Source organism: Lemur catta, chromosome 5 (genome assembly GCF_020740605.2).
Source record: "Lemur catta isolate mLemCat1 chromosome 5, mLemCat1.pri, whole genome shotgun sequence".
Lineage (NCBI taxonomy): Eukaryota > Metazoa > Chordata > Mammalia > Primates > Lemuridae > Lemur > Lemur catta.
The window spans coordinates 108,121,297-108,371,062 of record NC_059132.1 but is presented as its reverse complement, the minus strand read 5'-3'; the positions used below and the strand labels follow the sequence as shown (position 1 = coordinate 108,371,062).

Below are 249,766 nucleotides of genomic sequence, written 5' to 3'. Positions count from 1 at the left end.
AAATTAATCTTAATATGCTATTGTTCAGAATTTTTTAATACTCTAACGGCAGTTGTGAAATTTGAGAAAAATTTAACATTGCTCAGTAACTTGAAACAAAATCATGCCCCCTAAATGTATTTTACTTTTCAACACACTTTTTTGAAGTTAATAGGCTTTATTTTTCAGAGCAGTTTTACATTTATAGAAAAATTGAGCGGAAAGTACCCATGTTTCCTCCCCTCTTCAGCCCTTTCTTCCCTTGTCCTTATTAATGTCTTGAGCTAGGGTGGTACATTTGTTACATTTGATGATGTAGTATTGATACATTATTATTAACTGAAGGCCATAGTTTACACTAGAACTCACTCACTGTGTTGTGCAGTTCTATGGGTTTTCGCAAATGCATGTCATATATCCACCATTATCGTATCATGCAAAATAGTCTCACTGCTTTAAAAATACTCTGAGCATCACCTGCTTACCCCTCTCTTCCTCCACCCAAACCCCTGAAAATCAGTGATTTTTTTTTTACTATGTATAGTTTTGCCTTTTCCAAGCTTCTTTGAAGTCAAAGAATGCAAAGAAGCAATACCCATAAACACTTTTAATGAATGCTTACAGTGTACAAAGCATTGAGCTAAAAGCTGGAGAAATAAGAATTCATCCCCTTAATGAGCTCATGATCTAATAGAACTAGCTGGTATGTAAATAAATAAATAAATAGATAGATAGATAGATAGATAAATCACAATAGACTGAGGTAAGTATAGGAGTCTCATTAAAAACATATAGAGGTGGCACAATAGCACAAAACTATCTGTAGATGGGGGTAAATGGAGGGTTGTTTGGTTAGGCTTCCCAGTGGAAATGATTTCTAAGCTGCGTTCTGAGAGACCGATAAGGCTTTGCTGGAACAGAGGAGTCATCTGTCTCTAGTTTTTATATTTTGACATTTCCAGGAGCCATTTATACTAAATACATTTCATACATACAGCCACTTGAAAACAACTCCCTTTTTGTGTATTCTTTATATGGTCTAGTATTTTATTGGCACTACATCCTGGGCACAAAACAAATAAAAATAAGTGAAAGCAATTTAAAAGACTTACATGGCATATGCAAATAATGATGTTATTGACCCAAGCTGCTTGTATTGGACATGTTTTTCTGTCAGTGATGATCAATTTATGACCAATATGGCTGGAATTAAGGGTGTTGTCAGAGCCCATTAAAGGAAGTCATCTGTCACACACTGAGCCTGAACATATGAACCTCAGTTTGATGACAGAATACATTGCCAAAATGGTTTAAAGATTGTTTATTCAAACAAATATATGCACATATATGCACAATTAATGTTAACAAATATTGCTGTTTTTTCCTTTAAGTAAATTTCTTTTCTGAAAAAATTAGTACATTAAAATGATTATAGATAATTTGAAGTTGTACTTTTTTATATTTTTGTGCCCCCAGGTATATTTTGGGTATCTGTAATTGTGAATGTGAATTGGATGAAAACATTCAATATTTGTTGGATAAAAGTACGAGTACAAGGTTTATAATTCAGAAAATGAAGGACATAAAACTCAATACCACATTGAGGTATTTTTTAAAACCCATTTTGATATTTCATCTAATTCCTTATTTCCATAATTTCTTATTCATACCCTTTAATTTAGACCAATAGTATGGATCACTGCAAATAACTTTGAAAACATGAAGGGGTCTTATCATCAACCTATTACTTTAGGTAATTGAAGTAAGAAGTCTTTGGCTTATTGTGCATATTAATCTCACAGAGAAATTTTCAGATCATGGGCATAGCTTTAATTAGCTGTTTGCCTCAGATCTTCTGAAAGACTCAATCTTTAGTCATGCTTTAAATAAAAAAGAAAATACAGAGTGGCTCAAGTCATTTCCTGTACTTAAAACATTTGGCAAAAGTGAGTTCCAGGGTTGTTAAAACTGATGTGTTCAATTTTGGCAGCTTCTTTTGTCCTCAGGGTGCATTGTAACATCTGCTATTCTATAGTGTATATACTAATAATGAGAGGCCTTGTTTTCTTATTTTATTTTTAATCCTTAAATATATATGAAAAACAAAACTTACGACAGCCTTTTAGATGAAGGATATTGTAAAATGATATTGGCCTAGTTTGGGGAAAACACATGTTTTTGTCTTCAATTAAGCCCAAAATATATGAATTGAACACCTATGAAATAAAATTTCTCTCTTTTTATTTCAAGCAAAGAACCTAACAAAATGAAAAAATAAATTTCCTAAATTGAATCATTGAGGAAGACTTGTGATGACCTTAGCTTCCATTGATATGCTTACAGCAACAGTCTTATTAAATTTCTTCCCAGACCCAGGCATTTTTTGGTATCTCTAGCTGGGGAAAATTAGCTTCATAAGGCACAGATAGACAGAGGGAACCCTTGTGGCAGCTGTTCCTGTGATTACAAAACAAACAGATATTCTGGTCTCAATGAGCTGTATGTTGAACAGAAATTGAAAGCCGCTCACTTGCTAGCTAAAAAGTCTTGGGGTTTACAAAAGCAACTTATACTCTAGGAAACAAGTAGATGTTCTTTAACCCAAGTATCTGTGCAGCCCCATTGTGTGGGGTAAGTGTGTATTTGTGTGTGTGTGTGCGCGTGCCTGGCCTATGAGTGTGATATGAATTATAAAACTTTATATAAGATTTCAGATACATAGTTTGCTAGGTGTTATATATGCATATATATTAAATATTTGAATAATTTTTAAAATAAATTTTATTTATTAAAAGTTTTAGGTTTACAGAAAGATTATGCTAGCAACAGAGTTTTTCCCTATACCCTATGCCCAGTTTCCTGTTATAAACATCTTGCATTAGTACAGTACATTTGTAATAGTTAATGTACCAATATTAGCCTATTATTATTATTAATGAAGTTCATGTTATTCAGATTTCCTTAGTTTTTACCTAATGTTCTTTTTCTGTTCCATACCACATCCAAGATATTGTATTACATTTAGTTGTCATGTCTCCTTAGGCTCCTCTTAGCTGTGACAGTATGTCAGAATTTCTTGTTTTTTATATCTTTGACAGTTTGGAGGAGTACTGGTCAGGTGTTTTGCATATTTTCTTCATTACTTGCTCTTAAAAATTTATAGATAGTGGATAAATTCCCCTTTGTCTAAGGTTTAGGAATGCAAAAGAGTGACACTAATTACCTTGTGGTGAAGTCAGTGTCCCCATTGCTAGATCTCTTCAGCAAGAAGCTTCCTTTATGTAGAAGACTGGATATTTTTCCAGGATTCCTGCTGTAAGAAATAATATCCTAGCAGTTGTTGTGACCCTTTTTAAAAAATACATTTTCATGTAGATGTCCTTGAAAACTGTGAAGGTCTTTTGATGATCTCAGTGACTTAGAGACAATTCTGGGTTTTCCAGTCAGCAACACTCAGGTATCATTAAGTGCTATTCTGAATCGAAAACGTGGCTGTTCTGGGGTTCTCTCATCTGATTCAAACACTGCATTATAACCAGTAGTAGGAAATGTGGTGTGTGTGTGTGTATGTTTTTCAGCAGAATATTTTTATTTATTCAACAAATACTCATTGAGCCTCCATTCTATGTCAGGCACTTAGCTAGTTGCACTGACAACATAGTTCATGAGCCATTTTCATGTCTCTCTTCTGGTGATACCCGAACTTCCCTGTTCCCTAGTCCCTAAGTCTCCTAGTAAACCCTTGAAGATCACATTTTAAAGAAATCAAATTCAATTGACCTTAAATTATAAACAAGTTAGATGAGAAGTCAATATTTTTAAACTGTAAATGAAAGAAGTAAATTACTAAACAATGCTAGCTTTGTACCTGGATTATGGCCTAAGATGTATGATGTGGTATCTTGTGATTACAAATGTAAATCATTACATTGGGAACAAAGGTTACACATTATGTGGGATTATGTTTTTCTTTCTTACTTCCAGGTCATTTGTTTTGCATATGTTTTGCAAATAAAGATTTTATTGTTTTGTAAGTCAGCCAATATTTTTAGTTCCATAGTCTAGACTGGTAGATGGCACCCATACTGACAGCCTATGCAGTCTGTAAACACTGCTCATGAATAAAAAGGGCAAAATTACAGGGCTCTATATCTCTGCATGCAAGTTTTAAAAAAAATTTATTCTTGCCATGCCATTTAGCTTTATTTTGTGAATTCCAAGAGTTAATTTATCCATTTTTATCTTGCCTTTTGATAGATTTGAAAATGTTATTTCGGTCTAGCATTAGAAATAGGTTTTACAAAATATCTTATATCTTGGATGCATGGAAAGCAAAGAGGAAAATTTGATGTTACCTTGTGTTTCTTTGTACCTTTAAATGGTGTCAAGTACTTCAAGGTTAATTAATTGTGGTGCCTTGGGGAAATAATACCGCTTAAATATACAGCATCAACATAAAATCAAGAAAACTTTAGCTCTTGATTTTGAAAGTGTTTGCATATTTAAAATAATTTCTCCAGAAGTCTAAAAGTTTTTGTTTGGCTTTTTAAAGTTACAAATGTTGTGACATCCTGTGCATGGATTTTAAATTAAATTCTGCTTAGTTTGGAGTATGTCTGTAAAGATACAAAATCATCGTTAATAGTTCAGAAATCTAAAAAGAAAGTCACAAATTAAGTGTTCTGTGGAATTAAGCATCTGGAAGGGGAGAACTTAAAAGCTGTCTACTTACCAACCATGTGATATTTTTCCTTCTTATGGGAAGTGGGAATATTGATACATTTATGTGTTCAGTTATTAAGTAAATTATGCCAAAGGTTTCATCATCTTTTATGACATCTGCATCCTATTAAGGAAAGATACGTTTATTTGTAGATTGCCTTGATTAAAATTCTTTTGTTCAGGGACCATGCTAGCTCATACTAGCCCTTCCTAAGGTATCTAGGGAGACATTTGTCCCTCTTTAAGAATTTACCTACGACTGCCCCATACAAGAGCTAACTGGATTTAGCCTTAAAGAGGCTATGAGTAGCTTTCTTTTTTATCAATTATACATTTTCCCTTCTTCTTCCTAAGTAGTAAAAGTTCAGAATATCCATTATTCTGGAGTAGAGAGTCTAGAAATTCTCCAGGTTGGTTCCACTGTAGGATGTTTCACCAGAGCCTTCCAAATTATCCACCCTCCCACATGACCAAGAAATTCCAGTTTAGGGTGTAGGACTCTTCAGACACTTAGTTTTTGCACTTTCAGATAGAAAGTTGGAAGCTATGTGGTTAACGTGTGAATATTCATTGAGCATTATATTTATAAATATGTACTAAGAAATGAATGAGCATGTAAAAACTATTGACCAGTTTCCTTCTCTCAGTCTCATGAAAGCACTGTCTTGATGAGCTTAAAAGAAAGTGTTGTTTAACTCACACATGGAAGCTTCCCCTAATACTGTGCAGCTCCCAATCAATAACACCTGTGTTTCTAGAGCTCAACCTACCACAGAAAGGAAGAAGGCAGGAAGAGAAAGAATCTGATTGATTTCTTCCCGTGTTCTGAGGACTGTAAACTGATAAAATGAGAGAAATCCTGACCTGTCCCTAAGCTGTAAGAAAGAGTGTTTAATAATACTAACTTGTGTTATTTGCTAAGGCTGCACCAACAAAGCATCATAAACTGGGTAGCTTAAATAAACTGAATTTTATTGTCACAGTTCTGGTGGTTAGAAGTTAGAAATCAAGTTGTCTGCAGGGCTGTGTCCTGCGTGAAACCTGTAGTGAATCCCTCCTTGGCTCTTCCTAATTTCCATTGGTTTTTCTGGCAATCTTTTGGTGTTCCTTGGCTTACAGCTGCATAACTCCAATCTCTGCCTTTGTGGCCACATGGCATTCTCCCTGTGTTGTCTTCACATGGCCATCTTCTCATAAGGACAACATGTTGGATTAGAAGCCCTCCCTGCTCTGGTATGAACTTATTTAAGCTTAACCAATTGCATTTGCAGTGACCCAGTGACCCTATTTCCAAATAAGATTACCTTCTGAGGTACTGTGAGTTAGAAGCTCAACATATTTTAGGGGGTGGAAGGGCACAATTCACCCACTTACAATTATTTCTTTTTTCAATTGTACATTGCATGGTGATGACTTATTCTGAGAATGGGGTGACATTTTCATTGGTGATAGTCCTTCAACAAATCTGAGCAGGTAGTATCTGAAGATACCAGAAGGGAAGCTTCCTGTCTTTAGGAAGGTTAGAATCTAATTGAGAAAATAGATCATTTACAATTGATTTATTTAAAATGATAATTCTTATAATAACAGTGGGGTCAAAGTGCTGTGAAAGCAGCTAATAGACTGATAAATTTTTCTTGGATTGAAGTGATTCTTATTTTCTTTATGCTTTAATGGTTTCTGAGTTTTCTACAATGAGAATTTGTTAGTTCAAGGAGACATTTTCATAAAGGGAATAGACAAAAGGGTATGATTTGAAGCATTTAAGATATATGCTGGAAACCAGCTTTCAGTTACTGTGGAGGAAGACATTATGTAGAGATTGCTTTCTGTACAAGAGCTCTCGTTTATTCACCTGCCATTCATCATTCAACAAGTACCTAATCAGTTCCCGCCGGGCACTGTTGCACGTGTCGAGGATACAGTCTTATACAGACAGGCTATAACCTTGCTTTCAAGGAGTTTATAGTCTGGTAAGAAGATATACAAAAATGTAAAGAGACAAATCATTACAATGTGTAATAAAGAAAATAGTGGCAGAAATGCAGGAAAAGTCTGCACGTGTCTCTGTCTCCATGGCTGTCACATATTAGGAGGGAATATTTAAGCTCTGAATCCTGAAGAATGAGAATAAGCCGACCATGCAAACAGCAGAATTTTGAGTGGGATTTTTGTTGGAGAGGTACAGTAGAAAGTTGAAGAGTAAGATATGGAGTTTGAGTTTCAGATAAGAGATCTGCATTTATAAGTTATCTTGGTGATATGGAGTGGATCAGCATAATATTGATAGTGAAGGTCAAGTACAAAACCTTCCAGATTCCTTTACTTGAGTATCAGGTGTTGGCAGAACAGATGAAAAGGGAACATTAGAGAAGCAAAGAGATGAAAGAGATAGAGGCAGAGTGAAGGAGAGAAGGACACTGAGTTGTCAATAATGTTAAATTATAAAAGTTCCAAAAGAGTGCTGACAAAGGTACTAGAAAAATATCAAGTAATTTGCCTATACTTACATATCAATGTATATAAACTTTTATGTGTGTATACCTTTGGCTTCTGCAATTCTTCTATACATTTATTTTAAGAAATTATCAGAAATTTGTGCTAAGATATCTGTACAAAGAAATAATTTTCAATGTGGTTTATAAGAAACAATAAAAGCAAACTAAATATCCAGTTATAGAATATTGGTTTAATAAATTGTCATGTATCCATACAGTGGAATAGTATGCAACTGTTTAAAAGTATATTATAAAGAAGCAAGTCTCAAAATTTTAATTTCAATACTCTTTTACTATCTTAAAAATTAGGGAGGACCCTAAAGAACTTTTGTTATTGTGAGTTATAGCTACAATATTAATATTTCCCTCAGATCTTATCTTACTATGCTAATGGATAGTTCAACTCATTCCTTTTTACTTGCTCTGGGCCCAAGGTAACCGGGCACAAAATAATAACTTCTGAGACATGTTAGAGCAGCAGAGATACATACCAATAGATGTTTTCTATAATGGGAAAGAATAAAATGAATATAATCGTTAAAAAAAATTTCTAGTATACCACCAAAAGTTGACTCTTGGGACTTCTAGGCAGACTTTTTGAACTAAGTGGCCTCAAAACCTCAAAATCAAAATTTAAAATAATACACTGTCTTTTCTTCTGGAACCCATCAAGATGAGTCTGAGGAATTTATAAGTAATTTTCTGTATGAGAAACTATTTCTGAGTATGGAAAAATTGTAATGAACTTCCTGTGTTTGTTACTTCATTATAGTATCCTTGTTTCTTGTTTAGCAATAGCCTAAACAGGCTCTGCGAGATGCTCAGAAAATGGTTTCATGGGTGGAGCTACAGGCTAAACAGGATACCAGAGAAAAGAACTAACAGGCCTTGCTGGTTTCTCAGAAGCAGCCCTGTGTATTGTAAGAGGCTTTCATTAGGAGACCTGTACCTTCAGACCAATCAACTAGGTGCAGTGTCAAACCTGCTTCTAGCTTACTCCTCTGTTTGATTAAATTGGGGAAAATTTAGCTACTGAGGGGCTTCTCCTCTATTTAATCAAATAGTCTTAGTCCTGTAGGGAGTCTTAATGCAATAAGCTGCTATCGTCCTAATGCAATCATCTTATAAGAGTCTTCGTCCAATATTTGAATTCCTTGGACAGAATCCCCCATTATTATTGTCCAGGCTACCTGTAACATCTTCAGTAATTTAAATTTTTCACTACCTATACCAGGCAACCTATTCTTTTATTGAATGGCTTGAACTATTATGAAGTTGTTACATAGAACAGCAAAGTATTTCCTAAATAGAAAAAGACCTATTGTTCTAATTCTATCCCTTGGGAAGACAGAAAAACTCCAGTCCCTCTTTTCCAGGTTATTCCTTCAAATATTTGGAAGCAACCATGTTATTTTGCCGAAATATTTTTGTTTTCAGCACAGTTATTTACAGTTTACTCATCACATGGTTTCAAGTCTCTCTACAATTCTCATTGTTCTCTGGACATACTTTGAATTAAACAATGTCCCAGATTTGAACACAAAATTCTGTCTCTGTGTATAGTAATGAGTAGACCTATCAAAGTATACATTCCTATGACATTTACAGTTAAATAAATTTTAAGTATTTTTCAGATACCTTATCTCTTTCTCTGTATTGTACTTTATGAGAATTTCTTTTTACTCAAGTTTTGAATTTTATTCCTAATCTTGTGAAATCTAATAGTTGATGCATTATAACAATCCAAGGGTAATTCTGGATCTCACATTTTTCATTCAAACACTTGTCTATCTTTAACCTGCTTATAGGAATTCTTTTTCCCTTTGTGTTTGAAAACGATCCATTTCCCACAGGTAGGTTTATATAGGATTATGGCGGATGTCTGTTGTGATTTCTTGATGCCTGTGCCGTACCAGTAGTTACATATTTTGAATGTCACCCACTCCTGATCTTAAATATGTCAAAGGGATTGAACATAGATTGAGGGTTAGATTTAATGTAGAACATCAGAATAATACCCATATGTGTGCTCCTCTGAAATAATAAAGAAAATAAACTTATAAATGCTATATTGTCTATAATATGCACATTATGGAAAGACTTAGAAAAATGCTTTTAATTAGCCAATTATCTATTTTTGATATGATAATTACAAAAGTTAAATGTTATCCTACTTTGAGGAGTACATCTATTTGATGGTTAAAAACAATGTTAATCTCCTTTAAGCAAAATGTGTTTGTTATTTAATGCTGGGTCCTTTCTGTGTAGATTGTTCAGAATGTAAAATAACCCATTGTTCTCAGCTGAAATGGTTCTCTGTTACTATCTTCTTTCGATCTTTGTCCTTCATGCAGTTTTAAATCCGGATGCATAATTTTCCTGCCAGAAGTTAATGCTTACTTCTCATTTGTTTTCATTTCCTGTTGCCTTCAGAGCTCCGCAGAGAGAAGGTGCTATTTCTGCAGTTTCTAATTCATGTGGCTTTCCCAGGCAGATTGTTTATTTAATGAAAAAGAAGAGAGGTACACTCTATGTTTGGAGTTATATAAATATTCTATAAAAGGATTTCCTCATTTATTCTACTTTAGCCTTCCTGTTCAGGGAGAGCTTTAATCACTATATGATGACAGCTGCAGTTACAGTTTTGTAATAGTACCAAATATATTAAATACATTGGAAATAAGGAAGGCAAAATGGAATACTAATTCCTAATTTCTCTCCATATGTATTATCAGTATAGGATTATTACATAACTACATATTCAAAACCAGCTTATCATTATAAACCCAATAATAAAAATAACTCATAGTGTTATGGTACTAGGTAAGTTTGGATGGAAGTTATTGAAAAGAAACTAACAATGTATTGTTCTGTATGTTCTATCTTATAGTTTTATTTCTCTTTTAACTCACATTCTTCCTCTATAGAGTTTGCTCACGAAGTTGTGGTTGAAGTTGGAAAATTCTTTAAAAGGTATTATAATAGAAGAATATTTTCAATCAGAAAGTTTTCTTTTATATTCCCCTTGACATCACCTTATGATTTGTTTTAAAATAAACATAGAATTCAGAATAAGCCATAAATAAACCTTAAGCCCTTTTACACTGTTGTAAATACAATTATTTCTTAAATACATAACCAGAATGGGCACATGGTACTACAGAGAGAAGAGAAACAGCAATGATTAAATATCATTAAAAATAACATTTTATAATGTTAATATAACAAATGTTTACATATATGTAATACTTATGTGTATTACATCTATATAACATTACAAATAATATATTTGATATATATAATGCATATACATATTTTAATATATTTATTTATAAATATAAATACACTGTTCAGGTTGGAATTACATTAGGGCTTTTTTATTTCATGAAGTGAATACTTATAGATCAATCACAGATTTTTTTTCTCAGAACATTTTTATGCCACATTAAGCATTATAGTATAAAAATAGTGAAGTAAAGCCATCAAAATGACTGTAACAGCCCAACATAATTACTTAAGGAGGCAAATATTAGGATGTAATTTTTTGTCTAAAGCATGATATCTATAAATATAGATGACCTATTTAAGGAGAATAGGAACATGTTCAAGTCACACAGAAATAGCAGAGAGAAATGTCATGAATTCAGTGTTATGTGAAGGAAACTTCATGTTCTGTCCATATAATAATAAGTTGTCATGTATTTTCTTACAGCTTCTTCAAGTTGACACATGACCTTTAGATTTTTTGAGCATGGTGTGTGATTTTTTTGTCTGGAGTTGCACTGGTTTTGTTCTGCAATAAAGTACATTAATTAATCTGTTATTCTTTTTATTTATAATTTTGGACATTACTTCCAGAATAATCATAGTTTGATGTGCCTCAAAATCTTTGAACTCAGAAAAGTATAGGAAGTTGCTTTATGTCAAGTATGATAAAAGCAAACAAACATTGAATAAATGTTGGATAGCCAAATAGTTTTCTTTGTGTTTATCTCAAGCATACATTGAAAGCTTATTAAACTGTCTTGTGTTAACTTGTACAATAAATGTCATAAAAGAATCATAGCTCTGGAAGCTTTTTCATGGTTCCTTTAGGCAGAACCGCATCTGAAACAAACTGAAGTGAGAGAAAGTATGATTGTGCAAAAGAACTTAGAGGAAAGGATTTTATACATGTCCTAAACAACTGTTCTGTTATGCTCACCCCCATTGCCAGGTCATTCATCCTTCCTTTTCAGTTGTCTTCTTTTTTTATTGTAAGTTAGGGCAAGTAATTGCTTCCTCTATTGTCTTTAGTTTTGGGTTACATTAGCCTGCTACTATGTGGGCCAGATGTTTCTTTGACCAAGATGGCTTCTTCTCTCTCTGTCTCTAGGCTTGAGCCTGTCACCATAGTTCTTTTTTAACAAAACTTTCATCACCTTGAAGATTTCTTTCTATGCCTTTCAAAGTCTTTCACAACTTTTGGAAATGAGGGCTAATTATCACTGACATGATCGACTGACTTTATTTCCTAGCTGTGATTTTCTCAGTATAATTTATCTTCACAACTCTTATTATGTCTTCGAGCTGTTTCCACCTATTCGTTTAATAATTTTATAACTTCTTTCTTTGTATTTTCTAAGATTATGACAAAGAAGGAAAGGTAGGTGAATTGAAACCCACATTTCAATGGAATAAAGCTAAGAGTGCTTTTTTAAAGAGAAAGCTCATCTATACTACTGAGCTTCTCTACTGTCAGAATATGAAGAAGATAGTAAATTCTTTACTTTGCAGATCTGAGACCTGAATCACAGGACATTTGTTGCTTTAATAAACTTCCAGTTAGCAAAATATTTACAATTTACTATTAACAATTAGAGTAAAAGTAATATTGAATGATATAATTATTGCTATATAGGTCAGTTCAGAGCCTGCTTAACACAAAAATCTGAATCTCAGATCCAACCTGTTTTCCACCTTTTCTTCTTCCTTCCCTCTTTATCTTTCTCACCTTCTTTCTTGACTCCTTCCCTTCTCTGTACTTCCCTTCCATGCAACTCCATACCAACTCATTTGAACACAGATTTCATGTCTTTTAAAATAAAAGTTAGTGTTTTTATAAGTATTTTAATAGCTCATAAAAAATTTTAGCAATTCAGAAAAGTACAAAGAGAGCAACAATAAACTTCCCACTTATTGTTACCGGTTGTGGGCATCCTTCCAGGTATCTATAACAACCCATCTGCAGCTAGATGGCTGAATGGATGGTGACAGTAAAAGCAGCAGCAGCCAACACTTGCTGGGCACTGTTAAAAATACTTTCAGTGTATGTATTTAATCCTTCCTGTGAGGTTGTGGTTATTCTTATTTCCATTTTACAGATGAGGAAACCGAGACTCCTGGCAGTTAAACAACTTACTCAAGGTTACATAACCAATAAGTGTTGATGGAGTAAACATGTGCTCTTAGAATTGGTGAGGGAAATAAAAGAGAATGGAATAACATACTTTTATTTTTTTAATTAACAGATTTAATTTTTTTAGAGCAGTTTTAGGTTCACAGCAAAATTGAGCAAAAATTATAGGGAGTTCCCATATGCTACCCCTCTCCCACCCGCACCCTTCCCTGTACATTTGTTACAACTGATGAACCGACACTGACACATCATTATCTCTCAAAGTCCATAGTTTAAGTTAGATTTTAATCTTTATATTGCATATTCTGTAGGTTTTGACACGTATAAGTGAGAACATGTGGTATTTGTTTTTCCATCTGAGGTACTTCACTTAGGATAATGGTCTCTAGTTCCATCCAGGTTGCTGCAGAAGACATTGTATCATTCCTTTTCATGCTCCATGGCATGTATATACCACATTTTCTTTCTCCTCAGTTGGTGGGCACTTAGGTCGATTCCACATCTTTGTAATTGTGAATTGTGTTTGGGTACAGTGTCTTTTTTTATAAAATGACTTCTTTTCCCAAATGGTAGGTCTACTTAAAGTTCTTTGAGAAATCTCCATATGGCTTTCCATAGCAGTTGTGTAAGTGTACAAGTTTACAATCACACCAACAGTGTATGTGTTCCCTTTTCACTGCAACTGTGCCAACATCTATTGTTTTTTGATTTTTTAATAATGGGAATTCTGACAGGGGTTAAGTGGTTTTAATTTGCATTTCTCAAGTTAAAATTAAAACCTCCTTGTGGTTTTAATTTGCATTTCTCTGTTTATTAGTGATGTTGAGCATTTTTCATGTTTGTTGGCTGTTTGTATGTCTGTCTTCTTTCGAGAAGAGTCTGTTCATGTCTTTTGCCCACTTTTTGATGGGATTATTTGTTTATTTGAGTTCTTTGTAGATTCTGGATATTAGCTCTTTGTCAGATGTATAGTTGGCAAACATTTTCTCCCATTACATAGGTTGTCTATTTATTCTCTTGATTAGTTCCTTTGCTGTGCAGAAACTTTTTACTTTAATTTAGTCCCATTTATTTATTTTTGTTGTTGTTATATTTGCTTTTAGGTTGTTAGTCATAAACTTTTTGCCTATACCAATCTCCAGAAGAGTTTTTCCTACATTTTATTCTAGAATTTTTATGGCTTTAGGTGTTACATTTAAGTCTTTAATCCATCTTGAGTTAATTTTTATATATGTTGAGAGATGGGGATCCTGTTTCACTCTTCTGCATGTGGTTATCCAGTTTACTCAGCACCATTTATTGAATGGAACATCTTTTCCCCAGTGTATGTTTTTGTCTGCTTTGTCAAAAATCAGTTGATCATAGCTGTATGGTTTTGTTTCTGGGTTCTCTGTTCTATTGGTCTGTGTGTCTGCCTTTATACCAGTACACTGCTGCTTTGGTTACTATATCCACGTAGTATAATTTGAAGTCAGGTAATGTGATGCTTCAGGATTTGTTCTTTTTGGTTAGGATTGCTTTGGCTATTTGGGGTCATTTTTGGTTCCATATGAAGTTTAGGATTATTTTTTTTTAAGCCATGGGGAATGACATTGGAATTTTGTTGAGTATTGTGTTGAATCTGTAAATCACTTCAGGCAGTGTAGACATTTTAACAATGTTGATTTTTCTAATCCATGAGCATGGGATGTTTTTCCATTTGTTAGTGTTATCTGTGATTTCTTTCATCAGTCTTTTGTGGTTCTTGTTGAAGAGATCTTTCCATGTCCTTGGTTGAGTATATTTCTAGATATTTTATTTTCTTTGTAACTGTTGTAAATGGTATTTAGTTCTTGTTTTGCCTTTCAACTTTACTGTTACTAGTATGCAGAAATGCTATTGATTTGTGTACATTAATTTTATAACCTCAAACTTTACTGAATGTATTTATCAATTCTAGGAGTCTTTTGGTGGAGTTTTTAGGGTTTTCTAGGTATAAGATCATATCATTAGCAAACAGGGATAGTTTGATGCTTGCTTTCCCGATTGGGATACCATTTATTTTTTTCTCTTGCTTGATTGCTCTGGCTAGGACTTCCGTTATTATGTTGAATAGAAGTGGTGACAGTGGGCATCTTTGTCTTGTTCCGGTTCTTAGTGGGAATGCTTTCAGCTTTTCCCCATTCAGTATGATGTCGGTTATGGGTTTGCTTTTATTAATATTTTTGAAATGTGTTTCTTCTATGCATCATTTGATGATGGTTTTTATCATGAAGGAGTGCTGGATTTTAATGTTTTTTCTGCATCTGTTGAGATGATCATATGGTCTTTGTTTTTACTTCTGTTTATGTGGTGAATCACATTTATTGATTTGTGTATATTGAACCATCATCCTTGCATCTCTGGGATGAATTCTACTTGATCCTGAGGGATTATTTTTTTAATGTACTGTTGAATTCAGTTTGCTAGTATTTTATTGAGGATTTTTGCATTTATGTTCATGAGGGATATTGGTCTGTAATTTTTTTTTTTGTGTGTGTGTGTGTGGTGTCCTTTCCTTGCTTTGGTATCAGGGTGATACTGGCTTTATAGAATGAGTTAGGAAGGATTTCTTCTTTCTTGATGATGTTATGGATAGTTTCGGCAGAATGGGTGGCAGTTCTTCTTTGTATGTCTGGTAGAATTCATAACTGAATTCTACCAGAACCTGTGCAGGATGGCAAGGGTCTATGGCAGGCAGTCCACCCAGATTCAAAGGTGGTGGCTGTGTTGGCTTTCATCCCACTTGGAACCTCTCAGTGAGTGGCGGTGGCTGTGCTGGTTTTTGTTCTGTGCGTGTCCTTTCAATGGGTGGCAGCAGTGGTAGTCTGGCTGCCCCGACGGTGGGTAATGGCTGCCAAGGGCTACTGGCACATGCTCCACCCAGGTCCTGCAGGAAGTGCAGTTGAACGGTATTGTCCAGACCCCAGGTGCTGGGCCCATGGTCTTCTGCTCTACTCAGGCCCCCGAACTGCACTTCCTGCAGTTGAACGGTATTGTCCAGACCCCAGGTGCTGGGCCCATGGTCTTCTGCTCTACTCAGGCCCCCACCCCCCTACCTGCAGTGGTGCCGGCAGGGGTGCACTCACTTGCCCACAGGGCACGTATGAGCACCAGGATTTCCTGCTCCCTCCCCACCTGGCAGGGGCAAGAGGGAGGCAGCAGTCATAGATCTGACCCCTGGGCAAAAGTAGTGTTCCAGGGTTGGGATGTTATAGGCTACAATGCAGTGCCCAGGGCTTGCAAACCAGCTGTCCTTTCTCTCCAGAGCAACACGGTTGCACAGCCTCCAGTCATTTCTCTGTATTAGCCCCAAGGCCTGTTGCAGTGGAGGGGCCCTCCCGAAGCTGTGCTGCAGCATCCTTGGGGGAAGCACAGAGCCTGTGAGTCTCTTCTCTGTCCCTTTCCCACATATGGGCACTTTACCTAATTACTTTTGGTCCTGCTGAGCAGGTCATCTATCTTATTCCTTTCACTCCTGTCTCCTCTCTGTGGATTCTCAGTCTCTTGCTTAGAGGATCAGTGCAAAGGTAGAAATCTGTTCACCACATTCAATCTTCATTGCAAGAGTGGCTTTGTGCAGGCTATTTCTAGTGCACTGTCTTGGTGCCCCACTTCCAACTGTAGGCTATTTTAAGTGTTCTGAGCACATTTAAGGTACATTAGTTGTTTCAAATGTAGTTTTGACTTAGTATATTTTTAACGTAACAGTGGGTTTCTCAGAAGGTAACCCCATTTTAAGTTGAAGAGCATCTATATATATCAATCAAAAAAGAATAGATTTCCACTTTATTTTTACAGTTGCTTTAAGAATAAATTTAAATGTATTTACTTGAGCCTTTTTCATGTTAAAAATTAGTTTCAAACTTAAATTACCTGGATATAGTTACTTTCTGGTATTTTCAGTTTAAGGCAAAATTCAATTGGAATTTAAATAATTTGTATCAGATACTTTAGCATTTGCATAAAATCAAGGAAATTCAGTAAGTGTAACTTATTGACATTATTCATTATAACAACAATCATTCAAAAGATCTGGTTCAATACAGAATTGGGTTTATTCTACAGAAAATGAAGTAGAATGATTAAATAAACTAAAATAAAATCACCTTCTCTACTTCTCTATTATATTTTCTTTTTAAAAAATATTTATATATCAAGAATAAACATTGGTCGGGAAATTGCTGAAATCAGATTACAGTGTTCTATGAATCTAGAGATTAGAAAGGAATTTAACTATTAATAACTGATAAGGGGGCTGTGTTTATACATCTTCAAGGCTATCACCACCCTTTGTAAACTGCCCTGACTCTTCTTTGGCAATTATGCTCCATGGGAAAGTAGTAAGACAAGATTTCCCTTTATAATTTTAACTTTGGAAGGCAAAGCCCCAAATAAATGACTAATTTTCTTTTATTATAATGAAAAGTTAAACATTCAAACTTTAAAGAGTGAATAGATCCCCTGTTAGGGAAATATAATTGGAAGCAAAATCTTTCCCCAAACCAGAACACTTCTCTATAAAGCTGATAGATAAAGAAATCAGTTTTATTGTCGAGTAATTGTTAACCCAGAATGTGATGCACATCACATTGAAAAGACAAAAAGGAATAAATTTCACCTCCTTATATCTTCAATCAGATACACCTAATACATACATGCTCTCAACGTGAGCAATCATTAGTCATCAAGGAAGAGTCCTTCACAATACCTTTGTCACACTTAGTTCATCCTAATTTTATTGTGGTTATTGGGGAGACTCCCCTGTGGGCTTTATCAGGAGGAGTAACTGACTTCTCATTGCATATTGGAACAAGGTGCCCACAAATGTTAAGCTCTTCCTCTCCCACAGTATCTGTCTCCCTTTACATTTGCATTTTAAAAAGATGCCTGTCCAATGAAGTCTCTGTAAGAGACTCAAGAGCACAGGATTCTAGAGCTTCCCTATTCAGATAGCTGAACATGTGGAAGCTCCACACCTCTTCTTCCATCCTTCCCCCTATGCATGTCTCTCTCTGTATCTTTTGTAACATCCTTTATAATAAACTGGTAAATGTAAAAAAAAAAAAAAAAAGACGACTCCCAGGTCCTTGAGTGTGAGACTGGCAGAAGCTTATTTAGTCATTATAAAGATTTAGATTATTTTAAAAGGACAGAGAAAGAAATTTCTGAAATAAAAATAAGGGGTAGGGAGAAGTCTCTTGCCTTTTTTACAACAGGGAGAATTATGTCTTTTATTTTTAATTTGTGTTTGTCTGTGTAACACCCAGAGGAACAGAGAAATGGTGTTTTTTTCATTATGACTCCCTGCCCTCCCCCAACGTTTTGAAATAAGCTGGAGAGCTTTCTTTCGGTGCTACCTATTTATTTTTACAGCTTTATGGAGGTATAATTGACTTCCAATATGCTGTACATGTTTAAAGTGTACAATTTGATGTTTTGACATATGAAACCATTACCACAATCAAAATAGTGAACCTGTTTGTCACCCACAAAAGTTTACTCATGCCTCTGTATAATTCTTTCCAGCACTCCTGTCCTTCCCCTTGCTAGGGACACACTGATCTACTTTCTGTCGCTACTGATTAGTTTCATTTTCTAGAGTGCTATATAAATGGAATCATTTAGTATGTACTCTTTTATGTCTGGCTTTTCATTTAGCATAGTTATTTTGAGGTTCATCCATGTTACAGGTTACAGTAGGTCTTTGTTTCTATTGACAAGTTGCATTCATGTCTTAGTATATATATACTTCATTTTGTTAATACATTCACTTATTAATGAATATTTGGCTAGTGTCCAGTTTGGAGTTATTATGAACAAAACTGCTATGAACATATGTGGACCAGTTTTTGGATAGACATATAATTTCCTTTCTCTTGGGTAAATACCTAGGAGTAGAACTGCTGAATTACATGACAGGAATATGTTTAATTTTTTAATGAACTGCCAAACTGTTGTTCTGGAGTGGCTGTATCATTTTAAATACCCACTAGCAGTGTATGGTACCTTCTTCAACACTTGATACAGTCAGTTTAATATTTTAAAAATATTTAGCCATTCTAAAATGTGTGTAGTGGTATCTCATTATGGTTTCAAATTCTTTCCCTAATCATGATATTGAACACGCTTTCATGCATTTACTTACCGTTGAAGAGGGTCAGGATTTGCTACTTCAAAATATGATTGTTTTGAGCTGAAGGCAGTAGAGAAGCAGCAGACTCAGGAAGAACTCTTTGGCCTCTACCTTTCTGCCTAAAGTCAAGGAATAAGTTTCCCTTTATGAAGGTGATATAAGTTTCTATTTATAAAGCTGTTCTCTTTCCTGTACCAGGAAGAGGGGAATAACTCTTACGACTCTTGTCTGCATAACAAATCTCACTAAACAACCCTTATCTACCATATATTTCCTAGTTACCTTCTTACAGTTTACCAACCATAGTAGCTCAAATACCCTTTTCTTTGCTTAGTGACTTATCCACAATTTATCATCCTTTGTTAAAATGGCTTATAAGCTCTGAGGTCTAACAATCTCTTTGGGTTTTGCCCTCTTTTCTGTGAAGCTCCCATGCACATAAAATCAAAATAATCAATAAAACTTGTATCCCTTTTTTCCTGTTAATCTTCTTTTGTTAGCTTAATCCACAGGCCCCAGTAACAGAACTAAGAGGGTGGAGGATAAGTTTTTCCTCCTCTACACCATCCATATACCTTTGGTGAAGTGTTTGTTCGAGTTTTTTGCCCAATTTTTATTTTAATTGGGTTGTTTGCTTTCTTATTCTTGAGTTTTGAGTGTTCTATATACAAATCTTTTATCAGATATATGTTTTGCAAATGCTTCCTTGTAGTCTGTAGCTTGTCTTTTCATGTTCTTCACAGTGAATTTTAAAGATCAAAAATGTGTAATTTTGATAAAGTTAATTTATCAAATTGTTCTTTTATGGATTATACTCCTGACTAGGAAAAATTTGGCTAACCCAAAGTCACAAAGATTTTCTCAAATGTTTTTCTCTTGAAGTTTTATAATTCTAAATTTTATATTTGGGCCTGTGATCCATTTTGAGTGAATTTTTTGTATATGGTTCAAGATACAGAGTGCAGTGTTTTTATTTGTAAATGTGGCTATCCAGTTACTCCAGCACCATTTTTTGAAAAAGCTATCGTTGGTCCACTGAAATGCCTTTGTATCTTTTTCAAAATTCTGTTGTCCATACATGTATAAGTCTATTTCTGGACTCTCTATTATGTACCACTGATATATTTATTTATATTTACTTATATTTATTAATACTTCCATAGTATAATTTTTTTAAATTGTAAGTTTATATGTCTTAAAATCAGTAGTTTTTACTCTCCAACTTTATTCTCTTTTTTCAAAGTTGCTTTGGCTATTCTGTGTCCTTTGTATTTCCATATAAATTTTATAAACAGCTTGTTAATTTCTATAAAAATTTTGACCAGGGTTTTTATTGGGATTCTCTTGAATCTATTCAGAAATTTATGGGACAATTGACATCTTAAATATTGAGTTTGTAACCCATGAATGAGGTATATCTCTCCATTTATTCAGGACTTCTTTAATTTCTTTAATTTATATAAACATTATGAACCTATAAATAAATCATTAGAATAGGACCATAAGCCTGCTAAGGAAAGGCTACTACATTCTGCCTGCAATATCAGAAATTTTTGGAGAGAATAAAACTCTTGTTCTGACTTATGGTAAATAGGTGATAATCAGGTGAACAAGTGAGATTGGGGAGAAAAAAAAGTGTAAGAGCATTGGAGTGTAAGTTAGGATTAAACACTGAAAGATCTGCAAATAGTTATGGTTTCATATTTGAAATCGTTGGTGAATGTGGGGGATATGAGGGGAGATGTGTGGCTAGACCCTTGTCTTGTAGGCTCCTTGAAGGCAATTGGACTTTATCCCGTGAGCAATGGGCTACTAAAAGATTTCAAGCAGAGGAGCAGCATGCATGTTTAAAAGATCACCCTGAAAGTTAAACAATTAGTTTAAACATTTTTAAAGCTATTTGTACTTTAACGTTTATAAACTGGGGGGAAGTGTCCATATTTGTGGAATATTATGTATACTGTATAAATATTATTTATTTTTGTTTGACTTAAACACATCTCTTTTAGCATTACAAAATACATATTAGCTTTATTTACATTGGACTGTGGTGAGCAGTTTAACCCTAAGGCTATACCTGCTTCTGATGTTCTTCCATTTTCTATGGTTTCAGTTCTTTTCAGCGTGCTCTCTCTTCATTTACCTATACAAAAAGTTTCATTGTTTTTCCTCTGTTGTTGTTAATTGTTGTTTTTATTATGCTCTGTTGTAAACTCCCTTATACACTTAGTAACTTTAATTACTCCCTTTATGTATTCCCTGTCACCAATGCCTGCCCATACTCGATACTGCCACCCAAGTTGTCTTTTTCACATTATCATTTCCCTTAATAAAATTATGATGCTTTTCTGTAACATTATCTCTTATAATTAACTCTATGTAACTAATTCAGTTGCTTTTCCTTCTTAGGCTTTCCACTCTAGGGGACAGGCAACACACGCTCTGCTGTTTAACTTACCTCCTACCTAAGGTAAGTGTGGGATGGTGGGCTTCTTCATGGTTTCTTGAATTCCTGCGTGCCTCTTTAAAAATTGCTATGCTGTCAACATACATTTTGTTAAACAGGAGTCTGTTTTACCACAGCTAGTGAAGGTTGTATAGAGATTGCTGACAAGTACAATCGAGTCAAAGTTTAGAGACACTAAAATCTAGCCTTCTCTGTTTCCAGTCATATTTCTTTTCTCCCTTTTATGTTTCAAAGTTAATTTACACTGTTTCAAAGAAAACTGTGTAACTAAGGAATATTTATTCGTTAGTAAACATCCTCTTCCTGTATGTTTTGGTTGTTGACTGTCTTTCTCTAACTCTGAATATTGGGTTTTCTTAGCTGAACAGGTTCCTGACTGACCTTAAAACTCCCTTCTCCATCATATCAGTATTGTTTGTATCCTTTAAAGAAGGCAAAAGGATATTTCTGATCTAACCTAATTCTTCTGTTTACACAGGTATTTTCAAATACAGTGCTTTGTAAAATCACCATGGGATCTTAGAACGCTGGTTCTGAGCTGAACAGTGAGAATAAATTTGCCAAATTCCACATCTGCCTTGCAAACATGTTTTTTTACCCTCCTTAACCTTCTAAACATTTTTTTTTAGAGAAGATAAGAGCTTGATTAATCTTTATTGCATTTACTGTATGTTTTTATTTTGATTTTCTGGGAGCACTTGAAGTTTTACAGTATTTAGAGCCTCTGTAGCCACAGTCCCCCAACCCCAGTCTGCAGACCATTGCCACAGAGTTCCGCCACCTGCTCCCCATCCGTGGAAAAATTGTCTTTCATTCTCTTTTTTTTTTAAATTTTTTTGACATAGTTCATTAAGAATCACTGTCTACTTGACAAAAATTCCAGTTTTTGATACTAATTTTCTGATATGACTTCTGGAACTATTTGGTTTCAAAAAACTGTTCTGCTTGTTTTATAAACAGTTGTGAGATTGAGAAATATGGATATGTGTGTAAAGGTAATGAGTAGTTAAATATTTTTTTCTCACAGTATTTTGGATAAATGTTAAATTAGCTTGCTTAGTTTAGTGTGGGTGCATACTCAGAGCAGTATGATACTTGTTGAAACTTTCAAACTAAATGAGACAGACAAAATCAAATATAGTTTTACTCACGATTAATACAATCTTGTAGCCCCATTAAAGTATAGCTAACTGAACTTACCACAAGGAACATTTTGTTGCATAGAGTTCAGGGGTATATGGCTCAGTTAATGAAAATAAATTTGTGGTGCCTCCACATAAAATTCAAGGAATTCTAAAAACCAGGCCAAGTCAACCAACATGAGTGTGAGTCAATGATAAATGAAAATAATTCCTTAAGCCATTGAGTGCTATTTGGCAATGAATAGCAACAATTTGATTTATATTGCATTTATGTTTTACAAGATCAAACTCCTTTTTTTAGAACATTTTTCAAATATACTTTGATGAACAATTAACAATCTCTTTAAAATAACTGGGGAAATGTTGGAATAGGTATTGTGCCAAATTATTCATGGTGAAGGGTTTAAAAAGAGACATTGTTCACAAATTAGTGATGTGTTTTTAGTTACAGAAGACTATTTGTAATACATGTGATAACTGATTTTACCTGGTGAATCATGCTGACACATTTGAGATGAATTGCTGTAAATAGCACCTTCTTATCACAGCTAGGGGTGAGGGGGCAAAAAGGACTGTTCTGGGCAAACATTCTCAGATTCACATGTCAGCTTTGTCGAGAATAACTGTTCAACAGGCTCAGGACATTTTACTGAAGTCTTTCTGTTTCACTCAGTTTTTTTTTTTTTTTTTTTTGAGACAGAGTCTCACTCTGTTGCCCGGGCTAGAGTGCCATGGCATCAGCCTAGCTCACAGCAACCTCAAACTCCTGGACGCAAGCAATCCTTCTGCCTCAACCTCCCAAGTAGCTGGGTCTACAGGCATGCACCACCATGCCTGGCTAATTTTTTATGTATATTTTTAGTTGTACAGCTAATTTCTTTCTATGTTTAGTAGAGATGGGGTCTTGCTCTTGCTCAGGCTGGTCTCGAACTCCTGAGCTCAAACAATCCTCCCATCTTGGCCTCCCAAAGTGCTAGGATTACAGGCATGAGCCACCGCGCCTGGCCTTTCACTCAGTTTTAAACATTCCCTCTCTGATAGGCTATCTCCATTTGTGTCCTTTGTCCATTTTCCTAGCAGTTGGCTGGGATTTGGCTTTGCTTGAACGATTAAATGTTTCCTCTCTGTATACCATCAGCTTCATGCTCCACACTTGTTAACCCTTAGGATTATCTGAACCAATACCCATGCTCTGCCTGGATCCTGTGCCCTGGGGTTCTGTTTTTTCTAGAATGCATATAAAGCTAAGCACATTGTAGTACAGAGAAGTATCTAGCTCTGTAACTGTGGGGTCCCTTTATCTCAGAACAGGAAAGCAAGAAGTTACCATTGGCACTCAGCTATAGTTATTATTATCACAAACAATAATAATTTAAAGTGTGATTGTTTCTGGTATGTGGTCTTGGTCTCTTGTCTGGTTGAAGACAAATTCCTGGTCTCCTGTTCGCTCTTCCTAAAACTCCCTAGACTTCACTATTATTTTTTAACTCATGAATAGAACCTTTATATCCTTTCCATGACCCTTTCCTGACATTCTATAAAGTTGAGTACAAATCCTTTGGAACACATGTTCTTTCATGTAGTGGAAAGAATGCAGACAGACTTGGCTTTGTAACCAGGCTCCTCCGCTTACTAGCTGTGTGGACTTAAGCAAGTTATTCTCTGAGCCTCCATTAGCTCTGAGGTTAAAGATGGTACTGATATCTAGAGTGTTATGCTTTGATTATATGAAGTATAAGGCATTTATCACTTTGCTTAGAGTACAATAGGCTTTTAAAAAATGCTAGTTCTTGCCTTTCATCATTTCTCTTTCATTCCTATCACAACTCTCAATATTTACCAGATCATTCCTAAATTAGTTGATTAAAGATCCAAAATTGCATCAATTAGGTGATCATATTGTCATCTTGCACATATCTTCTTGAATATTCATTTCCTAGAAAAATATCTTTGAATAATAATCTTTGAATATCTTCACTGAATCCCATGCACAAAATATAAACAGACTGCAGTTGAATATAATGGTGAGAAATATTACAGAGAGAGATAGCTCACATGGCAAATGAGGACACACCGAGTAGTGAGGGAGGAGGAGAGGGCAAGTGAGCACAAGCCCAGCCACAAGAAGGTAGTGCCAAAAGTGTAAACCAGTAAATTCCTTTCCAGTGCTTAGGAATCTTTCTAATATACTGTGTACCAAACTTTCTTAATTATAGTTTTATTTTCCCCAAATGCTCTCCTTTTGCTCCCCCTCTATAATAGAAACAGAAAAGTTAGAGATACCTACTCAATTTTATTTGTTGAATGAGTTAAATAAATGGATGCAATGATGACTAGTATGATGTATAAATTTTAGTACAAGACAGCACAGGCCTAAATCCATGATCTACCACTTAGTACCCATGCGATGTTGGAAATTTAATTTAGTTATACTCTTGAAGGCTCAGTTTTCTGACTGTCAAATGAAGATAATATCTGTCTCATAGTACTGTGGTGAGGAGTAAGACAATGTTCATAAGGTCTTTAGCACATTGCTTAATAATGCTTATTACTCATATTACTATCACTCTATTATTCCTATTACCACCACCTCAGTTGTGTGTCTCCTTCAGAAAGTCTACTAAATGTCTAATGGTCAATCACAGTCCCATTCTTTTACTAAAAGGACTTGGAGACCCTGGGCTTAAATTCCAGTAACCACACTGGGTGGCTCTTCAGAGACGCGTGTGTCTTTACCTTGCTGCTTTCGAGAGTCCTGGTTTGCTGCCCTTTTCCACTATGAGAGATCTTGGAGTCACAGCCTGCCTCCTTTCAACCTTCAGGAGTTATGTGACCGCTGAAGTCTTCTCCTCTGGAGAACTGGAAAAACCTTCCACTCTTTTTTTATATTCAATGTTTATACTCCTGGGTTAGTGAATTTTATTGCACTTGAGTAATTTGCATACCCTTCAAACTACAGATGACAATAATATACACTGGCAGGTCTATTCAGTCATCTAATGTAAAGTTCCCCTGGGCTGTGAAATCAGACGTATATGTGGTTCATTTTGTGTGAATAGGTTGTAGTTTGTTTCTGAAACTTAGCTTTTTTTTTTTTAATCTGAGTCTCATCTTCCATCACATTTCTGTAGGTATACGTTTAGTAAACACTATTGTACTTATAAACAAATATTTTCTTAAAATGAAGTATATTTTCTCAAAATGTATGTTTTCCTTGATGAAATTTTCTGTTCTATTTGACAAAAAAAAAGTTTCTGGAATAAATTTTGTCTAATCTTTTGTAGTATAAGTATCTTTTCCATCTTTTTATTATATCCACAATTTGAAACATTTTTGTTGTTGTTTACAATGCTTACGTAACTACTTTACTGCATCAGCAGGACTTCAATAGACACAAACATAAAGTAACTTTATTCCTTCTCCCTAAATGCTCCTTTTGATTTACCTGTCAAATTGTTCACTTCTATCCCTGGATGAGGATTCCAGTTTTGCCAGTCACTCTCAGGAATTAATTAATTGTATTGGTTTTCAGCCAGTAGAAAGTGCAGCCCAATGCAAAACTGTCAATCTCTCTTTGGGTTTGAATCTCCCCTTCCTCAGCTCAGTGCTGCTGCTGGAAAACCTGCAGGAGGAGACAGGACAGTGTTGGGTTTTGTACTGTTTGCTCATCCTTTTCTTTTTTTCTTCCCCTCCACTCACCATGCAACCTCTGACTCTTCAATGGTTGGGAGTGAGAGTGGGGACTGGGTAATGGGGACTGTTAAGGAGCACAAGACTTTTTCCTTGACTGTTGTTGTTATAATCTCATACTGGAATCCTCTGGTGCAGCAGATTCCAAATGCTGAGTATTTCTCTCGTGAGGCAGTCTTGTAGGTTCTTTGAAGTTCCCCTGTTGGGAAGCCCCATTTGCAGCTCCCTGAGATGGGTAATGTATATGACTCTGGCCTCAGCCCTTGTCTCCTGGCAGCCAGCCCACACTGACTTTGTCTGTTGGGCCACTTCATTCTAGGTAGTGCTCTTGGGCAACTCCTTCAAGGCAGCACAGCCCAGATCCCTTCATCCAGCCCTCATCCAGTCTATGAGCATGTGAGAGCAGCCGTGGAACAGCAGACTGTGCTCAAAACACCCCTCTTTGCTCCTTGCCACAGGTTGCTTGAGTCAGCCTCTTGCCTCTGGACTGCTCGAGCATGAGCCGGGCACCAGACCCTGCTTTCCCCAAATTCCAGAGGTCACCAGACCATCCCCCATTCATCCTTCTCACTTAGTTTGGGGATTTGGTGATAATGACTGACTACTTTTTTTCCCTTAACTTTATTGAAGTCTGATTGACAAAATTGTGTAAATTTGTGGTATACAATGTTATGATTTGATATGCACGTATATAGTGAAATGATTACCACATCTATCACCTCACTAAGATATCTTTTTTTTTAATGTTGAGACAAAGACTCTCTCTTGTTCAAATTTTACAGGCTCCTCTGAGCCCTCCCCTCAACTATGCCTCAACCTTGTCCTATAAAGACTTGAACAAAACACTGACATAGTTTCTAGCAGCTCAAAGTCACATCCCTAAGATGACCTTTGCCTTCCTTGAAGTTCCTGCCTGAGAAAACTCAAGGCTGCCAAAAAAATTTACTATTTGTTCCAGTCAACACCTGAGAATAGGGCCTCTGTCTTCTAGTCTCTTGTGGGAGAATAGGCCCCTGATAATTTCCAGCTGGCGGACACAGCTGGCCTAATGGCATTTATACTAACTAACCCTTTGTAGTTTTCCCTTCCCTGATTCTACTAAGCCCACTTTCCCCCTCCTTATTCCTTCACTCTACCTTTAAAACACTGTTCACCTCTGTACAAATTGGGGTTCAGTTCACTCTGGACCCTTTTTTCTATTGCAATAGTTATTTACTGCAGTTAACATCCCTCCTTTCCATTTTAGCTAGGATATGGTTTTGTTAACCTTTGACTTTGGGGGTGGAGGTAGGAAGGGAAGGATCTATTAGGTGCTCTTACCCTATTTCTCTGAAGAACTCCATACTCTGTTGTCTCTTTATTTCCAAGCCTCTTTATATATATGTATATATATTTGAGATAACAATGAATTAAGAATCTATGGGCCTTTTTTTATTGTCCCATTAGCAAGTTCCACATAGGTGCTGGAACTTCTCCTTAGACTATGTGAGTCCTTGAAATCTTTTACTCTATGCTGTGGAAGCACAACTGAGAGTAAGAGAACAAAAATATGTTGTATATTTATAAAAAAATTGTACACCATGCACGACAGAAGATCTTATAACACGTTTCTGATAGGTAACACGTTAATCATAATTTACTTCAAATTTTAATATTACAAAAGGAATATTAAGCATATTGTGGAGGTCTGAAGGTATTATTTGTGATACTAATACATAGTAATGGTATATCAATTTCATATGAGCTATACTGTTTACGCTTCATGTTTTTCAAGTTGGAATATCTTTTTTTTTTTTTTTTACTTTCAAAATATTAACAGGGGTACAAATGTTTTTGGTTACATGGATCACTTTTGTGCTTTTGTTATGCTTGAGTCAGGGTTATAAGTGTGCGCATCACCCAGATAGTGTTCATTGCACTTGTTAGATAGGGTTTCACCCATCCCCTCCACCTTCCTCCCCTCAGTTGATTTCCACTGAGTTTTGCTTCCCTCTGTGCCCATGAGTGCTCACTGGTTAGTTCCAGTGTAATAGCGAGTACATGTGGTGTTTATTTTTCTATTCTTTAGATACTTCAATTAGGATAATGGTCTCCAGTTCCATCTGAATTGTTGCAAAAGGCCTTAGCATCCTTCTTCATGGCTGAGCAGTATTCCATAGCATACGTATGCTACATTTTGTTAATCCACTCGTGAATTGATGGGCACTTCAGTTGATTCCACATCTTTGTAATTGTGAATTATGCTATAATAAACATTCAAGTGCAGGAGTCTTTTTGATAAAATGACTTCTTTTTCTTTGGGTAAATACCCAGGATTGGGATTGCTGATCAAATGGTAGGTCTACTTTTAGTTCTCTGAGGAATCTCCGTACTGCTTTCCATAGAGGTTTTACTAATTTGCAGTCCCACCCACAGTGTATAAGCATTTCTTTATCTCTGCATCCATGCCAGCATCTATGGGACTTTTAGACTCTTTAATGAAAGCTATTCTAACTGGGGCAAGGTGATATCTCATTGTGGTTTTAATTTGCATTTCCCTGATAATTACTGATGTTGAGCCATTTTTTCATATGTTTATTGGTCATTTGTCTATTTTCATTTGAAAAGCGTTTGCTCATGTCTTTTTCCCTCTTTTTAATGGTGTCGTTTTTTTCCTTGCTGGTTTCCTTGAGTTCTTTGCAGATACTGGTTATTAGCCCTTTATCAGATGTATAGCTTACGAATATTTTCTCCTATTTTGTAGGTTGTCTGTTTGCTCCATTACAATTTCCTTAGCTGTGCAGAAGCCATTTAATTTAATCAAGTCCCATTTATTAATTTTTGTTCTTCTGATTGCCATTGGGATCTTCATAACTTCTTTGCTTAGGCTGATAGCCAACATTTTATTCTAGCACTCTGATGGTTTCATGCCTTACATTTCAGTCTTTTATCCATCTTGAATTGATTTTTTGTGAGTGGTCAGAGATATGGGTCTGGTTTCATCATTCTGCATGTGGCTACCCAATTCTTCCAGCACCATTTACTGATTAGGGCTTCTTTTCCCCAGTGTATGTTGCTGTCTGCTTTGTCAAAGATCAGTTGGCTATGTGTGAATATTTTTACCTCTGGGTTCTCTGTTCTGTTCCATTGGTCTATGTCTCTATTTTTGTGCCAATACCATGTTGTTTTGGTTACTATACCGTTGTAGTATTGTTTGAAGTCTGGTAATGTGAGACCTCCAGATTTGTTCTTTTTGTTTAAGATTGCTTTGTCTATTTGGGCTCTTTTCTGGTTCCAAAGGAAGCATAGAATTATTTTTTCTAGATCTGTGAAATATAATATTGGTATACTGATGGAGAGTGCATGGAATCTGTAAATCACTTTGAGTAGTATGGACATTTTACCAATGTTGATTCTACCAATCCATGAGCATGATTGTTTTTTCATTTGTTTGTGCTGTCTGCCATTTCTTTCCTCAGTGTTTCATAGTTCTTTTTGTAGAGATCTTTCACCTCCTTGTTTAAGTATATTTCTAGGTATTTTATTTGCTTTGTGGCTATTTTGTATTTCTGTGGTGGTATCAGTTGTAATATCTCCTTTTGCATTTCTGATTGAGCTTATATGGGTCCTTTCTCTTCTATTCCTGGTTAATCTAGCAAGAGGTCTATCAATTTTGTTTATCTTTTCAAAGAACCAACTTTTTGTTTCATTGATCCTTTGTATTTTTTTGTTTTATATTTTGTTTAGTTCTGCTCTGACCTTAGTTATAATATTTCTTTTCTTCTGCTGGCTTTGGGTTTGCTTTTGCTTTTCCTTTTCTAGTTCCTTGAGATGTGTCATTATATTGTTGCTTTGTGATATTTCTGTCTGTTTGATGTAGGCATTTTAAGGCTATGAATTTTCCCTTTGAACTGCTTTTGCTGAATCCCATAGATTTTGATAGCTTCTGTCTCCTTTGCCATTCAGTTTGAGGGATCTTTTGATTTCCATCTTAATTTCATTATTGAATCGATAGTTGTTCAGCATCAGGTTGTTTAGTTTTCATGCCTTTTGTAGAATTCATTGTTTCTCTTGGAGTTGATGATTTCTAGTTTCATTCCACTGTGTTCTAAGAAGATACATGGTATGATTTCTCTTGAGACAAGTTTTGTGGCCTAAGATATGATAAATCTTAGAGAATGTCCTATGTGTTAATGAGAAAAATGTATATTTATTATTTATTTGTATGATTGTTTGTTTTTTGTTTTTCATCTAAAACTTTTCCTTTTTTATGACATGATCTGGCCGCTGATGTCTCTGGTCAGCCATCTTGCAGTCCCTCCCTTGAGTATCTTTCTTTTTTATTAATTTTACCATATTTATGCAGATATCTCATCAATTTTTTTTGTAATGAGATAAAAAAAATTAAGCCTAGGCTTAGAGCAAAGATATAATTATCAACAAGGTCAAAACACTCATGCTTAAATAATATAAACATGTCACTTCAAAAGTGATTTGTAATAACTCATAAATGTAACTATAAAAATGATAAATGTTTATTGTAGCAAACTGAGAACTATAAAAATATATGATGAGAGGATTGAAATCACCATGAATTCAGAAAATCAAGGAGAGTTTCTTTTAAATTTTGATGTGTATTTTCTAGTTTCTACTTTCACAGGGCATATTTTGTTTCTATTGAGACCATACCGATACATTTGCAATTTATCTTTCTTTTTAATTTAATATACATTAGTATTAATGCACAGTGATTGAGAACATGGCAAATATATTTTAATGACTGAAGAAAAATCTGTCATATAGTTATAACATCATATATTTTATCATGTCTCTACTATTACATATTTATATAGTCCTCAAGTTCCATTATAACAGACACATCAATAAATTTCTTTATGTGTAAATTAATGTATAAAGCTCCCATTTTTACCTTAGAACATAAACCTTCACTGCCTGATGCAAAGATCAAAAGGTTTGAACATTTTGAGCTTCATGAAAAATATTTACAATTTATTTTCCAGATTCCGCTAGCTATGTGTGAGTACCAGTATTACCAAACCCTAATAGACTATTGCTTTATACATTTCAATACTTTCACATGTGAAGATAGTATTTTATTATTTGCATTTTTACTTTGTGATACTTATGCCTTTTAATTGGCTTCCATTTTCAGCACATGAAAGTCTGTGCCAATTGGAATATTCTGTCTGAAGCTATGGTTATGTTATACATAATTTTAATGTGCATTTCTGGCTTTGTACTTTTTTGTTAATGACTTATTACTTGCTGTTTATTTTATATTTATTTTAGACTATGGAAATGATGTTAGACAAAAAGCAAATTTGAGTGATTTTCTTATTCAAGTTCAATTGGGTCATAAAGCAGCGGAGACAACTCATAACATCAACAACGTATCCAGCCCAGGAACTGCTAACGAACATATGGTGAAGTGGTGGTTCAAGAAGTTGTGCAGAGGTGGGGAGAGCCTTGAAGATGAGGAGCGCAGTGGCCAGCCATCGGAAGTTGACAATGACCAGTTGAGAGCAATCATCGAAACTGATCCTCTTACAACTACATGAGAAGTTGCTGAAGAACTCAACATTGACCATTCTATGTTGTTCGGCATTTGAAGCAAATTGGAAAGGTGAAAAAGCTCGATAAGTGGGTGCCTCATGAGCTGACCGAAAATCAAAAAAATCATCATTTTGAAATGTTTTCTCTTCTTGTACACAACAACAACAAACTATTTCTTGATAGGATTGTGACGTGATGAAAGTTAATTTTATACGACAACCAGCGATGATCAGCTCGGTAGCTAAATGGAGAAGAAGCTCCAAAGCACTTCCCAAAGCCAAACTTGTACCAGAAAAGGTCATGGTCACTGTTTGATGGTCTGCTGCCGGTCTGATCCACTACAGCTTTCTGAACCCTAGTGAAACCATTACATTTGAGAAGTATGCTTAGCAAATGGATGAGATGCACCGAAAACTGCAAGGCCTGCAGCTGGCATTGGTCAACAGAAAGGGCTCAGTTCTTTTCCAATGCAACACCCAACCGCATGTTGCATAACCAACGCTTCAAAAGTTGGACAAATTGGGTTACGAAGTTTTACCTCATCCATCATATTCACCTGACGCCTTGCCAACTGACTACCACTTCTTCAAGCATCTCGACCACTTTTTGCAGGGAAAATGCTTCCACAACCAGCAGGATACAGAAAATGCTCTTCAAGAGTTCTTCGAATCCAGAAGCATGGATTTTTACACTAGAGAAATAAACTTATTTCTCGTTGGCAAAAATGTGTTGATTGTAATGGTTCCTATTTTGATTAATAAAGATGTGTTTGAACCTAGTTATAATGATTTAGAATTCATGGTTTGAAACCACAATTACTTTTGCACCAACCTAATAATACTCTAATTATATACTGTACAGTTTATATTACATATAGTATATATAGTACATATTCTATAGTGTACTGTAATTTAATTATTTCTTGTTAGACGACAAGGCTTCTAATTCTTTTAATCAGAAAAAATGCATTGTTTATACACCTCTTGGGCTTGAAGGTTTTGATTGTTATCAAAGATAGCAAAGATGAAAGGGGTAAAAGGGAATGAAGCCTGTAGCTTGGCACTCATTAATGCAGTAATCTGATTAGCCAATATAAATTAGCCAGAATTTTTTTTTTTTTTTTTGGAGACAGAGTTTCACTCTGTTGCCCAGGTTAGAGTGCCATGGTGTTAGCATAGCTCACAGCACCCTCAAACTCCTGGGCTTAAGCGATCCTCCTGCCTCAGCCTCCCAAGTAGCTGAGACTACAGGCATGTGCCACCATGCCCGGCTAATTTTTCTGTATGTTTTTAGTTTTTCAGCTATTTTCTTTCTATTTTTAGTAGAGATGGGGTCTTGCTCTTGCTCAGGCTGGTCTCGAACTCCTGACCTTGAGCGATTCTCCTGCCTCGGTCTCCCAGAGTGCTAGGATTACAGGCATGAGCCACCATGCCCGGCCTGCTAATATATCTTAGCTGAACTGGTACTCTCTTTAACGTGTCCTTTAGAGAATTGTAGGAAAAAGAGCAGGAGGTATTTCAGCATGAGTCTACTTCCAGACTCCCAATTTCTAACTATAGATAGTTTCTTTTTTGCCTGAAACTTTTTAAAATTTTATTTTTTCATTGACAAATAATAATTGTACATATTCAGAGTACATGGTGATGTTTTGACACATATAATGTATAGTGATCAGTGATGGTAAGTAGCACATCCCTCATGTCAAACATTTATCATTTCTTTGTATTGGGAACATTTAATACCCTCCATCTAGCTTTTGAGACTATATATTATTATTAAGTACAGGGCTATATGACACTAGAACTTACTCCTCCTATCTAACTGTAATTTTATATCCTTTAACATATCACTCCCTATCCCTCCCTTCTCCCTGCCCTTCCCAGTCCCTAGTATCCTCTATTCTACTAAACTTCTATGAGATCAACTTTTTTTTAGCTTTCACATATGAGTGAGAACATATATTATTTAACTTTCTGTTCCTGGCTTACTTCGCTTTCTACCAAGGGGAAAACCTAGGTAACTATGGTAATTGATGACTATGGAAAATGAAAAAATGGCGGTGGTGGACTCCAAAATCAGTCAATATTTTTGGGCAGGGTACTAGTGGGCTCAGTTTATGAGCTCAGTGTGAGTGGGAAAGGAAATTGTAAATGAACAAAACCAAGAAATTCTAGCAAAGGTAGAGAGAGCCCTAGGTAAGCAAAACAGATTCTAAGTTTTTTTCTTCTGAGACTTAGATTTCATGACCAGAGTAGTATTAAAAGATAAAGAAGACGATGTTATTGGTTGCATTTTAGCTAATCTAACTGCCATTGAAGTAATGAGGATGGAGAAAGGAAATATAGTTTCTCTAAATCTAAGAAAAATTAATTTTAATTCAGTAGAGACTATTTAAAACAAATGTTTGGCTACTTCATAGTGACCTGGGACCAATAAAATCTGTTTTTGCGAGTTTATCATAGCTCAACTGAATCAAGCTGCCAAAATATTATTTTAATGGATTTTATTGGTCAGTTTCAACTCTTAATGTAAGCTAAATGTAAACATAAATTCACATAACCTCAATCATATAGTATATATACAGCTCTCATAGATTTTAAAAAAAAGCAACTTCTGGTCACTGAATATATTTTTTAAGATAATTTGAACTTGTTGACTACACTTTTCCAAGAAGGGTTTCCATGGATTTTTACAAATAAACTCAAATGTGCCCTCAAAAATGGGCCATTATTAAGATATTCTTCCTGATCCTCTCTTGACTCTTTCCAACACAAAAATTGAAACTTAGTTTGACCTCTTGTACTGTGGTGTTTGCCATGTACTCCAAAACTAAATTACATTATCATCACAAATAAAACATTCAATAAAACAGCTGCCATGGAAAACTGATTTTGAATGGGGCATTCCAGAGTTTAGTGTTATCTTTAGCATCGAAATCAGATAAAACTTGAGCTCTCATAAGCTGGTACTCAAATTGGCAGTTTTATTTAATATTTGTTTTGTTTACAATTCTTGTGTTAATGAAATTAGTCTTATTTCATGTAATGCTAAATAATACCACTTTGTTGCCTAAGCGGAGTTTTGACTAGAATATTTTTCTCCTGAGAAAGACCAGACAGGGGTCTTTTTTATTCAGTTGGTACTACATAAAAGACATTTTCAAACAACACAATGGCCCTTTATTGATTTAACATGTGCTTTGGGTTGGCTTTAATCTCTCCTATCCCCCCACTCTCCCACGCCCCCAATCTCTTCCGCAGTTGCAGAGAGCATATTGCAGTACATAACAGGAAACCTTCTTGTCCATGCTCTGCCACTCAGGGTGCTTCTAGGGGTGGGCTGGTCAGTGATTTGGACAGCTGTCCTCACTGCTGTCATACTGATGGGAGTCAAAAAGCCAAGGTGGAGCAGTTCACTGAGGGAGGGCTATATGTTTTTGTTTTTTTACTGTTCAGTGATGGGATAACATGAAAAAGAGTGTTTTTTTTTTTTTAAAGGGATATGGGGAAGGCACTGATAGGAGATTTCTTTTAAATTTCTTGTACCTTCCTAGATGTAATGGGGACTCTCTCATTGAACATTTTAGATAATACTGAAAGAGATGGATTTGAAAAATAGCTCCCATTTCTCAGCTGACATCAATTGCAACAAAACACTTTCTTCCCTACCAATACTTATTGTCTCAGTAATTGGCTTTCTGTGCAGCAAGTAACCACTGGAACTAGGCTGGACCACTTTTGAGTTTGGTGACAGTATTTGGCATAGACAATCATTTAACTTGTAGGTATTGGATTTAGATGATAACAGTAGCTATTACAAGAAGCTAACACTTACTGTATTATGTCAAGCAGTATAAACTAAGTACATTATCTGAATCTAGGTAGGGAACATTATTACTGCATTTTATAGATGCGGCAACTGAGGCTCAACTCAAAGAATTTGAAGTAACTTACTCAAGGTCACACAGAGAGTAAGTAACAGGACTGAGATGCAAACCCTGGTAGTCAGGCTCTAACCTAACATGCTATGATGATCGTTATGCTTTGGTAGTTTGTTTCTCTGTCATGAACATAGATTTTAAAAATAACCTGAATTTTTCTCTCTGTAATTTTCAAGAATTTAAAGCTATAAATTTTACTTATGTGGACTGGCTTAATCTTTTAAACAGAAATCGTTATATTCCAAGGATGTCTGAAAGATGTATACTTTTCAAGAGATTATTTTACATGTAACAATTTAAGAACCTATAGCTAAGAGACAATGAAAAGGCAAAGTTTGGTGTCTGATCTCCAGTCCAGCGCCCCACCCTCACCCTTTCTTAGGAGAATGGTAACTATTTACCAGTGCTTGCTAAGTGCCAGGCATTGTGCTAAGCACTTTGTTAGTAATATATCATTTCATCAGTATCATTTGCATTTTATAGATGAGACAGCAGAAGTTTAGAGGATTATGCAGTTTGCTAACTCTTCCACAGCTACTAAGTGGCAAAGTAAGGATTTGAACTTGAGTCTAAGTCCAGAGCTCGTGCTTTTAATTGTACCAAGCTTTTCCACAATGTAGATCTGGCTCAAGGAAGAGTGAATGTATTGCAGTGCAGTTGGCCCTTGGGGACCTTGCTGCTTTGTAAGTTCTGGGATGTCACACCCTTGGAAGGATGGCATTTTCCATAATGCTGCTGACTGGCATCACTGGCAAGCAGAACTCCATCCTTGTGTGGCTTTGCAGTAACAGATGCCAGTGTGTTAGGGAAAAGAGGACAGCATATATGAAACTCTCTTCAAATCTGGGGAAGACTTGGACTGAAGTCTCAAACCAAATGACAGCAAATAATAGTCAAATTTTAATGTTACTGTGCCCCATTTATATCCACATGCTTGTGTAGCCTAAGGACATTTGAGTTTGTTAGGTGTCCTTTCATTATATAAATTAGCAGAGTTTTCTTGGGCTCAGATTAAATGAATGTGTAAGCAAAACAAGAATCTTTAAGGTAGGTAAAACTTGTATCATTAGAAAAATAAATAAGGATATAGACTATAGTTCACTGAGACCCTCCATCTTTCTTTTTGGCATGATACTTTTTTTCCCTTTCTAGATGAGAAAATTCCAAATACTACTGAACAATTGGAAAAGCATTTCCACTTACCTTTGAATGACTCTCTTTTTCCCTCCAAAATTTCCTAGCTAGTTGTACATGGATACTCCTATATGTCCATCCTTCTTATTCTGTGGGGCTGATCTTCTCTTGACCTTGGCCAACTTCTCAACCTTCTCTTTTAAGATTTGTGTCTGTCATAATGTATTTGAAAGCATTTAGTGTACTGCCTAATCCCCTGCCTTCCAGACTTTCTATGTAAGGGTGAGATAGGGAACTGGCAGGCCCTGTTCAATAAAGAATCATAAGCCCCAAACTGAGGTCTCTGATAAAATAGGAGATGGCTGAGAAACCAAACAAAACTGACTAGAACCCAGATGGCCGTGAAAATGACCTTAGGTTACCCTCAATGCTGATTATACCCTGCTTAGAATATATTAGCATACTAAAAGAAACCCTCACCAGTGCCCTGACAATTTACAAATGCCATAGCAACTCCCAGAAGTTACCCCATATGGTTCAGAAAGAGGAGGAACTCTTGGTTCTGGGAACTCCCCACCCCTTTCCCAGAAATCTTATGAATAATCCTCCCTCCTCTTAACATAAAATTAAATAGAAGGTATAAAATAAGACCCTGGAAACTCACAGGGTGGTACTCTCTGTTGCTCTGAGAAATAGCTGCTGCCCTGTCTGTGGGCAGTGTCCTTTTCTTTCTTCTTTTCTTACTTTAATAAGCTTGTTTTTGCTTTACTCTGTTGGCTGGTTCTTGAATTCCTTCCTGCCTGAAGCCAAGAACCTACTTTGCCTTCAAACGGACCCCAGTTTGGGGGTCTACTTTCTTGTATCAAGAGTGGTTGAGGGCAGTGATCTTTTTGAAGGCAGGGACTAGAGGATTTATCTTGGAGCTATGTTTGCCTAGAAAGTACATTGCTTTTATTTACATTTTTGTGTGTTTTAAATGGCTTTGGGAAGGCTGTTGGAGAGTGTGGAAGGACTTAGAGCCTCAACAGTCCTACCCCCAAATAGAGTATTCTCACCAAGAAGAAAGCATTTCAGAGGTTGTTGAGGTTTATGTGAGTCACTTTTTGTGACATGAGAGATCTAAAGTTTAATATTTGACAGGTAGCATGAAAGGAATGATAGAAAATATATTGCTTAACTTTCAGTTAATGGAATTTGAAGGATTTTCTTTCCCCACTTCCCTTTTTGTCATTAATGAAATAGTATAGCAAGAACTTGGGTGACATTATTTAATCTGTCATCTGTTAATATTAGCAAAATACCTTGTGGTTATAGCAGGTTTCGTATTTAAGTACTCCTTCTTCCCAGTTGACATATGTGAAATAATGGCTGCAACTGAGTTGTGGAAATTGTGTTTGTCATCCCACCATCCATCTTGTCCTTTCTCTATTGTGTAACCACAATGTGAGTTGACTGCTATGATCCTCTCTCCAACTCTAGGAGTGAGCCCTGATAGCTAAGTAATCCAGGCAGAAACCAGTCTACTCATGGGTCTCAGAGATTGAATGTTGTGAAGAAGGAACTAATTGGAATTGAATTTGGATTTTGTTTTGATGATTGTGAGAATCATCTTGCCCTCTTTTTCCCTTAATATGAATGAGATAAAATATACCTAGGAGTGCTGTATTCTTCCATGTAAGAAAAGGTCCTGAGAATGAAGCTGGCACATGGAGAAGTATAGAGCCTAAAGAATTATAAGGAAATAGAGTGCAAACTCTGTTGAAATCATGTTGAAAATTTACCCTCCTGGGTCTTTGGTTATGTAAATTAATAAGTGTCTTGGATTGATTTTGCCTGATTTTTTGTTTTTATTACTTGCAACCAAAAGCATCATAACCAATATGAGAGTATACAGCCAATGCCAAATAAGAATAGTACTTCCTAAGAATAATGTACAAGATCTGTCTGGAAAGTATCCAACCATTGCTAATATTAATATAACGAGAATGGTTTCATGACATCGATGTAACCTTGTAGCCAAGTACAGTGGACTGTAATGCACATGTGTGAACGATGACAACTGTCACTGTACTAGTTAGTGGGGCGCTGGATGCCGTTGAGTGAGCATGTGTACTCTGGCTGTTGCATTCAAAATGACTGAGTAGAGCAATAGATGTGCATCAAATTTTGCGTTAAACTTGAACATTCCTCTGCAGAAACTATTTGGATGACTCAGAAGGCTTTCAGGGATGATGCAATGAGTGCAGCGCAAATAAAAGTGTGGCACAAATGCTTCAAAGATGATCGAAAATCTGTTGGAAGTGATCCACGTTCTGGGAGGCCTACAACAAGCAGAACACCTGAGAATGTTGAATGTGTACGGCTTAGGTTGAGACACTGGGAGAACTGTGTGAGGTCCCAAGGTGCCTACTTTGAAGGGAACTGAGGCGTCATTGTCCTATGAAAATGTTTCTTGTATCTTGTATCTTCTTCAATAAATGTCTCTATTTTTCATACTGCATGGCTAGATATTTTCCGGACAGACCTTATGGTATCTTTCTTTGGGTGGAAAACTTTGGGATTTGTTTTCAAGCATTTATATATGCTTTTCCATTAATATTTAAAATGGTTATTGCAGCAGCAGTATATACTTTTATGATTATGCTTGCTTCACACGGAAATTGTGATACAGAGAAATTAATTACTCTGTTGTAATTCACTCCATAATTTTGCAAAGTTAAGAAATTAGAGGAAAGGTTGTGCAGGAACATAGAGGGAAAGAGTTGAATAATTCTTCAAATGACTAAATACAGTCATGTGAATGGGAAAAAGCATACATGGCTTGGAGAAAACTCATTTTATTTTTGTTCTCTTGTTACCAAATTAAAACATACAGGTAAGATCTTATACTCAGAAAATGTTTGTCTTTATTTTGTCTCATTTTAGTACTTCGAACTCCATAGTAGTTAACCCCTTTCAAGTCTTAATATAGTGAAGCAAGAAGAAGAAACACACACAGATGGGACACAGAGGAAGATTTTCAGTTAGATAATAAGATGATGAGCTTATTAATATCTTTTCTAATACTTCAGTTTTTTGGTTTGTCACATTTACATATTATTAATGGAGAATGAATAGTACTTTTTATTTTTAGTAGTCAATTATTCAAGTTATTCAAAGGAATCTTGCCACTCATTGGCATTCATCCCCAGCTTGGGACTAAGCTACGGACATTCTTCAAAATGACCAGGATAAGCCTGGATCAGGGGCTGTGTCCACCACTGAGTTAGCTTCTAGTTTTTATTTTTAGCGCATGACTACAGTCACAAAGCTATGCTTTAAGCCTGGGTGAGTCATGATTCATTGCTGACTGCCATTCTGTGGCGCAAACTTTCCATCCTGCTAATGGAGAAAATCAGAGTACTCAAATGTTTCAAGAATTTTAAGAATGGATTCTTGCTTCAAGCTAAGCACTTATGCAGATTAATAAAAGAGGAAGTACTCTCCAGAGCAGACATGTGGCATTTTCAGTCTTTTTTCTTAGTTGCAAAATGTTGAGCCTTAATTTGTGTTCAATATTCATATTACGTCCTTACTATCTATGTCTGCCACTTTAAATTATTGCCTCATTTATGTTAAGTGGCATTATGTTTTATGGTAAGTTCATATTATTCATAAGAAAAATTGTATTATTTGATATACTTTATCTCACTTTAGTGCTTCTAAAATAAAAGGCAGTAATATTTTTAAAAGACATTAAGATGTTTCTTGTTTAGCCATATGTAATTTTGAATCATCATATTAATATTGATTAATAATATTAATTAACTTCCAGATTGATTATTAAGTCATCTATTATTTTCAGTGACATTTTCCACCTACATAATTTGAGTGCTTAAAGAGACTGGCATTTTTTAAGTAAAAGCTTGTGCTAAAATGCCTATATGAATTTCCAGCTAATATAGATGCTATAATTCTTATCTCTGACCTTGACCAAAAAGATTTCATTGTTTCATTATTTAAGGTTGTGGAAATATTTTGGTTTCTAGTTTTCCTTAGTTTACTTTTCTTGGATGCTTCATTTGGTCAGGAAAGATACTACTTTTCTCAAGATGCCGTCTCCTGAAATGCCAGCCATATGCATATAATCCAGCTAGATTTCATAAAGTCACAAGTCTGAGGCCGATATCTTTGTGAGCTTTGTTAAGAATGTCAGGTGCAATATGAAAAGTCCACACTTCTTGGCCCTTGTAAAGACTTTTATATTTGTGTAAATTGACTTACTGGCCTCAAATCAAAGTCAAAGACAATGAGCCATGCATATTCTGTCTTATTAATTAAGGGTTGCATATATCATTTTCATTTGAGCAGGTAAGAGGCCATTTGTGTGTGTGTGTCATGGCATAAAAGGGGAGTAGAGACTACAGGGGATATTGGTAAATCTGGTGAGAACTCAGGTACTCTTTGTGACTTATGTTTGACAGGTAAAAATGATACAATGTTTCCTTCTTATATTTTCAGCCTTTTTTCCATTTGCAATGCCCTGCTACTTATACACACACGGTTCCTTCGTGGCAATGACATAATCAAGACTCCTCTTACAGAAAGTCACCCTTTTATACCCACCCCCCAACCCTGCCCGTTGCACAAGAGAAGGTTGAAAATTTTGAATACTGCACATAAAAATTAAAATCAGAGGGATATCAATTTCTCGTTCATCTGCTTAAAAAAATGTAAAACAAAGAAAGTTAATTAAAAATTGAAAATGTTAATAAACCAAAGTATCCTAAAATTTTCATTTTCTACATACATTTTCAGGTATTCAAATGCATAAATATGACATGTAATTTTAACGAAAGAATGGAAATTTTCTTGTTCTATAGAGTTTGTAATCTTTTTTCTGCCTTTATAATATTTTATCTAATTGATAAACTATACTTTATTTGAACACTCTCATGGGGTCAGACATACAAGTTTCTAATGGGATTTTGCACTAATGGGTACTGGTAGGATTAGCAGCTTCATACAGAAAGATCTTTTGCTTCTTTAAAATAAATTTCCATGAGAAGGGTTACTGGCGCATAGTGAAGATAATTTTAGTTTCTTCTGATCCATTTCTAAAAGAATTGCATAAATTTCCTATGCTTCTGGCATCACCATATGATGGTTAATATTTGAGTATTGCCATTCACGCTGTCACTCACCAAATACGTATGCTGACCAGTCTTCTAAGAGTTTGGGATACATCAGTGAACAAAAACAGAGAACAGCATTTGCCCTTGTGGAGGAAAAAAAAGGTGTCTAATTAGTATGGGCCAAAATAGGCCATAAAATTGGGTATAATTAACATGCTTTCAATTGCTTGTGAGAATGGACATTTGTCTATGTGTTTATTTACCATTGGCATTCCTTTCTGTGTGAATTTTCTGCATACATATTCTGGAGTCAGTCTTCAAAGCAGAGATTCCATGGCCATTACAGCCTCAGTGACCTAATAAATCAACTCCAACATTTTAGGCAGGTTGAGAATGTTGATAGTCATATCTGTTTCTTATGCACTGATCCAGCATTCAGTGACACAGATTTCTGATGTTGTCTCACATCTGATCATTACTTCCTGCAAAAGATGTCTAAAGGCAATGTAACAGGGACATTAGCAGCCATAGCATTCAATCACCCAGGAGAAATCTAGAAGGTGAAGCTTTCATACCCTGTTGGATCACCTTGTAGGACTCATTCTACACCTGGAGGGGATTAAATAGATGGTGTAGATTTCAACTGCTTAGAAATATCTACTTCTGCCACATGTCCTGCTACCTGTTTTACTTGTGTAGAGTTATTTAGTTGTCACATTAGCAGTGTTTCAGTCATTCCCCCAGTGAGTTGTACACAGTCTGAGCGTGCCTTATAGGGAAAAGGGCAGAACAGTTTGTAATCAGAATCTGTATTGACTGAAGGGTAGCAGCAGTTCCTTGTCAGATGAATTAGCCTCAGGTGATTTGACTGTGAGCACTCAAAGAATAAGGAACAAGTACCTAGGGTGTAACATGAGTGATAATTATTATGATATCATTACAAACCATCCTTATATAACATCATTTTGATGACAGGAAAAGTGGAAATCACTCTAGGGACCTATAGTCGGGTGATTTTGCACATTTCTCTCAGTCCTAAGTGCCACTAGGCTCATATATATTTTATGGAGTAGCAAGTCCATGAAAAAACCCACTGGGTCCTCTGTAATCAATTTTCTCAGAAAAGCGGTGACCATCCACAGAATAAAGCTCCTGCAAAGGCGAGCCAGCAGACCGAAATAGAGAAAATCTGAGTCTATTTCTTCAATAGATTTTGAGAGTTGTGTCTACACTGCATAGCTGAATATTATTCATAATTTGTCTTTAATTTGTAAACATGTTTTTTAAATGAAAATTTGATTATCTGTCTGTCCAGCCATTTTCAGCCTTGTATGTATGTCCAGCTACTGATGATTTTCGGGTGTCTCTTATTTCCTGGGCCTTTGTACATGTTGCTGCTTCTGCCTGTAAAGGCACTTTTTTCTTCCTTTGCTGGATAGCTCCTGATCATTCTCAAGCATGATCTCTGGAAAGACTTTTCTGTTATCTCTTCCCTCTTTCCCCCTCAGTTAACTATTGTCATAGTATTCTGTATAGTGGTTATTACACCACAGTGTATTTTAATATTTTATTCCCGTGTCTCTGTCCTTCATTATGCTGAGCAACTTGAGAGAAGGAAATATTTATTTTATCATTGTGTTTCTAGGAAGCAACAGTGCTTGGCATGTACTAGGTTCTGATAAAAATTATTTGAAGGAATAAATGACAGTAAAAAAGTAAAGTAAGGGTTTTCTGACAATAGAGCCATTTTCGCAACTGAGGGAGCAGAGGCATGCAACTAAAAGACCACAGTATTAGATAACTGACAGCTCCTGTCTGAATTGTCTCTTCTAGTTTTCTTTTAGACCTTTATAACGTATCTTCTTTGATCAACTGATGCTGTCATAATCATTCATTAGCTGTTTTGTGAATCTCTGCAATATAGCACTCTGCTTAAAATGAATAGGGATTCACCAAACTTAACATATTGTTTGATGTTCTAATAACAGAAAACCAAAGGAAGTAGAGTCATAAGAAATGGCAAGTGTACCTTTTATCTTTACTAATACATGAATACCTGTCATTACCCTCAAATAAGTTATGATTGAGGTGTTGTATGTTGGACTGTAGTTGATTTATAATGTGGTGCTGATGGAAATGTTGGGATTGTTAGGGTAGGAATTTTGTCTTTCATTTCTTTTCTTTTTTTCTTTTAGAGACAGGATTTCACTCTGTCATCCAGGCTGCAGTGCAGTGACACAATCATAGTTTGCTGCAGCTTCGAACTCTTGGGCTCAAGTGATCCTCTAGCCTCAGACTATCCAGTAACTGGGCTACAGGCATGTGCCACTACTCCTGGCTAATTTTATTTTTTTAATTTTTTGTAGAGATGGGGTCTCCCTCTGTTGCCCAGGCTGGTCTCTAACTCCTGGCCTCAAGCGATCCTCCCCCTTTGCCTCCCAAAGTGCTGGGATTACAGGTGTGAGCCACTGTACCTGGCCTCTCATTTATTTTTTATATTGCTGAGGTCAGATTTAAGACTTTGGGTCATTTTTTGTTTCCTTAGCTGGAATGGCAAAAGAAAAGCTTTGTAGAAATTACCAAAAGTAAGAAATGTTATCATTTACACTCATATAAATTAATAATAAAGAGAAAATAAACTTGAAAATCAAAACCAAAAATACGCCTAACCATTACACTTGGTATGAAGCATTCACAGAGGAGGAAAAATTATATTCATAAGTAATAACCTAGAAAATATAACTAAAATTATTTGACACAATCAGAAAATTCACTAATGTAGTGGCTTACTAAGTATATCAAAATCGTGAACTTTTTAAAAGTAAATTTTATTGTGTATATTTGAGGTTTACAACATGATGGTAAGTAAGGGATACATCTAGATAGTAAAATGGTTACTATAGTGAAGCAGATTAAATCTATTATATCATATCACATAGTTTGTTTTTGTGACAAAATCAGCTAAAATACACTTATTTACAAGAATCCCTAATACTATACAATTTTATTAAGTTTAGCCCTCATCTTGGATATTAGATCTCTGAACTTGTTCATCCTTCACATCTCTATTTTGTATCCTTCGACCTACATCTCCCATTTCTTCTCCCTCCCTCTCCTGCCTGTGGTAACCACTGTTTCATTTTCTATCTGTGTATGTGAGCTTTCCCTCTCTCTTTTAAAAATATATTCTACATATAAGTGAGATCGTGAATATTTTTCTTTCTGTATCTGGCTTATTTTACTAAGCATAATGACCTCCAAGTCCATCCATGTTGAGACAAATAGCAGATCTCCTCCTTCTTAAAGGCTAAATAATATTCCATTGTATATAAGTACCACATTTTCTTTATCCATTCATCCATTGATAGACATTGTTTCCATATCTGGACTAATGTGACTAATGCTGCAGTGAACATGGGAGTGTAGATACCTTGATAAAGTGTTGATTTCATCTCCTTTGGGCATATACCCAGAAGAAGTATTGCTGGGTTGTATAATAGTTCTATTTTTAATTTCTTTAGGAACTTCCATACTGTTTTCCATAATGGCTGTACCAATCTACATTCCCACCAACAATGTACTAAGGTTCCCTCTTCTCCACATCCTTGCCAACATTTATCTCGTCTTTTTTTTCCATAGTCATCCCTGCAGGTGTGAAGTGATATCTCATGGTGGTTTTAATTTGCATTTATCTTGTATTGGTGACATTGAGCACCTTTTCATACACCTGTCGGCCATTTTTATGTTTTCTTTGGAGAAATGTCTGTTATGTCCTTTGCCCATTTTTTAGTTGGGTTTTTCTGCTATTGAGTTGTAAGAGTTCTTTATAAATTTTGGATATTAGCCCCTTCTCAGATACGTGGTTTGCAAATATTTTGTCCTAGTCTGTAGATTGTCTTTTCAGATTTCTCTCTTAAATTATTTCATATGAGAAAACAAAAGTAGTCAATTTATATGAGATGATCAGTGCAAATGTATCTTTAGAAAATACATGAACATTATTACCTACTAAAACAAATTACAACTTTAGACATTGGCTTTTTCATCATGTTATGCTGAGTTCTCCTGAAATGATAGTATGATAGAACTGTTCAAAGTAGGATACTGGCTTCATTCCTTCCTTTTGTGAATTACTCAGGCAATGTATCTAAGATTAAATGCCAAGGGCCCTTTTCTTGGGACTTTTTTAGCTTTCTCTGCCAATTATTTTGTTTTGTACTATGTAACATTTTTCATCAGGAACAAGTTTAAAGCATTTAGTATCAAACAAGTGCCAACAAAACAAAAGTGGTTAAGGGAATTCTAGACTTTGTCCCAGTTCCTCCCATTCTCTCCCTGTGGATGAGAACTACTTAAGTATTAACAACCAATTTTGTAAATAACTTTTGAGATCCATCTGATTGCTTTTAGTAGTTATAACTTCAAAGCATGAGATAAGACTTGATTTTAGGGAAAACACTTTCTGTTGTAGCAAGTTTAGTGGTCTCTGCTGACATTCCTTTAACTATTCCAACCAGCTTTATCATAATCACTGGATAGAATACATGCTAGCACAGGAGCTTACTGCATATAAAATGTACTTGAAACTAGGCCAAATACCTTGTTCAAGTATTTTTATTCTATGAAAAATTTCTTTTCCTTAGGATTGTTTTTATTTTTGGTGTTTTATAGTCACTACACAAATTGTTTTATATACAAATTATGTATTACAATACTTATTGTCAGTTCACACCTATTTCTTCAGGATAAAGAACTCCCCAAACATAAAAACATGCAGTTTCATGATGCAGTTTCAAATGCATACACACATGAAACCACAACCCTGTCAAGAAGGGAATGTGATCATCACTCTGGAAAATTCCCCCATACTCTCTTCTCAGACAGTTAACACCCTTCCTTCTAGCCCGAGGTAATGAATTTTGTGATTTTTTTTGGAACCACATGCTTGCCTGTTATAGAACTGCATTTAAAAGGACTCATATAGTATGTACATTTTTGTGTCTGGCTCTTATTTAGCGTAATGTCTGGGAGAGTCTTCAATGCTGTTGAATGTAAGAGAGGTTTATTTGTTTTTATTGCTGAGAAGTTTTCCATTAGTGAATATGCCAGATTTGTTTATGCATTGTCATGTTGATGGACATTTGGGTTGTTTATGGTTTTTGGCTATTATGAATAAAGCTCCTGTGAACATTCCTGTACAAAGTGTTGTGGGTTTATATTCTTATTTCTCTTGGGTGAATAAGTAGGGTGCAATTGCTGGGTCATATTGTAAGTGTATTTAATCTTATAAGAAACTGCTAAACCTTTTCTCAAGTTGGTTGTACCATTTTACATTCCTACCAGCAGTGTGTGAGCATTCCAGTTGCTCCCCAACATAAGATACTGTCAAATGTTTAATATTAGCAATTCTCATTGATGTGTTGTAGTATTTCATTGTGGTTTTAATTTTGACTTCCCTGTTAACTAATAAGGCTGAGTACTTTTTAAAGTGACTTTTAGCCATTCATATAGCCTGTTAGCCCAATTTAAAAAAATGTAATTTGTAGGAGTTCTTCATATAGTCTAAATACAAGTTTATTTTTTATGTTAGTTTTTATGAATATTTTTTTACACATTCTGTGCCTGCTTGTTCATTTTGTTAATAAAACCTTTTGATGAGCAGAAGTATTTAATTTTGATAAAATCTGTTAATGATTTTTAAAATGGTTGTTGCATTCTGTGTCATGCTTGAGAAATCTTTGTCCACCCCTAGGTCAGGAAGATACTATCCTATAATTTCTTCCAAAAGAGTTACAGTGTTAGGCTTTATATATTTATTGGTCTGTGATCCATCCTGAATTAATTTTTGTGCATGGTATGAGATAGGAGTTGAAGTTCATTTTTTCCCCTAGAGTATACCCCATTGTTTCAACAGGATTTGTTGATAAGAATTTCTTTAGATTTCAGGATAGTTGAAGATAACAGAAGCTGTTTAGGTCTGTATCTCCCAGTTTTTCCTCCCAAAATATTACATAAAAACAAGGAAGTAAAAAAAAAAAAAAACAGAAACAAGCTTACCACAAAACAATGCCCTCAGCAGAATGTGAAGATAGAAAATGCTCATATCTCAAAAATAACTTGAAATGTTAAAAGTGAAATCATAAATTTCCAGGGAGCAGTCTCTCACTCTTCTATCCTGCTGCAAGTCTTTGGTGGCAAGAAAAAGCAGACCATGAAAAACTGTGGGAAGAGAGAAGGGAGAAAGTAATGGCTCTAAGATTGACCTTACCTACTGTGAAAGATCCGGGGGAATAACAAGAGAATGTCCTGGTAGATCAGAGCATAGTCTGCAGGGAAGGGACTTAACAGCCTGTATGATGAGAAGTGGCAGCCTTTGAAACTCACATCGTCTATAGGAGAAAAAATCAAAACAGAAAGAAAGAAGTGGCACTTGGTAATTAGGTGGTCTAGGAGAAAAGTAGGAAAGGGAGAGGTTTTGATTACTGCAAGACAAGATGAACAAAATAAGGGGGAACAAATAATCCCTTCTCCTCCACCACAGAAATAACCCAGTAAAGAATCTAGATTTTGTTATAGTGAATGAAGGTAGTGTCATTGAAATAGGAATCTTGTAAAGTGCTACAATACCACAAACATGAACAGAAAAAAGGAAATAAATCCCTATAGAGTTATGAAAAATTAGAAAATGAACTCATAATGCCCCAACTAGTGAAAATCTTCTCCCTCAAAAAAAAAAAGCCCATTAACCAGAATTAGATGATAATTCTCAGAATGACAATTTATTATATAGTTTGTGGATTTAAAGGGCTTTACTATTTCACACATTTTAATACTTCCTTAGTATTTAATCTTTTAAGTATTCTTTGCATATCTTATCCCCTAATTTTCCCTTGGCCATTATTTGAGACTAATTACTTTGAGATTAATATGTTACATTATATTTTCTAGGAAGATAATTAGGTTTGATAATGTTGGACTTTAAGGACTAAATGCCAAATTAAATATTTTCTAACAGTGATGTCAATTTTTTTCCACTGAAAATCTGGCCAAAAGATTAACTGGGTGACCAGAAAAGACTATGATATTGGAATCAGAATTCAAGGACTATAAGAGGAAGTATCACATAGATAGGGATAACATGATTTTATATAAAATATTCTGGGCAGATTTCCACCTAAAGGAACTTCTAAAATTGTGCTACTGCTAAAATTTGAAAGATGTTCATATTTTAAGGGGACTATTCAAATCTAGGCTGTAAATGTTAAGCTACTGTTTATATGTATTGGAATTGCGACATGTTATTTCCAGAGGCAAATCAAAGAAATTTTCATGACATGCATAGCTCACCACTGCTACAGCCTACAGACAGTTAGCAACTGAGAAAACCACTACACTAAGGATAACTATAACCAAGTCATTCATCCAGAACCTAGACCTCCATTAAAGCACCCACAAACAAAGCCAAAGGTTTTTACCCAACATATGCTACACTCCTTTATGAGGGGCGGGGGGAAAAAAGCCCAATCTAAACAAAAGTAAATCCAAAAATAAGAAGTGACAGCTGGCCCAGATGAGAATGAATCTGCAAAATAACTCCAGAAGTAGGAAAAATCAGTGCAAATTGACACGCCCAAAAGGGAGCACAGGCTCATTAGTAATAGATACCAACAAAAATGAAAATATTGAAATGACAGATAAGGAATTCCAAATATGGATTGTAAGGAAGTTCAATGAAATCCAAGAGAAAATGGAAAACCAACTCAAGATACCCAGAAAAACAATTTAGGAAACGAATGAAAAATTCACTGAAGAGATTGACATATTAAAAAAAAAAAAAAACTTGTGGAAATGAAAAATTCATTTAAGGAAATACAAAACATAGTGGAAGGTTTTAAGAATACACTAGACCAGGCAGAAGAAAGAATCTCAGAGCTTGAAAACAACTCTTTCAATTGAAATCAGTCAGTCAAAAATAAAGAACAGAGAATTAAGAGGAATGAGCAAAGCCTACAAGAAATATAGGATTATGTAAAACAGCCAAATATAAGATCATGGGCATCCCTGAGAGTTAAGAAGAAAATGCACAAGGGCTGGAAAACCTATTTGAAGGAATAATTCAGGAAAACTTCCCTGTTCTTGCTAGAGATTTAGACATCCAGGTGCAAGAAGCTCAACGAACACGTGGGATGTTTATCACAAAAAGACAATCACCAAGACACATAGTCATCAGACTGGCCAAAGTCAACACGAAGGAGGAACTCCTGCAAGCCATGAGTTGAAAACATCAGGTAACTTACAAAGGAAAACCCATCAGGCTAACAGCAGAATTCATATTTTAGTTAGGAGAACTGTGATAAAGACATTGTCCTTGACCAGACTCTAACATGGTGGGGTAACCCAGTCCCCCTTGAGTTCCTCCCTGGAAAAACTCAAGGCTACCGCCAAAATTTCCCATTTGCTCCAGCTAACACCTAACCCTAGGCCCCTGACCTCCCTTTCTTAGAGCAGTTGTTGTAAAAAATACCTCATACTTGTAAATGCTTCCTCTGTCCCTTTGGGACATATATGTATATTTTACAGTCCTGGAGTGTCTTTCTCTAGGATCTGAGCTATTCCCTTGAAATACAATCATGGGGAAGTATAGGGCCCTTGTCTCCCAGTCTCTGTGGGAGGGTAAGAATCTACCTTCAATCAAATGCCAGTTAGCAGACACAGATGGCCTAATGCTGCGGTCCCCAAGTCCACTGCTCCCAATCAGTGGAAAAATTGTTTTCCATGAAACTTAGGATGGGGGCGGGGGGTGCACAGCAGGAGGTGAGCGGTAGCAAACAAAGCTTCATCTGTATTTATAGCCGCTCCCCATTGCTAGCTCACATGGCTGCCTGAGCTCCACCTCCCGCCCCAGCACCCCGTCTCCTGCCCCCATGGAAAAATTGTCTTCCATCCAACCCATCTCCGGTGCCGGAAAGGTTGGGGACCACTTGCCTAATGGCATCGACATTTACAAACCCTTTTAGTGGCTTTTAAAAAATTTTTTGCTTCCCTGACTGCCACGGGGAAATAAAATAAATAAAATCTGTCTTTACTACCTTTGGTGTCCAGCTTTGTTTATCCTTGACAACTGTTATGTAACTTGTGGAAAACAAATTGCTTTATTGCTATTTAAGGTAAGCTACAAGATCCATTGAGAGATCATCTTCATTTTTGCCCTTTCTTTCATGGTATCATAGTTTTTAGACCTTTCCTTTTGTCTAGACATGATTAGTCTAGTTAATGTCCAGTTATGGATTTGTAGAACTTTGACATAGCTGTTGTAAAATATATATTCTCTCCCGATTAGTGGTCATCAGGACCATCATCTGACATTATTTAGCAGCACGTTCTGTACATAGTTTTAAGGTCTGGAGATAGTTCCCTTTTTCCAAGCCAGCTACTGTAATATTCACAATATGTAGGGCATTTGTTATAGTTACAAGGTATTTAAGGTGACTATTTCACCTCCAAAACCCAGTAGGAAACTATTTCTAAGTGTAAATAAGCTTAGATTTGTTTTGCCAACATAAACATGTGCATTTTTCCATTTTGGATAACATGACCCAAGCAGAATATATATTAGTAGAATGAATATGTATGTGGATATATATGTCTGAGTGTGTAGTATTTTTGTGAGGAAGTAAGCAGAATAAGACTGGTTAAATATTAGGATATGTTATGTAATAACAATCTGTTATTACAGATTGTAATAATAATCTGTTATGTAATAACAGATACTATTATTTACCTACTGTGTGTCAGGAACTTTATTTACTTCATATTTAATCCTTACAACAAAACTACTAGATAGGCAGTACTTTTACAGTTTCACAAATGAGGCAAACGAGACTCAGATAGGCTTAGTAATATGGAATTTAATCCTAAATCTGTGTCATTCCTAAATCTGTGCTCTTTCTACTATACCATGCTTCCTCCCAACTCATATCCAGTCAATGGTTTGTGAAAGAAAAATTTCTTTGCTGAAATTATTCTCACAAGTTTTCTGGCAGAATCAACAACGCTGCAAAAATGTAAAGAGAAATCCTCAATTCAACTTAGAGACAAAGAAGTGAGAATTTATGTGCTGTTACCTAATAAATGTAGGCAAAATAGTTTGGATTTGGATTTGGATTCTATAATGACTTTGTTTACGCCAAATGTAGAGTGCTGTAGGACTGTGCAGAAAAATAACTAGACTGTTTTGCACACTCAGAGTGAATATCTATTGTATACTGTTATATATTTTTTTAACATATTACAAAGAACTTTCCTGGGAAGGACATTCACATCACACAAACAAAGGAAAAGACAGCTATACAAAAGGAGATTGGCAAGAAAATATAATAAAAACAAAAATACTCTTCATACCTGGAAGTTAAATATACAACTTGTTAAATTGTGCATCTTTTATGGTTTGTGATTTGTTTTTACTTATCTTCTTGTCAGATTTGCTGCTAAGTTAGAAATAACTCCTACCATTTTTTCTTTTTTATTTAGTGTGTTGCTACTTATTTTTGCCTCTGCTGTGGCTTCCAACTATCTGTAGTTAACATGCACTAATGTATTGGGAAAGTCATGAATGTTCCACACTTAATGAAACTATTTTGCCTATTTGATGAAGTAAGTTGTCCCCAACCAAAGGGCTTCTAGTCATGAATTAAATATGTGTTGTGTCAGGTTTACTGTCTAGTCCACAAGGCTAACTAACTATGAAATAAGTATTTTGTCAAATCAGGAATTGGGTTTCCTACCTTTGAAGTCTTCTGAGTTAATGCTAGTCAGGGTTTAATCTTATGGATCAGATTAAATTTAGAATCCATAGTAAGAACTCTTTTCAACTTTAGGTTTACATGTAATTCTGTATATATTTGGGGAATTTCTCATTTCAGTCTCCATTCCTTATGTTGATTTCTTTAAGTATACCTTTTGTCTTCCAACATTTATTCCACAAAATGGCCGTAGTATCCTCAGCTATTAAGAATGAATCCTTAAATATTTAATTAATTTCTAAAAAAATTTTGACACAGTAGAATTTTAAAATCTCAAGGAAAAAAAATCAATGTTCGTTAGGGAGTAATTTATTTAAATAATCCAGAAAATCCAAATCAGCTATTTTATTATCGTTATTGGATACAAAAGCAGAGCCGTGGAATGGTGGGGTTTAATGATGGGCCCTTGGTACCTGTCAATGTTCATTATTGTAGTACTCACGGGGCCTTATGGCAATGTGGATTTGGACATTTAGCTTTGCTTTGAGACAAAACAAATACAACTACTTTTTTTCTGCTTATTTAAATATTTTTCTCACTTTATTGTTAATAAAGGTCTGCTTAGTTTCAGAGTTCTTCATATAATGCTTATGTTTCTTATACTTTATATTTCCATATCAACCTTTAAAGTGAAATAATACAGTAAAATGCTGAAAAAAACCAAAAAATTTAATTAATTTTCAATGCCAAGAAAATTGGTTTTTCTTTAGTTTTATTTCCTCCCTCTGATCCTCCCTTTCTTCCTTCTTTCTTTTCTTCTTTGTTTCATACTTTTCTCCACCCCTACACTTTTTTGAATACATTTCAAATACATTAAATATTAGCATCTTCTGGGCTTTTGACCCTCCCAAGGAATCTAGTTTCTTCCAGAAGAAAAGGATAAATGGGAGAAGAAACAAGTTTCTCATCCTATTTCTCATAGCTCTGTTATTAAACACACACTGTAACTGAAAGAACTCAGATAGGACATGAAGAACAGGAATATAATAGAAATAGTATCTTAGTTACTTTGATATATATAATGAGCATCAATGGTCAATATTGATATGATTAGAAATTAGGTAGGTCCTCTAATTTGATTACTTAAAATGTTTTCCTATTTAAATCTGTCATTGAAAAATTTTCTTTCTTATCCTTTCCCCATTCCACTTTTCTTGCCCTATGATATTGGATATAAACATATTTTAAACAATAACTAGAAGCTACTGAAATCTAAATTATGGAACTCCATTACATAATATCAATGAACTTCTCATTAGTGTGGTTTCCCAAACATGGGAACAAGCTCTGGTCTGAATGAGTTTGATGACCTGAGGGCAGCAGACCCTTGAGATTCTGGGGATAGACAGGGAAAAACTTGACAGAATCTAGAGAATCATATTCCTTTCCCTTCTTTTGAGTTTCCATGGGAGTGTGTACTAGTTGATTTCTAGTATATTCATTTAAGACTGATTTCTCATACTTTTAATAGATCAGTGAAAGTAGGGATGAGAGAGAAAGGGAAAGGAAAGTGGTGATAAGGGTAATTAGGGTTAAATCAAGTGTTGAGGTATCATGACGTGCGGAGTTCAATAGTTTATAAACTGTTGTTTATAACACAGCTTACAAGAACACTTTATAAGAATTCTATTAATTTTGACATTTTTTAGCCTTACTTATTTCTTCTTTAAGACTTTGAGTAATGTGTAATTTGTTTCCACTATGTGTTATATAAGATTCCTTTAGATATATATTTTATTTCTTCTTTTTCGTTATTTATTTTTGAATTTTATTTGGTGGAACTGAAACCAAGAGGTTAATCTGATCAATTCTGCCAAATGTAGCCTGCTCTGCTTGTTTTGGTTGCTTGCTTTTTGTTATTTTTTTTTCCCCCCTTGAAGTTGAAGGCTGCAGTAGCTGAAGGCCATGCCATTGAAAACTGAAACTTAACCTTCACTGGCTATTTTATAGATAACGTTCATAAGTCACCATGGTAACTGTCAGTTGTTTTTCTGGAACCTGGGCCAGCTCCTATTCAGTTCAAACTGGTTGAGACCACCAACCCTTCAACTGGGCCTGTGCAAGTGTCCAAGAGGTAACCTTTGACATCAGAGTGCCAAAAACTCCACCCTGGGATCATGCTAATGCTGCCATTTTGTGTACAAATGTCCTAGGAAATTTCATGAACCCCAACTACATTTGTGTGGGACAAACTTGATACTTCATTTTTCCCCACTGCCAATCACCTTTCCACACGCCCTAGACCTCCACATTTCCTAACCCATAAATATCCATAAGCCTTATCTTCAGAGAGGCAGATTTGAGAGCTGTTCTTCTGCCTCCTTGCTCAGCAGCCTTGCAAATAAATCTCTCTCTTGCAAAAACCCGTTGTCACAGTGATTGATTTACTGTGCATGGGCAGAACAGACCTGGACTTGGCCAATAACATGTTTGACTTTATAAGTTTTCATACTTGACATAAATACAGTGTTAAAAGTCACAAAGGTTTAAATTTTAATCATGTAAAGTTACTAGGCACCTAATTAGGGCCAATTTTGGACCTTCAAAATATGATCTGTACTAATCTTGTCCTATCTCTACCAATTCACATACAGAGGAATTTGTATTTGTCTGAAGAGACAAATATAAACACAAATAGAAAATGAAGAGAGATTAATTTTAACTCTGATTGATCAAGGAAAAGAGACACTATTTAAACTGGACTTTAAAGGATGGCTAATATTTCAAAAAATCTTGGTAGGTGAATACTATCCCAGGAGGAGGAAAAAATATGAGCAAATTTTGTAGGGTTTTAAATATTTTGGCAGGGTTTCAGATTTCCTGGTATGGTTTGTTTTCAGGGTGAGTATGGAGATAAAGGGAAGTATAACTTGAGATTAGCCCCGGAGAGCCCTGAAAACATGTTCAGAAGTCAAAACATTATTCTGTTGTCTCCAGATAATTATCAGATATCTAGAGTAAGCAGAATAAGGTTAGATCTTTGCTTTTTAGATTACAGTGGTAGGTTATACAATGCTTGTTTATTGGCAATAAACTCTCACACTATATTGATTTTTATTAGTGGTAGTGGCCATTGCTTGTTGCCTTGTCTTAATGGATCATGCAGCAATTATTAATAGTGTCTAGGGCATAGAAAGTTAGTTCCCACCTCAGGAAATTTTCATATATTCTTTTCTCTGCCAGTGCTATTTGGTCCATATGCTTCATATGACTGTTTCCTTCACATCATTCATGCCAAAGCTTACGTCTCACCTGTGAGTAATTCATGACTATGTCAATAAAATGATACAGGAACCAAGCACAAACTAACTTAAGCAATTTAAGGACAATTTATTGACCACAAACTGAAATGTGCAGAGGCAGATTCTGGCTGTTGTCACAATTATATTTGCTATTGAGGGCTCCATTTCTCTCTGTCTCTCTAATTTCTTAAACAAATTTCCTCTAAGTTGCAAATGTGACAGCAGCTCACTTCTTAGAAGCTAAGCAACTCTATCAGGATGGGACCATCTTCCCAGTTAAAGTTAAGCTGCTTCCTTGATTGGGCTTGCTTGGGCTATATGCTCACCCCAAAGCTAATCACTGTTGATGAGAAAGGAGTCATAATCCTCTCTTCGTGGTAGGTGGAGTAAGCTCCTGGGCCAACAGTCTGACCCCAAAATTCTCAACACTGAGAATAAACAGTTCCCAAATCCCCAAGATGCAGTCTAGATACACCAAGCCATCCCAAGTCCACTAAACTTGCTCAGAGATACCTTTCCTGACATGCCCATCCATTTATTCTCTAAGTTCTTCATAACCATGACATCACTAATCCTGATTTGTAATTGTCTCATTTATCCATGTTTCCTGTACTAGGATATAAACTTCATGACTGAACGGACACTGCCTTCCTTGTTCACTGTTGAGAAAAGAGAAAAAGCAGGGCCATTTTCTCAAAAGATGTCACTGCCGATGGCAGGCACTCAGGCTTCATGAACTCATTTATGTTCACATCATTGTTATACTGGGAATTTGATGTCATGTTTTCCACTAACTATTCTGAAGTCATTCCTTTCAACTGGCTTGTAAAACAATTTCTAGGGTTATTATAGATCTGACATTAAAGACATTGGCTTACTTGTAAAGTAGTATAACATATGCCAAGTAAAAAAGATAGAAATAAATGGAAGTAACCCTGAGCAGCAAGGGTGGGCTGAGCTGTCCAGATCGACTTGATAGAAGTTTTCCTTTAGGTTCAGGCCCACCTGAATCAGGTGCTTTCCCACATTCTTTCTCCCAACTTCATGACCTAGATTTGCCCTTCTGGAATTTTCCAAGTAAAAATATTAGAAGGAGGGAGGGAGGAGGATCTCAGCTAGTGGAGGAATGTGGAATCCCACTTTTGCAGGGAGAAATTCATGAGATGTCACAGCCCCATAAGATGAAATATAGCTGGAGCCAAAGGCAAATACTGCTGACAGCCTGGATTCAGAGCCAAAGAGTTGCAGGGCAAAGGAGACAGTAAGAGAAATAGGTTAAAGTGTCCTGTCTCTTTCTTGGAACAGGTTTTGTTTTATTACTTCCTTTTATGTGTAAGCCATAGTGGGGTGTGGGTAGGTGTGTGGGTGGATGTGTTTGAATGTGGGTGTGTACATTAAAAGAACCTTGGGTAAGATAGATGCCTCTCCCAGTAGAAATCAAGTAGAATAAATGAGACAGAAGCAGACAGCTATCTCAAGGATTAAAGGCTCAGTACTGGTATCATGTGCATATTGTTTGTGTTTCCAAATTTTGTGGGTTTCCTATTTTTCTTATTTATTAAATTTTTCTTCATTTTTTTCTACCTTAGATACTTTACTACTGCATGTCTGAGTGTTTGACATAGCTTCTAGAGACCACTTTCAATTTACACTGTCTCCTGTTCTATTCTTGTCCATTTATACCATTACCTTCTTTTCTTTTTTTTTTCTTTTTTCTTTTTTTTTTTTGAGATGGAGTCTTGCTCCGTCACCTGGGCTAGAGTGCTGCACACCACCACCACGCACACCACCACACACACCACCACGCCTGGCTAATTTTTCTATTTTTAGTAGAGACGGAGTCTCACTCTTGCTCAGGCTGGTCTTGAACTTCTGAACTCAAGCAGTCCTCCCACCTTTGCCTCCCAGAGTGCTAGGATTACAGGCATGAGCCACCGCACCTGGCGTACTTTTTCATTTTCTGATTTTCTTTTGCTCTCATGTTTATCCAGACGTTGGTTTCCTGTTCATCTTGACCATAGATACCTGTTTCATCCTGTTACGTCTTCCTGAGTGCTGACTCAGTTCCTAGATTGTGGAAGTGGGATGGATGGATTTTTCACACCTTGAAGTGGGCAGCCCAAGGAAGTCAAGAAGTAGTATGCAGAGCCCCCAAGGTGGGAGAATGAGAGAGTGCTGACAGGAGAAGTGTAACTACCTCCAAAAATCTTGGCCCTTAGTTTTATCCAAATCCATCCTGGCTGTTAATATTTTGTTTTAAATTATTAATAATTACTATTTGTGCATTACCCTCTTTAGTGGTCTTTCAGTACCAGTCTTTCTAGTCATTTGTTCGTTTCAAATAAACCTTGATTATCTTTCTTAAAACAAAGCGAATTATGATGCTCCTTCTCACAACCCTTATTTCTTGCTTCCCAGTACCTAAACAGAAAGCCCTCTTATCCCTGTGAAGTCCAAGCTTGACCTGGAAGGATCTTCACAGTTTTGCACCATACCCGTCTCTCAAGTCTTGCCTCTACTTTCACACTTTCCACTTCACAAACTTATACTCCATTCCTGCAGTACTTCCCCAAATTGGATGTTTTTTTTTTTTTTTTTTTTGAGACAGTCTCACTCTGTTGCCCAGGCTAGAGCGCCCTGGCGTCAGCCTAGCTCACAGCAACCTCAAACTCCTGGGCTCGAGCAATCCTCCTGCCTCAGCCTCCCAAGTAGCTGGGACTAGAGGCGTGAGCCACCATGCCTGGCTAATTTTTTCTCCATATATTTTTAGTTGTCCATATAATTTCTTTCTATTTTTAGTAGAGACGGGGTCTCGCTCCTGCTCAGGCTGGTCTCAAACTCCTGAGCTCAAACGATCCACCCGCCTCGGCCTCCCAGAGTGCTAGGATTACAGGCGTGAGCCACCGTGCCCGGCCAAGATGTGTTCTTTTATGATTTTTCATCATTACATATATTCCCCTTAGCCTGAGATAGTTTTCTTCCATTTCTTCACTTCATCTTTTAAACTCACCTTCAAATATCATCTCCTGTCTTCAGGGTGACTATTTGAAATGTTCATCTATTCTTAGCGCACTTTATTTATACCTTCTTTAATAGTTCTCATTCTACCCTCTCCTTTCCTTTCATTCTTCTCTTCCTTTCCCTTCCTTCTTTCAATAAATATTTTCCGAGTATGGACTCTATGCCAGATAGTGCATTAAGAAAATCTATGGTCCCTGTCTTCAAGGAGCTTGCAGGTGTGGTGCACTCTAATTGCTTGTTACCTATGTCTGCCACTAGTCAGCAGCCACTGGGGGGCAGAAACTGTCTTGTCATCAAATCTTCAGTAATACTTAACATAGCAGAGGGCAGGGAATAGTCTCCCAGAAATGTTTTTTAGGGAAAACTAAGAAAGAAATTAATATATTTTTAAATAAAAAACCTCATTTTTTTTCTAGCTATGTCGTATACATTTAGTACGTCTCTGTAATCTATCTGATAAAACAGACAAATAAACAAAGACAGCATAACCATGGACTGGACAAAGCTTGTTATGTGCGTTTCATTTAAACTTTACAATAAAGGTCCTTTTATTATCTCTATTTTATAGCTGAGGGAACTAAAGCTACCGAGCAAGTGGTGGAGCTGGCACTTGCAGCTGTCTTGCTGGACCCCAGCAGCTGAGGGCTTCATCGTTTGCTCTCTCATCTGCCTCTAGTTTCAGTCTCTGGTCTCCCTTTGCAACCACTGGAGCTATAATGGAAGGAGTAGGGTTTTTGTTTGTTTATTTTTGTTGTTTTTATCACATATATATGTTAAAACTCAAATTGTCTAATGTTCCTTTGATGGATTATGACTTTTATGAAAGAAAAAGTGTCCTACCTCAAAAAACTAAAGCAAAAGAAAACCCCAAAAAGTATCATGGGATGTTATAGTACTGAACATGCACATTTAATTTTAAATATTGGAAACAATAATATGTCATAAGTTTATTTAAAGTATACACGAGAGTTATTGTTTGCATGAGACTTTCTAAGCTTGGTACAAAAATATTCTTAATTCAGGTTTCAACCAGGGTCACAATTTTATAATCATTTGTCAGCAATGCTTAAAGTAAGGAGCTTCTGGAGGTTTACATCCTATTAACCACGTGGTAATGATAACAAAAATCCCACTGATAATAAAATAAGTATCTACTAATAGAGGCTGGGAGTTGTGGGAATACCGTAACTTGTGAGACTGGTTTTGTAATTTGTTCTGCTACTGTACCCTCTAAGATTGGTCTCTATTCTGCTAGATAGGTAAATGAAAATGACACATTTGTAGCCTGTTTACTGTTTACACATGTTGAATCAAATTAAAGAAAGAAGCACATTGTTTCAAACATATTGAAAACTTTGTTCTCTACTTTCTACATACACAATGAATTACCTAACACTGACCGTAAGGTTGAGAGTGGGAATTTTATATTAAACTTTTGCCATTTCTGAGGCCCTACGGTACTTCTCTGATGTGTTCACTATTTTATTTGTTCAAAAATATTTATTGACTATTTACTGATTGTTAGTTGATGTATTGGTTATAGACGTACAGAAATTTTTTTAAAAATGATAAAGTATGATCTCAAGGAACTCACAGTAAATTTGGGTAGCTCACAGTAAATTTGAGCTATGGTAATAGCTTTTTTTTTAGACAGAGTTTCGTTCTGTCAGCCTAGGTAGAGTGCAGTGGTGTCATCATAGCTCACTGCAGCCTTAAACTCTTGGGCTCAAGGGATCCTCCTGCCTCAGCCTCCTGAGTAGCTGGGACTACAGGTGTGTGCCACCACGCCCAGCTAATTTTTCTATTTTTAGTAGAGACAGGGTCTTGCTCTTGATAGGGCTGGTCTTGAATTTCTGAGCTCAAGCAATCTTCCTGCCTTGGCCTCCCAGAGTGTTAGGATCACAGGCACAAGCCGCTACTATATAATAGCTTTTATAGTAGAGGTATACATAGAGTATTTTGGAAATCAGGAAATAGTCCAAAGGAAAAAGCATGGATTTACTATATTCATATGTTTTTATAATGTATTTGGTAATATTTTCCCAGGGGGACCTTAGTATTGGAAGATGGTAACATGTTAACCATGTACGTTAGACAGAGAGAAGGTCACGTATAAATGGGGCACCCTGAAATATGGTAACATTTAAAAATTTGTAAGTAATTTAGTATATTTGGAGCAAAAGATATGTGTAGTTCCAGGTGAGGGACAGGGCTGGAGTAGTAGGATTTCCAGACCATGAAAGGCTTCCTAAGTGCTTTGTCAGCAATAGAGTTCCAGTAGAGAATGTTAAGCAGTGATGTAACATGATCAAAGTCTGTCCTTCTTTTTAGAACTAGCCATCTGGACCAATTGAAGGGGTGAAATCTGAGCTATGGAAATCTGTTTGGAATCTATATAAGAAAAGATTAAGATCTGAACTATAACAATGTCAGAGGGAACAGATATAAGAACTTCAGAACACACAACAAGTAATTAAATTGAAAGGAGTATGGTGAAAGAGAGAAGTTTCAGATGACTTAGAAGTATATGGCACAATCTGGTCATGCTTTTAAGAGCCAGAGAACACAGGAAGTTATAGTTTTGGGTATGTTAATTCTGGCATTAGAAATGAGTTTAATGTGGTGATGAGACATGTCTATGAGGAATTTGGAAATCAGGTCAGCGAACTGAGTTGTTGATACTGATTTGAGAGTTTTCATCACATAGGTGATAGCTGAAACTTTTTGAGGGGATAGAATTGTCTAATAATAATGTGTAGGGTGAGGTGAAAAGAACTAAAATTGAATATAGTTGCCATAGAGAGGTCCATGAAAATCAAGGAATAGAAATTTCCGTTATGTTTGGCAATGGTAAGGTAAATGTAGATAGAATGAGTGAGGTTAAAGCCAGGTATAAATATAATATAGGAAACAATGAATTGATTCAAAGGGTCCAATGCTATTTTAATAAATGAGTAAATTGCACGGAATTAATACAGCAATTATATTGTTTTACATTTTGGAGAGAATCCAGTCATTCTCAATGTGAAAGAATTCTGTGAATCTCAAAAGAAAATTAGGAATGTGGGGACAAGAAGATTTCTAAACTTTGATCAGTATATGAGTAGTGAATTCAAGTTAACTAATTTGAGGAATGCGAAACCACATTATTTTGAAGATAGCCTCTGTCGTAGCAAGAGGAGTTTCTTCAAAGTCCAAGAATTCTCACAAGGATTTGAATAGAATTAGGTCTCTGCATCAAAAGAAGTTGATTTTCCCCAGTGGAACAACAAGTTGCATCAGCTTTTCTTACTGATGAGAAAGTTATTAGGCTTTCAAAGTAGATGAGGCAAAAATAAAAAGTTCAAAAATATATTCAAACCTAAGTTAACCTGTACCTAAGTAATTAATAGGATTTTATTAGATTTACTATTTAATAGGAAAAGCAAATTAAGCATTTATATTTGTTACCTGTATACTTCCATATGTCCTATAATCACACAATAAAAGCTGTGTTCACATTGCTTTTTGTCATTGAAGTTCTCATGTTTTCAAACAGCAGTGTAATTCTACTTTCTTTCTGGATTATACTTACTAGAGGAAAAAGGTAAAAAAGCAAGTTTTTGAGAAATTTCCAATAGCAGAACTCAAATTAAATAGGTTCTATATTAATATTTAATTTTGAAAAGTTAAAAAAAATTCTATGAGCATATAGATTGGTTGAATTTTAACTATGTCATGTTTATAGAATTCTTGCTGAGTAAATTATGTTATATTATAATACATGACAATTATATACTGCTGCCTTAGAATGGCCATACCAAGTGGATATCTTTACATCATGAAAAATGTCTAGTATGTCCCCAGGATTCAATAAATATGTTTTAAAATACCTGAATATAGTAAAATCTTATAATTTGACCAGTAACAGGTGTGACTCAATTACAACGAATCTGAATGTTATGACTGGAATTTCTGTATTATAAGAAAAACACGTGTGATACACAGTATCTCAGATTGTCTTCTTATCAACTAAAAGACTCTGTATAATAAGGAAAACAAGATAGAACATAATTCTCAAAAATATGAGGATACTAAGAATCAACTATTATTGGGGATTGTATCTTTTGAACACATTATATTCATATTGAATGTTTTTCTGAGATGAGTGTTTAATTAAATCAAATTTCAAGTCACTATTTTTAGGGTCTTATTTACTCAGTTGATTGACCGTTTGCCTGAACATTTGAACCATGCTTGCTTATATTGATAGATGGTGTTTGTACCAATCTATTCTTCTCAGAAGAGTTCTTTGCACAATGTGGTCTCACTAGTTTTGTTCACTGTATTTTTAAATGCTATAAAAAATTAACAAGTGCTGCTATATTGGGATATTATCCTGCCATAAAAAAGAAAATATTGATGTATGCTGTCACATGGATGAACTTTGACAACATTATGCTAAGTGAGAGAAGCCAAACACAGAAGGCCACATATTGTATGATTTCATTTATATGAAATGTTCAGAAGTAGGCAAATAGAAATGTAAAGTGCTCAGAAATAGGTAGATCAGTGGTTGCTAATTGGTAGGGGATGCTTGGGAGGAAATGGGGAATGACTGGTAATGGGTAGGAGGTTTCTTTTTAGGGTGATGAAATGTTCTGGAATTAGTGGCAATGGTTACATAACTTTGATTATACTAAGACCCACTGAGTTATACATTAAAAAATTTATGGTATGTGAATTATGTCCTTAATACAGGTGTTATAAAAATTAGCTGGAGCTATACTTCTTCATCTTTTGACTATTAAGCACTGATTAATTCAATATGTATATTTTACTATTTTTTTTGCAATTTATTAAGAATGTATTTTTCATGTGACAATTGTCACTAAAGCGATTTAAATTGAAAAACCTTTTATTGGTTGTGACTGAAATAGTTTGAAGAAAAATTGAATTGGAGATATGTTGTAGGAATAATACTGGTGATAGATATGAGTTATGATAACCTATTTCAGTAAAGCTATTGAAGATGTGATGTACGGTTAAATAATTTAATTTATGTGCATGCAAAACAAAATGGAAGTGCTGAATTTAAGTGAACATAGGAGGAGTTTTAACAGACCAATGTATGCTGACCTGGACTTAATTTGTGTTTCACATGTTGGGGAATACCAACTCTATACTCTGCGATTTGCTCCGCTTGAAGAATAGTCATAGGTACAAGCACGGATCAACACTGGGACACAAGCAGCCTCTGACATTTAGTGCTGCATCCAATCCCATTTTATTTTGGTGACACAACTGATAAGTAAAGGGATAAGTCCTCCTAAATGAATGTTTCATCCCTCTTACAACTACCCTCATGGTTGAAATATTTACAAACTATTTCTTTACATGTAAGTGGTTGCATCTTACCAATCACATTGTTTGTTATTTAGTTTACTTTAGGGTTTTCCCCATTTCCCAAATGAAACCATAATGTTTTATCAATTTGTCTTGGATAGGATAAGTAAATTTTCGCTAATTTATACAGTTCCTTTCTAGGAAGCCTCTAAATGAATGCTGTTCTTAGTCTTAACTTTTTCTTACACACATACTGCATGCTGTATCTATACCATCTCTATAATAGCTGACTCTCTTATCTTGGTCACAGCTAATGAAACCAGGAGAGGTTATCTAAACCAAACTAAGACAGTTTATAAAGTGGCTAATAGGTTAAGAGTTAGCCTAGATGCAAAACTCTGCTCAGGAGAGGCAGACTATGTTGGAATGTGCCTGGCTGAACCAATTAAATTCTTGCTTTTGGTGAGTTTGACTAGGGGACATACTGAGGAGGTTAACAGTTGGTAGTGGGAACAGAAGCTGAAAGAGTGTAAAGAAACTAAAAGTCAGGAGGGGCCATTATATACAGAGAAAAAGCTAGGGAAGACGCCATGGTTTTTGACAGGAGCAGATGAGTTAAATATAGGATATATTTGTGCCCTGCAGCAGTGAAACAGTGAGTCGCAGGCAGGAAGTAGTGGATGCCTGCTGTGAGGGTATTATCGGGCCCTTATTTCTTGCTAGTGTTTTGGTGTGTATTTTGAATAAGTTTCCCATGCCTAGGAATACTGGCTTTCCAGTGCTTCATTCATTGTTCATTACACAGATACTTACCACATGCCTTTGGGCCCAGTGCGTATTCTAAGTCGGGATACATTAATGACTTACCTTCCTGGAGTTTATATTGCAATGGCCAAGATTATTTTTATCATTTTCTCTGTATCTTTATAATAATTTTTTATCATCTGACTTAATTCAGGCATGTCATTGTTTCTTACAGTCTATTAATAAAATGTGATGTTTTTATTTCATTTTAACAGGCATTATTTTATGTTCTTATTCAAATATTGATTCAATAAATTTTCATGACAATTCTAAAAGTATCTAAATTTTACAGAATAGGAAATGAAGGCAAAAGAGTTTAAAAATTGTCTAAAGTAGATGGTGCTAATAACATCTATTAACAATACATGGGCCGGGTGCGGTGGTTCATGCTTATATAATCCTAGCACTCTTGGAGGCTGAGGCAGGTGGATCGTTTGAGCTCAGGAGTTTGAGGTTGCTGTGAGCTAGGCTGATGCCATGGCACTCTAGCCCGGGCAGCAGAGTGAGACTCTGTCTCAAAAAAAAAACAAACAAAAACAGAACAGTACGTGGTGCAACCAACTTTTTAATTTAGTTTGGCTCCAGACGACGTTCTTAATCACTTTTCTATGCTGACTTTTAAACAGCTATGGTAGAATTCCCTTTGTGTTCTCAGTAATTATGTTTATGTGGATATGATGATTCTATAGTCTAGTACTCATCTTGTATCTCCTAATTATTTTTATTTTTCTTGAGGATAGGCATTTGTTCAGTCTTTAATATACATCATTAAAACTATCTACAGCTAAGGGATTATAAATATTATGGGATGATGAAGTGATAATGCTACTAGTTACCTTTATCACCAGTTATTTCAGAAGGTAATAATTGTTCCTGAAATCTTCCCAGAGCCATCAATCCTTGTAGACGCACATGCTATCATACACAGTAACATCATGGTGAATCACAGTGATTCTCAGAGGGATATTCGTATTAGTATATATTTTCTATGCCATAAGTTCTGAGTCAGGGGTGAATTGACATAACACAACTAGCCTCTGGGTACTACAGTAATTTTTCTGAAAGATGACTTATGTTGTTTGTTATATAATATTATTGAGAAAATTTTCCATGTTATTCTCACCTTTGCTACATGGTAAATCTCTATTGCTTTGGATACAATTTTTTTTTTTGCATTTTCTTTAAGTTGTTTTATCATGTGAAATTGTGTGAAATGGTTGAAAACGTGCAGATACTTGAAACCCATACACAACATTCAGTTGACCTCATTCTATCTCCTCAGTTTACAACAGTGTGGTAGACACTGAATACAAAGTATTATGTTCACATTAAATTACTTACAAACATACTTTGAATATGATCTATTTTCTCATTTTTTGTTTCAACTATTGAATTTTGATGTAATTAACAAAGATCCCAGAATCTACCACAGATGTTTTTGATATTTACCCAGTAGCCCCACTGGGGCAATGTTTGTTAAAATTCAGTTGCATATATTCCATTAAAATTCACCAGTGTAAAAGGATTAAAATGTTCAAAATGCTGCAGGTGGCTTTCAAATTTATCCCCTGAAGTGTGAACCTGTTACCAAGGAAACACACTGCAAATGTTAGTAAATCTCTCACTTACTTGCCTTTTACATGTCCCCACGGTTTGCATGTGCACAGAGTCTATTTTGCAGAGTGCTGCTGGCAGCTTCCATTCCTGTTATGTTTATAAATACGTTACAGCCTCAATAAAAACTAGGCAGAATTGCTTGCAGAAAATTCTTCTGGTTTTCTTATCAGTGAGAAAACAACAGATCAGAGGATTATATTGATCAGAAATAGTTTCACCAGTTTTAAAAATCTGAAGTGACAGAGTTGGAGGGAATTTGGAGAACACCAAACAGTAAAACAAGTTCAGCAATTGTAATGTTGACAATATTTAGACTAAATCATAATAAATGATATCGATAATTTCAAATCTGAATATTGATAATTTTGGGAACAATGTGATTAACATATTAGAGATCAGAGTTAAAGTTTGCCTTACAATATTATCATTTTCTGGGAAAAATAAAATAAAAATACTGTTCTGTATTTCTAAATTATCTTTTTAACCACATAAAATTTTTAATATAAAAGTTACTATTGTGGTCCAGATTTTCTTTTATTCTCAACATCCCAACTTTAAGGCATGTGTGGGGCCATAAATTCTGAATGTGAGAGGTATCTGATACACTGAAATGCATTACTTTATCTGTTTTGAAAAGGCCATATAACTCTCTGATATGGAAGGACATAGGCATAAGGCAAATTAATATGCTGTAAACTGGATTGGTGCTTATGTACAGCCAGAATATTTATATTTAACTTTCTTAAAAAAATGATTAAGCAAGCTAGGCTATAATCATCCTGACAATCCATTGTGTGTCTCAGTTTCCACAATAACCATTTGATAATTATCTATGTTTCATTGATTTATTTATAAAACAACCATATGTTTATTGATCAATTAGATATGTGTTTGAGGTTGAGGTTCTAAAAATAACCAATAAATGGTCCTTACTCTAAGGAATGTAGTTTTAGTGGTGACATGTAAACAGAGGAATTACAGTCATATGATATTAGAGGTATGAGTTTGGGAGAGCTTGTGAATTTTCTATTAATCTTGATCCTCATTACTAAACTTTTAACTCACTCCATTAATGAATAGGCTATGAAAACTATCAATCTTGTACATGAGGAACAGCTTACTCATGGTTTCATGCATGGAGTCACATTCACTAGGATTAGATAAAAGTCTAGGTGACTAAGCAAGTGTAATACTAGGTAGAAGGCTATGACTTCCAGCATTTTTAACAAAGAAGAATCCATGGACTTTTGGCCTTGAGGACTCTTTTTTCACTTCTGCTTTTTCTTACCAGAGATGACCAGAGAAAATTATCCTGGCTTAGATGCAACTAGGCTACTGTTAGGCTTAGATTGCTCTTATGTGGACCAGTTATCTCATTTAATATGGTATTTTTCTTTCCCTAGTGTGAGTTTTTCTGGTTCTACTGAAGATACCGAGCAGGGAGCAATGCCAATTTCTGTGTTTTTCAATTACTCTAAAGTTGGAGAGACAGATTATTTATGTTTTTTCTTACTAAATTATAATTTTATTATGTACAAAAATGTCAATTTACAATATACTTTATTTTTTTTTTAGAATTACATAGATGACTCAAGGAATTTTATCCAAATGCTTTTCAGAATTAGAAATTCATGCATGAGATGAAAGTTTTTAATGTTTAATTTAAATATTTCTATTTTCATTATTAAATAGAAATTGAAGCTAAGAATGAAATTTAGCCATATGTTGAAAGCCAGAAAGAAATAGTCAAAGGAAATATCCAAATTAACAAATTTTTGCTTTGTGGATTAAACAACACAATTAAGACACTATTGTTACTTTGAAGGTATAGATTTTAAATTATACATTGAAGTAAGAGCAATAACATGACGTGATTGGAACTAAGACTTGGTTATCTTGGCAACATATTTTAATATTCTACAGATAATTCTCTTAAATATTTCATATTCTGGTGCTGCACCTTCTACACTATTAGTGGCCAGTTAACTCAGTCAAAGAAATGAAACCAGTTATTTCAATATTTTAAGATGGAGGTTTCTCATATGCTGAAATAATGGAGAACCAAGTAAGAAAAGTTGTCTCTACATCTAGCATTTCCAACCTGTGGCATTTAGTCAACTGTGAAACAGTAAGTTGACTTAAAATGAAGTACAGAGAAGTGGGACATGAATTTCATGTTAGAGACATAAGTTGTGATGAGACCCTTGCACGTTCTTTCTTGACTTCAAAATTAATACGTATGTATACTTAGCCTACCCTGTATTTCTGCTTCTTAAGTTAGCTCAAGAGAGCAGCATGGTTCTCAGCGATGATTAACATTTCCACCAGAACCCTTAACGAAACTGGAATATAATTGGAAGATAAAATGGGTATCTGTGGCAGATTCTCCACTGTAACACTGAAATTTCTATTCTGTTTTTGTTCATATTTTATACTCATTCTAATTTTATATTTTTTTCATGACATATCTTTCTCAAACTTCATAGTAAACTTGTCTCCACAGGATGACGTTAATATTTATCTTGTGGTTTCTAGTCCCTCTTACTGCAATTTGAAGATCAAGAACAAGGACCAATAGAGAGTGTAGTTCTGGCTTTCATAGTTACTAGGGTCAGTCCTGCCAAGCAAAACTGCCTGATATCTTTAGGCTCCATCTCATTACTTGTAAACTAAGGATTTTGTGAAGCTTTCCCCCAAACTCCATTTAATGAAGCTTTTAAAGTACAAGATTAGGCCAACTTGTTGCATCTTTTTTTTCAATTTAATACACCCTTTTATGCTAAAATATTGCCCTCAGTCATTAATGACATTGTCCTCATTGTTTTTTTGAATGACATTTACAATTCCCAAACCAATGAGAGGGAGCCATCTTGTGGTTTAGTACAGAGTGGCTTATGCTCTATCTACATTTATAAGATAAAAGAATATGTAATCTTTGAAAATATAATGACCTTAGATACCTTGTGAATGTGATCTAAATTTTCAATTTACAGGCAATTTAAAAACTCCAATTCTGGATAGGAGTAATTGTTTCTTAGACAATTTGGGGAACTTGTTTGAAACTAAGGGATGCAGCACATAGCATGCTGCTGTCTGTAATCGTATTCTTACTTGGTGAAAACCTTCCAATATGTGCTTAGGAGTTATAATGCTTAGTAAAGATATCAAAGGGATTTGGGCCATCTTACTTAGGAAATAACTCAGAGGACAGAATAATGACATTATAATAGACAACTGCGTATTGCTTTCTATACTCTTTAATTATATTTCTGAGTTATAATAATCAAACATTTTTTTTTGTTGTTGTTGAGACAGAGTCTCACTCTTTTGCCCTGGCTAGAGTGCTGTGGCGTCAAGCTCACAGCAACCTCAAACTCCTGGGCTTAAGCAATCCTTCTGCCTCAGCCTCCCAAGTAGCTGGGACTATAGGCATGCCCACCATGCCCGGCTAATTTTTTTCTATATATATTTTTAGCTGTCCAGATCATTTATTTCTATTTTTAGTAGAGACAGGGTCTCGCTCTTGCTCAGGCTGGTCTCGAACTCCTGACCTCGAGTGATCCACCTGCCTCAGCTCCCAGAGTGCTAGGATTACAGGCTTGAACCACTGTGCCCGGCCCAGAATCAAACATTTTGATGCTAATAATGACATGAACTTGTCATAATTTGTTGCTTAAGAATATAATACATAACACATATTAAAAGGTAAGCATAATTTATTTAGCATAAATAATACCAATGGGACAATTAATAAAAATATGCTAACAATATTAAATATAGTAATGTGCTGTGTAACGTTTTGGTTGATTATGGACCGCAAATACAATGGTGGTTGCATAAGATTATAATGGAGGTAAAAAGTTCCTCTAGCTTAATTGTGTGTGGGAAAAAAAGGCGAGATGAAATTGCAGATTAAGAAAAAGATCAGCATTCCATTTTGAAATAGTCTCTATGGATAAGCTAAGTATAAATGATTTATTCAGTAAACAGATTTTAAGGATAAGGCTTTCAAACAAGCAAACAAACAAAAATTACAAATACAATAATGGCAAAATATTGTTCCAGTTAGTAACATATCTTCTTTCATTCTACCCTTAGCAGAAAAGTTTCATTCACTATTCTCCTTGTTGTACTTTTCCTATAATGGGATGCATATATTGAAACTTCTGTGAATGGTACATCACTGGCTTTGTAATCCTAGATGTAATAGTGTCCATCAGAACAGAAATGTACTATGACTTTTGTCAGGAAAACATGATCATTTGATAAAATTTGGTCTTAAAAAATTGGACAAAAGATGTATCCATATTCTTGAAAACTGTTCATTTTTATTGTTTTTGATCAAATGTACAGTTACAAGATAAATACTACACTGTTCACGAGTTAATGACTCTGGTAGTTTGTTAGTTGCAGAATTGAACTAAAGGTAATATAATGAAAAACAAAATTGATAAAATCGTGCATAAATTTTTACATATATTTTCAGCATAATTTCTTGGAAAAATATGATATTATCTAGACAGCAAGAAAGACTCAGACATAAGACTCAAGAATACAGAAAAATAATTAATACCCTAAAATAGCAATACTTTTTTTGGTAGTCCTTTAAACATCTTGGCTCACTAATAATGAAGTCACTGTGTACCATGTTATGATGTTACATGGAAAATATATGGCACATTTTCTTTCTGTTTTGTTTTTCACAGCACATTATATTATAACCCTGGAATGTCAGGGCAGTCCACTCTGTTTCCCCCCCCAGTATTATCATCTGTCATACATTACAATACAAATTTAAGGAATGGCCATTGCATAATTCATGGAGATAAAAGCGAAAGAGTACAAAATTATTCAAGCACATTCAAGTACAGCTTTACAACTGAATCCTTTCCTGGGATTTAAGCCTCAGCTCCTTGCATCTTTGCCTACAGTAACAAGCCAGGCTGGATAATGTGTATATAAGTGGGGCTGCCCAAAGGCACTTTTGCTAAAACCACCCCAGAGAAAAATCAACTATTTAAATAAAACCAGTTAATCAATTCATTGCATTTTTATTATAGTTTACTTTAAAAATATGTATTGTTTGACTGACAGTTTTTTAAATTCATATTACTTTCTATGGTTTTATATAATATCTTCATATCTGAAATGAATTTTTAAATATTTAATCTAAAGGTATTGCTAAGTTATAGGAAGACATTTAAGATTACCGGAAATAATTTATATAGAAATTTCTATTTCTCATGTAGACAATTAATTTTATATTTCATTATTTTATAAACCTGGAACTATATCATCACATTGTACTGATAAGGGGTTGAAAAAGGATATTGATTGTGCTTAAACACAGATATGAGAAAGTATATTATGGGCTGTCTTATTGGAATGGAATAGGTTTATTTGTTATGTTAGGAAGTAAAAAGTCATTTCTTGATGAAGGTTAACATTTTTATCATATAGAGCTATGCTACAATGAACAGGCTTCCTTCAGAGGAACGAGCTACCCATTGCTACAGAGGTGCTAGGAGAATGTGAACAATGTAATGGTGAAGATTCTGACATTGGGAGGAAAATCAGAACTGAAACACCTCAAAGGTTTATTTTTAATTTTAAGAATAAATATGAGAAGACAACTAAAATGGATTGCTTGAAGAAAGAAAAAATTATAAAATTATAAAAGTGTTAAATTGAATCTTACTAAAAGAATAGGCTTGTATATGTTCATGTCAGTTGTCTCACTTGTGAAATTTTGTCAGTAATCCAGAATTTTTTATGTGTTACTCAAGAGACAGTGAATTTGTTGTACCAGGCACACCTAAGGTGCTCAGTGAATATGTGTTTAGTTGATGATTGAATCATAATCTTCTATGTTAGACACCAAGCATGTACATATTTTTAAAAACATCTAAGAGATTCCAATATACACCCAGAGTTCAGAACCACTTTTTAAAAAATAATACTCCATCTCCTTTAAAATTCTCCTCTTACATTTTGCTTATTTGTGAATCATAAAAAGTGCTGAGAAAACTACCTGTTAAGACACTGCAAAGTCATCTAATATTGCTAGTTGTCTTTTGGAAGAACTGTTTGCCAAATATTTAGTCACTGTTCAAAGACAGTCCAAATAACGTTTAAGAATTCCATTTTAAGGGTTAGAGAAAATATTTGATCCAGATAGCTTTTTTTATGTTTCTTTTTTTCTTTTTTTTTCTGAGACACAGTCTCGCTTTGTTGCCCGGGCTAGAGTGAGTGCCGTGGCGTCAGCCTAGCTCACAGCAACCTCACACTCCTGGGCTCAAGCGATCCTCCTGCCTCAGCCTCCCGAGTAGCTGGGACTACAGGCATGCACCACCATGCCCGGCTAATTTTTTCTATATATATTTTTTAGTTGGCCAGATAATTTCTTTCTATTTTTAGTAGAGACGAAGTCTCGCTCTTGCTCAGGCTGGTCTCGAACTCCTGAGCTCAAACAATCCACCCGCCTCGGCCTCCCAGAGTGCTAGGATTGCAGGCGTGAGCCACCGCGCCCAGCCTTTTTTATGTATTTTTGAGGCAAAATATTATTTCATGATTAAAGAATGGCCAAATTAAATGACGGTACTGTTCCTATTTTCTGCCAGGAATCACTTAATATTATAAAATATTGTAAAAAGGATTATGGACCTTTTCCCAATAAAGTTGACTCCCTTTATAAATTCGAAAGAATTATCCCATTACCAACATATAATTGTATGTATGTATGTGTGTGTGTGTGCACACGCGTGCGTGTAAAGAAAACGAGAAAGATGAAGACAGCATTAAGATGGAAAATATGGATTAAAAAATCAGGTAAGGTCTTCTAGCTACTGACCTGGTTGCTGGGAGAAGCTTCTCCAGGATATTTTCCCTGCCCTAGTTATTTTTAAATTGTAAGAAGTTATATTTTACACATGGGCTCTAAGGATCTTTGTTAAGGAAGAACATGCATCACCTTACTTTTTACATAATTAGAATACCAGCTGTCTCCCTGTGGAAGCTCACTTTTTAGTATCACTGTTTTTAAAGAGGAGTTGGGGCTGAGATAAAAGCTTAAGCTTAAAGTTAATTAAATTAATGCAGTTTATAGTATGCTCTATTTATTCATGCAAAGTTTATATGATAATGAAAATAAAATGAGATTGATATATTTTACCACTCTTTGTAGTTCATGATTAAAAAATAAAAACCAATGTATTATATCTGATGAGGAAGCTGTCTCTTATGCAGAAATAAAAGTGCAATGGATATTATGGGTATTTTATTTGCATTCAACCAAAAGAGAATTTGTGTGTCCATATACAGTCTTCTAACATAGTGCATTAAAAAGTACCAGATTGTTTTATACTTGGAATTGTTCTATACTTTACTAGGTCACCATCAACTAGATGAGAAATACAGGTTGTATATGCTGATAAATTTTGAGAGTTTATGCTATTGTCTGTGTTGCAACCTGTGTGTAATCTATTTTGGACTAGGACACATGACTTCAAAGATTGTTAATGATCTAAGGGTCATTAGACATATTTTCATTTGTTGTTAGGGATACCTCTGAATTACAGTATTGCCAATTTCCTAGTTTCCTATTTACAAAATATTGACAATATGTTCTATTTGAATTTTGGCAAGTCCCAAATTCTCTCAAGTCCATTTCATGGAATGTGTACTTTATAGATGAAAGGAAAATTTAGCTGCTGATATGATATTCAATCCTCCCAAGTAACTAGCAATTAAGGTATATCATGTTAAGGAGAATAGAAAAGTATATATTTTTAAATGGCATGAGAGATACTAAGCAAAAGGGATGTATAAGTTATGAAAGGTAAACCTACATTTCCTCCAAATACTATAACTACTTATGTTGCACAGAGTACTAAGTAGTTAACAGCTTGCTTGCTTCTGTTAAACATTTTGGCTTATTTTTTTCACATTTTGTTCTAAAATTTCCATTATCTTCTATAAGATCTTAGGCATTCATAAACTAATAGATGTATTCATGTCTTAAGGATATATAGATATTCAATTAGTTATAATTCAAAATTAAGATAAAGGTTATTAGAGTGCACCGATAGAATAGGAATTCATTCTAGAATAAGATGAGCAGCCATAATGATCCCTAATATAGGGGCTGAGAGTTGGATGGGCTCTCCAGGTGTCATGGAGAAACTTCTGGAAAGGACAGAGAAGTTTTAAGGACCCTTGGCTTTCTTGCTTATACAGTGTGTCTGGAATCTATTTTAAGAAGTAAAGAAAGTTCTAGGTCCACATTATAGTTTAAGTCCAATTTTAATGGTTGGGGGAAAAAAAAGAAAGTTGGGCACATATATGCTAAGGCACAAGATTTCCTAAAAATGCCATGGAACCAAATATTTCAATGATTGAGATACATAATTCTTTTAAAAAGTGATATAAACTGCTTGCACAAAAAACCCATATTTTATAATGTGGCTGTTTCAAAATACTTCAGAATATCCATATTGGAATTCTAGCTAATGGTAGTTAATGTATATGCACACATTTTTAATTTCTTCTCATTAATAATGTTGTGGTTGGTTTAATTTGAAATATTCTGGTTTGATACAGGGCTTACTGAGGCAAATACTGTCTCAGGTTGCTAATTACAATGTAGTTTTCCAGTTTTAAAGGGTCTATAAGAGTTCATTAGAGGAGATATATTCCTTTAAACATGTTGGATTCAGCCACTGTTTGCCATGTCACTGTTGCTTTGTGAGTAAAGCTGTTATAATATTTTCTTAGTGCAGTAAGACAGTAACATGTATAATGGGAAAAGGAAATTATGCCTAAGGAAAGTATAGTACTTTGAGACAGAATTCTAATGTACCAACACCATTGTTGACAAATTGTCTCATGGTTGGTATTTTTACGTTCCAAGTTTCAGATTTAAAAAGCCATTTTTAATATCCTGAAATGTGAAAAAAAGTGATGTCTGTGAGTGTCTTCTGGAAGTATGCATGTTTATGTTTATTATATTTCTGTTTGCTTATGGCAGAATTCACTTAATTTAAGCAATGTTGGAAAAATTTTTAAATAAGATGTGTAAAGTAGGATAATGTATTAAAGCATTTCAGAGACATATTGAGACAATGTAGTTTATCATTACTTCAACCTTTCCTAATTCTCAGGAAGCACAAACATGTCTTGCTCTAATCTTCAGTACAAGAAGATATTTCCATGGTTTTGGTTCATACACATTAAATGAAGAAGCATATATTTAACTTTTGGATGAACAGGCCTCAAAGAAAGAAAAGTACATAGTAACATATTATTTTAGTTGTGGCACTTGCATATGGCCAAACATGGTGATATTTTTTTCCTTACAGTGTTTCAAATTATTTATAAAGGAGGAGAGTTTGGATTTTTACTAGGAGCAAAATGTATTTTGCTGAATGTATTTTTTAAATAGATATTTTTAAAAATTACTATAGGCTAAGCTCCAGTTCAGTAACATTGAAAAATTTATAGTTTTAAATGGCAGTTTTTGCTTTTAGTTTGAGAGTGGTGGAAGGTCAGAAAATAGTACCATCTGGTTCAAGAACTGATTTACTTTTCTATCTTACATCTGAGTTAACTGTTCTAATGTTTACACTTTTCTCTGTGAATAATTTGGTATACTGAGTTTCCATTTAGTGCAAATGACCAATTAAAATATCTAAAAAGCATTTTAAAGCTTTTTCAAATACAGAATTGGTGGTAAAAAAATAATAATTTAAAAAAATATAATAGCAAAACTTAAGAAGAATCAGAGTCTGGTTCAATTTAACCAAGAACTCTGTCGTACATTTATACCTGATTACACTGCACAAAACAAGTTAATGCCCCATTATAGTTGATATAATCCCATAGGGTCATGGATAAATTTTATGTAAAAATTTCATTTAAAATTATTCACAACTTGTGAATGGCTTACATTTTGAAATCATTAATTCAGATATGTAAAACAATCCTCACTTTATAGAAATGAGTTACTTATATCACTTAGAATTAAAACTTTCCCTCCTTATATTTGGAGATAGGAGTTTGAACCCATATAACTTTGATGGGAAAACTGTTCTTACTAAAAACATCTTTTATGAATTCATTTTTGTTTTCCTTGAATTCATTTTTATCCAAATGTAAAAACTTTAATACCATTGAATTTTAAAGTCTCATTCTAAACTAAAATATAAAAGTCTTACTGAACTTTGTTTAATTACATCAAAACATTAAACACAATCACATACTGACAGTTAAGCAGCTATTAAAAATCTAACAAAAACAAAGGTGCTGGCTTAAATTTTTCAGTGTTTGGCAATAATTAAAAATATATAGCTATAACACTTATTTAAAAACAGTTGTTTTCAGTATTTCTGCCTTCATTCCTAGAGATGTAGAGTTTAAGAAAAGTAGATTTTGTATGTAACATGATCTCTTATGTTATTTGTTTTAAATTTGCATAAAGGGAAATTTGATCTTCTAAACAATTAAGCTTAGTATTCTAAACAATATAAGTCCTTTATTTTATCTTCTAATTTGAAAATTTTTATAATTACATATGTTGGTTCTATAGTGTTTGTATGTACAATTCTCTATTAATATGTGTGAATTTTCCACTGAATTAACTGATTATTTTCCTATTTTTAAGTACACTATAAGGAAATACCTTTACATCTCAAGCTGTTGATTTTTATTTTCATCATATCCCCCTTTTCCTTTCATAAAATTTACTGTGCAAATTTTGCCTTTGTAGGATTTAGTAGCATTGAATTAAAAATCAAGAAATTCAAAAGTAGTTTCATGTCTACTATTACATGATACATATAACATATATACTTATTGGCAGTAAAGCTTCCACATAAATGATTTACTGTGAAAAAACAAATCATCTTGAATTAATATGAAATAGAATTCCATAATATATATTTTGTATCCATGAAAAGAATCTTAATCTGTCTCATGACTTTGCATAGCAAATCAAAATACAACCTTTTTCCTTATGTTGTTTAATACAGTGGTCATCATTTGTATACCACACACATACACACACACACATACCCACACATACACACACCCCTATGGCAAATAAGCTGTCTTCTGAATTGACTGTTTGCACTTGCATGCCTCCAGAGACTTAATCTTGTTGCTGATGAATATCCTCGTGCCTAAGAATTTTATAGATAACCCAGTAGAAAATATTAAAAATCAAAAAGGCTAATGGGAAGCAGGCTCGAGAGATGGTGTCAATCTTCTTGGCCCGGTCGATAAAGACCTTCCTCATTTCATCAGGGCTTTTTGGCATTACCTGGATGGGAAGGTTTGTGCCTTTTGGGGGGACACCGTCTTTTGCTTGTAGACATGGTCCCATTCCATAGGCGGTGAAGCTGAATCGACTTTCCCTTACCTCATCATCCTGGCAAAGAAAAATGTAAGAAACCCCTTTAGTAACAGAATAGACCATGTATAACAGGCATTTCAGAATCATAACTTAAGTTTTATCCCACAGTAAATGTTTAATATAAGGAAAAGATAACTGAAGCATATAAAGATGAGTTGCTGTTTTCCCTGTTGAAGTTTTATTCATTTATTCCCGCTACATCATAGAGAGTGCCCGTTAATAAATATGAATCTCTTAAAAGATATGTTTTAATAAAAAAAACTAAAATTCTGGCAGTGTCTACATATTGCTAGAATATCTAAATAAAAAGACCAAGACAAAAAGCTATTGGGATATTATGTTATATATGTTCATTTACTAGTCTTTTTCTGTATTGTGGTAAATATGTGATATCAAAGGGGAAAATACCAGCATCATTGACTGAATTTTTCTTTTTCATGGAGGCCAACTTTTTAATGCTTGTTTCCTGCAATTCTAAACTACTTCCTTAGAAAATACATTCTAATTCAATAACATGGCTTGGTTTTTGTCATCCTCACTTTATGCTACTTCTCTGTTTTACACTAACCTTTTTGGAAAATCTATAAGATAGTCATGTATTCTAATTTATATACAGTTACTTTTCAGGCACATTGGTTTGGTTGAAATTATGAATGCAATTTTACAGAAGTTTATTTCATGTTAAAGAAATAAACTTATAAGCTTATTATTTATAATGTATTATGTTCTTCTAAAAAGTATCATTACTTTCAAATGTAGCAAATTGAAGAGAATTTTCCATGAATGTAAATGAAAACTAAAATTTAAAGAAAAAATTATTTATTAAACATGACAAATGAGATGTGGTCATGATAGAGAAATAAAATATTTAATAATTTATAATGAAAATTGTTAATGAATAATTTAACGCATTTGTTTAGAATGTAACAGTAGATGGCTACATCTATAAATAAGGGGTTTTTTGCTACTAAAATCGAAAGTTTAAAAAATGAGACATTTTATAAAGTCAAATCTCTCCTATGATAATACTTTGTCATAGTACTATAAAATATAATTAACTGGCTCCAACTCTTGAAAATTATTTTGGGTCTCTGAAAATAGCTGCTCAATGAACAGTATATTATAAAATATGAAAGTGAGAAATAGAAATTATTATGGATTCTAAAAATGAAATATGACCAAAGTTGATTCAGTAATGTATAAAATAGTTTTTGGGGGAGTTATGAAAGTAAGGTAATTCCATGTGAAAAACAAAAGTGTATAATTAGTGGAAAATATTTTAGCTGAAGACATATAAGCAATTGAATGTTGAGGACACACATTTGAAATAAAAGCTGACAATCCAAATTACCTGCGATTACTGTTATCATCTTACAAAAATTGTAAATCAATTATTTTCTAGTACTTTTTAATAAGCATGTTCATTTAGACTACCATTTCTTTGGTTTCCATGAAAATTTTAAGGCAAATTTAATGTTTGCTTTATATTTTCTGTATCTTGGAAAAAAGTAGACATATTAGGGATTAAACTATTCCTATGTAAGTGCTAAAATAACATCCTTATAATTTAGCAAATCATGCTGGTGTTTGCATGCTGAAAGGAAAACACAGGTCACTGGGTAATTTGTACTATTTTGTGTGCAAATCAGCTGAATGTTAAAGTATAAAATAGGTTCTTAAACTATATCAATGCATGTGTTTAAATAAATCTGTCAGAGAATAGGACAAAAGATAGCTTAATGAGCATTTACAATGAGGTGTTGACATATTAGTTGAAGCATTTGGGAAATTCATTACTAAAATGCTAAGATTTCAGGATTCTAGCTGATGTGTTTAGTAAAGCAGAATTCATTGACTACCTTTCAAACCATCTGTTCTGGAGAACTTCCTTTAAAACCTTTAAAGACCCCAGCTGCTCATCTCAAAACAGAGATAATCCACTCAAAATGAACACAGCGAACAACTGACTTTTTTCTCAATTGTGTCTTTCCACATAACTGACTGTAAGTAAAGGGTAACATCGGCCTGGGCTGTTACGGGACTGCTGGGAATGACCCCTGATTCCTGTAGCCATCATTTCCTTAGAAACAATAAGAGTTATGGTACGTGGGGAATTGGCGTTAACCTTATTAATGTGAAGGACTGCACCTGCACTAGGGGAGCTGTGTGTTGGCCTGAAAGACCCTTGGCCCACCTGACAAGATGGTATACAAGTTTGGTTCGAAACAAAGGCTGTGACTACTGTGTGTCAAGGTAATCATACACACCCTTGACTTTTGTCCATGGCAGGTGTACCTACATGTCCTGTGTGGGTAGGGGGCAAAAGAAGCGATGCTCTTGAGAAACTGCTGAGTTTCTGTGCACTGAAGATGCTTTAGGGCTCATGAGTTTCCTGCCGTACCTCCTCCTATAAAGCTGAGTAAATATAATATTAGGTTTAAGCGTATTGGTGTCCGGAGAGTCTGAATGACAATTTGATTCTCAAATCTCAGCAGTGGTAAAAGTTGACCAGGCTTTCAGAGCCGTTCAGACTCATAAGGCCAAAAGCTCTGGGAGGGAGTTCTGAAAAGAAATCTGATGTTGATCCAAACTAGGTATTAGGTAGCAAAAGCTCTGCATAAAATAACTGGGCTTGAATCTTACTATTGGAATATGGATGGCACAGAGTTATCCCCTGTTGAGTTGGCAGATGAATGATCAGTGAAATAAAACTGAAGGGAAAGTGGCTCAAGATACAATGAATTCCTTATTTCCTTATTAATTAATAGCTGCATGGAACTGAAACCACCTGGGGTACAGAGACACAGCAAGTAGAGCAAGCAGCTCCATGACCTGTGCTGGAGATGAAAACAAAAGCCCAGCTGGGACTTGGAACGACATCACACTTAACATTGATGTCCATCTTCTGCAACCACAGGCAAGTGACACTGGAAACAAGTGACTATGGTGCAGCCCTGTTCCATAAAAATATAATGTGAGCCACAAAGGGAGGTCATGTGTGTAATTTTAAATTTTACATTAACTATATTTAACAAGTAAAAAGAAACAGGTGAACTTAATTTTAATTTTTAAAAAATTTAACTCAATATGTTCAAAATATTTTAACATTTATTTGTAGTAAAAATTGAAGAGATATTTTACATTCTTTATTTCATACTAAGTCCTTGAAATCTGGTATGTATTTATATTTACAGCACATCTCAATCCAGACTCTACATTTCTAGTGCTAAATAACCATGTGTAGCTAGTAGCTACCAAATTAAACAAAGCAATTACAGCATTAATATAAAGGAGCTGGGTCACTGTGCTGAGAAGTGATTCTTGCTGGTAGGCATGTGGGAAATCTGTGCTTTCCCGGATATTTGGGTCAATTGACCTAGGAGCTAATAATATGTTTTTGGACACTGCAGCATGAAAAGTAATGTTTGTTATGAATGCTAACCCCCAACGTGCTGCAGTGTTGCAAGGCATTCAGGAATTACTGGCAGGGATAATAATATCAATGGTGAAGCCTGGAGTTGTGTGAATCTAGCTGAGAGGCGAAACTGATGGGATCTCTCACTGCTGTGAAGTAGAACACCTCCGTAGAAGAGGAGATGTGTGAAGTGGAGTAGCAAACCTGGGCTGCCGATAAGGTAATGTGAAATGAGCCTACCCAAACCATACCCTCTGACCTACACTCTGGTAGACACTGGTTAGAGGAGTCCCTCAGGCATGTGGCCCTCATTTTGGGGAGGCAGGAGGGTATATAGACTCATGGGTACATTTATTTACTCTTGCAGCTGTCATGCTGGGTATCATTGATGGCAAGAAATCCTGGGCTGTTCAGAAGAAAGATCATGGCCAGAGGTAAATCTATTAACTTTCTTTAGGTGGCTGCTGAGACACAAAAAGAACACAGGGAAAATGGACAGGATTCCTGATTTCCTGGCACATTATTGCCTGCTGGGAGGACGGAAATCTGTTCCAGTTTCTGCAGCTGCTTCCCCTAAAGAACCCTGTTAGATCTGTTCCTTTCATCTCAGAAGTTAAGTCCCATGGTTCCAGTGGGGAATGGAAACAAAAGGCGCTGACATGGGTTGCTGGGTTGCTCAATTGCCTCCATCAGTTAAGGCAGTTGAAACGGAAAAAAGATTGACATGAAGGCCAGGATCTCCTTGCCCAATTCTGAGCCAGACTCTAAGGCTGTGGTTAAAGTTGAATGGCTGGGGTAGCAAACACAGCTTTTGGGAATTACCTGATGCCAGAGCAAAATATACGTTAATACTGCTGAGGAATAAGAAAGCAATCAAGAGCAAAAGACAAGGTGCTGGAGCAGGAAAGGGGGCAAAGGTATCATGGCCATACTAAAAACTGTAGCTAGGAAAAAAGAGAGTCAAATATATCCAATAGGTGGCATTGCCTTTGGCTAAATGTGTAATTGGAAAGGATGTGGCACACAAATGAAGAATCTCGCCGTTTCTGGCTTGAGCCTAATCTTGGGCTAGTCATCCTTAGCCCAGTTTTAATTAGGTAAAATGGGAGCCCTTAGAATTGCCTGAATCTTTCTAAGTAGTAAATATTAAACAGTGCAGGATTCCAGGAAGATAATGGAACTCTCATCTCTGATTAAGGGAAGGGTGGAGACAGCGGTGCTAGTTCTCATTAATTGTCCCTGGAACAGCCTGGCTGGCCCATGATAAAACGTGGTGGATCCTGCGGGCTGCTGCTGCTGTTTGTGTTCACTAAAGAAGTCCCCCAACTGCCTCTGTCATGCTGGAGGTGGTGAAAACTATTTAAGAGTTTCAGCGGGAAAAAGGGGGCTGCTATGATTTGTATAGTTAACTAATGCTTTCTTTTTAGTCCCAAATATTTGAAAAAGCCAAACACAATATGCCTTCGTGTGGGGCTGTACAATTAAAATCTTACTGTCCTCCGCAAGGGAACCTGAATTCTCCAGCATATTGCCACAACTTGAAAAGAAACAATTCGGTCCAGATCATTGTCAAAAGTAAATTGTTTAATGATAAATGATAGTTTCCCCTCTGCAAGGAGAAAGTCAGGGAGATTTGGAAACTGTAGTGTACAGTACCTGTAACTAAGTAAAAGGTGGGTAATTAATCCAGATACGATTCAAGGCCCAGCCCTATCAGTCCACTTTCTGGGAATACCCTGATCTGAAGACACTATATACAATTCACAAACATTAATGGACACACTGCTATCTCTTCTGGATACCACTATGGGAAAAACAGCTTTTAGCACTATTGAAATCTAGTGGGTACATTTTGGATTTATGTTGCCCCCACTGTATAACGTGACTAGAAGACAGACTGAATTTCCAAGGGAAAGACAAGCAAACTGTCAGAGACCTGAGGCACAAAGGAGCCCAAGCTGCCCCATGGGACCTTAAAATTCACCAGTTGTGAAGGTATCTGCTACTAAAACACACTTAGAGTGGAGTTTCTGGAAAAAGCTCAGTAGTGGCACTCTAAGGATTCTAGACTAGACAATTCTCTGATGCTGCCAGCAGGTTTAATCTATTTGAATAACAGCTACTGGCATTCTCTTGAGTCCTGATAGAAATAGCCCCCAAGACTGAAGGCATCTGAAGGGCATCAGTGCATAGTTAGTCCTGAGACCATATCATGGATGATGTCAAAAAGACATTCCAATCTAAGTTCCCTGATGAAATTAAAATGGTATATTCAGGAACAACTCAAGGGGAATGACTTGGTGGAGTGTGTCATATCCATGTGAAGGAAGCCATCTGGCAGGGACCAAGGATGGACTCTCCAGAGTGGTCTGAACTCAAGTCTCTCTTCCCACTGAGGCAAAACAGGCCATCTAGTCCACCAGTGGAAAGTGCCATATGGAAGAGCAGGGCCCTAGCAGTACCTGGCACTGTTCACTCAGTGGTATGAATAGCATTAGTTGAAAAAAGCAAAGGTAAGTCTGTATGTTGAGCTGACTTGAGGACAGTATATGTGGCAGGATCAAAAGAATTGATTTTTGACCTCAGAGCAACATCGGGATCTAGCCAGTGGCCTTTCCTTGCCTTGTGAGTAGGCAAATGGGCCTTTGTTAAATGCACAGTTAAGAACATCCCATGGTGGGAGATGCAGTTCCTTATAGAAATTCCAGGGGAGAATTAAATCAGGTCACATAATGCCTGCCAAGTTGCTGGCTCAGAAGGGGACTAGAGTACTAAGGCAAGTGCCTTGGATTGGCCATGCATGTAGCCATGGTGGTGCTCAGCCCATGGCACAGTGGACAGGACTGTGACATATTCCTGTGTCACCCATTGAAGCTATTTAGATGGCAAGGCCTTGTCATGAGTATCAACAAGAGAAAACCTGGTTTAAAACTGCTTTGGGGTTGAATCTCCCAAGGACAATTGCTAACACATAGCTGACAGATGGAGGAATGCTTAGGTTCCTTGCCCATGGCTCCTGGAGAATTCAGTGGATTTTGGCAGAAATTCACAGATATTTCATCCTGGGCTTTGTTTACATTTTAACAAAAGCCACAACTGAAAATACTATTAAGGGCTTGAAAGGAGGCATTTTTATATCAGTTTGGGCCCCTCAAATAGATCTCATTAGACAAATGAACACATTTTAACATGGCCAGTGTATAAAATAGCCCAAGAGCACAACATAGGAACATATTATATCCCATCCACCCACAGAGCTGTAGCTCAAATAGAAGTTGGAATGGGGGATGCTGAGGGCATGCAAAGTCTGGATAACCTTAGTTTAGTTACTTAACTCTCTGATTCTTGGTTTCTTATTCTAGGAAGATATTATTATACTGTCCATTCTAGCAGGGTTTTTTGGGGGGGGGAGGTAAGAGAAAATACATAAAACACCTGACAAAGCACTCAAATTATTATTGTATTATTATTTTGATTATAATATAGAAATTGCATAAAGCATAATATGAAAGAAAAATGCTAATAACAACTTGAATCATTTTACTATTAGATGTTTTAAACTCACAGTAACCAAACTAGCACTAAAATACTATGTGAAGTAGACTTACCCAGTTGCCTGTTCCCCACATGGCCTTGCATTTGTACACTGTTACACTAAAACGTTAACCAACGGCATAAAACTAAAAAGATCGCTTCACCCCTCAAGGCCTCATTGTCTTACTGTTACAATAGATGGGTTTTGCCATATGACTATTAGAATATTTGCAAATCTAAGTTTTGCAATCAGAGAGTCTTTAAAGTTGTAAATATGTTCAATGAAACACAAATAATTTGAAGTGTGTCCATGAGATAAGGCACACAGAGTCATATCAGGGCTCTTTCAGAAATAGGGTCTCAGTTCTGTGGGGACGCAATGAGCAGACTCTTGAACAGGGCTTAGTCTGTACTCCCAGGAAGGCAGGGAATGAGAGAGAGACTAAAGGTCCCTGGACATTAAAAGGGTCAAGTGATCTTTTTTTTTTTAAATGACTGGCTTCTTCACATTTTTTGAAAAGCTGCACCTAAATAATAATTTTTAGCATAGATGAAGCTTTTCTGTAAGCTTATCATTATTAGATTACTAAATTAGAAGATCATTAAATATTTTGTTACTATGTTTTGAATAACCCAGTTATAAAATTATCGTGTGTATATTTATGCTTAGATATGCAGCGATATTCTTTATTCTAATTAGTGCTGAAATATTTCTTTAAGATATTTCAATTTTCAGGAAATAGCTTCAGCTTAAATTCTAATGACTACCTGCCAAAAAAGGAAGGAGTTAAAAAAACAAAGCCCTAAAACTTTTGACTTAGAGACACTGTGTGTTAGACAATATTTAATGGTTATAAAATTAACATACTTTACTACTCAAAATATAGGTAATAATAAAGATTAAATAGGATCAACTAAAACATGGTCTAAAAAAGATGGCTAATTAAAAACATAAAATTAAAGAAATAGTTTACTTTATTCGTAAGTAAATTACTATGCTTCAAGCAAGTTAGAAGGGTAGGCAATGAAGAATGGAAAAAGCCATTTGGTTACTATACAATTCTTTTTACAGGAAGACTCTTTTTCACTAAATTTGGAACAGAGAAAAGCAGTTCAGTAATTATGCATCAATACTATATTGTGAAACTTTCTAAGTACCTTTCCTTTTATTTAGAGAATTATGCCAAAGACTGATTTATATAAAATGCATACTGTACCTAGAAATACATAGTAACATACATGTGAGATAAGAAATAATTTCCTCTCCTATTCTTAGTCCTCAAAAATGACAAAAAATAAAAATAAAAACAAAAACTTTTTGGATGTGAGACTGGTGACGGTATGAAGATTGCCATTGAGTATGAACAAAATATTAAGCATTTATGACAATGTGAGTGTTGATTATGTGAATTGCTGTAAGATATAATAGTATTAAATACATTATTTTCTTCCTAATGTTTCTCCCTTAGTAGGTAGCTTTGGGGCATTCTTTATACAATTAAAGTGTTAAACAGATTATTCCAAAGTTCTTTTTGTAAATAATTTTCTGTAACTTTATTGCCAAATGGGAAAGTAACAGAGGAACACAAGCTGAATTGTTATTAATTTCCATTTATATGGTTTCAATATATTTAGATTTTTAAAAATTGTAAATAAACATAACAATGATTTATTTTCTTAAGAAAAATCATTATCCTTTAGAAAAATCTGAGATAACAGATGTGAATGAATTGAAAATTATTTTTCTAAAATATCAGTCTAAAATAAAATAGTCATTTTCATACATCTATACACATTTCTATATCACTTAAAAATGGATGGCTTAGGCCGGGCGCGATGGCTCACGCCTGTAATCCTAGCACTCTGGGAGGCCGAGGTGGGTGGATTGCTCGAGGTCAGGAGTTCGAGACCAGCCTGAGCAAGAGCGAGACCTCGTCTCTACCAAAAATAGAAAGAAATGATTTGGACCGCTAAAAATCTATATAGAAAAAATTAGCCGGGCATGGTGGTGCATGCCTGTAGTCCCAGCTACTCGGGAGGCTGAGGCAGTAGGATCTCTTAAGGCCAGGAGTTTGAGGTTGCTGTGAGCTAGGCTGACACCACGGCACTCACTCTAGCCCGGGTGACAAAGTGAGACTCTGTCTCAAAAAAAAAACAAAGCAAAAAAAAAATGGATGGCTTAAAAGAATGCAATTATAAATGAGGTTAAAAAATATTTTATAGTTGCAAGTCAGTTGTTAATGTAAAATTCTTTGAAATCTAACTCTAGGAGAACCTTGCATTTATTATAGATGGCATCTGAATGAGCTATTAATTAGCCAAGTTTGTGCTTGGCATATTGAATTTAGATTCAGAAATGGTTTAGAGATTAATAAATGGTAAAATGTAAGTTTAAAAAGATGAATGTTTTAGATGAAATGTTATGAAAATATAATACAAATATTTTAGGAGACAGATGAGAAATCAATGGAATGATTTATTTAAAAATCTATGTATCTATTTCTAGCATATGTTAGATTCTTTCAGTGCCAACTCATAATTACAGAGTGATATAAGATACTACAACAGACAGCATATGTAAAAAAGTGGCATTTCTATTTTAGTTAACTTTGAGATGGAAGTCAAGATAATTCATGTGAATTTAGTTTACAGATTATATTACTTTTGGATATTATTATCCTGACTAGATTTCCAGAGAGCACATAGCTCTAAGAAATAGTTGTGTTTAACATAAACTCTGAATATTTGTTTGCAGGAAATTAAAATCTTATAATTTTTGTTATGCTTGAGAAGGTGAAATTTTAACCCCTGACATCAGAGTCATTGAAATAGATTTTGTTTGAGTATAAATTATTGGAAAACTACTTTTCCTCAGATATGTATGAAAGAAATTTGTAGGAAATATTTCATCTATTTTAAGAATATCTTAACTCTAGAATATAGCAAAACTGACCTGGCATGGAAAGATTATGATGTAATTTAGTGTATATAGATGCCATATTGCTTTCAACCATGGAGCCTCAATCTCTTCAACCAAAATAGTATACATGTATATTTGTATTTGTCCTAAGACTATAGAGCTGACAAAATTCACTGGGCAGAAAAATCAATTATTCGTTATCCTTAGAAGTTATCTTGAATTATTTTTAAAGTAAGACAGCATATAAATACACAAGTAAATAAAATCATTACAAGTTTGTATACAGATAGTCAAAATGCAGTCAATGACATCTGTATTAAAAAAAAATTAACCATTGTGCCTAGCAAAACATAAACTCGGTCATGATTTCTTAAATCTAGAACTAATGATCTATTGCTATTTCATTTGCATATATAAATAATAATAAATGATAACTAGGAAAACAGGCACTAGAATATCGTGTGAACGTGTGTTTTGTCAGCAAACCATTGTATCATTATGTTGCATTGTGGAGGAAGCTACATGAAATGCATTAAAGCAATCCCATTTCATCCATACTGGTCAACACACAGCATGTTCAGAGATACCTTGGTATGTCTTTATAAGACCCCAGGACTAAAGTAATGATATCATACATGAGAACAGCAACTTCTAACCCGAATGCATTCACGTCATGCACACACCCACATACACACAGCACTGGAGAGCGCATCCGGGACATGGTGCGGTGGGTAATCGGCACACAGCAGGCCATGGCAGTGTGGGGTGGGGAAATAGGGAGATAAGAGCAAACTTGGATTCTTTCACAATAGACACAGGATTCTCTGGTACCTTAAGAGAGGAGAAAGAAAAGTACAAAAGATTGTATACAATGCCTAAGCCAATGCCAAGCCAAGTTAAAACTTCCCTAGGAATAACATTTGCATTAATGGAAGGTTCCCTGTGGTGACAAACTGTCTATGATCAGACTGTTCTATGTACATTGCCTGTTCTGCCAAATCAGAGCACTGACAAAATTCATGTAAACCAGTACTCATGATAATAAAGGGCAGCGGGTCAACATTTGGACTCATTTTGATTACATTTATTTAAAGATTTAGATTGCTCAGACTGTTTCTAAGCCAAATACATAGTTTAAAAAAAATGATGAGTTTGGTCGGCCCAGAGAGTTGTTAGTTAAGGGAAATAGTTTTCAAAAAGTCAAAGTGAGCACCCCCAAATTTGCCCAATGCTTATAATGTTTAAAAAATAAATGGGATGCATATACTCTCTAGTGAATATGTTTATATTACCACATTTTTTTTAATAAAAATAAGAATTCATTGTGAGGTAAGCCTGATTTTTCATCCGAGTTCCTTTGTAAAGCAATCTTTAATTGAATATATAACTTTCATTCTGTAGTTTCTGTAAACATTAACTGTTTAGTTACTGGAGATACAGTATGTTGATCTTCCAAAGAGAAATTATATAGATAGTCCCTGCTATGTAGTCTTATACATATATGTGCATATATAAACGTATATTGCAACATTACATTAGATTATGCAAATTCCATGTAATTAAAAATTTACAATTAAAATACTCAAATAAAAAAAGTAAAATAGATCATTTGAAATTATTTTGCTGAGATGAAAAACAAAAGGAGAAGTGGGATGCTGGTAAATAACATGTAATTTTAGTAGCAAAATTTATTTTAAAGCAAACTTTAAAATAATACTGGGTCTAGGTAATCTGCTATGAAGTTGAGATTACTGCAATATTCATTTACCATTGTGTCTCTTGCAGGATTCTTAACTGCAGTGTACAGTAGAATCATCTGGGGAGCTACTTTTAAACACACTTTACTCCAGCTATTTTAGTTTAGTAAAGACGACTATTTGTATTGACTTCCCGGGCTAAATTCTTGGCTTCAGTAGATTTATATTTAATTATTGCGTACTATATATATAATGAGCCCACAAGTCAAATCACCTATGGACTAATACTGTCTATTCTAGATTACTTAGCCATCATACTCGGACATGTGTCATTGGGATCTCTTTTTACTCGAAATTTTCAAAGGATGCTGCCATCAAAACAATATCGTTCATTTGCTATAAATAATCTCAACATATTTTAACATTAAGATGGGTTCTGAAGTATGTAGATTGTACAAGCATTTGCTTTTGCCTTATTTTGAAGTCTCCTGTGCAGCTGCTTTTAAAATTTGTATAAATAAGTTTCCCACTTATTTTGAAACTAATGTCTCTATTCTATATGATTGCTTCCCCTGTGAAGATTATTGCAATATATATATTTCTCTTTAATATATATTTAAAAATCATTTTGACTAATCAAATAGCTCTCTTTTTTTTTTTTTTTCATGGCACATACCTGTAGTCCCACCTGCTTGGGAGGCAAATAGCTCTCTTGATATAATTAAGGGCAATATTTAAATATCCTTTTATAGAGTGAGGGAAGACAAGAGTGAAGTTCTTAGAACAAGAGAATACCCTTCTTAGTTGAAGGGGGATGGTGTTTGCTCGGCTTCAAATATGAAAGGGGCTGTGTTTCCCCACCAAACACTGCCTCAGTGGTGCAGAATATGCTGTCTGCTTTTTACTGATGACCACATTCCTCTATTTAGAGTTAAGAAAGTCAATTTACCATGTCTGAGAAACGGTAAAACTTCTCCAATGCAAAAGCTTCTGTCTGTGGGAAGTGGACCAAGAGGGATTGAGAAACCAGAGAATCAAGTCATATATGATTAAATATAATTATACAATTGTTTTAAATCACATATACCATTTGAACATACATACGGATCAATTAATAGATTTTCACAAATGCAAGGTAGCTACCCCAAAGTATGAATAGAACTTTAAAAAAAACCTAGTTTTTCTCTGCATTAAATCTTAATTACACTTAGTTGCATTTGCTTGCTGAGTATGTCAAGTAGTTATTAGAAAATAATAATATATGACAATTTTTGCATTTCTTTATTTTCCCAAAGTATCAATCACTGGAAAAATTAATCTTTCCATCTTTCTAGGAGCTAAGGAGTAAGGGGCATCACATATTTTTTTATCTTACTTCCCCCTGTGGTAAAACTGAGTAAACAGACAGGTTGGTAAGAATAATTTTTTAAAAAGGACCCACAGTTCAGTGTCTAAATTTTCCCACTGGATACTGTGGCTGTTGGTTGGGCGGTGAATGTAGAAGATGGCTGAGCTCTCAGACTTTCCCACTTGGGCACCATATACATAATACTTCTCATTTCTAGTATTTGCGGCATATAGTCAATACATTCTAACTTGGGTAAGAGGAGAAAGAAGGTAAAGAAACGGAAAATAAAAATGCAAAAGCAAATCATACTGTTAGGAAAAATGAGTATTGCTTTAATTCTGGTTAATGACACTACAGGGGAAAATTGTCTCTGTCAATTACTAATGGGAAAGAAAGACAAGGGCTTCCCCCACTGTGATACAGCATTTGTCCTCCTTCAGCCAGTGCCAGGAATCATGAGAGAAAAGGAGAGCAAGTAAGCGGGAGAGAGGGAGAGAGGAGGGGAGGAAAGAGACATACCAGGAGAATGAGGAAATGTAGAGACCAGTAGACTAGGGTGAGGTAGGGGAAGATAAAGAAAAGTTAATTTCCCCATCACAATACATTTCAATATGCAAATGATATGATTTTGTTTTCATAAAAATTTAACTAAATGCAAGCTCTGGCATTGTTTTCTGTTCAGTGTAATACTTGGTCTCCCAATGCTGCTGTTCTTTCCATGCTACAGTTAACTGGGTGTTTATTGGTGTAGTGATGATTTTTGAGGGGTAACTAGAAATGATTGAATAAGTTACTGTTTTAGAATATGTTTAATGCTAAGTAGACTCAAACAGTGAGAGATCAAGGCTTGGTGCTTCAAAAAAGTTTAGTAAATTTAGAAATTGCAGTCAATAATTCAGAAACCATAAAGAATCCTTAAAAAAATTAAAACCTTTAAAAATCTTTAGAAATGTACATTATGTCAACCAGACTGTTATCATTAAGACTCATGTTTTGACTTAAATATTCCAGTATATTGGATCCTGGCCACAATTATACATAACTTCGACATTGCTCTCTATTACTTTGAAGACCATTTGCTTTTCAAAATGTCAGTTGGCACATTCACATCAGAAGACATAAGCTCAGAGATTTTCTGTCAGTAGGAATCCTCCTTTACAGAAAAGGAAAGGGGTTGGTCAAAAGCACATGCATGTAAAGGGAAATGCCATTACAGGTCTGAATGGAGGGCAGCAACCCCATTTGGGGCATCCAAATCCAATTACTTCTACAACTTCCTATCATCTCCTAATAATGTTCTAAATAAATTTTCTCCTGGTTTCATCTTTTATCAGATGATAGCAAGGCAACAATAGCACTTTATTATATTTCCCAAAGAGTTTCCAAAGAAGTGTCTTAAGAACAAGAAAATAGGCATAAAAAAGAGACTACATAGTTTTGCATGAACGTATCATCAAGGCATTAATAAATAAGCAATATTTGACGGAAACCATTAAAGTAATTAGCTCAGAAAAAGGAACAACCTTAATAATTGCATTTGATGACTTAATTCAAGTAGATCCATTAGCAATTGTAACATTACGAGTAAGAAATATTTCATTAATTGAGGCAAAAAACAGTGTGTTCCAGGAAGTACATTAGAAAGAAGTTGATAAAGGTCTCATGTCACTAGATATGCTGTTTAAAGTATAGCTAGGTGTCATACTTTTCTCCCTGAAACTATTTTTGACACTTCAAGTTTCAGTTGGATAAAATGAAAAGAATATCATATCATTTCATCCCCAGCCCCAAATTTCTTCTCTTCGCATCTCTATTGAATACAACAAATTCACTTTCCAGTGAAAATTGGATTCCACCAAACCCAATACATTTAATCGTTTACCTTATTCTTTCTCTTTCGCCGAAATCTCAGAAGTTCTTTGTGTTGCCTTGATACAAAATTTACAGCTGCATACTCCAGAAGTGCTGAAAACACAAAAAGGAGGCACACTGCCATCCAAATGTCAATGGCTTTGACATATGAAACCTAGCCAAGAAAGAGAAAGCAAGCAAATTGATTTATTTTGTTTCTTCCTTTGAGAACAAAACTGAATTTTTCTGATTCTGATCTATATCATTTATATATAAGTTGGAAAAATTAAAGAAAGACAGTTTTTTCATAACAAGAATTTTTCTTAAAAATTTTTGCAGATTTTGTGTATTAGTCATATTTTAAAACTTTTATGTATTTTGTTAATTTTTTTCACATTAGGCAGTAGCCCAATCATACGATGAAAGGAAAAATAAGATGAAATATATTTTATCTTCAGAACAGTATAATGCTTGAAAGATATGAAGCAACATTGAAACTAGATAACACTGTTGACATTCTAGTTTATATTTTCATTTATATTTTTTACTTTAATGTATATTTTTTAATTTTACAATTTTATTTATTAATCCTGTTAAGATAATTTTATTTTAATGCATTTACAAATGAGTAACATATGGTTATTTGCTACCTATTTTGAAATATTTTCAACTTTAAAGATATGTTATAAGAATAGTAAAAAGAACTTTCAACTTCCCTAGTTGTTAATATTTGACCACATTTATTATTCTTTATATACATGTGTGTATATATGTTTTCCTCTTCCCCAAATTATTTAAGTGTAATTTTCTGGCATGACACCATACACTCAGCAAAATCAGGAATTGAACACTGATAAAGTCCTACCACCGAACCCTAAAGCCCCATTTCCATTTTACCAATTGTCTCTAATAATGTCCCATTTTTTTTTTTTAAAGAAACAAAAACACTTTTTTTTTTTTCCAGCCCAGGATTTAATCCAGGTTCATGTGTTGCATTTTGTTTTCATGACTCTTCAGTTTTCAGCGTGGAACATTTTGCTCAGCCCCTCCTTGCTTTTTATGTCGTTGGTTCTTTGGATGAGTGCAGGCCAGTTATTTTCTAGAGTGTCTTTCACTTAAAGTTTGCCCAGTGTTTCTTCATTTTAGGTCCAGCTTACGGATTTTTAGTAGGAATTCCTCAACAGGATATCCTGTTCTCACCAAATACACCCAGTGTATCCCATCAGGAGGCACACAATGCTTAATTAGTTAAGGTGATGTCTGCTAGGTTTCTCTAGTGCAAAGGTACTAATTTTCCCATGTATGGAATGTTTTGAAACTATGTAAATATTCAATTACTCTTCAAACTTTCAAACACTAGATTTAGCATTCATTGATGATTTTTGCCTGAATCAGTTATTACAATGATGGTTATTAAATGGTGATTGCCTAATTTCATCACCCATCTACATTTATTACTTAGAATCCTACTGTAAGGAAAGTTCCTGTCTCCTATATTTATCTGTTTACCCATTTGTTGATTTGTATCAGTGTAGACTGATGGATAGCTATTTTATTGAATGGGATGTAATATATCAACATGATTATTTATTTTGATGCTCACATTATCCCACATTGGACTAGTAGGAGCTCTTAAACATTAGCACATAAATCCTTTTGACAAGACTCCATTATTTGAGCATTTCCTCACATTCTGGCACAAGAAATTCTGGGTTCATATTGTACTTTTGCTGTTCTAGTCCTTGAATCAGCCGATTCTCTAAGGAACAGAACCTCCTTTAGTGAATGATGACTTTTAGAAACCAAGATCTAGATGCTAGTGTGCTCACCTCTTCCTGAGTGGCATTACTTCTAGGCCTTCTACATGAGCAGAGCTAGAAATTACAAACATATGTATACACACAACATACAGCATCTGTATCTATTTCTCTGTTATCTATTTATCCATCCATCCATCCATCCATCCATCCATCCATCCCTTAAACGTGAACTCACACTGGTATCTCTAATTCCACCTCAACACCACAGGATTCATACTGGCCTTTGCCCTTTCTGTATATCTAGCACTATTCTCTAAAAGTGAGAAACTTGTATTTAATCATTCACCCTGTATGTATGTAACTGATATCTCAATTCCACCAAGCACCTTCTCAGCTCCATTGGCCTCAGTTGCCTCGTTGTTCCTGGTCCCATCCCTGGAGGCCCCACTGGCCTTGGTCCTCACTATCTGTTTACTCTTCCCCAAAGGCCCTCGCAGTCTGGCTGCATCCTTGACGCTGGTTCCGCCAGCCCCAGCCAGCCTCCTTGATCCTGACCACCTCCTCAGCTGTGTGCCCCAGGTCTTGCTGTCTCTTGTCACCTCAAAAGCAGGGAAGGGAAGTGAAGGATGAGGGAAAAAATGGAAAGAACAGACAATGTTTATTTAAAAAACAAAATAAAGAGATAGGAAGGGAAGAGAAGAATAAAAAGAGTAAAAAGGCATATATTTTCTAGAAACAGATTGATAGACCTAAGTCCTTTGGCACAAGCAATTTAGTAACTTTTAAGAAACTGCTTTCATAGTCCTCTGAGGCTAATTGGGGCAGTGATTTGAAGTTGTAGTTGCACACATATCTCTGCCTATGTCCATTGTTTGAGGTTGAAAATTTGCCTTGAGTATCAGTGTCCCGTCTTATTGTATCTGTGTGTATGAATGTGTGTATATATTCCAGAGTTAAGGTGAGATACCGTGCAAACAGTGTCAGCAAAAACATTACCTTTTGTGGAGTGAGTGAGAGAGAAATCATTTTGTTGCTTACCTTGATATAGCCAGTTCAATGTGGAAAATCCTCTCATTTAATAAGTATTCAAAATAAGAAGAGATATTTATGAAAGCTGTTTTCCCATCTTTCCTTGGAAATAGATAATTACCTAGAAGCCTGCTTCCCCATGATATAAACAAACATCCCTACCCCAAGAAGATGTGGGTCTAAGGGAGCGGAAAGCCAGGCTATGTTCAAGCAAAGATGTTCTACTTCTTTGGATGCAGTACACAGTTGCCTTAAGGATCAACATCCTACATTTTGAGGACTTGACTATTTTTGTGCTGTTTGTATCCTCTGTATTTTTTTCTTTTTCTTCATCCTTAAGATTTAGTGTTGCTATTTTTATCAAATGTCAGCCTGTGGGAATTTTGACCATGTTTAGGTTGTAGTTTTAAAGGATAGTGGCTCAACGTTTGGGGGAAGGTTATGGTGGTAGGAGCAGCAAATAAAGTAGAAAACAAACTCTCTCCCACATCTCCCAGCTAGCCCTTATGGCTGGAGGCTGTTGCCCAGGTCTGGTTCAGAATCCCATGGCACCTGTGCTTACTTACTGTGTCACCTTAACACACTGCACCGCCATTGCTTATTTCTTGGCTCTTTCTATTCAGACTGTGACTCTGAGGGCAGATGGCAGCTCTGTTTTGTTCACCATCACAACAGTGTTAGGCGCATGCACACATATTTGCTGGGTGGATGGACAGATAAATGGAGGCATTAAATGTTAAAATACACAGGAAAGAGTGAATAATAGATGACTTATATGCAGATCCACTGTCTAGGGCAACACTGTTAGAACCTTGAATTGGATTTGATTTTCTTTTTAAAAGAGTCCATTTCTTGACACTTGCAATGGCGTCAATTTACATATGAAGCATTTCAGCAAGGGAGCCACCTGCATCTCCTCCTGGAACTTAAGTGTGACTTCTCCTGCCAGAATGGTCTCTACTGGGCAAAAAGTGATCTATCCCATTTTATTCAAGTGCTGTGTTAAGTGTCCATCTGTTTGCAAAGTATACGTTTAAATCTCATAAATTCTATCATTCTGCCAGCAATTTCTGGCTGCCTCCAGATACATACAGTCTTGGAAAAAGTAATATAGCTTTCAAAGATGTTGTCTCAAGCCACATCATTCCTGGAAGAATATGACTCAAAAAGTATGTGTGCATTGTTCAACATCTTGAATCTTTAATGACATGAACCAAAAAGATTAAATCATAAATATAATTTCCAAATTAATTCAATGAGAGTTTTCAGTGACAACAGACATATGGAAACATCATTGGTGTCTGCCAGGGTTCTGCTAATTGTGAACAGTCTTGTGCATTGAGCCTGAAAGGCCTACTTTCTTCATCTTCTCTTCTGACCCCCTTCACCAATTTCAAATCATTTCTCCTCCCCCATCCTAACTTCCCCTCCAAGTACAGCAAACACAGGACCTGGGGTGTTTGGAACTCTAGGGCTAGTAACTTTAAAATAAAGACAGTGTTTGTTATTCCAACACATTCACACAACACACCAATGACATACAATAACCGCCCCCCCCAAGTGATTCAGAATTATTACCTTCTTCCCAGCCCTTACTCATGCTGTCCTTTGGGGCAGTGTCGTTCCAATCTGGTGCATCCCTCTGGGCCACCTTGCCAACAGTCCCATTCTCTACTGTGCAGTTGGAGCCCTAATTTTATTTTAAGGAACAATCTCTCCTCACTATTACTCCTTGAATACAAGCATGTGCGGAAATAAAACCTAAAGGCTTACTAATTAGATGCACTGGCCAGGAGACCATTGTCACGGAAACCACTCCCAAGCCAACTTGCAGAAGGCTGCTTCCTTCTCAAAGCGAGCGCTTTCTATGCGCTTTCCATGGCTCCGGGACCTATGCTATCCAGGTTTCCCTCTCTCCATTCCACCAACCTGCTTTGCAGACTCTTCTCTCCCTTCCTGAGTTTCTCAGGGATGTGGCCTGGGCCCTCTTGTATTCTCACTCTGAGGCTTCTCACTAATTCATCTTATCTGTTCCCATGGATTCAATTCTTCCTCTGTGCTCAGGACTCCCAAATCTCTATTTCCTGAGGAGATCCCTCTCTTGCCCGGTTCTTACTTGACAGCACCGTTTGGTTGTCTCATGCACCTCAAACTTAATCTGACTAAAAAGGAGTTAGGAACCTCTGCCAGACTCCCCCACACAAACAGGAAACACACAACTCCCTCTCTCTCCTCAGTGAAAGGATCCACTTTGTTTGCAGTTGTTCCCAGGCAAATCTAGAGGGCACCGCCTCTCCTTCTATCTCTCTCTCTTTCTCTCTCTCTTTCATGTCAATCAAAGCCAGTTAATTATACTTTCTTGCTATTTCTCAAATTTATCCATTTATGTCCTATATTACCCCTGTCGCATTGATTGAGCCACCATAATCCATGTCTCGCATGGGTCTTTCACTGTCAGAATTCTTGCCTGCCACAATCCGTTTCTCAGTGCCTCAGATCTGTCCTTGACACACAACACTCAGTGGTTCTTAAATGCAAATTTGATCTCAATGCTGTGGACTTAAAACTCTTCGATTGTTTTCCATTAATTTAAAGTCCAAAATCTGCTTTACGGGGTATAAAGCCCTTCATGATTAGGCGCCAGCTACCCTCTGTCACCACATGCCTTCATTCACTGGTTTTTCTTTTACTGTTTACACAACATGTATTGAATGCCAGGGTGAACCCAGGTTATGTTCTCAGTGTTGCAGGTATAGAAATGAGTGAGACAGGCAAGGCCCCTTATTAATGTGGCTACATTCAAGGTGGGAAAACATACAATAAAAAACAAACACAGAAACAAGATAATTTAAGAGAAATGCTTTAAAGAACATACAGGAGGGTAACGGGATAGCGAGGGCCTGGGCAGAGGGGGCTGTGCTGGGTGGGAGTGGTCAGGGAAGGCCTCCCTGAGGCTGTGATCATTCCCTTATCACAGGCCACTTTCTTCCTTGCTTATTACGGTCTAGCTACAATTTCCTTCTTTCAGTTTTTGGAACCTGGAAGCAATCGGCAAGCTCCATCCTGCCTCAGCAGCTTTGTACTTGCTCTTGCTTTCGTCTGGAACACGGCTTCATTTGGGTGACTGCTGTGTATCCTCCAGGTCTCAGCCGAAAAGCTGCTTCCTCAGGGAAACCTCCCCACGTGGCCAGAGCCCGACAGCCCTTCTCGGCAGTGCCACCCCTACTTTTCTCATAGAACCCTTTTCTCGGGTCTCTCATTACACTGTAATTATGTTTATTTTTGAGGAGTTCTTACAAGCTGTCTTCTGCATAGCACCACTTGAATGTCCTGCCTTCTGTTCCTAACTCTGTCCCACAATCCCTAAGTGCTCTCTATTTTCCAAACTTTGCCTTAGAAGAATACAAACAATTAGAGTGTCTGTGAGGATTTGAAGGTGAAATGTCTATACTGATATTTTAGCAAAATATGCATTGATAGCAAATACCATATAACTCATCTTATTATCGATTTTGCCCCACTGTGCAGACATTATCCATTTTTGTGTCTTTCTCCTTTCAGGCTGTTATATCCTGTGAGCTAAGACAAGGGCCTGGTCTTACCCATTTCTGTCTTTCCAGGACCTATTGCAGTGCTCGTCACAGTGAAGGCTTTCACCTGACGTTGAATGATTGAACCGTGTGGATTGACTTGTAATCATTGGCCATTTATTATTAGAGAAATAATTATAATAACTAATATGCCAAGAAATGTTTTCAATAGTGTCCATATATTAATACTTTTAATCCTCATGACCATAGAGGCAATTATCCCCATCTTAAAAATAAGAAACAGAGGTGCAGTGAAATAACTTGCTTAAGGTCACACAGCTACCAAGGTGCAAAGTTAGGGTTCAAATATAACTGATCTGGTTCTAGAGCCCATAAACTTAACTCTTCTTCTATATCACCTAGTTATTAGGCTGCTTCTATTTAAGCAACCACTACAAATTACAACAGTAAGCTCTGTAAGTTTCTCTCTGTATCTTGAAATTCCAGCCTCTTTAACTTTCATCTGATAGTTAAGAGTAAAATCGGTACAAAAATACATACTTTAAGGTCTGTCATATTTGCTAGTTTTGACCCTAAATTCTGACAGTCAGCTTCCTAGGAAACAATGTAAGAAATGGAGACATGGTCAGTGTATCTACTAGATAAAACAAACCAGTTGCTCTGGTAAAGCAAAACTGTTAAGATCAGAGAAATATTTTGTCCTTTGAAAAACAATGAAACTGCCCCAACAATATGAACTACAGCAAAGTTGTCTGTGAGCCAGGAGCCGGCCACATTGCCTGCTTGCCACGTAGTCATCTGGGAAGAGCCCAGCTTAGTAAGTTATCACTTGAGTACCCAGCGCTAGGTTTCTGCAAGGCCTTGTCTGTTTCATTCTAAAAAGTAAGTTTCATAATTTAGGGGAAGGAATATAAGCATCATATGTTCTGTAGACTTTTTATATCATTTTTTTTTACTAAAAAATGTATAATCAATGTCAAAGCAAGGTGCAATATTTTCTCAAGTTCCAAATAAAACCTTTTAGATGGTATTTTTTTTCAGAAACAGTATGTATTCTTTCTACTTTACAATGTTATTAAAAAATAGAGAAAGCCTGCCTCTTGTACCCCAAATTAAAAATAACATATAATTAGATTTTATCACTATCATTCATACTGGTTATTAAAGATGGAATCAAGTCACCTGGGCCCTGGGAAGCAGTCATGTTCAGGGAGTTTGCCTCAGCGTGGTATTTCTCTACATCTGTCCCTCTAAATATATGAGCGTGTGGGTATAGGGAGGATTCAAGCTGGGAAATGATACAGTTAACAAACAACCGCAAATCTCACAGGCTTAAAACAACAAAGGTTTATTTTTCTCTCATACTCCATGTCCACTTTGAGTCAAATGGTGACTCTGAAGTGGTGTTGTCACTGTCACTCTCACTTGTAACACAGCAGCAGAGGAAAACCGGGGCACTGGTGGGTCTGACATATAATAATAAATGTTCTAGGCTAGAAGTGGCACAGGTCACTTCTGCTCAAAGCTCATTAGCCAGAACTACTCACAGGCAACCTTGAGAGAACTGGGAGGTGCAACCCTACCACGTGCTTGCAGGGTGAGAGAGGGCCCACCTCTGTGGCACACAGCACTGTGACAGCTCCAGAGGCAATCAGGTGGGGAAATCTCCATTTGTACTTCTGAAGCAAAAACAAAAATCCCCGTAAGCGCAGGATTGAAAAACAGCGTGGGTTATGTATGATCACTATTCATGATAACTTGAGTAAAAAATAAAAACAGCTTTGTTAAAGACCAAAACTCGTTGGTTTACAGAAAGAAGCTGTCAATTATTAATAATTAGGGTATGACAAAGAATAAGAAACAACCCCTGATTTTCAACCCCAAATTTTCTAAAACAGTAGTATCAGTTCCAAATTTAGTAAAACCAATTGTAAGGGGCTACAAAAAATAGAGTCTAGGTAGTGCCCTGAAGCGCTAACTTAATCCAAGACAGATAATCAATTACCTAGACACAGGGAGTGAGGACAGGCAGGCTGCAAGCCAGATTCAGGCATGGGAATGAGTTTGTTTGGACTGCACTATGTCTCAAAAAAGAAAAAGAATATGCTTCTAAGCACAAAATTCACCTCACCAGTTACCCGTCCTACTCATCCCTCCTCCCTTGATTAATTACACCAGACCACTTTGTTTATTTGTGCATCTGACCCCAGAAGTCTTTTTGATTTTGTGCTGTCTGATCCAGAGGAACAGAGAGGTTGCATGTATCTTAGCCAAGCCTTCATAAATAAGTTAACACTTGTGTAAGCTTCTGATAATATTATTGAATAACATCAATCTCAGATTATATTCCTTGGTGAGTACATTGGGGGAGCTGTATTCTAAGTATGACACTATATGCTGTGGTTGAGAGCCCTGCCCAGATGCATTTCTTATCTTAGTCCACAGAAGTGGTCAAAAGGATTATTGTGGGACTAATAAATTCCCATGCTACAGCTTATAGATAACATTAGTGGGTAAAAATATGTTAGATGTAGTTATTAAATTGTAACCCAGACTACTATTAATATTAATCAATGGATTCTAGAAATAGAAATTTAAATGCATTTACAAATAACATAGCTTAAACTTAAGAATAAGAAATCATTAAACAAGAAGCTGGCTTTGAATCACAAAATCTCATCTAATCCTACATGAAGGTACTCTGTAAGGTAAAATTCCAGGGACTACTTAAGAGAGCATATTTTGTAAAATTTTTTCTCAATCCAAACTTGCCTTTTACTTGAGAAAGAAGTAAAACCAAACATTGCAGTGTATGCTTTTGATTAGCTAACATAGCCCTTGGAAAAGGGTAATTGCTTCTCCTTCTAATGACAATCAGTCCTGGTGGAGTTCCCCAGTTCCTCAGAAATGTCAAGTAAACTGTGATGACTAATTTGGGCTGTGGAATGGGCAAGTGCCTCAAGCATACAGATAAATGCTTTTTCTCTGAGATATGCAGAAAATGTCTCTGCTTGTGTAGTGCCTTGTCTTCTGAGGTTTTTATTTCAGATCTCCTTGACTATTCATTTCATCTTTCATGTTTAAAATCCTAATTGTAGTACACTTAATCCTACATTTCTCCCTAGTGCAAAAACTTATAAGAGAATTTTACATTTTGTAATAAGAAAAAATATTAATCCCAAAAGCATTTCTAAATTCATTTAAGACCTAAAGCCAAGGAGAAAGGAATCCAAACAAAGGAAAAGAATAAACAGTTTTCAGAACAGCTGTTGAAGCAGAATGAAGCTGATATTGGAGAGGCAAAAGGAGCTGATTCCAGGACTGTTTTCTCAGAGCACCAGGCACTAGGCGGTGAATCACACAGCCCAGGATACTGTGAGCTTTGACATTCTGACATTTATTATCCTGGAAGGCGACTCACAGCAGTCCTAGGGCTGTCACGTGCATACTGATTGTGATACGCGTAACCTTAGTAAATGAGTGATGCTTCTAACACAACAGTTTTTTCCACATAAAGCTTGTCACTTTAGGAGGTAAAATGCAAATCATGTAATAACAGAGATGCATTGTTTCCAAAGCGATGAACTTGACCAATCCTTCTAGTCACAAGGTGAGGAAAGTGCAATCAGAAAGGCTAAAGGTGTGAGAGGCTACGCGGTCATCTCTGATTCCCACTGGGGTTCCCGCAGCTTCACCATCCTCCCTTCCACAGGGCGCAGCTCTTTCTCTCGTGTTTAACCCTTAGGTGAAACCGTAAAATAAATCTAGATGTTACTGAAAATGCTTGTTAGGCACATGCTGTTAGATTTAACTGGCATTTCTTAATATATTATCTTTTTTGACCTACTCAGTTAAGGTCAAATTATATTTGTGACCTCTTTCTTCTTTTTGTACTGAAGGTTTTGTATTTCTGCAGCATCTCTTTATTGTAATCATATACCCTCCTCTTCCTTTTTCCTCTGGTGTTTGCCAGCTTTGTTTATAATTTCAAACTGGAATCATGGAAACATACAAAGCCCAGAAAGTGCTTTTAACACTGGTTTTGGGACCAAACTCTTTTGTTCACTGGCTAAAGGGTAGTTTTATATCCATTTTGATCTTTAGGGGGTTCACTGTATGATTCCAGGATATTTTTGAATGAGTAAAGGGAGTTTATGACATTATTTAGGAAAGGTGGTCTCAAAACTGCATACCCATCTTCTGTTTTTATATTTAGTTTGATGCTAAGGCCATTGTATTATGCTGTTTTAAAAAATTCTAAACTTTGTGGTTTGGTCACATACTTACCCTAATTGTTCCATCAGACTTAAGAACTTATGCAGCAGCTCTCTCTCTATGTAAAGTACACAGAAATGCTTGATAATTGTAATTTTTCAGCTCATTTGGATCTAGTGAGCCTACTAAGTGTAGGTTCTGAGACGAAATGCAGAACCAGAGATATCCATCAATTTCTATTCTTTTTATCATAGGAGACATCCATGTTTAGAAATCATCTATTTACCAAACATAATTTTTATATCAGTAATAAAATTGAATGGTATTGATATGCATTATATCTTGTGATTCTAACAAAAAGACTATGAATAAATAATTCTTTCATAATCTATGCCTTTTTCCTTTTTTCTCTTTTTTGTAAATGAGTATGTATATAACTACATTCATTAGTATAATCTATAAAAATTTTTAAAAATTTAATTAGAAATATTGCATCAAATATTATATCATGAAATTAAATTCGCTTATTAAATATTTTGTCACATAATTAAAAATAAATCTACTTGTATCATGTTTTTACTGAACTTGGTTGAAATGATACTAGTTAATTATATTTTGAGTAAATATTAGAATATTGTATTTAAATGGTGAGGACCAAAACATTACTGACAGTAATAACTATTAATTGTTATATTAATAGGGAAACCTTATTACTATGTAGCTCCTGTAATCCCATTTACATTATCAACAACATTTATAACTTACTCTCCTTTAAAACTGAAGAATATTTTTTTTCAGAAGAAAAAGAATGTATATTCACTAATTAGATAAGAACACAACAGTGAATACAAATTCTTCATTTTTCTCCCCATTTCCTATCTTTTCAGTGTGATCAACCTTGCATATAAATCATGTGCCAACCCAATCAGGGCATTCAAAAAAATAACAGTTCAATTTATATTTTTTAATAGTTGCAATCATTTCTGTAATTGGCATCTTTATTAAGAATAAGAACTTACTATAAAAGCTATATTTATTATATTTTCTAGGAACCAATGTTTTCAGTATACTCTAATATAGATAAATGCAATTCTTTTTCATTAATTTGGTGGTTTTCAGGAGAAAAATATGGTTCAGCATAAGTAAAGAGTAATTCAATGACATCCTCTCAAGTTAAGACTACTAAGTAAAAGTTTTAAAAGTTCACATAGTCTTTAAATACCTGCATGATGATCACTGAATAGCCATATATTATATACTGATTTAGGTTGAGGATAAAAATATTTAAAAGATAGTTTGTCCCCTCAAAAAGCTATTCTTGGGGGTTTCACAGACAGATAGAAAGGGGGAAAATGAGAGGAACCCTGAGGTTTAGGTAATCCTCGTAATTTTAAGTAATTGTTGAGGATAAACTGCTCTGGTGCAGAATTTGCAATTTCCATAGGCTGCAGGCTTCTGAGCTCCTGTAAAATATTTGCTGAATTAACCATCTTTGAGATTTCAAGCACTCCTTATTTGTTAATGTTTGTTAGCTGTGTTCTGAATGAGCCGGTCATAGTGGTGGGGGCAAACTGACAGAAATCCACATAGAATCTCCCTGGAACTGCTCCCTCTTTCCCCTCTCTATCCCTTCTTCCCCTCTTGTTCTTTTGAGTATTTATTGTACTAATAAGCCACAGTGTAGTCTAAGAAAGGAGACAGAAAGCTTGTAACAAATCATTGCTCTGAGGCGGACAAGATGATTTGTTTACAATCCTTTTTCCCTCTCTTCCTCTCCAAGGCTTCCCTGTGGGTGGAGGACAGTCCCCCACCCCACCGACTTCGGGTTTGACCCTGAGACTTGGTCTAATTTATGGACCGAGAATAGAAGTGACTGTGTGCTAGTTATGAGCAAAAGCCTTGCATGTTTCTGCTTGCCTTCTTGCTTTCCTGCACTCTCCCCATGGGAGGAACACGTTACTGGTACCTGTAGTCCCCAGATGAGGAGACCCAGGGAGCAGACTGGCACCCACTCCACAGCCTACTCCAAGCCCGCTCTAACACAGCCAATCTCAGGCAAGCTCAGAAGCAACACAGGTGACTCACAGGCCTGTGAGCAAGAATGAATGTTGTAAGCCATTGAGATTTGGGGAATATTTGTTATGCAGAATAATTGCAACTAAACTGGAGTGAAGCATCCCCAATCACCAAGAATCTCATAACATATTGTGTTAAGAGCTAGGGTTTGTGTGAACTTGAATCTAGAGACTTCTCCCACCCTGCCAAGTTTATATCTATGTGTGAATGTGTGCAGTGTGTATAGTGTGTGTGTGTGCACACACACACATCTGATATGCTATGTTCAAAGGTCCCTAATATGGTAATAGGGTTTTTTTAAATTTTTTAAAATTCTTATTATTGTTTTTAGAGGCAGGGTCTTGCTCTGTTGCCCTGGCTAGAGTGCAGTGGTATGATCATAGCTCACTGCAGCCTTGGACTCCTGATCTCAAGCAATCCTCCCGACTCAGCCTCCCAAAGTGCTGGGGTTATAGACCCCACTGTGAGCCACTGTGCCTGGCCTGGTATGGTAATAAATTTGAATCTCTTTTTTAAAAGACTAAACTCGTGTATGCACAGTGATACTTGTGTACTTATGCAGATGGTATGAAACAAAAAACATGTACCAAAGCTGGTCTTTAGCTGGTCTCTATGAAACAGGAAGAAAAAAGGGATAAAGGTAGGTCTCTTATAGAAATGAGTTGATTGTTGAGATTAGAAGAGAAAAAGTAAGGTTTAGGTAATAGAGCTGCATAGTCAAAATTTCCCCAGAGTTCTCTAATGTGGATTATTTCTAGAACCCAGAGTTTCTAAATTAAATTGTATTTTATTTCTTCTACTGATTTTCTCTATTCCTGCCCATCCCCATACTTAACAAAAAATATAATTCTCTCATTGCCAAGATCTTAACTGGGTATTAGTATAAATCAAATTTGTATTGAAAAACAACTGAGTGATTGTATCTATTCCCTCTTTCACCCCTGCTTAAAGCCTAATCTACTTAAGGAGGATTGCTTTTCCATATCTAAGTAAAGATCAGAAAATGTTGGGATCTCAAAGAGTTTGGGAGAAAAGTTTAAGGGTGACTGGGTCTTGCCCTTAACCAGACTGTCTAACGTACTCTGTTTATGGGTACAGATGGCCCTAGAGGACGAAAGGAGAGAAAAGATTTTTCAGCTGTAGGAGAGCCAACCACAAACACGTCTTCTTTCCCCCTATTTCTGGGCTTTCTTTCATTCTTAGAAAAATCACCTCGGATCTGCTTTCCTGTCCATTTGCAGTTTACTCCCTAAAATCTGAGGCCTGGGTGTTCCTGGGCAGAACTTTAGAAGTTCTTAGTTTTTGACAGTTCCATGCAGTTGCCCTATAAACACCTCAAAGTTAACATGTTCAAAAGAGAAACCTGGATCACCCTCCCCCTCAACCTTCCCCATCAGTAACTGTCACCACTACTTGCCTAATTACTCGCTTGAACACCACCCTTGACTCTTGAGTTCCTGAATTCTCAATTCAGGAGGAAATCCTGTCTGTTTCACCTCCAAATACATTTTCTCAAAAACATCTGCTTTGTAAATCCCTCTGCTGCTACTCTCTTGTCTCTGCTGCTGTTCATCTCACCAGGAGATCATCTGACGAGGACTTCAGTAGCTCGCTTGGAAGTCTCCCTGCTCTTTCTATCTGATCTTCATGCAGAAGTCAGAGTGATCACTGCGCTCATTAAAACTTTTCAGTGACCTACTGCTTCACCCAAAATAAACCTAATCGTTACGAAGGTCTAGAAAGCCCTCCGTATATGGCCCCATGATCATCACCATTTTTTCTCACTTGCTGCTCCAAGCACATGGTGTGAGGAATTTCTCCTAAGGTTATATAATGTTGAAAATTTTCTGGGAGTATAATGTATGTCACCCTCTTCCGGCCACCTGATGCAGGCACTGCAGAAATGCAAAATAGCTCCAACTTCTAAGGAATGAATCAATCACAGGAGCCTTCTTGCTTTGGGGCCATTACATGCTTGATTTATCATGACACTGTAGAGGCCAGTGCAATAGAAAATATAGAGGATATCATAGCAGAATCTCATCTCTAGTTTTCAGGGAGCTGGCTGAAGTGTATATTCTTTGAGATTCTAGTCTCTGAGTCTTACTTGACTGATTTCCAAGCACCTTCTTATCCTGAAGGAGATGTATTGACACAGAGCTTAGACAAAACACTAAGTAATTATTCTAAATCAATGATTTATTATTTTTTCCTCCTATGTTTGATAATCAGTTTTCTTGAATTTATTTTTCCTACTTTCTAGAATTTGTCAGCAGGTGAATGGTGAGTGTTTTAGCTGTAAGACTTTCAGGCATCTGAGGGTTCTTTTGTGAGATTGAGAACACAGATTTTAAGGTGCATGGTTTTAGACATCTGCTCCTAAATACAAGTGTGAGTCCTCATCTCCTGCCTTTCTAGCTCAAAAAAGTCACAGAATAAGAATTGCATTTTTTAAGAGATTTTCTACTCCTTTGAATGGTCTCATCCCATAGATTAATTCTTGTTTGTTATCCTGGGTCTTCAGGGTCTGCCTTCCTAAAATACAATGTATATAACTAAATCTCCTGTTCCTTAACTAATCACAAAGTCTGAGATGATCTGGTCATCTTCTCTTAAGATCTCACTTTGCCAATCAGTTGTTTTTGTGGGTCAGAGTTACACCTGTCATCACATTTCTAGAGGTCATTGTCTCTATGATCGGAGAGATGAAGAGGCTTTGTATACATGTATGGTGATAGCTGAACTCACGGTTGAATATTTGTTCCTTCCCTGAGATCTTGGTGAAATTAATGCCTTTTAAAAAAATGTCTCCTATTTTTTGAGAAAAAGTATGGAGCCATTCTAGACCTTGCTTTCACCTTTTTTTTTAAAAAAAAACTTGTGCCTCCATTCTGTCTTTTATATTTATTGCTTTCTTTATTTCTGATTTCACTACTCACACTGCATGGTCCCCCAATTCTACTTTACTCTCTGTATCTAAGTGCTTTTCTGCTGTGCCTCATAGAAGCTATAGATTCCTGATATGGAGCATTTTGCTCTCTTTTTCCTGGTTGATAACATGCAGAACAAATGAAATGTCATTTCTGTTTATCTCATGAGGATCAATGAGTAAACTGGTGATTTCCTTTACAGATTAACTATGGAATTTCCACTATTACCCACAACCCTTGTGGCATTTACACATAAATAAATAAGCATTGCGACTTGTTAGTTCAAACTTATAAACAGATTTATAATTTTCACATAGACAATATTTTATAAAACACTAGTTGATGGTATCAGCTATTATAGACCATTTGAAAATAGTGTTATAAAAGTAGGCGTTATATTGAATGACAAGCGTTAAATCTTAGTGCGGCAGCGTGAACATGTTAAATAACAAGTTCTTCCTATATTAAGTAATATTTTTAATAATAAAAGTATCCTGCTGCCCACTTTTATTTCTATAGGCATTTTTTTAATCTAAAAAATTGAATCATAGAATGCAACTCATAGAAAGGGCTAAGGAAGCCCTAACAGTAGATTTATTAATATAATTTACTTGTTATGGCAAGAAGATAGCATCAAATGTACAAGAAAAGTTAATATGATTTTATTGTATGAAGTACATTATTTAAATGAAAATAATAGTAAAGCTTCCAAGAAGAATTACTAAATTTAGGTGACAGAAACTTCTTAGAAGCATTTTAGGGGAAGAAAATAATTTTAGGCCAGGCGCAGTGGCTCACGCCTGTAATCCTAGCACTCTGGGAGGCTGAGGTGGGCGGATCGTTGGAGCTCAGGAGTTTGAGACCAGCCTGAGCTAGAGCGAGACCCCGTCTCTACTAAAAATAGAAAGAAATATATGGACAGCTAAAAAAATATATATATAAAAAATTAGCCGAGCATGGTGGCGCATGCCTGTAGTCCCAGCTACTCGGGAGGCTGAGGCAGAAGGATCACCTGAGCCCAGGAGTTTGAGGTTGCTGTGAGCTAGGCTGATGCCACGGCACTCATTCTAGCCTGGGCAACAGAGTGAGACTCTGTCTCAAAAAAAAAAAAAAAAGAAAAGAAAAGAAAATAATTTTAGATTTCTATGCAGCTAAATGGATGAAAAGAACTTCCTGTGTTTTATTTCAGAATATTTAATGAAAAGAAATAATGGGTCCTTTACAAATCTCACAGAGGGAACAGTTTTATTTTAATTCTGGCAGCTCAACATGGACTGAAATCATGGAAATAGACAAGCTGTCCTTCCTATTGACCTATAGCTATGTAAAAGCCAGAGCGGGGAAACCCACAAAAATAATAAATACCACATTTGGCTTAGGGTGCAGCACCATGGGCAGTCTGATACAATACTTGTGGTAGTATAATTGCTATAATGTTTTTCTAGAGGTAAATTTGGCAACATATATCAATGCATACAGCTATCAGTGTAGCAATTCTGGTTCTAAGAATGTATACTAAGAAAATAATGCAAAATATGTATAAAGCAATATATTTATATATACATATATGTGTATACATATAATATGTGTGTATATAAATATATATAGATGATATATGTGATATGTAGAGCCTACACACATATACATATATACATTTATTATATTTATATATTTATATATTTATATAATATTCATCATAGTGTCAGTCCTAAGAGTGAGTAAGTAATTTATGGCATATCCATACAGTGGAGTACTATGCCACCATTTAAGATTACCACATGGATTCAACTTAAATAAATATTTTATATTTTTCTAAATGTTTAAATATTGATAGGTACAAAGAATTCCATAGTGTATAAGAGTGGTACTGATATTTAAATAATTAGGGATCATAACACAAAACGTGAAGAGCAGATATCACTGGTTTATAGAATTTTTTCCTTCATTGATTTTTTTTTTTTACAAGTTTTCTGCCCTGGTTACCTATTACTTTGAAAATGGGTAATGAATAATAAATGCTGTTGAAAAAGATCTGACAAAAGCTGAAAATGATTTCTTTACACGTGCAAATATGTGTCCGTCTAGTCTATTGAGTGCTCTTACCTTTGGTAAGGAGGCTCGTGATCCTGAGCTCTGTGTGGTCATGGTCAACACAGTGGTTATTCCCAGAGCTACCCTGGCCGGAGCTGCGTCCATGTTGATCCAGAAGGAAACCCAGGATAGAATAACAATCAGGAGACTGGGAATGTACATCTGGATCAGATAGTATCCCATTTGTCGTTCAAGATGGAATCGCACTTCTATACATGTAAACTTTCCTAATCGGTTATAAAATAAATATAGCAATTAGTAAAAATAGGTTTTTGTTATGGCATCAAATATCACAGTTTCATTTTCATAATTATTTTGTCATAAAATTTTCCATTACCATGAAAAGAGACCCTAAATCACATGTTCATATTGATTTATGAAAAATATTTTTCTCTATTAGCATCTAGAAGCAATGTAATAAGAAAGTGTACTCTTTCAGGAAATAATATGTGATCTTGTTACTTCGCATTTGAATAGCATTTCATACTTGTCAAAGTACTCAAAGATTATTCCACTTGATTCTAACAATTGCTTCTGAGGTAGGCAGGAGAAACATAAATTTATTACATAAACATCTTTTTTACTCATTGATGGTTTCTGATGCTTTTAGGTGTTCATTTACAGCTGGATGCTATTTGTTCCAGAGGATTTTACATTTACTTTATTTTTTTTGAGACAGAGTCTCGCTTTGTTGCCTGGGCTAGAGTGAGTGCCGTGGTGTCAGCCTAGCTCACAGCAACATCAAACTCATGGGCTTAAGCGATCCTACTGCCTCAGCCTCCCAAGTAGCTGGGACTACAGGCATGCGCCACCATGCCCGGCTAATTTTTTCTCTCTATATATATTTTTAGTTGTCCAGATAATTTCTTTCTATTTTTAGTAGAGACAGGGTCTCGCTCTTGCTCAGGCTGGTCTAGAACTCCTGAGCTCCAACGATCCACCCGCCTCGGCCTCCCAGAGTGCTAGGATTACAGGTGTGAGCCACAGCGCCCGGCCTACATTTACTTTAAATGCTGAGGGATAAAGACAATTGAGGATAAGTCATTTTTTAAATAATAAAGCAAACAAATAGGAAAATGTGTGTTATTTCCCATTAATAACTTTAAAAATAACACACAAATGAGATATATTTGTACTATATATTTATGCCTTTGTGTCTATTATCTACCTCTATTGTGGTAATAGAGGTATAAATTATGGCTTAATTAAACATTAAGTTGATATTTCTGCTTATCCTCTCCTTTTACTCCTTACTCTATTTCTCTACTACTCTAGTTTATCTATCCTTTTAAAAATGTTCTAAATCACCCAATTCTTGGTCTTATTCTCTCTTTATTCTCATTATTTTGAAAAGGATGAGGTCAGAGAGTTAACATTCTGTTCTTTAGGTAACATTCTCTGACTCACCATGAAAGAAAGATATCAAAGAGAATCTTTGCTCAGCAGGAAAATTGCTACCATATTGCTAGGTAGGTTCAGTACAAAGCTTTTATTAATGTGTCTTGGGCCACAAGTTATTGCACAAGTGTTGCAAGCAGACTAGCTCTGGATGAAGAATGGATGTAATTCCAGGGCTGAAGTCTCACCAAAAGTTCATAAGCTCTGGGAAAGTTGGATTCCACTCTTAACATGTGTAGTAATCAGAAACACACATGCAAGCCACACATAATCCTTTATCAATTTATCAAATACATACAGAATGCCTAAAGATTCCTGAAATATATGAAAATACTTTAGAGTCTTAGTAAATATAAATTTTTTAAATTTTTCATTAAAAAATGAAATGAAGCATGAATAACTAAAACATTTTTATGATATCACTGTTAAATAACCTGTTAAGTAATCTCATGGCTTGATTAGAAACAGTGACCATTTGGATAATTTGTGTAAGTTCTCCAAGTTTCAGGTGATTCTTAAGAAAAAAAATAAGCTCTCATTGTGTTTTCATTTTTTAAAAAAGCATTTTTAAATGCCCAACATCAGGGAAAATTCCAATCAAAACCATAATGAGATATCATCTCACCCCAGGTAAAATGTCTATTATCAAAAATACAGAAAGTAACAAATGTTGGTGAGAATGCAGAGAAAGAGGAAAAATGGTATACTGTTGGTGAGAATGTAAATTAGTAGAGCCACTGTGGAAGACTGTATGGAGATCCCTCAAAAAAACTAAAAATAGAACTACCATATGATCCAGCAATCCCACTGCTTAGTATATATACAAAAGAAAGGAAATCAGTGTGTCAAAGAGATACCTGCACTTCCTTATTTATTGCAGCACTATTCACAATAACCACCATATATTAATAGAGTCAATCTATGTGTCAATGGATGATAGATAAAGAAAATGTGGTATTCATGCACAATGGAATATTATTCAGCCATAAAAAAGAATGGAATTTTTTCATTTACAGAAACATGGGTGGAACTGGAGGACATTATGTTAAATGAAATAAGCCAGGCACAGAAAAATGAATTTTGCATGTCCTCACTCATATGTGAGAGCTATTAATAAAATAATTAACCTCATGGTGGTAGTGAAGAAAATGGTGGTTAACAGAGTCTGGGAAGGAGAGCGGGGAGGGGTGGATGAAAAAGGGTTGGCTAATGGGTACAAAAATATAGTTAGATAGAAAGAATAAGTTCTAGTGTTCCATAGCACAATAGGGCAACTATAGTTAACAGTTATTTATTGTATATTTCAAAATAGCTAGAGGAGAAGATTTGGAATATTATAAGAGGTGACAGATACCTTAGTTACCCAGATTTGATCATTGCACATTTCATGCTCCTAACAAAATACCACATGTACCCCACAAATATGTACAACTCTTATGTATCTATAAAAATTTAAAATAAAAAATTATACACATGTACACATACACACCATTGCTTGCATATAATTACATATACTCCGTGTTTGTGTGGTTCTAAAGAGAAAAGTGAACAAGTTGGACCAAAAAAATCATCACCTATGCATTGAAGCACACCCCAAAAATGTAGATTTAAACAGAATAAATATAATACAAACTTAAGACAATGAGGGAAACATGCAATAAATAAGTAAACATAAAAATGAATGATACAGTTTCAGACAGTGAAAGCAGAAAGTGGAGGGGGCTTTGGGTCTTTAACGTAGGCTTGTTACATAAGGACATTTCTGGAGTTGGCATTTGAGTAGTCCTACAGGATGTGAGAGTATTAGGCTTGGAACAATTTTGGGAAAATCCTTACATGTAGAAGGAAGAGCAAATGCAAAGACCCTAGGGAAGGAATGAGTTTGGTGTTTATGAGTGAGCAAGCTATTGTGGCAGATTATAGAGCAAAGGAAAGAGAGGTAGAAGATTTTGGAGAGAATATTAGAAGGAGACAGATCATAGGGCCTTGTAGTACATAATTAATAAATACTTTGGAATAATGAAAATATAACTGAACAAATCCTCTAAGTTTGTGCAATTCATTTGTGTATGGAGGCATTTTTGACTTCTTCAATATATTTCGTTTTATAGAGGGAAGGTATTTACAAGTGTGGTTCTTATGTAACCTAGTGTTTTTGTGGGGTTTTTTGCATTTGCATAAGTAACTTAAGGAAACTATGTAGTAGCAGAGCCACTTATTGGAAAATTAACAGAGGAGTCCTGTGCATTGTAGGAGTAAATATACAATGGAGCTCAGGGTCTGAAATTAACCACATACCTAATTGAGGACACTATTTTATTTTCTATGTAACTTTGGGCAAGTTATTGTGCTTTAATCGCCTAGACTGTAAAGTTGTGAGATCTCTATGATGTCATCCAAGAAAATACCTTTCCAATTCCTTGCTTATAGTAGGGATTCATAAATGTAAATTCTTTTCCTCTAAACCGTAATAGCTTGGTAGATAACTCAATGAAGTATGGAAACTTACTTTATGCTAAGGAAGGGTCTTGAGACTATCATAAAATATTCATCCCCAGGTGATGTTTACAACTTCACCCCTTATTCTGGGTTGAATAATGTCTCCCTACAGTTCATGCCCACCCAGAGCCTGTGAATGTGACTTTGGGAGTAAGGTATTTGCAGATGTAATCAAGTTAAGATGAGGTTGTACTGGATTAAAGTTGGCCCTAAATTCAACATCAGTGATGTCCTTATAGGAAGAGGGAAATCTGGACACAGAGACACAGACACACAGGAAGAATACTTTGTGACTGTGGAGGCAGAGACTGAAGTGATGTAGCTACAAGCTGAGGAACACCAAGGATTGCCAGAAATATTTAATAGAAAAGCAGGAAGAGGCAGGGAAGGATTCTTCCCTAAAGCCTTGAGAGAAAGCATGGCCTTGCTGACACCTTGATTTTGTACTTGTAGCCTCCAGAACTGTGATAGAATAAATTTCTGTTGTTTTAAGCCACCAAGTTTGTGACAGTTTGTTATGGCAGCCCTAGGAAACTAATACACCTCCCTAAGCCAACTCTAGGGACTTGTTAGCATTTCTCTGAAAGGAATTTATTAACACAATTGCCCCTCGGTTCTGAGCAAGGACATTGCTGTTGACTTGCCGGCCCTTTATCTTTGTGTTGAGATTTTAACCTTTACCTCGCTAATAAGTTAGATATCAGCTTCGTCTCTGAGTTAACAAAAAGGACAGTGACTTTTTGATCAGATATTGTGAATTTTTAAGGAGATAAGAGAGAGTAGGGATTTTGTATAGTGAAAAGTCAGATCACTGTTCTGGAACATGCTGAGCCGAAGATGAATCATAGTTACTGTAATGAAATGATAAGAGTGGCAGCTGACGCGAGTGGGAGACCACGCTCTCATCACTGTGGAGTGATGTCTCAATTATGGGCAGTTTAATGGAATTCACAGGAATAGGTTATACAGTCAGAATAGGTTTTATGGAAATAGCTCATGCCAGTTAAGGGAAGTGAACAGACTTTGTGAATGTACAAATATCACATGAATCCTTCAATCCTTTATGTTAATATTATAACTACACCTGATATCTACCTCAAATGTGAAAGGCTCCTGTGTCAGTGTGAGTAGTAGGTACTTAGAGAAAAATACATTGAAATGCATGAAAATATGACAAAGGGAAAGTTTAGGCAAATGAAGCCTTTTTTAAAAAAAAGCAGTCTCTTTTTGTTAGCAGAGACAGTGTTTATTGCCCAAGAAGGGTTAAAAAATATAGTTTTATTGCTCATATGGAAATTAAAGGGACATTTTTGGAAACATCATTACTATATAAGAATGGGCATTTCACAAAAAATTTAAATATAATTGGATACCAGGAATTTCTTTGGTCCCATACAAACCAATTATTTAACAATATGTAATGAGTCACAGTTCATAAATTTCAAATGACATCCATTGATGTCATGCATCAATGAAAGACATTGAGCTATGAATAGTTAAAATAATTATCCTAGAATTATAATTAAGAAGCATCTAGATATCATAAAACCACAAGTCATAGATGTAAATAAGACTACTCAACCCCTACCTGTATTGTAATGTTTAGTGCAGTATCGCAAATCTTTTTCTTCTTTCAACAGAAATTGGGGCAAAGTGAGTCCTTCTGCCACTTGTACAGGTGCCTCATCTTGCCATTCAAAAATGAGGTCATTCATTGTGTACCCAACTAGGCAAAATATAATAAAAATATTAATAGCCTAAAAAGGGCCATTCAAAGAAAAGAAATGCAAAATACTTCTATAGTCACATAGGATGAGAAGCCCAAACAGTGTCATCTTAACTCTATGGGTTGAGGTATACATTGCACGATTCCACGTTTCAAAAGCCTATTGAAGTCTATTCATATGGAACACTCACCACATAATGCGAGAAAATGAAGTAGACTCGTAAAAAAATACAACATGCATGTGGAAACTTTAAGGGACATGCATATATATTCTTTCCTTGGTATAGGCAGTTACTGGATTAATTCAGCAATTTTCATTGTGATTCCGCTCCATTAGTTTCCTCCTCACCTTCTCTCAAATTATTCGGGACTCTTTCAACAAAAACTGAAATCGTCACTCGTTAGAAAATGACTTAAACTGTAAGATCTGTGGAGGAAAAGTATCACCACCTGATGCCTTTCTTGATTTAATCATTAACCATTTTAATTTATGATATCTGCTTCAATGTCTCAAGTCCCAAAATGGACAAAATGATATTTTAAGTAGAAATGTCTGCTATTCAGGGAAAGTAAGAGTACAAAAGAAAATCCACATGGAATAGAGGAGGAAACACTTGCACGTATCCGTAAATTCAAGATAGATTTAACAAATGGATGTTGTAATAACTCAGCAGCCTTCAGTAAACTAAAATTTCATATTTCTATATGGGAGGTACCTCAGAATAGCAGAATTTTATCTTTTTCTTCCATCTGAGTGAGAAGCTATTGAAATGCATGCTTGAAGGCTACTGCAGAGAAGGAGTGAAAAGTGAATGGAAACCATGGGGCAGGATTGTTGTTACTCTGATCAATGAGTTCTTTGATGCACAACTACCATGGAGGTAGAAAAAGAGAGGAAGCATGATGTGGCCTCTGAACCAAGTCATGTGGTCAGATGAAGGAAGTAGAAGCTCTAGGTCTATCCAGCGGCACACAAGGGAAATGGTCCCAAACAAATTCTCCTGGAAACAAGCTTGTATTGTAGGGAAGAGACTGCGTGAGTGTTTGGAAACAACTGGTGTGGAGCAGATTAGGCTGAAAAGAGCAATGAGTAGGAAAGGGAATTGATTAGCCTCTACTCTCCCCAATACATGGAAAAACTCTTTCCAGAGACTGCTAAATCTGGTCTAGCTCAGGTGGTAGTGACTGGAGCCAGACATCCTACCACCCCCGCTTGACCCTTGGGCATACCTAGCAGCATCCACTCCGTGGGCAATGGGGGTGGTAGTAGCAGGAGCATCAGTGATCAGAAGATCTCTTTAGACTGTCTTGGATTCTTCTGTGAGGTTTTTAGCGGCAGTACCATCAGTGTGATGGCTCACTATGGAGCAAGCACCATTTGGTAGAGCTTTTCTTTTGGATAGGTACCTAGTGTCTTTTCAATACAATGATTTCTTTTCCATTGGGATTGCTGGATTGAATGGTAGGTTTACTTTTAGTTCTTTGAGGAATCTCCATACTGTTTTCCATAGAGGTTGTACTAATTTACATTACCACCAACAGCATATAAGCGTTCCTTTTCACTGCATCCATGCCAGCATCTATTGATTTTTTTGCTTTTTATTAATGGCCATTCTGACAGGGGCAGGTGGTATCTCATTGTGATTTTAATTTGCATTTCCCTGATGACTAGTGGTGTCGAGTGTTTTTTTCATATGTTTGTTGGTCATTTGTATATTTTCCCATAGTGCTTATGCCTACTTGACATTTTATATATCCATGAGGTTTTTATTTTGTTTTTCTACCTTGCATCCCAGAATTTACGCTTTATAAAATTGGAGACTTATTCTGTTTTAGTCACTAGTATATTTTCCAGTACCTAAAATAGTATGTGGCATATAGCAGGTACGTGAATACTTGAATTAGAAATAGAGAAGGGAGAAGGGGGGAGGAGGAATATGTGTGTGTGTGTGTGTGTGTTTCTGTGTGTGTGTGTGTGTGTGTGTGTATGTATAGGATCAGTTTATTTTGGGTTACATTGAATTTAATATGCTAACAAGTGTCAACATTGCCTTATATGTTAAACATAGTTGCAATCAAGGACCTAGGTATTGAAAGTGAGGTCAAGATTAGAGATACAGGTTGAGAGTCACCTATCTACAGATGATAATTAAAATTACAGCATACCTGATATTATCAAGAGAGATAATATAAAAGAGAAGAAAAAGCTACAGAGGAATCTGAGAGAATGCTTTGGAAAGAGAAACCATTTAAGATTAATATGAACAAAAATTTTTATTCTCAGAAAAAATTATAATATGTACATGAATGAGCTTACAAACACTTGTGAAATTTATGTAATTAAACATTATTGAAAGACAGAAAACATGATCTCAATAAACATAGGGAAATGCTATGGTCTTGCTTAGGAGGATTCATTATTGTGAAAATCTTATTCTCCCCAAGTTGATCTGTAATTTCAGTGCAATTTAAATGATAATCATAATGTGATTTTCAAATGAAATTAATCTGAAGTATAAAAATATATACTAAGAAAAGGGAGTTTTGAAAAATAAAAAAATAAAGAAGCAGATTTTTCTAACAAAGGATAAAATGTACAAATAGAACTATAGTGTTTAAATGGCTTCAGGAATGGCCAATTAGATAAATGGTTCCAAAAAGACTCCAGAATCAGAACTATGTATGGAAATTTAGGGTAAAAATGACACTTTAAATCAATATGGAAAAACTTTCATAAGTGATGATCAGAAAAATTTCTATACACCTAGAAAAAAAGAGTGACACAAAAATAAAATCTGATTGTATTTAAAATGAAAGTATAATCTATGCTATAGAAGCTCTGAGTTAAAATATATGATAATATTTTTGTAATTTTTTATAATATTGGCATCTATCAAGCATAATTTATTAAGAAAATATAAATTTAAATATATATATTTACAATCATCTGTACTATGAAAGATATAATAAAGTCAAAATGTCAATAACATATACAAAAATAATATAAATAAAAGTGAAAAGATAATCCCACATAAAAATGGGCAAAGGTTTAAACAGGCAATTTACAGAAGAAACAGTAATGGTTACTAAATAGCCAGAAAAAAGACAGCTCAATCTAAAGGAGATGAAAATATAATGAAATATAATTTTATATCTATCAGATTAGAAAAAAGTTTTAAATCTAAAGTAAATGGCAATGTTAATATAAGCTTGATACAAGTGATTTTTAATTTTCTGTATATTTGTTTGAAATATCTTTTACATTTATAATCATACATATAGCATATGTGTATATACACACACATATATATGCATATATACAAGCATATTTATATGCATATATATATGAGAGAAACAGAAAGTAAGGAAAAGAAAGAGAGTAAAAGAAAACCGGCAATGACACAAAATCAAAAGTGGGTAACGCTAAGTGACTAGGACTGTGAGTTCAGGATAATGCATTCATTTTTGTTTGTTTGTCTTTCAGTTTCTATTGCTCAAATTTTCTAGTACAAACATTAATTTTGAAAGCATCATTCAAATTTATTCTGTTATCAATTTTTAAAATCAAATAATCTTTGGTGGTTTAGAGTAGCTTAAAAGACTACACAGGAGAAAAGGGGTTATGGTATAATACTTTATACAATGGGTTGTATAAAAAAGAAGTACTTATTCAAAGGGAGAATGTACACTGAGAATATATTTAAGTCCAAAGTGAGTTAGAGATTTGTTAATAAATTATAGATTCACATTTGTTAGAGAGAGAGAGGGAGAGAGACAGATTTCTAGTTTTGACCCAGTTTGCAAATGCTTATGTTCTTAGTCAGCAGCTGGAATTTAAAAGACAAAAGGAAGAAAATATCCACTCTCAGCATATGCTGACTATTGCTAGGAGAAACATTGTTCAAGTAAATCTTATTGACCTGACAGGAACAACTACTATGTCAAAATGTATTTAACTAAAACATTTTAATTTGTGCATTTAATTTGAATATTCTTACCTAAATCAAGATGTTACATGTGGTTTTGTTTAAATCACAGGTCTGCTAAATTAAGTGTCTTGGTAATTACATTTTCTCTAAAACCTTCTGGTATAACTGACCCATGACCATTACCTTACAAGTACATTGGTTAAATTTCTCTTTGAAGACCTGAAACACTTTCATATATATCCTAGATTTACGCTTTCCCCTCTTTCTCTTGGGATAACAGTGAAAGTATAATTTGTGAATCCTAACTGCTCTTCTTAAATGACAATCACAATAATAACTTTGTTCACAATTCTCAAAACTTCACAAAATTGCTGCACATTGAATATACATTGTTTAAAGTTCTTGTGAGAAATTTCAATTAAAATCAGAAAAGGCCTGAGCCCATTTAATGAAGAAAAGGCATTATGATTGGTTGGATTTCTGGCCTACAGGAGGTTATAAGAGGGCCCTGGCTGACTACTGCTTTAGAATAAACTTTGGGTTGTGGGAAAACATTCTGTGTCTGTCTCCCAGAATGTTAGAAGTTCAGATCTGCTCAAATTTGTGACATAATAAATTGATTTAATAGGTCCCAAATCATAACAAACAGACACTGTGAGCCCAATCATTTTGACAATATCTAAAAGTTGTGTAATGTTTTGAAAAGAGAATAGGAAGGGACTATAATAATCCTTTGACTGGTCTCAGGGTTTTTGATGCCTGTTATGTCAATATCACTACCCATTTACGAGAACCAAAACCTTGGCTACTCCTAGAGAAGAAACATTTACATGATCTGCTTCAGATTCTTATTTCTGGAACATTTGAAGAGTCTCATTATGACATAGTATTGATAATGCTATAAAATTAAAATTTTAATATTACTGGATAGTTTAAATATCAGACAATAAAATTATACACTTAGTACAACTTCTCTTCAAAGTGAAATATCATAAAATGCTTATCATTATAATACATTCATTGAAATGCTAGAGAGAAAGTAGTCAGCATGGTAATGGACAGATTTCAAACACTGATATTCACATTTAAAGCACAGTATAATAAAAACTGATGCAGAAATCTAGATGTTGCTATACATTATTTATTATTTTATAATTTGCCATATATGTAAAGCCACATTGTTCCTCTCAGGTCTCATAGCACATATAATTACTGGATTTTTTTTAACTTATTATTAAAACTTTAAACAAAAAAGAATATTGTCAGACAAGGCAAAAGAGAGCTTACGTTTTCTATGCAACCAAAACCTATAATATTAAGTATACCTACAATGAAAATGGCATTTGTGCAGAAAACACATCCAAGTAACTAGAAGTAAGCAACTCCATATTATTCTGTTTCACTCTAAATAATCAAATTACATAGCAAAATCGGTGATGACTCAAAAAAACCCCAGATTTATAGGAGCCTTAATATATTGTTGTGAGAACTACTATAATAATAAAATTCTACCTAAGTTAATATGTTTTTAAATATGATATCCTTTTGATGGAATCATCACATCAAAGAGTATTGAAAGCTTACTATTTAAAGTGTACAAGTCTTAAATTACTTATTACAAATGAACCAGACATTCAAAACTGTACTTAGTTTAAATTATCCCTACACTATTTTAGAGAATTAATATTTGTTAATATTTAACACAATTATTTGTTAAATCATTCAACTATATTATAATCTACACTGCCAAGATATTTTTCTTTGTGTTCCAATTCATAAATTGCTAAATTCATGCTGATTTATTCCAAGTAAAAATGAAAAGCTAACTCCAAGAACAGAAAGTTTTTGCATCCAAAGTATATATTATGGCTACTTTCTAATGGAGATGACAGAGACAAGTGATTGTAATTATGTTAAATTACAAATGACCATGTTAACTACATCCAGAGAAATATGTACCATTTTCTGTGTCTAGACTACAAGCATGCGTCATTTTATTGCGCCTCACTTTATTGCACTCTGCAGATACTGTTTTGTTTTGTTTTTCAAATTGAAGGTTTGTAGCTACCCTGTATCAAGCAAATCTCCCAGCCCTATTGTTTAACAGCATGTGCTGCTTGTCTCTGTGTCATAGTTTGGTAATTCTTGCAATATTTCAAACTTTTTCATTATTATTATTTTCATTATTATGACACCTGTTATGGTGATCTATGATCAGTGATCTTTGATATTTCCATTGTAATTGTTTTGGGGTGCCACAAACCATGCCCACATAAGACGTAGTTAATGTGTGCTGATTGCTCCATTGATTGACTGTTCCTCTGTCCCTCTCCATCTCCTCAAGCCTCTCTGTTCCTTGAGACATAACAATTTTGAAATTAGACCAGTTAATAACCTTACAATGGCCTCTAAGAGTTCAAGTAAAAGGGAGAGTTGCCTACCTCTCACTTTAAATCAAAAGCTAGAAATGATTAAGTGTGGTAAGGAAGGCAAGTCAAAAGCCAAGACAGGATAAAAGCTAGGCCTCTTGCTCCAAACATTTAGCCAACCTGTGATGGCAAGGGGAAAGTTGCTAAAGGAAATTAAAATTGCTGTTCCACTGAACACATGAATGATAAGAAAGTAAAACAGCCTTATTGCTGATGTGGAGAAAGTTTTCATGGGCTGGCTAGAAGATCAAACCAACACAACATTCCCTTAAGCCAAAGGCTAATTCCACCAAAAGTCTTAACTTTCTTCAATTCTGCTAAAGCTGAGATTGGTAAGGAATCTGCAGAAGAAAAGTTTGAAGGTAGCAGAGGATGGTTCAGGTGGTTTAAAGAAAGAAGCTGTCTCCATAATATAAAAGTGGAAGGTGAAGCAGCAAGTGCTGATATAGAAGCTGTAGCAAGTTATCCAGAAGACCTAGCTAAGATCATGGATGTAGGTGGCTACATTAAACAACAGATTTCAGGCCTTTCATAGCTAGAGAGGAGAAATCAATGCCTAGCTTTAAAGATTCAAAGGACAAGTTTGTTCTCTCATTTTAGGGGCTAATGCAGATGGTGACCTTAAGTTGAAACCAATGCTCTTTCACCGTTCTGAAAATCCTAGGGCCCTTCAGGATCATGCTGATTCTACTCTGCCTGTGATGTCTAAATGGAAGAGCACAGCATGGATGGCAACACATCTGCTTACAGCATGGTTTATTGAATAGTTTAAACCCACTGTTGAGACCTACTGGTCAGGAAAAAGATTTCTTTCAGAATGTTACTGCTCATTGACAACACACCTGGTCACCACAAGAGCCCTGATGACAATGTGCAAGAAGATGGATGTTTTTTTTTCATGCCTACTAACACGATATACAACCTGGAGCCTGTGGATCAAGGAGTAATTTCAACATTTGAGTCTTGTTATTTAAGAAATACATTTTGTAAGGCTATGGCCACCGTAGTGATTCTGCTGATGGATCTGCATAAAGTAAATTAAAAACCTTCATGAAAAGATTTACCATCTAGATGCCATTAAGAACATTTGCGATTCATGGGAAGAGATCATAATGTCAACATTAACAGGAGTTTAGAAGTTAACTTCAACCCTCATGGATGACTTTGAAGCATTCAAGATTTCAGTGGAGGAAGTCACAGCAGATGCAGTGGAAATAGCAAGAGAACTAGAATTAGAAGTGGAGCCAGAAGATGTCACTGAATTGCTGTAATCCCATGATAAAACTTGAATGGATGAGGAGTTGCTTCTTATGGATGAGCAAAGAAAGTAGCTTCCTGAGATGGAATCTACTCCTGGAAAATATGCATTATTGATATAACAACAAAGGATTTAGAATGTTACATAAGTTTAATTGATATATAACAATGGCAGGGTTTGAGAGGATTTTGAAAGAAATTCTGTGGGTAAAATGCTATCAAACAGTATCACATACTACAGTGAAATCTTTCATGAAAGAAGAGTCAATTGACACTTCATTGTGTCTTATTTTAAGAAATCGCCCTAGCTGTGCAACCACTACTCTGATCAGTCAGCAGCCGTGAACATTGAGGCAAGACCCTCCACCAGAGAAAAGATTATAACTTGTTGAAGGCTCAAATTGCTAGCATTTTTTAGCAATAAAGTATTTTTTAATTAAAATATTTTTATTAAAATAATAATTTTTTTTAGACATAAAGCCATTCGTTGCACACTTAATCGACTGCAATATAAACACAACTTTTGTATGCACGGGGAAACAGAACAATTCACATGACTAGCTTTATTGTGATGGTCTGGAACAGAATGTACACTATGTTTTAGGTATGCATATATTCAAATATATTCTATCAATTCCAAAATGGCTATGTTGGGAAAATTTGTGAGGCTATTGGTGACTTAGAAAAAAAATCACTATTCCTAGAAAGTATTTTAGATTTACTGATGGCCTATTTGTATCATATTTATATGTAAGGCACATACTGCAGAAAAGTCTTACGTTTAAGGAGTCACACATTATAATTATTATTTTTAATCAACAGTTCTTTAGCAAGCCTGAGGACTGGAACTTATTCCATGGTTTCTATATTCTATATTCTTAATTCCACAGATTTTTGGTCTTGTATATTTAAAGAATTTATGGAATCCTAGAGTTGAGACGACCTTTGCTGTCATCTAATGTAGCTCACTTATCTTACAAAAGAGAAAACTCAGCTCAGTCTCTGAAAGTAATGGATTTATGTAATTTATATAGTTTCTTTCTTTTTTTTTTTTTTTTGAGACAGAATCTCAGTCCGTTGCCCGGGCTAGAGTGGTGTGGCATCAGCCTAGCTCACAGCAACCTCAAACTCCTGGACTCAAGCAATCCTTCTGCCTCAGCCTCCCGAGTAGCTGGGACTACAGGCATGCGCCACCATGCCCGGCTAATTTTTCTATATATTTTTAGTTGTCCAGCTAATTTCTTTCTATTTTTAGTAGAGACGGGGTCTCGCTCTTGCTTAGACTGATCTTGAGCTCCTGAGCTCAAACGATCCACCCACCTTGGATTCCCAGAGTGCTAGGATTACAGACGTGAGCCACCACAGCTGGCCTTTATAGTTTCTTAATGAAAGACTTAAGGGCATTTTCCTGAATTCCTCTTGTTATATAGGTAGCAGTCAATGCACAGGATAGTTTAAGGGATTATTGCAATTGGACACTGGGGTCATCTCTGGGGAGGGTGCTGCTTAAGTTCTGAAAGCACATGCTCTGGAAAGACCATTTGGTTTGGGTGGAAAATATGGGGGTTGAGGGAACTGGGGTTATTTTGGGAGTTATTTAAAGATAAAAGAAAATGGTTACAGCTTTAAGCAGTAAAGAATAACAAATGGCAGTATCATAGAAAAAAAGACTGTAATGCTTTAAATTATAGGGGATCTGGAGTGTTCTAAAAAGTTGGCTGAGCTGCATATCCATTAAAATCCAAAACATACAACATAACAACTGTTGGCAGTGTTGTAGAGAAATTGGAACCCTAGGACACTATTGGTGGAGTGTAATATGGTGAAGCTGCCATAAAAAACAATATGGCGGCTCCTTAAAAAATAAAAAAATGAATTGCCTTATAATATAGTAATTTTGCTTTTGGGTATATGTCCAAAAGTATTGAAAGAAAGATGTTAAAAAGATATTTGTACATTCACATTCATAGCAGCACTATTCACTATAGCCCAAATGTGAAAGTAACTCTACTGAGAGATGAATGGAGAAACAAAATGTGGCATATACATACAATAGAATATTATTCAAACTTAAAAAGGAAGGAAATTATGAAAAGTGCTGCAACATGGATGAATTTTGAAGACATATTTGGTGAAACAAGCCAGTCACAAAAAGGTAAATACTGAATGATTCTACTTATATGAATCTAGAGTAGTTAAATTCATAGAACCAGAAAGTAGAATGGTGGTTACCAGGGGCGTAGGGGAGTGGGAAATGGGGAGTTGTTGTTTCATGAGTATAGAGTTTCAGTTTTGCAAGATGGAAAAGTTTGGGAGATTGGTTGTAAAACACCATGAATATATCTCACACTACTGAACCAAACACTTAAAAATGTTTAAGATGGCAAATTTTATGTTTGTGTAATGTTACAGTTTGAATGTTTATCCTGTTAAAACTCTTGTTTAAATTTAGTTGCCATTGTAACAGTTGAAAGGTGAGACCTTTAAGAGGTGATTGGACCATGAGGGCTCTGCTGTCATAGATGGGATTACTGCCATTGTATTCTGTCTTTTGGCCCTTTGGCATTCTGCCATGGGGTGATGCAGCAAGAAGGCCCTTCACCAGGTGCTGGAACCTTGATCTTGCATTTCCCAGCCTCCAGAATTGTGAGCTGATAAATTTCTCTTCATTAGAAATTACTCAGTCTGTAGTATTCTGTTATACAAGTACGAAACAGACTAAGACATGTACTTAACATAATTAAAAATAAAAAATTAAGAATAAAGAGAAAAGACAGCTGAAATTCTGAGGGAGAAGATGAATAAGGAAAGCACAGCACGTAGAAGACCTTGGGGGCATGATGACATGAGTTGAAAGCAGAGCCTGGAAAAATACAGTGAGTTATCCTCAAGGAGTCTCCCTAGTTAGTTAATGAGTGCAGACGGGAGTTGTTTCAGGCAGCAAACTTGATGTTGTCTTTAATGAGTCCCTGAGTTACATGTGATCACAGGTGAGCCATATTAGCTGCATTGTATAAGATATGCCCACATTATTGACTGCAGTTAAGAGAAGCTAGGAGAACACTATCTTAGTTTCCATCAGGATGTCTAGCGATAACAAGTGGGAAACAAGAGAAACAATCTCCCTGTCTTCACGGAACTTGCATTTCATGGGTGGATTGGGGTGGGCAATGAAAATGTAATCAGAATTAAAAAGAATCATTTCAGCTAATGATACGATATGTATTTTGAAGGAAATACTGTAATTGGATACAAAGTGAGTGGGGAGCAGAGAGCTAATTAAGAAAAGATGGTCTGAAATGGCCTAGTGGAATGATGCAAACAGTCAAGCTATTTGTAAGTCTGCAGGAAACATATTTTAGGCAGAGGGAAGAGCACAGTTTTATGACATTAGGATTATACTAGCATCACTAGTGACCCCAAAGCACATTATTGAAATAAATAGACAAATGTATCATTTGATATCAGATATCTTTGTTAACTAATGATTTGTCTGAAAAAGTGCACTAAAGTGATATGAAGTAAAGGAAGTAAATGGTAGGTCAAATAGAACATCAAAAACAAAAGAACAAATATTTTCCTGACATATTGAGGCCATATATTTAATTTCACCCACATTAAATTTGAAAATACAAACAAGAAAAGAATCACTTGGTTCTATAAGAATAAGGGAGAACTAGGAACACTGCTTGGGGAGGATAGGAGAAAGATAAGCTTTTTATCTCCATATTCTGTGTGAAGAAAAAGAAAATTCCAGGGCATGGAGATCTTTTGCAGATGAAATTGCTCATGCCTATGGAGCAATGAAGAATTGCAAAGCTGTTAAGAGGTTAGCACTGAGAATATTTTCAAGATTATGAACAGGTCAGTTCTGTGAATTACAGATAAAGGATCTTAACACCAAATCCACAGAATTCTAGAAAAGTTAAAATTTCATCTGTGAGTAGGTAGAGCAGGAAGCTGTGGTCAGCAGGAGCTGGCATTAGGGTCATAAAAGAAAAGCCATGCCATGTGAATATCGTGTCATGATCTTATTACCAACTATGCTGCAATATTAAGAGATATTATAATAATGTTTTGAGCAAGATATTTGATGAATTCTAATGTTAGCCTTATAAACAAGGATTTCAAAATGACTGTTGATGATCAACAGTCGTTGATGACTGTTTATGTGATTTCTAGCTGATTGAAAGAGCAATTGTTCATTTTTTTCAGTAGTAATAAATAAAAAGTACCTCTAGTGCACTGTTGCAGAGTTTTCTCAGGCCTGGCCTTTTGGGAGTGCATAATAGTATGTTGTTGAATTCTCTGGATGATTAACTAGGAAAGATAATGGATCATCAAAGTAGAAGTATGGTCTAACAGGATGATATTTAACTGGGAAAAGCGTAAAATACTTTGCATTTATTCAAGTGATCCAACTGGGTAAACAAGGAATGGGGACATAGAACTTAGTTGTAGTACTTAGCCGACTGGAGATGTGGTTCTAGTCAAGCGTTTGGCAGCTGCCTCTAATGTATGAGTGCTCTTAGACTGCAAAGGCAACAGAAGGTTGACACTGTCATGGGGTCCGGGGAGCCCTACTCTGCAGTTCTTGGTTTAAGCCAATTTTAATACACAGGAAGACATCTAGGGGAGAGGAAGTAGGCAAAAGAGAAAAATCTAAGTCTTTTCATATGAGAAAGTGAAAATTACTGTGTATGTTTATCTTGTAGGGACAACTTAAGAATACCGTAGTTATAATTATAAATATTGGAAATCATCTGCTAGATTTGTCCACTCCATAGTTGTGTTGTTACAGTGAAAGGGAGGCTTAACATAACTAGCTTCATTTTGCTCTTGACCCCCTGTGGTAATATCCACCATCTTCTCAGTTTGGTGGCCCTTGAAATAAAAGTCGCTTTCCTTGCCCCAACACCTTGTCTCTTGACTTATTGGCTGTCCTGTGGCAAGTGGTACGAGTTTGCATGCAGTGACAGTGTGACCTTGGGAAAGTTACTTAACCTCTTTAAGCCTTAATTTGCTCATCTTTAAAATGGAAATAAAACATTTTTTAGTTGTGGTTAGGATTAAATCAGATGACATACATAAGAGAAATAAAACTATTGCAATATGATCCTTTTATAAGACATGTAACTGCATCATATTTTTATTATATTGTCATATGTTTAGAATATTTGATAATCAGCAAAAATTCAACCTACAAAGATGTGGACGGATTTGGAGATAATGGTTGCTGGTGTTACATAGGATAGAATATTTAATGTTTAAGTGGGGCTTGGTTTTTTAAGTAGCCGGTTCATTAGTGAATATTTTTGTCGTGGGAAGCCTTTTGCTTTCTAATCAACATTTTAACTGCAAAAGCTTAAGTAACAAAAACTCAGTTAAACAACAACCATCTGTATCTCTGACTAGGCAAACAAAAAAAAACGTAATACTATTTTGAACAATACCCAAACTTTTAAATTATGAAAGAGCTTGGATAACAGTAGAGATTCTCAGGAAATAATTGTGAAAAGTCATCACCAATCTTATCTTTTGCCTTAACTAACTTAGCATAAATTTCAGAGTAACTAGTCTGAGTAATGTCCGCGGGGCCAGCGGGGTTACTGCCAAAGGTGGAGTTTCCAGCCACATGATGAGTCAAACATGGTTTTTCGATGAGTATGAAAAATTAAATAGTAAAAACCTCCCATCTTTCTTTAGAAGTTTCTACTAAAAGCCTCATTAAAGTATATTCTTAGATATTTCTATCCCCAAATCCCATTAAAGTACATTTCAAAAGTTTCTTAAAATTTTTGTTAGTATTTTTTTCAAGTTGACTGTTAAAAATGATCCTGTAATTTTAGAGATTTATTCTTTTTGGAAAACAGTACTTCTTCACTGTACTTCTTCACTGAGTTACTTTCCCATATTTTCTATTCCAACCTCAATGTAATTTTCTTTGACTTTTACACGTTGGTGATGTTTTCCTCTTTTATTATCTATATATATTCCTCTTTAGATATGAATTACAGAATTAGACCCTTTATGGATATGACGATAGCTTATGTATCCTGTCACCTTTATCTCTTAGTAGCACAGCTTTATTATAATGATGCTAAGAAATCATTATCCAGTATTTTCTCATGATTAAGAAATCCTTCATGTCTTTTATCAACTAGCAAAAAATTGTCCAGTTAGAAATTTTCTTTAGAATATAAATAATGAGCTGCAAATTTAAAAATCTTGAGTTTTTTCCTTAGCCCTATTCCTGTGCCCCAGTTTCCACCGTACATTCCTTAGGGGCATAGTAGGTCATGATATAGCTGTGTTTCCTTCCTTCATAAATTTGTTATTTATTTTGTGTCAATGCCAAATAATTTATAAATGGATTGATGTATAAAATATATTTTTAAGTAAAACTGTGATATAAATGGAAGTTTGTCTTTTGAACACATAGCCTTATGTTCTACTTCATACAGCTAAAAAAAATGTTAAAAAGATCATGCAGTGGAATCTGAAGTTCAATAAATTAATACAATCTAATCCTGAGAAGGAAGGTTAGTAATCACTTTAATAGTTTATCTTCACTAGAAACTTTCCTCAGTTTCACTTATTGTAAGCAACAACTGCACATAAAAACTGGGGCTCAAATTTAAAACATTTAGTGAAAAACAAAGCTTCATTGCAGAATTCTTTCTGTGGTGCATGTGATTTAATATTTTTATTGTCATTTTATTAGGTTTCTATTAACATGAATTTTGGAGATGCATATAGTTATGGGAACCGGCCTGTGCCTTCTAGCTGATCTTGAGAGTTAAAAAGGAGTATTAGAAATAGAAATAAATGGAATAAACACATTTTCTTCACATCCAAAAGTAAACATTTATAGTATTTATCCCAGAATTCTCTTATGAAGTTGGATGAAGTATGTTCTAAACCAGAGGAATAAATGTTATACTGAACTTCTGGCTGTTTTAAAAGCAGTTGGGTAAAACTCTGTTGAGATTTGTGGAATATGCACACTATGGGGCAGGTTTTTATATTAGATAAGGGAAACATCTTCAACTCATTTAAATTTTTTTTAACTTTATCTGCCTGACATCTGGAGATGCAAACAAACCCCCCAAAAAACAAACCAAAAAAGTAAAATCTTTTAACTTGCCATTTTAAGCCACTATTAAAAAAGAAAAGAAAGAAAGAAAGAGAAGATAAAGAAAAGAAAAGAAAAAAGAAAAAAAAGAAAGGAAAAGAGAGATATAAGTAATTACCCTAAGAGAGTTTAAGAAAAACACCTTGAAGAAATTTGACTTCAGTAGCTTCTACTTTGACTAACAGGATTTTCTTAGCCTCTGCTAAAGGAGTTTAATAAACATCTCTGTGTGAACTAAATTAATTTCTAATAAGCGGGCAGGAAGCATTTAGTGACTGAAATGTTAAAGGATCTCTTGAGGCAACTCACTTACAAAGGATTTAAGAAACAAGGGGGAAAGGGATAAGAGGCTCTCTTTTCCCGTGTTGAGATGTAGATGCTTGGAAATGTTCTGAGGAAGGCAGACACGGGAAAGGTCTTGTCATGTCAGCTCTTGTGTCCTGCGAAATAGCCCTAGTAAGCTTTCCTGTACTAAAAAAGAAGCTCAGTGACCTACTTCATCTTCAGGCACTGTACTCTTTCTTTAATAACTAACATTCATGGATTAACCGATTTCACTCCCTGATCACACTGCCTTATCACTGTAAAAAAAAAACTTTTTAAGAATCCAGCTTTGACCCTCATCATTCTAATTACATTTGTCTTTGTCAACAATAACAATGGCTCTTTTGTCAGTTATCTGTTTTTAAAAAACATTTTTGCAACATTTGATACAGTTAAACAGATCTTGACAGTCTCTTCTGCTTTGAGATCGAATAATGTTGAATTTAATTTGCTATCTATGACAACCCCTTGTCTGGAGTTTTTTCCAACAACCTCTAAATGTAAGCATTTCTTAAAGTCTGTTCTTGTTGGTGTTTTGTTTTCCTTTTCTTCTTCAGCTATTTCTTTCATCTGATTCCTTGAACCACTTTGTATATGGTTTTTAATAGTTTATTTTCACTTGTAAGTCCTCCCTTTGCCTTTAGACCTAAATTTCCCAAACCTCAAATATATAAGGATTGGGTTTATCAGTATCCCCATCAACATTTGCTTCTCATCATGTGTTCCCTTTTTTCATTAACGCTTCTAGTATGATCCCATTCATCTAAGCTCCTTAGCTCTGACCGAAAGGCAGAGAGAATGTGCCTTCACATACGCGGTGTGTCAGCCTCTCTTGCTTCCATCTTCCATGTCATCCCCATTTGTCCCTACTTTCTATACATTTTGCTGGACCATTATGAAAACTTCTTAAATATTCTTGGTTCATTTGGCTAAAATAATCTTTAAGAGACATAGCAAGGATCAAATATTATAATTTTCTTGCTCCTTAAATCTTGAACAGGTTCTCACTGCCTATTGAATAACATCCAGCATCATTGGCTTCATAGGGCACTAGTAGACTGTTTTGCACTTGCTGTATTTTCTGTCTACTCTAATATGTGTTTAAAATATCAACCAAGATACATAATCATCTTGTCCCCAAATTGTCTTTCTTCAATTTCAAAATCTACACTGCTGAGAATCTTGTTGTTCCTCCCTATTTATATTGGTTGCTAAGTAGCTCCCCCAATTTTAGTTTAATTTCCTCTAGTTTACTTTAGTACTTTATCCATATGTATGCTTACTATTTAAGAACTACTTATAAAAATAATCCATTTAAATTTTATAATAAGGAGTTATAATTAAAGAAATAGATACTTCCACTTCTTTAAAAACCAAATGGGAACACGGCGAAGGTGAGGGATGGTCACGTTCCCCCACAAGGTAGGCACGCCATCTAGTGACACTTCCCCCACACTACAAGCCCGCCTCTCACACCTGAAGTCTGAAGATCCACCTTCAGATTTTCATCAAGGAATATGTCAAAACAGATCTCTCTCTCTCTCTCTCTCTTTTTTCCTGATTATCACATACTGCCACGAAAAAATAATGCGTATTGATCATGTTTTTCATGGGATTAAACACTTTAAACAATTAATTGAGTGTTGATTATATAGATAAGTTCAGAAAAAGAGAAGGACGTGAAATTCTCATGTGTTAACATTAATCAGTGATGCATATGGATCCACTCTGAAAGAAGAAATTTAGAGGAGCCCCTGAAAGCTTGGATAAGTCTGTGATAAAGTGTGAGAAATTTCTTTTCTCCTGAGATAATGTACATAACGTACTCAGCAGACTAATATTAAAATAATAAATGTCAGTTAACGGAAGAAGCATAGGCTTTGGAGGCAGATGGTTTATCATCATCCCCTCTGTGAACTGGGCACAAGACTCAATCATTCAAGATGCCCACTTCTAAATCTGAAAACATGAGGGTAACAGTGTCTTTGTTGTGAGGATAAAAAGTAATATGGACATAATACTTGGTCTACAGGAGGCACTTTATAAAAAATGGTAGTTTGTTTTTAATGATTATCATCCTTTTTATTTTTGATGATATGTATAGAGACACATATTTGATTTCAAGTTTAGAAACTGTTATTTCAACATCCTAATTTGTTTCTCTCTCATAGTGTAGAGTACATATATTGATAGATATCATTACTTTCAATACTTGGTGAAAGATCACCTGCCTATTTAGTAAATATGTGACCAAAATGATTACAAAATAAATTATCTACATAATCCATTAACAGCTTATATCTATTATATTTTAAAAGTATTCTGAAAAAGTAAGTCTTCATACTTACAGCTTTCCAGTTGCATTATACATGTTTGTACATCCATTGGAAAATTCTTAAGATCCATTGGACAGGAAAGTGTTAATGTCAATCTGAAAGAATTCAATATAATTATTTTTAAAGGAAACTTATCACATCATATTAACATTCTGTTGTTTAGGGAAAACATTGTTGCTTTGGTAATGACTAACATCAATTCAAATAAAATTTTCTCCAGCTTAGGTTTGTTATTTACTATTAAATAGCTGTTCTCTTGTATATAAGAGAATAAATACAAGCTGTTCTCTTGTATTTTTTTTGCAGGGTGGGGGATAGTTGTATATATAAATATACCGTCATTATCTATCTATCTATCTATCTATCTATCTATCTATCTATCTATTCCTTTAGAGAGGGCTGTGGATGTCTGGAAGAGTCTACATATCCAGAAGAGACCCCTCCCCAAAATAAATTTGAGAGTGGGTTTTATAAAATGAATATCAAGTGCCAAAAGGTATCTTTCCACCAAAATCACATGGAATATTTGAGAGGCAAGTATACCAGGGGAATTGGAGTTCTGAACCTGGAAAAGCAGGGCACAAGGAAGCAATCCCAGGTGACAACTTTCAGTCGTCTTTGTACTGAAAGAAGTTGTCAGGAACATCCAGCAGTACTTAAAATTTAGTTATTAGAGTCAAGTTCCTAGGGCATTTCACCAGATCTCGTAAGAGTCAAGAAATAGCTATCTAGAATATCTTTGACATAATTCCGTGTTCATCAAAGAAACTTCTGATTTCCCTTCACACAAAGGATAACCTGGGGGGTGCATATCAGCATTCTGCTCATTCGGAAGGCTCTCCCCCCACTTCCAAAACCTATTAGTATGTTGGTATTCCAGATAAATCATCACCCTTGAATACTTAGTGTTAGAAGATGATATTATCCAGATCTCTTCAGGAACTACCAAGAATTTGTAGTTCCTGGGGCTGAGAGAGAGGGGCCTACATCCAAACTCAAGTTTATTCAAATGAAGTTCTTTATTGAGAACTCTTTAGGCAGCTTCTTTTATTGAAAGTATTCCCATTGAAATTCGGTATTAGTGGGATTAGTGGTATTAGTGAGCACCCTAGGTGGATTAGTTACTTAAACTTTGGCAGATTACTTCAACCTCCCTATATTGCAGTTTTCTTATCTCTAAAATGAAGATAATAATAGTACCTACTCCAGAGAGTTGCTGTGGGCAATACATGAATTAATACATGTAAAGTACTTAGACAAGTGCTTGACACACAGCAAACACTCAGTAAATGCTAATTATTAATGATTATTAATACATTTAACGACTCCTAGACTCCTTCATTTGCCCCTGCCCAAAATTTTATAGTGTCTGCAAAAAGATGCCTGAATCAAATCACATATGAGAACTATTTAAGCTTTAGCAAAAAATAACCAGCAGCTCTACTCCATATAACTACATTCTCCAAAATACCATTTTTATGTAGACCAGAGACATAAAGTGGTAAGAATGTATATTCTACAGTGAATACTCTTAGTGTGTTAGGTCTAGTTAACATAATTTGAAAGACATAAATGGACAGACATGTGAAACTGTTGACTTTTTAAATGTCTCAGGAGGATTGTTCAGTAATTCATTTGAATCAGAGGCCATTACACGCTAAAATAATTCATAGAGTTCAATGTTCAAAACCAATTTTTCTCCTTGCTCAGCTAAGTTAAGTGATCCTGTAAGTATGATCGTGAAGATTTACAAAGTTCTCTCTTTAAAAGGCAGTTGTAACATTGGACACAATGTTCTCTGCCTTGTGAAAGGGTTTATTAGAAGTGTATGCACACGTACATTTTGAGCACACACATTCATTTTCCAAATATCCAAGGCTCTCAGCCAGGCAGTTTCAAATGTTGACTTGCAGAATTAATTCTGTGACCTTTTGTGTGGAGGTAAATGGCATTCTCAGAATCTTTTCCACGCTCTCACCATGCATGTGATGTCAAATTCCTACCCTGGCTATTTTTCTGGCATAAAATGAGAGACATTACATAATTCTTAAAAAAAATAGCACTTGAAAGGAATTATTTGGCAAAGAAAAACACAGTTCATAGAACTGCTGTCATAAATCGTATCCTGAAAAAGATCTATTTATTGACTTTTCTTTCTTTTTGTTTAAGGTACAATACAATTGCTCCTTTAACAGCATATTGATGAAAAATATGTGTCACCTTGGTGGGTGTGATACTAAATTTCTTTATCAAAACATTACATATGAATTAAAGATATGTCCTGACCACATCACAAGGAAACAAAATCAAGAGGCAATTAATCACATTCTACTGTTTTGAAAATGAATGTCTTCTTGTGTAAGAAGGACACTCAGTTCTCTTTCTGAGACAAGACACGTAAACAGGATATGGTGTTTCTTATTTTCCCTTAGGAAGGCTTGGCTTAGTGAAGCAGTAATGTTAAAAAAGATGACTGTAATCTGTGTCAAACAATTGACCTCATTAAAATTCAGTTATTGCCCATTTTTGAACAAGCTTTGCCTAGAGTAAGGAGTCTACCTCGAACACTAATTGAATTAAAAAAACTTTTCTGATTCTTATTATAGACTTTTTATAAAAATATGTATTTTATTAGATTTAATATTTCTAAATTTAGTGTCATAAAACTAATGGCCTCTTAATTAGTAACTTAATAGTTTTGAAATATTGTCTGTGATTTCTTATTAGGTAACACATTTATAATATTTACTGTGTGGAAGGCGCTATTCTAAACATTTTATATACGTTAATTCATTGACTCTGTACTACAAGCTTATGAGTTAGATAAGAGATATTTACCCTATTTTGGAGTTGAGGAAACTTAGAGCTAAATTTGCAGCCCTGAAAGTCTAGTTGTAGATCCCATGCTAATAACTTTTAAGTATACTGCCTCTGAAAAGCATCAGAACATTTTTCATGAAAATTGATTCTGTAATTAATAAGCCATTTTAAATTTTAAAACATAAGAAATGATATCTTGTATACACTATTTGTTACTAAAGTTAGAATAAAACATACATAAATAATTCTTCCAAAAGAAATCAGAGAAATATAATTAAACTATAGAAAGTATAAGGATTTCCCTATGGATTTTATATATTTGAGTAGTTGGGTACTTTATTATGAATGATTTTATAAAAAGCAAATAACTCTTGGGACATTAGATTGTTGGAGCAGTAGAAGGGAGATTAGAATTAGCTTTTATGAACTAATTCTGGAGTTTGGTTGTCATCTGATGATAGAGACAAAATAAATCTCAACGACCCATCACCAAGGCAATCCCAGTATTTAGGAAGGTGATGTAAGTAAGCTATGGACCTCTTCACAAGAACATACATAATCACACACATGCAAAATCCTCCTTACAACATATATTTTATAACATTGTAAATTGATTTCCCTTGAACAAATAGCATTTTAAAAAGTATCTGTCAAAGTAAGTTTGATTTCCTATTTAAAACTAACGTCTGTCAACCTTCAAAAAATAAATACATATTATACAAGTAAACTTTAATTCTATTCACAATAGAATTTCAAACAATTATATTTAGCTTAAATAAAAGTTGAAATCATATGATCTTTGACAAGTTGCTGTGAATAGCATCTTTGGCATAAAATTTGATTCTTAATGCAATAATGGTTCTGTAATATAAGTAGTAAAGTTGCAAGTATTAGTAAAGTAAATAGTATATAATATTTAGTTGCCTGTGATGTGCTTCCATTACCTTGTGATAAGGATATTACCATCTGCATTTTATAAGTGATAAAACCGAGGCTTAGATTAATAACTTACAAGAGTCCATACAATGCTGATTTTATGGATTCTGGGAAACAACAGAACTTATGCTTTAAATTTTGTTTTGTTTTCTTTTTGGAAAGATAAAAACAACAACGTTAGTGCCTATTGTATGCCTAGCACTGTGCTGGGTGTTTTAAGTACTTTATTTCAGGCTCAAGGTAATTGGTATTATAACTATCACTATATAAGAAAAAGGGAAATTTTCAAAAGTAAAGAGACTTGCCCCAAATCACAGCTAGTAAATAGCAGAGCCTGGATCTGGTTCTCCTATACCTCTTGCTAGTATGCCAAGTCTGCAAGGCCCTAACCATTCTTTTATCTGAGCCATTTCTTGGAATTGTTTATGAAGCTGCTAATTTTGAGAGATGAGATAACATTGTTCACTTGGGCAAAGAGAAGGCTTGCTTACAGCTTGCTATAAAAGTAGTGGGTTCCCCAAACTCAGTGTTCCATAGTTGTGACATAGACCCACTGTGTGTGTTATATTCATCCCGGCTCATTGCATTGTTCCACCGAGACTTGAGGACAGGGGAGAAGTAAGGCACATATGCTGATATTTATGCTGCTAATTTATAATGAGTTATCAATTTCTCTGTCTCTGACTCAGGGCTTCAGTCAGCATCCATGGCTAACTTTACAAGTAGGGCATAACCAAATCCCAAACTTGACAATCTGGAGTCACATATCTGGCTCTAAAGCTGTCACTTAAAAAGTACTTCATTTAAAAATTATCAATATGATTCATCTATATCATCTAAAAGTTCAAACAGTTCTATAAAACATATAAAAATCAGTGAAACTTTGCCCTTTCCATCCCTACCCGAGTTCTAGCTCCCCAGAGGTATCCTGTCTTTACCTATTTGTCTGCCATTCACAATCAAACACCCAAAGTTGCTGTAATATTATGATTGACTTTTAAAATTTGAAATTGTCTATTAATTTCCTACAGGGAAAAATAAGAGTTTATTTCCCTTATATCATAGTCCATGTATACTTAACTCTCTACCAATTCTCAAAATTTAGTTATAGACACATTTGTGGTTAAACTAATATTCAGTGTTTATGTGTTATGAATATGCAATGATTGTTCATGGTTCAGCTTGGTAGTTTGCTATAATTACAACTCTTGTATAGCATTTTGTTTTTTCTAGTGTTCATAAGTATCTCATTTTAACAATCACTTCAGTTTCCATATTCTTACTACTGCTTCAAATTCAGCTCCCCCTCAGAACTACAAAATCCTTCTCAGTAGTTAAACACAGCAGGTAATATGTCAGTTCTATTTTTTATGGAAGCCTGTTTTCTACTTTTTTCTATTCTTCCCTTCCAGTCAGATATTGGATTTCTGCATTGATGTTCTGATTTTTACATCCTTTCTCTCCTATTTTCTATTTATTTGTGTCTTGATCCTACTTTCTGGAAGATTTCTTCACTTCATCTTCTCAACAGTCTATTGATTTATTTTTCCACCTTAGTTTACTATGTGCTTTTATTATACACTGAATGTCCCTATTTTTTCTTTCCTAGAACTATCTTATTTCATGCATGTAACTGGTCATCTGTCCAGAGATTTTTTTTTTAATGGTCTCTACTCCCTGCATTTTCTTTTGAGTCATTTCTTTTCGTTCCTTTAATTTTGTTTCTTTTTTTTTTTTTTTTATCTCCTTTGTCTTCTTTTTAAAAAATCTTTCTGGTGTTTCTTCTGGTCTCTACTTAAAAAGAAATATTACAACATGTCCTCAAACGTATCTCTATATTTAAGAATGAGGCACTAAAAACTATTTGGAGCTCAATTAGTAGCAGACCCAGAGGTTTCCCAAATGTCAGTATCTGTAGGTCTTTTCCCTTGGGTGAGATAGTTTTTCCAGAGATATATTCTTCTATCTACTGCTTAGTGGAAGATGTTTAGGTCTGGCTTTCAGCTATTGTAGGGTGGGCAAGGTCACCATTCAGTGTACAGACCTTATGTCATCCTCATTTTCTTGGTATGATGCCTCATGAAAGGCATCAGTTGTGCCTAGAGTTCCCACTCCTGAAGCTCTTGGAAGAACCTCTCTGGAGTTTTCTGTCCTGCTTTCCTTCCAGTCAAAAGGCAAAAAAAAATAAAAATAAAAAATAAAAATATAGATGGTTTCTAGCCTTTAGAGCATGGGGGAGGAAATCGAGAATAGAGGGTCCACTGTTGTTCCTACAAAGTTTAAATCAATTATTTTCCTTTTAGCTCTTTTCTAGCCCTCAATCTCTGAAGTCCTAGCTGCCTCAGATTTCTAAAAGTTTGGAGATAATTATTCTGTTAAGTCATCTTTCACAGGTGCACTCATTTTCAAGCTTCCTAAAGTATGTTGTCATCACTTGTCTGTTGCAGTCTTCCTTCCCATTGCTTTCATCCTCCCGTTTATTAATGTCATTTGTAGTCCTTATTTAGTTTATTTCCTTGTTTTAGTGAGGTTTAAGGAGGAAATGAGGAGAAATGTGAAGTTCAGTAGGTCGCCTTTGCCGGGACATTCTGCTTCTTCCTTTAAACAGGCAGGAGAGCCAGATTGCTCATGAAACATCACAGATGTTCCACTGGTAAATTCAACAAGATTTTTCTTTTTCTAGCACAATTTTTGTTAACAAAGAAACTGAAGATTTATTTGAGGCATTTGAAGATTTCAAAGTCCTGTGAAATTTCCAAAAACAACTCACAAAAAATGAATTTTTTCTTTGATCATGTGAACAAACAAAAACTAGGAGCTGAGACCATCTGTTTCATCTGAATTCATACTGAAACACAAAAGATGCATTGATGAATTATTCCATAGATTTTCTCAAAATATTAGAATAAATATGAGCAATTCACAATGAATGACATGATTTATGAGACATAATTTCAGTTTTATTCCTCTAAGACAGAAAACACTTGAGCATTTCCAGTGCACATAGTAAAAAGGCCTTATAAATCCCATTTAAATTATTTAATTTTTCACTATGATAAATAACCTTTAGTATTCTTTAATATAATGCATCTGAATTGGAGCAGTTAAATGTTTTAGTACAATTATGCTTTTGAAATGGCACAATCTTCTTAATAACAAGGTTCATCTTATTTGGCAAATTTTCAGGATGGACAGAGTTAAATGTTTTCAGCTTTGATGACACATTGTTAGCAAGAAGCTCCCTGCCCCAAAAGTAGTCTAGCTTTTATATTCTCTTATGTTCAATGATAAGAAAAAACTAAAAGCTTACTCATATGTTCTTTATGTTGACATTTTCCAACTCCAGTAAGACTTACTGTAGACAAATATCCATAATCATACAGGATAAGGATGTACTACACTACACACACATGCACACACACATACTGTATTTCAGTTCTATCAATGGAAATAGTCCAGACATTCTGTCTTTGCAAAATGATTATTCCATGCTACCCAGCGATATAGTTTTGCAACCTAAGCCACCCCAAACCTGTCTAAAGTGAAACAATACTTTAAAATACAATTTAAAATAAAAAGGTACTGGCACAAGAACAGAGACAGACCAATGGAACAAAACTGAGAACCCAGATATAAAACCATCCTCATATAGCCATCTAATTTTTGACAAAGTAGACAAAAACATACACTAGGGAAAAGAATCCTCATTCAATAAATGGTGCCGGGAAAATTGGGCAGCCACATATAGAAGACTGAAACAGGATCCGCACCTTTCACCTCTCACAAAAATCAACTCACGGTAGATAATAGATTTAAACCTAAGGCACGTTTTCTGAGAAATCTATAATAAGTAGGTAAAACAGAAATAAGCTCTTTTCCAGGTAAAGGTAAAGATTTTAATTGGCATCCACTTTTACATAGTACAGTGATTTTTTTCTTTCCCTGCTTTCTTCAAAGTTTATCGGCAAATCACCACTTGGCAGCATCTTAGAAAGGGTAAAAATTAGACAGGTAGGGTAAAAATGCAAAAGTTGATCAGAGAAACTCAAAGTTATTAAAAAATACATGTATCTGAAAAATAATCTGTATAAAATATATTCCAGACAAACAAATTTAAACATTTTTTCACCTATAAATGTTTAAAGGAGATATATATACTTAAAAATATGATCATGATGTATGATTCAGCTGCCTTTCCATTTGCCTTTAAGACTCTTGACAATCTGGCTGATGTTAAGAATCACCTGGGTCACTTGTACAACAGTGGATTTCCAAGAATTACTCATACAGTTCCTAGATCTGGGACTTGGGCCCGTTATTGTGGATCAGACATATTTGGGAAATGCTATATTAGAGGATCTCAAGTGGAACAATAGTAGCACTTGCTCAAAAGTTTAAAAACTCGCACCAAAAAGGTAAAAAAACTCCACAATACTCTAATTCACTGAAATCAGGAATTTGTTTGTGACTCACCTTATTGAATAAAGAACATTTCCATTTTTGAAAATTCTGAGCAATTTGTTGTCGGTAGTGACTTCATGAAAGTTGGCACCCTTTTCATTGGCAAAGAACAAATCAGGTTTCCAAATGGAGTCCAACATGGAAGGGTCGAGGTCTAAAGAGTCATCAGGATATTCACTATATGCAAGACGAGGATCATTCCATTTCTGACGAAGAAAAATATTCACTCTGTAATCCTATGATAAAAGAAAGTAGAAAATCACTCTGCTTTAAAACAGTTCAGAATCCATAGTTTCAGTGTAGTAGTATCAATGTAGGTTCATCACTTGTGACAATGTACCACTCTAGTGGCGGACGTTGATAATGGGGGAGGCTGCATGTGTGGGGGCAGAAGCTATGGGAGAAATCTCTGTACCTTCCTCTAAATTTGGCTGTGAGCCTAAAACTGCTCTAAAAAATGAAGTCTTTAAAAAAAAGTTTAAGATCTTATATTCTATTCTTTGGGTTTCTATGAATTATAACAAGAGTCAGTGACATCCTTGGAGTTTTTATATTTCACAATCTTCACTCATTACTACTTAAAATAGTCATTCTAGTTCTGAGGTTTTGGCCATGTCTTCAGTGATTATGCTCCAAAAGAAAAGACCACAATTATCATGTTTATATTTTGCTTTGCCATTCAAATTTTACTTCCCTTATTTGTCTGAATAAAATATTGGATTGCTATTAGAAACTTGGAGTAGAATGTTTTTACCTTTGCATTTATTTTCTAGAATCATTTCTTTAAGAGATATCCAGTAACATCCAGAATATGTTTAGTGAAATTTTCTTGAAAGCTGTCTGTGTTACAAAATGACCATATATACTTCCCAATGAAGACACATTGTGTCATGCTAATATCACATATAAGTTCTATGAAATAAGTAATGTGGGGAAAAATAAAAAATGATTTTGGAATAATAGAAGAATAAAAAGGACAATTATTGCCAATAATACTTTAAGATTTGGCTAAGGAGATTTCCCAATGAGACCTTTAATAGTTAATTTAAAAAGGAGAGAGCTCAATGATTTCAACCAAATTCTTGCTCACAGTTTTGGACTAATGTATACAAAGATTGAAAATCATGTATATGTGTAGTGTTTGTGTATACACAGTATGTAAAAATAGGCAGCACATATGACTTTGTAAATAAAATTTTCCCATTAGATTTTTGAAATGAGCAAATAAATTAAATATAGACTTCCTTATAAGCAAACGTTTGAAGAAAACTTCATTTCCATGAAAATTACCCAAGGCTGGAGACAGAAAAACTGAAAACCAATTTTCATCTGTTTTTCCATTTTTTGGATAGTAAATTATGAGTTGTCAGCATGTAGTAACCAAGCAATCACAAGGGATACTTCCATAATATCAGACTAGGCAAATTGCCTATCTTTATGGGGTAGATCAAATTCAGAGTTTGTACTGAATGTTACACTTCTGTACGTCCCCTTGATCAATGTTTGTGTACTGAGACCACTGTCTTCTAACTGCAAACTAAAGTTACATACCAGATAATATTTTTTCTGCTTGCTAGGAGCCCCACGCATCTTCCAAAGTGACAATGGGGCAGAGTTCACTTCAGCTTTTTATCAGAAAGCTCACAATAATATAGAAATCTCGCCAGCCACAAGGATCTGTAGAGCCTGTAAGGGATATATGAACAAGCTTCTACCAGCCAAAAACAGGTCATCCTCTCTTAGGCTAGAGTTCAGAGCACCATGAAGCACAGCTCTGTGCTTGGTGAGCGGTTCTTGTCTCCTTCGCCATTCTGCAGCATGTGCCCTCACTGCCACCAAAGGAATCGGTGATGGCACTAGAATCAGGCGATCTCTGACTTGTATGCAGGAGAAGGCTGAGCAAGGTCAAGTTATAATCATGCCTGCCAGCAAAGGTAACTGACTAGTAAAGAGTTTACATTTTTACTGATTCATAAGGTATATAACAAAGTTGTTTGAAGCATTTTTATGCTGTAACATTTCTTGATTGAGAACTCTCTGCAGCTGTTGCCTACACTTAGGCTAAAATAAAAATACTTTTATGTTTCAGTATATGTAATAAAACTTGGCTGAATCTCTTCATCCTTATGTTATTGGTACTAGTGATAAACTTTAGAGGCACAATTTCACATCTTCCAGCAACATTTTTTTGCTCCAAGAGTGAGCTAAAAAAGACATCAAATATCTTTTAGTTTCTGTTTCTAAATCACACAAGGAAAAATCAACAGTCACCTGTCACCAAGGCCAAATGTTATCATATATCAAGTGTGGTGTTTTTTGTTGTTGTTCTGTGAATAACCAGAAATATCTCTGTTTCTTTACCCATTTAGGTCTTTGGTTCAGGGCCAGGGTTCAAAGCAAAACTCTAAAATGACCATGTCCTGAAAACCTTAGAAACTTAGGTTTTAGCACTCCTCAGAGTTTGAGTTTTGATTTTCCTGCTAATGAACACTGAGAATGGGAAGTTTCCCTACTAAGTAACCAAATTGAGCATTTCAAAAACAATTTTTAAGGCAGATTCCTCATAGCCACAGTATTCCCTTATACCTAGCAAGCAATCGTATTAATTATTTTTGAATCCTGGTCATTTGTGAAAATGTGCAAAGAAAAGGGTAAATAAACTGACATAGTCAAATAATACCACCCTAAGAGAAGTCCTTGTAACTAGACTTGAAATAACTTGCCTACAATAAAAGACCTTGGACTGAAGGAAAAAAGGAGCTTTGCACAACACAGACTGTAGGATGTGTATGCAGCATGTGCAAAACAATTTTTAAAAGTTATAAAAGCCAGTTTAAAAACTCAAGCATTCATTGACTACATATAAAATAATGTTTTATTAACTGAATTTTCCCTGTTTATCCATTCATTTAAATTATGCTATCGATAGACTATGTCTCTATAAGGGTGAAAAGGTAGAAAGGATATTTATGATTATTTTTAAAGAACAATAATAAATGTGAGATATGCATTGAGAATGAAATTAATATTTATGTTTTAGATTTCTAAAATTTGGACATATACTGAGTTCATGCATAAGCCTTAAAAGTTGAATTGACCTTAATACAGAATCATAAAATTTTAGGACAGACACATTAATGATTCTTTTGTCCTACAAACTCCTTCTGCAGTAATATACACTTTTGGGAACCCTTCAGAAGTTTAATTTATCTTTAAATCTGTTATGTAATACATGTTATTTGTAAATATATGTTGTACCTTATGAGTCTATTATTAATATTTTAATGTAGCTGATCAAAATATAATAATTATATTCATAATATAGAAAGACTAATTTGACATTTTAGAAGTAGAGTGATGAACTGTATTGCAACTAATTTAAATTAATGGTGTAAGAAAATATTTCATTGGCAAATAAAATTATGTGTCATGTTTAGTTTTGAAAATAAGTACCCACTAAAATGTAGTTTAAATTCAATCTGTAGGTCACATAATTAACTATATACTCCACACTGGATTTCTGACTGAATGTTTGAAATTCTTACATCATGAGGTACAAAAAAATAATAATGCATGTTAGACAAACTATTATAATGGTGAATAGACCAGGCTGAGGAATAAGTCTTCTCATGATCAAATCCAGTTCTCCCAATTAATAGCTTTCTAATCTCCCTGTGCCTTGTTTTTCATCTGTGAAATAGGAATGGCTGTTAACAGTGCTTCCTCAGATAGTGTTGTCACGGGCACTGAATTGGTCCACATAAAGTACTCAAAACTGCACTGGTAAATATTAGCTTTTAGACCCCCCAGATTAGAAGCCATATTAAATAGAAGTTTGGTTGTATTTTCTGTCTCTAAATTAGTTTTGAAATGCTAGGGATATTTTGATTTGCTCTATAAGAATTTGGAGAAGATAATTGCAACTTTGCAATCTGGTGAATAACAGTTTGGAAAATTTACAGAACTATTATAATGAGCTTATTGTTAACTTTATGTATTAACTTTTGCATTTCAACGTTCATGTATTTTTAGGTTTTTGTCTTTATTCAATTGCCCTCTTTTCCCCCACATAGATATATATACACATATATACTAAATTTGTATGTTTGTGTATATAAAGCTCTTACCCGCAGTAGTAGATAGAGTTGTTCACATTTACGTGGCACTTTGTGCCAAGTGCTATACTAGATGCTTCATGGGTTACTCATTCTATCCACATAGCAAATCTGTGAGGTAGGTATATTATTTGCCTAGTTTTACAGATGTGGAAAGTGGGACAAAGGAGATAATTTAAGCGGCTTTAACACAATCACATAACTAATAAGTGGTAGAGCTGTAATGTAATTCAGACCTATGGGTTCTGGCTTCAGAGCTTTATAGGACATGCTGCCTCTGTGATATATTGCCACTCATGTTTTCCCCATATGAAAACCAAACATTCTATACAATGACGCAAAGATTCTGTGTTTATATGGTTCATGCTTGCCTTTGTGAGGAATTTGGGGGCTTATTGATGAATATGCCCACTGATAGGAAATTACAACATTAAAACCTAAATATTCAGTTAAATTTAGTAGGTGCCAGGTTGTTATTTCTGCAGAATAGGTACCTTGGCAGAAGAACAAATTTAGTAAAAAGCACAACTTAATTTATCAGCTAAAATGGTATATAAAATATGAACTTTCATCTTTTACTACATAGGGAAGTATAGGATTTCTAGAAACTAAATTGAAAAAAACCAATTAGAAAAAATTAGAGAAAAATAATTATCTAATGTCAACAAAGAAAGTTGTAAGTGGTTCTCTTCACTTATCCTCTAATTCAGTTAAGTTTTAAGTTCTCCGGCACTTTTAGGCAATTTCTGATCCAGCACCTATTCTCCCTCTCTTCTTTCTTTCCCCCCTGCCTTCTTCTTTCCTTATCTCTGCCTTTCCTCTCCTGTCTTCTCTCTTTCTGGCTCTGTTTCTTTGTCTCTATCTCTCTCTTTTTCATATACACGTGCACACACACACACACGCACGCGCACACACACACGCACACACATGCATGTCCTGCCTCTTTAGGACTGGCTGCCAAGTTTCTATATTGGTACATTTCTATACTGGCATGGAGGTGTTTTTTTAATTGTTTTTTATAGAGTTAAGAAAAGTGATTTCTATAATGCTATCCTTGATTCCTTTATTTCCTTTCTTTTCATTTTCCTACACATTTCACAGAGTTGAAATTATATTGCACATGCATTTTTGCATCTTTCTTTTTTACTTAGTATATTTTATGCATTTCCCATTCTTCTTAATAATCATTTCAATGGCTATCTGATATATTTTTCTTATACAAATAATTGTTTATTTGATTGATTAAGGTCTAATGTCTATAAAATTATGCAATTTGCAAAAAACCTTGAAAGTGATTCATTAGTTTTTAATAACTAAACATATTCTTGCTTTATGTCTCAATAAATTTGAGGAAGAATTAAGGATATAAAATATTTCTACAAAAGAATATGCCAGGCATAATATCAGAAGATAATATTTCTAAGAAACACTCTTGGAAAATGGTATTATAAAATAGTTATTATGAAATCACATAGAAATAAATATTATCACCAACTAGAGTATTTTTTAACAATTTGCTTTCAAATTGATTATAAAAATTTCTTCTAAATTGGTGAAAATTGTGGCAGTTATCACCATTTTTCTTATTTACAGTTTGATTTAATGAGAATGGTTTTATAAATTTAACATTCAGTGTACTAATTAATCTTTTAAAAAAGATACCTTTTCCCAGATTAAAGAGTTCAGTTTGCATTCCTGTTATTATAATTGTTGATGATGCTGTTGTTGTTAGGAAGTGATATTTAGCCTTATCAAATTATTGGAAATTTGAGAGCTGTGTGATTTTTACCTTGTTACAAATTTTTCCTTATTGTCACATTATTCAATCATTTTCTGTATAAGATGTAAATACTTTATGGAATATGCATACATTTGAGCACATATATGTTTAGAGTTGAGATGGGTCATATTTATTAACATTTTAGCTAAAATTTCAACAGAAGTTATGTGATGGAAATCTTTATTAAACAACATAACACTACTCAAGAAAGTAACTTTGAGTGAATTACAAGTTCAAATATGATAGGTAAAATTTAAATAAGAAAATATAGCAGATTCCTAAATAAATGGAATGCTGTGATTATGCAAAGGAAGATGAAATATTATAAAGGTAGCAATTCTTTCTAAATTACTTGCTAGATTTAGTGCAATTTTTGTTGAAATCCCCAAAATTTTTTGAAGGAGTTTTTAAAGAAATTCATCATGTAATTTATATGGAATAACACCAAAGGTTCAGGAATAGCCAAGACACTTTTATGAAAGGACACAAGAAGTATAGGGACTTCCTGTAATAGACATTTAAAAAGATTATAAAGCCATAGGACATTATTATATTGATGCAAAAACAAAATGACCAGTGGGACAAAATGTCTAAAAACAAACCCTATTTAATATATGATGGAAGTAGAGTTGCAGATTAGTGGGGGGTTCATAAACTACTTAATAATGATTCTGCATATGGCAAAAAAGTAAAATTATATCCCAACATAAGGCTACTCAAGAAAATAACTTTGAGTGAATTAAAAGTTCAAATATGATAGGTAAAATTAAAAAATAAAATATAGCAGAGTATTTCTATACTCTTGACGTAGATATAGTAAATTATTTACAAAGCACAGTAATACTGATCATAAAGTAAAGATTAATAAATTCTGTGATGTCAGAACTAAGACATTCTATTCATCAAAAGGTCACTTGAGGACAATGAAAAGACAAACCATACAGGAAGAAGATATTTGCCACACATACAACTGACAAATGATTATTATCAAACTTTAAAAGATCTCACATGAATCATTGAGAAAACAATAACAACTGAGTAGAAAAATGGCCAAAACAGTGAAAACATTTTACTGGTCAGGAATCACAAATGTCCCAATAAATATTTGAAAAAATGTTCAGCTACATTAGTAAACAAAGAAGTACAAATTAACATATTAACAAGATACCATTTTATAATCACTGGTTGTTAAAAATAAGAAGTTTGATGACATAATTTGGCAAGCATATGGAACAAAATTATCTCTCACATACTGCTACTGAAAGTAGAAAAAAGTACAAAAAAATTGACATATTGTAAATTTGATATGTGAATATTCAAGATACAAACAATTTACTTCTAAGTATAAACCTTAAAGAAACTTTTGCACATATGCACCAGAAGATGTATGCAAAAATATTTATAGCAACAATGTTAACTATAGTGAAAAGCAAAACAAAACCAAGCCAAAAACTGAAACCAATCCAAATATCCATTGGCAGGAAAATGGATAATAAATAGTGCCATATCAATAAAGCCAAATGTTATGTAGTAGTGAAAATGAATTAATACTAGTATTTGCAACAATGAGGATGAATCTTAAAAATGTAAAATTTAGGAGGAAAAAAGCAAGTGCTGAGGATATAACTTATGGTGCCATTTTTGTAAAATTCAAAACTGAGCAATCTCTATTTCTTTATTTCTCTGTATCTATTCATCTATCTATCATAAAATTATAAGAGCAAGCAAGGGAATTATAAACACAAACTTCACAGCAATGATTACCTAGGGAGATGTTGGGGAATGGGATAAGAGTGGGTTATGCAGGCATCTTTAATATGGGCAATGTTTTTCTAAAGATAGGTGGTGGTTTCAATAGTGTTTATGTTGTTAGGTTAGTAAGTATGAAATCTCCAATTTCCTTAAGTACTAAGTTTTAAAGTTGATATCACTGACATTTCACTTTGACACTTCTTGTTTTATTTTTACTGTCAAGGTATATCCTCAGGCTTCCAAATGCACATTTGGCTTGTGATTATCTTTAAATTTTTTATAGTAATTTTTGTGAAACCATGGATAAGTAAAAAATCCATGTTATTTTTGAATGAGTTTCATCATGGAACCAACACAGCCCAGACAGCTCGAAATATCAACGAAGTGTTTGGGAAGGATGTGGCTACTGAATGCACAGTATGCCAGTGGTTTGAGAAGTTCTGTTCTGGTGATTTTAATCTTGAAAATGAGCCACATGGGTGACCTGAGACCAAGATGGATAATGATGAGCTGAAAGCTGTAGTGGAAGAGAATCCATCTCAACCTATGAGTGAATTAGCAGCAAGGTTTGATGTTACTATTCCAGCAACATTGGGCCATATGAAACAAATCAACAAGGTAAAGAAGTTGAATAGATGGGTTCCACATGAATTAAATGGGCATCAGTAGAGAAATCATCTGGAAGCTTGCCTTTCATTGCTGTCATGACATAAAGGTGAATCATTTCTCCACCATATTGTTACATGTGATGAAAAATGGATTCTTTTTACAATCGAAAGAATTTGGCACAATGGTTGGATAAAGATGAAGTGCTGAAACACAGTCCAAAACAGAACATTCATCAGAAAAGCTAATGGTGTCTGTTTGGTGGTCCAGTGCTGGTATTATCCGCTACAGCTTCATGACACCTGGTCAATCCATTACAGCAGATGTGTACTGCAACCAATTGGATGAAATGATGAGAATGCTTATGATTAAGCAGCTGAGATTCGTCAATAGAGACAGGCTAATCCTCTTGCAAGACAACTCTTGACCACATGTTGCACAAACAGCGCTGCTCCAACTATAGCAGCTGGACTTGAAAACTCTCTGTCATCCACCATATTCACCAGACCTTGCACCAACTATCACTTCTTCCAGGCTTTGGACCACTTACTGCGAGGAAAGATACTCAATTCTCAACAAGCTGTGGAAAACGCTTTTCATGATTTCATTGCCACTCATTCTCTAGGCTTCTTCACTGCTAGCATAAACAAGCTACCGTTAAGATGGCAAAACTGTGTCGATAGTTTAGGTGCATACTTTGATAAATTGTATTGCTTCTTGTTTGAGATATAATAAACTACACTTTTGATTCAAAGTCAGACATTTCATATTTAATAACCTTCACTACTTATATATATTATGTATGTAATTACATACCAAAAAGAATTTTCTTATCAAAAGGATCCTTATAAGCAGAGAATCAGTGTTAGAATGCTGTGCTGTGAAACTGACTGGGTCTTTGCTGGAGGAAGGGATCTGGGAGCCAAAGAATGTGGGCAGCCTCTAGAAGCTAAAAGGCAAGGGAATGGGTTCTCTTCTAGGGCCTCCAAGAGGAACATAGCCCTGCAGACACCTTGATTTTAGTCCAATAAAACACATTCTGGACTTCTGACCTCCAGAATTGTATGATAATGCATTTGTGTTATTTTAAACCACTTGTATTATACATATTTTTAAATTTTGTGTATGTTATTATGTTTTGACATCTTAAAAAGTCTTTCTGGCTAGGGATAGACTGTCTCTCCCAGGGCCACTCAGTTTTTAGAGATAGGGAAGGACCTAGCCTGGCACATGCCTTTGACATGCAAACTAACAAATCCAGAGCCATACCTCTTTTGTCAGCCAGCGCACCCCAGGACACAATATTCCTGTGCCCTAATCATCCCAAGACCAGGTACCAGGCAACTAGATGTCATCTCTATAGCCCAAAGCCTGTCGAAATTATTGAAAATAGCCAATCCTAAACTTCTCTGCCTTTCCTTTCCTGTAGAAACCCAATAAAGGCAGTGGCTTAAACCTTCTCCTTGTTCCTGTCTTCTGCTTTCTGACCACCCTGATGTCTCCCCCACACGGCCCAGCATGGCATGAGGTACCTCTTGTCTCTAGGACCTGCAAGTATAATAAACTTTGTGTTTTCCTGAGCCTCTCTTCTGTCTCTTCTTGTGGCCGTACACGACTGACCATCTCATAAAAGGATACAAAACGCTGAAAGCGAGGGCAAACCTGATTAGGCCTGCCAAACTTATCCTTCCTTGTTTGCTTTTAATCTCTTACTTCTAGTTGATCTTGAAACTCCCACTAGCAAGTCACTAGCCAAACAATACATAACTAAACTCCCACTAGCTTGCTTATAGATAACATCTCTGACTGTGGCTCACTATAGTAACAGGTGCTTAAAGTTGTTTTCCAGGAACTAGGGGCAACACTTGTCCAGTTCAAGCTGGTTGAGACCACTGACCCTTCAACTGGGCCTGTGTAGGTGCCTGAAGAGTGACTTTTTGATGTCAGAGCACCAGAAACTCCACCCTCAGATCATGCTAATGCTGCCATTTTCTGCATGTGTCCTATGTAGAGCCATGTGGCTGGATTAGCTTGCACAGAAAACCCAATTACATTACCTTTTCCACCAACCAATCACTTTCCCCGCACTTTAGACCACCTCTGTCTCATAAGTGTCCCCAAGCCCTATTTTCTAGATTTGAGATTTGTTCCCCCAACTCCTCACACAGCAGCCTTGTGAATAAAATCTTTTTTCTTTTGCAAAACTCATTGCCACAGTTATTAGCTTGCTGCACATGGGTAGAAGGGACCTGGCTGGTGACAACACCACTAAATTTGTGGCAATTTGTTACAACAGCAATAGGAAACCAATACATATGTCTTTTTGAGTTGATTTGCATATATTATTGTTGTTGATTTTTTGAAGAAGTTTCTAAGACAATAGATTTTTTTAGTCAGTTACTGGAGAGGGTAGAACATTTAAGGTAAAAATCGCTGGATTCATAGCCAAATGGAAAAATAACCCAGAATTTTTTCTGTTTTAATGAATCCTACTGAGAGATTCTGGCCACTTTCAAAATGATCAGAAAATAACTTACCTTTTCAAAAAAATAAGAACAAAGTTCAAACTCCTGAATGAATGTTTCTCTAGTTTTTAAGATTTTCCAATTCTGAAGTACTTCACAGCATAGGTACCATGCATCACAAAGCACAGAATACTAATACTCAGTGGTGGAATAATTGCTTCTAATGTCATCTGTATAATATCCCCATGTGGTTTACACCATCTGCTCTAAGAACCCCACCACAGGGAGGGTGGTCATCTGGGGCCACTGATTCTGAAATAATGGCCCATTGGGGAAGTATCTTTTAATTCTCAGTTACTAAACCAACAGGGAAGAAAGCCATTTTATAAGAACAATTTAAAAGGCTTAGAAAGGTTATCTCAAATCTCCCTCTGACTTCTCATTATCCATATGTTTAATTATTCTCTTAGAAAAGGGCAGGGTTATTTTAAAATTACAAAACAATGTTAAAAAAAACCTAATTGTGTCTGGAAACACAAAATTAAGAAGCATTGGTTAGAGCATAAAGTGTGTTGAATCAATGAAATAACATTCTTTATATCTTATTCAGTTACCTCTGTGTAGACAGAAGATTAAAAATTAAAATACTGGCAAGAACAATAAAAAGCTATGTGACCATACACAATAAAAAGCCATTTGGAACACTCCCAGTCCTTACGTGCGAATGTAATAATTTCTGGGGAGGTAAGCTTAGTTCATGAGAACATTCTTTCAAAAGTTGAAAGAGATTTATTTCAACTAATATAGTTCATTGAGTTTGGGGATGCCTGAGTTTAGGGGTAAACAGTTACACAGAGCCAGAGCTTCCAGGAGCTGCTGTTGTCAGTGAAAAATAGTAATTTAGGTTGCTTTTGACTTATACGGTAACAGGTTATTCTCTGCCTTAATTTTTTCGTTATGGTCAAAAACACATAACACTTACCATTAATGACATTAAGTACACTCACAGTATTATGTAGTTAGCACTACATAATACCACTATCTAGCTCCAGAAAATTTTTGTGACCCCAAAAGGAAAGTCTGTACCCACTAAGTGGTCACCTCCCCCTGGCCCCCACCAACCCCAGCTGCTGGCAACCAATAATCGGCTTCTGTCTCTATAGATTTGCTTACTTTGCATATTTCATATTAATGGAATCATGCAACATGTGACCTTTTGTGTCTGTCTTAATTCACTTAGCAGAATGTTCATGAGGTTTTTAAGGTGTATTTAAGAACATAGAGATTATTTGTTTAATTTTTAGAAATGAGAAGGGTCTTATTAGGAGAATTATACATAAAAAGTGATACAGTTTCAAAGGTATAAATGTTTTTGGAAGTGAATGCCATATATGTGTGAAATGATTTATAGATGTTTATATATAAAAAACATCACAATGTCCATACATATATACACATAAAAGTCATCACAATCCATAATCATCATAAAAGATGGAAACAATAACTACTTTTAATTGAATGATACTAACTTTCAGACGTGGTACTAGATGCTATAAATGTAATTTGGAATTGAAAAAAATAATAATTAAAGAATTTTCCTTGTATATGAAGTTTCAGGATTATACTTCATCTTCAAAAGGCCTAACAGTTTCATCTGGAGTTACAAATCCTTTTCATGATTGTGGTGTCTGACACTTTCAAGGTGTGTCTATTCACTTCCCACCAATCAGATCTTCTTTGAATATCATATGTAATTTAGTACTAATGTTACAGAACTGACTAATGAAGGAAGGAGAATTTATTTTGAGCCTATGTAACATCAAACTTTACCAAAGTAAATAAATTTTGCAAACCAAGTTTCTTTATCTCAAGGGATTCCAGTTTAAAGATACCAAGATTTTAGTTATTCACATTTGTATTTTTAAAATTTAATCTATTATTTTGGTACAATGTTCACACTTCCCTTCACAATTTTAATGAACTATTAACACTTACCAGCTTTGTGTTTGGGGAAAAGATACACAGTTTAGTAAATAAGAAAAAAGGAATAGATATTACTGGCAAAAAACTTTTGTTGTGTTTCTTTTCATATTTGTCCTCAGGGGGAAAGTTGGGAATGTAAATAAAACTATTCCTATAATTAATTTCAATATTTTCAAATTGTTCTCAATGCTGAGACTTATCACACTTTTAAATTTTAACTGATGTTTAAATTTTCAGAGATTTAAATCCCTTACTGTCTTTTGGGAATGTTTTAATTCATGAGAACTTAAATGCTAGATCATTTACCATGAAATGTTAGAGGTTGAAAATTAAAAGAAAACTTGAGAAAAGTTTTAGTGAATTGAATATTGTATGTCCAAGACAAATTATATTGTGTTTGGAATGATGTTTTCCTCCTGAGCAATCTAGATAATTCTTAACCAGCTGTTTATTGACTTGGAGATCGTCCAAGGAGCTGTGTGGAGGCTGTTAACTGCACTGGAAAGCTGGAGAGGAATTAACTTCTTTTAAAAACCATCGTTGAATATTGCAGCCTCATTTAGAATGATTCTTGAGAGTAACAGATGAAATGTTTGCTTCTTCTGCATCAAATGAAATTTTTAAAGTCCACAATTACTCTTAATTACCTGAGTAGTACATATACAACCTACCAAAATCAGAATTAAAAGGAAAATGTAATCAATCATTAGATAATTTGCTTTTTGGGAAGAGAACACCATTCATTTTAGGTTTCATATCTAGGTTTGTGGTCCACTATAAGTTAATTTTTGTATAGGGTATAAGTATGTATTGAGGTTCATTTTTTTTTCTTTTGTATGGATGACAAATTGTTCTAACACTATTTGTTGAAAAGGCTAGAATAATACTTCCTTATGGTGCATAACCTAGGAAGAACAAATCTAAAACTGCATAAAGTAAGACATTGTTTGTTTGTATCTGACTTTTGTTCATCTTTGAATCAAAATACATAAAATTTTCTTTTTTTCAGACAAACAGAATGGTTGGCATTAGCTAGAAATTCCCTAGCATAATTTTTCTAAGAGTAATGATTTAAAAGACAAAAGCAGAAAAAACAAATATGGCAAAACACAATAAATCTCAACAATTTTGTTTTTAAAAGAGAGAAAAAAAAGAATAATATTTAAAAATTTTAAGAAATGTTCTTTGTTTGAAAGCTGACAAAGTAAAATTGAATCAGTGGTTCAATATTTGCGAGGATATCGAACAGGGGCTTACCTAATTCATGTGGGGCTAAGTTCAATTTTTTTAATAAGCTATTTTGAGAAATGTGATTTGAAGAATAAGAGCATTAAAGCTTGCTTCGAGTGTTAAATTGTTCAGAATGAAATAAGTTTTATAACATATTCCACAATAACTGTGGTACTAAAAATTGTCAAGGGCAAACAATTTAGCCCTGATAAGTAATAAGAAATAGAAGCCTCAGAAAGGAAAGAAGATTACAAAAATATATTACACTCTGAATCAAATAACCACTAGGCTTTACAGGGCAAGACACTGCTAAGCTCACGGAGAAACTTAGGAAGAAAAAAATCTCTCTCCCCTTTGTTTCAGATGTTTGCTTTTTCCTGTCTGTTTTGAGAGTGAAAGGAAGATAGTTGGAAATTCAGACTTGCAATATGAGCCATTTGCAAGTTGTAAACGTCTTAAGATTACAGCAGACAAACAACAGCTCTTCAAGCCTGTCTCCTAGTATTTCATCACCTTTCCCAGAAGGACATAAATTACTGGGGGAGAACTGCTGTGAATACATCATTACTTCTTTTGAGATGCCTTGTTCCTTGTGAAACCCAGTCTACGCTCAAGGAGCAGAGTTGATAGCCAAGGATGATACCATAAGAGAGAGATGTAGGCTTACTGAAGGTCCATTCTTTGGCTTGTTTTGTTTTACTTTACTCTTCCCACTTCATAGCAGCAAGAAAGAACAACCTATTTGATTATATGAATCTCCATATATGTTATGGAATAAAAGTATTTCTTAGGGAAATCCAGAAATAAAGTATTTTCTCCCTTCTAATTTTAGACTTACAGAAAAGTTGCAAAATGAGTAGAATTCCTGCAAAGCCTTCATACAGTTTCTGCTAATGTTAATATCTTATATAATCATAGAGTTTTTAAAACCAGAAAATTAATATTGATACAATATTATTAACTTACCTACAGACATATTTTGAATTTCATGAGGTTTGCTCTCCAATGTCCTTTTCTTTTGCTTTTTTTCTGGTCTAGGATCCAATCGGATCCATGTTGCATTTAGCTGTCAACTTAGTCTCCTCCAATTTGTGACAGTCCTTCAGTCTTTTTATTTTTTTTTTTCTTTCATGCCCTTGACACTTTTGAAGAATCCCAGGCAGTTATTTTGTAGACTATCTCTCAGTTTGCATTTGCCTGATGTTTTCTAATTCAACTGGTATTATTAATTTTTAACAAGAATGCCACAGAAAGGACACTGTGCCCTTCTCATTGCATCTTATCAATGGCATATGCTGTTGAGGTGTCTCATGGGTGATGTCAAGCTTGATCGCTTGGTTCAGGCAGTGTCTGCAGGATGATACATGGTATAAACCTGTAGTGAAGTTTATTTGTTACTGTTTGCATGACATTTTTGGTGTCCCCTTAACCCTTTCATCTTGGTTGATTTCAACTCTTCTTATAGATATGTAGTGTGGCATTTTAAAAATATTTTGTCATTTCTGAAATTGGGACATTACGTACAATAGATGCTTAGAGTTAATTTAATGTTTCTGTGATTTTAAGTTGAAAAAGTAACAGATTATGATGTATCTTAAAAGTAACAGCACTTGAGGATGATGTGTACTCACAGGAAGAATGAAATCTTAAAATGGAAGAATTTAGGTCTATCAGGGTTACATTCAGAATTTATTTTTTACATAATTGTAATCAAACTACATATATTATGTGTCCTGCTGTGAGGTATTCTATTATTAGTCACCAAATGTTCTGGCTTCTCTTTGTGGTTCTTTTATTGAAGTGGAATTATATATCCCTGCCTTGCTGAACTCAGGATTGGCCATGTGACCTAAGAGGCAAATATGAGAGAATGAGACAATGAAGAGGTGGGGGCGGGGGAGTGGAAGGAAGAGTAGTTGCGGAAGGAACAGCCGATGCAAAGGAACAGAGGCTAAACAAAGTGTGGCATACCTGAAAAAGTAAAAGTTCATAGGGCGTGTCTGGAATGCAGAGTGGTTTAGGAGATGGGGTGGAAAGAGAGATCGGTCTGAAGACTTAAAATGAGACAGATTATATCGGCTCTTGTGAGCCACAGGAATTTGAATTTTGCTCCAAGAGGAAACAATTGAGAGCCAATGAAAGTGCAGAAAAAGGAGAGGATTTTATCTGAACTTTAGAAAGATCCCTGTAGCTTCAGGGTAAAGATTGGGTTGGCAGTCAAGCAGGAGCAGAGTTGGATTCTGTGGCTGTTCCTGTATGGTAGTGACAGGTGATCTGCAGAGTGGTGAAAAAGGGACAGATGTGAGAAACACTTGGGAGGTGGAGTTATTGTGACTCTGTGATTCATTAGATACTGGGTGTAAGAGAGAAATAAATGGGTCCTCAATTTTCTGGCTATCTTATTGAGATAACAAACAGGAGAATAAGCAGATTTGGATATGGTGAGATTCAGGAATTTGTATAATTGAGGAAGATGACCAGTTCAGATGTTTGAGAAACCACTTTATTAACTAAAGTGTCAGTGTGCAGTTAATTTTGTCTTCAACAGTATAGCATATGCATATGCTGTTCCAAATACTATGTTCCAAAGTTATTAGAGTTGTTTTTTACTTCCCCACCCTTTTCATGTGAAGATGCTTGGGCTATAGCTATTGATTTAAAAATTGCCACTATGTATAGAGAGAGGTGGCCATGAAACCAAGGATGAGTATAACATACCTAGAGAGAATGTAGATACCAAAGGCAGTGCCTCTGATTGAACTCTAAGAATGGCCAGCTTTCAAGAAATAGAAAGAAGACTACATATGGGTTTAGGAAGGAGTGGTCAGAGAGTTAGAAAATTAGGAGATGGTTGCATCAAAGAAGCTCATGCAAAAGAGTTTTTAAGAAAGGCATGATCTACCACAGCAGATTCTGCAAAGAGGTCAAAAAAGTTAAAGCTTAAGCAGTTTTTAGTGGTTATTGAATACTTTCGGAATGGCAATTTTAGTGAAGCGATTGGAGCGAAGCCAGCTGGAGAAAACTGTATTAGGTAAGGAATTGAAGAATGGGATCATGTACAGCCCTCTGAAGTAATTTGGCTATGAATGGAATGAGAGAAATATGAGAACAGCCAGAAGTGGACATGTTGTCCCAGGAAAGCTTTAACTTTAGGAGCACAGTTAGCAAATGGAAATGTTGAAGAAAGAGGACACATAAAGTAGGAGAGGTGAGGACACATTGAGTGGGGTCCTAGAGTAAAAAGGATTTGATCTAGAAGAAATTGGAAACTAATCTTACATAAAAGGAGGGAAATATGCCTCAATATATTAGCAGCAACATTGGTGTAGGTAAAGGTTAGTTCTTAGGTTAGGTGGCAGGTAGATAAAGGAGTTCTTGTGTGCTGATTTCTACTTTCTATGTGAAGACAGAGGTAACCATTTCCTGAGAATAAGAAGAGAGGTTTGGCAGTTTGAGGACAAGTTGTGTTCTGTGTGGAATACTGAAATCAGTCTCTGTTTGACCTGTCTTGTAACATATCTACCTGTACTGCAGAGACTAGAAACATAGATTATTTGATTCCTAGATTTCAGCAGTTTGTCCTTGGAGCCAACTCTTCAAATAGCAACCTCCTGATTTCCTACCTTCCTGACTCAGGTGGGGGTAGCAGCTTTGTTGACAAGCCAAATCTGTGGTATAATCCTTCTCCCCCAACTTTCCAGTAATTTTATAAACATCTGATTTCTGGTAATATTAATAAATCCCTTTCTGTGAGGTGGCTGGAATGGTTTCTGTTACAATGACTGAACACCAACTAGCGCAATACTTGTCACCAGAGGTAATTGTGGAAATAGAAACTTTGGACTGTCCAGTTGGCCTGTTTGTATTTGAAGACCAGTGCATATCTGAATCCATTAAAGGATGATAGGATACTAGGAATGCATAGAAACTCTTGGCAAAATTAATTGCATTTTTTACCAATGGCCACCTGAAATGAAGTAGATAATTCTCCAAACCAAGTGCTGAAGGCCATAGCAAAGAACAGTGTCCTAAGCATGAGGGATTCAAGCACTGAGAGATGGGCTACCTACTTCTGATCATACTAGAGAACTCGAAGAAAAAATAAAATCTGGTCCAGAAATTTAAATTCTTATATCAAGGCATGGTCAGAGACCAGAGATTTTCCATAACTCTTCTGAAAGAGTATCTCATCTCCTCCATCTTTATAGATGAGGATGGTATGGCCGAAAACTAGATGCGAAAGGTGAATCTGTGGATTACTAAACTAAAAAGTACATTTTTTTCACTCTCTTACAGAATGAAGTATATGAATGTTAGCTCCTTGAGTGGGAAAGAATGAAACTTTAAATATTAGAATGGTAATAAATTGGGAAGACAGGAAATTCCAAGTATCCTGAGCAACAAAATTCCGTGGTTCCTATGTTAGCAAAAGCAGCTGTTCCTTGCAACTATGATGAAAGGTATGTCCATTTTTCTTATACCCCACCTTTACCATCCATCATTGCCCTCAGACCTATAACTAAAGTAGATCTCTGAAAGCAGCCAGGGAGCCAACCAGTCTCAAGAGAAATTTTACATCCTAAGGAATTGTGAGACTTTCCTAGTTTATTTGTGCATAAGTACTTAATATGGAATAGATTCTGAGAGTGCTAGACCCTATATTGTGAAATAAAATTTTAGAATTGGTTAAATTTGTTGATATGAGTGTGTTTACAGAGATTCTGGCTGCAACGTGTTAGCTCAGATAGTTAGGGGTGGTCCGACTGGTTATTTGCTTAACTGAAAGCTGGGCCCAGCAGGGCCTATGCTAAATGAAGTTGTTGTATCGTAAATTTCTTAGTCTGTTACAGAAGAGTATCCAAACACTTAGGGAATAAGAGACACAGAAATGGATTTAACATGTGTAACCCATTCATTCTCTTTTCCCAACTATATGCCCTAAGAGGGCCCATTTACCAAGGGATTAGAAAATACATTGATGAATGTAAGGCCAGCATCTTTGGAAAAAAAACAAAAAAAGCACTGTGATGGCTGTCTTCTATAAGTTGAAGATATTGCCACTGAAATGAGCACCTAGATTTCAATGGTGGTGACAGTTGCCAGAGTGACAGATAAAACTGAGTAGTATTTATTAATAGTTCCGGGGGCAAAATAGATATGGTTACCATAACTGGAGCAGAATTGGAGTGGTATTCAGAATATGTAAACCATAATGGTCTTTGATGGCAAATGGTTGATCAAGAGGTCAACTTGACTTAAATAGGCAGATAATTCAGGAAGACCCCACTTGTTGTGAATAACCAAAATAACAATGCAGCTGACTACTAAAAAGGGCCTTGGGCATCTCTCGGCTGGAAGCAAGACTGATAGGTAAGTTGATCTTCAAGTTCATGGAAAAGTTTTCAGACAAAACTCAAAAGTGTCTCATGAACTTTACCCCCAGGAATCTATCTAGGGCAGTGTCTCAGCAAAATTTACCCTTGTACTGGCTTATCCAAAAAAAGAGAGAAGTCCGTCTATCTATTTATCTATCTACTATTTTTTTAATATATTACACCTTTATAGAAACTTTCCTTGGCTAAGCCATGATATTGTAATGTCAAATTATGATGTATATTTCACAAAGATTTGTTGCCAATAGAGAAGACTTGAAGAATGGACTCTGTGGGAAATATTTTGAGAACAATTATATCAAATAATGAAAGACAGGATGCAACCATGGTTATATGAATGAGATGAAAACATTAATCTCATCATAGCAGAAAAGGAAAGAAATATGGCCCTAGTGTCAGATATGAAAAATAAATCTGAAACAAGTCTGAATATACTTACAATTAGTGTAGGGGTGTGTGTGTGTGTGTGTGTGTGTGTGTGTGCAGGCACACATATAAAATTTAAAAAATAACATATAAAAAGAAAAAATTTGTACAATAATAAAAGAGAGAACATAGTTTGACCTCCAGTCCATCCATATTAATAGTTTTGCAAATAGCTAGGGGCATAAAAGTGTATTCTTTCCTCCATTGTTTCTGTGCCATTATGTGACAGTATTGTTGTTACATATCCTACTGAGCAATGGGCATAGAAATATTATCCTTGGGCACATGGACACATTAGTACCCTAACAAATATGTCTTTTAGAGAAGAGGTCCCCAACCCCCCAACCATTTTGGCACCAGGGACCATTTTCATGGAAGGCAATTCTTCCACAGCCAGCGGGGAGCGTGGGTGGGTGGGGGGGATGGTTTTGGGATGATTCAGGCACATTTATGATGTACTTTATTTCTATTATTATTACATTGTAATCTATAAATAAATAATTATACAACTCACCATAGGTTGGGACCCCTGCTTTAGAGCACACATTCTCAAGGGGGACAATATTGTTCCCAAGGGAGCAAAAACTGGTTCTTGGTGGGCAAAAAATTTCTTACTCTTTTATGCATAATTCAGGGACATACACAGAGTATATAAATAAATATACAGTCTATATGATGTATTAAAATTTCAAGAGGAGGGCAATTAGGGAAAAAGATATCTAAAAAGCCTCCTTAGGAAGGCATAATGAAAAAGAAATGTTTGAGAAACACTGCTTTAGGGGAAACGGAAGAGAAAAAGGCATGCAGAGCATATGCATTTCTTTTTATGTCTGCTGTCAAATTTTGATTAATCATCTTAATATTATAGTGCATGGATGAGGAAGAGCAATTATCTTTACAGCTAGTTACAATATGATAAAAAGTTAGAATCATACTTTTTAGCCTTTTTAGTACTGCTTCTTGGGATGTGTATATCAAGCATACGATATTAGCATATTAGCACAGTAAATGATTGTTGGAAGAAGGAGCAAGCAGAAACTATAAGAGGAACAATGCATATAAGAAACGACTCTAACATAAAGCAAACAAAATGACTTCTGTCACAGAAATGGGTTAAATTTCATCTCATCAGCTCAGAGAAGGATCTCATTCTCTTACTACCTCTGGGGGAGAGTCATATGCCAGGCACAGGCTTCCTGGAAGACTGGAAATAAAACAATATCACACCTAACACCCAACCCGACTAAGTGGTGGAGGCAACTCCAGCTGGGGTGGGGCTGGGAGTGGGGGTGCAGGGGGAGATAGAGATGAGAATTCGCATAGGGAAAGGTAAAGAGGAATTCTTCGCTATTCCAAAAGTCTGGGGAGAAGAGTCCCAGAACAGCTGAAAGACTTAATGAAGAAGTAAGCACTCCCAGATCTTCCCTACCTTAGGAGGAAAAATAATACTTCATTAACATCTGTAGATAAAGTGAATGGGTCTCGCAGATGAAGATTGCCCAGGACTTATCTGTGAATATTTGCAGTTTATCTACTTGATGTTGATATATGTTATAAACCCCATTTTGTTAATTAAACCTCTTAATATAACTCTGTGGCAGGATTATTTGTCTTATGCCTTAATTGGTCTTTGAAGTGCAGGCAATATTCCAAGAAGCTACTAAGGAGAATGTTAAAAAGATGGTGCAGATTATAGTACTACATTTATGCTAATAAATCTGTTTCTTCATGTTCTCCATAGGAAAAAAAGTTGTCAATCCTCCTTGATGAGATTGAGAGAAAAATGATTTTCCCTTTGTTTTAAAACCAAATTTCCAAGTATTAAATTCCTTTTATGTGTGTGTGTGTGTGTGTGTGTGTGTGTGTGATTGTGTAATAGGAATTTTCTATATTCTAATTGGCTTCCTAAGTAATAAGGACTGCTTAACCCTTTTGCCTGCCTCTGTTCTATGTGACAGGGCCCTTGTGGCACAACCCCAGGTCCTTGTCAGAGTCACCTGTTTGAGCCCTTCTGAAGCGGTTGGTTGGCTTGCTGTTTGGTAGATAGGCTGAAGTCTCATCACAGCACCAGAAATGTGTCCTCTAACTGGTCTAGAGTGTCAGTGTTAACTTTAACCCATTCATCTGTCAGAGATTCAGCCTAACTGCTGAAGAGATATTTGCAATTTAAATTGATTGCCAAGTACTTAACATTAATTGACGTGCTAAATCCATGACTAAGTAATAGATTATGACTAATGCCAATCATTTTAGAGAACACAATTCCCAATCTTGCTGCCCATTTTATCTTTAGAGGTTGAAATGACATTTTGGAGTGTATTCTTTCATAAAATCAAATTCTCTTAGAAAAAGGTGCATAATGATAAATACCATGAAGATGAACATTGTTGCTATGAACTATCATTCATGAGAATCTGATCATTTCTATGTTATGTCAAGTGACCCAGAAAAAGTTTCATTGATCTGACAGCAGTGAATGCTAAACAATGACTTCTAGAGAGATCCTGGGGCAGGTAATTGTCACTTTCCATTACAAATTAACTTTAAAAGCAGGCTGAGAGGAAAGTTAAATTAAATGACGCATATCTTTGCCATTACATTCAATTCTATAATCTTCCGTATTTTTTCCAGTCCAAATATTGCAGATACCTAAAAAAATGCAATTAACTTTTTAATCTGCTTATCAAAAGGAAACTCTACAAATATATAAGGTCCAATACAGAAGACAATTTATAGAGTTGTGTGCCTGACAACTCCCTCAGTGTACACATTTTTCTTTCTGTTGTCATTAGCATTAGTTTGGCACTTTTCCTTAATAGAATTGGAAATATGCCTTTTAACATGGTGTTTGTTTTAGCAACATTGTAGCACAACTGAACAATTGTACTCTTTATGATATTCTTTACAAGAAATTTTACCTTTGTGAAAAGGATCAGCAGACAGTCCCTTTTTGAGCACAGCGATTATAACAATGATCTGCTGGATGAATTCATCAAGCAGAGAATTTATTCATATTCCTGATGGGGTCACTGGGGTGTGTAACATTCATGCATACCTGTCGTTCTGCAATCATTCCCATAAATAAACCTATTTCTGATTGATGCTTATAAATGAGAGTTCAGAGCACATTCATGCTGCCAATCACTGGTTACTCATGCATGAAATTAAAGATCTTTCAGATCAATGCCATTTTTCTATTTGGTTTGGCTTTACCTATTACTCAAAGTAAAGAAATTAGAGAGTGCGGATGACAAAGGATAGCAGGATACTTTCAGGCTATTCTAAAAAGAAGTCAAACAGCATCAATCTAATCCTGTCCTATATTAACTATAAATATGAATGATGCAGGAATAGTCACTATTATGGAACTCATAAATAGTGAATGAATGTACCTTTACAAGATTTTAACTCCTTGGCAATAGATACAAAGGATCAATGACTCATTTCTGGGAAAGGTTACAAAAGGACAGAAAAAATGGACTTTCCTTCAAATTAGAAACATTTCCTTTCAATTGTCACCAAAAATTACTGTGAAACCTAGTCAACTCCTGAAATAATTGCACCTTCATATTTTTGAGTTTTAAAAATTATTCTTGAATCACCATAAGCACTATGTAGATACAAGCTCTAATTTCTTATCATAGAGCACTCTCCATAGAAAATTTTAGCATTCTTCTTAAAATTATCTTTCTCTCAACACACCATGAAAAAGCAAATGTTTTTTGAGAAACGATTGTAAAATTACATTGGAATATTTGGACAAAAAAGCCAAGTTCATTTGGGCAATATTAGCCAGCATTTACAATACATACAGGTACCTGAAAAACTATTAAACCAAAATGTCTCACCTTTTTTGGTTTTTATTTTGTTTTATTTTATAAAATAATTTATTCTATGGGCACTGGTGAAAAGGAATGGTTCCATGAGTAAATATTGATTTAAATCACATAACAGAGCAATCCTCTAACTTTTTAACATATGTGTAACAAGATGGAGAGTCATCTGTTTTCTGAAGATAGGCAGTTAAGCCAATATGTTCATTTTGGAATATTGCACTGCTGTAGACACGCACCCAATCTATTGGGGGAGCATAAGGAAGAGGAAATGGGAGGACATATAGGTAGACTTCCAGGATGTGACTTTTTTGACCTGAGTGTGGTTACATGGATATTCATTTTGTACTGGGTAATTCACTGTACTGGATTCCTATAATTTGCGCACTTTTATGTATGTGTATTAAATAGCAATAAAAAAGTTAGAAAAATGAGGCCCATAATTTCAACTCTATAATAGAAAAAGTTTATGGTTTACTAATAAGTAAAGAAAAAGAGGCCGGGCGCGGTGGCTCACGCCTGTAATCCTAGCTCTGGGAGGCCGAGGCGGGTGGATCGCTCGAGGTCAGGAGTTCGAGACCAGCCTGAGCAAGAGTGAGACCCCGTCTCTACTAAAAATAGAAAGAAATTATCTGGCCAACTAAAAATATATATACAAAAAAATTAGCCGGGCATGGTGGCTCATGCCTGTAGTCCCAGCTACTCGGGAGGCTGAGGCAGTAGGATCGCTTAAGCCCAGGAGTCTGAGGTTGCTGTGAGCTAGGCTGATGCCACGGCACTCACTCTAGCCCGGGCAACAAAGTGACACTCTGTCTCAAAAAAAAAAAAAAAAAAAAAAAAAGAAAAAGATTGGTCAGAATAAAATGATTATTCATTCTTGGTGCATAAAATTCTTGGCTCATGATAAGCTCTCAAAAAACATTTATTGAATGAATAAATGCATAAACTATGTAAAAATAATATGTAGAGGGAAAATAATTAGAAGACAATATAAATATAGGCGGTTGTTAATGTGGGGGCATTAGGAGTATTTCTTAAAATTTATTTTGTGATTATGTTTCATGTTTTTAAAATTATACATTTTAGAAATAAACAATGGACTTTTAATGTCATCATGGCTTTAGCTAATCCTACAAGGCACACTTATGATGGGAATTTCTAACTTGTTTCTATCATAGTTCTATTTCACAGCATGGTCTGTGGTTGAACTGTGAAGGTAATCCCAAAGGCAGAAGGATCATGAAAATTTTGTACTAGTAATGCATGTCCTAGGGGTAACTTATGCCATTGTCTAGATGAAGAAAGACCCTCCTTTGACTAAATTGCCTGGCCAGTACCATGAGACTAGTGACTCTTTTCCTTCTTTCCTTTCAAGAAAGTAGAACTGTATTCTATTGTAACTATTTTTTGCTGGAATCTTGAGGGGTTTGCCACCTTTTTTGGTGTTATTTTGGCTGCTCCTACTGCCAAAGAATTTCATTTTTATTTTTTTCTGTTTCTATTTCTGAGCTTTTCTTAAAGTTTGACAGTCAGCCGAGAGCTCCTGGGTTACCTGTAGCCAGCCCCCATCCTCAGACCAGATCAAACAGAATTCCCTTTTATGTACATTGTGGAAGTTGCAAATCACACACAATTTTTTTCTTCAAGATTACTTATTTTTGGTCATTTTAACTAGAAGTTTTAAGGCTTGGAAGGGATAGAGTTAGAGAAATCACACATTAATGTTCTAAACACTCATACCCTTGCAGATTGTTTCTGATGAAAAATAAAACAAAGTTTTTATTTTAAGCTCTTTTTGTTTAACTTCTAATGTTCTCATCTCTGATTGCTTAATAGATTCGTTTTGTATGACACTCCTGGTATGTTAAATTTTAAATTTTTTGAAGGTTTTTGTTTACTTAAAAAATCTTTTTAATCAAGATATTATATAACATCCATTCATGACATACACCAATCTTAAGTGTACATTCAATGATTTTTGACTTATTTACATACCTGGTTGTAACTACCACACAAATCAAAATATAGAACATTTTCAGTAGCCAGAAGGCTCCATGGTATCTCCTCACAGCCAATTACCAACCCTCCCCCTGACAAAGGTACTCTTCTAGAAGTCAGAAATCTTTTATCAAAACAGTTGATTTTGCCTGTACTTGAACTTCGTATCAATGGGTGTAAATGTTGTGTATTCTCTTTTGTCCATTTTCTTTAGTTTATAATTATATTTATGAGAAATATCCATGTTGTTGCTATGCAGTATTCCATTGCATGAATTGTGAAAATTGATTATGCAAATTGGAGTTATTCCTGTCATACCCAACAAAATGGGTAAAAGCACTTAGGGCACCAAGGGTCTGCTCCAGGAACTGTCTCACAAGCCCCACTGCTGCAATGACCTGCTTTAATCTTAGCAGCAGTGTCACCTAGTAGCCACTGAAATGGCCTGCTCTAACCCTAAAACCAGTTTTACCTACTAGCTGCTGCAAGGACCTGCTGTGACTCTAACACTAGTTTTACCTGCCACCGTCACTCACCTGTCAAGAGCTCGCCAGCTCTGGAAAAACTTTGCTAGTGTCAATGAAATTTCTTTCAGAATATTTTATATAACATTTCTCTTTCCCAATAAAACCCCAATCTCTTCTTTTGTTCTTTGGATACACCAAAGACCAACCTGGTCTGTGTATATGCCCCAGATTCCAATTCTGGTATATATTTTGAAATAAAGTATTTTGCTTGAGAATAAAAAGCCCAACTTAACAACTGCTTTCATCTTGGCATATAAGCCTTATCCACAAATCATTACAGGTTTGCAGGAGCTTGCTTCACTTAAGAGTCACTTAATGTGACGATCTTAAGCTTCCCTCCATAGAAACAATCATGAGCTCCTTTTGTCACAAGTTTCAAAGGCAGGACAGATGTGCCTCTCTTACCAAGGCCAGTGGGAAAGAGAATAGCTGTCATGATGATAAACTATTATAATTTTATTTTTAATTTTTTTTTAAGAATGGTGGTTCCCACTAATTGTAAGATCATTGTCTATTTAAGAAGAATGTAAACTTGGAACTATAGGAGCTGAACAAGTCCTTAGAAAATTTCATTGTATATAATAACATATGACTCAAATACGAGGGAAATAGGGAAGTTAAAATTCCCATAATATTTATAGAAAATATTTTGATGGCTATCTGTTAAGGACAATAAAACTGTACTCAAGAAAGAATGGTTGGCACTAAATTAAATTACTTCTGTTAACAAACATCAGGCAAGGATGAGTTTAACAGCTAGAAAGAAATTTGAGGCCGGGCGTGGTGGCTCAAGCCTGTAATCCTAGCACTCTGGGAGGCCAAGGCGGGCAGATCGTTTGAGCTCAGGAGTTCGAGACCAGCCTAAGCAAGAGTGACACCCCATCTCTACTAAAAAAAGAAAGAAATTATATGGACAACTAAGAATATATATATAAAAAATTAGCCGGGCATGGTGGCACATGCTTGTAGTCCGAGCTACTCAGGAGGCTGAGGCAGAAGGATTGCTTGAGCCCAGGAGTCTGAGGTTGCTGCAAGCTGGGCTGACGCCACGGCACTCTAGCCCAGGCAACAGAGTGAGACTCTGTCTCAGAAAAAAAAAAAAAAAAGAAATTTGAGTTTATACTATTGAAAAAATGCATGCAAGTATTTTAAAAAATTGGTGCAAGAAGATGCAAAATATGTTAAATTTGAATTAACTTAATTTACAAAAAGTAGACTAAAAAGTAGAATATCTATCTAGAGAAATTTTCTCAAGTACATAATAACCTCAAATGGAGCTAGAGCTGCATTTCAAAATGGGGAGCGATACTATGGGTTAGAGGCTGGACCAGCAGGGGGAGCTCCATATATTTGATCAGCAGACATTGAAGACTTGGTTAAGATCTTTGTTAAGCAGAGGTATATAAATTAGTAGAATTATTTCAAACATGAGTTCTCAGACACAAAGATATTCATTAATGACTATAGATAACTGGAGAGTCCATCTTCTCAATTTTAATTGACTTAGTTGAAATAGGATATTTGTATTATAAGAATAAAAGTAAACTATATCCAGTGTAAGAAATGTGAATAAGTTTAAAAATATATCAACACATATATTAACATAAAAATGAATTTAAACAAATATAGCAATAAAACAACGGGATAAAGCTTAGTTGCAGGGTCATCATGGTGGACACTATGAATAAAATATATCAACTGAACCAAGTGGGAGCAAAATATTGTGTGATTGTTACGATAGAAATATGCTAAAAAGTTCTAATTTTCTCTATGCCTATGTAGACGGACACCACATGGCACCTATTCTAGTTGATATTAATACCATTAAAATTTTACAAATATTGAATCTGATCATTTGAATGGAAATAATATTGTCACACATTTAAGAGTTTAGAAGAATAAAAAGAAAGCTACCAAGGTGGACATAGTTAATTTTGTCGTACTTGACCTCTGAGTGTTTGAATGATGTTCATTGCCGCTGTTTGTGACTGTGAGGAGGAGAGTGATACATGCTAATAATGATTTCAAGTGTAATCTGTGATGACGGGATGCACAGGTAGGCAAGGAAAGGATTGCTATGCTGGAGGAGGGAAATAAAACTGAATAAGAGTTATCATGACAGTAAGTTTGCAATATTCTGCATGATTTTTATAGAATATTATTCTGTCAAAACAAGTCTGTCTAAAATAATTTAAGGTAAGAAATTTAGCTTGCATAGTCATCTTATAGATTGTGTTATAACCATATTAGTAGTCGACTGATGAATTATGTCAGAAAGAGCAAACACCTTCAAAAAACTGACAATTTTTAAGTTTTAATGAGAAGGCAATCTGGCTATGTGCTCTCTTTATTCCAAGTCCCCTGCCCCCTCCCCATAAAGATGGTGAGCCAGTAAACCTGTCCAACTATTGCTGTTGAATATATTTTGTGGAAGCAATCTTGCAAAAAAAATATAAAGAAACATATTTATAGGTTTTTATAATTATACAGCATGTATAGAAACAATTAAAATGAGAAAGTTGCCAGGGCTAGAAATACAATTTGGGAAGCAGAACAAAGCCAACAGCAGTTCTTTCATCTTTGGATGATTTGTACTCAGTGTGTACAAATGCAGGATATAAATCAGGACCGGATATTCAACCAGAATCTAGAATATGTCAAAGCCTAAAACAGGATTATAGCCACTTTAGAGGCGGAATTGCAGCAGAAGCACAGTGTGCTTATACAAACAAATTATATGCATTTTCTCTGTCTTTACGCTCATACACATACATTCATGTTAACTTATAGTAAAGTACTGTATTTAAGATACTTCTATATAATGCCCAAAAATGCAAGTTCAGTTCTTCTCCATTACTGCTTTTCTTGTAGTTATATTAAATTTGAATAGAACCACAGAGAAGCTGCTAAATGACTAAATATTGCACATATTACAAAATAGCATTTTTAAAAAAATGGTGCCTGAAGACAGTCTCTTCTTGTTGAGATGGATCCCTACACACACACACTACATCCATGCACACCTCCACACATGTAATAATTTGAATATTACAGTATTTTAAGAAAATTCACCAGCAAGTGATTCTGAAATATATAAAAGGAGCATAATTCTCTATTTAATAATGGTTTTTGGAACTAATAAATCTTTAAGTATTTGTATCATATTTTAGTTAATAGTAACTTTGAAAAGTAATGCAAATTATACTTGCTAATTATAGGAATAGAGTATAATTCTATGTAATTTAAGAACCATCATACATAGTTTCAAGAAAAAGTAATTGGCTGCTAAATAATGTTACAGATATTCATGTGTCTATTTGTGCATTTTATCTTAGCTAAGTGCACAAAAGAAGCTACAGGGCAAAGATGAGATAACGTGATCTTTAAAGAAAGTTATAAAATTCAAAACAATAAATTTGGTCTGTAATGACCATTTACATGTTTTTCTGGCTTTAATGACTTGATTATGTAACATATTCACAATTACATAGTAATGTTAAATAAAAACATATACTATAATTTATAAAATCTTTGATGTTTAGGCAAGTACTATATTCATTTGAAAAAGTAATCAGGCAGAATATTTAAAATAATATTATAAATAAATTTGTAAGTGTACAGAATAATTAAACATATAAGAATTTACTGCCATGCTTATGTCTGGCAACTAAAGAGCATTGTAAATAAATAAATGATTTATATCATAAAAATTTCCATTTTAATTTGAGGCTTAATATTAGATTGTTGAATTGGGAAAGATCGATCTTATTTTCACTTACATTTATTCTCTAATATACCATCTCTAAATGAGACACCATTACTTGTAGTTGATTATAATGTAATTATACCACTAATTTTATCTTTTAAAATCTTGTTATATTAATTTGGGTTTTAAATTAGATAACATTAGCAGAAAAGTTGTCATTAATGTGATTATACGTTACTCCCATGTGAAACTTGTTACAAAGTAAACGTGCCTACCATGGTAGTCTCTGCGATAGAGCCAAAGCTGTTGATGAATATGTTGCATGTGACATTAACTGGAGGGCCTGGAAAAGAGATTAAAACATAAGGGCTGTTTAGAGACTTATCTAAAATATTTTCACATAATTCCTTACTTCTCATTATTAGTGAAAATAAGAATTTTTTAAATATATGTGTACATACAGATGCTCAAACTTGAAGACAGTAATTCCATGGAAAAAATCTGAATTGAGAATCACAAGATTCATGGTCTCCGATGAACACTGATTTTTAACCTCTCTTGGTCTCAGTTTCCTTAATCTAGATATCTCCAATGGCTCTGTAAATGCCAAATCAGTAAGTCCAACATCTGAGCTCCTTCAAAGACAGTTTCTCTTGATCTTTTTCCCCATGCATGGGCTATATATGTTTCTATTTTTTTGCACGTCTCATAAGTATTTGTTGAAAATTAGATACTTTTTAAAGATAATATAATGTAGCAACTCTGGAAACCAGACCCTCCCACCTCCAACCCACAGTTTGTGTCCCTGGTTTTTCTTATTATTGTTCTTTGTTATTTAGTAACTTACCTGGACTAATACTGTGAAGTCCGTATTTCCCTGTAGTGCACAGCCACTGAAACCTCTGCTTAGTGAGCTTCGTGGTCAACTAATGTCAGAGATTTCCTTACTACCTTGAACCAATAAATCTTCCAGCCTTTGTCAAGGGGCTTCATGCTTGTTTGGGGACATGCCTTCAGTGCTCAGACAATTTACAACTTATCCTTCACTTCCTACCTACTCAGGGCCTGGGGTCGGCCAGAGGAGAGCTACTGGGGCTCATGGGACTTTTCTGGCCATGTGCACAGCCCTGTACACTCCTGGAACCTCTAGATAACAATAATATCTCAAAGCTTTTCAAAGCTTCCTAAGGACATCTAATTTCCCCAGATCTTTTAAAAATTTTGTTCAGGCTCTTATTTGCCCCAACCAGTATTACAGCTGTAAGCAGCTACAATATTAGACAATTTTCTGATTGTTTTCAACAAATGCCCTAAGGATTGGGATGTTTCCCAAGTGAGTTCTCAGTTAAGTCAAATGATGAAAAGCGCTTCGAGTGAGGTTTATCCAGGGAGCTGCCAGACAAGTCACACAGAGACACAGCTCTGAAGATGGACTTTCTGAGCACCCCCAAACCTGCTCTGCCTTCTAGGGGTTTGCAGCTTCTGTTGCTTAGAGACTGTGGATTCCAAGGCTGCTGTGGAGCTGGGAAGTGGAGCAAAATTACAATGTCTCCTGTTCTTACAGAAATCCATCAGTTTTTCTTGAATAAACACTCCTCAGATAGTTGCAAGACTTTGTTCAATTTTTAGAGTTCTGAAAGTTAATTTTGACAATTTGCTAGTGTTTTTGTTGCTTTTTTGGAGGAGTGAACTTACAGAGATCCTCACTCCTCCATTCTGAAAATTTTCTGTTAATGCCTGATTTAGTATTCATCATAAATCCAAGGAATTTTTTATAAGGTCTATTTATTCATTCCTTTACTAAATATCTAAAACTTTGGTACAGGAAATTGAAGAAGATACAAAGAGATTATTAGCAAGCAGAGCAGTAGGAGCAAGAATCAGTAAATTGTTGAGCAGTTGTGCTGTGAAGTACTGTGCTGGGCGCTGAGAGTGGGTAATACTCCATTCTTTACCTACCAGGGAATTGAAGCCCCGGGGGGATACATATGATGCCAGTGAGTAGCACAGTTAGAATGTGAACCATTGGTCTGATTCTAAGAATCATTCTTTTTGCTAACTTCTTACGTGACATTCAAAGCCTTTCATTATCTGTCACAAACTTTGTTATTAGGCTGATAGCTATATAAATAAAAACATCAAAAATATTATGTGGTAGGGTTAAAATAGCTCTATCTGAGTTATACTCTATCTAAGGTAGATAAAACCACACACAAAAACTGCTATCTAAGCCTAATTTATTTTGTTTGTTTTTTTAACTGAACATAATTTAGTAGTAAATTGATATTACAAGGTTTGCCACAAAAAATTATAGCAGCACCTGGTTGTATTCCTCCATTCCCCTCCCTTTAGAAATAATTATTTCAACTCATTTAATTGATTCTTTGGGTATTTACCTCAATTTCTCTACATAATACGTTTATTTTGCTGCTTTTATGTTTCCATTAGAGTCATCTATTCTGATGCCCACAAAGAAGAGAAGAAATTAGCCTTCCTTCCTACATCACTCCTGTCCCTACTCACATAAACTTTGTTCTGTCCTCCCATTACCCAAGTATGGTTAAATTGCCATTTTTTTGTTAGATCAGTATTTACTTTTTACATTATTATGACAAGGTAAACATGACCCCCAGCTAAGCTATATGAAAAAGTATGAAAAGCGTGATTACTTTTCCTTTCCTGTAGAACATTTTCCTGAGATTGATAATTGCTTTATATATTTCATATAGCTTTCTCCATACATACCATTAACTTATCCACAAATTCTGATGTCTAAATTATGTTTCAATATGTTCAGACCCATCAGATACTCTATTAACTTCATCTTCCTTTCAAATTACAATCTAGAATTTTTTACTCTGGAGCAAAGCAGCATCTATGAACTCCCAATCATAATATTAGGAATTACTTCCATTGCTTTCTTCCACGGAATCCTCTGTCACGGTACCAGACCTCCTTTCTTGGTTTATTTCTTCTTTAAAATGGAACATATCCTTCAGTAATTTTTGACAAATGGTGTATAAAGCTGTGAAATTTTGAGAGTTTCTTTGTCCAAAAATGTCTTTTTGTATGCCTTCGCACATAATGTATAGCTAGATTTGGCAGAAAATTTTATGCTGGAAATTGTTTTTTCTTCTGAATTTTGGAATTTCTCTATTATCTTCTGTTTTACAGTATTATCTTCAAAAAGTCCAAAACCATTATGATATTTGATCTTTTGTAAATGGCCTATTTTTCTTTCTGAAACAAATAGGATGTTTCATTTTTCCCACAAGTTTTTATTTTTTTAAAAACTACTTCATTAGTTAGAATGGTTTGAAATATCATTTGAGGTTTCTATTTATATTTACTTGATTCAGTAATCATGTTCATGATTTTCATCTTTATTTGCTTTTCTGCTCATTCTCTAGATGGCTGTTTATCTCGCTGAAATTAAGGTAGAGAAAAACTAATAAAATTATTTAAAAATAAAGCCTAGTATTCATGGGCCTCTGAATTCTGTGCTACATATTGAAGTAATCTGGGAATCTTTAAAATATATAGATGCCTGATTCTCACCTTCTAATTTAGTTGATATGTAACCAAGGTATTTTTAAAAATACTCTGGGTGATTGGAATGTGTGGGAATGTTTAGAAACTACTGGCCTAGGGAATTCCAGACTAGGAAGCATCTGTGGCTGTTATGCTACAGGGCTAACCATGATCTGAAATTTTCTTAGAGGGAGAGACATATAGAGAGAGGAGTCAGGGCTTGGGAACATTGAAAATTCAAGGCTACTGATTTTGATAAGAGAGTTGCCCATTATAAATTTGGTGAACACTGATAATAACACAATGTAGATGGTATGTACTGAGAAAGAGTTTAAAGTTTATTAAGCATAAAGATACCTAGAACATAAAATTCAAACATATACAGAAGTTAATTTTTTTAAATATGAAGGATGGACAAAATAAGTAAACCTCAGAAAAGTTCTGAATCCCTGGAGATGCCATATTTAGTTACTAATAAACATTTTATATCTTTATGGTTATTTCTAAATATTTACAAATTTCTAAAATTTGTAAGAGGAGTATCTTACATGTCACTACATGAAAAAGGAGAAAGCACCACTTCATAATTTTTTAAATCCCATTGTAAATGATGTGTGAAGTTACAATTAGCTGTCAGAAGATAGTTTCTTCCTTAATCTAAGCCTAAAGTGAACACTGAAAAATGTACACAAGCTGACTGGCATCCTTGAAAAGCTAAAATCCATCTTTCATATTTTCTAGGTTGTTCTCTTTTTTCCCCAGACAACACTTAAACCCTATTTTCTTTTGCTGGGAATAGCAAATATGAATCTGGGGAACATTATTTGGCTCGAGATAAATTCTGTTGTGCTCTATTGACTCACACTATTTGGAAAAGGGAAAACACAAGAGCATTAATATTGGGTTGATTCACCTTCAAATAAAATACAGATGGAGGTACATTCACGTTGGCGGAAGCTGCTACTAGAGGACTGCTAGCTCCATATGACTGTGATCTCTTTGGCTGAAACTAGAATAAATAAAACAGTGTGGAGATGATTTTTAAAACTTTAATTTAGGAAAGGGAAAGGCATTTATTGTTTTGTCTTTAATTCTCCATTGGAATTGAACAAAAGGTGAGGTATTCTCTATTATATTTTTGGTCTCATCTTTCAAATTTGATTATTATTCATAGAATTACGGATAATAGTGGTGAAAAATAAAATGGAGGCAAAAATTCAGCACAGATTTCAGGGTTCTGAAATTAGTAATGTATGTTCTGGTACATTTCAGTGTTCCTTGGGAGCATTTGCTATATATTAATAGCACATCCTAATATTCCAGGAAAGTTCTGAAAGGAGTAGTGTTAGGTATGGTCTTAGAAGGAGGAAACCTCTGATATTTTTGTTTTCTTTCTAAAATATGATGCTGGCATCATTTGTTGACCAAAGGCTTGAATAGTATGGCCAATGGATGAAATAAGGAAAATAATACTTCCATAGAAAAACAGTAGTCAAAGAACAAGTGACTAATTTAGGCTTTTAATAATAGTTAGGATCTCACATAATGCCTCATTTTATTTGAAATAGACTTCAGCCCCTGCCTCTACAACATGCCTCCAATGAAATGCAGAAAGCTCTTCTTAAAACTGAAAAGTCAGCCTGGTTTCAAAATCTAACTTTCATCTGAGAGTAAAGTAGCCCACAGTGGTCTCAGGTCTAAACTTTATTCTTCATCTGGTTGCCACATATGTTCCCTGCCTGGATATTAGAACAAGGTGCTATTTGGTTCTCATTTGACCATGTATTTGTGTATATATTCTCTTCTTCAGCAGAGAGAAGGGTGAATGGATTCAGGCACCACATCCTAATTCCAAATTTCAAAAACATAGCAGACACTCACTTGAAAGACAGATATATAGATAGCACGTGTAAATAAGAATAATTTTTTAAAAAATTTAAAAATAGTAAATTATAAAGCAATGTGGAAATAAAAGTCATTGTTTCAGTCATGGAAGTCTTCAATGTGAAGCCAAGGTATTTTGAATTTACTTTATGAAAACTTTGGAGGCATTGCAGATTCTTGATCATGGGAGTGTGGGAACCCACATGATACTATGAATGGTTGCATTCAGGCAAAAGTTTAGGGACAGAGAAAACAGGAATTTATTGCAATAGTCTGGAGTGTGGGTGTGTGCGCGTGCGTGCATGCACAGAATGGACCTGACCAAGGACAGTGACAGTCCTTGGAGATAGATTACCAAGAATGAAATGAATACAGCACTGTAATGTTTTAAAGGTACTGTGTTCTACACTTTAGGCTTCTGGTCTATGTCAGATTAGGGTGGCAATCCTGGGGTAGTCTTTCTATCCTAGCTATTGCTGTGTACGTTCAAAAATTTTGTAGAGAATAAAGCTCAGAAAAGATTGTAAATCTTTTATAAATCTTCTATTGCCATTACAGAGAACACCTGTTTAGCAGTTCTTGGCCAATCTGCTACTTCTGTGTGCCAGTGCAAAAGCTGTTATATCCATCCAGTACACTACTATGTTTAGCAACAGAGCAAATAACTTCTGTAGCATCCATATGGCAAATTGTGCTTTTAAATTGTTGATTACATTAGGCATCATTGGCCTGAAAAGCAAATGACAGTAGTTGCAGATGTTTTTAGCAGCAGGTTTTCTTTTAAATATTCCTTAAAGAAATAGAAGGTAGCTTTTAAGTTTAGGGATGAAGTGAAGGCAGAATAACAAAGTACAATGCAGAGCAATGATATTGTTATTGCCAATATCATTGGTGATGATATAATTGTTACTCATATTAGGGAACAATCATTCACCAGGCAGGTCTAGAACTGGCAAATAAACAAACAACCCAAATTTTCATAAGAATGATTCTAAGGAATTTTTAATGTAATGTATTAAAGGCTTAACCTTTTTAAAGACATAGAATGCGATTGAAAGATTAAATTTCAAAATAATTCAATAAATCAAGAGATTTGTTTTTACTTTAGATAAATACACATACATATATTGACAAGGCAGATGTTATTTTGTTTTTTAATTGACACAAAGCATATTTGATGATTAAAATCCAGATTTAAAATTATTTGTTAGATGCCTTAAAAATGTTTGTAAATTATGGCATAAAGACAGAATCCAGTTTATCCTTCCCCTTTCTCTTTTCTTTCCCTTCTGTTCCTTTTGCAGTCCTAAAGCCATTTAGTCAGGCAGCGTGACATAGGCTTCCATGCTGGGATGGCTGGGGAGTGTAGCCTTGAGCAGGGGAAAAGGACTTCTGTGGAGAAGGTCACATGGCACAGGATGCTGGAGCCAGAGTGAGCGAGAATGATGTTCCCACAATAGGGCAGCCTGGTGTGGAGTGTCAGGACTAGAGAAGGGTGAGGAGTGTGTCTCCAGGGGGCTATCCTGGCAGTGGGGCTGCAGTCGCACAGGGCTCCGCACAAGGAGACAGCCCTGAGGAAGGTTTCAGAGTCCCGCCAGGGCAAGGAGGGTATCTGTGTAGGGGACAGAGTAGCAGCAGACGAGGGAGATGTGTTACATATTGATCAAATAAGTAATTATATTGAGGATAATGGGAGCCAGGTTTCTTACTGTCAGAAGAGGGAATTAGCATATGAAAACTTAGAAACTAGAATAAGCCTATGATATTGGAGATAATCAGTGTGAATTCATGGTATGTATAATGGTGGGATTGTGGTTATCTTGGACTGCCATAGACCGGTACTGGTCAGTGGTCTGTTAGGGACCGGGCTGCAGAGTGCATTTTTTTTCAGTATTTGCCTCAGAGAACTGTACCATCAGGAGTGCTGAGCCAAAGAACTGCTGCTTTTTGTCACTGATATTTTTAGACAATTTAATTTTTTACCAAGTTTAGGTACATGAGTTTTACTATTGGCATAAAAAAAACTAACAAACAAATAAACATGCAAAATAGCACCTGCCTAGCAACTGGTAACACAACTTCCATAGCTTCACTTTCAAGGGAAATGCTTTAGGATAAGGAGGATTGCGAAGAGACCAAAATGCAGTTACAGAATTATGATCTCCATAAGCATTGAATAAGTGTATAAGTGACACCCTGTTATAGCAAGTCAGTGATTCACAGGATAAATCTAAAAGAATTCTCCACAAATGTAGAGGGAAAGGGCAAAGAGGGGAAGGATATGAGGGGAATGTGTTAGAAGCAGATGATAGAGAAATATACCAGATTTTTTTTTAATAAAGGAAGAGTCGTTTTGGAGAAATAACACAAAACAGTGCCAGCTTAAGCAATAATCTTTCTAAAGAAAAATGTCCAGAGTTAGATAGAAAAATAGGCTATATATAAAGGAGCAGGAATCAAAATGAGATTTGACTTCTTTATGGTATTAAATGTCAGTAGGCAACGGAACAACATCTGCAAACTTCTGCGCTAGAGTTCTGTAGCTCAATAATTGTATAAAGATTCTTCAATGTCAAATGCATAACAAATTATCCTGGAATGTTAATTCATGATAAAAAGAAATGAGCTATCAAGCTATGAAAGACATGAAAGAACCTTAAAAGCATATTGCTAACTGAAAGAAGCCAATTTGAAAAGTCCACATACTGTATCATCCTAATTATATGACATCGTGGAAAAGATGTCTAGAGACAGTGAAAAGATCAGTGGTTGCTAGAGGTTGGGGATGGCTGAAAGGAGGAAGGAGAGAGGGATATTCATAGCACAAGCACAGGGAATTTTTAGGGCAATGAAACTATTCTGCATGATACAGTAATCATGGACAGGTGTTGTTACACATTTGTCAAAACCTGTAAAAAATGTATAACACAAAGGATGAATTTTCATGTAAATAATGGATTTTAGTTAATAATAACATACCAATATTGGTTCATCAGTTGTAATAAATGTATCACAAGAATACAAGATGTCAACATTTGGGCAAACTGTGGGGAATGGGTGGGGGTATATGCACTTGCCAATCAATTGTTCTGTAAACCAAAAACTGCTTTTAAAGAAAGTCTATTAATTAAATAAAAATTGGACAAACTAGAGCTCAGAAAATATATAAATCTTACTCCTGTCCTGAAAATGAAAATGTGTTATATGTCGTTTTTGTTGGTATGTGGAGACAGAGATAGAAATACAACTTAAAAACAACCCTCTTGTTTTTAAGTGTTTCGTTTATATGTGTGTGCGTGTATATATATGTATATATGTATATGTCTGTGTATATATATATTTCAAGAAACTGCTGGTCACAAGGATTACTGAATCCTCCCCTAACACTGATTCGTCTGGCCCTCTAAGTCTGTAACGACACTGGCCTGTGCTGCCCGACGGGCTCTGTGGCGTGTGGTTTGTGCCTGGGGACCTGGAGTTTTCTCTCACTGGGGCTCTTCCATTTCTGTTCTTCTCCCTAACCAGGAAGAGTTTGAAAGAGAAAGGATTTCAAATTCCAAGAAAGAAATAGTGGTATCTATTAATACTTATTATTTTCATTTTTCAAAATAGAAATAACTGTTTCTGTACATACCATTTCTCCGCCTTAAGACCAACTTTTTGAAATGATTTGGGCAAAAATTTATTTCTGTTTAATGATCAACTAGTTGAGTGATACATGGAGCTTTATTTGCAAATTCTTTTTAGCAGACTCTTAGATAATTTCTAAGCCCATTTATCACTGTTAAATGCCTTTTTTATAATAGTTTTTTAAAAAATATTATATTTAATACGACTAAGATATATAACAGAGATTTGAAGTAAATTTTATACTTCTGTCAAATTATCCTAAAGGCACAGTGTTTTCATTGGAGAAACTTGATTCTCAAAAATATTTAAGATAAATTAATACTATTCTGGAGGAAAAGAAAACAGATTGATCAGTAAAAATGAAAGATAGTGAGTTAGGTACCTAATTATTTTAATTTCTTTCACTATTTATTTTATAAATAGCTATTATTTATATTTAATGATTTGCTAAAATAATGTTTGATGGAAGAGAGGGTCTTATCTGTGCTCTGTACCAATTTAAGCTGCTTTAAGAGAATTATTTATTTATACTTCTGTGGTGCATTTTAATAACATTTAAAGTATTTAATCTTAAACAGAGATGAGATTTTTTTGAAAGTGTACTTTTTTAAGGGAAATGACACAAAACAATACAAACAAATGTCATTAAAGGAAAAATGTATAAATCCAGATTTTTTTAAAGTTAGCAGTATAAACTAGGAGCAAAATCAAAGCTACATTTTAACAAAGTCAATTTCTATTTTTTAATAGTTATTTTCCACTATGACCTGCAAGATAAATTCCCTTTCAATATAAATATACTTACAAAAACAATCACAAATTTGAAACTAGTAGTCCAAAAATAAATTTTGTAATTATATATATTTTAGGCTGAAACAGTTATTATTTTTAAATGTTGATAATTTGAGAGGTGAAAATGTTATCACATCATTGTTATAATTTATACTTTGTTGATTGCTAATGACGTTTAATATTTCTGTTTATTTTCCTGTTAATTGTCTAATTATGCCAATACTGAGATTTTATGTTTGTCTTTTACAAAATTTATAAATTCTAGAGAGGTCAAACATATATACTTTTATATTTTATAAGAGGTTTCCTATCAACTAATTAGTTATCTAAGTAAATTACTTTCTAGGTTTATTTCCTTTGTCATTAACACTTTAATTAATGAAGAAGTGAGGATCAGATCATTCGAGTTATTTAATATATTTTCCCAATATTATAATTTTCATGCCTTTTCTTCATTTAAAAATTATTAAGCTAATTTTGCTCATTTATTTTTTCAAAAAAAATTAGGCTAGTGCAGTATCATATTATTGATATTCGTGTCTCTGAACTCTCATACTGTTAATTCCTTGTTTTTGACAATTGGAAGGGAAAGCATATGTAATACCCACTCTAAATTAGTTCATTTGGTTACTAGCTAAATTCCTTAAAAGATTTCTTTCAATACAAATGAGAAAGACACTTAACCAATATGGCAGGGGATTTTATTTTTAGTTGTGTGAGCTACCTCACAGAAATATTGATTGAAATATTATCAGGAGAACAGGCTCTTCGCATCATTTCTACGTTTGATGAGCGTCTTTGTTAGTGAGGTGAGGCGGGTCACGCCTGACAACGGAAGGGCTGATCTCCCTCGCCTTCTTTTGTCTAATCCTTTCCCATTAGGTATTGGATTTAGTTTGCTAACCCCTAAATATTTTTCTCTTAGCCATAAGGAAGAAATATCATATAAAGACTATTTTATTTATATTTCCGTATTGGGTAATGAAATGATGGTCAAAAGATTATTGTGTTGTTTTATTCAATAAAATGAAACAATGTTGAAAATGCTTAATTTGGAGGTAGAGTTATGAGTGTTTGCTGAAGTCAGTAACGTTTGACACTTGGCCAAAGATGAAAGAGCAAGGGTGTTAGCTAAAAACTAATCCACTAAATTAATTTTATAATTGATACTATTATTTTGGGTAATCAAATGCAGCATACATTTCTTTTTCTAATATCCAGAGCATGAGATATCCAGTAAAAACCATGAAAGAGAGAAAATCTTCCTTTTGTTTTCTTCCTTTAGGGACATTGAGGGGTGAGAATGAATTCTAGCTCCTCCCAAAATCTAATTACCTTTGAACTGGCTTGCTTATCAGCTTGGTTTCAGGAATGCATTTTTATTAATATTTAAGAAAGAATCAGTACCTCTTTTAAGTAAGACCACATCCTTGGAGTCCTTTCCTAGTCTCATACATAAATAGCAATAATTAGTTACATTTTAAAATAGTTTCAAGTTTCCTTTGTCTGTTAAATTATTGAAATAATAAACAAAAAGAAAACTTTTCAAGAGAACAGGAAAGGCACTGGGCCACTATTGCGTGGTTAGTACCGTATCTGCGGTTTTATTAAAATATCTGTTGAGGCTATTTATATGCTTTTTAAATATTCACAGACATTTAAAAATGGAATACATTTTCCTCTTTAATTTTCAGTGAAAAGAAAGCAATACTTTTGAATCACTGAATATAGAATATAAACTTAATTACTGATTATGTTTCCGGTGGTTTACTTATATGACAACTGCATATTATTTCAAGATCAATTCCAAATTTGTTCTCAAGTAAATGACAGGGATATTGCTTTCCCCTCAATTTGAAAAAGATCCTTATAATACTGAGATTTCTCACGTTCATTTATATATTGTACCCCTGTCAAGTCTACTATTTTTACACAGCCTGAACTTAGTGTTTTCTTCTTGAAGTTAAAAATATTTATGGTTGAAAAGCTTAAATCAAGAAACGCAATCCACAATATAAATGTTAAACTCATTTGAAAATGAAACCATTCATGATTTTCTACTCATAAATTATCAACAAGTTTTACTCCTTCTCCTGCTACCCAATGGTGATATTTATAACCCCTCTATAATTAATTCTTTCACGATTGCTAAGCAATTCTTTTCTTCTTCCATAAGGACAAATTCAAGAAAAAAAAATAGAAATTGCAGACAACATTTTCTTTTAACCTTTAAGAATGGAAATTGCTTAATTGAATTCCATGGAAAAAGTGTGTATTCTTTAACTTTGATTATTTTCTTTATTGAATAAAATAGCATTCAAGAAGATACTGAATAAGTTGGGGCAGAGAAGCAATCTTCTGATCTTTTACCCTAAAATTAAATGACAGGATATATTGTGGTTCTGAATAAGTTACATAGCACTTGTATAAATATGTTGCTTATCACTATATTAAACAGAAGAATAAAAAGTATAACTCTTAAATTAACAATTACATTCTTTCCTAGAAATTCAGGTAAAACATCTGGTAGGTGGAATAGTTTTCAACATTATCAATGGCTTGTAGTTAGTAATCTAGCCCACTCCCCAATTAATATAAATTTAACAATGGGTTGATTCTCCACATACAGAGAATCCTGGAGTGGGAGATTTAAAGATGGGAACGCTTATTGCTGCTTCTTAAAGAAGCTTCCATTCCAGTTGGTGAGATAACTGATAGAAGAATTAAATAACAGATATATATTAATAAATAAAAATGTATATTCCTAAAATTAATGGTCAAGATAATAAGTATTATAACAATTAGAGAAAGAAAAACTACTGTTGGTCCAAAGAAGGCAAATTATGATAGCTGTGAACATGTAAATAGATTTCTTCTTTTAATATGTATCTGTGACTAATACAGTATTTGGAAGATTATTGTATATAAGCATTAGAATTTCTGGTGGAATAAATTTTAATGTTTATCTTGTTTGAACAAGGTAAATATGATATAAATACTTAGCATATAAAAAAGTATTTAAAATAGTAAACAGAACAGTTACCTTTAAAATTGGGCCTGATTCTTGCATCATACCCCGATGTCCTCCCCATTAATTTATCCAGAAAGTCAGAAGGTGACATTGGAGCACTTCGAGATCTTGCACTATCTGTTTCCTTTGTGGCAACCAAACTACAAATAAGAACAAAAAAAAATACAAGTTTTACAAAAAGTAGTCTTTCTAACAATTATTACCTGAAAATATAAAATAGAAATGCTGAGCAAAAATGCCTTGACAACAAGAAGAAAACCTTAGATACCATACAGTGAATATTATCATAATAAGACAGATATTTATAGATTTATAGTCAGTATTTGTAAGGTTTCACCTATAGTCAGTTCAATTGTCAGGGGTGGCATTATTTTGTATTAAAACTGGAAAGAAAACCACCTCTGAAATACTAGGTTTTCAAAATCTGTATTTACCCAAACTTGATTTCTGATTGCAATTTTTAACTAAATGGTCCTCAGGCATAAGACAATATGAAAGTTCAGCTGTGAAATACAATTCTTATTGCTTTTATTGAAGGAAAAACATCACCTTTCAGGTTTCGTGAGTTTTTCTCAGCAGTAAAAAACGTCTGTCCAGTAGATTAAACAATAATATTCTTTTCTTCAATTGGCATGCTTCCTGTGTTAGTAACACACTCAGTTAAAAGCATTCTGCTTTCACTTACATGCCATTAATCTATAGTAACTTTTGCTCAGGTCTAAAATTTGTGTCAAGATTGAGAAATTACCATAAATGTGGTCTGTGCTCGTAGATATTATATAACAGGAGCTTGTGTCCAGGGAAGATGAAGTGTTCCCACATTCTTGTCATTCAAACATTTTCCTTTTTCTGCAACTGCGCATCCTAGAAACCTATAGTGTGACTGCTTCCCCTGTCCGGCTCCTCCTTTACCTCCATGGCTTCACCAGAAGCCTGGGCCTGCTTGCTAAGATTAAATGATTCTTTTCATCCACAGTGCTTTGCTGAGGAAAGTGAAGCTGACTCTCTGAACACACATCGTGTTTGGAACTGATGTGTTCAAGCTGATGTCACTTCCTGGAGGTTATCAATCATCATGTCCTCCCAGCTCTGTCAACTCAGAGCATTGCCAAGCTTCGAACCATTTGGGTCACCACCTGATATATTTCTCCTGCCAAAATTGTAGTGAGTAGTGAAAATGGGCCTCAGAGCCATCATCATTAATTGTCTACCATAGGCTTTTCTGCAGTGATTCATAGGCACAATGTTTAAATCCAATGTCAGTGATAATGATATTTCTATAAGCATAGTATCACCAATAACAATGCCCTGGTCTAGAGGTTCCACCTGGTTTGGGCACTCCAAGTCACTTATCTTCTCAGTGACTCTCATTCGGTCATTCTTGCTTTCTCCCCAAATGGAAGCTTCTTCTCTCCCCCTTCTGTTGGTTCCTTATTACTTTGTGATCCTTTATCTAGGATTATTACTGCTCAACCAGACTCCCTGTTATTATGATCACTGGGAGGTTTATTTAATGCCTCTTTCTGCTATATATACACCTCATCCCTTGTTCATCTCATTCAGGCTCACAGTCTTATAATAAATATGGTATAGAGTACATTGATGACTTTACTTTTATATCTCTAGTCATGAATTCTCCCCACACTAAAAACTATTAGGTCCAATGGCTACTTGACATCTCTACTTGAATATCTGAAACTTAACATGTCCAAACTGGACTTTTGCTGTTCCGACATAGACCTGATCCCCATTCTTTTCAAACGTGGTTAATGGCAAGTCCATTCTTTCAGTTCTCAAGTTGAAAACCTTTTGATAACTGTTGACTCTCACTTTTTATTTTCACATATCATATCCATCCTGTTGGCCTTATCTTCTAATTTTATCCATAATTCAACTACGACTCGCCATGTTCTCTTTGACTTGTCTGGTCCAACCTACTGCTAGCCATTAACTCTTTGCCTGAAATGTTCACTGGGACTCTGTTCATGAACTTAACTGTTAATTATCCTTATCACCTAGGTTTAAGCATCATTTCTTCAGGAAGCCTTAACTATTCTCTCTGATTTTGCAAAATCCTGTGAAATATGTCTCAAATTTGTGTCTCTCAGTTGTGTCTCTCATTAATAGCACTTGTTACAGTGCAATTGTCATTTTAATGGAAATAATCGATCATTTTCTATCTCCTGCTTTGTAGGGTCTACTATTTAAGCAAAATTCATGACTCTTCCGTTTGTTTTAATAACCCCCAAAACAATTCAGAGTATCCAGAGTAACTAATTAACTAAATATTTTTGAAATTAATTAACTAAATATAATGAAAGGTTAAGCATCAGAATATGACACCCCAAGGCATCCAGTAATCATGCTTTGAGTATATGTTTAACAGTAGAGAATATCCAACCTTACTCTTCTCCCATCCTTCTGCCCCAGTTACAAATGATGCTAATGAATTACCAAAAAAGATTATAGACTAATATTTGTAAATAGGAAAAAAATCAAGAGACAGAAATCTGAAAGAGGGACATAAATCATCAACATTATATGTCTGAAAATTGTCATTTAATGGTGGATTTGGAGAGTTGTAAATTGAGTGCCTTTTTAACCAGGCTTGATGTTGCCATGGTGTCTCATTCAATGGTTACATAAATTAGTGTTTATTAGGGGTAACTACGTTCAGTGCTTGCTAGTTGCCAGTGACAAATTATATATTGTTTGTATATATATGTGTTTAAGTGTAAAGGGTTAATATAGGATTATAAGTGGGAGTGGGGTAGAGGACTCCATTCAATAGTGAAATACATGACAAAGGATTAAATAGTGTGATCATTTGAGGTTTCTTAAGTATAACCTTTATGCAATTTGTTTCATTTACAAAATTTATTTTTATCATAAACTCATTCAGTTTTACTAAGCACTTTCAAAATGCTATGCTTGAAATTCATGGTAATTGTTATAAATTCATGAATACTCTCTGTTCTCCTGGGCAATAGTTTACTTCTTTATAGTTTTGGCATCAGCTTATTTTAACTGAAAGAGCTAAAAGGCCATAACATAGCTAATTAACTCACTGATTTGTAGCTTCTTAATGACTTATTTATTTTAAAGAAAACTAATTAAGTGTTTCAGAATACATTCAAAATTACTTAGAATAGAGTTAATAGCTGCCATTGTGTTGAGTGCAGAAGAAAATTAAATGGAAAGCATCATGGCACCATGGTTAAGGCTCCAGATGGATAGCCAGGAGGCTGGGGTTTTGTTCTTTTCTGCCATTCATAGATGTTTGGCCTTGGGCAAGCCAGATGTTCTTTTAACAATATAAAAATGGAGACTTAAAAGTGGTACACATTTTTCACAAATAAGTTTAGTAAAACAAATGATGCAGTATATACATATGTTTAGAAAAATGCCAATATCTTATGCGAAAGTCTGGCTTTTCCATTGGGTACCATGACTCTTTTGGTCAGAGATATCTTTAATTGAAATGAAGAGAAATCTACTTAAGCTAATTTATTTAAATGGGGCCTGGATGGTTATAGTAGTATCTCATGAAACCCGAGTGTAGAAAATACAGACAAGCCTCAGGAAGGACTGAGCACCAGAAAGGAAAAAAATCTGATTGACTTGTCCCAGTTCTTGAATTCAACTCCTGGTTGAAATTGCCTTAGCAAGAGAGGCTCGAAGTCCCATTGCAAGTGTATAGTTGTGTAATGGGGCTCTATGAAAAAATTTCAGTGACCCCTATCTGTTTTTATAATTCTCTCCCTCTCATGTTTTGGATCCTGAGGACGATAGGGCTTGATGACCAGAACCCTGTAACTTTCAACTAACCAGTTCACCTTTTTGAGTTGTTTCCCCCAAATGACAAGCCAAAGGAGTTGATTTCCTAAGGCTACTGCCGAGACTTTCTGAAATCAAGGCTGACTACCCCCCACAACTTGCCCCAATGCCTGTAGCTCCTTGGTAATTTCAACACAACTTGCTCCAATGAACTGTAACCCCTCTTTAAATAGCCTATACTCTCCATTAGTCAGGAAGACAGATTTGAGGCTGCTTCTTTGGTTCTCCTGACAGACATCTTTCACATTAAAAATTTCCCTCTTCCGTGGCAATCATCATCCTTGTCTCAATAATTGGCTCTATGTGTGGTGAGTAACTGGACCTAGGCTGAACCCCCCTTGCAGTGTCAATAACAACTGTAGGGGACTTGACTGACAGACTTGTCTACTATTCTTCCTTAAATAATTTCTCATTTGTGACATTCAGCCTTTCATAACTCAACTATTGAATGAATATTTAAAGTGATTTTGGATTTATAGCATCTTCTATTCAATAATTTGGTTTTGGTTTTGATGTTCTAGCAAGATTCCAAATGACTGAAAAGAAACCTATCAGTTTGTGTAAAACTCAGTGGAAATTTTAGGAGAAGGTACTGCTGAAACAGTAGTCTAGCATTTCAGGCAGGAAAAGACTGAATGGACAGATGATAAGAAAAAGCACCTTAGAACCTGTGATGGGAAGGAGCATGGGGAGTACAAGAGACTAAAAGAATGTCAGTGCAGCTGGAATAGAGGCAAAGAGTGTCAATAACAAATGAGGCTGGAGAATGCTGTAGGTATCTGTTAATGCAGTGCCTTAGAGATCACATTAGGGACTTTGGTCTTCACAGCTTCATTTAGAGACAACTCCACAGGTCAAGATAGGAGCTGAAAATATTCTGGGTAATTTTAATAGCAGCGGGGGTGCAGAAGAGTAGAAGAATCTAAGAGATATATAACTAATAAAATCCAAAGAATTTTATTAGTGATGGCTTGGTACTGGATATGAAGGAGAAGAACATCTCAAGGGTAATTATGGTGGTTTTAAAATTAGTTCCTCAAGTTTTTTGAAATTCTTCCCTTTAAAGAGTAGAGTCCAGTTTCCCTCCTCTTGAATGTTAGCTGAACTAAGTGACTTAATGATTGGGTGTAAATCCTGTAGTTAGATCATAAAATGCATTGCCACTTCCACCTTGCTCTCGTTTAGATCACACACTCTTAGAAAGCTAATCATCATGTTGTGAAGACACTCAAGAAATTACACAGGAGAAACTGAGGCTTCTACCAGTAGGCTTCATCAGCTTGCCAGCCATTTGGCTGAGCTGTCTTGGAATCAGATCTTCTACCCAGTCAACCCTTCCTATGACTTGACTGACATCTTGACCGTAACCTCAGGGGAGATTTTGGGCTAGAACACTTACTTCAGAAGCTCCTGAATTCCTGACCCACAGAAACTTTCAATACTAGTAAATATTTATTGTTGTTTTAAGCCACTTAAATTTCAGGGTAATGGAAAGTAGTATTCTTTTTATCAAGAAGTTTCTGTGTAATAAAATACATTGATATGGCACTCAATAAATTTTCAATAAATCATATAATTTATTATTGTTATTAATTTCATAGAAGTTAGTTCAAATAAGGATCTGTTTCCCCAGTAATGCTGTCTGGCAAAGGAAATAATTCAAGTCTTCAAACTTCATTGTGGTTCCAGAGAACAACAAAAACATCCCTGACTTAATTCTGAATATCACTGTCTCTTTGGAAAGTGAGCACGTAGTGTCTTTATCTGGATGCTTCTCCATATTTCCTCTCAGAGAAAATATGTCTTCCTTGAGAAGATCAGGCGATAGGTACAGCAAAGACTTCTCCTGAAGGTTATAGCTCCTTTGCTTATTCTATTAAAATATTTTTGAGAAATAATTTTTTTTACTCTGGGAATTTCAAGGTTTTTAATTAGGCATTGACAATAATAGGTTTAAAATTATAAACTTTAATCTGTAGCTTTACATGCACACATCATTACAGCAATAGCTGCAGGCATAAGTCTTTCAGCAAAACTATGTTTAATTCACCAAAACAACACAAAAGGCAAGTTTTTAAAATCTAAGACTAAATGAAAGAAAAAAATTCAAAATTTATTTTTTTAAAAATTTATTTGTGTAGATTTAGTGGGTACAAATGTTTTTGTTACATGGATGAACGGTATAGTGGCATAGTCAGGGCTTTTAGTGTTCCCATCACCCAAATAGTGTACACCGGACCTGATAGGTAACTTTTGATCCCTCACCCCCCTCCCAGCCTCCCTTCTTAGTTTCCAATGTCCATTATACCACTTTGCATGACCATGTATACCCATCATTTAGCTCCTACTTATAAGTGAGAACATGTGGTATTTGTTTTTTTCATTCCTGAGATATTTCACTTAGGATGATGGTCTCCAGTTCCATCCAAATTGCTGCAAAAGACATTTCCATTCATTTTTATGGCTGATTATTATTCCATGGTGTGTGTGTGTGCATGTGTGTGTGTGTTTATTTATTTACCAAATTTTCTTTATCCACTCATCAGTTGATGGTCATGTAGGTTGATTGTATCTTTGCACTTGTGGAATGTGCTGTGATAAACATACAGTGTAGGTGTTTAGATACAATGACTTCTTTTCCAGTAGTGGGATTGCTGGATCAAATGTAGGTCTACTTTTAGTTCTTTGAGGAATCTCCATACTGTTTTGCATAAAAGTTGTACTAATTTACATTCATACCGACAGTGTGTAAGTGTTCCCTTTTCAATATATCTGTGCTAACATCTATTGTTTTCTGACTTTTTAATAATGGCTATTCTGACAAGGGTAAGGTAGTGTCTCATTGTGGTTTTAATTTGCATTTCCCTAATGATTAGCGATGTTGAGCATTTTTTCATATGTTCAATAGCCAAAAAATTTAAAATTCTTATGGAAGAGTAAAATATGCAGATTGCTAAGATAAGATGAAGAAGAGTATTTGTTCCCCCAAATTTAATTTCATATTTATAACATATATATGTATGTATATGTGTATATACATATATGTACAGTAGCCTTCCATATCTGTGGGCTCTGCATCTGTGGATTCAACCAACTGTGATTGAAAATATTTGGGAAATGAAGGATGTTTTTATTTGTACTGAACATGTTCAGACTTTTTTCCTTATTATTCCCTAAACAATACAGTATAAAAATTATTTAAATAGCATTTACATTGTATTAGGTTTATAAGTAATCTAGAGATGATTTAAAGTATATGGGAGGATATGAGTAGGTTATATGCAAATTCTACAATTCTATACCTTATATAAGGGACTTGCATATACATGAATTTTTATATTGGTGGGTGTCATGGAACCAATCCCCCATGGATACTGAGGGGCAACTATATGTGTATCTGTATATATTCATATAAGTGCACATATACATATAAAACACATTTTCCTGTATTTGTTTAGTTACATATATATGCAGTACAAGTTACCAAAGACTCTGTGTGCTATAGACTGAAGTATCAGTGAAGGCTCTGTGACCAAAGAGCATATGTTTTAGTAAAAGAAACAGAAGATAAACAAACAAACATATAAGCAATCAAGATAATTAGAAATTGCTCTACATTCTCAAAAGACAATGGCCAGTATGATAAAACAGAAAATAAATAAGAAAGTCTATCTTAGATAGGATGGTCAATGAAGACTTTCTGAGGAATTAATATATGAGGTGAGTATGGTGCAGAAGGAAGAATGTTTAAGGGAGAAGGAACAACTGATTCAAATTAATGGTATTGTAACACTCAGCAATCTATTGGAAAATAATAACAGAAACTTGATCTGTTATTTTTTTACCATGAATATAAATAAATTCCAGATAAATTAAATCTCTAAATATAAGTATGTAAGTATTTAAGTAAATATTTCTAAATAGTTCTGGTAAGCATACATTTCTATTTCTTTCCATTGCAACATCCATTAAAATAATACTAGATGACTAAAGATCTACAAACTTTAACTAAAAGACAACAGAAGGAGATATTGGCAAGTGAGAAATTCTTACAAATTTCTGGAAGATGAAAAGAACGAAATAATCTATAGCTATATCTATTTAGAGAATTTTCAGAAATGAATAAAAACATGTATTTTCAAAGCTAAATGAGCCCATTTGGGTTCAAAGGAGGTTGAGGTAATAGAGAACTATTCCTAGACCTATTTGTTTAAATTTCCAAACATTAAAATTGACAAAAATTAAAATGAAGGGAAGCCTACGTGTATAGTAGGCCATACCATCTAGGTTTGTGTATGTGTACTCTATGATGTTCACACAACAATGAAATCGCCTAAGGATGCATTTCTCAGAACGTGGCCATGCCATTAAGCAGAGTGGGACTATAATCAGAGTAAGAAAAACACAAGCATTTAAAAGTGGTTGGTCTTAGGAAGCATAACTTAGTACTAGGGAGATGGGACCAAAGAGTGCTATCAACAGTATTAAGGCTCTTTCTTCATTATTTGATTTTTTAATCCATATGCAAATTTTACTTTGTAAAAAATGTCAAAGTAAAGGATTAGAAATGTAGAAGAATTTGTTTAAGACTTGTTGTAGAAGAGACTTTTATAAACAAGACAAAATGAAGAGCCTTGCAGGAAAGGCTGATTTCCTTAGTACCCATTCTTACTCGTTTTTGTCTTTAAATATTTTTTGAAAATGGACAGTATGCCAAGCACTGTTACAGAGACTGTGGAGAAATTTGAAAGTGATGTCATGGATTCTCCCTCCACAGTGATATATACTTAAAAGTTGGGGTTTTGACTTTATTTTCGATAAGTACTTTTAATCCAAGTATAAAGATAATCATCTGGAGAAGGGCAGAAGTCAAGTTTGGTGGGAAAATCAAGGAGGATCCACTACATATGCTTCAGAATATAAGGAAAAGTAAAATGTTTACCTTTCCCAAAATAATTCCCTAAAAGTCTCTTAAGAAAACTTAAGCGAGTAAAATGTATCATCTGTAATTATAGACTGGTTTATTAGATTAGTTGAAATGAGACTACTGGAAGAAGGTTTTATAGAAAATTGATAGAATGAAATATGCCTGTGGTCCCCAATCCCTGGGCTGCAGACTGGTACCCGTCTCTGGTCTGTCAGGAACCGGGTTGCACAGCGGGAGGTTGAGTGGCAGGAGAGCCAACAAAGCTTCCTCTGTATTTACAGCCTCTCCCCATCGCTCACATCACAGCATAAGCTCCGCCTCCTGTCAGATCAGCTGGGGCATTAGATTCTCACAGGAGCCCGAACCCTACTGTAAACTGCACATGTGAGGGATCTAGGTTGTGGCTCCTTATGAGAATCTAATGCCTGATGATCTGAGGTAGAGCTGAGGCAGTGATCCCCTGGGAAGTGGCTGCAAATATAGATTACTATTAGCAGAGAGGTTTGACTGCACAATAAATGTAATGTGTTTGAATCATCCCAAAACCATCCCCTCCACCCCCATCCATGGAAAAATAGTCTTCCATGAAACTGGTCCCTGGTACCAAAAAGGTTGGGGACGGCTGATATATACTATTGATAAGAGTGGGTACTTGAGATCACTAGTATAAAACTATGACAAAGCTGCAACTTCATCATTTGGCTCTGATCAGTCTCACCTCCCAGCTTAGCTCAGGCTCTCTGAATTCTGTGTCCTTCTCTAAGTGTTCTACTCTTATTGTACATAAATGTATTTTCCATTCTTTCTTTGCACACAATATGATCACCTTTACAACCCTTTGTTTAATCCATAGTTCTAGTAGTTCAATCTTTGCAAATCTCTGCATTCCTAGCTGATGACAGGGATACATAACTTTTCTTCAAGCATCTCAAACACAAAACATGCCATGTGTTAATGGGTAACAAATGGGTTTGATAGAAGAAATACGACCTAGTGTTAGACCAGTAGGGTGTTGTAGTTTATAATAATCTTTTGTACATTTCAAAATAGCTAGTAGAGAAAAATTCTAATAAAGAAATGACAAATATTTAAGGTGATGGACATCTCAAATACATTGATTTGATCCTTACAAATATATGAATGTATTACATTATCATATCTACCCCAAAACTATGTACATCTATTATGCAACAATAAAACAAAAATTTAAAAAAAAAAAACACACACACCAGACAAACTTCAACATTTTCTTTTCTTCCAGCAATCCAAATCCTCTACTTGATTCTACTATTTCTTTTAGGAGACTGTATTTTGAAATTTGAATTTTGAAAAAAAATTCAAACATGGTCTCCAAATTCTAAAACAAGAAGATCAACCTTTTCTTCTTGTAGTTTTGTCATTGTTTGTTTCTTTACATAACTCTTACTATTACCAACCTTATGATTAATTGTTATTTTTGAAGTAAACTCTACTTGTGGAAGAGAGGGATTTTTGAGATATTTTGAGTCAAGTTACAACACTATTCTGTAACGATGATTATCTATTTATAATTAAATTATTTGCTTCTAAATTTATTTCATATTCCATTGTGAAAGGATGCTGTGATTCCTCCATATTTCTGCAGGTTTATTACTGAAGCCAGCTCAATAGTGGTTGCTAATAGAATAAAGTTTTAAATCATTAACTGTAATTTCTTCAACTGAATTGACCACCACCATTTCCTAAGCATATACTGTATACCTATATCATTTCTTTTGCACACAATATTCTCTTTATATTTCATTTTATGCCCATTGAAGAAGAATCTTACAAAGCCCAAGCCTTCTTGATAGCTTTCCTATCTCACATTCCCTAAAACATTGCTATTTGTTTTTGTTTTTGTTTTTTTTTTGGAGACAGAGTCTCGCTCTTTTGCCCTGGCTAGGGTTCTGTGGCGTCAGCCTAGCTCACAGCAACCTCAAACTCCTGGGTTTAAGCAATCCTCCTGCCTCAGCCTCCCGACTAGGTGGGACTACAGGCATGCACCACCATGCCCGGCTAATTTTTCTATATATTTTTAGTTGTCCATATAATTTCTTTCTATTTTTTAGCAGAGACGGGGTCTCACTCTTGCTCAGGCTGCTCTCGAACTCCTGACCTTGAGCGATCCTCCCCCCTCGGCCTCCCAGAGTGCTAGGATTACAGGAGTAAGCCACCGTACCAGCCAATTTGTGTTTTTTCTTTTGTCACTTGACCCTTTGTATTTTCTTCTAGAGACTCTAAGCTCCATGATGGAAAAGATGCTAGTTGTTCAATAATCCATAGCTAAATTGTGCTTTGCACAAAAATTTGTGCACAGAATTCAGTGAATAAATCATGTTGAATTGCTTAACACTATACATTAAACATATAATTTTTTATTAACTTGCCTCAGTACATAGTTGTGTGGTTACAGGAGACAAAAGTTATATAGAAGAGGAAATTTTTCCAGCCTATGCTCTAAATCTGCAGGACAAACTGCTTAAAGCATTGACCGAGGAGCTGGGCTATGATTCTTCTATACATGAGACAATTTATGATTATTTTCAGGCAAAAAGGGATGAACCACATATTATATGTAGCAACATTTTTTTAAAAACTATATAAAATCTTGCTACTACACTTGTATGTAATATATCACCATAATAGTAAAAGTTTATTCATAGAAGTGTAATTTTTCTTCAATATCTTACATAAGAAAATAGAGCCAACATTAAAAAGGATTTCCCACATCTTCCAAAACATATCAAAAGCAAAACCAAGAAGCTCTATGCTAAAATGTTTTTCTTAGGCCTTGAAGTAAACCAAAAGAAAAAAAATTATATTTTTGATTATCATAACATCTGAAATTTGCACAGTTTTTGACACATGTGCCAGAATTTATTCAAGTAGCAAATCTGGGTTGGTATCAACCTTTAAAGATGAAAAATTAAATGGTATGGTATGAAAATAATCAATTTAAATGAAATATTTTTGGCAGTTTTCCTGCTTTTGGAATTTGTTCTGCAAGCTCTTCCTAATCATCACTTATCTGCATTTCAAAGAAAGCTGAACACTGATGTTTTGTTCCTTATTTTTATTAGTGTGAGAACTAAAATCCAGAAGCCATAGAAGAATTGTTTCATAAAACAGAAATATCTGAGTAAAGCATGAAAGTTTTAAAAATTTCACTACTTGGAAATTCAGATTACTTATGTCTGTTTATGCAGCTTGCTCACTTGTATTTACTTAAAATATTAACCTCTTAAAAAGTTCCCCTTTAAAACTTACATTTCTTATATCTGATATATTCTGGGAATGAATACTTCTAATTATATTATACAGTCAATATTTTTATTTTGCTGCTTTTGCCTTAATAAAGCATATTTACCAAAAAGTAGAAATTATGGCAACATAAAAAAGCTAAATATCATCTCTCAGCTCACAATAATATGCTAGAAAATGCTAGAAATTTTGGTAATATTGCACTGATCAAAGTTTATACTAGGAAGCAACAGGAACTCTCACACATTGCTTGCTGATAGGCGTGTAAATAGGTACAACTACTTTGGAAAACTGGTGGTATCTACTAAAGCTAAACACACGCATGCCCACTCTTTGATCCAGCAAGTCTTCTCCTAGAGAAAATCTTGAACCCAACTTACACAGTCGCAAAAATGAATAATGAATAATCCACAAAAAGATGTTCGAAGATGTTCAAAGACGTTCATAACAGTACTAGCCAAAACCTGAAAAATACCCAAATATTTATCAACAGGACAATAGATATATTAATTGTGATGTATTTCTAAAATGGAATACTGTATAGTAATAGGAATAAATAAGCTATTGCTACATGTGGCAATATGGAGAAATCATATAAACATAATGTTCATAAAAATAAAGCAGACTCAAATGTGTATTTCTATAAAGTTCAAAATCAGGAAAAACATATTTATTGTATTTATTGTATAAGGAGAGTGAGTACCTTTGGGCAAGGTAGTGCCTGGGCAAAGATAGGGTGGAGGGAGAGGGTGGAAGAGTGCATCTGTGATATTGATACGTCTATTTCTCCATCTGTGGTCTCTTCACCTGGGTGTGTTCCCTTTGTGAAACTTTATCTGGATGGAAACTTATTTGTGCACATTTTTCTGTGTGTGTTGTATCAATAATTTTTTTAAAAAATTCTTTGAAACTGATGAGAAAAAGGTCTGTACCAGTAAATTATATATAAATGCCTGTGGTTTCTGGTTGTTTTTCTTGCCTCCAAATTACCCTGGAAAGATTCTTTCAAATTAAAAATATATATATTTAGGAATTAATGCTAAATACTATTTTGTCTTTAGTTTTTTCTTTTACTTGTTTCCTTTTTGCTCAGTACATCAGAAATCAATCTAGAGAATAAAGAATTGTTTCCAAAAGGACATTTATTTTACAAAACTGTTCCAGTAGAGGGAGCTTCCCTTTTTTTTTTTTTTTCTACAGGAAATCCTCTTTCAAGGGTCATCACTAAAAGTGAAAATTCTTAATTTTTATATATGATTAAAGCTTTTCATAGGGTGATGAATACTGTCATCTAAGACTATTCTAGGATAGAGAAAAATTTTATTTGATTTATGAAAAAAGACAGAAAAACTTGATGAAGAATATGAGTATGGTATAAACTCTGTTATATGTCTTTTTCAAGGGATTATCTTTTTGGAATATTCATAAAATGCAGTTCTAACTAAAATTATTTCATATTAATGAGGATAAATTCTTATAATCACAATTGTCAATTTTAAATATATTTTTCATGAATTGCAATAAAAATAGACAAAAATCAGAGGATGTAGTGATGAAGATTATGTATCTAGGAATATATTATAAAAATATCATGGTGAATTGCCACTATGCAAATTTGACCTCATTGATCAAAACATTCTAGTTACTGACCTTAAATTTCCTAAATCTAAGTATCTATCAACTAAGCAAATCTTTTCTTTGAAAAAAATGAATATTTTCATCTAAGATATTAAGAAATAAATTATGCTAAAATCATCAATTTCTATTATAACATGAACTTTGTACTCCTTTCCATGAAATTTTCATAAATGTAAAAGCTCCACACACTTTGTTATGATTACCACATGTAAACTTTCTGCCAAGTATAAAGTCACAAAAATTTACTATCTCGTATTAAAATTTTTTCACTGAAAATAATTTGATTTAAAATAGTTCAACCCCTTTTGCAAAAGATCAACAATTTCAGAAATACAATAATCATCACAAATTCCTATTAAATATAGGCATATCAAAATAATATAGCTTTCTATAAGGTAGTTTTTATGAGAGAAAGTATTTTTTATGGTAGCCCAAAGATGAAAAATTGACACAGCAACACAGAAGAGATTATATACATACTTTCCATAGAAATCACTATACACATAACTTAGTTACTCTAATTATTTGACTTCAATTTTCTTGAAAAGCTTGTAAGCCATAAAAATGGAAGTCTTATGGTAATTATATAGTAATAGCAAAATAAAATTTATATAGGTGGTTCAAAGATTTATATGAATAGTACCTTGCTTTTCTACATTGTTTGATTAAGAACAGGGGTTAAATCATCTGAAACTTTGCCTAGTTTCTCTTATACTCTTAAATTAAAAAAAAAAGTCTGCCAAATGTGACTGAAACATGACAAGAAAATGACATGTCCATAGAACAGTTTTATAGTTTAATGGGTTTGTTTTAATATTATTTTCTTCAAAAAGATTATTCTTGACATGGAACACATATAATAATTTATTTATGATGTTTGCCTTCATGTATTGCCTGAATGAGGTCATTAGAAAATAGTACTTGCAAGGCCCTTATTTTGTATTCACTTAACTTATTCTCTGGATATATCAACAATGATCAGAGTTTCTTGGATCAGTAAATGTTTATGTTCTATATTTCTGCCTTTTAAAAAGTAATGTTTCATTTGTAATTACTAAATGTTTCACAGCTTGCAAAAAGAGAATAAGACCCAGAATATATAATTCCCTTAGAAAAGGGAAACTTTCAAAGCAATTTGAGAAGAAAAACGTAGTCTTTTGAAATAATTTTTTTCTGGAGTAGTCTCAGCTGCAAATAACGTAAGATGCCAGTTACTAAAATACACTCACTGATCAATGAAGAGAGAGCAAATTACCTGTTTTTAGAGGTCTTAATTAAGGCTGCTAGATAGTTTTAGATAGAAAACAAAACGATTTAAGGGGTACTTTCAACAAGTCACTTTGGAATTGCAAATTTCTCGGTTAGATCCATAACAAGTGGTTGCAACAGGCTTACTGAGATCTCCAACTGTTAAATGCAAGTGGACTCACCTGAGTAACAGTGCTGCTTCCCAGAAGTAAAATCCCGAAACTAATGTCCGCAAGTGTCTCACGTGGGCCATGATACGGACAGATATATTCACGATCTTGAAAATAGTCTTCTCCAGGGCATGGGGACGCAGAAACACGGAAATGAGGATGTGCGATCTGACCCCGCGTGGTGTTGGGGGAGAGCAGGGCTTGGGCGGCTTCAGCACCTTAGACAGCTCCCGGCAGCACGCGGCGACGGCCGCCCGGACCCGGAGACGCGGTCCCTTCCCTGAGCGTGGAGCGGCGGGGACACTCGCAGGGTTAACGATGTGCAGGTGATTCACACAGTGAAAGCAGAAAAGGGAACGACATGAAGTGTCTGAGTGCCTAGGTTCTGGGGAACAGTTGGCTAAAGCTCTGGCTACAAAGGAGGAAGGCTCGTCCTCGCGGGACCCAGACTCCTGATTGGAGGCCCCGCGGCCACAGCCAGCGCCAGGGACGGGGCCGCGTCTCCACCTGCTCCGGGCGCCGCCGCCGGAATCCCGCCCGCCACCTGTGGGTGGAGCCCGAGCCACCGCGCGGCCGAGGGAGGCGGGGCGGGGCCGACGACCGTGTTGCCCGCCAATCACGACCGCACAGCGGGACAGAGTGACAGGCCACCTACGACGGTAGGCGGTGCTCAGCACTTGGCCATTTGGAAAAAATACAGTGAGGAGCTGGCGCAGAGCCCAGCGACTGGAGGGCTAGGGAGGGGGGGAAGAGAACCGGGAGAGTCCGCGGCTGTGTGGACTAGGTAGCAGCACCGCCACGGAGGGACCCTCCAGGATTCCCTTGCGGGAAAAGGCACAATTTAGTAACAAAAAGTCTTTTCCGATGTGACACTGTCCCTTAGACCTTACACCGCAATGCAAGCATCAACAGTAAAACCAGACTCTTGCAAAGCGCTGGGGAAGAGAAGGAAATGTGGTGCATGAGCGCCAGGGGAACGGAGGAAGCAGCTGCCTCTAGAATCTTCTCATAAACCTGGCCTGGAGGCGTTGTTGCCTGGAGTAAGTTGCGTTCCCTTTAGTAACGGTAAGGGTTCTAAACATGAAGGCGGAAATCTGAAGAGATGGCTGCTAAGGCGCAATGCTCCCCACCATTTTTTCCTTACTCGTTTTACATCTTCACAGTAAGTTTAAGTGAGGAGGACAGCTAGGTCATTGGTATCCTATGGTGCATCTTTTCTTCCATCACCTCAGCCTATCTCTCCCTCCCCTTCTTTCCTCTGAGTTCTGGAGGTTGAAAGTCCAAGACCAAGGTGCCAGTAAATTTGCTTTTTTCCTGAGACCTTTCTCCGTGGCATGCAGATGGCCACCTTCTCCTTATGTCTTCATGTGGTCATTCCTCCATGTGTCCACATCTCTCGCATCCCCGTCTGTCCTAATCTCTTCTTATAAGGACGCCAGTCACCCTGGATTAGGGGTCATCCTAAGGGCTTCATTTTAACTTAATTACCACTTTGAAGGCCCTGTCTTTAAATACAGTTACCTTCTGATGTGCTGGATGTTAGGACTTCAGCAGATGAATTTTGTGGGCAACACAGTTCAGTCTATAACAAGGACCTGTCACCATATATTGGCAATTGATTAGGGGAATGTACCGCATCATGGAGAACAGTACTGCAAACTCACAAGGTATTGTCCTAAAGCCAGGATATTTGCTGAACCTTCAAGGGGCTACTCTGCCATTCTGTTAGCCAAATACTTATACATGATATAAGACCAGTTAGTCTAATAGCTGTAAGCCCATTCTTGTATATTTTGTTTGCAATTGATAATTGTCTGTTCTCTCCTTTTAAAGTAAAATCCTTTAAAAATCATTTTAAGGGGCATATTTTAGAATATTTTTCAAAGTCTATTTAACTATTTCATGCACACATATTTACAAACACTATAAAATTATTTCTGTTCTTAGAATGAAAAATGGCATTGTTTAAAATGATTCACCATTTCCTTTAAGGCTTCAAACTAAAACTTATTATTCTTCTCTGTAGTTTCTTTCCCTTTTGTTACATTTAGTTGGAATGAAGACTATGAGTTATTTTGCTAGAGAGTATCTCACTTGACAAATAAAGGGATTAGACAAACAATGACTAGCTGTTAAGCCAATTCTTTCTATTTTATTATTTTTTAATTAAAAAATGGCATATTATATCCTTTAATTTTCACTCAAGTGAAAATGCAAATAAATTACCAAGATGTGGCTTATAGATGAAATACTTTTATAGTAGCAATAATACTTTTTATTGCTTTTTAAAAATGCTGATTTTTTTCTAAGCTGGTAGTATGTCAATAAGATATACATGTAAAATTCTAGAGTTGTTTGTCATAATGTTCTGTTGTTCTCGTGCTCTCATCAAGTCCTCCTGTGTAGGCATTTGGGCTACAGCCCTTTCATTATTCCATTTACCTTCAGAATTTTGTGTTGCAATTTGCCTACCTTTATGGTATATGGGGCTATGACCAAACAATCTAAAACTTAATATATTCAATGGAATATTCAGAGTAGACACTTTACCCGTTATGCATTGAATTTTGTCCCCCCAAAGGAGATATGTTGGAATGCTAACCTCTAGTGTTTCAGAATGTGACCTTATTTGGAGATAGGGTCTTTATAGAGGCAATCAAATTAAAATGATTTGGTGGGCCCTAATCCAGTATGACTGGTGACCTTATGAAAAGGAGAAATCTGGATTCAGAGATAGACAAGCATAGACGGAAGGTGACATAAAGAAACACAGGGGGCTGGGCACAGTGACTCATGCCTGTAATACTAGCACTCTAGGGAGCTGAAGTGGGCGGATCACTTGAGGTCAGAAGTTCCAGAACAGCCTGAGCAAGAGCGAGACCCCATCTCTACAAAAAATAGAAAAATCAGCTAGGTGTGATGGTGTGCACCTGTAGTCCCAGCTATTCAGGAGGCTCAGGCAGGAGATGATCAGGTGAGCCCAGGAGTTTGAAGATGTAGTGAGCCACAATGATGCCACACTGTACTCTCGCCAGGGTGACAGAGCAAGACTCTGTCTCCAAAAACCAAAAACAAAAACAAAAAAAAATAGAAGATGGCTATTTACAAGCCAAGAAAAGAGACCTGGAACAGATATTTCCCTCATAGTCCTCAGAAGGAACAAGCTTGCGAACACCTTGCTTTTGGACCTAGAGCTCCCAAAACGGTGAGACAGCACATTTCTGTTGTTTGAGCCAGCCAGTTTGTGGTGGTTTGTTACAGCAGCTTTAGAAAACTAATACATTCAGTTCTCTACATCTATTATCCAAATTTCTGACCACTTATCTGTCTTTTCTAAGTCAAATTGCCTTGGAATCAATAGGAGGATAGGGTTAAAGGGCATCTTGATAAAATTGGTAAGAACTCTTTCTTCCTGGGGCCAGAGGTTCTTAGATTCATAGGGGGAAATGTGACATTGGTGGAAGGTTCCTGAATGAGTGTGACCTTGGGGACTAGGGAGGAGCTGGACTAGGTCCTCCTCCCCTGAGATTGAGAGTTCACCTGGAGACCTGGGAACAGGAAGGCTTTATCTTGCTGCTCAGCAGGGGACAGGCAGCCCTTCTGCCCCTGCACCACTAGCTCAGTGTTGCAGAAACTAGCAGACCGCCTCCACTTGTTTACTCCCACCACCAGATCTAAGGGCTAGCAAAGAAAATAACAAAGCTAGACAGGAGCTCTAACAGCCAGAGAGGAAGATCAGTCAGTACAAACAGATCTCATGCCAGCAAAACAAGAGTTGCTGTAGGAGACAGAAAGCCACTTGAACAAACAAATAACAAGAACTCTTAAGGAAACTTGATTGCACCCCAATCACACATGCTTTCTGGAACTAAAATAGCATGATTTTCCAACTAAGTGTTTCAGTAGGTAAACTGAAGTATGGTTGAACAGTTAAACCGTGAACCCTTTTAGAGGAATAGAACCTCTAGGGGAAGAAATGTGTCGAAGCACAGAAGTACAAGTTATAGTAGAAAAACAAACAAACAACTAGGCATTTGGACAGTATATATAATAAAAATAATAAAATTAGGGGTTACACAAGAAAAAAACATGACAGAAGCTTAAGAGGTAGTAAGCAAGACTGAGCATGGTGGCTCACATCTATAATCCTAGCACTTTAGGAGGCCAAGGTGGGAGGATAGCTAGAGGCCCAGAGTTCAAGACCAGCCTGAGCAACATAGTGAGACCCTGTCTCTATACACTCTACAGAAACTAGAAAAATCAGCTGGGTGTGGTGGTATGCACCTGTAGTCCCAGCTACTGAGAAGGTTGAGGCAGTAGGATGGCTTGAGACCATGAATTTGAAGGTGCACAGAGCTATGATGATGCAACTGCAGTCTAGCTGGGGCAACAGAGTGAGACCCTGTCTCAAAAAAAAAAAAAAAAAAAGGTAGTAAGTAAAAAAAATACATACAAAAATGTATATCTTGAATTGAAGAAACAAACAAAGGTAGTCATACCCTGCTGTAATTAATAAGTTCTTAAAAAAAGAAAAAAATTACTATTGATATAAGTTTTCAGAGATTTTAATGCAAAAATCTAAAAAACAAAAACAACCAAAAAACTAGTAGATGAAAAGAACTCAGCAATTTATCATAGGAAAAAAGTACTCTATAACCAAGAAGGGTTTATAGCAAGAAGGCAAGGCTCCTTTAATATTAAGAAATCTCCAACATAATCAGTTATTAACAAGTCTAAGATATAAAGCATATAGCCATTTATGGAATTTGAAAAATAGTGATAAAATTTTTAAATTTCCAAGTAAAACAGGTATGTTTGTAAAAATATTTGAATGCAATAAATATTGTCTAATATTATCATTAGACTTATGCGTTTTTATAAAATGACATGTGGTGTATATACAGGTAAAGAAAACAAATTTGGCATGTTTGTCGATTATTAAGATTAGGAAACCTTGGTACCCACTGTTTGGGAAATGGTCTTGAAGAACTGTTAAACATTTTTAGACCAATTTTTGTTTTTTTTTATTTTTTATTTTATTTTATTTTATTTTGAGACAGAGTCTCACTCTGGTGCTTGAGCTAGAGTGCCGTTGCATCAGCCTAGCTCACAGCAACCTCAAACTCCTGGGCTCAAGTGATCCTCCTGCCTCAGTCTCCCAAGTAGCTGGGACTACAGGCATGCGCCACCATGCCCGGCTAATTTTTCTATATATATTTTTACCTGTCCATATAATTTCTTTCTATTTTTAGTAGAGACAGGGTCTCACTCTTTCTCAGGCTGGTTTCGAACTCCTGAGCTCAAACGATCCACCTGCCTCGGCCTCCCAGAGTGCTAGGATTACAGGTGTGAGCCACCGCGCCCGGCCTAGACCAATTTTTTTGTTAGATATTAACACAGATTGTCTTTCTTAGTATCTTCAAATTAAGTAAGAAATGTGGAAGCCAGCCATTCAAATTAGTTTTGCCACATGCAGAGTTTTGTCAGAGCTTTTTCCCTCATGTTTATTGATATCTGAAAGTTTAATACTTCCTGTCTTATGTAACCATAGACAATATTTATGATATGAATCCTATGGCTAATGTATACAATATTGTATTTATTTTATGGGTTATTATCACAAATTTTCATTCATAAATATTGACTAAGCTTTATTCTATGTAGTGTTTAACAAAATAAAAAAGAGAGTTATATAAAAAAATCTTAATTCTGGGATGTGTCCTTTTCATTTTTGAAGTTAAAAAATATATTACATAGTTTATTATTTTCCCAAAAACATTTGGGTTGTCCTCAGAATATCATGCTTTTTGCCTCCATAATACTAATTTAAAACATACAAATAATATTATTTGAAGAGGCTATAAAAAGCTTGCCTGAACAAAATAAATACACACTCTTAGAATTTAGGATAGTGGTTACCTTGCTGGGGTAGGGGGCATAAGGGGGGGCGTCTTTTAGGGTGTTGGTAATGTTCTGTTTCTTTATACAGCATGGGGAGAGCATAGGTGTTTACAATCTTTGAAAATCCATTGAGCTGTTCAATTATGACATATGCACTTTTCTATATATATGTCATATTTTAATATAAAGTAAAAAATCACTCAAGAAAAGCTTGCCTATTATGTAAATTATATATTTCCTTTTTGAATTGATTTTTCCTATTACTATATTATTTATGCTTTACTTTGACATTGCATATTTTTAATGTTTTTGCTTTTAGGTAAAGCATTTAATACATTTCTATTGTTAAAGATTTTCTCCAGTCAGATTCTTATTTTCCTGTTGTTATTTCCTCCTTTTTTCTGTCTTATAACAGAACTTTTCTTTATACTACTTTGGGTATTTACACTTTAAAAAAATACATTCACACTTGTAAATACTGTCACAATAGTTGTAAAAATATTGTTACTATAAAAAAGAAATTCTTCTTAACTGAGAAACTTTATTTCAACACCCCAACTCAACTACCCACTCAACAGATTTAGGTAACCCTTCTCTATACTGTATGATTATATCAATTATAGAATTGATCATAAGTATTGCAAATTTTTATTTATTAATACATTCTTGTTTCTTCCACTAAACTGAGAATATCTCATTTTGGTCTACCATCATAGCCTTAAGACTTACAGGAGTACCTAACACAGAGTAGAGTGCAAATAAATATTTAGAGTAAATCAATATATAAGATGTATATTTTCAATAACAATTGATGGGGCATCTGTTTTGGTAAGTTGGACTTTCTGTCCAGGGTGATTGATTTGCCTTCATGTAATAGTGACAGAACTGATAAATGGCCTACATAACAATTCAACCTGTTTTTATAGCAAAGAATATTTTTCATATTAAAGAGATATCATTGGATAGGTGCCCAAAACGAATGAAGCAGGGCTTTGATTCCACATGTGCAAAGACAAGTGATTTACAATGGCAATTTAAATTTTGTGGTCACAATGGTTAGTATTCTGTTTGTTTCCAAAGCATTTTGATTAATCATTTTCTGGACATTGTATGAAATTTTAATTATCTGGAATATTTAATATACATTTTCCCTCTCATGTCCCTGAAGGAAAAATGTTAGAACCATAAGAAGATAAATTTTTAACACTTTATAGATTTTTTATTTGTGTCCTAGAAATATGACTTATTGTGAGAAAGATATTTATTTGCTAAGATACCAGAATATTTAAAGAAACTTGAAGACCAACAAAAAGATTTTAACATTGGCTATAACTAGCCTGAATTCAACTTCCAGCACTGGCACCTACTTTCTTTGTTACCTTGGACAAAGTTGTTGTTCTAACTAATTTTTAATTATTTATGAAATAAAATTATAATCTGTTTCATATTCATATTTCATACATTTCTCTTCATTCTTCAATTTCTTCAATAAAATTTGATTTCTTTTGAACTTTATATTGTTATTTGTTGAAAAGTTTGTAACTCTATTACCATTTGATTTTATCTACTAAAAAACTCAACAATTTAATGATTAAAGATATTCTTTATATTTTATTATTAATATAACTTTTAAAAGAATAGCTCTATTGAGAAATAATTTACATTCATTCCATAAGACTCACCCTTTAAAAGTGTACAATTTAATAGTTTTTGAGTATATTTATAATAATTGTGCAACCATTACCACTATCTGATTTTAGAACATATAACCACTCCAAAATAAACCTGTACCTAATAACAGCTTCTTCCCATTTCCCTCTGTTTGTAGCTCCTGGAAACAACTAATCTACTTTCTGTCTCCATGGACTGACCCATTCTGGACATTTCATATAAAGAAAATCATATTCCATGTGGGCTTTTGTGACAAGTTTATTTTATGTAGATTAATGTTTTTCAGATTTGCTGTAATACCCTGATTTCTTAAATTAGTTTGGTGTCTAGCAAATATAGGTGTTTATGGTTCTATTTTTTTAACTTAATAGACTTTATTTTTAAAGTAATTTTAGATTCATAGCAACTGAGTGGAAGGTATGAAGATTTCCCAAACACCCCCATTCCCACAAATGTATATCCTTTCTCATAGTCAACATCCCCTACCACAGTGGTACATTTGTTACAAGTGATGACTCAAATGATGAACCTACATTGACAGATCATTATTGCCCAAAGTCCGTCGTGACATGTATCATACAGAATGGTTTCACTGCCCTGAAAATCCTCTGTGCTCTGCCTTTTCATCCCTCTCACCCCTCGACCTCTGGCAACGACTGATCTTTTCATAGTCTTCACGGTTTTGCCTTTGCTGTAAAGTCATATAGTTGGAATCATACAGTATATAGTCTTTTCAGATGGGCTTCTTAGTAATATGCAGTGTGTTTAAGTTCCCTCCATGTGTTCTCATGATTTGACATTTAGTGCATTTCTAATTAGTGCTGAGTAATATTCCACTGTCTGGATGTACCACAACTTATTTAACCATTCACCTACTGAAGGACATCTTGGTTGTTTCCAAGTTTTAGAAATTATGAATAAAGCTTCTATAAACATCTTTGTGTAGGTTTTTGTGTAGTTCCTGTTGCTCTACATCCTTGTCAGCTTTTGGAGTTGTCAGTGTTCTGGATTTTGGCTATTCTCAGAGGTGTGTAGTGCTATCTCATTGTTGTCTTTTTTTATTTTTATTTATTTATTTATTTTTGAGGCAGACTTTCACTCTGTCACCCTGGCTAGAATACAGTGGCATCATCACAGCTCACCACAACCTCAAACTCCTGGGCTCAAGGGATCCTCCTGCCTCAGCCTCCTTAGTAGCTGGGACTACCAGTGTGCGCCACCATGTTTGGCTAATTTTTTCTATTTTTGATAGGGATGGAGTCTCTGTCTTGCTCAGGCTGGTCTCAAACTCTTGACCTCAAGTGATTCTCCTGCCTCGGCCTCCCAGATTGCTAGGATTACAGGCATGAGCCAACATGCCCGGCCTCAGTGTTGTCTTAATTTACATTTCCCTGATGGCATATCATGTGGAGCATCTTTTCATATGCTTACTCGCCATAAAGGTCTTTGGCTCAATTTCAAATTGACTTGTTTGTTTTCTTATTGTTGTGTTTTAAGAGTTCTTTGTTTATTTTATGTACCAGTGTTTTATCAGATATATGTTTTGCAAATAATTCTTCCCAGTCTGTGGCTTGTGTTTTCATTCTCTTCACAATGTCTTTTGCTTGAAGAACATGAATTTTTAACTTTAATGAAGTCCAGCTTGGCTAGGTGTAGTTTTTTTTTTTTTTTCTGTCTTATTGCATTAAATAGGACTTCCAGTATGATGTCAAAAAGCAGTGCTTAGAGAGGACATCCTTGTCTCGTTCTTGATCTTAGTAGGAAGCTTCAGTTTCTCACTGTTAAGTATGGTGTTAGCTGTAGGCTATTTGTAGATATTCTTTATCAAGTTGAGGAAGTTCCTTTCTACTCCTAGTTTACTGAGAATTTGTATTGTGAGTGGGTGTTAAATTTTGTAAAATGCTTTTTCTACAGCTATTGATATGACCATGTGAAATTTCTCTTTAACCTGTTGACATGAAGGTTTATATTGATTTTTAAGCATTGAATTAGTCTTGCATACCTGGAATAAATCCATTTAAGTTATGGTGTTTAAGTCTTGTATACATTGTTGGATTTGATTTGATAATATTCTTGAAGATTTTTGAATCTATGTCCATGAGAAATATTGGACTGTAGTTTTCTTTTCGCGTAATGTCTTTGTCCAGGTTGGTATTAGTGTAATGTTGGCCTCATAAAATGAATGAGAAAATATTCTATTTGCTTTTGTCTTCTGAAAGAGATTATAGTGAAATGGTATAATTTCTTCCTTAAATGTTTGGCAGAATACACCGTGAACCCATCTGGGTTTGGTACTTTCTGTTTTGAAATGTTATTAATTATTTATTCAATTTGTAATAAATATAGGCCTATTCAGAGTGTCTATTTATTCCTATGTGAGTTTTGGCAGATTTTTTCTTTTGAGGAATTGGTCTGTTTCATCTAGGTCTCCATATTTGTGGGCACAGAGTTGATTATGATATTTCATTATTATCCTTGTAATGACTGGGGAATCTGGAGTGATGTCCCCTCTTTCATTTCTGAAATTAATATTTTGTATTCTCTCTCTTTTTTCTTTCTTAGCCTATCTAGAAAATTATGGATTTTATTGACCTTTTCAAAGACCTAGGTTTTGGTTTGGATGTTCTGTTCTTTTGTTTTCATTCTCTTTCTCTTTGATTTTCAATTTTGGTAGTTTCTATTGAGATATCCTCAATCTCAGAAGATTGTTTCTTCAGATGTGTCTAGTCTACTAAGAGGCCCATCAAAGGTATTCTTCATTTCTGTTACAGTATTTTTGATCTCTGTCATTTTTTGATTCTTTCTTTCTTATAGTTTCTTTCTCTCTGTTTACATTGTCCACCTGCTCTTACATGCCATCTACTTTATCCATATTAGCTCTTTGCATATTTATCATAGTTATTTTAAATTCTGTGTCTGTTAATTCCAGCATCCCTGCCCTACCTGAGCCTGGTTTTAATGCTTTCTCTGTCTCTTCAAACTGTGTCTTACCTTTTTATATGACTTGCAAATTTTTTCCTGGATACTATATACTGGGTAAAAGGAACTGCTGTAAATAGGCTTTTAGAAATGAGATGGTGAGGAGAGAGAGGAGGGGAACTTTTCTATAGTCCTTTGTCTAGGTCTCACTCTAAGGCTTTTAGCGAGCCTGTGCCCTGGGCTATGAACTCCCCAAGTACTTCTCAGTTCTTCTCCCCTTACGTGTGGCAGGATGGCTAGAAGGATCTGGAATTGGATATTTCCCTTCCTCCACATGGAAGGTAAGCCAGCTGGAGTTGAGTATCTCCCTTCTCTCAGGTCAGTTGGGCTCTGATAATACCAGCAAGTTAGGCTTTGGTTAAATAGTTTCCCCTGGGGGCAGACCTTGTTAAGAACAAAATGCTCTGGTTTTTCCAGATGGTTCCTTTTCCCCTCCCCTCACTGGAAGCATGAGGAGACTGTTCTCTGATATTCACTGTGAGAACCCAGAGAGCTCCAGGAGGTAAAAGTCACAAAAGTTTGTGTTGTGTTGCAGGGGAGGACCCATGACGTGGACCCCTTGGAGTTTTTGACTCTCAGGTTGTCACACTGAGCCTCTGACAATTTGTCAATTACACTTTAGGTTTTGCTGCCCCGACGTGGCTCCCACGTGGTTTCCACTCCAGTCTGATCCAGTCAGCACTGACTGCCTGTGTTCACCTGTCTGTCTCTTTGCCTCTCCAGTTCTTGGAGTGCTGGTTTGCCCTGTGAGGGGCAAACCTAACTTCTGTTATGGTTCTAACAAAAGTTGCTTTTCAGTTTATTCAGGGTTTTACCCGTTATGATGAAGTAGAGACTTCCAAGCTTCTTTTATGCTTGACAAGAACCTGGAAATTTCTTGTGGTTCTATTTTAAATTATTTTAAAAGCTTAACATAATATTAGATTTTAGGATTTTTTGGTAGCTTTGGGGATTATTTGACTTTTAAAATTTCTGAATATTTTGGTCTGCAATGGGAACTGCACTTAAGCCTGCACCATATTTATTTTAGGATTTAGGCATGTTTAAGGCATTTCTAGAAGACACCGGGGTCTATGTAGCTGTATAAATGAATATGAAGGAAAAAAAAACCTATCCTAAAGTAGATTCAAGTCATATAAATTAAATGATAAATACGCTTCATTTCAGCTCCTCAGACATTTAGCTCTCTCTTGCCTGAAGAATTGATGTTTGCTCTTGCCTCCAGCTAGAATGTTCAACTGTCTGCAGGGTTAGCTCCTCCCATCACGTCTCAGCTTGCAGATTCCCTCAACAAGGCTTCTCTGACCTACCCGTGAAGCAGCCACCACACCTGTTAACTTTGCTATCACATCACTCACTCTATTAACTTCACAAGCAATGTTAATCTATTTCATTCATTTACTCTTTTTCCTGTCGCTCCTCCTCTGGGGTAAGCTCCATGAGGTAAGCACTCCCTTCACCTTTTTCACTGATATGTCTCCATTGCTTAGAACAACCTCTGGCACAGGATATGTGCTCAAATAATATTTGAATCCAAATAGTGAAAGGACTCCAAATGAACTTCAGAGAGGAGGAAAGTTTCTAAGTACAATGTGGTATTTATAATTTAGAGCAATCTTCCCTTCCCCTTACCCACTGGTTTTTCCTGTATCCTGGGTGAAAGAAAGAATGTAAGAGTGAAAAATACAGAGAGAGAGGGAGAAAATAGAATTTTTTCTATAATGTGGGATATTGAAAATTTGAGAACACAGGCCAGAGATAACATTTGTGCTAACTGATGGAGACAAGGCTGGACAATTTGGTAGCATTCCTAGCCTAGTCTGTGGGGTCCTCAACATTAATAGTCATCAATGATTGGTGCACACATTAGCAACAAGGTCAGCCTCGGGGCAGACACTTGAATCTGTGGCAGCTGCGGATGCGGTTGTGTCTCTAGTGGGTGTTGGTTTCATAGCTGACATTTTGAGAAAAAACATTCAGTGAGCAAAAGAAGGTGCTAAAAAATCATGCAGTAGCCATGGAGACAAGCCACTTCTTGGAGCATTGGGTATGACACTTCCAGAAACCCCTCAAGATTATATAGGAAGAAATTGAAAGAGGTTGGATTTCCTGATGAATAAATAGAAACATGCAGTGCCAGAGAATTTTTCTTTTCTTTTTATTTCAGGATATTATGGGGGTACAAACATTTTGGTTGCATGTTATGACTTTGCCTCACCCAAGCCAGGATTAGAGGCGTGCCCTTCCCCCATACAATGACATTGTGGATTTGTTTTTAATCTCTTATTGCCAGGCTACTGAGGCCTAAGAAACAAAAGGTTTTCTTTTAAAAATAATTAATTTTATTTATTTGCCCCATTGAGAAAGAAATCTTGAGACAAAAAAAAAAAAACAAAACACAAAAATTACCCCCACCTACCTTTAAAAATTTTCTGTATACAAGTGATCACAAAAGTCTGAAACAAGTAGTTGTTTCTTTTAGCCATATAAATTAAGAAAAAGAATATAGATGCTTAGGATAATTAAATTTTTTTCTAAGTTCCTTGGGTTCAAAACCAAGTTCTTCAGGTCTTAATGTAGAAAAAAATCATGAAAAATATTATTCTCCCACTTTTCCTAATGTTCCCGTATCACAGTTATGCTACATGAATTTTTTCCCCGATGGAAAGCGCAAACTTAGTATCTTAACTCTTTTGTAGCATAGTGCAATTTATAGCAATCCAGACCCACTCTTGGCTGCATGAATGTTGGTATAGCCCTTGCTGTCTCCTCCTTTAGACAGAGTACTGGGGGTGGTTACTTATGTTCTCTATACCATTTTCCACACTTGTGGGAGAAAGGTCCCAGCTTGCTCACAGACTTTCAAAATAAATGCTGAGTAGGTCTATCTTTGCCATTGCTCTGTTTTTTATTTTGTATGTTGGTTTGTTTGTTTGTTTCTCCTTCTTTTGTATAAATGCCTATGAGGAATTTTTCTTGTGTCTTTTTCTAATTTATAGCATATAGAAGACATTCCATCTCATGATGACTTTAATATAGTTGGTATGCACTACTATTTTTCTCTACAGATAATTACTTCAACAGTAATAGAAATGAATGTATTACCTTTAAGGCTTAGGATCCTATGACACAGAACCTTAATTTTTCATCCAAGTCTTATATCTTGCTTGTATTTAGGTTATGTTAAAATTGAATCTTTTCTTAGAACATTTAGAGGCTGACAAATCCTTAAAACAATTTCAAGTAAAATTATATTTAGGTTTATAGCTGCACATTAATATCAGATTTATTGCTAAATCTTGACATTTATTCAAGAGGACATGCAATTTATAAATAGCTAGGGGGCCTTTCTGAAATTAGAGGATCAATAAAATGATGAAGACTTTTATTTTTTAGTTATTTTCTTTTTCTCAGTGTTTCTCCAGGGTTGTGTGTGTGTGTGTGTGTGTGTGTGCGCACGTGTGTATAAGCATATTATAGTTTTTATTGGATTCTTTCCAATTTATATGACATATTTCATATTTCTGTATAACTGTCTATAGGAATAGGTTTTACTATATATAGGAAATAAAAATGATATCTATAAATCTATAACACAAGACATATATACTAATGTTACTTATTTTAAAATCTCATAAATTATATGTATAAATATAGAAGACATTTAAGTACTTATGTTCTTTCCTTTCAGCTATACTCATATTAAAATATGAATCTTTAAGCTTCTTTAATTTTTCTCCAATGTATTTGGTATAGATATCAATATGTAAGTGTTTTCAACTTTTAGATACAATTTAGAAGCATAAACTTATGAGGAAGCATCATATAAATATCAAAAAATAGAATTAATATGTAAATAGCCACATCTTTTAGTACAATACACATAGTCACTGTATAAATTTAAATAAGTGATCATATGCTATTTAAATAATATGTTGTTTTTGCTCTAGGATTGTGATGCATTGTCATCTGCAGTAACAGCTGATTCTTTAACAAAATGAAAGAGTGTTATATTTTTCCCCATCAATTAACACAAAGTGATGGATCAGAACAGATATATGAAACATAAACTAGCAAACATGATCTCTATAGCTTGCCCCTGGAGTTAGAAGTTTGGACGGATCATATTTTCTTAATAAGAGTACTGTCTGCTTGAGAGTTCTTGGCTCAAGTGGAGTTTTCAACATACCCAACCCTCAAACTAATTAGAATGTTGTATGGCAACAAGCAGAGTCTCCTTCCCCTTAATGGACCCTTAGTGATAAAAACCTACTATTCTTATGACCCGTGTTTGGGATAAATTTAGCCCAAAATGTTTTCATATAAGCCTTGGGCTTTAGTTGTTGTACCTAAAGTACACAATAAGTGCCCTTCTTACTTCATAGACTTCCTACCTGAACCTCTTGATCCTGGCTCCCGGGTGTGTCTTTTGTTACAGCAACAGGTTGGCCATAAACTTCAGACCAGATGAACTGCCTCAAACCACTTGAAATGCAGCTCTAGCCCATGCATCACTGCAACAAATTTGATAGGAACCTGCAGATTTTTACCCTGCTCCCTGAGCCATGTCTTTTTCTAGTATTTTTTTTCATGTTTTTTAGAGAATATTTATAGATAAGGAAAAATGTTCATGACAAATTGTTAAATGAAAGATGTAAGCTATAAGAGTGTATGTGTTTGGACTGAGTGTTTGTGCTCCCTCAAAGTTTGTAGGTTGACGCTGTAATCCCCAATGTAATGGTAGAAGATGAAGCCTTGAAGAGGTAATTAAGTTTAGATGAGATCATGAGGGTGGGGCCCCATGATGGGATTAGTGTCCTTATAAGAAGACACTGGAGCTCTCTCTGTTATGTGAGGACAAAGCAAGAAGGCAGTTGTCTGCAAGGCAGGAGGAGAGCCTCAGCAGTAATGAAATTTGCTGGCACCTTTGACCTTGGACTTTTCCAACCTCTGTAACTGTGAGAAACAAAAGTCCATTAGTTAAACCACTCAGACTATGCAAATTTGGTTTAGCAGCCTGAGCTAATATAGTATGCATAAGGGGTTCCTATGTTCTTCTAGTATTTTGCATAGATCTTTATCTGAGATACCTAGATTAGAATGGCTACTGAATACCAGCAGTTGTAATCCACTGGTTCCCTGAGTGATTTTTGCTCTAGGATGTTTGAGGGGGAAAAAAAAAAAAACCTAAGAAATATACATTTTTTCAGGTTTATTCCAAAGATATATGCACCAACTAAAATATAATTAGGGCATTTGCATCATGGTGGGCAGCATTATAATTTTTTAAAAAACTAAATAAGATATAAAAATAAGAACAAACATTTCTTGTATACTCTATGTCAAGCATTGGGTTAAAATATTACATACCTTATCTCATGTAATTCTATCAAGAACGTGTGAGGGAGTGGCCAGTATTATTGCCATAATATAGAAAAGGAAACCATGAGGCTTAGGTTAAGTATCTTGCTCACACTTACACAGCAGAGAGCAGATCTCACCCATGGCCATGCCTGTCTGACTCCAAAGACCATATTCTCACCTACGTCACACAGACTTCTGTGCCTGTTCAAGCCCAGCCCTGACTATGCCAAACCAAAAGCACCAAAGCCATGCCACCCAGGAGGCAGAACTAAAGTCTCTCCTTGTATCTCTGGCCAATACTCTTAGTAAAATGTTTTATGTTTTTTTCCGATTTATGAACTGTTGCAAATAACCTAGCTATTTGAAATGCCATCTTAAACATTATAGACTGTCAGATTAAAGACACGCTTCTTTGGAACTGTGGACTATAGCAACAAATTGCAGCTGCTATTCAAACTCCCTAGTTCACCTAGTTCATAGTAAGGGCCTGTTTTCAGGTGATACCAACTGGGATCATAGACAAGGTATTTGATAGATGTTTCACACTCACTACCATCCACATGCACCTGGCATACTGAACATTGGAATGACCTCTTCAAAAATTGACTCAAAAATATTTCTAACTCTACATCATTTACCTCCTCCTGATCCAAATACCTTAGAAAGGCACCTTAGTCAACGAAGGCAGCTATCTGCAGAAAGGGATCATTTCATCTTGGGTGCTTCCTGGGTAATGATCAGGATAAACATATTTTGAAAATTCAGAATTCTGTCCTGATAATTCTCAAGTATGATACTTCTTTTTTTCCTTTAGCAGCAACCCTAGTCTGGCCTTACTGGTGTGCCTTATGGCAGTCCAGTGAAAAGAAGACCTAGGGGATTCAAACTTAATTTTGATTTAGTCACTTGGATTCTCTCTTTGGATTTACATGGCCATAGATCATAATGAAATGACCACTTTGTTGAGTAAACTGCTTGCCAAGACCCCCGATAGTAGCCCATGTGAGTCAAAGTGGGTAATGTAGTGGATTTAAATTTTATAAAAATTTCTTTGTCTCTCTTGTATGTGAACTTCCCAGATAAAAAGTCTGAGTGTGGGTAGGGAATGGTTTGGGGAAAAAATGCAGTTATAGCTACTGGAAAGGGTGGAGTTGTAGCAAACAGACCATAGGATGGCTGCCCTCAATCCCTATTCTTCATATATGTGTGTGTGTATGGTATAAGAAAGCTTAGCAAAATTGTCTCCTGATGTTAGCAGAAAGCAGAACTTTTAAATGATAAAATTATTTATTTAGCTAAAGAGATTTCCAAGCAAAATGTTTCTTGTTTTATTTCATAGCACATAAGATAATTTATAATAATAATTTGATTTATGATATTTACTTAATGCCCATCTCATTTACTACAAGACACTCCATATATACTCAGAACCTAGCTAATTGATATTGAAGAGTGGATATATAAAATTATTTATAAGTGAATGAATAAAATGAAGGAAGAAAGGAAAGAATCAATAGATAATTTCACCATTTTTTAATTATCCTTCTTTTCCCTCTACTTCCTCTTTTGCTTTCTCAAGTTCAAAGTTCATATCTGGTCTTGCTAAACTTTAGAGACATTGCTCAAGAATCTGTGAAAGCAGAAATGTGAAGTGTAAAATTTCACTCAAGCTGAGTAAGTTTGTGCGCACTGCTTAAGGTCCATCTACTGGCTTCTCGCCCAAACTTCCTTCCTCTGAACTTTCCAAGATCTTGACTGTTTCATCTTCCCAGGTATCCATGATAATACTTAGTGCTAAATATGTTACAAATGTTAGTGACCACATGTAATACTTGAAGCTATTTCCAAAGGGAAGATTTCCCCTCACAGCTGTCTTTCAAGGTCACCCCTAAATGAAGTTGGAGTGTGTCACCCAACACTTCTGTGAAACAGGCTTGAGTTTCCTTCTTTCTTTTTTATGCTTCATCTATTAGCTGGTCATACAGACCTTACACAAGGTTATAGGTGTAAGTGGAGATAGAGGTGTTGAGGTACAGTAGGTGACAAAGGGGTCTGGCCCACCTGTTCATGCAACTTACTTGTGTCATCCAGGCATGCTTGGGCTTAATCTCACATATACTACTTTCAATTTATGCTGGTTTGTTGATAGTTGGCTTAAATTTGTGACATGCTGGCTCCAACAATGGTCAGTGCCTGATGGGATCTTTAATCACATAATCATGTGATGCCTCACAATCAGACATTCAGTATCCACTAAGGCCCCAAATCCAGAAGTTGTACTGCAAGTGGTATAGAATTCTCTGCTGAAGATAGGAAGGTCTCATTCCAAAACCCTAGTTGTCTGTGCTGTGCTTTCTTATTGGAGTATTTTAAGGACTCCACAATATTCTTTTCTATAGCAGGGGTCAGCATACTATAGCCCCTGGGCCAAATATGACTTGGGACTTGGTTTGGTAATTAAAGTTTTATTGGAACACAGACATACTATTTGTTTGTGTATTGTCTACGGCCCCATTTGTACTACAATGATAGAGTTGAGTAGTTCTGCTGCAGTGGCAAGGTTGAGTAGTTACACTGCATCAGCAGAGTTTAGTTGTTGCAACAGAGACCCTACGGTCCTCAAAGCCTAAAATAGCATCTGGCCATTCGCAGAAACAGTTTGCTGACTCCTGCTTTGTAACATCATTGGGTCCGGCAGATCCTATGACCCAAGTGATAGGGTGTTTGTGCCACAGCATGGTCTGCTGCTGAGCTGCCTCCTGCTCAAAACTGGCAGCTTTCTAAGTCACTTGATAAGTGAGTTACAGCAGTAGACTCCAATATGGTATATGCTGATTCGGAAATCCAAAAAACGTCTGCTGAGCACTGTGACTCTTTTTTAGAGGCAGGAAGTTCTGATGTCCTGGCAGATCATTGAATCCTTAAAAGTTTCATTAATATGACAGGCCCTTTGTTCTAGGAAGCAGTTGACTTAAGGTGTACAGAGTATTTGCCACTTCTTGCTTACCAAGGCCTCCACAAAGAATCAGAGAGATGTTCCATAAAATGTCCAGAGAATCAAGATTGCTTCAGACTGCAGCGTGACAGAATTTAGCAGAGTTAACACAGTCCCAGGGAAAGATCAAGTACTACTTACCTTCCATCCCAGTGAATGCCTTCGATTCTCTTTCCTGATGGGGAATGAAATGACATTCATTCATTAGATTAATAGCTAGTGTGTTAATTTTTTACTGCTGCTGTGACTAATTACCACAACTTTAGTGGCTTAAAACAGTGGTTCCCAACCTTTTTGACACCAGGGACTAGTTTCATGGAAGACAATTTTTCCACAGACGGGGGTGGGGGGAATGGTTTCGGGTTGATTTAAGTGTATTATATTTGTTGTTCAGTCAAACCTCTCTGCAATGATACTCTGTATTTGCAGCCACTCCCCAGCGCTAGCATCACCACCTCAGATCATCAGGCATTAGATTCTCATAAGGAGCCACAACCTAGATCCCTCACATGTGCAGTAGGGTTCGCGCTCCTAATGCTGCCACTAATCTGGCAGGAGGCAGAGCTTATGCAGTGATGCCAGCCATAGGAGCAGCTGTAAATACAGATACAGCTTCATTTGCTCTCCCTCCGCTCACCTCCTGCTGTGCAGCCTGATTCCTAACAGGCCATGGGCTGGTGCCAGTCTGCAGACCAGGGGTTGGGGACCACAGGCTTAAAACACAAATTTATCATACTATAGTTCTTTAGATCAGAACACAAAACAAGTGCTGTTATTATATAATGTAATTCTATAAAAATATTGAATAGCATAATTGAAACACTATTTTGTATATCCAAAATTGCTTTTTATTTTGGTAAGATTATCAGATATTTTGGTTGGTAATCTTTCAGTGTTGTCTCTCAACATGCCTTGGATATCAAGGCATTTGTTACACAAAACCTCATTGAAGGGCTGAAACCACCACATTCAAGAACCACTTCCCTTGTTCCTATGAAAGACTATAAAAAACAAATTGAGAAATAAACAGAGGCATCACAGAATTAATATCATTGAACACCAAACACTGTCCAGTATCAAACACTGTATTTGGAAGTATGTTAACTTGGATATTTCTTCAAAGTGAGGAAATTGTGCTCACGTCAAATCATTTGATTGGAATCACTGTCTTTCAAAGGCCTTTGTTTAAAAAAGAAATCTTTCTAAATCTTGCTACTGTGAATCTTTTCAGTGAAACAGTGATTACAAAGTTTGTAAATTAAACACTTCATGGTACAACATGTTGGGCTAAAACACCACAAATTCAACAGATGGCAATTCAGTAAGATTTAATTATGTTAATATTATTTGTCATTTGGTATCTAGTAATCAGTAATCACTACGTTATAGTGTTCTGTTTTAATATATTAATGAAAATAAACAATGCAATAGTACAGGCATAGGGCATTATATCATTCTATTAATAGCTATTATCCATTTTGATGTTTGTGTGATTTCCCATTTTAAATTCATATCAAAGTCTATTTCCTGAAGATTTTATTTATATTTTTATTTCAGCATATTATGGGGCTACAAATGTTTAGGTTACATATATTGCCTTTTCCCCACCTGAGTCAGAGCTTCAAGCGTGTCCATCACTCAGACGGTGTGTGCCGCACCCATTAACTGTGAATATACCCATCCCCTCCCCGCCCCCCACCTGCCCGACACCCAGTGAATTTACCACCCAGACTTCAGAGATAAGTTTTGACACATTTGTTTCAGGTCTCTTTCTTGTTTAAGATCTTTTCATTTTTACATAACAAAATATTAATACTATGTAAAAAAAATAATAAAAAAGAAAACAACACAGGGACTGACAATTGCCTTGGGGGTAGACTACCATTTACATACCTCCTGGCTGCCTCAGGCATCAGGCAAGGTGGAAAGAACCAACCGAACTCTAAAAAGAACCTCAGTTAAGCTGTGTCAAGAAACCAAGACAGATTGGGTTCAAAATCTTCCCATTGCCTTAATGCAAGTCTGGGCCTCTCCCAAAGGACACTAAAGCCCAGTCCTTTTGAAATGTTACCTGGCCGACCATTCCAAGTACAAATTATTAGAGAATGCACTGAAACTAGCCATCTTCTAAAACACATTCTAGATCTTAGCAAGGTACAATAAATAAGCTTTATTAGATTATGGACAAGAGGTCTTACCTAGTCCTCAAGAAGGGGAAATCTACTTCCCCATTCAGCCAGGAGACTGGGTATTGTTAAAAGACTGGAAAGAGACATGTGCATATATACTTACAAGTTTCTAGCTTTGCCTACTGAAAGAGTGAACAAGCAATACTAGTTCTGTAGCAATGAGTACCATTGTTGCTTATATCATGAATTCTAAATACCATTCTTCAATAAAAGAAATCAAAGCTCCTTGGAGAAATGACTGATTCTAGGGCTGGGTCAGGGAAAATAAAAATGATTCTGGAGCATCTTTGTAATGCTGGAAAGTAATCAAAGGCTCATAAATAAGCAAATATGTAGGTGAATAGATTGGGCATGTCAAAATGATGCAAGAGTTGACCTGAAAGAGCTCCCAAAGACAACCCTGGAACAATCTGAGCAACAAAATAAATAATTATAGTATTGAATTATGACCCAATAGATAAAATAAATATACATGAGTCCATGCTGATATAAATAAATGATCAAATAAATTAATTAATGGAGAAGGGAGAAAGCTTCCTTACACATGATGGATGTAGAAGAAAGACCACTAAAAAATCACCAGGATATTTTCAGAGCAAATATCTCCCCAAAATATTTATTAAATACTGTGGTGTTTCTAACATATACATATAAGGTCTTTGATACTTTTCTCTCCATGGTGGAGCTTGAGTGTAGGCTAGACTTAGTGACAGGCTTCTAATGAATGGAGTAGGGAAAGAGACAAAAGGCAACTGTCCAGTGGAGAAATCTATCAGTCACCACCTTCACCATGTGGTGAAAGTAAACACCTCCAGTAATAAATCGTCAAATATCCCTGACATGGAAGAAGAGCACTTTCAGTGGTCTTCTTTGCAAAATCCATACCTCCAGTTGAATTATGAGAAATCATCTGAGAAACCCAAACTGAGAGACATTCTTCAAAATACCTGATCAGTATTCTCCAAAAGTATCAAGGTAACAAACAACAAGGAAAGACTGAGAAACCGTCACAAATTGGAGGAGACTAAGGAGACTTGATGATTAATTGCAATGTGACAAGCTGGACTAGATCCTGGAAGAGGAACATCAGTGGAAAATAGAGTGAAATCCTAATAAATTCCATAACTTAGTTAATACTATTATAGCTATGTTAATTTTCTACTTTTGATAAACATGTCATGGTTATATGAGATGTTAACATTAGGGGAAACTAGATGAAGACTATTAAGAGCACTCTCAGTACAATCTTTGCAACTCTTCTTTAATTTTAAATTATTACAAAATCAAAAATTAAAAACAAACCAGCTGCAGCAATGGTCTATATGCTGAGAAAGAAAAGAGAGCAAAGATGAAGCTGGGTAGGTAATTAATGAAGTTTCTGCAGTGGGGAATCAAGTGTACAATGTCTCTTTATTGCAAAAGGGAAAATGACTCCAAATATTAAATAAAAACCTTTCAAAATTTTGATTGCTAGACCCTAAGACATCTGCCATACATCCTGACACTTTTACTCAACCTCTCCCTGGGAGCAAACAACTTCAGGTGCCTGGTCCCTCTAATAACCCTCAAACACTTTGCATGTCCCAGCACTTACCTGTCACCCTCAGACCTTTAACTGAAAAACATTCTTTCCTCCTTTGTGACATCACTTCCACTAAGCAAATGGGGGGTTGTGAGGATCTACTGTAAAATAGATGCTCTCCTGATGGCCTAGTCCTGGAGTCCCGAGGACGCCCTTGATCACAAGCAGGTCAGAGCTAATTTAAACCTTGTCTTACCTAGACTCTTAACACAAATTGAAGTTCAAAGAAGTAGCCATACTTCTGGGTATAATTTATACTACTTTAAAATATTTTGGGGGCTGAACCTATCAGTTTTAGACTAAACCCTCCAAACAACTGCCCAAATTTGTACCATACCCTCTAAAACCAAAATCTAACAAAGTACTGAAATCAATAGATGAAAACCTAATAGAGAAATGAATCACAAAATTTTGTACTGTTCCTTTTAATATTTCTATTCTCTAAGTTAAGAAAAAGAAAAAAAATTCAAAAGGCGGTGATATAAATTTGTCCAGAACCACAGGAGTATAATAGTGATTGCCCACTTCTCTATAGCACCAAACTGAAATATGCTTTCATCTTTGGTGTACAATGAAGTTGAATATTTTGCAGCTATAAATCTGTTTTTGATTCTTTCAGCATCTTTAATTCAAAGAGTTATCTGCTTATTTTCTCCTGAGAAATTCAATAATACCTATTGGTATTTATGACTATAGTGTTTGTTGAGATGCCCTCTTAATTTTTAAAATTTCTTAACAAGGACCTCACGAGACTTACATTTCCCTATATTCTGCCAATATATTGGTCAGCGTTGTTTTACTCTAAAGTTCAGCTCAGCTCTAGGACTGACTCCATCTATCTATTTATTTGTTTTATTTTTAAAAGGCTATAAGCTTTCTGAAGAGAAGTAAAAATTTTATCAAAGCATATTATTAGCTGCAGTACAATTATACTAAGGAGGTAAATGTCTCACTCTTGAAATGTTAGTAAACCACTCAGAATTTTTCCCAGTTAGTAGCCAAGAGATCATACCAGATTATTCCTTGGCTATGGAAGCAAACAAACAAACAAACAAAAAACAAACAAAGCAAAACAAAACTGTTCCCAAATGTATTAATTTTCTACTGCTAGATAAGAAATTAGCACAAACTTAGGTGCTTAAAGCAATGTTCATTTATTATGTCACAATTTCCATGGATCAGGAGTCTAGGCAAGCCTTAGCCGGGCCCCTCTGATCAGAGTCTCACAAGCTGAAATCAAGATATTATTAGCCGTGTTGTGGTTCTCTTCTGGAGCTTGCAGTCTTCTCCCAAGCTCATTAAGGTTGTCGGTAGAATTTAGTTGCTTGTGGTTGTAGCACTGAGGTCCTCAGCTTCTAGAGGCTGCCCCTCTTCGCTGGCAGTCTTCAACATGGCTGTTTCTCTTTCAGGCTGGCTAGAACTTCTTTTGCTTTTATGGCTTTCACCTGATTAAGTCAGTCCCACCCAGAGTAATGTCTCTTGGATCATTCAAAGTCAACTAATTAGAGAGCTCAATTACATATGCAAAATCCTCCCTTCTTTGCCACAAACATAATCTAATCATTTAAGTGCCGTTGATCATAATCTACCTACCTACAATGGGAGAAGATTACACAAGGGCATGTATCTCTGGGAATTTGGGGGGTCATTTTAGCATTCTCCCTACTGTATTGATTTTCAGAAATTGACTCAATACTATATCACTTAACCAAGTTTTTCTTAACCAAATCTCTTAACAGGGAATATATGCATATATAGGCTTTAAAATTTGTGCATATGTAGGCTTTACACATATATTTTGTGCTTTAAAAATGAACTCTTCAACAACCTCTCATTATTGGCCTGCCTCATCACGAATCCTGTTAACTATTCATACATAAGAGATATGAACAAGCCAAATGTCTATTCTGACTTACCTTTATGGAATCATCACAGACCAATATCATACCACTGTTTTTCTATTGACCTGATGTCAAAATCCTACTCATCTCAAGTCAAAAGCAGTAGTTGCCAACTTGGCAGAGGGTTCTGCTAACATGATTTTATGATCTACCTTAAACTTAATTGTTCTTTATGTTGCCAATCTTTGATGCCCACTGAAAATACGCAGTATTTCCTAGCAAAGTAGGCTTACTTACTGAAATTTTATTGCTATCTTCCTCCCATATTTCTATTTGTCATTGTAATACTTTAAATACTGCTACCTTTTTTCTATCAGAAGATGTAAGCTCATGACTCCCTAACCACTGTTTATTAAATATCCAATAGATTTATTAAACAGCCTAATAAATTTATTAAAACATTCCCAGAAATCTAGATTTAAGCTGATTTGTTTATAGGTCATATCCTAAGAATGAATCCAGAAAATATCAGGCAGGATACGTTGGAACATATCTTAACTCGCCACTAGAATTTGATCCCCTCCCCAGAGGCAAAAATATGCCTAGTTGACAGAATGTGTTGTGTTCCTAATAGTTTTCTGACTGAATAAAGAGAAGATGGTTTATATACAGTAATCGTAGAAATACTTTGGGATAGTCCATGATTTTGGAAAGCTTTAGAAAAATTAAAGGTGCTTAACCTAAGTAGGAGCCCTAATTTAGAATGGTTAGCAGATCAAAGGCATTTTAATAACTCTAATATTCCTAAGGCGTTGGCTGCTAGATGCCTGTTCAAAAAGAGATACCATCAAAGCAAAAGAAAATGCCCTGATTGGTCATTACACCAAATAGGCAGTCCTCACTAAAACCCCAAATCCATAATGCTCAAAGAGACCATATGTTTGATGATGTTCAAAGAGAATATTATGGAATATTATATTAATGCCAGTCTTTGGTTCCAGAGTCATAAAAAGACATTTATTTATTTATTATATGAAACTAACTTCTGGCAAACTTAGAGTGGTTGCTTGGTGGACCCAAGTAAAATCTTAAAAAAAATTTGTGACACTGCTCACACATGGAGGACAAATTGGTCACTGTATTCAACCAACATTAGTGAGGAAACAAATTCATTGCCTGTTGTTGGACTACTTTTGAACAGTGGTGCCAAAGAATTATAATACTTTCTGACAAACCCATAAGGGCATTTTGCCCAAAACCACATCTTTGGGTGGTCCCCAACAACCAATTTTAAATTTGAAGCACAAAAGCCTACTCTGCATTATCCAAAAACAAAACAGGGATATGTTATTTTGTTAAACTGATGTCTGCCTTAAGGATAGTGGCCAATAACATAACCTAGCATATATTTAGACCCATCAGTTTCTCCTCTCAGAAAGTTAGATTAATATATTTTTGTGGATATTTTACAGAGACTGAATCATCTTTTAAAAACTTTATTAAATATGTAATGTATAGAAAGTATGTTATTAACTGCCATAAAAATATATAGAACACTAAATTGTGAATGTATGCATGCACACATCCACACACATGCCTGTGGTTAAATTTTAAAAGATCTTCCAACTAGGTCTACACTTCTAGTGTATAGAAGTAACAGGGAAATTTTCAATCAGAGGATTTTAATTTTTTCATGAAGTTCTAAATATGCAATGAAAAGATAAATAAATCAATATATTAGAAATCCAGACTCATATAAGTATTATAATGATTAATTTGATTAACAGATCCAATTGGAATCACTCTATTGAATGTCCAGCTACTAAATTAGTTCACAATTCTTTTTAACCATTGGTCTTGGTTTGGTTGAAGTGAATATCAGTATCAAAATTTCTTAAGTATTTCTAAACAGGAAGACAAATTCAAATCATATATAAATTTCAAACAAAGGACTGTCACCCGAGAGTATTAATAAACACAATATAAGCATCAATGCTAATAAATACACTGTAACTATCACCAGGAAGTGTTAATAAACACGATGTAAACAAAAGACATTTGGACTAACATGTGGGCAAGTAATGTTATCAAGGTGATAGATACAAAATATATTAAAACCCTATAAAAGATCTTGTGAGTAGTCAACTCCAGTGGCAAAGCATTCACAGGGAAGAACCCTTAAAATATAGACCTCATTATTCTTATTCATACAGCTGCTAAAAACAGTGTACGATATGTAGTTGTATTTGTCTTAACCTTGTATATTTATGAACATAAGAAATTTTGTTTAAAAAAATCAGACAGTAAATTGATATACTTTTTCTTTCATGGAATAGCAGCTTTCAAGGCAAATTTCTTGGTATAAAACTCTTAAATGTATATTCTATTTCTTTGACCTTTACTATTTATAAATTCAGAACACAATTAAAACAAGTAGAAAGATAAGGGGTGAGGGATAGTCAAGGAGAAAGACAGTTCCAAAATGAGGTTTTCTTCTTTTCAGTTTTCTATATTTCATTTGTTCTGCCCCCTCCCAACACTGGATTGAGCTACTAAAAGGTGATATGAAGAATCTTCTACTGCTTTGGTAATCACTTACTATTTTGGATCTCATTCCATTATTACTGAATAATGCAAAAGGCCACATGAATCCGTCACTCTTCTGCTCCCTCCTTCATGAATGTGTGTAGTGGAGACTCCAGCCCCCTACACCCCACGCTGCTGGGCCTGCCTCAGATGGCCTCGGTCATTCTTCCTGACAAAGGCCTCCTCTTTACCAGAGCCGTAACTCACCTGGGGTTAGGGAATTTACCCAGCTTCAGCCACCTCCAGCCGTCCTATCTCATCTCTGAAGATGAGGGAGCTAAAAAACACTTGTGAAGATTACAGACTGGGAAAGGAGCCCACAAAAAGACTGAATTTTAATCTCAAGATTATAGAATCCTTTTTCTCTCCCCCTCCTTACCACCACAGGAATAGGACTCCAGTATCATAACAGTGGATTACAGCTGTGAGGGCTAAAAGTTGCAGACTTTATATAAGAAGACGTTCTTAGGTAAAGCTTAAGGAAACAGGTGAGACAAAAACAAGGATGCTAGAGGAATTTGAAGTCTCTGATACTTACAGTTGTTGCAAATATTAGACACAGCCCAATTCCAAGGCAGATTAACATAAAACCTTACACAAAAGGCCTCTTTACCTCTGCTCCTATTGCTAAATACCTCATGTCTAGCCTTCAAAAAAAATTACAACTCATACTATTAATATGAGGCAAAGAAAAGCAAGCATCACAACCAGATTCAGATATCACACAGATTTTGGAATTATAAGACAGGGAATTTAAATTAAATGTGATTAATATGTTAAGGGCTCTAATGGCAAAGGGAGACAACATGCAAGAATAGGTGGGTAATGTAAGCAGAGAGATGGAAACTCTAAAAAACTAATTTTTTTGAATGCTAGTAATAAAACTACACTAATAGAAATAAAGAATGCCTTTAATGGGCTCTATAGAAGACTGGACATGACCAAGGAAAGAATTAGTGAGCTTAAAGATATGCCAATAGAAACTTCCTAAACTTCCCTAAAAAGCAAATGAAATGAAAGAGACCAGAACAGAATATGTAATACTGTGATACAATTACGAAAGGCATAACATACACGTAATGAGAACACCAGAAGAAGAAAGAGAAGCAGAAGAAACATTGAAGATAACTAATGAAAGACAAAATCACTAATCCAAGAAGTTCAAAGAACACCAAACAAAACAATCTACACTTTCCCTGTCATGTTAAAATTGCAGAAAATCAAGAAAAAAAGAAAAACTTGAAAGAAGCCAGGATGAGGGAACCCTTTCCCTATGGAGGTATAAGGATGTGAATTACAGTGAACTTCTTATCAGCATCCATGAAAGCAAGAAGGGAGTAGAGTGAAATGTTTAAACTGTTGAAAAAAAAAAATCGACAACTAGAATTCTATATCCAGTGAAATTATCCTTCAAAAGTGAAGGAGAAACAAAGGCTTTCTCAGAACTACCTCCACTTCCTCATGAAGGAATTTATCATCAGTAAACCTCCCATGCAAGAAATGTTAAAAGAAGTTCTTTGGAGTGAATGGAAACTACGTAGGTCAGAAGCTCAGATCTACAAAAACAAGAAAGAGTATTGGAATAGGATTAAATTAAGATAAAGTAAAATATTTTATTTCTCTTATTTGTAATTAATCTAAAAATTAACTGATTAATTAAAATAATGACAACAATATATTGGATGTTTATAGCACATGGATAAGTGAAATAAATGACAGCTTAAAGTGATATGCTGGATTTTATTAAAATTAAAAACTTCTGGTCTGTAGAAGACATGGTAGGAGAATGAAAAGAGCAGTTTCTGAGAGAAATCTGCCAAAGACATACATATAATAGAGGACTTGATTGCAAATCACCCTTAAAACTCAACTATAATAGTGCAAAGTGGTCAAAAGATCTGAACAAACACTTCATCAAAGAACACGTACAGGTGGCTAATAAGCGTAAGAAAATATTCTCAACATCATTTTTCATTAGGAAATTGCAAGTTAAAACAATGAGGTACTGCTACACACTTGTTAGAGTCGATCAAAAATGGGCAATACCAGTTGTGGTGAGGATGCAGAGCAGCAGGGACTCTCATTCATTGCTAGTGGAAGCACCATGGTTCAGAAATTTTGGAAGACGGTTTGGAAGTTTCTTACAAAGTTATACATAATCTTACCATAATATCTAGCAATCACACTCCTGGATATTAATTCAATTGATTTAAAAGCTTATGTCTACCCAAAACCACACATGTCAGTGTCTATAGCAGCTTTATTCATAATCACCAAAATATGTAAGCAACCAAGATGATCTTCAATAAGCTAATGAATAAACAAATTGTGGTGTATCAATACCAGTCAATGATAAAAAGAAATGAAATATTAAGCAATAAAAAGACTTAGATGAACCTTAAGTGCATACTTCTAAGTGAAAGAAGCCAGTCTGAAAAGGAGGGCATAAGCTCAGTTATATGAGGGTCTGAGAAAGGCGGTTAAGAAAACCATAAAAAGACTAGTCCATGTTAGGAGTTTGGGAGAGAAGCATAATTCCCCACTCCTTTGATGTGGGCTGGGCAAGGTGACCTCCTTCCAAAGAGTGTAATACGGAAAAGGAAAAACAGTCACTTTACATTGAGGAATTGGACAAACACGAGCTAAGCCGGATGATCGAGGTAACCCCCACAGTGATGAGGCGTACTGACGGTAGGTACCCGTGAGATGTGTGATGAAAAAGGCATTTCACCTTTGTGGTCTTCCTTCTGAAAACGTATTATCCTCAGTCTAATCATAAAAAACCCCAAAACCAAAACCAAAATCCAAACATCAGACAAACCCTATTTGAGGGACATTCTACAAAACACCGACCTCAAAACTGTCAAGGTCATCGAAAGCAAGGAAAAAGTGTAACTGTCACAGCCAAAGGAGCCTAATTGTAACATGGTATCCTGGATGGGATCTTGGAACCAAGAACAGACATTAGGCAAAAATTAAGAAATCTGCAACAAGGCATGTATTTAATAATAATGTGTGTCAATATTGGTTCATTAATTATGAAAAATGTACCATAAAATGTAAGATGTTACTAATAGGGGAGACGGGCAATGGAAGTATGTGGGAAGTCTCTGTGCTATCTTTGAATTTTTTTCTGTAAATCTAATAAAGCTGTTCTAAAAAACTGAAGTTTATTTTTTAAAAAACTATTAAAAATGTCACAATAATCTGCCTCGTCATTCATATAATCGTGCCTCCACAGCTAAGAAATGTAGGATTAATTAAATGGTTCTTTTGTTAAAGAAAGCAGGAAAGGAAGTACGTTACAATGAGACAGAGCAAGAGATAGAGGAAGTCAGTTATGCCGTTTTCCCTTTTAGAACTGTCCAATTCAAATGTTCTCTGACAGATTTTGTTTTACATTATTTAATCTGAAAGTGTTTTTATAACTCTTATACTTGTGCCAAAATTAAGATGCCAGAAGTATCCATTTCAAAGGAAAAAAAGAAGGGGCTACCCAGATCTTTATACGAAGAATTGTGCTCCAGAGAAACAGGGAAATAAACCAGATAGAAGATCAAATGTTAGGCGAAAATTACTGACAATAATTGCTTAAGAAGGCTTGGAAAAATAAGTGGAAATTCACAGTGGGTACTTTCTGTTTTCTTGCTTGTCAAAAGAGACATAGAAGCAAAGTGTCAAGTACAGATAGTTCTAAGGATATGCACTCACACAAGAAATACCGCTTGAAGCAAACTTTTTAACGAAAATCTGCTTTCCTTCAAATCAATTTGTTAAAAAATTATTTTCTATTCAGTGTAAAGGAAAGAGTATTTCGTGGATCTTTTTACAGATAGGATGAACTAGAAATTTGAGAAACCATTGCTATATTTAAAAATAATAGCAATTATTTATAAAATGCATAAAATATGGCAGATGTTGCCCTAAATATTTAACCTAGGCTATTTTATTTAACTGCCAAAACTATCATATGAGGTAGACGTTACTATTATTATTTCTATTTTACAAAAGAAGAGACCAAATCTATGAGAATTTAATCAATGTATCTGGTAAGTATTAAGCGCTGGGATTTCAGCCTAGCAAGAGTGCTTCCGACTGATGCGTGGATCCACTTCATAGCACTGCCTTCCAGTCAGAAGTAAATATGACTACTTAGTCTAAAGAAACTCTTCCTAATTGTCAACAGAATTAAATTATACAAATACTATTTGATTTTCTCAAGTTCTAAAAATAAGATCTACATTTAGCTATGAAGATTTGATAAGGCAAAGGTATAAGGACAGATGAGTTTATGATTTCCATTAAAATACCAGTTATTAAACTGGTATTGATACTCTCAAACAGCAGTAAGAGCATAACAGCAAAATATAATGATGTATCCCCTGCTATGTAAAAATCCTTATTTACAGTTTTATAATGCTACAATCTATATGGCTATCTTTTCTATTAAATAGTTTTATTTTCTCATACTATTAATGCTGTCTGACTCATCTTTGGTGTATATCGAGAACTCTTAAAACTCAGAGAAGAAAAAAAAAACAAAACCCAATAAAAATAGACACAATATTTCAGCAGACATTCCACCAAAAAATATACATAGATGGCAAATATACATATGAAAGATACTCAGTATCATTACTCAAGAGTAAAATGCAAATTATACCCAAACTAGATAACACAAACTAATCTCTCAGAGTGGCTAAATAATACTCAAAATACCAAGTGTTAGCAAGAATCCAGAAAAACTGTTTAGGACCCATGTATTGCTGGTGGGAACGCAAAATAGTACACTCCTTTTGGAAAACAGTTTAGCAGTTCATTATAAAGTTAAACCTGTATTTTCCATCTAGACAGCTGTCCTACTTTTAGGTGTTTACCCAATTGAAAACTCATGTTCATGCAAAAAACCTGTATATGAATGTTTACACCAGCTTACATTGAAATTAGAAAATAATTTGGGGATAATTTGCACCTTTACTGTGTTGAGTCTTCCAATCCATCAATACTGATTTAGATTTTCTTTGATTTCTTTTCTTAGCATTTTGTTTTCACCATAGCAATCCTGTACCTGTTTTATGATATGTATATCTAAGTATTAAATTTTCTTTAAACTGATTGGTAGTTTATTTTAAATCGTAAATGGCACTTTATTTTAAATTTCAATTGCTACATATTTATTGTTACCATATAGAAATGTGATTAATTTTTGTTTCTTGATTTTGAATCCTTCAACTTTGGTGAACTCGCTAGTTCTAGGAATACTTCTTTTGTAGTATATGTCATGGGAGCACTTGTGCTGAGCTTCCCTCTTGCTGGTGAAGAGCTACCTGGGAATTTCTGGGCTTGGGATCAGCTTGGTGGGAGATGCTTCTACTGGCCCACTCAGTGTTAGCTACTAGATCCCTCTTACCAGTGGATTCTTGCTTGGTATTATTGGAAGGACACCTGTTTTACCCAGGAGTGGCATGAGCCTGCCTGGATCACATTCTTTTGCTAGGTTATGAATTGGAAAACACTTGGCTTAAGTGGCCACCTTCTGTTGGGTGGAAATATAAGACAAACTGTCACTTTTTTTTGGGGGGGCGGTTCCTCTAGTCCTAGAATTCTAAACCAGTTTGTCTTCTTCTTTCCTACTTAGAACTTTTCCCTAAGGGTATGCAACACCTCCATTTTCTGGATTTTACCTCTGTCTCCAGACAAAAACCCAGCCATATAGTCTTAGTCATACTGTCAAAGAAAAATTACACCAATCAAAGTTAAATAGGCTAAGAGACTGTTGTAATTGGAGTCAAGTCTATTGCACTGGGGGAGAGAGACTGAATTTAACTCCACTGAAACAAAAAATGAAATAGTTTTTAAGTCCTCTAGTGAAAAACTACTAGAAGACTTTGTAGGGAGATTGGTAAATGGCCAGCTACGTTTACTAATTGGTGTGTATCTAAGTTAGGCTCCCACAGAGCCCAAGAGAGGGAGTCTCTGTCTTTCTTGTTGATTACATTTCAAAGGGACAGCTCCTAGGGCCTTGAAAAACACAGTTCTGGGTTGTGAACTTGAGTTCATTCATCTTGTGAAAAAGCCCCTAACACACTTACCTGGCAGTTACTCACTGATTATTTAATGAATAAATGGATGAATCATAATTTATAAAGCAAAATTATTTTTTAAAAAATGGAAATATTTTATCAAAACTATGAATATTACAGTAAAGTTTTAAAAATCGAATTTGCGTAAGAATTAAATGTCTTAGTATTTATATCTGTGTAGTAGATATGTCTGCTTTACTCCAACTATTCATTTTCTTGATAAGAAATACTCTTTTTCTAAATGATCATATCCCTCTTCTCCTAGAATCAGAAACTTTTTTTTTTTTAAATTACCCTGAATTTAACAACTCAAATAGCTTACTAACACACTGACAATCTTGTTGTAGAAGAATGGCTTTCTTCTGGGAAGTTCTATATTTATGCATTTAAATTTTGCTAAACTATTTTCCCATATTATTTAGAAAGCTATGAAATTTTTGTTTTTCAGCCTACTATCTTTGTATTTAGTTATCAAGCTCTAGCTTATCAAACTACTGAATTTAAGCTTTATCTGTCTAACTGCCTCCTACATTAGCAGTTTGCAATTTTCATTTCTCATTTCAGGTAGAGTACAGAACACATTCTCCCTTCAGTCTCATGATTTGTGAACAAAACCTGAAGTGGAAACCAGAGGACTCTCTCAGAGCATAACTTTTCAATACTTCTGTCCTAGTGTAACCCCTTAGCAAGAAAACAAATTTGACTGAGTCTCCATCTAGTCCTCTCTGCGTGGGCTCTGACCTCTTTGGCAGTGGAAAGGAGCAGGTACAGTGAATGAGCAGAGGGCAGCCATGGTCATTATCAAACCACTGTTTCTACTCTGAGTTACTTCCAAATAGCAGTGCCAACAGGTAGGAGAGGTGAAAAAAATGAAAATAAACACATATTTGGTTTATTGAACTGGGTCTTACCATATCCAAATGAAAAACAAAAGGCAACTCTTAATTTCAGAATTTTGTTCAGAATTATAATTCTCAGATGCATTCAACTTCTTTTGATTCAGAATTCAAATTCTTATATCCAATATAAATTTAAGTTTCTCTCAAACTCAACCCTAGCCTCCTCCCTTTCTCTTGTAACTATATGAATCTATATATTTTCAAATCCAAGAGCTCACCAGATGTTATGAATCTATATATTTTCCATACCAAAGTCTGCAAATATTTTGTTGACTGAAACATAACTTTCTGTGAACAAAATTTCTATTTATCCACATCTACTAATTTCTTATACTGTATTTCAACCAATCAAACATAACCAAGACCACATAATATTCCATTTTATACTGAGAATCCCTTAAAGGCTAATTTTTCATACTTTGTAATTAAATTTAGTTTGTCTCAATTTTCATTTTTAAAAATCCCTCCTAATTAGTACCCACCATCATTTATATGCAATCTCTCTCTCTCCCAAGCCAACTTCCTTGAATAAGATCTCGATTTTTCACTTCTCAAATGAAATGAATGGTTTTAAAACACAGACATGTCTACATATAATAACATAAAACATGTCATCAGAAATGCATTGAATGCTTATCATATGCCAAGGTACCTTCCAATAGGGAATTCAGAGTTTATTGTGAACATAAAATATGTAAATAAGAAAAACAACACAAGCTCAATAAGTGCATGTACACACAGAGTACTCCTGGGACAGTGAGGTCTGGGACCACAGGGAACAATTCTTGAAGAAGGTTCGTTACCACCAGATTTTTCCTTTGGTGACACCTCTTTGTTCATATGCAGTATAATACAATGTAACATAACATTTATGTCTTTTGTGATAGATGAGACCCAGGAGAGAAATGCAGGCTGAGTTAATGTAGCATGGAATTAGTGTGGTATTACAAAGTATTAAAGCACATGTATGCTTCATTATCATTAACACTCTATATATCAGTGAGAAAAAGCTATCTACAAATAAAATTCTATAGTTTGTGTCTATCTTTCACAAGAGAGATTTCCTATATCCAAATATATATCATATATTTTATATAATTTCATCTATTCTTAATGAAAATTATACTTTAAGCCGTGACCTTGGGCCACTATCATGGCATCATTTGAATCTAGATTTGGAGAACAAATATTAAATTGTATCCTTATTATTATAACATTCTAGTACAAACTGAGACTTTTCCAATGGAAAATAAGTCATAAAATCACAGTAAAATAAGGCATGACTATAGGATTTAGTAGTGTGATTAAAAGAATATTTTATAGTTTCAATTGTCCATTTCAGATAAGTACACCTTGATTTCTCAATGTATGTAATGGAGAAAAAGCATTGTTAATATTTATAGCTAAGTCTTTATTGAATAGCTATGCTCCTTTCAGAGTAGGACTTGGAGCTGCAGAGATGAACGAGACCTAGGCCTAGCTCTCAAGGAGCTTACAGTCTTCACTGAGTTAAAATGTTCTTTCTTACGTTGAACCTACTATGTCATTCATAGCATCTAGGAAGGTTTTTTTTTCCCCCTTTTGTTGCTTTTTGATATACTTCAGGCATAGGATATGTAGGAAGCAATACAAAATTCTCTATATTCACAAAATAGGCAAGTTAATCTGGTTGTCTTAATTTATTTAGAAGTTTTGATTAAATAGATTCACAGTGCCATAGTCCCATCAATTCCTCCCTTTTTTGAATATCTGACATAGTATTTTGCTTCATTATTCATATAGTAATCATTGGAAAGGCTGTGCGACTCTGTGATAAAAAATGTAGACTTATGAGTCAGCAATTTGGGTTTTGCCTATGGATTGCATGAATCACTTAGTTACATGAAATTATGTGAAGGTGTAGTTACATAATTTGGAAAATGGGAACTTCTCTCATAAGTTTGCTTAAGAGAATCATGTACTGGTAGAAACATAAAAAGTATGTCCCAAATGTTAACTATATAGGGTGACTGTATAATTTATAGTCAAATCAGAACATTTTTTACATCAAAAGGAGGGAAATATCAATAAGTACACTGGGACCACAGGTACAAAGCAGAACAGCCCAGGACAAATATGGGTACAGGTCAATCTAATAAGAAATGACATTGTAGACACTCAATATCAGCAATTCAGTATCTTCCATTGTATTCCTCTTAGAGTAGATAGTCCAAACCCAGCAATCAATTTGCTTTGTGGAAATTCTATCTTTACAATATTAATGTAATTTGTACTTGAATTCCTCAAGAAAATCCAAAAGTTAAAGAAGTTTTTGAACTGTTTTCTTTAACACATGGAACAAACAAAAATGCCTAAATAAGATTTTAAAATGTCAAAAAATTATTATTTTTAATTGATCTTAATTTTTACTTAACAAATATAGATTTGTTACCAATTTGAAATTATTTCAGAGCAGCATATTTAACTACTTTTAGGCAGAATATACTATTTCCTGAATTTACTTGGTGTTCTATTACCACTATTAATTCCCCTCCAGAAATTAATTATAAAATTTTTAAAAAGGAATTATATTTTATTACCAAAGTTTTTAAACTTTTCAAAATATTGGAGTTAAAAACTACCAGTGTATTTATTCTCATATAAGTTGTTCTTACTTATATTTGAATAACTCTCATAAAATAAAGCCTCTAATTCATACCATGTTTTATTGTCATTCTAGATAAGAACTAAAATTGACCTTTTATTGAGGCATAAAGTTCATGTTATATAACCAAATGACACAACCGTAATATCTTTATCATTTTTTTTGATCAATTAGGCTTATGTCACTAAATGTTATCCCAAGAGAAATAAATGGTTTGGAGCATTTCCCTCTTCAGTTTAAAATAACGTTTTTATGCCAGTATAACACAATGAGAATTTATCCTCTCTGAGAAAATTTCAGACATAATAAATTCCTCTTACTTCCAGAGAATGTGATTTTCCTGAACAAGAGGAGCAAGAATCAATGCCATTCCTTCCCAGATTCTCTCATCTGAAAATAGTTAAGCTGTTACTTCAGGTAAATTAATTTACTTTTCACTTCTCCAGTACAAGGGTTTTAATATTTATTACAATAAAAAACTTACATATTTTAAATAGATGTCATGCAGTGCACATTGACACTTATTGCATTGGAACTACAAAAACAATAAAAAAAAAATTGACAAACCTTTAGCCAGACCAAGAAAAAAAGAGAGGAGACTCAAAGAAAACCAGAGTTGAAAAAGGAAACATTACAACTACAGAAATCCAAAGGATCATTAGAGACTACTATGAACAACTATAGGCCAATAAATTGGAAAAGCTAGAAGAAATGGATAAATTCCTAGACACATACAATCTACCAAGATTGAACCAGGAAAAATTCCAAAACCCAAATAAAGTAATGAGATAGAAGTAATAATAAAAAGTCTCCCCTCAAAGAAAATCCCAGGACCCAATGGCTTCCCTGCTGAACTCTACCAAGCATTCAAATAAGAGCTAATACCAATCCAACTTAACCTATTCCAAAAAATCGAGTAGAAGGGAATACTACCAAACTCATTCTATGAGGCCTATATCAACTTGATACAAAACCAGACAAAAATGTAATGAAAAAGAAAACTATAAACAGAGATGCAAGAATTCTCAACAAAATACTAGCCAACTGAATTTAACAATACATTAAAAAGATTATTCATCATGATCAAATGTGATTCATTCCAGGGATGCAATGATGGTTCAATATATACCAATCAATCAATGTGATACATTGTATCAACAGAATGAAAGACAAAAAAGCATATAATCACTTCAACTGATGCTGAAAAAGCATTCAATAAAATTCAACATCCTTTCACAATAAAAGCTCTAAAAAAACTGGATATAGAAGAAATTTACTTCAACACAATAAAAGCCATATATTACAGACCCACAGCTAGTATCATACTGAATGGGGAAAAACTGAAAGCCTTTCTTCTAAGATCTTGAACAAGACAAGGATGCCCACTTTCACCACTGTTATTTAACATAGTACTGAAAGTTCTAGCTAGAGGAATCAGACAAGAGAAAGAAATAAAGGGCATCCAAATTGGAAAGAAAGAAGTCAAATTATTCTTGTTTTCAGATGATATGATCTTATCTAAAGAAACCTAGAAATTACACACACACACACACACACACACACACACAAACAAACTATTAGAACTGACAAACAAATTGAGTAAAGTTGCCGGATACAAAATCAACATACAAACATCAGTGGCATTTCTATATGCCAACACTGAAAAAGAAACCAAGAAAGTAATCCCATTTGCAATAGCTACAAATAAAAAAAAAAACACCTAGGAGCAAACTTAACCACAGAAGTGAAATATCTCTACAATGAAAACTATCAAACAGTGATGAAAGAAATTGAAGAGGACACACACAGACAAAAGGAAAGATATTCCATGCTCATGGATTGGAAAAATCAATATGGTTAAAATATCCATACTACTCAAGGAAATCTACAGATTCAATAAAATTCTCCCCAAATACTAATTACATTCTTTACAGAAATAGAAAAAATAATTCTAAAATTTATATGGAACCACTAAAGACCCAGAATGCCCAAAACCATTTTGAGCAAAAGGAACAAAACTTGAGAAATTACATTACCTGACTTCAGATTATATTACAGAGCTGTAGTAGTGGGGAGGAAGGACAAAGTGGGATGATTAATGGGTGCAGAAATATAGTTATATAGTTAGATAGAATGAGCTACATTTGATGGCACAACAAAGTGATTATAATCAACAATAGGTTTTGGTATTCTTTAAAATAACTAAAAGAGTGGAATTGGAATGTTCCTAAAACAAAGAAGTGATAAATGCCTGAGGTGATGGATATTCCATTTCCCTTGATTTGATTAATTCATATTGTATGCCTATATCAAAACATCACATGTATCCCATAAATATATAAAAATGTTATTTACCATAATTAAAAATAATTTTTTAAAAAGTAGTGTGAAAATTGGAGAACATCTAGTCCAACATCCTAAGTGATAGAGATGTTCTCTATTCTGTACAACAAAAGTCTCTGTGAATTATAAAATGTTATAATACGTCTTGTACATTGTTTTGACATGTAGAAGGTGTTTTAATTTGAATTTCACAAAACTACTATAAATTTTTTTCTCTGAGTAGCCACATATAGAATTGACATTATGTCTTTTTAATGTTTATGGTGTACATTCTGGTCTGTTTTGTGGGCTGAGTTCCAGTAAAAGTTTAATTTCGAGAGTTCTTTTAATGTTATTCTGATTTGCTTTGCTCTTTTGATTCTGAAGGAATTCTAGCTCAATCCTTGTTGGTGCCACCTGTGGGTATAGAAGACCCTAGGCCACTATTGTCATTGGACCACTTTCAGACTGAAGATAGGAGGAGCAGAAATCACTGGGCTTAGATCTTCCTACATCATTTGGTAGAGGACTAGGACATGTCAGTCTTTATGAATTCTATGGCAATTCAGGTTCCATTTCACTGCCCTAATTGTGGAGCAGGGTTGGGTCAGCTAGCAAGGGCTTTGCTGATGTCTTGGAAGGCAGATAGGTTAGATAAAATGGTTCCCTGGTTATTAAATGGGGGTTAGGTTGGTCATTCAGTGACAGGGGCACTCAATGTGGAGTATGTTTTGAGTGAGTCTGCCAAGTTTTTGAAATTGCCACTGGAGGTGAATCAGCATACATGTGTCCTGTCTCCAAAGAAGGGACAGGAGCATCTTACTGGGTCTTTGTTGAGATTTTTCCACTCTCAGTCATCTGGACAGAAAGTGAAATATTTTCTTTAGTTCTTTGTTTTTTGTTTGGTCTATGCCTGTTGGAGGCTTTGGGTCAAAGGTCTGTCTAGCACCCAGTTTGGGATATACATAAGAGATAAGAAGACAACTCGGAGAACTCACAGTGTTGTCATTCCTCAAGTCCAGAGGTCACTAGTCAGTGTTTTTCTTTTTAGCTTTCAGAGTCCTTTTGTTGTTGCCTGTTGACTCATTTCAGGGTAAATTGCATTTAGAAGGAAGGCTTAGGAAAAACTGAATCTATACCACTTTGTTACAGAACACAAATTGGCCATAGATGTTGAATATTCTTCTCTAAAAAGGTAATCAAGTATAAACACATTTTGAGTAACACCTATACTACTCCAGAAAACACTTGTCATCAAGTCTACCATTATTTATTATGTGAAGAATTAAGTCAGGAAGTATATGAGATACCAATATTTGTGAAAGACACAAACGATGTTCTTGAGTATTTTCCAGTCTTACAAGGCTAGTGAGAAGAGGAAGCTAGGGAGGAAAAAGAAAATTAAATCCATATTGTGCCATAGAGAGGTATATGGTAAGTACCATATAAAATTTCAAATAATATGAAAATAGTTTTGAAAAATGTCTCTTAGATAATGTTGTCAAATAATTTATCATCTGAAGTTGAAAAGAAACGCTATTAAAGCATATGACAGTTTAACATGTGTAAATTGGGACCGTCCCAGTAGTCCAAGATATATGGTCACCTTACCTTTAAGAAATTTTTGTTTTAATTATTTGTTGTGGAAATATTTGCAAATATTCATATATTCAGAAAACAGTATAATAAATCCATTTTCCCATCATCTACATTCAATATCTATCAATATACGGCCAACTTTCCTTTTATGTACATTTCCTCCTCTCTCTTTCCTATCAATATTTAAGAACAAATTCCAAGCAGTTTCTTAGGTCATTCCTTGGTCAAAGTGCTAATCACTTTTATTCTATGCTTTTCTCTTTCTCCCCCTTCCCACTGCACCCTCTCATAACCACTCATCCACGTGTTTCTTTTCATTTTACTCATAGGGCTGCAGCTCTGATGGTACAACTCTTCCAGAAGATATATCCTTAATGATTATCTTTGCACACTGTGGCCTCCTAATGGCTGCGATAGAAGCCCTTTTGAACATGAAGATCTTACTCCTGCTACACTGGCTTGATGTGTTTTTGTCCTGTTCTGGACACGCCCAGGCTGAGTACCCTCAATACCATAGCCCCCCCGAGGTGGTGATACCCTTGAAGGTAACTGGCACCGACAGAGGAATCAACGCTCCAGGCTGGCTCTCCTATAGCTTGCATTTTGGGGGCCAGAAACACATTATCCATATGAAAGTTAAGAAGCTTTTGCTGTTTAAACACCTCTCAGTGTTCACCTACACAGACCAGGGAGCTCTCCTTGAGGACCAGCCTTTTGTTCAGAATGACTGCTACTACCATGGTTATGTGGAGGGGGACACAGAATCTCTGGTTGCTCTCAGTACCTGTTTTATGGGCTTTCGGGGAATATTACAGATAAATGGTATCACTTATGAAATCAAGCCCATGATGTTTTCTGCAACATTTGAACATCTGATATATAAGATGGACAGCAAGAAGACACAATTTCCAACCATAAGATCTGGATTTATGCAAAATGAAATAGCATGCCAAATGGAATTTCAAGAAATTGATAATTCCACCCTGATGCAAAGTTCAGATGAGGGTTGGTGGATCCATTTTAGGATTGTTGAAATTGAATTGGTGATTGATAAATATTTCTACAATCACTATGAAAGAAATGACTCAAGGATGCTGGAAGACCTATATTCTGTCGTAAATATGGTGGATTCCATTTATGAAGTATTTGGTATTAAAGTGTTATTATTTCGTATGGAGATCTGGACTAATAAAAACCCCATTGTAGTAGATGATGTAAGGAAATCTGCGTTCCTATTTTGCAGGTGGAAAGCGCAAAGCTTTCTTTCTGAGATACACCATGATGTTGCACATCTTTTCATACATCGGGGATTAAGAGGATTAAGTGGCTTAGCCATATCTGGAGGAGGATGTACATTTAACCGTAATTGTGCAATTGTTACTTTGATGAACAAAACTTTGGGCAGATTTGCAATTGCTGTGGCTCATCATTTAGGTCATAATTTGGGCATGAGGCATGATCAGCCTACATGTAAATGTGCACATCCTAAATGCATAATGCACGAAGATAACCCACCTGTAACTAAATTTAGCAATTGCAGTCATGCTTATTTTTGGCACTATACTGTAAGCCAGACAAAATGTATGTTTGAACATGTATACACAAGAGACATCTTTAACCTGAAGAGATGTGGGAACGGTGTTGTGGAAGAAGAAGAGGAGTGTGACTGTGGAGTTTTGCAGCGTTGTGTAAAAGATCCCTGTTGTATGCCAGACTGCACTCTGACTCATGGGTCTTCTTGTGCTTTCGGGCTTTGTTGCAAGGACTGCCAGTTCCTACCATCAGGGGCAGTGTGTAGAAAGGAGGCCAATGAATGTGATCTTCCAGAGTGGTGCAATGGAACTTCTCATAAGTGTCCAGATGATGTGTATGTGGAAGATGGAATTCCCTGTAAGGACAGAGCTTACTGCTATGAAAAGAGATGTAGTGACCGCAATGAACAGTGTAGGCGGATTTTTGGTGGAGGGGCACAGAATGCAAATGAGAGTTGCTACACACAAGTGAACATCCGAGGTGACCGTGTTGGTCACTGTGGTATGAAAGGTTCCTCATATGTAAAGTGTAATATCTCAGATGTCCTGTGTGGAAGAATCCAGTGTGATAATGTGAAAGAAATTCCCGCTATGACTGATCACAGTACTGTGCATTTGGCTCGCTTCAATGACGTAACGTGCTGGGGTACCGATTACCATTTTGGGATGAATATGCCTGATATTGGTGACGTGAAAGATGGCACAGAGTGTGGTCCAGAACATATCTGCATCCACAGGCAGTGTGTCCACATAGCTGCCTTGGATAGTGATTGTTCACCTAAATTTTGTAACATGAGAGGCATCTGCAACAACAAGCATCACTGCCATTGCAACTATCTGTGGGACCCTCCCAACTGTCTGATAAAAGGCTATGGAGGTAGCATTGACAGTGGCCCGCCCCCTAAGATAAAGAGGAAAAAGAAGTTTTGTTACCTGTGTCTATTGTTGATTATTATCTTGATTATTTTATTATGTTGTCTTTTTTGGCTTTGTAAGAAAAAAAGGCCTAGGGAAAAACAGCCAAGTGTTCAGCCTATACCTGGAAAAGAAAAGGAAACAATTCCGGGTCGTCCCAGCACGTTGCCATCCGAGAGTCAGGATGAGAAACAAAAGCAACCTGGAAAAGAAAAGGAAAAAACTCTGAGTGAACCCAGCAGCAGGGTGTCATCCCTGAGTCTGGATGAGAAACAAAAGGGAAAATCTCCCAGTCAACCCAGCAGCAGGGTGTCATCCCTGAGTCTGGATGAGAAACAAAAGGGAAAATCTCCCAGTCAACCCAGCAGCAGGGTGGCATCCCTGAGTCGCGATGACAAACAAAAGCAACCTGGAAGAGAAAGAACTCCGAGTCAACCCAGCAGCAGGGTGGCATCCCTGAGTCGCGATGACAAACAAAAGCAACCTGGAAGAGAAAGAACTCCGAGTCAACCCAGCAGCAGGGTGCCATCCCTGAGTCTCGGGGAGAAACAAAGGCAGTCCGCACCAGTTCCAAAAACTGTATCCAAAAAAGATATCCATTAAAAAATTAATTCCTAGTATGTTTCTACTTACTCTTAATTATTTCAAATAATTTGAAGATTTATTTTTCCTAAATTTGCTTCTTTATATTTCCTGGAAAAAGGCAGGGCATATGCGTGGCTCCCAAACTGCTTCCCCTTTTGTACTCTGCTTTATGGGAACCCCATTTCTGCCTTACCAGCCCTCTCCCTGCAGGGTTCTGCAATAGGGAGAATGAGTAGGACTTTAGAAACCTGAGAGATCTCTTTTCTTCCTTTACGTCCTCTCAAAGCATTTTTAAATTTTCTTTGTGATTTTTTTTTGACCCAAAGCTATTTGTGTTGTTTAATGTGCACATATTTGATAATTTTTCAAATGCCTGTTAGTTATTTCTAATTTCATTACATCGTGATCAAGGACAATCAATGGATAGGAGTAGCAATACCAAATATAGTATATATTATTACCAGATTCCAAAGAAACCCAACAAGCATTGGGTCCCTTATTTGCTAGTAGAAAAAGCAGAGGTCCAACAAACTGCTCTGGACTTTAAAAGTTGTGGCCTGACCTGCTCAAGTCTAATGAACCCCTAAAATCTTTACTGATGTGTGGCAGATTCCTGCTTACTTGAGAGGTACTATCTTCCACAATCCGGCAAGCACATCTCTTAATAAAATATATATATGATGCTTGCTCACCTTGTTCAATGAGCATAAAGTTACCAGCTAGTGGACTGGTGTGATATTGTGCAGAAAGTAAAAATAATCAAAGCCCTATGGATTATACTGTGACGTGGAGCAGGGCAGCAAATGTAGTCCTGAAGCAAAATAACGAAGGTGTACTGTTTTATTTTCTCAAAAGTTGAAGTAATTTTGTTCCTTTTCACTGAAAACATTTCTAGAGAGAGTCATTCACAAAATCAAGTTTCATATCAAGTACTCAAGGCTAAATGGATCTGTTGGCAGTGACCATAATATAGCTGACCCTTCAACAACCAGGGATGGGGAGCAGCAACACCCCCACACAGTCAAAACTTTATATAACTTTTGACTCCCCAAAAACTTAACTACCATTAGGTTATTAAACATGAAGTGTCCACTTTCCGTACCAAGTTTGACAGTTGATATCTCTGACACTTCGCTTTGATGCTTCTTGTTCTATTTTTATTGTGAAGGTACATCCTCTGTCTTTCAAATGCATATTTTGGCTTATGATTAACTTTCAAATTGTTTTTTACAGCAATTTTTGTGAAAGCACGGATAAGTCAAAAATTCATGTTATTTTCGAATATGAGTTCCGCCGTGGAACTAATGCAGTGCAGACAGCTCGAAAAATCAACAGTGTTTGGGAAGGCTGTGGCTAATGAACACATGGTACATTGATGGTTTGAGAAGTTCCATTCTGGTGATTGTAACCTTGAAAATGAGCCATGTGGGCAACCTGTGACCAAGGTGGATAATGATGAGCTGAAAGTTGCAGAGGAAGCGAATCCATCTCAACCTACATGTGAATTAGCAGGAAGGTGTGATGTTACTATTCCAACAATGTTGGACCATTGGAAACAGATCAGCAAGGTAAAGAAGCTGGATAGATGGGTTCCGCATGAATTAAATGAGCATCAGAAGAGAAACCATCTCGAAGCTTGCCTTTCTTTGCTGTCACGACATAAAGGCAAACCATTTCTACACTGTATTGTTACATGTGACGAAAAATGGACTCTTTTTGATCAGCACAATGATTGGATAAAGATGAAGTGCTGAAACAGAGTCCCAAATTGAATATCAGCGTGGGCATGAAGTTCCTGCCCTTGAAACACACACGAGTGCCCCAGCTCCCTGCCCCCTCCCTGGCCTGGCAGGGGTATAGACAGGCAGTAGCAATGGATCTGACGCCCGGGAAATCACAGTGCTCTGGGGCTGGGGTTTCAAAATGGCACCAGCTGCAGCACCCAGGATTTGCAAGCCAGTGGGTCCCTGCTATCCCTGTCTCTGGAGCGACACCACTGCACAGTCTCCAGCCAGCTCCCTGTGTCAGTGCTGTGGCCTGCTGCCCCGGAAGGTGTGTCCTTGGAAGGTGCAGCTTGGATGGCAATGTTCATGTGGAAAGTGTGGAGCTGCAGGATTGTATCCTCTGTCCTTCCCCATGTATCTGCAATCCTACCTCTCTTCCCTCTCCTTCACTTTGGGAGCCTACAGTCACCTCTCTATTGATTCCCAATTCTCTCTGTTAGACGATCTATCTGAACGTGAATATCCACTTGCCACTTTCTGTCCTCTCTGTGAAAGTGGTGTGTGCAGGCTGCTTCTAGTTTGTTAGTGGGGCCCCAATTCCTCCATCTGAGTTTTTTCAAGGTTTCACAAAGTTCCAAACAATTTTACAATATACTTATTGAAAAAACTTCATATAAGTGAAACTGCATAATTCAATTTTGTTGTTCATGTTGTTCAGGGGTCAACTGTGTATCCAGTACAGCACCTGTAACTGCCACTCCCACCTGGTTAACTTTATGATATTCCATCATTCCCCACCATGATCCACATACTTTTGGAAAAGCCAGAGGGGTGAGCCAAACAGAAACATAACAGGCACTATTACCCTAGCATTTTTCCAAGTCTTTATTGAGGGTGTTAATCACAGAAATTTTTTCAGGATGTTGGCATTGCTCCTTGTTTCCTCACTTGATCATATATAGGGACTTGCACTTGAACCCTCTTGCTCTAATGGCTCTACTCAGGTCAGGGAATAAATGTAATTTCATATCAACTAGTTCAAAATACTTACCCTAATTACACATTTGGAGACAGAGAATAAAACTAGGTCTGCAGATGCATTGCATGCACTATGAAATTAATTCAAATTAAAAACTCCATTTGCCACCTGGTTCCCATAAGCTCTGAATAAAACAGGACTGTGTGGCATTTTGTGTTCTATGAAATGAGTCAGTTTTATGTAGTCCTCTGTAAGTCCATATTTATCCACCTGAAGAACTACATGTTCGTTTGGGAAAAGTTTAAAATAATTTGAAGTTCATATACTTTCAGTGACATTCCAAGATCTTTTCTTAAGGGGTCCCAGTCTCCTCTTCAATGTATTCTGGATCAGTGAACTAACTTAGATTTGTAAACTCAGATGAGGGGCAATGGTTTTCCACAGTAGAAGCTGATGTCAGGCTTTTTCTCACTGATGTTGATTTTTTTTTTTTCATTGTAGAAAGCAAGGAATGTCCTAGGTTACCATTTACTTGTTTCGCACTATAAACACCATTACGCCAACACCGTAAGTTCCTGCAAATAATGAAATAATTGAAAGCCAATCCAGCCTTTCTGCCTATTATGATAATTATGAGTTCTATGTATCTGATAATACAATTCTGTCTTATTGCTTCTGCTGCTCTGGGATCTCATCATCCTTATGGATGTTGGGCATAAGGATTCTATGCCCATACAGTCAGTCCAAGTCTCTGCTAATGCATTATCTTTAATTTGATGGAGTCGGTCTCACTGCAGGATTTCTTACTGCCTTAGAACAAGGCGCATCCTCTGTCACAGCCCTGAGAAAAATAGCCAGGTAGTAGATCCACTCCGATATTTTTATCACCCTTTACAAGACTACTCTAAGGAAGTTCCAGAATACCTGCTTCATTTCTGTAGACCTTGTCGAATCCAGATTTCAAGGAACTATTCTGGTGTTAAAACATAAACTTAGGCACATTAAAATTTTAAAAAGCTTATTTGAGGAGACAGTGATTTGTGGATCAGGCAGCACCAGTTCAGTGCTCCACTGGGGTGGGAATTGGTGCAAGAGAGAAACTTTTATAAGGTGTTCATGGATCCAAAACAAAGGAAACGGATTTGATTGCTAAGAGTGGAAAGTCCCTAGTTAAAGGTGCTTTCTGATTGGTAAAGTCCCTAGTTTCATCTTACTGTTTACATTGGGCTCAGTTTGCTTAGGTGAGAACCTACCACTAACACCCATCCTGGAACCATCTCGACGCAATGGCATCCCAGTTAAAAATGTTTTTGACACTGAAAGACTATTAAGACGAGCTTTCATAATCCCTGCCAAAACATGTATTTAATACATCTCTGTCATGTAAACTTAATTTTGGTTTGAAGTTTAGTTTTTTTTTGCCAACGTAATTCTGTTTACAGAGAAGTACAGAATATTTTACACTAGCTTAATTGAGGAATAAAATATTTATATTTCTTCTGCGGGTTTAGAAAATTGAGTGGAGCTATTTCTAGATTGTGTGTTCTAGTTTCTCTTTGATCTTATGTCTTTGAGATGTTAGGACATCAGTTATTTTGAAGATGAAATTAGATAATATATGTGAAAGAGATATATAAACAGGGACATTTCATAAAATTATATGATAGCATTATTATCACGACCAGGAGGACACTTCCTTTGTGAGCTGTAATCCCATACTGAATTGACCCAGCTATAATAAATTGCTTTTCCTTAAAAAAGGAGAAATACTTGCTTTTTTCTTTTTGGAAATGTTTATTTTTAAGGTCATCATAATAAAAATTTTTGTTTTTCTATGAACTTTCTTTCAGTTTTTCTGCTTTCTAATTTTCCTTAATCTAGAGTATCAGATGTGAATGTCATCTAGTACCCTCTGAATTTAAATTATCATTAAATTAATTATACTAATTAATTGCTCTTGGAAAAACCACAATATAAAAATATTTTGAAATCTGCTTTTTTATCAGCTCTAGTTTTTGTTAATGACAATTAAAGTATTTAATGACATAAATTTATTTTAAAAATAATTGAATTAGTACATGACTATCAGAGGATAAAGTCCAAATACAATACCATTGAAATGATTTTTCACTCAAACATTTGAATTTCATAGAAATGAATAGTAGTTGCCTTCATTTTCCCGGGCAATACTCTCTAGCAAATAACATGTTAAAAATATTGTGTTTGTGTAGATTTGGGCCATATATTTATTTTATGCTGAGGTGTAAAATATGTAGGTAAAAATAATTTTTTTCTTTTTTGTGTTTAATCAAAGGACACAAGTTAGTCAATTCTACTTCTGATACTGAAGCCATCTTTTCTTTTTTAATTTTCAAAGTTAATTGCTTAGCATGCTCTAACAACTCAGCCATTTTCCACTTTCCTTCACACTCATTCTACCATTTCCAGTGATCATTTTGCCTTTGATCAGTATCCAGTAGCATGGAACCTTCCTAGCAATGCTTATTCACGTGCATTTCAAATTAATGATCTTGGTCTGCTAGAAAACCAATTACCCATTCTTACATTCAATCTCTGCTCTGTAATGGATAGTGTTTGCATTAAAGATGTGCCGGCAGTGGATTGCTGCAAGTTCAGAAGGACACGTAGCTGAGATTGCTCTAAGAAAAATGGTTCAAGCAAGATGGTACATAAGACACTCTTGAAATGAATTAAGGTAGTGAAATGATTTGTCTTTTTTTTTTACTTTAAAAAAGCATATTTATTTATGCTCTAATGTTTCAAATGACAGACCCGTTATGTTATCTCAAGTGAGTAAGTTAATAAATATATCCAATGTCTTTGTTGGGAAAAATTAGGTAATATATTATAAAAAAATCAATCAACATTATTTATTAAATGCCCAATATATTTAAGGGATTGTATTTAAAACATAAATATCATTATTTCACTTACGTGAAAAACAAAGTACTTACAGATTTAGGTAAGTATAATTATTCTGGAAAGATACACAGATGTTAATAATGGCTACCTCTGTGAAAAAGCAGTTGGAAATCTGGAGAAAAAGAATGACTTACTTTCCTTTGCATAGCCTTGTCATTTTTACATGTATTATTTATTTTGTTTTATCATTTAAAATGCTATTTTAAAAAATAATAAATGTTCAAACCCAAACCAGTTAACCTATATTATATTAGCTTTAGAGAACTGTTAAAAGAAAAATTAAACAAATTAAGTTGAAGAGTTTAATTGAGCAAAGAACAGTTTGCAAATCAGGCAGTCCTCAGAACCAGAGGAGGCTCAGCGCCCTCAGCTCCACAACACGGACAAGCAGCACTATGGACAGGAAACAGAGTGAAGCAGGGAAACAGCGTCACTGGGTACCCCTTGGTGTTTGCCTTATTTGGACCAGGGTCTGATCAGTTGGCCACCTGTGACTGACTGAAGCTCAGCTACTGTGATTGGCCAAGATTCAACTATTCAACTATTTGTTACAAAAGTATACTCCTAAAGTAGGCTTTTAGTTTCTGTACCAAGTTCAGTTGCAAACTTACGGCTCAACATTATTTCAATATAGACAGTTTCAGTTTGGCCCAAAAAATGTGGGATAGCTTAACACAGGGGCTTATAAATCATAGGTGGATTCAGAGATTTTTTTGAACTAGCGATTGGTTAAGGAACCAAAGCCTTGTCTAAAAACTTAGGGTCATAAGAAAGAAATGTTAAGGTTAGGCCTGTGGGTGTGACTCTCTCCAGGCCCGTGAGGAAGACATTCAGAATAAAGAACTGTGGTCAGAGTTTAATCCTCAGCCTGCCCTTATCTCAGGTCTATTTGATAAAGGTCAGCATCTTCCATCTGGTGGGTGTCTGGAAACAACTCAAGAACAAATGTTTGAGCTCAGGAGTTCGAGACCAG

The 249,766-nt window shown here is 35.3% G+C and overlaps 2 protein-coding genes across 3 annotated transcripts; one reads left to right on the top strand and one right to left on the bottom strand.

The window, feature by feature from the left end:
• Positions 1-77,745: 77,745 nt before the first annotated feature.
• On the bottom strand, positions 77,746-199,593 carry GLRA3 (glycine receptor alpha 3). 2 transcript variants are annotated; one of them, XM_045552476.1, is made up of 10 exons: positions 199,473-199,593; positions 184,371-184,498; positions 171,766-171,833; positions 141,689-141,912; positions 133,472-133,554; positions 115,912-116,049; positions 110,439-110,653; positions 92,806-92,949; positions 90,525-90,569; positions 77,746-78,024 (listed from the first exon to the last, which is right to left on the bottom strand). In XM_045552476.1, exons 1-10 carry the CDS (start codon positions 199,541-199,543, stop codon positions 77,746-77,748), a joined length of 1,395 nt encoding a protein of 464 aa, XP_045408432.1. In that variant the 5' UTR covers positions 199,544-199,593. The 2 variants fall into 2 exon arrangements, with proteins under 2 accessions (XP_045408432.1, XP_045408433.1); XM_045552477.1 differs by lacking the exon at positions 90,525-90,569 and having other exon boundaries at positions 199,473-199,543.
• Positions 199,594-240,546: 40,953 nt separating this feature from the next.
• On the top strand, positions 240,547-243,165 carry ADAM29 (ADAM metallopeptidase domain 29). The gene has a single exon (XM_045552645.1). The coding sequence runs from the start codon at positions 240,547-240,549 to the stop codon at positions 243,163-243,165; it is 2,619 nt and encodes an 872-aa protein (XP_045408601.1).
• The last annotated feature ends 6,601 nt before the right edge of the window (positions 243,166-249,766 follow it).

Bases quoted from the DNA above. Each gene is read 5' to 3' on its own strand.
- GLRA3 (XM_045552476.1), bottom strand. From the start codon at position 199,543: ATGGCCCACGTGAGACACTTGCGGACATTAGTTTCGGGATTTTACTTC. The intron at 184,499-199,472 runs GTGAGTCCACTT...TCTTATTTGTAG, and splicing joins GAAGCAGCACTGTTACTCAG to TTTGGTTGCCACAAAGGAAA. The intron at 110,654-115,911 runs GTAGGGGTTGAG...ATAACCGATTAG, and splicing joins CACTAAACATTACAATACAG to GAAAGTTTACATGTATAGAA.
- ADAM29 (XM_045552645.1), top strand. From the start codon at position 240,547: ATGAAGATCTTACTCCTGCTACACTGGCTTGATGTGTTTTTGTCCTGT.